At 37.4% G+C, this 288,358-nt stretch overlaps 1 protein-coding gene across 1 annotated transcript; it reads right to left on the minus strand.

Annotated features, from left to right (window-relative positions):
* Positions 1-2,890: 2,890 nt before the first annotated feature.
* LOC118641990 (cAMP-specific 3',5'-cyclic phosphodiesterase 4D-like) lies at positions 2,891-158,486 on the minus strand. The gene is made up of 3 exons (XM_036279672.1): positions 158,358-158,486; positions 14,612-14,841; positions 2,891-3,020 (listed from the first exon to the last, which is right to left on the minus strand). The coding sequence occupies exons 1-3, from the start codon at positions 158,397-158,399 to the stop codon at positions 2,891-2,893; spliced, it is 402 nt and encodes a 133-aa protein (XP_036135565.1). The 5' UTR covers positions 158,400-158,486.
* Between the last annotated feature and the right edge of the window lie 129,872 nt (positions 158,487-288,358).

Below are 288,358 nucleotides of genomic sequence, written 5' to 3' on the forward strand. Positions count from 1 at the left end.
TAAACAGAAACTTCTCACAGTTCTGGAATCTGGGATCTGGGAAGTCTAAATCAAGTCACCAGCAGAGTCAGTGTCTGGTAAAGGCCCACTCCCTGGTTCACAGATGGTCTTCTGCCTGTGTCCTCATGGTAAAAGGGGCAAGGGAGCTCTCTGGGGTTTATATTATTTGGGCACTAATCCCATTTGTGAGGGTTCCACTGTCATGACCTAATCAAAGGCCCAGTCCTAATACCATCTCTTTAAGGATTAAGAGTTGGAATTTCAAGGTAAGAATTTGGAGGAGCCTTGGCCGGTTTGGCTCAGCAGTTAGAGTGTCGGCCTGCAAACCAGAGAGTCCCAGGTTCAGTTCCTGCCAAGGGCACGTACGTTAGTTGCAGTTTGTCCCCGGCCCTGTTGGGGTCGTGTGGGTGGCAACCAGTCTGTGCGTCTCTCTCACATTGTTGTTTCTCTCTCTCTTTCCCTCTCTCTCTTCCTCCTGCTCTATCTGAAGATAATGCAAAAATGTCCTCAGGTGAGGATAAAAAAAAAAAAAGAATTTGGAGGAAACACAAATATTCATACCATAGCACCTAGGCTCACTCACAGAGGAGGAGGTAAGAACTAAAACCAAATACATTCCTTTCTTAGTCCTAAGCAATTTTGGGTCAAAGTTTAAGTGCTTGCTTTATTGCTAAATGAATTTGAAACCAGGCAAAAATAATTTAGTTACTTGCTCCAGGGAATGCTTGCTCTTGGCATGTAAAACTGTTATCCAACTAAAACAGTGTATTTATCAAGACTAACAGTTTATTCATCAAGGCTCACCTTAAGACCCTCATTTCACTTCAAGACCCCATAATCCAAAGCTACTAAACCCTGAAATTCTGCTCAATCCCAGCCATTTTTCTACCTAGCAAGACCAGGCTTTACAACCTTATACATATATTTTCTTTACTTCTCACTTCTGAAATGTTTCTAAGTTTAAAGGCGATGTTTACTTCAGTGAAACTAATATTTAGTTTTGCTTGATCAATAGGTTCTGTTGATGATCTCTTGGGAGAGTTGGCTGCCAACAGAGGCATGGTTACCTCAATGATCAGAAGAACTCTGAAAGGACCAACTTCCCCACCGCCCTCATATGTGTCAAAGTTTCTATTGAATTACATGTAAGAAACAAAATCCTGTGAATTTTATTTTTATCTATTCATAAATATACTTCCAGCACCTAAAACTGTGTGTGTCATATACCAAAGGCTCAATAGATGCTTGGAAGAATGAAACTGAAAATAAAAACTGGAAAGTATTATCCTAAATGAAACAAGTCAAGCAGAAAAAGACAATTACCACATGATCTCACTTATTTGTGGAATATAATGAACATAACAGTCTGAGTAATAGGGTAGACCCAGAGACATGGAAGTAGGGTACAGACTGACAACCCTCAGAAGATGGGGTGGTGGGGGGAGGGAAGAGATAAACCACAGAACTTATATGCATGTACGCATAACCAATGGATACAGACAACAAAGCTGGGGATGGGGAGGAGGGTGTCAATGGGGAAAAAAAGGAAAAACATCTGTAACAAAAATAAAATAATAAAAATAAATTTAAAAAAATAATAATAAACAAAAAATAAAAAGTAAAAAAAATAAATATAAATAAAAATAATAAAAGAAAAAGAAAAAAAACACGAATGTAATTTTTATATAGTTGTACTGATTGCACAAACACATAATCTAATTAGTAGAAATCAAGATGAGAGAAGAAAAAGAATCACAATCTTATTATTAAAAAAAAACAAAACAAATTATTTTCATATTGCTTTCCAGTTCTTAGCCACGTACAGGCATGCATTTTGCAGTGCTGTAACTTTAACATGGATATACTCATGTATGTTTGTTTTTCTTCCCAAAAGGTCCCAAGTACTTCTGTGTTTCCATATAGTTATTTAATGATCATTGTATTGACTAGATAATGGTGCATGGATGTGAATTTTCATCATCATCCATTCACTGTTGCCAAATGAAAAGTATGTATTTCACTGAGAGGGTTTTATAGGAACACTTAATAGACCTAAAATCATTAGCCCTCACCTCAGTTTTCTTCAGGAGATAGTAAACAAAACATACCAGACATCATAAATCAAAATAAGATTTGAGTTCTGGTCTTTATTTGTTGTAATAATCCTCTGCAAATCAATTAAACTTTATATTTCTTCTTAAGACCAAGGAAGCTCTCTCTGCTTGGGTCTCAGTAGTGTATAATTAATACCCTTTGCTAAGGCATTTTACAAATATGATGTACTCCACAGTTGATAAATTGTAGTCACAAATACTTATTTCACATAGTGAGGATTTTTTTTAATGACCTTCACAAAGTCACAGAAATGACCAGAATAAGGAAATTGAATTTTCAGAGGCATCATAAGATTTTTAGTTCCAGGTCTCAACAATGCAACTCTATCAAATACTTTTAAATTCAAATTAGCATGAACACAGTTTGCTGTAAAGATGAAGTCTGCAAATAATATGCTCCATCCACATTGAGGGAAGAGACCATATGCAGGTGTCTTAGGGTCACATGTACTAGGGTCACATTAGTAGCCCAACAGTTGCGGAAGAAACTCTTCTACAAATAGAATTTGTCTATGTAGAATTCAGCTTTATTCTAGACTTTTCAGCTACAATTGGCAGCACAATAAACTGGATTAACATTTGAATCCCAGAAATAGTATGTAAGAATATTTAAGAAAGTAGTGTTAACTAATAAAGAAAATTCTTTTTAAAAACCATGCATATGCTAATTTAAAATACCTAAGTTGTTATCACAATTGGCCAAATAATTAGAGTTAAATACAGAAAAAAAAGTTCTTTAAAATAGAATTATACTCTGACTAAAAAAATAATGCACATTATAAAACATAAGATACTTCTCCATTTTCCACAGCTTCAATAAATTTAGGATACAGCTGAGTAACTTGAAAGATACAAAATTCTCCAAACGCCAGATGCTGCTGCTGTTTCCCATAGTTGATGAAAGTACTAGGAACAAGGAATACCAATGTGGACCTGTTTATTGTGACTGGAACACCCTCAGGGCCGTTCTGAAAGACCTACTAACTAGGCCCCACTTCCCTCTCCCTGAATCTGTCTGGGAGGGAAAATGTTTTGGAATTCAGCTATAATAACTTTATCTTAGAGAACCTCCTGAGATGGATTATCCCTCTGTTTTGTGTCCTTCCAGTTCCTTATCTCCACATTGCTCTATGATTTCTTTCCCCTGTCCAGACTCCCCCTCTCATTCTTCTCACATTTGTCAGTTAGGTCTTCTAGAACCCTGTTCCATGGTAAATAGACTTGCATTCATCCTCAGCCTGGACCGTGAACAGTCACCCCACATCCCGCCTTCGCTCAAACTCGGCTCTTGTTGTCTCCCACCTCCCCCAGGGCAGTGCAGGGCGCTCTAGTTCCCAGTGCCTTGAGCCTCCTCCCCAGGTGAGGCCGTGCTCTCCGGGTTCTCACAGTGACCTGCTGGCCATCACTCTTCTGCCCTCTTGTAAAGCTTCTCCTCTGACATCCATGCCAGTCACCTCTACTTTGTCACTGACTTCTGCCAGTCTCCCCAGTCACTGTGACCTGTGAATTGAAAATTGTTATCACCTTGACATTTTGAGTCCTGCTGCTCTCCTGAGCGACTTCAATGTTGATGTGGAGGAGCACCTCGTGCTCAAAATTTTCATTTCTCAAACATTTCTTTTCCACTGTATTCAACTTCTTCCCTGTCAACCCCTTCCTTCTTGAAAACACTCTTAATGACCTCTAACACTTACATCTTAAGGTTTAAATGTCCTCTCCTCCAAATATGACCACGTATCTTTTCAGCTTGTTCAGCTATTCTACTTTCATTTGTTTGACAGCATAGAGACTTCTAAAGACCTGGAGACCTCTTACTATTTGTACCTTCTTGTATTCAGTCACCTCCATACCCAGCTTAGTTATCCCAATTCATCACTTCTTTTACTATATACTATCAAATCCCTTTCACTATTTTTCTTACATGGTACCCTCACTTTCCGATTTGGGATCAAACTGTTTGCCTTCTTGGTGCCTGTATCTTGGCTCCTCACACTACTGAAGAATATTCCAAAACCTCACATATTGGATACACAAAAGTAATGGTAATTATTATTGATCATACCATCAATATGACCTCTTGGTCCAGCCATGCTTAGCACTTTTCAGTTATTTTTAATGCAGATACTGTGCTTTCTCTTGTCCCTAGAGTTTGCCCCTGCTGTTCCCTCTGCTGGGTACCATGTTCTTTGAGGTCTCAGCGCAGGTGACGGTTCCTCACAAGCCTATATCAGTTTGCCCTCCAATGATAACACATTACTTCCTATGTTCGCAGTTATATTTGTACATTATATCTATGAAACAGGATTGTAGTTGCCTGGTTTGTTGCTCCTGTGACTTACTGGGTTCTAAACTCTAAAGGAAGAGACTATGTTGGCTTGTTGAGATCTGCAGCTCCAGCTCACAGCTCAGTATATAGCAAATGCCAGACACCACTTGTTGGATTAATGTAGAAGTGTTCTTATACATTAACTTGATTCTGTAATGCAAGTGGAAATATATGGCTTCAAGAAATAAGGTTAATCTGAATTAAATAATATTGGAGAAATAAGAAAGCCAAAGGCACATGTTAACTGGGGCACAAAAAAGTTGATGGGAGAGTAAAGAGGAAGAATACTCCTAAAATATATGACAAAAATGGGGGGGGGGGGAGTTCCAGAAAGAGAAAAGTAAATTGTGAAGTATAATAGTTATGTATTCTAAAGTTCATATTCTAAGTCTTATTTGTATATTATAAATTATATATTTGAAATTCTTTTTATTTATGTATGCCAAAGTTTTGAATTTCTATGTATAGCTACCACATAACAAGGTGTGTGTATGTGTGTATATATATATTTATTATAACATTTAAAATTACTCACAAACCCGCTGGTGTGACTCAGTGGTCAAGCACTGACCCATGCACCAAAGGGTCGCCAGTTCAATTCCCGGTCAGGGCACATGCCCAGGTTGTGGGCCTGATCCCCAGTGTGGGGCATGCAGGAGGCAGCCAGGTGATGTTCTCTCTCATCATCGATATTTCAATCTCTCTCTCCCTTTCCCTTCCTTTCTCTCTAAAATCAATAAAGAAAAGTTATTAAAGAATTACTTATAATTTTTTAGGATCACATCAGAATAAAAGTCAGAACACCTATTTGGAAATGTGGACAAAGGTCCGTCTCACCTTTCCCGGGCTCAGAGCCACCAACTTTAGTGTAAATGATGCTAATCCATCAAATAGTCAATCCAGTTATGTTAAATAAATGACATAAAACAACTTAGCTATGTGGCATACTATTTTGATTGAATTCCATAGATTTAGAACAGGTCTAAAATTGCCTGGCTCCACCTAATTCCTTTCAAGTGAATTGAAGATTCTAAACAACTGTGAAAGATAAGCCTGGTAAATGATACCTCAACCCTCAATTGTTAGAAAGAATTCTAACCAGCTAGCCAGGATTTTCTTCAAAAGAAAAAAAAATGTTTGACACAGGAGGTTATATATTTTTTTATACTTCCTTTTCTGTATATAACTTTACTTTAAAGAAATCTCTGCCATTTTGTAGTGCTCATCTGTAGAGAAAAAAGATTTGATAACTTCATCCTTTCCTGAATTTCAGCTGAACACATTTTCTTTGTTTCAGATGTCTTAAAGTAATATAGCTTGGTCAATATTAAATTTGATTCAGCAAATATATTTATGCAGCACATAATAATGAAATAAAAACCACTCAGTCAGTATGCTTTCACCTCCGTTTTTTTCATAAACATAGTATTATTGCAAGACAGAAGAACATGACTTCTAAATACATGTAAATTCTCCCTAAAACTTCGGAGATGAATAATTCTGGGTTACATAAGGATGATCAAACAAGGCAGTGATTGGGGGGGTAACGGGGGGACACTATCTGAGGAGCTGAAAAATTATGATTCCCAGATGAAAATAATTAAAATTTTTTTTCGGCTCTGCACTGTGCCACAGTATCGTGTTCTTTGGTCCCTTTTCATAACAAAATAAATGCTTCACAGGGCTCATTTTCAGAACATATGAAACTCCCAACTAACCTATACTATTATTCAGGTAGGGTTGGCATCATGAAGATTTGGAAACAGGTATTAGATGTTCTGGCATGGTAATTGCACAAGCTGTCATTCTCTTCAGTGTTTTTAAAAACATGGGAGCCTGGTGTTTGTTTAGTGACATGCAGCTAGAGAGTAAAATATTGTGGTTTTTTTTATCAGTTCATTCAGGGTATCTTCAATTAGGATGCTAGGAAGTACCATGAGAAAAAAATTAAACTACAGTCACCTGAAAGAGAAATTGGAGTTTAATAATTATCTTATTGTTTTGTAAATTTAGGGCATGAGAGATATCATAAAGCAGAGATTTTATGACATATGATGAAAAACAGTCAGTACTGTTTAGCTGTTTATATTAGATTAGCTTAGTGAATTACTACTGATTCTGGAAATAAGATGTCATTTGGTAAAGAATACATAGTGAAGATAAAGTGTTCCATTATGCCTGGAGTCTAATTTCAATCTTAAAAAAATCACAAATTTCAAGGCAAACATAAAACCACATTAATAAAATCAGAGTAAAAGCTTTGTCATTTTTGTGAAGAAGTTTCAACAAATACTATGTCCATAAATTGGACTTAAATAAAAGTCAAAGGAATCCAGTTTCTTTCTTCTTTCTTTCTTTCTTTCTTTCTTTCTTTCTTTCTTTCTTTCTTTCTTTCTTTCTTTCTTTCTTTCTTTTTTAATTTTATTTTTGTTACAGATGTTTCTCCTTTTTTACCCCATTGACACCTTCCTCCCCGCCCCATCCCCGGCTTTGTTGTCCATGTCCATTGGTTATACATACATGCATATAAGTTCTGTGGTTTATCTCTTCCCATTCCCCACTAACCCCTCTTCTGAGGGTTGTCAGTCTGTACCCTACTTCCGTGTTTCTGGGTCTACCCTATTCCTCAGACTGTTATATTCATTTTATTCTATATTTAAGTGAGATCATGTGGTATTTGTCTTTTTCTGCTTGGCTTGTTTCACTTAGGATAATACTTTCTAGGTCCCTCCATGTCATCTCAAAGGATAAGAGATCTTTCTTTCTTACAGCTGCATAGTACTCCATTGTGTATATGTACCAGCTTTTTTATCCATTCGTATACTGATGGACACTTGGGCTGTTTCCAGATCTTCGCTTTTGTAAATAGTGCTGCTATGAACATAGGGGTACATATATTCTTCCTGATTGGTGTTTCAGGCTTCTTAGGGTATATTCCTAGAATCGGGATCACTGGGTCAAATGAAAGTTCAATTTTTAATTTTCTGAGGTAACACCATATTGTTTTCCATAGTGGCTGCACCAGTCTGCATTCCCATCAGCAGTGTATTAGAGTCCCCTTTTCTCCACACCCTCGCCAGCACTTGTTTGATGATTTGTTGATGGCAGCCATTCTGACAGGTGTGAGGTGATACCTCATTGTTGTTTTAATTTGCATCTCTGATGATTAGTGATGTTGAGCATTTCTTCATGTGTCTCTTGGTCATTTGTATGTCCTGTTTGGAGAGGTGTCTATTCAGCTCCTCTGCCCATTTTCTAATTGGGTTATTTGTCTTCCTTTTGTTGAGTTGTATTAGTACTCTATATATTTTGGAAATTAACCCCTTATCTGATGTGTCATTGACAATGATGTTCTCTCATACAGTGGGTTATGTGGCATGTATCTTCAAGATTATTGGAAGTAGTTCTTCCCAATTTCTTTATAGTGATAATTCAAAAGCCAAATCTACCTCAATCATACTATATTTCTTTAAAAAAATCATTCAGAATCACAATTATGTGTGCCCATTTTCAGTTTTGGAAAGCTAGTGGGGTCTTCCACATAACTTTCCATAAGAACGTATCAGAGAAATATCTTGAAATCTGAGCATATAGAAAGGTGCAAGTCTCATGGGTACACATTGAAATATAACCCTTTAGCTTCATAAATCCTTATATCTAAAATATTTCAATTATGAAATATTTGAATACTGTTAATACTTTCTTAAGTTAAAAAATCAAATATGAAAGATCAGATATGTCTACTTTAACAAAGCTTCTGTTTTCTGTTTGGATTTTGATTCCGTAACAAAATGTTGAAAATCCCCATTGTTATGTTCTCTTTAATGCACTGTAAATACTCAAGAATACTAGAAAATGAGTGGTTGATCAGCAAAGCTAATGTCTAACTGGCATCTGGGACCAGCTGTTCTGTGAATGGCTCATAACTCAAGGAAATATTCCTGGAAAATTCTTATAAAATGAAGTCTTATTTGACTAAAGTAAGTCTTTCCCCTATGTTTAGGAGTTATTTTATTCCTAAGAGTGACTTTTTTTTCCTTTAAATTTGTTTTATTTCCTTGTTTTTATAGGACATAGTAACACAAATATATATACACAGGTAATGGGACACTTGTAATGAGAAAGTATTGGTAATATTCACCACTCACACAGATCCCTGAATATACATCCATCCAGAGGTGTGTCATCATGTCACCAGGTGTCAACTTGCTCCTTGGTTATCATTTTATTATAGCTGATGCAATAGTGAAACACAGCTAGAGAGATTTCAGACTAACCCCCTCTGCTCCCACAACTTCCTGTGTGCAGGGAGTGATTTCCATCTGTGTGGCAAGCTGAACCCTCCTCAGAGTATCAGGGGGTACATACATGGACCCCCCCCCCCAGAGAAGCAAGCTAGTGTCAGAGTTGGTACATAAAGGAGCTCCTAATTCCTCCTGAGGATTGTGACCAGGGAACTAGGTAGAATTCAACAAGGGTCATTTACAGAAGTAAAGAAAGGAAGATGCAAGGAGTAAAGAGGACCTCCATTCTCATTCCAAACATAATTGAACAACAGTTGAAAGCAGGGGATGTCTGTGGACAGAAGTCAAATTGAGATATAGACTTCTTAACACAAATGTGACAAGTCCATAATTACCTTAGATTTCTGAACCGGGAACAAATTTCTGGTTAACTTCTAAATCTACTAGAATACCTATCTATACCCTAAGAGTTATTATCTTTGAAGGTGATTCTAATGAGGAAACTAATAATTTGAACAAAAACAAACATAATTTGTTGCAATAGTTCTCCTAATAAGCATAGTAGTAACAGTAGTTGTGGTTATATATTAAGTACCCACAATATGCCAAAAACAGAGCTAAGTATTTCATCTTCCCAAAAAATCCAGTAGGTAAAAGTGAATACTCCCATTATTCCTGTTTTAGTCCTTGAAGAATGAGAAACTCAGAGTGGTTAAGTAACATTTCCAAGATCAGACAGTCAAATTCAGAGCATAAAAGTCCAGAGTTTCCACTCTTAAAAACTTACTACTCCCTTAGTGGCCCAAGAACATATCATTTCTTCTCAACTTTTCTTCGTCATCCCCCTTGGTACCTGGTTGTCCTGTTTGCTGCCATTCTATATTCAAGGGATTAATTGTCCTTGTCTATAAATAAAATTGCCCTGTAGGTTAAGTGTCATTCTTGTCACTTTCTTTCTCTTTATCAAGCTGTGTCCATTTATCACTTTCCATTGTCTTCTCCACCTGAACACTTCACTCTTTTCATTGATTCCCCTCCCCCTGCCTATCCTTCTCTTTTCTCCCACCTAATTGATTGCCATCTCTCCTATCCTCTCTTTTCTCTGTCCCTGACCTTTCACTCTGACACCTTTCCTTACACACACACACACACACTGAGAGAGGATGGGGTTACCACCATATTAAAAGTAAAGAATGTAAAAATGCAAGCCATGGTCTGAGAGAAAATATTCATTTTACAATTCATATAGCTAACAAAAGATTCATGTCTAGAATATATAAACACCCCCATGAATAAATAAAAGAAAAATTGGACAAATATTTAAATAGATATAGCATTAAAGAAGATATCCAAATGTTTAATAAACAAATTAGAAAATAAACAATATCACTACTCATCAGGATAATATAAATTAAAACCATAGTAAAATACCACTACACATTCACCAGAACAGCTAAAATTGAAAAGACTAAGAATGCCCAGTATTGGTGAGGATACAGAACAAACAGAACTCCTATACAGAATTATTGGGCAATAATAAAAATAAATATTTACCTACCTATGAATCAGAAATTCCACTTCTAGGAATATAACCAAGGGCAATGAGTGCATATGTCCACAAAAAGACCTATATAGCAATGTGTACAGTTACTTTATTCACAATAGCTCCAAACTAAAAACAACCCAATATCCATCAATAAGGGAGCATGGATAAGTAAATTATGATATAGTCAAACAATGGAATTCTACTCTGCAATAAAAAAGAACAAGCAACTGATACGTACACCAACATAATAAATATCAAAAAACACTTTCAGTAATAGAAGCCAGAAAAAGGAGCACATGATATGATTCCTTTTATATAATATCCAAGAGGAAGCAAAACAAACCTTTAGTGATAGAAGTTAGGAGATCGGGGGTGGGATGGGGTGATTACTTACATGGGTGTCTAAATATGTAACAATTTATCTAAATGTATACTTAAAATTTGCAGATTTTATTTCCTGCATATTATACCAACACAAAAAGGTGGTTGTTGTTGTTGTTTTAAGTAAATGTATAGAAAACTATTCAGGAGACAAATACAGAAAGCTTTGGCATTTCAAATTAATTCCTTGCCAGTTTAATAACATTTAAAACCATTAATAGATGCCCCTCTTACTTCAGTGAAAGTCAATAAATAGCCATGAGGCCTGAGTTCATCTTACTCTACATGGAAAATTAACTGGTACATGAATTGAAGGTTCTCAGCATCCCAGGTCTCACAATTCTGTTTTCTGATCATTGATAGGTTCCAAAGGCTGCTAAATCCCAACGCACACAACTTAAAACCTTAGGCATATTCAAAGAGAACTGTTAAATAGAGTGCATTTGAACACATTCACAATGCCTGGTAAAAACCCAAAGTATAATTATGAAAGTGTTCATTTTTAAAAGCTCTCTTGAATTCAGTCTCTTGACCCAAACATTTCATAATGAAGCTAATAACTGCCTTTCAGAACATTCATTTTTGTAGGCCAAAGCTCCCTACAGAAACCAGTTCCGACGGGACCCCGGCGAGGCTTCCTAAAGGGACGGCACGAGTCTCTGAACCACTGCCTGACACTTGACAGAGCCGGTGTCTGACGCACTGCTGTGCCAGAAGAAAGCCAAAAGTTATGATGTTAATAAAGTAAGAAAAATAAATCCAAAGGCCATCCAAGATTTACAATTGCCAATGTCTCTGTGTAGGTTGACAATGGGACCTGGGGGCATACCAACCTTTAATAATGCGGATCTGAGCTATAGACAACTCTAGCTGAAATAGTCTAAATTTCCCACTAGTTCTTTCTGATAGATTTGAAGAAAGTTGAGGTTCTTGGTTAAGTGAAATGGCTACAGAATATAACCCCTAATTTTACCTTCTATTTCCCCTTTAAAGCTCAGACATTCCAGAAACTTATACTCCTATATTTTCTAGTTCGCAAATACTCAATTTACAAATCATTTTTACTTCCTAAGATAACAGCAATCCTTTTAGTACAACCTGAGTTTTTGTTTTTTATTGATTGGCCATTCTGGTCCCTGGTTTCTCCTGGCTGCCTTCTAGTACAGAAAAGTATCTTGTTTCATTTCTCTAAAGCACAAATTCTCTCCTCCAAAATACTGAATAAGTTGGTAAATGATAAACACAATTTTTCTTACACTTGATTTGTAGATTCTTGATGAGGAAGGAAAAAACTTTGAACCAACAGAAGTGCCATTATACAGACAGTTCTGAACCTCTAAGTTCCTTTGCACTTGGAGACTATTTGTTTTCAGCAACATTTTTAAATTTAATTAAATAAGCTTAGCTGTTACCTGAGGTTTTTAATTATACATATTGCCCAACTCCATAGAGATATATTAAATATACTACATCATTTTATTTTTTATATTGCTTTTAGAAAGAGAGGAAGGAAGAGGGAAAGAAACAGAAACATCAATGAGAGAGAAGATCGATTGGCCACCTCCTGCATGGCCCCCACCGGGGATCCGGCTCACAACCTGGGCATGTGCCCTGACCAAGAATTGAACCAGCAACCTCTTGGTGCATGAGTCCACACTCAACCACTGAGCCACACCATCCAGGCTACATCATTTTATTTTAAGGGCACGTGACATAATAATAGTTTAGAATGAGAAATCATGGTTAGCTACTACATTTTTTAAGATACCAAAGTTAATTAAATCCATCACAGGCTTAAATTATTTTATTTTTATTTTAATTATAATTTCTTCTTCAAATATAGCCAAGCAAGATAATGATGCTAAGATAAACCTGCTGTGCAGTAGGGTTAACATCAGGCCTGAGACTGTTATCGTTTAAAAAGTCTGTTTAAAAGGTTGGCCCTTAGCTGGCATCTGGGAATGTGGATTTCAGAAGGGTTCCCACCACTCTCTAAAAAGTGAGTGGCTCACTGTGCCTAAACTGTGCAAGAGACGTAGTTTATGCTGAACAACTGCTTTTCTACTGGGAATCTGGAATGTATGCACATGCTAGGCAGAGGGTACCTAAGCCCCCAAAACAACTCTGGGCACTGAATCTACTTTTCTTTTTTTGAATTGTTTGTTTTCATTGTGTTAAAAACATTTAATATGAGTTCTATACTCTTGGAAAATTCTTAAATGAACAATAAAATAGTGTTCAGTATAGGCACCATGTTGTCTCTAGAGTTTATCCATTCTGCATAATTGCAACTATATACTCATCAAATAGCAGTTCCCCATTTCCACTATATTCAGTCCCTGGCAACTACCATTCTACTCTGTTTCCATGAGTTTGGCTATTTTGGATAACTCATGTAAGCAATGATTCATCAGGCTTCCCTGTTAGAATGTTTCCCCGCTGAACACATTTCGCATGTGTTGTCACAACTGATTTCTAGGGGAATTAAGTACATCCTTTCTGATTCTGCTAGGAGAGGGGACTCTGGGAAACTTGTGTCTGGATTCTTCCAGATTTTGCCCCATGGGCCTTTATCTTTCCTGATTTTGTTTTGTATTACTGTGCTGTAGTAAATCCTAGCCATAAATATGACTGGTTGCTGGATCCTGGGAGCTCTCCTAGTAAACCATGGAACCTCAGGGTGGTCTTGATAACTCCCGACACACCTGGTATTTGTGAACTCTGCCCTCTACACAGATAAATGGTAGTGGTATTGATCTCAAAGGGAGAGAAGATTGGTTTTTGAGACAGTAGTTTCCAACAAACATTCAGGTCAAGCTTTCATAGCAAATTCTCACCTGCTTCAGTGTATCTGATCAATAGGTACACATTCTTCTTTGTATGCATGGTTCATTCAAAAAACAAAAACAAACACCAACATATAGCTCCTCTTTCCATTGCTTCAAAGTAAGAATGTGTTGTCTTTTTATTTACCTAGTAGTAATTTCTTCATACCTTTTAATAACATAGGTCTTTTTAACTTGTCTGTAACAATTCAAACAGCTAAACTCAATATCTTAAATAACAGTTATTGGCCAAGTTTCTTCTGTTCACAACTTTCCTAACATCCTTTAGAAAAACCCAAAAGTAACTTTTTCTAGACATGACTTGAACTTGGCAGAGAATGTATTTACAACATATAAATTATTTTGTCCTTATTGTCTTAGAAAATGTTCAAGAGTCTGTCCAAGTATGGGCTACTAGCTTCCTCTTCTTTCTTTTATATCCATGTATCTTAAAAATGCAGCTGGCCAAAAGAACAAATAATGCATGTGCCCACTATCCTCAGTTTCTTTCATAGTTGTTTACCTGGTGGCTATAAGTGAGTGAAAACATTGGTAAACAGGACCAAAAGAATAAACACACAAATACTCTGCAAAGCAGGAAGTACATATGGATACATAACTGTGTATCAGTCTTCTATACCCAAAATAAGACCGTCTGGTGCTGGGAACTGAAGCAGTATTCTGGTAACCAATACCTCAAAGTGTCAAAGGCCAAATTATTAGGTTCATGAATATAATTGCATATTTCCTTTGATTCTAATTACAATACAATCTATTCTTGATTCCAAATTCACTTTTCACCAATGAACATTGCCTAAACTGTTTCCAGATATTGTACGCCTACATGATTTGTCCATTAGTTCTCATTTGTTAAGAATTTTCTATTAAATTACATATGACTAATATTAATTCCATAAGTCAAAGTCCCCTTTCCCAAATGCTTATTATTCTTCACCAATACTTTTCAACTCCACATAAAACATTTTAACTATAACATTTACTCCTGCAAAGGTAGTGATGTTACCTGAGAAAAATCACCCTTCTTTCTTTTGGTTCTAGCAACTCCATTTTCCTCCCATACAAGTCAAACAATGAGCCACAAAATCTCAAAAGACCACAGAAAGCAATCACCATTCAAAACATAAAATGCGGAAATGTCGCCCAAGGGCACTCACCCACTAGAGTCTGCAGAAGTGATAGCAATCAGAGGCAGAATCTTCAGGGGGAGGCTGGTCGGTCTTTGAATGTTCTCTGATTCACTTTTCAAGTCAGCTTGTTCCAACTGTCTGAAGGCAAGAGGGGGAAGCTGAACATTGCGGCATGAGAGTCTCCGTACAAGATAGGGTTCCATGCCTCGGAAAGGGTTTTCCTCTTCATTACTGGAATGCAGTGTTTCCTCGGAGGCCTAAGGCAAAAGTCCAAGAAAGTACATGTAATCAACAAAAGTCCTGTTATTTATCATTACATGATGGCTTCATACTTTCAGAGAAAGAAGGTAAGAGGAAGTTATACATGAAAAATGCTAACTAGAAAACGATGACATTGCCCTGGCCAGTTTGGCTCAGCGGTTAAAGCGTCGGCCTGCGGTCCGGAAAACGATGACGTTAACAGAACTATATTTGCTGAAAAGATTAGAAGTAATTACCAAAATCTAGATTTATTTTTTAAACAGTAAATTAGTTCACCAGTACATTTAGAATGGCTCACTTGTTATAGTTAACTAAACTCTTCAATAATCTTAGAACTTACAAGCTTTGTGCTTAAATTCTATAAAATAGAGAGTAAATCAAAATATGTTTCTACCTTCTATGAAATCAACTGCAAAAAATTTACCCTAATATATATATAGACATATGACATACCTAATTGCACATGCCTGAAGAGAGAAGAAGAAAATGAGTCATCTTTTTTTCTTCTTACTTAGGACCATATTTGTAATACATATTTTCTTGTGTTACATGTTACTTGAATATTCTTTGCAAAGGTTTACAATAAAACTGTGTGAGGAGAATTAAAAAAAAAAAAAAAAGAATATCTGAGGACTCCATAGAATATTATGTAAATCACAGCTAAATTTTGCAAATTTGATCCATGTTATCTACATGCCAGAGCAAGTCAAGAATAAAGTATAAATTTTGATAATCTGATTCTACTTGAAAATATATATATAATGCTATATGAGCAATAACTATTTTCAAGTGGTTGAAAAGTCTTCTCTTGCAACATTGATTACATCCATATGCTCAGAATGATAGTCACCAAATGTTATCAGATAGTATGCTGGGTTTCAGAATCCTTGCCTCACCACTTTGCTAGTTGTGTGCTTAGAGTGTTTCTTAATCTCCCTAAGTTTTCTGCTTCTTTATTATAAAAATGGGAATAATACTTACCCACAAGAATGAAATGAGATCATGCATGGAATGTGTATAGCTCAGTGCGCGTGCTGTGTGGTAAGTCATCATGAATGGCAATTTACTTTCCTTTTGAGTTTTACTGGTGAAGAAACTAGCCCAGGGAGGCAAAATACTTTCCCCCAAAGTGTACTGACTTTGTAGAGTCCAAACCTAGTTTAGAATCTTTGCTGCACTCCTTTTTATACTATAATCTTTTGGCAAGTAACTTAGGCTCACCAAGGTTGGTTTTAGATCTGAACAGTGAAGATAATAATATATACTTCTCAAGTTCATCGTCTGGAGAAGAAATATGAAGTATGTCAAGCACCAATATTTGGCACCGAGTTTTCACTCAACAAAATAGTAGCTTTTATTATTATAATCCAGGCTATTCCCTTTATCGTTTTGTAGCATTATGCTGTCTTTGATGCTTCACTTACCCATACTGCTTTACAAATAGGAAAAGTGGTATCTTTTTCTGATTTATATATTGAAAACTGTGAAGGGGTATGCAATGGTAGACTCCGCTCAGCCTTGGATTTTACTGTCTAATTTTCTGGATAAATAGGATAAAAGAAGGGCACCCAGAAGGCAAAGAAGAGGTCAAAGCTAAAAACAAAATTTATTTATTTCAAATCCTAAATATAACGATCTAGATTCTGAGAACCTATGTTTTGAGAAATCTACCTGCTTTGTAAACAACATTAATAACAACAAGAATAATGGCTTATAAAAGGAGGAAATCTGCAATGTGACAATAGGGATGGACTTTGAGGGCAGTATGCTAAGTGAAATAAGTCAGACAGAGAAAAACAAATTCTGTGTGATCTCACTTATATAACAATCTAAAAAAATAAAATAAACACTCATAAAAATTTTTTTAAAAAAAGAGAAATCAGATTTGTGGTTACCAGAAGTAGGGAAGGCAGGAGGGGAAAGTGGATGAAGATTGTCAAAAGGTACAAACTTCCAATGATAAGATAAATTAACAGTTGGGATGTAATATACTACATGATAACTTTAATTAACATTGTTGTATGGTATATATAAAAGTTGTTCAGAATGTAAATCCTAACAGTCTAATCACAAGAAAAATAATATTTTCTTCTTCTATTTATTTAAATAAAAAAAAAACATTTTTTTCATCTCACGGTATTTGTAAGTCAAATCATTGTGCTGATACACCTTAAACATACACTGTTGTTATCAGTTATACCTCAATAAAACGGGAAGAAATTAAATAATAATAATGAGTACATTTATTGAAACCTTATTAAATGGTGCTGTGTTTTACATATACTATCTCATTTAAACTTCACTGAAATCCTCCGAGTTAGGTCCTATTACTTTTCAATTTTTACACATAAAGAAACAGAGGCCTGTAAAACAGCATGCCTTGGTCACCAGCCACTGAGAGCCCCATGTCTGGGAAAGCACCCCAGTCCCAAGCAAGCCAGGATAGTTGATAACTAGAAAGTTGAGATCCAAACTCAAATCCCTTTTAGTTAAAACTGGAGCTAAGAACCACTATTCTGCACTACCTCTAGCAAGTATGGTCTCTGGCAGGGTGCGGATTACTAGAAAAGAATAGGGCAGTAATTGATCATACCTTAATAAGCCTCACATTTTCATTTTAAAATATAGCAGAACGGAGACCAGGGCGGCCCTACATCAACATTGGAAATTAATTATAATCCTTGTAGAATGAATCAGGAGAGAGATTCAAGGCCTGACTCTGCCACTAATTACTTAGGTGGTGCTAAGAAGTCATTTAACCTTTGTGGGCTTTTATTTCCTTAGACATAAAATCAAAAGGTTGTACAAAATGAAACTTAAGACCAGTTCCAGTTCTGATATGCTCCGAGTTTTACAATAGCCAAAGGCAAAATTGATGTTTAGTGACCTGGCAAATATAGAAAGTAAGGACAAAATGTACACACGTGACATTCTTAGCTTTCGGCCTGAGAAAGTGAGCCTCTGTGCATGGACTCTGTGTATTCACCTAAGGACAGAACTGTAAACTGAACCCACACTCTTGGATTGCTACCAGGTCATAATTTGCCTCACACATTTCTCCAGAGAAGTTAATGACTTAAGGGTGAAGATGCCCTTCTTCAGGATAAACATGAAAAAGAAGAGCAAAGGATGAGTCTAGCCGAGCTAAGCACTGACTGTACATCACCAAAGTTAACTGCTCACTCTGGCAATAGCATTGCAACTGCAGAAATGTTTCATATAACCCTGGTTACCTGATAAAAGACTTAATGTTTGTGACATTCTCTTTTGGATAAAACCACCTCAAGAAGTACCATTTTTGAGAGAACAACCTCTATTAAAAATAAAGTGCAGTGTTTTTATCCTGACTACAAAAAATGATGAAGCAGTAGATGTCTATATCCTAACATTTCTAATCAAAACCAGTATAAGTGGCTTTTTAAAAAATCCTGATCAATATGTACCAATTATATTTCAAAAATAAATGGAACAACTTCATCAGGTACAAGGCAGGATGTTAAATAGCCTTACTTTGGAAAGAATTGTGAAACGGAGCACCAAGGCAATGTGTATAATATGTTATTGCTGGAAAAATGGATTTTTTGCAAGGAGTTGAAGAAAACAACAGTATTTATAATATCTTTAAGCCATTTTTTTCTCAAAATGTGATGCTCGAACCCCCTGCATGAGAATTACAGAAGGTGTTGCTAAAATCCAGACTCCCAGGCCCTATTCTAGATCTGCCTAATCAGAATCTCCATTATTAAGGCTTGGGAATCTGAATAAGTCACCAGGGTGATTCTTATGTAAACTAAAAATTTGGGAACTCAGGGTTTGATGTTCTAGGCATAGTCTAATATGATTGTTTGGCAAAGATCCAACCACAGAGATGTTCCTGCAACTTATTTGAAACAATGAATAACTGGATGTAAGCTCATTGTATTGAGGAACTGGCTTACTGAATTTTCATGTATCATGTTATGAAGTACTAAGAGTTGTTTAAAAATGCAGAATATGTGATTATGTTCATGATATAATATTGAGTGGGAAAAACAGACTACAAAGTGATCTCATTTGTCTAAAATTAAACTAAACAAAAAACTAACATATTCATAGAAAAATTCTGGAATAACAAATTTGAATTCTTTAAAATAACTTTCTGATAATAATAATTTTGGTGGTAATGTTCACATTTTTGCTTATTACTATTTTATATATTCTTTGTTAAAGTGTATTCTTTTTAGATAAAAAGTTAAATAAAAAACATAATGATAAAATGGAACAACATTCAAGTTGCTATTGATGGGACTCAGAAATATTTCTAATTCAGTTTCAAGATGTGCAATATCAAAAGAGAAAAAATATTTGAATGAGTTTAATGCAAACCTGTTAACTTGTAATAAAATATAAATTCTCTTTAATAATTAACCAATTTATTAGGAGTTTACAGAAAAATAACTTCAGTGTAATTCTTTTCACTGTTAGGACCAATACCTCTCTAAAAGGTATACCTAAATAAAGCAATTCCACAATAATTGACAGTTAAAATGGATAATTATTTAATATATATTATTATTATCATTATTGTTTTATTTGTTTACTTTAGATTCTTTGTGAGGTATTTAATTAATCCCTTTATTCTCTTTTTTATTATCTCAAAGCAGTTAGCAAACGACTTAACAAGGCCTTGAGTGCAGGGACATACCCACGACTTCTGTTAAATAAATTACTGTGGTTGCTGATAATTTCACATTTGTTGATACTTGTTTCTGATGTGTATCTAAAAACAAAATTTTCTATAGAGGAATTGTCTTAAAAAATTTCTATCTAGGCACACAGGCAGACCACATTTCCAGACACATTTTCAGGTAGATGTAGATATAGCAATGATGTTACATTTTATGCAACGAATTATAAGCCAAGGGAACGTGTGCTGCTATACCTGAGTATAGTCCCTCATTTCTCTCCCCTTATGATGAAACCCTTTGCCCTATATTGAAGATGGTGGATAAAAAAAGATGAAAGAAGTCATGGTTCCTAAATAACTATTCAGAGTCAACAATCCAAAACAATTGGGGCCCTGGACAAGTGGCTCAGTTAGTTGTTATTCCATACACCAAAAAGGCTGCATGCTTTCGATTCCTGGTCAGGGCACAGACCTAGGATGCAGGTTCGATCCCCAGTCAGGGTGCATATAGGAGGTAACCAACTGATGTTTCTCCCCCACATGGATGTTTCTCTCTCCCTCTCTCTCAAATTAATAGAAACATATCCTCGGGAAAGGATTTTTTAAAAAATTGGTACTACATGAGCCACAAATAATTTACCATCATCATGAGCCACTAAATTTTGGGGTTTCCTTGTTGCAGCTAGTACTCTGTTATATGTATAATCACATCTCTGTTTTTTTAGTTCAAATGAATTAGGCACTGCCTTTCTCATAAGTATTTCAGTCCATTTGGTGAGAAAAGCAATCACCAGTGTGTGATAAGAGCTGTAAGAGAGGACTGAGGACTCCTTAGGAGGGCATAGGTAGGGTGATCACTTTTGTGAGAGAAAGGGGATGCGAGCAAGAAGTGACTTCAATAAAAAGAAGAAAACTTGGACTGTCTCAGGCAACCTAAAATACATGATACCTCAAAAATCAGTTATTTCCTCTTGTTTCCTGCATGATTCACCAATCAGTTCTGTTTAGTCTCTTTGCTCAAAGTCGTCTATTAATTTACTCTTAAATCTAGACCTTCTCCAAGTTGCAATCCTCCATTTCTGTTCTCACCCTACACATTGTTGGTCTGAAACCTCCGGAGTTTCTACAGTGAAATCTGAAACTGGCCTCCGTACGTGGAGGACAAGGAGAAACTAAAGAAAGAGGCAGGCCAGTCCAGATTGGTAGGTGGCATGTTTAACAATTGAGGACAATGACAAAGAAAGATTGTTTGGGGCAGCCACAAGAAGAATAGATCTTTGTACCTGCCCCACAGAATCCTAATAGTTTGTATAGAGACCTTAACTGGGTTCAGTCACACGTACCATCCTCACGGTCTCCACAATGGACTGCTTTCCCAAGGCTGTGTCCTTGTAAGTAGCTCCCACTGTCTGTGGCAGGCAGAACTTTCATTCCAAGGACAGGGAGGAGGGTGTGGAACCTCTGATAGCCAGGGCCCAGCTTGAGGGTCAACTGGCACTAATGTTTTTTGGAGGATTTCCTCTAACACACACTCATGTTAAAAATATTATCCAAGACAATAAATACAAATAACGTCTGCCTTTTTATTTATAACCACAAGGCTGCCTTTGACCTGTGTGTGAAGTGATTTGTAGGGAAATGATTTGCTTACATGTCTATTCTCTTTGTTAGCTAGAGCACATTTGGAAGCATGGCAGTGTGCCATGACAACTTTTATACCTCCAACACTCAGCCAGTGCCTGGGACAAAATATGAAGAATAAATATATTTTTTTTTATCCTCACCCAAGGACATATTTTTCCATTTTTTGTTCAGATAGAGTGGGAGGGAGAGAGAGAGAGAGAGAAACATTGACATGAAAGGGACACATCGAGTGGCTGCCACCCGCACAACCAACCAGGGCCAGGGACAAACCGCAATCGAGGTACGTGCCCTTAGCGGGAACAGAACCCGAGTCTCTCTGGACCACAGGCTGACGCTCTAACCACTGAGCCAAACCGGCCAGGGTAAAAAATAAATCTTATTGAAGAAATGAATGAAGAAAATAGACAAAGGACTTAGTTTCTTCCACTGTAAGAAGTTGGGAAATGGAGAAATAATATTCGATATTGTTATTACTCATAATGTTGTATTTGTAACTATTAATATAACTTAGGTACATCACTTAACAATTCTTTTAAAATTCCAAGACATCAGCCACTCAAATTGCTTTGTTCTATCCCCATGTTAAAACTTCTTTCAAATATATATACATCATTTTAAATATTTTCACCTAGCTTTTTTTAATAGAAATAAAAGATTCCAAGTATTCAATGCTCCCAGAGTACATGAGCCATGCAGAGCATTGTAGACGTTAGCATGTTAAATAGTTGCACAGGTTTCCAGGAAGAAGACAGACTGAGCTGAGGATAGGTTGTTATCGTTTCCCATGTCGATTCCCTTTTCCTGTCTAATTAGTTTTCTGTAAAATTATCATTTGAAAAAGCAAAGTTTTCCCGTGCCTGCATATATAGCATAAAGAAGACAATTTCTGAAAACTGAACTAACTCTTTAAGGAATAGGATACAATTTAATAGGTTTCTGTTGCAAAGAATTTAAATCATACTCACAATCTAAAAGTACTATATACCAACAGTAGACATTGTCTATATAGGGTTCTTTTATGTTTCCATGAACATAAACATGGACAATATACTAAAGCAGTAATTGAAAATCTGCCTTAAGATTTTCTAAACCTTATTCTAAATGATTTTCCCCTGATCTCATTACTCATTATATGTGTTTTGTATTAAAATCCAACACTAAGTTTGCCCTAATAATTTTAGAGAAAAGTCACAAGAAGGCAATAAAGATATATGTCTAAATTATTTTCAGATTGAAAAGGACATTATACTGAATTAACACAATACATTTTCAAATGGATATTTGTATAGGATATAGAAAATCACCCTTGCAAAAAATGAATTCCAAATGAAAATGAATTTTTCCACCCCAGGTTAACACAAAAAATAGCAGATAGCTCTCAAATATCCACAAACCATAATCCCAATATAGGCTCTGATTTCAAACTGATTAGAAGAGACAGAAATCACTGAAGTTTCTCTAAAGCCATTTCCTATAACTTACTCATCAAAACTTCTAAACAGTTTATAAGAGAAATAGAAAAAATTTCTCAGTTAGTGAAATTCTACCATATCATCTCATCAAGAAGAAAGTTTGTCTGAAACTATAGGATTTAATTAAACTTCTATAAAGATCACTGTTCCTTTCCTGCGTGACCTTGGAAAATGAAGTAGATTCTATTTTGTTAGCAGAGGAAGGAAAGATGATTTAAGGAAAACATGACTTCTATCAATTATTTATTTCACAATTATATACAGTAATAGAATCATGACTGTAAAAAAAAAAAGAAGCTAAACATTGTTAGTTTGACCACTAAAAATCATGTCTTTCTAGAAAAGTGGGTTAAAACTTAGCTGGCTTATTCTCTCAGTGTGTGAAAAATTTCTCACTCGAGTAATTAGGTGCCAAACCAAAACATTAGGGGAACACAAAGATCTATTGTCTTCATTTTCAAGTTTTCTTTAAATACTAATATCAATAAAAATATTTTTATAAACATAAAAAAAAGCAAAAGTGAACACCATAATTTAAGAGAAGATATATTAATAAACTATGTCTGTAATTCTAGAAAAAACTGACAGAGAGGAAAGGAAAGACAAAGTAATGTTATATTCCCTTTTTATATGGAGGAAGGCAGAAATTGTGCTCTGTCCTCCTGGTTTTGTTGTTCAGATAAGCACAAAGTATTTAATTGATAAACTACGGATCAAAGAATACTATCATTAAGTCTAAATTCAACATTATTGTTGATGGTGAAACATACTGTTTATTATTAATTATTATTATTATCATTATTTTGGTATGTGCCCCTAGAGGGAACCAAACCCAGGACTCTCTGGTCCGCAGGCCGATGCTCCAACCGCTGAGCCAAACCAGCCAGGGCCATACTGTTTATTCTTATTAAAAGAAGTAGTAATACAAGGATGTTCTTCATCACTCCTTTATTCAGCATTATCAATAATATGTATTGTATTACATGTTTTGTACAGGTAACTACTTATTACTCAAAAAAAAACTGCATGAAGAACTGTTGTTACTCCCATTTTACAGATTTGGAAAATAAGGCTTGGGGAGGTTAGTTTGCCACTTAACTCCCACTGTAGAGAGATTACAATGTTACTTAGTAAATGATTAAGCCACGTTTTCAGACTACGTGTACCTGATCCCAAAGCTCATAATTTTAACCCAAATGCAACACTGTCCCCACTTTTCAACAATTACGGTCAATTCAGTAATGTTGGAGATAGAAAAAAGAGGCACAGAATTATGAAAGAAATAAGAAAATTATTATCATTATTTGATCAAATCCTGGTTTAATATAAGAAACAAACAAAAAAAGTAAATTGAAGAAAGAAAAGCTGGGTAAGTTTGTCTGGTTATATATTAAAATATGAAAAGATTTTTCTTTATAAAAATAAAAAACTTGTTAAAACTACAAAGAAAACTGTCTAACTTATAAAAAATAAGTTTACAAATAAGCATAAAAAGACATGGATGGAACCTGTATTAGGAGAACTACATGAATTTCCTAAGATTCGTATAAGCAAGCCTGATATTCCTTGCAATTATTTTCTATGTTTAATATTATTGCAAAAATGAAAACCTTCATTTCCCCCCATTTTTGAGGGTATTATAGAGGCCTTCAACTAGAAGGGAAAAAATGATGAGAATAAAAAGAATATTTTTAAAATAAATAATATGAGGATGGTTGTGCTCTATTACATATAAAATTGTACTATAAAACTACAATAACAGCCCTGGCCAGTTTGGCTCAGCGGTTAGAGCATCAGCCTGCGGTCCGGAGAGACCCGGGTTCGGTTCCCGCTAAGGGCACGTACTTCGGTTGCAGTTTGTCCCCGGCCCTGGTTGGTCAAGCGGGTGGCAGCCACTCGATGTGTCCCTTCACGTCGATGTTTCTCTCTCTCTCTCCCTTCCGATCTCTCCCTCCCACTCTACTATCTGTACAGAAAATGGAAAAATGTCCTCTGGTGAGGATAAAAACAAACAAACAAACAAAAAAACTACAATAACAAAACAGTTTGGTACTTGAAAATAATAAAGAGAGATCAGTGGAACAATACAGAGTTCCTTTAAATATTTCCTATATGAGAATCTAATATGTGTTAAAGGAAAATATTATCAACTAATAGGGAAGAAAAAATTACATAAGTGTTAGGGAAAGTAGTTATTCAAACTATGTAAAATGGAATAAAAAATATTAAACACACAAAAAATAATAAATATTTAAAAAGTAAGCCATAGAGTATTATCAACAAGATGGTTCATATGAAGCTCCAGACCTCAATCCCAAAGAGACACAAACTTAAAAAAAAATAAACAGTCCCAAATGCTTGAATGAGAACTCCAGAAATCAGTTAATTTGCAGTATTCCAAACAGGATCAAAACCAAGAGGAGCCACAATGAAATGAGTAAGAACAGCCATTCATCTCAACTGTGACAGCCCTTTTCCCAAGACAGAATGGCTTGATGCATATGGGATAAAAGCCCAACTCCTGGCTTCCCTTTGGGAGGGAAAGAGAAGAGTGGAATGTACGTCCAATGTCTCATATTTTCAGGATAGCCCAAGAGGGTGGTTTCTGTCTCTCCGGACTCAAGCACTGATGAGGAACCAGAATACTTTGGACGTAGGGGGGCCTCTGAGAACAAAAGAGAGCTCGGAAGTGCTAGGGACTGTGCAGTAAGATAGACAAACACTGGAAAAAAAGAGATTATAAGCTCCTGAAAAAGAAACTGGCCGACCCCACTAACTGAGACATTACATACGTAAGTCCAAGGAAGGTGCATCCCCAAAAAAGTTTTGAGAGGCCACCCCAGAATTTCTAGCCATGCTGGCTGATAAAGGTTCTCACCTCTACAAAGCCAGCTTATAGAAAAATGGTTGTTGTTTTCAAATGTACAAATCCCAGAAATAAATAAATAAATAATAAATAAGGCACGTGAAGAAACAACGTAAAATTAAAAGGCCCATTCAAAAGAACAAAATAAATTTACAGAAATGGACACTAAAGAAATAAAGATCTCTGGCCCTGGCAAGGTGGCTCAGTTGGTTGGAGCATCATCCAATACACTGAAAGGTTGCAGGTTCAATTTCTGGTTAGGGACATACCTAGGTTGTAGACTCGATCCCCAGTCAGGGTGTGCAGATGGGAGGCAACTGATTGATGTTTCTCTCTCATATTGACATCTCTCTCTCTCTCTCTCCCTTCCTCTCTCTAAAACCAACAAACATATCTTCAGGTGAAGATTTTTTAAAAAAGAAAGAAATGAAGATCTCTGAATGACCTGGTTACATACGTATGTATGTGTATATACATATATATATGAACAATTTTCTTTAAAAAGTTCAATGTGCTACAAGAGAACACAGATAAACAAATAAATAAAATCAGAAAAATGTTGTATACATAAAATGTAATATCAACAAAGAAATAAAAACTATGAAAAAGGTTCAAATATTCAAACAAATTCTGTAACTAAAGAACTGAATTGAGCCCTGGCCGGTTTGGCTCAGCGGTTAGAGCGTCGGCCTGCGGTCCGGAGAGACCCAGGTTTGGTTCCCGCTAAGGGCACGTACCTCAATTGCAGTTTGTCCCCAGCCCTGGTTGGGTCGTGTGGGTGGCAACCACTCGATGTGTCGCTTTCACGTCGATGTTTCTCTCTCTCTCTCTCCCTCTCCCTCTATCTGAACAAAAATATCGAAAAATGTCCTCGGGTGAGGATAAAAAAAAAAAAAAAAAAAAAGAACTGAATTGAAATATTTACTAGAGGTATTTAATAATGGCCATAATCAAACAGAAGAAAGAATCTGCTGACTCAAAGACAGGTCTGTTGAAATTACCACATCAGAGAAACAAAAAGGAAAAGAATAAAAAACAAGTGAAGAAATCCTAAGAAACTCATAGGATATCACAAAATAGACTAGATTACGCATTATGGGCATCCTCGAGAGGGAAGAAAGAGATAAAGCGACAGAGAGCATATCTAAAGAAATAATGGCAAAAAACTTGCCAATGGCAAAAAGAAAAGGAACATTCCAGTCCAAGAATAAAAGATACACCCAAGTAACCTAAATTCAAAGACGCCTACACTGAAACATACTATAATCAAACTGTCAAAAGTCAAAAAAAAAGAGAAAATTTTGAAAGCAGCAAGAGAAATGTGATTCATTTCAAATAAATAAATAAATAAATAAATAAATAAATAATCTCCCTTAAGATTGTCAGTGAATTTCTTGGCAGAAACATTAAAGGCTGGAAGAGAGTGGGCTGATATATTTAAATGCTGAAAGAAAAAACTGCCAACCATTTTTACTATATCCATAAAAATAGCCCTTCAAAATGGAAGTGCTATAAAGATATTTCCAAATAAACAAAAGCTAAGGGAGTTCTTTACCACTAGATCTGCCTAACAAGAGTTGCTAAGATGATTCCTTCAAGTTGAAGATAGAGGACAGCAACACAAAATTATATGAAAATATAAAGCTCACTGCTTAGTAATATGTGAAACTAATACAAGTATGTGTGTGTGTGTGGGGGGGGTATAAATGAGTAGTGTTTTTGTATATGATTGAAGTTATCAGTTTAAAATAAATTGTTGTAATTATAAGATATCTTATATAATCCCTACAGTAACCTCAAAGAAAATACCTATAAATGATACACAAAGAAAAATATGAAAATATTTGCAAACAATATATGATAATGGGTTAATATCCAGAATATATAAAGAACACCTATAACTCAACAACAAAATCAAGTAACTCAACTAAAAAATGGGCAAGATACTGAATAGACATTTCTCCAAAGATGATATACAAATGCCAAGGAGCATATAAAAAGATGTTCGACATCACTAATCATTCAAAAAATATAAATTAAAACCATAATGAGATATTGTTTTGCACCCATTAATATGGCTAAATAAATAAATAACAAGTGTTGGCAAGTGTGTGGAGAAATCGAAACCCTTGAGCATTGTTGGTGGGACTATAAAATGGTATAACTACTTTGAAAAATAATATAGAGGTTCTTCAAAAAATAAAAAATAAAAATACCATATGATCTAGCAATCCCACTTTGGGGTATATATCTAAAATAACTAAAAACAATATCTAAAGGAGATATTTGCACACTGAAGTTCATAGCAGCACTCATTATTCACAGTAGCCAAGTGGAAGCAACACAAATGGACATCAACAAATGAATGAATAAGAAAATATAACACATACAATAAAGTCTTATTAAGCCTTAACAACGAATAAAATTCTGTCAAATGCAACAACATGGATGAACCTTGAGGACATTATCCTCAGTGAAATAAGTCAGTAACAAAATGTCAAATTTCAAATAATTCCAATTGTATGAGGTATTTAAGTAGTTGAACTCTTAGAAACAAATAGAATGGTAGTTGCCAGGGGTTTGAGGGACAGGAGAAGGGGATGTGTTGCTAAGTGGATACAGAGTTTCAGTTTTGTAAGATAAAAAAACTCTCTAGAGACCTGTAGCAGGACAATGTGCCCATGGGTAGCACTATTGCACTACATGCACACTTGAAAGTGACCACTAAGGTGATACATTTTATGTTACATGTTTTTTAACACATAAAGTAAGCCATGAAAATAAATATAAGGAAACATTTAATTGATCTGATGAGGAAGTATTTATAAGCATAACAACAATGGAAAAAATCACAAATGAAATTAATTTTAAAATATTGGACATTTCCATTATAAAATGTATAAAAACTTCAGGTCAACAATAAACTGAGAGAATATTAGCCCCTGGTATGTCAACTGGTTAATATGCTTGATATTTAAATTATTTTATTAATTAGTAAGGGAAATGCTATTCTCTCAATGGAAAATTCTCTCAGAACATGAACAAAAATTCACAGAAGAAAAAAATTAGTTATCCTTCTAGTACTAATACATTTTTATGAAATAATTAACATGTTTCCATTTTTAATCCATTATATTGACAACTTTTTAAAATGATAGTAATATAATGCATCAAGAGCTTGCATGTACAACTAGAGGATCAAAAGACAAAAGTCACTGGAAAGTCACTTTTCAGTGTGCATTAAGAGCCTTAAAACCCATTCATGCCATTTATCCAAGGAATACTACTTCTATGGAAATTAATCTAAGAAGATTGTCATCAATGGGGGTCCTAGTTTTAAATAAAGTATTATTTGTAACATGATTAAGGGTGAACACTTTGAGACAGTATTCTGTCAAATAGAATAGCAAAAGCCAATAGGCTATATATAGCATGTTCTCAAAATTCATAATACACACAAACACTGCAAACAGACTAAAAAGAAACATAGCATAATAATTATCTTTAAATTGTTATGTTGGGGTATCTAAATCATCCAAATTCAAAGCTAATTATACACGATGTTCAACTTTTAAAAACAAAGAACCAACCAGTGAACATTACTGCCTTCTCACACACACACACACACACACACACACACACACACACACAGTGGCCATTTCCCTGACTCACTATCCCCATACAATCATTTGTATCCTGTTATTGTTATTCTGCTTCTCTCTTCCCTCCACCCATGATTCTGGAAAAAAAAAATGTGGAAATGAGTAGGAAGGAGAAGGTTCAGAGATAAGGAAGTGGGAATAGGAGGCATAGGAAGGGATAAAAAAAATCTAAGGAGAAGAAAAAAAGGCTGAGACTATAAAGAGAAAATTCATTGTGTTAAAACAACAATGAAAGCACTGAAAATAATTATAGTTAGTATTTTATGTCTTTGGTAAATAAAATTTTGAGAAAAAAAAATTCTAAATATATTTATCCTCCCCAAATAATGAAATGTAAGTCATTTATCAATCCTTTAGATTTAATTACTAATTATAGAAAATTCAAGAGACAGGTGACTATGTTGAACTACACCATAGGGATGCAGTGAGTAAAATCTAACCTCTGAGAATTCTAAGATATATGACCCCCTTTTTCAACAAAAAATTTGCAGGAAGAGGGAGAACAGAGAGCAGAGACATATATGGTCTAAAGGAGAATGAATATACATCATAATACATAGAAATGTAAAATTATTTTTAAAATCAGAAAAATTCAATATTTAGAAATTATTAGGAAAACATAAAGGTGTATTAATATGATTGAGGGGGATCCCAAAGAGAGGAGTCACTGAAATAAAATAGTATACTTTTTATATCACCATTTCACTTAAATTGACTCTAAAACTAGGCTTAAGGCTGTATGTTCTTCATGTAGTATGAGGAAGCTGTGAAAAGTAATTAAAACAAATTCATAAATTACTAAGTATTCTTCAGAGATAGTAGCTGTGTACATTTAACACATGATGATGATGATGATGATGATGATGATGATGATGATGATATAGGTTCTAAGGTTATGTGGTGCCACATGTAACAGATATTTTTCCATTGTTCATTATCTGTGGTGTAAAAACAATGATTCATAGATCTAATCCCACCACTAAGTATACACTAACCTTTAAATAATTAGTTGCTGCTTTTCTTTCTTTGTCCTGAAGCTAAAAATTCAGGGGGAAAATGTTATCCCTTATAAATAACATTTAGCAAAATCAATTACCATATCCCCTTCAAATAAACTGAAAGTTTCTCAGAATTTAATAAGCTATTGTTTTTCATAGTTAGCATACACCCCCTCAAGACTTTATTTTAAATACATTCATCCCAGGCATTCAAAACCAGGGCTTTCAAATCTTCTTTCCTTCAAGGTTATAAAGCAATTTTTTCTTCTTGATTTTGAGAATATTAAAATTGCTAGCACTTCACAACAAAAGGTGCATAGAATTTTTACAACAAGAATTTAAAAACTAGATTCTTAATTGTGTTCTTTTGCCACATCTTGGCCTCAAAATATTATTTACTAGGTTAGTTATAAGATTATTTTTCAGAACATCACCTTTAGTAACTACCCCAAACAATTACAAATGAAATCAGTTTGATTGTTATCACTGGTTTCCCTGGAGGGTAGAATAACAAATCACTCCAAACCTCAAGACAATATGGATAAGTTAGATTAAAAATATCAGAGGATACAAATGTATTTTTATCAGTTAGGAATTACTAACCATCTCTAAGCTAGCACAAAACAACTAAAAGTGGAATAAACACAGACATCAATTATGGATATAAGATATAATCAAATATCAGAAAAATCTTAAGCAAATAGTTATTTCAATTAAAAAAGTATTTCCTTGTTCATACCAAAAATAATTGTCTGAATGCTTCACTTCTCAGTTTTGTTACTACACATACACATTTTACTTTTACTACCCTTAATATTTGACATATATAGCTAATTGTATTTTCTTACATCACTGACAAAGGGACCATGATTCTACCTTTGAATATCTCTAATTGTGGAATTGGCAGATACTTTATGAGCATCAATCATGTGGCCAAATTGATCTAGGTACTTGGATACATGTGTAAACTAAATGAACAAAGATCTTTGCTCTCCAAGAGCTTACATTCTAGTAGCTCCTGGAGCAGAATTCACAACCTGTTTTAGTTCATTTATTCAATAAGTAATCACTGAGTGCTCATATGTGTCAGAAACACTTCTCAGTACTGATGAACAAAAGATGAATAAAATACAGCAAGTTTCAGATCATTGTGAGAAAGTTATTCTATATGTTTAATGAGAATTTGCTTCTCTACACTTATCTCCAGGTGTTTAGCTCTCTCTAAAGTCATACAGATTGAGGAAATTCACTTTCCTCCTCCTCCTGAAAATTTGAATTATTCAGTCCTATCTCTAACACACTTACATATTTCCTCAAAGTCTTCAGCAAGTTATTTAATTTCTATGTGTCTCTTTATTTGTAAAATGGGATAGTGCACACATCCAGAATTTATTGTGAAGATTCAATGAGACAACACATTAAAGAGTTCACACAGTGCCTGGCACATGATACACACAATGTATTCTGCTACAAGTTTCTGTATGCAAATCAATTCATAGAGAATTGATAAACTAGGGATTAATGTCAGTATGCCATGGACACTTGTTGGTCAGACTGGATTTTTCCCAGCACATTATTTTCTCATTAAGCAACAGCAGTCAAATGCAAATACACCAAGAAAGCTCAACACAGCATACTGGGAGGACTATGATACTGATCATGATGTATTTATTCTACATACAGCCTCTTGCCTCATTTTGGTCTCATGCTTCATCATGGAAAAGCCTATTGCATAGATCCTTTTGTTCTTGTCTCTATAGCATTAATTAGAGAGGTTTAGTGTTCACATCTAAGTTTTCAATGCTATTTCATTCACATTAGGTAGGCTTTGGTGGGGTCGTAGATTTCTTCACCTTGTTTAACTTCACTTCTTTTCCATGTTTATTCTATCCTTTTTAATGTGAATATATTATCTTTGGGGAAAAGCCCATTTTATTGCCATATGTCCAATTCTAATATGTGGCATTAATAAGTTAATAAGTTAAGGGATTTCTTCTAGATATTACTGGAAAGGTTGCAGATGCTTCCAACACTGTACTTGCTTAATGTCCTATTTCAAAATTATATGTGAAGTGAACAACTGTATTTTTATACTTCATTTGGAAGAATTAATTAAGAAGAAAACATGGACAAAGTGTTCCAGTCCTGGGTCCTAGTTCTGAGGGTCAAAGACAGAACCTGGAGAACTGAGGGTGGTGTCAGGTTTCAAGTCTTAAACTCATGCTTCTAAATGTGTTCAACATTAGATAAATCCCCCTTTTTTTTCCTACATAAATATAGACACATTCACCAATGGCTTGTAATCACCAGGTCTTAAGCTGACAGACACCTTTATCAGTTGTGATTAAATACTAATAAATTATATGAAATACCAAATAATTGGGGGGTTGTTAAAGCCCAAACTCATATACACATATTTTATTTTCTTATTTCTTATTTTTAAAACTTTATTTACTCAAAGGTAGATTTAAAGTGACATAAAGTTGCCTTTTGATGAAAGCTATATAATTTTTTATTTGGCATAAAGTATTTATAAAGATATGATGAAATGTCATACACCTTTTAAATAGCAGTATATATAGACTAAATGTTTTCCAACAACAAAGTGTAGCTAACTAATATGCAATTTTGAGATTAATTTTTAGTTCTAAATTATTTTTATTTTATTAAATTTTAGAGATAGTAGTGGTTTTTCAAACCTTAAAAATAAACAGTAGTAAAATATCCAATTGTTAGCATGATCTAAAATAAATTCAAACTAAAACCTATTAATACCTTCCTGGTTACATCAACCACAGCAAAAAGTGTGCTCTGTATGACACAGAATATGAATATATGAGGCTTTGTACCACATGAGAAGTTAGCTATTTGTCACAGAGATTGGCCCACAAAACTGAAAATATTTACTATCAATCTTGTTAAAGAAAAGGTTTGCTGACTACTGGTCTAGACATAAATCAGTACAGAGTATACACATCTCGTTTTCTAACTGATGACTTGATCATCAAAAACATAAACTACAGCACTTTTTCAAAAATAACCACTCTAGTGTAGCTCCGTTGGTTGAGCATCCTCCCACGCACCAAGAAGTCACAGGTTCCATTGCTGGTCAAGGCACATGCCCAGGTTGCAGGCTCAATCCCCAGCAGGGGGCGTGTGGGAGGCAGCCAATGGATGTTTCTCTCTCATTGATGTTTCTATCTCTCTCTCCCTCTCCCCTCCTCTCTCTCTAAAAATCAAGAAAAACATATTTTAAAATAAAGAAATAAATAGTCACCCTAGTTAAGAGTTTCCTCAGACTCAAGATCTAAAAAAATGGGTAAAGAAACAAAAGCTTTAATTGATATTAAATATTGAACCCATATATTTAGATTTCACAGATCTTCAGGCTGCTGATGCTCAGACCCACCAGTAGACTTGTCACAGTGACAATGATACATGAAGGTAGCACTAATATTAATTTGACTGTGGTGTATTGATATGCTGCTAAGAATTCTAAGAAAATCTCTAAAATTCATATTGTATTAAAATAACTTAAAAATCCCACCAAATGCCTAAGATGCATTCATAATCAAAATATTTAAGGGACACATTAAATTTTTGTAATGGGTCTATTGGCAAGAAAGAAACTACTCTCCCCAGCAAGAACTGCATGAATATGTGCTTCTATCTCTTTTTAAAGAATGTATTTCTTTAAAATGCCACTCTAAATTTCACTTTTTTTTTAATGAAGAAACTAGTTTGCCTAAACATGACTTTAAATGATCCCATGTTATTCTATTCAGAATATTTCAATGAAAAATGCAAGTGCTAAGTGACTTTATAAGATAGCATAAGCTTTCAAACTGAAATAATAATCACCATGAGGAGAGAGAAGATGTTCAGAAGGATTCAGAAAACTCTTGACTTCTGCACTGATCCTCAGATAGTAGCACTGGTAACTTCCATTTGCCTCTGGGTGAGAACACATTTAAAGAAGAAATTGCTATAACCAAAGGATAGACTATTCTGCAGTTAAAACAAAAGATGGAGAGACAGCACTACATTTTTGAGCCATATGGATATTACAGATGCCGTAGACAGCTTTACAGTCTGATGTGCTGACCTGGGAGGACGCTCCTTAGGAAAATATATTCCCAAACAGATAAACACTAGATAGGTGAAATAATAGAAAGAATAACTAGAATTTGTGTATGTGTGTATGTCTGTTAATTCTCATCTGAGGATATTTTTCCATTGATTTTTAGATAGAGTGGAAGGGAGGGAGGGAGAGGGAGGAGAAAATGAGGGAGGGGATGGGAGAGAGGGAGTGTGAGAGAGAGAAAAAAAACAAAGAGAGAGAGACATATGAGAGAGACACATCCATTGGTTGCCTCCTGCACAACCTGGACCAGGGCTGGGGATTGAACCTGCAACCCTTTGGTCCATTTGTTGACATTCTAACTGATGAACCAAACCAGCCAAGGCAAAAACTAGAAATTTTTAAAAATTTAAAATGACTCCAACATCGTGAACTACCAATTGTCTGTCCCATCCCTATTTTAACCAGATGTCTTTTTCTATCTGGGAGTCAAGATCTGCCCAAATACTGAGCCCAATTTCTACTTTTGGCTGCAATAAAATTTGGAGTCTCTGATGTTAACAACTTTGTAAACTATCAAATTCCTCTCTTGCCTGTGGAACCTATGACTATTTGCCTAAATACATTGCCTGTATTCTGACTTTTGATTTCCTGGATCCCTGGCCTATCTCCCCTATTTCTCTCTGACTCCCTAAGCTTCTATGGCTGGTTTGGATCCATAATAATTTCCTGACCCTAAGTTTTTGAACCACATAGACTCCTGACTTCTGGTTCCAATCTTCATCATCATTTCCTGCCACTGCATCCTAATTACAAACTCTCATCTATTCTAAGACCAACAACATTTGGCCAGGAACTAATTTTCTCTTATGTCCACTTGCCCATCTACATTTTTACCTTTAATCACCTTGCTTTATGCAAGGTTTCTGATCACAGTCTTGTCCTGACATGGTGAAGCCACAGTCAGTCTGTTCAATATTTGACACTGTTCTGCCAAATACACCACTAAACGGCAGTAACTATTTGTTAAGTACTACTGTGGGTACTGTGTGTGTGTGTGTATGAGCACATACACGAGTGTGTATGTGTGTCTGCTTAGAATTTTCACAAACATCTAGGAATCTATACATTATATTTTTCATTTTATAGGCAGCAAGCAAGAAGTCCAACAGTACAGCAACTTGCCCTAAGCCACACAACTAATAAAAGTTAGAAGAAGGTGACAGATTTTTTTGTCTGACAAAAAGAAATTATTATTCTCTGTGGGAGACTGTTACATGGGTGTCCCTCAATAAATGCTACCTCTTGTGAGTCTCTCCCATGCTGGTTCTGACTTGTCTATATGTCTTGCTTTGGCTAAAGGGACATTAGCTTACATAATACAAGCAAAAACTTGATAAGCAATTACACATTGGGCAGGTCTTGTTTGTTTAAAGCACCGGCTCTTGGAGCCAGCCACTATATACAAAGCCTGATCAGCCTGAGTCTGCCATGCCATAAGGAAGCCCAAGCTTGTTATATGCAGAAACCAGGTAGGTGAGCTTAGAGATGCCAGGTATGAAAGTGAAATTTTCTTGGGCCCTCCAGCCAAGACCAGATACTGATAAAATGCAGCCCAAAGAGTGTGGAACTTAATCAATGCTACACAGAGTAAAAAACTTTCTCAGGAAAGTCCTGTCTATAATAAATAATGAATTGTTGCTTTAGGCCACAAAGTCCAACCCAGGACTTGCTGGCTTAGAAAATAAAATTATTTCTCACTGTCAGCCCTTCCAAAGGGCAAATAGTTCTCAGAGTAAGAAACAACCTCCGATTAAGACCAGAGAGCTACTAGTATAACATGGCCTCAGATTAATATTAAATGAAAAAATGTGGCAGTAAGATATCTCGTAAAACCCTCGTTAGAACCACTCAGCTAGAAGATAAAGAATTCTAAAAGACTTAAGGAGATTGCGCCCCAGCATCTTGACCCTCAGTTTAAAGTAGAAAAGTGTCTGTCTTAGATCATGGAAGTAGATTTTACTCAGTGAAATGGAATATAATTGGATATGTGGAAAATCCACGAAGTTTTTTTTTATTTGTTTGTTTTGTTTTAAGTTCCATCTAGCACTAAAAGGTAGAAGGGCTGACCAAAATGAAAAGAGACCTCCAGTTTTTCACTGGCATAAAAAAGCCTGAGGAAGCTCCTACTCAGCCACAAACATGGGCCATTCTTGTTGAAAAGGAAGGATGTCTTAGAGGCCAGGCAAGACTGACGAGAACAATGGAGTAGAAAAATCACATGTTGAGAACTGGGGCCTTTTCAAGAAAAAAACCTTGTCCCTAAATTTGAGGCAACGTGTTCCCAGTTGGATTTCAGAATTGCTATAAAACAGTGATTGCTATGTGCTTTCCATCCCCCTTTTGTTTATTTTTCTCTGTTTGTTTTAATTATCCTGACCAGGAATTGAACCAGTGACCTCTTTGTTCACTGGGTGACACTCAACCATGAGCCATACCAGCCTAGCCATCCACCTTCTTTTGAATGGCCAAGTCTATTGCAGAGGTACAATAATCTTAGTCTCATCCTTGTGAGAAGGATGCCTGGAGATTATATTCATCTATTAAGAGACCAAGTCTCTGGATCAAGGGAAAATATACCCGAAGAGCTTCAACTTCAGATGTACCTAACTTAGAGGATAAGATCCTGGACCTAGAACTTGAAAACTAATGCTGTAATGTGATGAAAATTTCAGAGAAGAGACATGAATCGCTGTGGCCAGAAGGAAGACAGTGATGTTAATCACCAACCATTCCTCCCTGACTGCTCCTCACATCGTGAAATAGATTCTATCTTTTCTTCCCCTTGACTATGAGATAGACCTATGACTTGCTTTGGCCAATAGAATGCAACATAAATGATGCCCTAGGACTTCTGAGCAGAGGCCTGATAGATTCTACCTCCTCTTTCTGGGTAGCTAGCTGCCGTGCTGTAAAGAAGCTTGGGCTGAACTCTCTAACACATGGAGAGTTTTATGGTGAAACCTGTGTGCTAACTGGGATAGGCCACAGTACCTAGATATTGGGTCAAACACATTCGGATGTTGCTTTGAAGGTATGTTTTAGACGAGATTAACATTTAATCAGTTGACTTTGAGTAAAGCAGATCACCCTCTGTAAGTGGATAAGACTCATCCAAAAGGTCAAAAAGCCCATGATAAAAAGACTGATGTCCCCGAAGGAACAGAGAATTCTCCCAGCAGCCCGCCTTCAGACAGCAGTTGCACCATTAACTCCTCCCTGGGTCTCCAGCTTGCAAGCCCACCCTGCAGATGTTAGACTCGCCATCCTCCACAATCACTTAAGACAATTTCTTAAAAATCTCTCTCGCTTTCCCTCCCTGCATACTGTCAGTTATGTTTTTCTGGAGGACCCTCACTACTACAGAGGGAGGAAGAGAGACCATACAGCAAAGCCATGAGGCGGATACCACATGAAATAGAAGAATCACCCGACCAATTCCTGCCCAAATATCTGACCCAATAAATCGTGAGGAAAAACCTAAATATCATTGTCAGCCACTAAGTTTGGGGTTCATTACAGAGCACTAGGTAGGTAAAACATCTTCACTTTCAGCCACTCTCTGTCCCACACCGGGCATAATCTTTCTCAGAGGTCTAGCTCTGAGGGCCGTCCAAGGTCAGTCTATAACTGGGAATTTGTCCTTCTCTAATCAGTAAAGCCTCAATCGCATTCAAATCAATTATTTGGGATCTGTTTTCCTCTATATACTAAACATTTTGGGATTTTTAATAGCTAGACCTGCTGTTCCAGACATCTTATAGCTTCAGCCTTCATTTAAAGGTCTATTTATAAAAATAGGAGAGCAGGCTAAAGCGAGGCAAATTCACTCTAAGGTGGAGAGGAAGCTCAACCCTTCTACACAAAGTCCCATTGACCCCTGGAGTCTCTAAATCACAATAATTCAGAATTGGAGTCATTGGAACACAAGGAGGGCTGCTGCAAGTGTCACCGGGTCACTTCATGACATGCAACAAAATAATTGGATACAGCTTAAGAGAACATTATTTGTGAATGGGCACAGCCACAGAAGCCTTGGAGAACTGAAGCATAATGAGGTCAATTGAGTCTTGCCTATCCCTGCTCAAGGAACACGTCACGCTGAAGCTGCCTGGAGACACAGGCTCAGGGCACAGGCGGTGCTAGAACATGTGGTAAACAGCAAGAGTGGATGCGAAGTGCTTGGCAAAGCTGCTCAGAATGAGAGCTCACTGCAATTTTGAATATGGGATCCATCTGTCAATGCAGAAAAATAGCACATTTGAGGGCATGTTTATTTGTGTGAAGAGGGCAACTATTATACCCTCATTAACATACTGAATGAAAGGCTGAAGATAAATTTCAAGTCAGTTTTCTGAGGCTCTGCGAGAGGCACAACATACACCAAGTATACTTGTTACTAACCCTTCTGTAATTCCAGACATTACTATTCTCCCTCTACCCCCGTACTTCCCGAAACAGGAACAGACTATCTTTAACATGTCCCGGGGGTGAACCATTTCAGGTTTGCTGTCAAGAAGCACATATTAGCTGTGAATATTGAACTATTTTGTATAATTAATAGGACCATACATCTCTCCCCTTCACTCCTGGAGCTGTGTTAATGACTGTTGTCCTGCAGCTGTGTTTTGTCAAAGTGTTTAACTATCTAAAGACTGGACAGAACAGCTTGAAAAGTAATTATAGGAGTGGTTCTGGTAGCTTTATTCTCCCTCAAAAAGAGCTTCTTTTCAAAAACTGGCTTAACTATGAAAATGACATAAAAACATCTTCAGACTCCTCTGCCATCCCTACCCTCTCTTAGGTTCTCGCTAATTCTTTGAATAACAATAACATCACAGTGTTTCTGAATTCCTACAGCATGAGAAATATTGCAGTAGGAGACATGGAAAATTCATCAACGATAGGGAGAGTACCTCGACTCAAGAATTTTATAGTCTTTTAGATAAGGTCTTAAACTGCCTTCTTTAATCATAATCCACTAAAAAACGTGCAAAACAATCACAGCTGCCACTTTCTACTAAAGACAGACACAGCAAGTGAAGCCCCTGAGAACATTCAACTCTCTTTTTAAGAAGTCACAGCTACACCCCAACATCTTCCTTCTCTTCCACATAACGGCTGCAAAGATGACAGAGTCCACACAGTGTTTCTTTGCTTATATTGGCTCCTCATTACTTATTTCTGCCTTAGTTGACTCCCTATCATATACCCCAAAGTGATTATTCCAATTCATTCCATTCTCCTGAGGTACTTCATTTGCTTCCCTGGCCCTCTAGCTGGTAAATCTTTCTGTATCATGTGGAAACCATTAAATTGTCATAGCCTCTCTCTTCTCAATTTCAAAAATCTTATGTCCTCATACACCCTCATCTCATTTCTCCTGATGCTGATTTCTCAGCACACCTGTAATCTCATCCCTACCCGTGAGCAGCTCAGAGACATTAATGCTCCACGGACTGTCCCTTTCTCTCTAGCACAAAGAAGATAGTATGATTGAATGATGAAGAGCCAGCCTTTGGAGCTAAACTGTCTGGGTTTAAATTCTGACACCATCACCTGTCCATATGACCTTGAGAAAATTATATAACCTCCTTGTGCTTTAGTATCCTCAACTAAAATATGGATAACAATAGAAGTACTTATAGGTTTGTTATGGAGATTAGTTAAAATATTTGGAACACTGCCTGGTCCACAGTACGCACCCAGATACTGTTACCTACTACTACCTTCAACGCTCCTTAAATTCTTCCTTTGCCTGAACTGTTTTCTTAATTCTTCCATGTTCTTAAACATCTGTACTTTTTGTGCTTATGACTTTAATGTCAATCTTTTGAAAGAGATTTATATTTACTAATGAGCTTACTCATAGCTTTCTGACTCATTAACTCCTGGGAAATTTTCAGCTACAGAAATTAGCATACCATAATTTATAGATTTCAGTTCCAAAGACCTTTTTCTGTTCTTCTTTTTCTTCACTTCTCCACTGACTACTGCTTTCATCATAGCCCTTTCTACCTGCCTCACCTGAATCACTCTGGATGTTCCTGATTTTCCTCTCACCTTTCAGACTTTTTTCTCTGATTCTCTGGGTCCTTTCCTTCCCTCCATTCATAAATCAAGGTGCTCCCTAAGGTTTAGTTCTCCTCTCTCTGCATCTCTCCTTCTCCACACTGGGATGTGCCATAAGGCTGTGCAGAGTGCAAAAGCACATCTACAGCTTCAGGAGGAATAAGGCATGTTTGAACATCTTGGACAGTCATTTCATTGGTTTATTTGACTAAAGTGCCTTTAGGCAAAATCAGAATCCAACTTTTCAGCAAATATTGGTCAAATCCTACTATGTCAGCTAATATTATTTTTTTAAAACCCTAAATAGAAAATGTCCACATGTAGCAAGTGATTAGAAAATGTGGTACTTTAGAGTTGTTGGAGAACCAAATGCCACCATCACTTTAACCAAATCAAAGTGAACTTATATACTACTATGATCACAGATGGAATGAATAATTTCCTACCTTCTAGTGCATCTCTAGAAGAGCAATTTTTTTTGAAAAGACAAGTATGTTTGTTTAGTGACTGAGTGTGTTTTCTTCATTTCATTTTATATTGAACACACACACACTCACCACTGGTTCCCATAAATTGGTTAAATTTCCTATCACAAATACACTTGGACAAATGTTCTATTTACAAACATAAAACTCTATTTAGTTACATTTCCTATTGAAGTTAGTCTGAAAATAGCAGCAAGTCAAGAGGTTCTGACTTTAGACGACTAAAGTATCACCATGTATTGCTTCCAAAATGTATTGATTTAAAATTATAGTTTCAATTGGAAATGTTTAGAGGTCGTTACAAACAGTAATGTTCAGAGAAAAAGCTTATAAGTGGTGACAATGCAAAAGATAGCCAAAAAATATAGAACTATCTTAAAGCAGAAGGTGCATCACAGGGAATTTGGTGGCTCAAAACATCACAGCACAGGCCCAACAACAACTTCGGGACTCTAAGTAAGCACTACAACTGGTGACAAATTTGCAAGGTGTGGTGTGTGTGTGTGTGTGTGTGTGTGTGTGTGTGTGTATGTGTGTGTGATGATTTCAGAGAGAGGAAGGGAGGGGGAAAGAGAGATAGAAACATCAGTGAGAGAGAAACATCAGTGAGAGAGAAACATCTACGGGCTGCCTCTTGCATGCCCCCTACTGGGGACTGAGCCTACAACCGGGGCATGTGCTCTGACTCGGAATCCAACCTGCGATATTCTGGTGCAGGGGACAATGCTTAACCAACTGGCTGGGCTGCAAGGTGTGTTTTAATGTTCATTTAAAATCCAGGTTTTTAATCACTGTGGAGATGCAAATGAGCCTAACTTGATAGCCACTGCATTGAAAATCCTGAGAAAATAGCTCCATGGAAACACCTCATTAAAATATATAACATTGAAACCAATTTTGAAAACGTTTGAAAGTTAAAAAGAATGAAAGAGAAACCTTGGCTATGTGCAATGCTTCAAATGCGCAAACAAGCAGAGAAAACAATTGCTTGGAGCCTTATCAAGGTTAGTTTCAGAATCTGCATGGGAGGAAGAACTCCTGAGACACAGACAGGTTGGTGGAGCCCAGCATGGCTGGATAGGTTGAATCTGTTTTTATTCAAAAGAGGCCATTGAGATGATATAGGGTACTTTGCAAGGAAAAGTATCATTGAACAATTAAAAATCTGTAGGTAAACTGAGTTTTTACCTAGTATTAGGATGAAAACACAAATATAAATGAGCCTGGCCAGTGTGGATCAGTGGATGAGCATCAACCCATGAACCACAAGGTCGCCAGTTCGATTCCCAGTCAGGGCGCATGCCAGGTTGTGGGCCAAATCCCCAATAGGGGACATGCAGGAGGCGGCCAATCCATGTTCTCTCTCATTGATGTTTCTCTCTCTCTCTCCCTCTCCCTTTCTCTCACTCTAAAATATATAAAGAAAAAAAGTTTTTAATGATATAACTAGTTTATTAGTCATCTACACTTATAAAGTAGCCTATCAGGGTATTCTGTTTGCCAAAGTACTCAAAGGTAAAACTGGTAAAGAAATTTTCCACTAGATCTAAGCATTTTAGTTAGCAAATTAACTAGGAAAAAATACTGGACTCAAATCTATAATAAGCAAGCCTTCAGAAGCACTAGTATGCATGGAAGACATTATGCCCCTGACTACTTTAGCAACCAATGACTTTGTTACTTTATCCAAAAATATTTTTGAGCTTCTACTATGGCAACCACTATGTTAGATCTGGGGAGTCTACCATGAACAAAGCAAAAATAGTCCTATTCTTACAGAGTTCACATTTACCAAGAAATTGCTTCAAAAGTTTGGTTGTTTTTTTTCCTTTATTTTTCTCAGGGTGTTCAACAACTTAATAAAACTGCATGATTTTGAAAAAGTATAGCATTTTTATATTTATTATTTTATGTAAAATTCTAATAAATGAGAAGAGACTTAGAAGGCTTTCACTACAACCTAAATACCCAGATGCATTCTTGCTAAAACAGAAAAATAGCACTATGGTTAGTTTGCTGATTTAGCCATAAATTAGTTTATATCCATGGGGATAACAAAGACATCCTGATAAAACAAACAGTTATGAGTCAATTTATTGTTCACACTTATAACAAATTGTGCATCACATAGGTTTGTTTATTTAGCAGATTTCCCCAACCAGGTCTGAACAGCCTTGTTCAATTATTGCAAAGTAAAATTGTGGTGATGGCTTTTATAGAGTGTGACAAATTATAGCATGGGATAGAAGTTTGAGAATTGAATGGAAATATCAGAATGTGAATAATTTGAGTCTCAGCTCTTTTTATATGTGACAAAATTTATAGCATTAGTCACAAAATAAAGATCATTATTCATATTTCTTTATTTAAAATGACCTTTCTGAATATTTCTATAGGAGAATAAAAACACGAACCAGTGGATCAGAGACTCCCTTTGTTCACTCCACAATAGTGAGTCAAGAACTCAGCAAGGAGATGAATTCATTAAAACTGTCGGCAAGAGCAGCCTGACAACATGACATCATCTTTTCATTTGTGATTCTGGCTTGGTCCTCCTATGGGATTCCCTGTACCCAGCTCATGTGTTTAAAAATTATTTTCTTAGTACCCACATGTACTTGTAAATTTGTTTCCTAGGAATAAGGTAACACCAAGACCGAGAAGAAAAAGATATGCTGAACCCAAAGTATGCAACTACCTGTTTAATTCAGTCCAGTTATACATGAAAGCAACAAACTCAGTGAATAACTTTTAGGTGGTCATTTTTTAGTCATCACTTTCCGTCAACACCATCAATCCATCAGCCATTTACTGTATGTGTTTCCAGGTCTGACCTCTGGCCCCATGCAACCCATTTCCCACACAGCAGGAAGAGAATCATTTAAAAATCTAAATCAGATCATTGATCCTTTTTGCTTAAAGCCCTCAATACTTTGCTGTAGCATTTAAAATAAAATGCACTCCTTGGCTTATTCTTTCAACTTCATTCTGTACCATAATTCCTGAGCCTTCTTTTTGTTCTCTATAGTAGCTTCCTCCTATTTGAAGGTCTGTACACATGCAATTTTTCTTTGCCCAGGTGACTTGTCCCCAGCTCTTGGCTGGACTATAATCTCCTAGTCATTCAAAAGCTCCTTTGACTACATTCTCTCACTCCCCCACCACTTTTGATCTCATCATTATGTTTGCTTCCATCATAGTACTTATCTTTGGAACTAGCTTACCCAGTTATGGAATTACCTGCCTATTGTCTGTCTGCCTTTCACTAGACTACAAGCTCCATGATAAGCTTTGACTGTGTCCATCACGGACGTATCCCTAATACTAGAAATGATGTCTAGCACATGCTGGGCACTCAGAAAAGTATTGTTGCTTAAATAGATGAATCTCAATGTAGCATAAACTTATTAATGAGTGAATCAGAAAGAAATTTAAGTGTGACTAGATTGTAGAGTGGAATGAAGAATCCACACATATTTTTTAAAAATAAAACATGTGATCCTAAAGAAATCTTGCACTTTAAACTATGCTGCCAAGTAACCTGGGCTATGACTTTGGTCTTCTCTGTATGTAATTGAACTGGAAAATTCTGAGGATCTGGGATCTATAGTCTATCTCTGATAATATCAACTGTCATTTATTTCTAAGCAGAGGACCCTCAAGTATTTCTCTCATTTCTCATGCTCTGCCTGCCCAAATATATCATCATTCCTCAGAGCCAAACCCTCTTCCGCTGCTCCTTGTCTCTGTCAAGATGGCAGCCTTTGAGGAATTTTTTTTTGCCTCTTTTCTCTATGGTCTGCATTTCATCCTTTCCCCTCAACAAGCACGTTAGTCAAATTCTTCAAATTGGTCCCTTTGTTTCTACAGCCACTACCTTGAGTCAGAAGTCCCTCAATGCTTGCCTAAACTATCATTAAGCTTTTCTAATTGGTCTTCCTTAGTATAATCGTTCCCTATCCACAATCCTTCCATCGCTAAATTATATCTCTATTTGTTTAATCCCCATCTCAGAACCTTCCACTGTTGCCACTGACTACTAAAAGTAATCCTAATCTCTTAGCATAAATATGAGCACACTCCATGAAATGTTCTTGATAGGTATTTATAGTTTATAATCCTCAACCACTCACAATTTTTTTGTATTAAGACCTCTATGTTCTTGATAGGTATTTATAGTTTATAATCCTCAACCACTCACAATTTTTTTGTATTAAGACCTCTTCATGACTCAGCATTATACAAACACCTTCAATATTTGTTTCACTTCTGATCTTTGCTCTCAATAGTATCTCTGCCCAGTATGTCCTTCCCATGATCCCTGCATTCTTGGTACTTCATACATGTTGACTTGCTGAGTAAATAAACTCCTGTCTTTCTTTCAAGGTCAAGCCTATTGCAACTTCTCCATGAAATCTTCACCAGTCAACTCCAGTAAGTACTCTCTCTCCCTCTAAGCATCTACTGCACTTGAAAATTCTATTTTAGTATGTTATACATTCTCTACTTTTCTAGTAAAAATGGTAGGGTACATATCTGTCCTTCCCACTAAACTGAAATTTTTTTAATGGATAGGACTATGTTAATTTCTTAATAATTCTTTTATAGTACCAATTAGGTAAACTGAAGGTGAATGTTGAAGTTAGGGTGTGGATGAAGTGTTTGTGGCAGTAGTGGTGATGGTGTGGATGTGGAAGATGAGTTGTGTATGTGACAGTGGTGGTATGGAGGTCCCAGTATCATCCTCAATGATGTGAATGAATCTCTCAAACTGTGAATGAATTATATTTTCCATTTTTGGCTATCTAAATTCCTTAATGAAACCGGGCATATGCATCAAGAAGCTCTTAGACCATGAATGTAGGTTATATAATCATTCCAATCATCACCCATTAATATCTAAAGTGCTTGGTTAAAGCATTAGTCAGGATTCGAGAGCAATTGATCTAATTAATTCCGATATCCTAAAACCCTAATCACAAATCTTCCCCTCAATATCAGTGACCCAAACTGTATGAAAGAGTTGGTTAAGAACATAGGGGTACATATATTCTTTCTGATTGGTGTTTCAGGCTTCTAAGGATATATTCCTAGAAGTGGAATCACTGGGTCAAATGGAAGTTCCATTTTTAATTTTTTGAGGTAACACCATAGTGTTTTCCATGGTGCTGCACCAGTCTGCATTCCCACCAGCAGTATACTAGAGTCCCCTTCTCTCCACACCCTCACCAGCACTTATTTGTTGATGGCAGCCATTCTGGCAGGTGTAAGGTGATACCTCATAGTTGTTTTAATCTGCATCTCTCTGATGATTAGTGATGCTGAACATTTTTTGATATGACTCTTGCCATTTGTATATCCTGATTGGAGAGGTGTCTATTTTGGTCCTCTGCTCATATTTTAATTAGGTTCTTTGTCTTCCTTTTGTTGAGTTGTATGAGTACTCTATACATTTTAGAAATTAACCCCTTATCTGATGTATTGTTGGCAATTATGCTCTCCCATATAGTGGGTTCCCTTTCCATTTTGATGGCTGTTTCTTTTGCTGTGCAGAAGCATTTTAGTTTGATGTAGCCCCATGTATTAATTTTTCCTTTGTTTCTTTTGCCTTAGGTGTATCAGTGAAAATTCTGCTGTGTGTGATGTCTGAAATTTTGTTGCCTACATTTTCTTCTAGGATTTTTATGGATTCCTGAGTCACATTTAAATCTTTTATCCATTTTAAATTTATTCTTGTGTATGGTGTAAGTTGGTGGTCTAGTTTCTTTTTTTTTTTTTTTTTGCATGTAGCTGTCCAATTTTCCCAAACATTTATTAAAGAGGCTGTCTTTACTCTATTGTATGTTCTTGCCACCTTTGTTAAATATTAATTGAGCATAATGTCTTGGGTCAACTTCCAGGTTCTCTGTTCTGTTCGCTTGATCTATACAACTATTCTTGTGCCAGTACCAGGCTGTTTTGATTACAATGGCTTTGTAGTATAACTAGATATCTGATATTGTGATCCCTCCTACTTTGTTCTTCTTTTTCAAGATTGCTGTGGTTATTTGGGGTCTTTTCTAAGATCTGGAGACAGTCCAAGTGTTCATCAGTAGATGAGTGAATAAAAAAGCTGTGGTACATATACACAATGGAACACTATGCAGCTGTAAGAAAGAAAGATCTCTTCTCCTTTGAGATGACAGGAAAGGACCTGGAGAGTGCTTTGCTAAGCAAAATAAGCCAATCAGAGAAAGACAAATACCACATGATCTCACTTATTTGTGGAATATAATGAATAAAAGAAGCTGATAAACAAAATAGACCCGCAGACATAGAAAGGAATATGGTTCAAACTGACAAACTTCAGTAGTGGGGGGTGGGGGAGAATGAGATAAACCAAAGAACTTACTTACATGCATGTATGCATAACCAACGGACATAGACAACAATGCTTGGAGGGGAGGGGTAGATAGGAAGGAGGGTGTCTGGGGGGAAAAAGGAGAAACACCTGTAACAAAAATAAATTAATTAATTTAAAAAAACATGGTTGATATCTAGGATCAGTAGAGTAGAAAACTCCAAACCAGACACTTTCAGAAAAATGTTCATTCCTATACTCAGATGAAAAATATTTAGTCACATTTTGAAGTTAGTATAAACCAAATTTTAAATAGCTGTGTAATTATAAAATAAACATGTTTCACAATCAGATTTTACTCATAGGTAATGTGGCACCTTAAAATTCAGTATTTTGACAAAAAAGGCTATAAAATAATGTAGAACATGAAAATTTAGTGGACAATTCAAACCCTTCACATTTTATTTCTGTAAAAGAGAATATTTCCTTATATTCAGGAGTATGTATCATCCTTGACATCTTTAGCATATTTTGTAATTCATTTGCAGAAATGGGGGGAGGTTACTACCCATGATTAAAGAAAATCCAATTTAATCCATAGATACTAGAAGGCTTTTATTTAGCAAACATTAATTAATGAACAAAATGTTTAAAGATCTTTCGTGTGGCAAATAGATTTTGTTATTCATAATACTCACCCAAAGATATTTTTGCCTTTATTTTTAGAGAAAGTGGAAGGGAGGGCGGGAGATAGAGAAAGAAAGAGACCAATGTAAAAGAGACAAATTAATTGGTTGCCTCTCTCATACTCCCCTACCAGGGTTGGGGATTGAACCTGCAACCCAGGTAGATGCCCTTAACTGAGAATTGAACCCATGACCCTTCAGTGTGCAGGCCAACACTCTAACCACCTAGCCACACCAACCAGGGTGGCAAATAGATCTTAATGGAAATTAAACATTACAGGGGTTATTTGCTTTCCTTTATTTCACCACTACATCAGTTCCCATCACATCCTGTCATTGTAGAGTAAATAAAAATAAGAACCTGGAAAATACGAGCCACAAAATTGAGGCAAGCCTGCAGGCTGCTGTAGAAGTTCTGAACAGTGAGACTCCCAGGGATAATTTACATGTTCACTTTCCCACTATAACTATGTTTGAATCAAAACTAAAGTACATCTCAGTCAGCTAATCCTGCCTCATGAAAAATAAAAATGTTTATGTCCCCTGATGCTAAACCACTGAACTTTTTATTGAAATTACACATTCAAAAAATTATAAGATATATATGGTATATATTTTACTACCAAAATACCTATACAAATTATGCAAAATTTACCAAATTGAGATCTATAATGAGAATAAATAAAAGTAAAAAGCATATTTTATAATGAGAGAGAAAGAAGCGATCTATCACCACAGGTTAATAAAACTGGAATTATTCAGTTCACAAAGTGGTCAAAACCCAATGTAATTATATGTAGAGGAATATTGTACCCTAGATTATCAATGAAGTTGAAGCAAATCATAAGTAAGAATAATAATAAAAATCACTTTTCTTTTCTGACTATTGTCTCGAGAGGCTATAAGGAAGCATTTTATTATCAGCTGGTTAGTCAGAGATATTATAACTTATGTTTTTAATAGAGTTTAGAAATAGAAGAATTTGGCAATTTAGGGAAATACAGTAAAATCTTTTTATATTTTAAGTTACAGTTAAGAAAAATGATGACTCTTGAAGATAGTAACCAACAGAATTATTGACTTACTGAAGAGTATATAAATCTTTTTCTTTTTAGATTGGTAAGTTGACATTTATCCATCTAATTCAACCAGTGTGTACAGTCACACTGAGTAATGTAGACTTTTACTTTGGTAAAACCACATAATTTCTACTTTTCTATGATGTTCTTATCTGTAAAATTATAATACTATTTTTACTTCTCCTTGAGGACATGAAAACATTTCTATTGTTCTAAATAGAAAAGATGCTCACTCCCATGATATATTACTTTGGTGTTATATAAAACATTTTGTGAGCATTGGAACAATACTGTCATGTGTTCAAATCCTACCCTTTCTAGACAAATCACTAAATCTCTCTGAACGGGTTCCTTTAACTGTCCAATGGGGGATAATTTACTGAATAGTGTGAGGAATAAATGAGATAACATATGTGAAACACTTGCCATAGAGCTTTCTATTGAGTAGTCAATAAAAAAATATTATTTCCCCCTTTGCTACCTTGTCATAGGTCCTTTCAGGTGAGGATGTAAAGCAAAAGATGCTGCATAAACTTGTGAAACTTTGTTGCCCTGCAGAGCTCCTCAGAAAGAAAAACTAGGTTCATTTTTGAAATTCATACTTCATATTTTAAAGAACTGCAGTTCTTCTTGTAAAAAGCTTTATGTCTTTGCAGGTAGGTCAGCATAAAACTTATTGTGGCATCACTCATTGGATAAACCATGGTTGTTACCACCAAATAAAACATTCCTGTATCATTTGACGCCCCTGAAAGCACCAGTGTGCGGAGAATCATCTCCAGACTTGGCAAAACAAACGTCCGAGTCCAGGGCTCCACACAGCGTCTCTCCCGATACACTGTTACCGAGTGTGTGCTCACCGAGAGCTCCACATCACCAGTAGAGCATCTCCTTCATCTGTGCCGTTTTTAGGAAGACACTGATTTTCCTTGAGAGACGTGTTTCCTTCACTGTTGAAAGTCTTTTCTGGGTTGTATACTGAGAACCAAAACAAAAAACTCCACAGCAATTTATCTTCAGTGTCTGATAACTACCTAATAAATGATCACTGTGGGTTTAAAAGAGCTTTGTGTCAGAGATGTGGAAGTAGGGTACAGACTGACAACCCTCAGAAGAGGGTGGGGGAGATAAACTTATATGCATGTACACATAACCAATGGACACGGACAACAAAGCTGGGGACAGGGTGGAGGGGATAGGGAGGAGGGTGTCAATGGGGAAAAAAGAAGAAACATTTGTAACAAAAATAAATTTAAAAAATAGAAAAGAAAAAAATAAAGTGGGAACATCTGTAATACTCTCAACAATAATGATAAAACGAATAATAACATAAAATAAAATAAATAAAAAATAAAAGAGCTTTGCAATAGGAATTCTGAAGGAAAGATATTCAAACCTCTTTTTAAAAGTCATTGTTGAGCCAGGCAGGTGTGGCTTAGTGGATTGAGCATCCTCCCATGGACTCAGAGGTCCCGGTTCCATTCCGGGTCAAGACACATGCCCGTAGGGGATGTGCAGGAGGCAGCCGATTGATGTTTCTCACTCACATAGATGTTTCTATCTCTCTTTCCCTTCCTCTCTCTCCAAAAAAATCAATAAAAACATTAAAATAAAATAAAAGTCTAGGTTGACAGTTCTACATAAGAAGGAAGATGATTTGGTTATCCTACCACAGCTATACTCCAGAAATTCAAAATGTACTTTCTAAAAGAGTGAATAAGATAACGCATTTTTTGTTGTGCATTTTTCACCATCATAAAAAGAGTGAACGATACTTAGCTAGCCATACAATCTCACTGTTAAAAGTCAACTAACTGCCATTCTCCTTAGCCATTAACCTCAGTGTTAATTAATTTCACCCACCTGACAGGCAGATGTGCCCTTCATTCTTGATGATCCCCCAAGGACTTAGAGATTCTGCCTGCTAGCATGTAGAAGGGGGGCACTCTGGAACCATCTGGATGAGTCAGAGGGTCAGGTCAGATCACAGTTGTCAATACAATTTACAGAGTAAGTGTGGCGAAAGTAAAGCATGGCGACAAATTTGGCAGTAGGCATGTGGGGGGAAAGAGTTGGATCATAGTTTTATTTTTCCCAATAAAAATATTTCTAGGGTGTAGTTCTTGGATGAAATAAAAATAATACATGCTGTTAGCTCAGGGAACTATTCATGATAAAAAACCTACAAGGTTTTGTTTTTGTTTTGTTTTTATTTTATTGATAAAGGACTAGAAGTTTTCAAAGGAGCTTAGGACTTCTTTGCTCATGAGCATGTCTTGTAAGTTCTTGTTCTTCCTCTCAGAGGATGAGTAAAAATTGGGGGAAAGAGTCGATGTGAGAAGGCAATAAAGCTGCAGGTGGGGAGGAGTAGGGAGGAAGAGCAGGTATGCAGAAGCTAGCAGCATCAGGTAAAGGGTAATTTCAGGGGATGGTAAAGAGTTCGATATTATTAGAAATAAGGCTATAGGTGGCAAATGTATTAATTTCCCATTGCCTCTATTCTCTCACATATCCAAGTGTCAGAAGTCCAAAATTAGACGTTAGTGCTAACATCAAGGTGTGTCAAGCCTCTTTCCTTCAGGAGATGCTGGGGGTGGGGGGCACTGAGTAATCCATTCCTTTCTTCTCCTAGCTCTAGAGGCTACCAACATTGCTTGGACTGTGGCCAGATCACATCAATTTCTACTTCTGTTGTCATGTGACCTTCTTCCATTTCACACCTTCTTGCCTCTCTCTTCTAAGGCTTCTTATGATTACATTTAGACCCCACCTGGATAATTGAGGATCATCTCTCCATCTCAAGATCCCTAAATTAATCCCACCTGCGGAGTTTCCTTTGCCATATAAGATAATATATTCACAAGTTCCAGGGATAGGATGTAAATGCCTTTTGGGGGCCATTATCCAGTCTACTATAGGCAGTAATAAAACTTATGATAATAGCTATCATTACAATGTGTTATTCATTACAGTAGGCATTTACATGCATTATATAGCCATATTTCTCTTTCACTGTCTGCAAGATAGAATGATTAGGATGATATTTAAAATATTTAAAGACGCATATATCGGGACTGCATAACCCTTTTTTTGCTGGGTTGAGAGAGCTCCACGTGGCCCTAGGAAAGCAGTCTGGAAGGCCATACTGTGCATATTCGAGAATGCTGATAGCATTATCAGCCTTGTTATTAGCTTAATAAGCCATACTGGAGGCAGGCTTTCTGCTAGGTATTTTTACTTACATTACCATATTTAATCCTTACTTTAACCTTCTTGGGAAAAGATTGCTATCTCTGTTTTATAGATAAATAATCTGAGAGAAGTCAAATGACTTGCCCATGTTCATGCTGAGATCCATTGTGATGACCAAGAGCCAAACTATGTGACTATAAACCCTCTTTTTCTTCCATTAGTTTACACCAAATCCTATTCAAAAATGTAAAGTGACAATACAATCTCAAGGGACTCATGGTTTATCAAACCAATGTGGCAGTCCATACAGTAGGTTAGATACTAGATTAGTAAAAATAATGCAGTGGGCTGTTCCTCAATGACAGAAGTCAGTGTGGCACATCTGCTTCCCAACAGAGTGGGTCCAATCATCTCAAATGACTTACTTAGTTTTTGAGAGGGACCCAGAAAGGTTTATTCCAAAGGAATCTGACATCACGTGGGCCTCCCAAGCATGATGCTTGGCTCAAGCAATCTTTGGATGTCTAATATCCCCACCGTGGTTTCCTACCACTGCCACCATTCCATTCCCAGGTATTCAAACTGTGATTTTTAAAGTTTCACAGCAGTAAAATTAATTACACCCTTTCCAATTTGCTTGGGCCTGCAGAATTTAACAGCCACCAAATATATAAGACATTGACTGATGAGTTTCAAAATAAAGTTTGGCTAGAAATATTAGTGTTCTCATCCTTCATCGTTATTTAGAAATATATTCATTTTTGTTGCTATTCATTAAGACAATTTATTCATGTGAACCAGACAGACTTTTTGTTTGCTTTCTGAGAAAATAAATATTTTTTTAAACTATGAGAAATCCACTACAAATTCATAAGATAAGCACAGCTTAAAGTATTTCAAATATGTTATCACTGGTTTTGTGCACAAGCGTGCCACAATTCAGACATACACTCTTGTACAGACACACAGCACATGACAGTGTCAGGACCCACTACCAGTGCCTACAAGGAGAAATTTTGTTTATTTTTAGAAACATCTGGTCTCCTGAAATTTAATAATTCCTATATGAGAAAAGAAGGACGTGAGTCACATCACATCACATCAGCACGTGAGTCACAACAGTTTGAATAGGGTGGCTAATGAGATAGTAAAACAGTGCCAGTAGCCTTAGCCAGTTTGGCTCAGCAGTGAGAGCGTCGGCCCTCGGACCAGAGAGACCTGGGTTCAGTTCCCGCCAAGGGCATGTACCTTGATTGCAGTTTGTCTCTGGCTCCGGTTGGGGTTGTGTGGGTGGCAACCAGTCGATGTGTCTCTCTCACATGGATATTTCTCTCTTTCTCTTCCTCTCTCTCTCCCTCCAGTTCTATTTGAAGATAAATACAAAGATGTCCTCGGGTGAGGATTAAAAAAAAAAAGTTCAGGTGAATTTCCACAGGTCATTAACCTAACCATTTGTTCAACTTTCTCTGTAAGTTTCTGTGAATATATCCAAAAAGGTATATATACTTATACCTTCAAAATATTGTTTAAAAACATTGGGGAATTCATAACATTCACAGAATTTGAGAAACAAAATAAACAAGTCCTGAGTCTCCTTAGTGACCTAACTTTGGAGTTAGTGTTGTCTCCCTAGCAAAAAGATCCAACAAAGGCTTCTGTTGACTATTTACCCTCATGTCCCCACAGGCCTGGGAGCCTACCTCTGTGGGAATAAATTAAATATACTAACTGAACGCCAACTTGGACACTTAAAGGTCTATAGGTTTACTCAAACCAAATAGTGTTTTGTTTATAAACGGTCTTACCATTTTATTCATGCCTTTGAGGGTAGGGGTAAAGGAAGGAGAGAGGAGGAAAACATGAAATATATACAAAATTCAAAATGCATACTTTTTCTAAATATTGTATCTTTTAAAAAATATTTTGTCTTTATTTAGTTTTTCTTCATTTTTAGAGAGAGAGGGAGAGATAGAAACATCAATGAGAGAGAACATTGATTGGCTGCCTCCTGCATGCCCCACACTGGGGATCAGGCCCACAACCTGGGCATGTACCCTGACTGGGAATCAAATTGGTGATCTCTTGGTGCATGGGTCAATGTTCAACCACTGAGCCACACAGGCCAGGCTAAATATTATATCTTATAATAAACCTTAATGTATCTCCGGCTGCAAGGATGACAAGTTATTGTGAGATGTTATCAGACACCAGAAGAATCCCATGCATTTCAATTAACTGCATGCTAGGTTAATTCAAACAGGATGCTACCTATGATTCTCCATCACAGCACTAAACTAAAGCAAGAATAGATACATGGTAATACTACATTGTGTGTAGGGACAGGGAGATAATAAACCATTATAAAATCCTGAAAGTTAGGGAATCAGAGAATAATATAAGCATTAAAACTTAAAATATTTTGCACCTATAAATTCATTTTTAATAGATGTATAAAGCACAGAACTAAAAAGCGAACTTGAACATTTTTCCAAAGCATGCTCATAACATCAATGGAGAAATAAAGAATGAACATTGTTATTTTCATTTTATAGGCATTAGCTCTTTACAGAAAAATTGAAAGATAATAAATTATTCCTAATTTCTTTCCATTTCAAATCAGAGATTAATTTATTAATTTATAATTGCCTCTCACTAAAACTTATATTACATCTTTTCTAGTCTGGGCCTATTTATTCATTGATTTACTCATTCATTTGTCCTGTTAATATTTATGAGTACCTACTGTGTGCCAATGGCTATGCTGTATCTCAAAAACTCAAAGGTGGGCCAGAGGGGAAATGCTCTCTGCCACCATGAAGTTTTCATTGAAGCAAAAAAGACAGATATTGGAAAATGATTGCAAATATAATTGATAAATTAATTGAATACAATTAGTGTTATAAAAAGAAGATATACAGCAACTTATGAAAGCATATAAGTACAATATATTTCAGCTGAAGAAATCAAGCTGGTACTGAAATATAGAACATAAGTGGCCAGATTTTCTACTGACACATTGTATTTTTAAAGTGTTTTCTTAGCACTAAAAGATCATAAGATGACTACTTTGTTTTAGTGTTATGCATATTATTAAACTGATATACAATAAAATGTATATTAAAAAAGTAAACAAAATCAAAATGAAATATAAAGGATACATCTAAATCATTATAATTTTGAGGTGTGGGAAAAATTAGCTTACTTTTTTTGCAGGTCATATCTAGTTTTCAAAAACAAGGTTCTTAGTACCTGTGTCTACGATGTCTTTGGCCCTGAAATCATATAATCCTACATCTTTAGTTTAATCCACACCAAAATATTTATTTTTAATTTCTGGTTAAGATGCTTTCTAGGCTTGTAAAAGACCCCAAATGTCCTTTCCTCAGCAGTAACACTGAGACAGCCATCACGAGACACTTCTGCTATTGCATTAAGGTTCCTTTCATTCTGTTTTGGATGACAAACAGAGCCAGTTGAGGCCACATTGGCTGTTAAGGCTCCACTGAACATTCTCAAACATACTATTTGTTGCAGAAAATACATTCTGATTACATTGTAAGTGCAATATTTTTGTCATTTGTTTAGAAATACATTTTGAATGCCAAATCCTCTCTTCTTGCCAAACTGGAAATACTTCCTCTTTCAAGTTGTCTAACTGTCTTTTTTTCTTGAGGTGAATTCTTTAAATTTCATAAGTACAAGAACTCTGGGCTCATTTATCTATCTGTAGCTTCCATCAACCACAAGTTTCATATTTTATTAGGGTCTAAGCAAAATTCCCTTCGAGTTTTTCTAATATTTGTGCTTTGCCAGGACAAAGCTAGAAGCTAGTTACAACTTTCATAGTAACATTAAAAAATAACTGAATTAGCCCCACTGGTGTGGCTCAGTGGTTGAGCGTCGACCCACACACCAAAAGGTCGCCAGTTCAATTCCCAGTCAGGGCACATGCCCAGGTTGTGGGCAAAATCCCCAGTGGGGGGCATGCAGGAGGTGGTCAATCAATGTTCTCTCTCATTGATATTTCTATCTCTCTCTCCCCCTCCCTTCCTGTCTCTCTAAAATCAATAAGAAAAAAAAAGAATAAAAATGACTGAATTATAAACAAATAATCATCAAGGCTTCATATGCCTTTTCAGCTTAAAGTAGTCTCTCCTAAATAAGCCTATTTTGCTCTGTCTCAAATGCTGCTCTATTGCCTGGATATTTCTAGAAGCAGGCAAGGAAACAAATTAAAAAAAAAAAAAAAAAAAAAAACTGTAATAAAAAAAGTGTCCAGAATGCTGTAATAATTCACAGAGAGCAAGAAGCAACTCAATAAATACAAAGAGGTAATTATAGATGTAAAGTCATTATCAAAGGTTAATAAGGAGAAAAATGTTCATGTGTTTAAGACATCATGAAGATCAATGGCATCAACAAATATAGCCATGTATTTCAAATTATTATTACTCAGCATTCCCAGAAGATTGGCAGCTCCCAGAGAGCAGTGATGAAACAATACTCCTACTGATTTAGCAGGGTTATATTACATTGAACTATAGATTGCAAATATCTATTAAGTTTAATTAAATATCTAAATAAAAGTATAAAATCACAAAAAAAATATTATTTTTCAAATAAAGTCTCTGTTGACAGATAGATACTTCCCTCCACTACCGCATATAAGCTCCTAACTTCCAGCAACAGTAACAAATTTTCCTAGGAGTCCAGGCAGGGGAGGAACAAGGGGAATTTAATGTAGCTAAATTATAAGAATAAGGTGTGCTCAGGTTTTTGTGGTTGATTTCCTCATATCTTTTTTCAAACCAAAGATAAATAAATTCTAAAAATTGGTTTAAAACAACCCAGCCCATTGTCCTTTCCATTAACATTAAATGGCTATATTACACTATAAAAATATTATTTAAATATCATATATATCATACATAATACATTGTTACATAATAAATATGTTACATATAAAAATTACACGTATAACATATTGCACACATTATAATACACAGGCATGACTTCACATATATATGCATATGTGTATTGAAAAATGACTAGGTACTGTATCTTCTCCTAAGCACTTTTAAATATTATCTCATTTTATCCACATAACTCTAAAAGATAGATACTATTATCCAATAGGAGACAAGAAAAGTAAAACAGCTTGAAGTTAAGTGACTTATTTGAGGTGACCCAGTTAGTAAGTGGCAGAGCCAGGATTCAAAGCCAGGAAGTCTGACTGCAGAGCCAGGTCTGTTCACCTGTATTCTATATGGTCTTCATCTCATACCCCAGGGTGGAGGGACCATAGAGAGACGGTGGTAACAGAAAGAAGCAAAATCACTTACAAGGAGGAATAAAAGGAAAGAAGGAAAAGCTTAACAAAGAACCAAGAGAGGTGAAGGAGAAGAGAGGAGAGGTGAAAAAGAGAAGGGTAGAAAAGTGAAGAAAAACAATACACAGAAACTAATAAAAGAAGGAAGTAGCATGAACTGCTGTGTCCTTGCTATATGATTTTCCTAATGAAATTGTAGGGAGATGAGAAATCCTTCGGTAACTGCTCATTGCTTTTCATCTCATCTCAGCATAAAACTTGGGTAACTGCCACATCAAAAAATTCATAAAAGAAAATACCAATTTATGTATGAATCATACTCCCACTTCTACCCACCAAAATTGCCTGATTTCTTCATTGTAAGTAATACATCGGGTCTCCCTTGAATGAACCCATCACAGCATTTTCTATTTTGGCTTAAAATACAAAAAAATAAAAATAGACCACTGTCTTATACTAAATATCTGTTCCAAAAGAGGCTTATAGGCTACACTGAGAGTCAGAAGTAGTGACCCCAAACGGAAGTTTAAGCTGAGACTCTGCTCAGATGTCTGTCACAATGCAAGCGACAGAGAAAGAGGGAAACGGCAGTAATAGCATAATCTGTCAGAACAGCCTGGGTAGCTGCAGTGACCAGTTTTTGTGCTAAATGGAGCTGCCCTGTAAAAGAGACAGCAGAGTATTTTAGTTTTTTCGAAGGTGGGGGTCGCGGGGGCGGGGGGGCTGTAAATGAACTCTGGATAATCAGAGGTTCTTCTTTTTGATTTCATACATCTATAATTTGAAAGCACAATGGTAAACTTCAAAAGAGAAGTTAAGAGGCTCAAGTTCTGGATTCTGCTCTCAATCTTGGGCAGAACTGTACCTAGTCTTTCTGGGCCTGAGTTTCCATACCTCAATGGTGATGGAAAAAAGAAAATGAATAAAAATAAATAAATGAAATAAAGTATACTTTCAGCCTCTATAACTTATGACTTTTGTTCACAACTACCTCTGGTGATCACTATTTTGCACATAAAAACCAACGTGTGTGTGTGTGTGTGTGTGTGTGTATGTGTTCCCACGCACATGCACAGGCACACACACACACCAAGTTCTGGTTATGTGTTATTATCACTTTCTATCTCCAATTGAATTATGCCAATTTTATTCAAGATCAGTGTTTATCTAACCTAAAGATTTCTTTCGATAACACAACTAGCATCTTATTAGGAAACCTATTCCATTTTCTAATAATATCAACCAAAAGGAATTTTCTTACATATATAAATGATTGTTTTAGAATTAGGATTTAAGCCATAGCATAAGGTTAATAAAGATATTGACTTCTTTTATAACTCAGATAGGTAATTGAATGGCAGCTTATACATTATGAAACCAAAGTCTTTACACAGAAGAAATTTGAAACTAAGAGACATTTAGATAACGAAAGTGAAAGCTGTATCAAGCCAGGGTTATCAGTGAAGATGTGTGAAATAGAAATAAAGACCAGTAATCAATCCAGCAGATATCCATATGGTTTTAAACTTGAGAAGTAACATAATACAAGTGGTAGGATATACTTATCTTCACATATATTCACATAGCTTATCTGCAACGAGGCATCTGAAGGCTCATATGCCTTAGAGGCCTAAATTATGCAAATGGCTTTTAGTCATAAAAAAAAAATTAGAAAAGCAATGTGGAATCAACAGAACTTGGCAACAAAAATTTGTTCAAAACGATCCTTTGATACCAGGAAGGTATCTCCTTGCACCCACAACATTCCTCAGGGGTCCTCTTCTTCCACCCGTGTGTTACAATTTGGTGTTGCCAGGATTCCAGCCTATGGCACCCTCAGATGTCATTCACTCTTACGAGTTTAACAGCAACTTATATCTGATGAATCCTAAGCATGTGCCTCCAGCTGTAACTGTACATCTCCTTGCCGGAGTCTCTGCAACCTGCATGTCTTACAAGAACCTCAAAGGCAACTTGTTCAACTTTAACTTAATACTTTCCCCTCCTAATAGCTGTTCCTCCTGTTTCATTATCTCCCCCGGCAGTACGATCATGCAGCCAGGAATACAAGCTAGAAATATGGAATTATTCCTGCCTCTTCTGTCTTTTTCACTCTCAACCTCCAAACATCCACCAAGTCATGCAGAGTTTACTTCCTGTTTTTTAATCTAATTTATCTTCTCTTCATTCTTACTACCTTTATACAGGTTCTTAACTATTCAATCAGCTATTAAACAACATTTTAGTTGATCTTTTTGCCTCTGAAATCTATTCAACAGAGTGATCTTTGAAAGACACAGATACATTCATTTCCCACCTCTACTGAAAACACTTAGTTTCCAAGGTCTTTTAAGTAATCTTTCCCTTAGCATTGCCTATGGGAATATTCCCTTTGATCTGAACCCCTTCAGCTAGTCCCTCCAGTTTTATCTCTAACTCCATGACTCATATTTGTTTTGTTTTAGCAACACTAAAACATTTGGATTCCTCCACATACTGGGCCTTAGCTAAATATTTCTGATTTCAATATGCATTCTTTGTCCCACCACCCACCACTAAAATTATGACCTTCATCCAGTCTGTGTGGTTCAGTGGCTGAGCATCAACCCATGCACCAAGAGGTCGCCAATTCAATTCCTGGCTAGGACACATGCTCAGGTTGTGGGCCCAATCCCCAATGGGGGACATGCAGGAGGTGGCCAATGTTCTCTCTCATCTATATTCTCTCTCTCTCTCTCTCTCTCTCTCTCTCTCTCTCTCTCTCTCTCCTCTCTCCTCTCTCCTCTCTCCTCTCTCCTCTCTCCTCTCTCCTCTCTCTTCTCTCTTCTCTCTTCTCTCTCTCCCTCTCACTTCCTCTCTCTATAAAAATCAATAAAGGGAAAAAAAAAACTTAAAAAAAAGTTATGGCCTTCTTCTTTCATCTTTTATATATCAACCTGAATAAATTTTGCATATGTTATAATACATGTCTAGCAACACCTTCTCTCAGAAGCTTCTCCCATTCACTTCTTCTTCAGCTCCATCTCCAGAGCTTCCCAGCCTTGTGGAACTATCTGTCTTACACTTAGAATGTGGGATGCTGGTCTCTCTCATTAGCCAGCGATCAGATCTTTGAGGGCAGAGAATATGTATTATTTGACATGTGTAGTACCTAGCACTTCATAAATACTGAGTTAAATAACAAATTAATATCAATATGATACTGAATTTCTGTATCTAGTGTTTTGTTAACATAGAGTGTATGTAAATGAGATTTGGATGTAGGTACTTATGACTAAAGCTATTTTTCATGTTAAGGAAATAGAGAAATTATAGAATTCCTGTCTCTGGTTTGGAACATAATATTACAACCGACTGCAAGCATGTTAATAGGAAGAACTTAACCTTGGTTATATATAGAAAAGTTGATAGTCCGTTAAAATTGTATGTAACATATTTGTGTAAGTATGAGTAGTTCTGGAGAGAAAATAAGATTCTCTAAATCTACTGCCTTATAGTTTGTTGATTTTAAATCCTCTATTAAAAGTGTAGAAAAATGACAAGAAAATACATTATATTTGACCAAAAATTGTTTAAAGGACACTTGAAAAAAAATTGTGAGATTTGAGAAGGTCCTGAATACATAACTAAAGTCTTGAGCATTTCAAGCTATGCTGATTAATCTCATTCCTGTTTCTTCTTTGAATCACTTAAAGTTTACCTTGGTGTGATAAAAATGATTAGTGTGCTAAACTCTGGGTCTTCTTGGGTTTTTTGTTTGTTTGCATTTGATCTATTGATTTTATGTTGTGATAAGAGAAACTATTCTACAATAATAACATCTGCACGTTAACTCTTAAAATACAGTAAAAGACAGTTTATATTGCAAACATTTATAGAAAAAAGCATAAAGCAGTATTGTAATCCATAAGATAGATGCCATATGATAATACCAAAATATGAAAATTCTCTTTGTTCAATTTTATGAAGAAAAATAAATCTCAAATTATAGCTATATATTGTTCTAGAACTCCAAGTAGTTACATTAAGTCAATATATATAATTAAGTCTGTATATGTAAGTGTTTTTTGTTTCTATTTTGGAAGGTATCAACCATTGCTTCTAGCCTCTTTGAGAAACTAGAACATCGCCCTGGCCAGTTTGGCTCAGCGGTTAGAGCATTGGCCTGCGGTCCGGAGAAACTAGAACATCAATGAAATCAAAGCTTCTATCTATTTGGAAATTGTCTAACAATATACATATATATGTATATATGTGTATGTATGTGTGTGTGTATGTGTGTGTGTGTACATGTGTGTGTATATATGTGTGTGTGTATATGTGTGTGTGTGTATTCAATACAAATGTGCTTTCTCTATTGTAATGGTAGATATATGATATTATGCATTTGGCAAAACCCATAAAACATTGAAAATTTTGCTAAGAATCATCTACCTTTGTACTGTGGGCATCTGAGAACCCTGGTGGCAACTGTGTGATTCCTGCACTTTTCTTGCTTCTGTAATTCTAGTAGCAGTTTCCCTGATTCCCTAACTCCAAGGTCTTGGAATGACTGGGTAAGCTTCTAACTGCTTGTATTATACACGGTCCTGTGTGAAATTTTGAGAATGACTGCTGCTTCCCTGACTAATATGGTCATATGTATTTCTGACCTCTTCCACCTCAGATACCACTAAAGGGGAGAAAAATACAAAATCATAATGGTAGTAAGGAACTAGAAGAAAGTCATCAGAAAATAGATTTCAATAAATCTGTATAAGTTAGAGCACATAAAGATGTAATAACTAATGAAATAGAGTAAACCACAGCCTGAAGTGTCTAGAAAGGATATAAATGAGAGAGAAGGAGAGAGGGAGGGAAGGAGGGGGAGAGAGAGAGAGAGAGAGAGAGAGAGAACACCTTTCACAATCCAGAGGCTCAGAATTTCAGAACACAGAGAACAATGAAGTGAGGAGAGAGGCCGGGAGTGAAGTGGGAAACTGACAATAGGAGCTGTAACTGTAAGTCTGTAAGTCTCTCTATAAATAGACGTAGCCACTACCTATCTTTGTAGGAAAGTGTACACCCAATAATTAAGCATCTCTGCCACAGGGAAATATTTGAGGACTCTTCACTAAAAACTAAAATAAGAAAATAAATAAAAACAGTAATAGTAATAAATAAATAAAAATAGTAATAAATAAAATAGTAATAAATAAAAATAGTAATAGTTCCAGACAAAAGAACTCCATAATCTGGCATGTTCTGATCCCAAACAAAACTGCTAATTCACATCCCCATTTCCCTGAAGCAAAATGCAAGTCAGAGCCCATTCAGTTTTTCATCCCTTGAACTTGAATAAAAAGATGATCATGGTCATCAGGCATCTGAAGAAAACATGCTCTGAAAGAGAGAGCCCAAGATACACAAATAAGACAAAATGACCCCAAATAAAACATAACTTGGAGAAACTTTATTAATACTTCAAATTACTATCCTAAGAGAGATCTAAGAAAATAATACTTGTATATAACGAGAAAAAGATATCACAATAATGTAACAATCAGAGAACAAGATAGAACTAATTAAGATTACTAACAGAATTGCTACATCAGAAGATTTAATGGAAGGGTTAGAATGTAAATATGAAAAAAGTTCCTGGAAAGTAGACTTTTTTTAAAAGGTGAGAAACAAAAAGTATTATAGGAAAGATAAGAGACAGTGAAGATATTCCTAGAATAAGAGAATAGAGAAAAGAGAAGGTGGTAAGTTACCAAAGCAGTATTCTATAAGACAGTTTCCCAGAGCACACAGACAGAAGTCTGGAGATCGAAAAGACCCACAGCAACGGGGGAGGTTGCACCCATAAACTAAGGCTCCCCCAGGAATTCACCACAGGTGCAACAAAGGAAGCCGCCTGTGCTGCAAAGGAAGCCCCGCGAGGTGCCAGACGGAGGACCGCCGCGGCGCTGCTTTCGTTCCACCCTCCAGGAATCACTTCATTCATTCTTACTGGATCAACCGCAGTTTCCATCTGATGACGCCTGAATGTGCATCTCCAGCTCTAAGGTCCATATCTCCGCATAGCTTGCAGCAACCTCAAATGCACCATGTTCAAGTTTGACGTATGATCCTCCCTCACAGACTAGTTCTTTCTCCTGTTTCTTTGTTCCCTGTTCAGGACTATCATCCCTCCAACTAGAGATAACCTTGGTATTTGGGAGTCATCCTTCACTCTTCTCTCTTTCTCCCTGTCAGCATGTGACTGAGCTGTGCCCATTTACTTTCTCTTTTAAAAACTCTAATCTATCTTACTTTTTGATGACTAGCTCTATGTAAATTTATATTAATTTGTAATAATTAAACATAATACTGACAAGGCAATAGACAAATTGATTATAGAACAGAATACAGGTCAAACCACATCAAATATATATGGAAACTTACCACAATAACATGGAAATCTTACCATAACCACGGTGGCATTTCAAAATATGATAATGGAAAAATTGGTTATCCATTTAGAAAAAAATTGTTATAACCCTTTTTGACATAATCATAATCACAACTGCAGATGGATTTAAAACTTAAATGTAAAAAACAAATTTATATCCACTGATAAATTCCCAGAAGTGGAATTGCTGGGTCACAGGCAGTTCCATTCTTAATTCTTTTGAGAGAACTTCATACTGCCTTCCACAGTGGCGGCCCCGGTCTGCATGCCCAGCCACAGTGCACCAGGGCTCCCTTTTCTCCACATCCTCCCACACATTCACTGTTTGCGGGTTTACTGTGACAGCCAAGGACTGTTGTAGAATTATGCTCCTGCAACCTGTGTCACGTCCCTCAAAATTAAATACAATAACCCAAGTCCTAAAAAATTAGTAACAGTAAAAAACAGTATATAAAAAGATTAAAAGAAAAACACTAGGAGATTCTATCGTAGGACCTTGGATTAAAGACCTCTTTAATGGAGGTTAGTAAAATATGGCATGCGAACCACCGACCAAAACAGTAGTACAGTATGGACTACTACCTTCCCTCTGGGGTATAAGCAACAGTGATTATGGAGACTGTTTATAAGTAAGCTTTTCCCAACATACTATTTTTCTTTGTTTCATTTTTCTTCTCATACCCATTCCATTAACCTATTTTATAACATTGTTTATTCTCTGAACTTCTTTATCCACCATTTCCATCTTGGCTTTCAGGCTTATGTGCTCTAAACTGTGTCAGCTGTCACCTCCACGGTAGCCTTGCCTAAACTCTTTACCCACCCAAAGTAATAACGCACTGGCTTCTAGTTGCCTCATGTAGCACTCACTGCAGCTTGGGTTTTGTGCCCAACACCTTACATAAGCCATTTTCAATCTTCAATACAATTTTCAAGGGAGCTTTTGTTACAACCATTGTGTCATAATTGCCTCAGTCTCAGTCTCTGTTTCTTAAGAAAGCCACTTTTCTAAAAAATTGACATATATTCTCTTAAATAATTGATGTATAAAGGAAAGAACAATGATGAAAGTAAAATTAACAATTTTATAATCTTACTACTAAAAAGTAAACATTAGGTAAACATGATTCCATATCTTTCTACGAATGTATTATGATAAATGGGTTGGGAAAGAAAGAGAGGGGAGAAATAGTTTTCTAAAAATTGAAATGTTATTTTTATTTAAAATTATGAAATTTAATTGTAATCGATGTTAACAGAAAAAAATAACTTGAAGGTAGAATTGTTAAACTTATATTAGTACAAGGTATTATACTAGAAAAAAAATCCTTCTAGGAAAATAAAAAAACTAGATTATGAAATCTTTAAAGGCACTGGGATTATTTTTCAAATATTTGAATTTAGATGACTTACTATCCTCTTTGACAAAAGAATATTTTAGCGTTTTTACATTCTCTCTTATCTTCTTCCTTCTTCCCATCCTCCTCTCTCTTCTCCTAACTGTTATCCTTACAATGACCAAGTTTATGACATGCAGAGTCTCTCTGTAAACTTTGTTCCTATAATTGTCTCTGATTCATCCTATAGATAAATTTATTACAGAGAAATTACTCTGGGATGACCTGATGAATTTACCACTGTTTGTAAATTATACATGTATACATTTGATCATTTGATTAGTGCAATTTTTGTCCCCCCACAGATTTAAGTTCTATCAAAGCAGAGGCCCTGTTTCTCTTTTTCACCTCTATAACACCACACCCCACATGGTGCCTGACACACAAAAAAGATCTTCAATTAAAATTTTGGCATGAAGAAACAAGTGTGTAAAGAACCCCATGAAATGCATATGTAGAATAATAAAAATGGGATTCAAAAGAGGATGAGGTGCTCAGGAAACATTATACAGAAAATACTGTCTTCAAGTAGCACTGGATTTTGATAGATGATGGAGTCGCATGTTGCCATGTTTTTATTTCGGGGGTGGGATGGAGTAGGAGTCAGCGGGGAATTAGCCCAGTAAGATGTGTGCAGGATATAATTTTACACAGGACATGTCTTCTATACACAGAACACTGTCTGGATGAATGATACCTAAGGTAAATTGATTCCAAATAATTTTCCTCTTCTTTCTATCTTTCTCTAAAATCTATTTTAAAAATAATAAGCACATTATTACTTTCATAATCAAATGAAAAATAATAAAGCTATTTTCACTTTGGAAAAATATAAGTTTATAACAATTAACATCCAGAGAAGGCTTATCTTTTCCCAGAAAATGCTCTAAATACTTTAAAAATAGATTTTTTATATTTGAAACAAAAGTGTGAGGTACGTTTTACTGTTGTGCCTATGTTATGAAGGAGGAAAATGAGAACAGAGAGGTGAAATATTTGGCTCACGTTCACACAGCTGATAAGAGGAACTAGCATTTGAAACCAACATGCCTGGCTCCAGACTTTATGCCACTGACCAAACAACCTTTCACTGCAAAGCAAAACTTCAATTACCAGAGCTCGCTATGCACTATTCCCAATTAGAAGAAATCCAGGCAGTATTGACAGGCACAGGCAGCCCCTCACTTTGCAATCTTCTCATTTTCTGCTCTTCTTTAAAACTTCTAATTGTCCACCAACATCAAGTCACATGAAGAGCTGAGATCATGCCATTAAAAATCTGTTAACATGCTGTCTCCTGAACACGGCGCATATGAAATCAAACCCCTCCTGTATTATTCCTCCATCTTTATTCTTAGATTAAATCAATGGATAATTCATCACCTTTCCTCAAAGAGCCATCTCTAAACCTTTCAAATATATTGGCATTTCTGTTCCCAGTATAAACATCATGCCTCATCAGGGTCGGATAATGAAATGTGATGTCGCCTATTTGCCTGATTTTGCAAGGCATTTGGTGACTGCTGTTCTGTACCCCTCATCCATCATTCTGCACTGCCGTGACTACAAGAAGAGCAGAAACTGCAGGTATAGCTGGTGCCCTAATGTAGGGCAGAAAACCAAATACAATAGTGAATCATTCCTAATACACCTTGAATACACACCTTGCATTGTAACTTTTGGACCTATTTGGTTGCCTTTTTTGCTCAACTCAAAAGGATTCAGAAAATTGAATCTGTGGTATTATAGATTTTGAGTTATAAGCCTCTTTCTTCCAAAAAGCTCTTTATTGTACTATTAAGAAACTGGAGAAGTCAGATAGAATCTATGCTTAATCCTGATTCCTTAATAGCTAGACTATTGCAAATATAGCTCATGCATGTGTGTGTGTATGACGTATTCTTTTTCCATGTATGAAATTTGTTTTGCATGCCCATTCTATATTATATCTTATGGTAATTAGGTATATGAGTAGGTTGCATGACCTTAAACACTTTATCAATACTTTAAAAGATGTTGAATGTTCCTACACACAATACATTTTTGCATGATAGTTCTATTTAGTACTTGGAAATATTTTTGAGTGATTTTTTGATAACATAGTCAAGTTTTTACAACCAACTTATGCCATTGGAACAATGTAGACAATTGACCTAGAAAACAAAAATAATATATTCAGTTTGGGGTCTGGAATCATTTAATCCAACTAACCATATATTATCATCTCTTTGTCTCCTTTTGTAATGTCTGGTTTCTTCCTAAAGCATAAAATCACCTCAGGAAAATGACAAAGAAAATTTAAGATGAAACCACACTTTTCTTGTTTATGCTTTTATTAGGTGAGTCATCTCATTCATAATCATCACTCTGGCTTGGTCTACGTCATTTAAGTTCTGCTTTTAACAAATCTCATTTGCTTCCATCTATGTTGATACGCATTGTTCTCTCCTGAGACTCGGTGAAAAGGAAAATTGTTGAGCTTTTATCTCCTCATATTCTTCCTGTAATCTGGCAGGGAGCTCAGTGCTCAATACAGCCCTTTACAGTCACACAATTACATCGTCACATGTCACCACCTATAATTTTTCCAGAGAAACTACTCTTCTTCGCTATAATTTTTGATGCTTCTTCAAGGAGCACAGACAATAACATAATAAAAGAAGAAAAAGAAATTTCAAAAACAGGCAATAAAAAGACAGTATTGTCTGCTGCCTTTTGACATAACTAAGTTCTGTCCTCTGACATCTGATATATTCCTGCATATTTCCCACATTTCACTTAGTCATGTACCTCAAGCCCCTTCAGCCTGGCTAAGTGCTGAGCTGTCCAATACGCCCCAGGAAGCTCTGCTGCTCTGCCCCCCGAGTACAGCATGTGTTCAGTGGCAGACTGTGTTTCAGACTAGGAAAATAGAAAAGAAGATTGGATGGGTACCTGGCTTTGCAAATATAAAGTGGGGTTGAAAGAGACAGGGAGGAAAGTTCAGTCTATTTCCTTGAATATCAGGAAGAAAGACATGCTAGGGTTCTCTTTTAATTTGTTTATAGATTGTTCTCTGGCTCAAAATAATAAATGAACTGTTATTAGTAGTACAAATGTAAGAACATGCCCCAAATTTAGAAAGTCTTATTGAATTCAAGATGAGAAAGTAGATTAGAATTCTACTATATCTTGAGAGACCCAAAATAACCAACATTTTGAGAATTCCTGCACCATACTGCCTATCCTACCTAATTTAGTTAGCATGGTTTTCCCAATCATCTCCTACTAAAAAGACTGCTGATTTTTTCTGGTGAATGAAAAGATTACTTTGATTACTTCAAAGGAACCTCATAAGCAGATTTTTTTTTTTTTTTTTTTTTTTGCCTTTGGTCCCAAATAAACTTTAATGTCACTGAACCAAAGCCAAAACCAAGAATATATCATAGTATTTCCAATTATCAGTTCTATCTTTGTTTTGTTTGTTTTTAATTTATATATATTATTGAAAGTATTACAGATGTCCCCCACCCCCACCCCCAACCCATTGACTCTCTCCACTCTACTCCCCTCACCCCCAGGCCGTCACCAGCCTATTGTCTGTGTCCACGGGTTATGCATATATGTATGTAAGTTCTCCTGTTAATCTTTCCCATTCCCCTACTCCCTCCTTTCCTCTGTGATTCATCAATCTGTTCCTGCTTCCATGTCTCTGGATCTATTTTGTTCGTCGATTTATTTTGTTCATTAGATTCCACATATAAGTGAGATTGTGTGATATTTGTCTTTCTCCGACTAGTTTATTTTGCTTGGCATAATACCCTTCAGCAGATTTCTCCTTCTTCCTCTATGCATGTTCCTGGCATAATTCTGGTTACACATTATATTATTATCTCTAATTTTAAAAAGTTCTGCAAGATAAATAGTATTCATCCTCTTCTGCTGAAAAATAAAAGTATTGGAAAGGTTCAGTGGTGTGCCAAGTTCTGGCAGGTAGGAAGTAATGCAGCTGGTAAGTCTGTGCTCACTCTACAACCCCAGACTTATCTCTCTCCCTCTCTCTCTCTCCCATTTTTTCTCTGCCATGTGAGGACACAGCAAGAAAGCAACCTTCCCAAAGCAGGAAGAGAGACCTCACCAGAAACCTGTACAGGCAGGAACCATGATCTCATACTTCTAGCCTCCAGAACTGTTAAGAAAATTCATTTCTCATCTAAGCCATTCATTCTGTGGTATTTGGACTTGGCAGCCTGCGCTGACTAACACAGCGGGGGTGTGAGGAGTGCCAGGGAGTCTGCCACCTTTCCCACCTCCTCCCCGAACTTGATGGCTGAGTGTTTCGCCCAAACGGAGAGAGGGCTTGCAGTTCTATGACGAAGTAACTGTACTCATTTAAAAAAACAAAAGCAAAAACAGTTCTGCTTCATGGTCTAGGTTACAACATACAGCAGAGAGCTGGGGAAGGGGGCAGTCCCTCTCCCACAGGTGGGCATTAGAGAGCACAAATGCATTGTTGGAACAGAGAGGACCAGGCCCCCCAGCGTGGTCTTCCCTTCTGCAGGGCAGCGCGCAGAGGGCTGTGATGACGGAGACCAATCAGCACCCAGAAAATAGCAGGGGCTCTCAGATGTAATGGGAGGACACGAGGACAGGAGAGGGAGATGGGGAAGGCAAGAGAGCCGAGGTGCGGCAGCCAGCAGGTGAGGCGCCAAGCTCACTGCAGTGAGGACTTCGGCGGGAATGTAACCTCACTGGTATCCACAGGCTTGGTGAGACCTGGGGGAATTTCCATTCGAATAGTGACATTTCACAATATACATCAGCGCTGGCACTTTATAATGTGCTTATCATAACACTGACTTTTAAAGTTCTACCTGACACATAGTAATAGTGCAGGTATACTAAAGGAATGAGATTCTTTTCCTTTTTCTTCATTTTGTTCCCCGAGAAGAAACTTTTACTATCCACGTCAGATACTTTCACCTGATGTTTTCAGGAAAAGCTCTGACATGCTACTACAAAGCACACTTTCTTATTTTAACGTCCACAAATGTTTAGTTCAGTCAGACACTTCCCCGCTTCTAGAAACACATGTCTTAATGCAAAACGATCTTCCCCAGGGGAAAAAAAATTGCCAGAAAAACATACCAAGTGACATGATGCTCACAAGGCCCGTACCTCTAAGAAAAAGCACAGAAGGAATCTGACAAGTTACTGTCAGGTCGTCCATTGAAGAAACCCTCACTAAAAGACAGATGCATCAAATTCCTTGACATACCTGCATTCAGTTTTAAAGCAGCTGATTTAAGCTTTCAGGTTATTTCATATGCATATCCATGCTTCAGCTACAATTTATTCATCACTACTGAACATCTTAGACAAAGACCATAGTAGGATAAGATAATGGTGTCAGTGGCCTTTGAAACAGCAGCATCCGCAGGGCCCACGGGAGAAGAGAATCCCCATTCCTAGAGTGGTGGGTATGGCCATGAGGGAACAGGGGAACCTGCTTTGACAGGCAGTATGTGGGGTTCAAGCTACCAGGAGCTGGAAAAATGGCTAAGGTCCACTAAAAGAGAAGTTGACTCTATCAAACAAACAAAACACACACACACACACACACACACACACACACGAGAGAGAAAGAGAGAGAGAGAGAGACAGAGAGAGAGAGAGAGAGATAAGACTCATAAATATGTCATCCATGCCATTCATCCCAAAGCCCCTTTCATTCACCACAAACTCGGCAAGCTGCCCTAAAGGCTGCCTTTCCCTACCCGGGCAGCATGCACTTTGGCGATATTCTGGGCTCTGGACTGGTCTAGGATTCAGGTTCCCACTAACAGCTGTGGGCAGAGTGCTGTTAGAGGTCCTTCAGTGAACAGCATCAGAAGCAGGAGAGCACAGACCTGCTTCTATTTAGGGGTCAGGAGGAGGAAATCAAAGCTCTACTCTTTTATTCTCTAAGAATCTCCTCTACTGGTTTCCAGAAACAACCAACCCTACCATGGGAAAACAGGGCACTGTAAAAACGGTGCATCTTGGAGGTGATGCAAGGTCCTACGATTCTCATGTCTTCCATGCCAGCCTGTCAAGCCATCACTTGCTTTATCTAGGCTGGAATATCCCATTTTAACAGTCTCCCCAAACCAGCGTTAAAATATAGGGTAACTGCTTGCTTGGGGCCAAGCTCAGCCACTCCCCCACCTCAGCTATTTGTATTAAAGAAACACAGCTAACCGTGTAAGGACACCTCCCTTCACTGGGGAACAAGGTACCAGCCCTTAATGGAAGGAGGCTGGAGCAGAAGGCCACACTGCTGCCTGTTCACCGTGCTCTGAACTCTTGCTCTCCACCCACTTTTTCTATCACCCTTTCACATCCAGCTGCTAACTATTTATTTTTTTGTTTTTTGTTCAATATTTTAAAATTTTCTTTAGTTATAGATTTCTTTTCTTAATTCTTAATTTAAATTAGTTTTATACTTAAATGGCGCATTTAAGTACGTATACAGCAAGGAAAGGAGTTTTGTTATGGGAATATCATTAAATCCCCTAAAATCCTGATACATTTAAGGAAACACACACACACATTACACCCTAGCCTGGAGTTGGCTCAGTGGATTGAGCGTTGTCTAATGGACTGAGGCTTGATTCCCAGTTAGGGCACAGGCCCAGGTTGCAGGTTCGATCCCCACATGCAGAAGGCAGACGATCGATGTTTCTCTCTCACATCGATGTTTCTTTCTCTCTCTCCCTTACTCTTTCTCTCTAAAGAATCAATAAAAACATATTTTTTATAAAAGCACCCTAAATCCCAGTGATGATGTAATATCTTAAATAATTCTCAACTTTCTATCAGCTTTAGACTTGAAATAGGTCCTCCTTTTATTTTGTTAAAAGCAAAGAGTTGATAAGCATTTTTCTTACACAAAAAATTATTACTCAGTCACTCGAGTTATTATTTCAATATCACTACCAAAATAGTATTTCAAATTGTTTTTTTCATTTCTACTGAAACAGTTTAGATTTTCCATAGCAATGCACCTTAGTGAAATTAGGGGTATGGAAGAGGTAGATGTTTCTTTTGTGAAGTGGAGGAGGGACAATTATGAAAAGGGAAATGGGAAAAGAGAATTTGCAACTCCATCCAATTGGTTCTCAGGAAGATCTGTTTTTAGGGAATGGAACCCAAATTCACAGACAGTTTGAAAATGATGTTCTTAAAATTACCCCTTTTGTAATGTGTTTCCATACCCAGATTGAAGACAGCTCAATGTAATGTTTCTGATCTGACTTGAGGAAGGGACTTCAAAGTGTGAAGTCTTCCCAGAGACATTAACGGAAAGAGTACACTATTAAATTCACCGCTGAGCCTCTGGAGCAGCTCCACACCAGGTTGAGTTGAACAAATACTGAGAGATGAGGTCACCTGCCTTCCCAACAGGGTGACAAGTTTTTTGAGTTGACAAACAGGCTGGCCTTGGGCCCCTGTGGAAATTTTTCAGTGCCATTAACACTTTATTTTTTCTTTCTTTCTTATTTATTTCTTTTTCCCTAGGTGGCAGTTAGAGGCTGAGAAGGGTAACTTCATCAAGGTCATAGACAGTACGCCACATCCTTTTCTTCCTTCTTCACATTAAGGAAACGTTCTCCCCTCCCACCTACTCCAACATAACACAAAATGGTTTTACCCTTCAATTCAGCCTCTGTAAGAGACTTTTTCTCTCCTTCCTGACCTCTGATTCTTCTTATATATAGTACCCAACACCACTTTTTCTCTTTGTGTTTCTGATGGGTAGGAAGTCCCATTCTATTGCAGAGGTTATCTGATCCATGACTAACCTTCTTTTTAGGAACTGGCCAGAAAGTTTATATACATCAACTCACTGGCCAGATCTGACAGTGTTGCCCCATGAAACACAGGGGAGCCAGGAAGTACAAGCTGACCTTGTGTCCAGACAGAGGCAAATGTCACATCCCTGGTGAACCTCACTAGGGCTGCCACAGTGCTCGTCCTTTCATGCCCTTCTCCCTCCCACTCACTGCAACCATGCTGTCCTCCCATCAGCCTCTCAGCCGGTCTCTGCATGCTGCTCCATCCACTAAGACTTTCCTTCACCCATAGTCGCCGACACCTGCTCATTCTCCAGGTCAGAGCTAAAGTATTTCCTTCCCAAAGCAGATTGCTGTAACATCTCCCCTCTCTCCATCTGAGGTAACCCCTTCTATTATTGTTTCAAATTGCTCTGGCTTTTTCTTTTTGTAGCTCGTGTACACTTGTAATTATATGGTTATTTGTTCACCTGATTAACTCATGTCAGCCTCCTCCATTTAGCTGTAAATGCTCTAAGAGAAGACACCAGATCTATTTTGTTCACTGCTATTCACATAGCAAATACCTCACTTACAACTGTACAATAAATATTTGTTGAATAAGTGAAAGCACTTTTTAGAATTTCACCTCAGCCCTGGCCGGTTTGGCTCAGTGGTTAGAGCGTCGGCCTGCGGTACAGAGAGACCCGGGTTCGGTTCCCGCTAAGGGCACGTACCTCGGTTGCAGTTTGTCCCCGGCCCTGGTTGGTCGTGCGGGTGGCAACCACTCGTGTGTCCCTTCACATCGATGTTTCTCTCTCTTTCTCTTCCTCTCTATCCCTCCCGCTCTGTCTGAACAAAAAATGCAAAAATGTCCTCGGGTGAGGATAAAAAAAAATAATAAAATAAATAAATAAATAAAATCAATAAAGGAAAAAAAATTAAAAAAAAAAAAAAGAATTTCACCTCAACTACCTTTAGAAAGAAATTTCTCCCTCAATTCATACCAATAAGTTCTGTAATTTTAGACACAAAATATGGGATTAATGCTACACCTAACAAGATATGTTGAATATCAAAACAACATAAAACAATAAGAAAAAAATAGGCTAGACTGGAATAGAAACATGCAAAGGAGAAAAGAAGAAGCCACTCATGAGTTTAATAAACTGTACGAAATTTCATATTCTTTAAAAACAAACTCAGTACAATAAATTTATATGGGAAAACCTGAGTTTGATCATCAGATGTAATAAGCAAGGAAGACTGTAAACACTATTAAAAACTGAATCCTAGAGTTTCATAACCAGATGTAATACCTGAAAATTTTACTTTCCTTAACTTTCAAAATAGAGTCATTGACCCTAATGCGTGTACTCCTTACTCACTTATCACCTGGTCCCTGGGAATACTCTTTCATATGGTGTAGCTTTTCCTAAACAATGTCAAGATAAATGAACACACATAAAATTAAGGAAGTGCCCCTACAACTGTTTAAGTTTCAGTCTTAATAATGGGCTAGTTTCCTACCAATTGTTTACCTTTAGTAACTCCAAGTGCACGGTCTAGGCTAGCTGGAGCCAACGGTTAGACTTTACTATTTGTCAAAGAAACAGCTCTGACCCCGTTTGGTTTTTAATCTTTTGGCTTATTGCACATTCCCTCTAAAGTTTAGGTCAGTTTTATTCATTATCAATTGCAAACTGAGACTTTTACGTTTGACTTTTCTGTTTAGTGTTCTATAAAAGAAGTAAACAAGCTTTAGGCCCAATTATCTTGGATGTTGAGCACTGTTTCATATCTTATCACCTGTGGATAAATTACTGGAACTAATACAAGAATGAATAGCTTTTCCCCATGAATTCATGTGAATCAGAACTGGTAATGGATTAAGCTAAATGGATACAAAATAAACCTCTTATTTGAGCATTAATATGGTTGCAAGAGTAAACATAGAGATAGTGTAACCACCAGAGAGAAAGTTTCAGTGAGGTTCCACAGGCATGTGCTATGACACCACTCTTTTTTAAATTGTAAGTTAATTATTGGACACTATTTTATATGATCTTGATGTATTCTTCACCATTACAGAAATTATAAATGTGACATTTTATGACAGCGATTCTTAACATTGTGTGTGTGTGTGTGTGCGCGTGCGTGTGTGTGTGTGTGTGTGTAGCAATAGGCCTACTAGAGAAACTGGTAAATGTGACTAGTCTTCTCCCCAGAGGCAGAAAGAAAAAAATCATACATATACCACTTACCACAATTTGCATATAATGTCAAGGTGTTCAGTGACCCATTTGAAGTAAAGAAAAACAAAAAACAAACAAACAAACAAACAAAAACAAGCTACAGAGCAACTATTTAAAAACTACATAGTTTCTGGTTGATGTCCCAAACATTTAATTCTCTTAATGTCAGTTATGTAGAATTAATTCTCTTAAGTAACTGTTAATCCTACACACTTACATGGCAACCCAGATTGAATAGTCAGCAGTTACTTATCGTTGCAAAACTATTAGAACAGTCTCTGTGGTTGACAATTAGTCGCTGCTTTGAGCTCCCCTGAATCCCCAACTTTACTAACCTACCCCCACCCCCAGGACACCTAGGACCCTGTCACCATCCAGCAAGTGGAACTAAAGCCTGAGTTATAGCAGGGAACTCCAGGATGTAGTGTCAACATGAAAATCAACACTAATTCTGATTGTTTAGTGTCCATGCCTTATGTAGATATTATAAAATATTTTAATGTAACCATTGAGTTATCCATTTAATTTTTCCTAAGAGTAATAATCTACCTGGAAGGACAAAAAGAACACTAGGGACAATTTTTCGTCCATTAAATTGGAAGTCAAATGAAGCAGCTGACTTTGTCTTGTCTGTAGAAATCAGAAAGGATTATTTACAGGTTAATTTTCCAGTGGGAATGCAAGAAATGAGAGGGGGAGGGAGTATGGGAAGAGCACATTCTGGGTAGATTGGGGCAAAGGGTGAGGGAAAAGGAATATAGCCTTAGAATGTGCAGCTAGATATGTTTTGTTGCTTAGCCTCCTGTCCTTTGGGAAACCATCACACCCTCATTTCATGAGGGCTCCAATTTCTGCTCCTCACTTTTCAAATTCCAGGAATGCCAGTCATGTGATCTCATTTTCCTATAAAGAGCAATGTCCCCTAAGAATTAGCATACATCACATCCAATGAGCCAAGCAGAATCTTTCCCTATACTGACATGTTAATGATGGAGAAAGAAACTCTTTTTGATAGCAGGTTGTGCCACCACCTTTCTCTTCTGATAGAAATAGCCTGTAGATGAAGCCAAGAAAAGGTAGGAGACTGATGGAAAAAAAGTCCCACTATCAATGAGGTCAGTCTCTGAGGTTCTGGCTGTATAGTTATTTCTTTTAGTTTTAAGTCTTCAAATATCCTTCCAGCTAAGATAACTAATACATTGTCTTCGTTATTATTTTGATTATTTAAAAACTTAAACTTTTAAGTTGGATTTCTGTCACCTGCAACCAAAAGAGTCTGACTCATTTAGAGGGTGAGATTAGAGGCCATGTCTATGTTACAAAGGTGTCCGGAAAATAATGCAATTATTTGTGACAAGATACAAAATTTTACATAAAAGAGAGAGCTTGCTAATATTAACACAATAGACTTACAGCCATCTGTGGTCATTTTAAAAATTACATGCTCTAATAATTTCATTTTATTTTATTTTTTCCATCACCATTCATCCCCTCTGCGCCCTCTTCCACCTCCACCCACCCCCACAGTTTTAATTACTTAATAAAAGGGCATGAGAACCATCTATTATATTTGCAGCTTAGAAATGCCACATTTTTATTCTGATAGCCAAAGTACATACATACACACAAAATGATTAGTTAGTTAAACTAGAAAACACACATATTTTTAAAATTGAATTTATTGTGGTGACATTGGTTGATAAGGTCATATAGGTTTCAAGTTAGATGTCCATGCTACATTATCTGTATATTGAATTGTATGCCTACTACCCAAAGTCAAATCATCTTCCGTCACCATTTATTTGCCTCCCTTTACCTTATACTACCCCAAGTCCCTTCTCTCTGCTAATGACCATAATGTTGTCTGTGTCTATGAGTTTCAGTTTTATAACCCATATATGAGTGAAATTATATGGTTCTTTGCTTTTTATGACTAACTTATTTCACTTAGTATAATAATATTCTCAAGGTCTATCCATGTTGTCATAAATTTTTGACAATTTATGTTAAGATAGTCAAAGATTCAAAATGCAACAATAGGAAGTATGAGGTGGAGTTTCTCAAGTACCTTTTCCAATAAGACAGAATATGTGGGAGCTCAATGTTTAAAAGAAGATGTAGGCTTTCTGATACAAAATCAAACAACAAACATTGCTTTGATTATTAAGCAATTTGTTATTGTATCTCCAAGGAGCTTCAGAAACTGAAGAACTATTCAATATGGCTCTTCTGCCTGTGAATTTGTTCACATTTAAGAATCAGTATTCTAGCCTTCCTGATGACTAAACAAGACCGTGAGTACATTTTATGAACCAGCACATAATTATTTCCCTTCAGTAGGGAGAGTTATTAAGCTTCGTAGCACTTACTAAAAGCTTGAACCATGAAAGGAATGTTCTATGAGCCAAAAACTTGTCACAATGATTTTAAAAAGTGGATCATAAGGTAGTATAGGAAAAGAGTTATAAAGTAAAGAGTTGCAGTGATTCCATCTGCTGCCTAATGCAGACACATGTCTGGACACTCAAGAGTTCGTGGAGCACTAGGAACAGAGTCAGGACCTTTGTGCTACAAAACAACCTTAGACAGCCTGCGTAGAAACACCACAGAGATCTCACTCTCTGACAGTGAAGTTTCTTTGACTTCATCCGAGCGAGGGCTAAAAGTGAATCACCAAGCTCCTCTCGTCACCAGCTGGAACAGGGCCAGATTTACAATGTGAGCAGACTCTAGGTCCATTTACAAGCCTTGGAACACGATCCACGGTTCTGGGCCATTAGTGCCTCTGGGGCTATTGTAAACAACCACGTCTGTAAGGGGAGTGTTATAACCAGCCATGCCACTGCACTCAGGCAAGCCAGCGATAGCCTGCCGGAGTCTAGCAGTTCATCAGGACTGATTCCAGACTTACCACAGCAAAACTGTCAGAGTAAAACCTAAAACCACCAGATTACAAGTGGTTAAATGTCAGGTCTAATGTGTTTAGAAGAAGACATTGTCTTCTTCATAAGTGTGGAAGTCACATAACATAAGAAGGCAAGATGGTGAGGCAGGTTTGATATCTCCCTGGAGAGGCCTTGGAATGATATTATGATCAAACAAAAAGAATGTATTTGGCACAGATGCTGTCCTCAGTTCTGTGCTGGGTGCTACACATCTGACATGATTTAGGTCCCTTGGTCATCCTTTGAAAGAATTCAGTGGGTTCTTAAAATTCTGTAATATCTAAATAAGGTTGCCATGGCCATCACAATCTTCTGGGATCTTCTCTTTATGTTCAGGAGGCCCACCAAAGGGTTTCTCCTTGTTTCTGTCTCAGAATTGTTGGGGTGCCCTTTCCTTCAGATATATCCCAGTTTTTATCAGCAATAGGGATAGAAAAGGCTACTTTTTCAAGTACCTTCATGCCTGCATAGAAGTCCTGGCTTCGGAGATGAATCAGAGAATGGAAAATAGAAAAAGTGCTGGCTATTGCCCCTGCCCTCACTTTGTCCTAGGCATGAATATCCCTGGGGACTCCACAGTAGTAAGAACAGAAAGTTAAAATGCAGGTGCAACTTTACAGGCTTGCAAGAAGAAAAATAATTATTTTAAAAAATTTACAAATAATTCTTCAGCAAGTTTGGGATAATTTTTAATTGGACAAATGATTCAAGATTTGGACTATTTTGTAAACAACTTTTAGTAACATGTGGAATTACATATGTAGTTTTATAAATATAAATTGAATTATAAAGACATTTGTACATGCATTCTGAAATTCAATATGTAAAAATTATTTCTGGATGGTGAAATTATGAATAATTTTTTAATTAATCATTATAATTTGGAATATTATATAATTTGGGGAGTTTTCTCCCTTAATTTCTTCAGTAAGTACATGCTATAGTTATAAGGCAAATCAGTATATTTATTAAAAAGATAAGATATTGTTGGTCATGCAAATAATGTTAACTTTAAAGTCAATCAGATGTATATGTTCATCTCAGCTCCACCACAGACTAACTGTATTACTTTAACAAGGCTGAGTTTCCATCCTTTTTGTGTATCAAAGTGCGCTTCACTGAATCCCAGGGAATGATGATCTATCATGGTGAACAGTGAGTGGTCAAAGGCAGCCCTTGACTGGGCTATTTATAAAACATCAAAATAAAATGTTGAAAGTAACCTGAATGTTAACAAAAATGTAAAAATCTGTTTTATATTATTTTAAATAGTATACACTAAGATAGCATTGTTTAGCACTGTAGAGAGACTTCAAGTTAAAAGGAAAAGAATGCTGATATTTAAATGATTACTGTTAGCCTTAGCCAGTTTGGCTCAGCGGTAGGAGAGTTTGCCTGCAGACCAGAGAGTCCCAGGTTCAGTTCCTGCTAGGGGCACGTACCAAAAATAATAATAATAATAATAAGTAAATAAATAATTACTGTTATGGGTTGGATTGTCCACCACCCCCGCCCCCAAATTCAGATGTCTTAGTCTTAATCCCTAGTACCCTAGAATTGTAACCTTTTTTGGAGATAAGGTCTTTACAGAGGTAATCAACTTAAAATGGGGTCATTGGGGTGGGCCCTGATTCGATATGACTGATGTCCTTACAATAAAAGGGGAGATTTGAACACAGAGACATATATAGAAGGAAGATGATGTAAAGAGATATAGGGAGAAAATGACCATCCACAACCCAAGAAGGAAGGTTTGGAACAAATCTTTCCTTCACAGGCCTCAAAAGGAACCAATTCTACCAATACCATGATTTCAGACTTCCAGCCTCTAAAACTGAGATGATAAATTTCTGTTGTTTAATGAGCTCAAGTTGTGGTACTTGTTACAACAGCCCTAGAAAACAAATACAGTTACTTTATTTTGCTAAATACTTACATTTTATATGAGAATTAGTCATTTGTCTTCATGGAAAAAAAAAATTCACAAAGAGAAGTCTAGCATTTATGAAAACAGTGTGAAGCAAGAAAATTAAAAAAAACAACAACTACATAGTAGAACATTTAATAATTATTATTTAATCCAGTTCTTCATAGAAAGAATTTCTAAATAGGCTACTCATTTTCTTTCAAAAAGAGATAATAAAATTTCAAATTTTATAAAGACAAATTATTTAGTCTATGACTCAATTTTACTGTACATTAAGAATAAATAAGGACATACAGGATGAAAGAAAGCAACTTTTAAATCGTGGTCCTTCTCATGCTTGATATTCAGTTAGACATATTTTACAGTACTAGCATACAAAACTATCTAGAAGGAAGTTTACTTTTACAAGTCACTGAACACTAATGCATAGTTTTAATGAGACCAGAAATATGCTTGTTGAGGCTGAAATTCTGAAAGCTAATGACTGAGGCAACTGTGATGTTTCCATGGGGAAATAATAGAATTCTGAGCCTTTATGGTATTTAATTACATGGCTTCTGGGCCATTAGTTTATAAGAAAAAAATTTAATTATTTTATCTCATCCTCAAGTCTTCTTACCAACTCTCCGTTTTCTTTTCAGAATAACAGCTAATGCCTGGGCAAACATCATTAAAATGGGCAGTTCCACATTTAGTGAGACTCTTATTCTACCTGCCAACTGGGTCTTGAACAGACAATGTATTTTCAGGGTTTCAGATGTGTCAACTCTTATTGATATTTATTTCAACTAAACACGAAGGGGTGTGTTTAGGTTACAGATGAATGGGATTCCGTAATACTCTTATTCTGAACATGGTAGAGAGTGGAAAATGAGAATGGAAGAAAAGCGAAGGAGAGAGGAAAACTAGAGCTTCATGATAACTATGTACTGGATACTGTTTCATTGAATGCTCTGAGGTAGAATTATCTTTATTTACAAATGAAAAAAGAAAAGGCTTGGAAAGATGAAGTCCTTTTCTGAAGGATATATAAAGAGCACTATGAAGCTTAGTCTTTCTGATTCCAAATCCCATCCATATCTGAAAACCACACATACTGCATACACAATTTAAGTAAAAAGAAATTGTGAACTGTTTGCTGTTTCTCTGAACTTCTTCTCAATAGGAGGTCATTAGATTATATTGTTCAGAATATGACTTAATTATTAGAGTTAATTCAGTCTTACCATTTTGGTACAAGATATTTTCTACGTAAGTGTTTGAGATGACATAGCAAAAATTTTTGTATAATTTAAGATGGATACACTATTTGCTTCCCACAATACTTAATATCCACAATTATCAGAACAATAAAGTGATATTAGAGATCAGCTAATAACAATTTTGTGTCTGTTGATGTTATTTCTTTATTCATTAAATATAGTGTGTGTGTGTGTGTGTGTGTGTGATATCAGGCACTGTGATGGCCATTAGGAATCCAGTAATATATAAGGCAGAAAAGGTCTCTCTTCTGAAGTTTACAGAACCCTGAGACCCAGAAGGAAACCAAATACATACCTGCTTGTATAGGCTAATGAGGATAAAAAGAGACTAGAAAACACTCTCTAGCCAACAATTTCAGCTTCACCACATGTGAAGTGAGGGTACTTACTTACACTGCTTACTTACTTATTAGAGTTGGAACTGTTTCTCATCTAGCTCTAAATCTATCTTCAGCAACTGGCACCCAATGAATGTCCAACTAAACTGAGTTTCTTTCCTATTAAACCTTTTATCAGAGTTCACAGCTAGACATGGTGAATCAAGATTGACTTCCACTTACTCCTTGCCTTAGGCTAACTCTTAGTAAAACTGTCAACATAAAGCCAAAACCAAACAAATCTATTGGGAGCATGATTGGTCTTTGAATAATTAATTGAAAGCTGAGTACAATGTTATTTGCACATGTAGGTAGAATCAGACCTGAGTTTTTCACCCGGGCTTCTGTTTTTTCTCACTGCAGTGGAATGCCACATTATTCCATTTAGCAGGCCAATTCTTCTTGGCCTTTGACATTGGTAACATGTGTGTGAAGAAGGAAATAGGACTAACATAACCAATACGTTATGAAACTGCATCATAGAATCACAAAAATCCATAGGTTCCTAAATGTGAGGGCTTCTTTCTGGTATAAGAATGGAGAGATAGGACTTATCTTGGCAAAAGAGATGGCAGGAATGAAATTAGAATTGAGAATCTTGCTCTTTCTCTTTATCTCTCAGTATTTCATGTCTTTGAGAAGTGTTACTAAGTTTCAATTCTCTTTAAAACTAAACAGAGCAACAAAGTGAAAACCACATTTCCTGCCTCAAAACCACATACACACACACACACAAAATATTTTTTAGCAAAATTGAAGGAGAGAACCCACCATCACCACAAATACCAAATTACTTTGTAAGCATGAGCTGGATCCAAACACCCCAAACCAGCCAAACTGGTGGGGGTGAGGGGAATGTCCCTGAATGTTCTAGGCTGGTGGGGAAGAAGGAGGACTGCTCAGGATCCTGGCACTAAGAGCCAACCCTCATCTGACTGCACAAAGTACCATGTAGCAGCAGAAGGGGGAGCCCTTAAGCTAAGAAATTGGGAAAGCAATACTCTAGCACCTCCCATTCCTTCTTCAGAGTGTCCTCCTCAGATTAGTGGTGCAGGAATATTCAACTCATTCTAATCAAAGTAATCTTTTTTTAAAAAGGGAAAAGATCATATCCACACCAAGATACCATTAAAAAAAAAAAAAAAAGGAAAAGAGTTATAACCCCCACTCCTCTTGCAAATGAAGAAACAAATGAGGAATATGTTCCCAACAGTGCAGAGGAAAAGCATAACTTGATAGTCTAACATGAATTTTTTAAATTATGAAAATAAGTGTAAATCTAAAAGAAGTGAAAATAATAATAATAAGCCTGTCAGGGAAAGACAAGTATCACATGATCTCACTTATTTGTGGAATATAATGAACAAAATAAGCTGACAAACAAAATAGATCCAAAGGCATGGAAGTAGGGAACAGACTGACAAACCTCAGAGGGAGGGCGGGAAGAGATAAACCAAAGAACGTATATGCACAACCAATGGACACAGAGCTCAGGGAGGAGGGTGTCAATGGTGATAAAAAGGAGGGACATCTGTAATACTTTCAACAATAAAGATAAATTTTAAAATAAGAAATTAAAAAGAGTGGAAATATAGAAATTTACATACACACAGGTATATAGGAAAGTTTTCCAGACAAAGGGAGATGAAGTGATGTCCAAATAACAGGAAGATGTAACATGAAACTTACAGAACTCAGGAAAGAAATCGAGGATGAATGAGGAGCCATCTTTAAAAAACAAAAACAAGTATTCCATTACAATGATTACAAGGTAAAACAGAATGGAAAGTACATCAGGTACAGAGAAGGGAATTAAAAAATAAATAGGACTAAGGAAAGAATTTAAAAATATTTGAAGGAAAGTGATAGATATAGAAAACAAAGGAGATGTTACATATCACTGAAGAAGAAAACAAATGTTTTAGAAACAAATGTGATTAGAAAATACTCATCTATAATTTAGAGAAATGTTCCCTCACCCCCCCCAAAATTTAAAGGACACATTATATACATAGAAAAATTTATTCAGTTAGTAAACATTAAGATATCCTCCTAAAATTATTAAATATTAAAATTAAAAAAGAACCCTTCGTGCCTACAAGCAAAACTATCTAGTCACTAAGGGGGGAAAAATGAGTTTTACACCAGACTTTGTAACAGTAAATTTCAACAGCTGAAAATAGTGTAATAATACCTAAAAGGTACTCAAAGAACACAATTTTAAGCCAAGCTGTTCTTCAAGTATAAAAATTATGGACAGACAGTTATTGTTCACAAACTCAAGGAGTATTTATATTATGATCCATTGCTGACAGAACCAAGAGAGGATGATGGAAACTTTGGGGAGAAAAATATAAATGATGAACATTGACTGACCTTAATTGTAAAGTAAAAATAAGCATAAGATTGGGAGAACAACATATAACTATAATACACCCTAATAATACTGAAATAATGCTACTAAGTAAAATGGAAGTAGAAAAAAGGAAGAATAATCACTGATTAAATCAAGTATAATAACTGGAAGTTATTTAGAAAAGATATTATTTAGAGCTTGAGAGTATAAAAGCAAATATTAAGCAAGATAATGCTCATTTAGAGAAAATAGATTATATCTAAAGAAGAGATATAAACAAAAAATATAAAAGAATAACCAGGAAAACAAAAACAAAGACTTTTGTATACACTGGATGGATAACAACATACCAAGAACTACAATAAAATGTTTTTACAAATAATATATAAATACGTAAAATCTAAAATAATATGAAAGAACTAAGATCAAACATTTGTCATATCAGTAAATGGAAAGGGCTTAAATCATCTATTACAATAAAAAGATTTTCAGATTGCACTACAATGTTTTATAGATCACAAACTCTAAGCTACGTATAAGAGATACATGGAAGTAAAGTGCTTGCAAAAAATTAAGAGTAAAAGGATAATCAAAATATACCACACAAATAAAAAAAAAAGGGAACAGGGATTATGATCTTTGCATCAGACAACATATAATACAGGAGGAAAATAACTGCCTATCTGACAAAAAAAAAAAAAATAGGTATAATTTTGATTCATTCACACTGGATGCCTATTGTGTTGGCTATTGTCATTTTTTTATTTTACTTCACAATCTAAGGGAAGAGAGGTTAGTGTCCTTGACTAAATAGTCAAGTATTGCATGTTTTAAAAATTCTTACAGCACAGTGGTTGAAAATCACCACTTTAATTCAAAGTTGAGGCCTGTGAAGTGTGCCCAGACCAACGTCAAGGAGTTCACGCTGTGAGATCTGAAATTCTTATAAGGTGATCTAATAACAAAAAACATGTCTGTAGGTCCTATGGTGGTTCCATACGTGCTCACTGTGTCCATCACAGGATCAAGCATGCTTTGTGTTCAAGGCACAATCACAGTCAGAAAGTTCAGTTAAAAACTGAAGACTGTTTTAGTAATAAAAGCAATAAAAAGAAAAAGCATGTTAAACTTCTGGTTGTCTAAAATACTCAAAGCAATCTGTGAGAATACTTTGAAATGTAGTTTGCAAAAGGTGATTTGGAATTAACAGCTTTCTGTGATTTGGAAGTTGGCAGAGACACCACACATGTACAAATTGTCATAATGATCATGCTCCTAGGAAATTAAGATAATTGGTAATAGTAGTATTAGTTCTAAAAGAAATCTTGCATTGTAAGTTGAGAAAGAAGTAACATAAAGTAGTATGGCTACTTGTGTGATCCAGAGTCAGGAACTCCTCACTGGATGGAGTCTTAACAGTCTCCAGTGTAATAGAATCTTTATGTAGCAATATTAAGAAGAGGAAGAGGAAGAGGAAGAGGAAGAGGAAGGCAATCTTTCTGGAGAAACGGAATAAAAGCAGATCTAAAATTTAAAGCCAGGAATATATGATTCAACATCTGGTTGCATGCATTTCTGCATTCATCCATTTCAAATGAACTGACTCAATAATATAGCAAAATGAAAAATACATTTTTATAAGGTATACGCTATTGCTGCCAATTGTGAATGTCAATGCTGAATACAACATCTTATATTCATTTATTTACCTACCAAGTGCAAGGCAAATTATGGTCTAAAATATTATTTCTGAAGTATTTTGTTCAACCTCCAGTGGGAAGGTAGACTAGTGAATTTCCACCCCTTTGCCATTAGTAGCTAGGTATGAGAGCTTGGGCCAATTGTTAGCATTTCCTTACCTGAAAAATAAGAGGATTTGGGCTAGATACCAACAAATCTCTCAATCTTAAGAATTCTATGGTATTACGTGTATACTGCCTCAAAATAAACTGTTTTCTTGCCTGTGCTGAAGCCTGGAAACTAGAAGCTGAATCCTAAATCATTTAGTGAAGTAATTGTCTCTAAAAATGCTAACTGAATTTCACAAATGCTTCCTGCCACACCCACTCTTTTTCAGAGAATAGAAGAAAGTGTAAATTTATGATAATAGAGCAAATACCCAAACACACTGAAGTTTAATTTTCTTTTATTATTATATATTTAATTTATGGTGGATGACTAACACTTGTTAGTATTTGCTGCTACTGAAACTGGAAGCTGCTTTCTGCTTGGATCTTGCCAAAGCATGAAAGCAAACAATTCTTTAAACTCTACACACGTCAGCCCAAGAAAAGTGAGAGATTATTTCACTGAGAGTTTAGTTACTGAAATTCTGATATGCCTTCCATTCATCTTAGAAACCTGATCCAGATAGCATACCAGAGAACTAAAAAATAATTAATTTTTAAAATCACAATACACTCTAAATCATCTAACCAGGCTCTCCAGTCCAGATGGCTTTTAATTTATCAACAAAGTACATCACTGGAAGTCTGTTTATAAACCAGAGTTTTTAAATTCAACGTGTGGAGAAGAAATTATTTTTTCTTTTCTTTATTAATTTTAGAGAGAGGAAGGGAGAGGGAGAGAGGGATAGAAACATCGATGAGCGAGAACATTGATTGGCTGCCTTCTGCATGCCTCCCACTGGGGATCGGGCCCACAACCTGGGCATGTGCCCTGACTGGGAATTGAACCAGCAACCTCTTGGTGATGGGTGGACACTCAACCACTGAGCCACACCAGCCGGGCGAGAAGAAATTTTTCAAACAGCCCACTAGCTACCCAGTGCTGGCAGTGAAAGTGGGGTGGGGAAGGGTAAAAGTGGGGGGTGGGGTTTAGGGTAAGTGGGTGAATAATGTTGCATAGAGCACCTACACTTTCACAAATAGTGCTTTAGCTGAATTGATAAGATTACATTTTAAGTTGTCTGGCACCCTCCAGAGAAATCTTAAGACTTCAGTACTGAAGTAGCTATAGAACTAGTCTAACAATAGTCACCATTTTCAGATACACTGATGGAGGACAGAGAAAGACCCAATAAAAAAGAGACGATAGTGATGAGGATCAAGAAGGTTGAAACGCAATACAGACAGAAATCTTTCTTCAGCTCTAAGGATTACTAAAAACAGGAGTGTCTGCAATCATGAGGTCATATTGAATACCTCTTACAACCAATATACTTGAGCACAAATCAGTGATATTAAGGCCATGCCCAACCAGAAGGGACATTCATTGTAAACAGCCAGCTGAATAGTAGGATCCTATAGAGTCCTATCAAGAAAAGAAAACTATCCTCATCCTAATTCCATCTCTGACTCCATTTCTACCTATAATTTTCATTTTAGTAAAGAAGAAATAACAAAGAACAGAAAACATCACCCACCAGGAGATAAAATTGTTTGCAGTGTAGGAAGTTCTTAAGCATCCTTGTACCATGAGTCCCATTAATTTGTAAGCTCCTATAGGGAGTCACTATGTCTACTACAGCTCCTAGCAGGACACTTTGCAGAAAAAGAACTTAGTCAGTATTGCTATCTCATTGCATAACAGAACAAACGCCCCAGCCTAAGTCAGTGTCCCTGGAGTTATATTTCTTGCTGGGGATTCAGATGCAAAACAACTGAAGATGACTGCCTCCTCTTTGTTTTTAGGTGGACATGAACTGAGTAGAAATATGTAACTTCTCAGTTCATTCGCAACCATCACTTTATGTTAGACTAAACAAGAAAATATGGCTAAGAGAGGAAGAAGGACATTCAGGGATGAACTATTTCAGGAAGTGGGGTGAAGTAATTCCCATGCCAGGACTACTATCATGTACTACTAGTACTGGAAGAGGAATAAGATTTATTAAACAGGAATAAAGAATATGTAGCCAGGCTACAACTAAACCAAACGGTTGCTAGAATTCATACAGGTCTGAAAATATATAATAATCTGGTAGGTTTCCAGAAGTTTACTTTGTAGGAAGAAAAAAGAAGGTCCATGGGAAGAAATAAACCTAAGACAAATGAGATGAGCATAGCATGTCTGAGGAGCAAAGGGTGTGTGCTCCACATCAGGCATGCTTAGATCTTGCACAGTAGAGATGAGCCCACACAATGCCTGGCTTTGAAAACTGATGGGAAGTACATCCAATAAAACAGTAGAACTGTAGGGGATGAAAAAATGCTCTTAAAAGGCTTACATGTTGCCCTGGCCTGTTTGGCTCAGTGGTTAGAGGGTTGGCCTGTGATCTGGAAAGACCCAGGCTCAGTTCCCGCTAAGGGCATGTACCTTGGCTGCAGTTTGTCCCTGGCCCTGGTTGGGTCATGCAGGTGGCAACCACTCGTTGTGTCCCTTTCATGTCAATGTTTCTCTCTCTCCTTCTCTCTCCCTCCCACTCTATCTGAACAAAGAATGAAAAAATTTCCTCCAGTGAGGATACATACATACATACATACATACATAAATAAAGGGTTTACATGTAGACTTACTTATCCCAGGACACAATGCAAAAACACCAGTTTTAAAAGCACCTAGACTGTATGTAAAGAAAACCCATCTACTAATTTTAAAACATCTGTCAAAGACGCAGGAAACTGTTGGGACTCTTTCCAGGGATGGAAACACTGGTGGGTGCTATTTTTGTGATATCATTCTACCTTACTAATGCCAATGTGGGTGGTACCATTTTGATACTCTCCGTCTAACCTGCTAGAGTCAGTAAAGGGCCCCACTGAGAGCCACATCTACCCTGATGCCACAGCCTCCACCAAGCCACAGAAGGTGGGCATGTACATACTACAGGGAACACCCATTGAGTTCCTAGGATTGGTAGCCAGGGGCTTTAATGCTTTTGGACCCCATGGAACATCTACTACAGGGGGATGTAGTTGATTTGCCTAATACAATACACAGAAACAAACACAAATTTGGGCAAAATAAGAAGACTGTGTTCTAAATGAAAGAATAAGACAAAACCTCAGAAAAGACAATGAAATGGACATTAGGAATCTACCTGATAGAGTTCAAAGTAATGGTTATAAGCATGTTCACTGAACTCAGAAGAAGAATGAATGAATATAGTAGGCTCTGCAACAAAGAAATAGAAAATATAAGAAACTTCCGAACAGAGGTTACAGAGCCTTGTAACGCAATAATTGAACTAAAAAATATACTAGAGAAGCTCAACAGCAGACTGGATGAAGCAAAGAAATAGATTAGTGAGCTGGAAGACAAAGAATATCAACATCAAGAGGAATAACATTTGCATTATAGGGGTCCAAGGAGGAAAAGAGAGAGAGAGTAAGGACCAGAAAAACTATCTAAAAACCAATACCGAAAATTTCCTTAATCTGGAGAGAAAAACAGACATCCAGTTCCTGGAAGCCCAAAAAGTTCCACTTAAAGTGAACCCAGAGATCCACACCAAAATGCATTATAATTAAAATGGTAAAAGTTAAAGATAAGGAGATAGTCTTAAAAGCAACAAGAGAAACTGACTTGTTATGCTGAAAGAAAAACCTCTTAAGGCTATCAACATATTTTCAGCAGAAACTTGTCAGGCCAGACATGATTAGCAAGACATAATCAAAGAACTGATAGGAAAAAACTTCAAACTAAGAATTTCCTAAATGACAAGGTAATCATTCAGAATTGAAGGAGAGATTACGTTTTCCAAAAGCAGATCCAAGACAGTGGTGGAATAGGTGGAAGCTACACTCACCTCCTCCCAGGATCAAACTGAAATTACAACTAAAATGTAGAGCAATCAACCTGAATAACCAACTGAAGACTAGCTGAAGAGCCCTGGCCAGTTTGGCTCAGTGGTTAGAGCGTCGGCCTGCGGACCAGAGAGCTCAGGGTTTGGTTCCCGCAAAGGGCATGTACCTTTGTTGTAGTTTGTCCCTGGCCCCCGTTGGGGTCATGTGGGTGGCAACCGCTCAATGTGTCTCTCTCACATCAATGTTTCTCTCTCTCTCTCTTCCTCCCTCTCTCCCTCCCACTCTATCTGAAGATAAATACAAAACTGTCCTCGGGTGAAGATTAAAAAATAAAAAAGACTAGTTGAAGAGAAATCTCATAACCAAGGTTTTACAGAAGAAGCCACAGCCAGACTGATTGGAAGGGCAGAGATGGGAAAAGGGCTGGCCCTGTTCCCACAGACAATGGCTAGATTCCAGAGGGATATCTCAGCTACAAAGGTTCCCGTGAGAAATGTGAAATCTCAACCCCAAGCCGGACTCCCGAGCCCAAAGCACCAGAGCTGGGAAGAGGCACCAATATAACATCTGGCTGTGAAAATCCCTGAGGCTTCTGTGCCAGAGACAGACAGGCATCTAGATACACAGGCGCCCTCTTAAAGGACCAACACACGAAATCTCATTCGTAGCCATTCACCCTGTGCTCCAGTGGAGGGAGGGCAAAGCAGACTAGAGTCACATGAGGAGAAACTAGGAGTTGTGGTTCTGGGGAGAGAACTGAGGGACAGTCCTCAGGATCCCTGTGCTGTTACCATTCCAAACAGCAGACAATTTACTTCAGCAAAAACTTAACACTAAACTTATCATTAAAAAGTAATTCCAAAATAATTACTTAGGTCTTGTCATTAAGACCATCTCATTGGGTTCTTTTCTCAAAACCAGGCTTTCAAGAGGAGTATTTATACCCAGGAGTATAAGTTAACTGAGCACTTTCAATGCTTAGTTATTGTCTACATTGCACAGGATACAGGCAGAGAACACAGAGAAGAATGGCTCTGGGATTATTCATGCTAGGAAATGGAGGAAGGTAATTTTGTTTTAACTTCATTTTGTATCTCCATCTCAAATCTGCAGAGAAAAGCAGGTTCATACAATTTCTGCTTCTATTTGCCCTGAGTCAAACTGCTTGACAGGGGTGGGATGTGTCTGGGGGTGTGTGTTGGACATCAGATCCAAGGAGATGAGACATAGGTCAACTTCATTTGAAGAGAGCTTTCCCATGGACTTGCTTATCAGTGTATGAAAAGATCCAGCCATGTATTTGTAAATGTCTTTAACAATATAAATTATATGCTCCCACCACCAGGGCCTCTGCTGCTTTCAAATTAGACTTTAAATGATGTAACTGTGCATCAACTATTTAAAGTAAAGGTCAGTCCTAGCAGAAGAGTCAAGTTTAAAGTATTACTCCTTCATCTCATCAACTCTCTTCTTAAGAAATCATATGCCCATCTGTTTTGAACACAATAAATACTTCAAATTTATTTAGCATCAACAATACTCAAGGCTGGGATGGATACAACAAATACCACAAAGGTGAACATAAAATAGATTTTAACCTCAAGAGGCTATTTTTGTTCTTGTTTTTGGTTTGTTTCTTTTGTTTTTGCATTCATCTTCAGATAGAGTGGGAGAGAGGCGGGGGGAGAGAGAGAGAAACATTGATGTGAGAGAGGCACATCATGTGGTTGCCACACACATGACCCCAACCGAGGCGGGGACAAACCGCAACCAAGGTATGTGCCCTTAGCAGGAACCGAACCTCTCCGGTCCGCAGGCCAATGCTCCAACTGCTGAGCCAAACTGGCCAGGGCAACCTCAAGAAGCTTTAAGACCCATGTTCTCTCATCCAGCCCCACACCTTACTTACATTCATCTTAATGTCTTTGTGCTGCTCCCTAGCAATGAATCATGGCAGCAGCTTATCTGGGGGTCAAGCAGAGGCCTAAGTAATTGACATTTCCAGGCAACCCTCCCTTCATAATACCATCGTAGCTCACTCTATGTCTAGTTCCCTTGGGGCCATACATGGCTATAGATTCCATCTCTATCTTCCCTCTAAAAGAGACATCAATAACCTGATACAAGGCCAGTCCCTAAATCTGTTTTCCAGGTTCCATTCACTTCCGCCTACCCAAAGACCTTGCCAGAACAGTCAGCTTCTCACTCTCTTCGTGTCTTCAACCTCTCCTTCTAAGCCAGCTCTTTTGCACAAGCATTTAAACATATTCGCAGCATTAAACAATAAAGTTTTGCCTTGACCCTGTAATCTCTAGTAGCATCCAAAACTTCCCTGTCTGTTGGGGTTTTGAAGAGCACCAATAGTATCTCCACATAGTGAAGCTCTAAGGATATGCCTGCTGTCCAAAAACACTTCTGAAACATGATGGCAATATCTCCTGAACTGTGGAAGCATTTAGACTCCCTGCTTTCTTTCCCTAGTACCAACCACAGTGCCTCACACATGGAAGATATTCGATAAAAGTCCGTTTAAATGAATTCATACCCCTGAAGCTACAATATAAAGAACGGGTAATCTATGAGGGTAATGGAAGTGTTACTCTGACTCATTGAATCTCTCTTTCTCATAGTAATTAGCAGTATGTCATAGACTCAGTACACAATAGATATTCACAGTAGGTATTAACTGATATGGCTTATAGATTACTGCCATGTATTTATTTTTACAAGATGGCAAATTAGGTTTTTAAATAGAAGTAATGTGGTATTACAGTCATGTTTTAGAAATTTAGAAAATATAAAGCACTATTGTGTTGGCACTTAAAAAATATAAAGCACTATTTCAAAAATTCTCTAATTTGTAATTGGTCATTATGTGTCTTTTAATGTCTTAATGACTAAGGCTGCATATTCAGATTAGCCAAATGTAGAACAATGACATCCTCAATTTACTTGGCCCTGTAGAATTTCAAAAAATACAATCAGCATCTCTCACAAAATCTGTTGTTTCAGAGCTTGAGGTTAAGACATGATGCTGTGTATAAGCCAGAGAACATAATTATTGATTCTGGTCCCCAGTGGTAGATGGGGTGTATTGAAGAAAGATAAATGATTAATTCCATACACTTATCCCTGATATTGCCCCAAAATGCTTTGCTTTACATGAAGATGAAATCTCACTAGGCTGTTAAAATCCTACTGAAATAATATAGAATCACAGTGTATTAGAAACAGTAAGTAATGCAATATAGATATCACTTTTAAATCCATATTTAAAACTGATATGTGAGTATATAAATATTTGTGTGTGTGTGTGTGTGTGTGTGTGTGTGTGTGAATTAGAAAAAGAAGAAATAAAAAAAGGAAAGAAGGAAAGGAGGACGGAAGGAACTCAGAATAATTTCTTAAAAGCTGTTATATACAACAAAAGAGAAAGTAGTCACTAGATTGAAATGACAGATGGTATTTTGTAATACCAGAAGTCTATAGAGTACAGAGTTGGGTTTTTTTTTTTTATGAAACTTCTCCAGTGTACTTCTAGAATGGGGTTCCTCTGTTTTTGTGTGAGATCCACGTCTTAGCATAAAACCAATTTCCTAGAAGACCTCTACCTGAAAATAACCATCCTTGTATGTAGTCACCATTTGATTGATTCAGTTGGTAGCAACACTGGGGTAGTTAAGAATTACTGCCATATTCAGAATCACTACCAGGGTAAGAGTTGCTGCCATGTTCCCTCGTCATCAGGAGGAACTCTCTGTGTGAACCTGACAAAGATCATCCTCAGTGGTGTAACTCATTAATAAAGGATTAATTAAATTTAATTATAATTGACATAAAAAATTGGAGACAAAAAATGATCATTATTTTTTAAATTAACATTTTTAGCACTTACTATGTACAAGATACTGAACAAAGTACTTTATATTTATTATCTTATGCAATTCACAATACAACCCTATGACATAATTCTATTTCTACGTGAGGAGCCTGAGCTTATACAGCTTAAATAAAACCTACCCAAATCAAAGAGCCAGTTAGTTGAAATTCAGACTCCTGGTTATTTGTATATTTTGTCTCCATATTTCAGATTGAGGGTTTTTAAATCACTTAAGACCTGGAAATATAGAGAATAGCACCTGCCATAACTCTTGCTTTATAATTTTAACCCATCTCTGGAATAGGTCTTAACAGCAGAATCCCCAGCGTAAGTGAAATAGCAAGCAATGACTTAAAGTTAGAGCTTAAAGAATAGCACATAACCCACAGTCTCTCTTACTTCTGCAGCAGCTATAAGCAAGTAACTAACCCAAAAAGTTTTGTATATGTGAGCTTTTGTCCCCAGATGAAAGGTTGAGACTCAGACTTCTATAGGCATAACAATAGTATAAAAAAATTCTGTACATTTAATTCTGAGCTTCTAAAAGATAAGGGTAATCCCCTCATGCCCACTGGCATTCCTAAATGCCACACAGTGCCGTCAGCACAACATCAGCACAACATCAGCACAACATCATCCTTTGGAAGCCTCCCAACTTTTTCTAAAGCCACTCACATAGGAATTGACCAGGTGTTATGGATAGGGAGGAGTGAGGACAACATACTTTTTAAACTGTCAGTTTTATAAATATTTAATAATGCAGAAACTAGTAGACCATCTATAATTGGATTGATTGTTTTGTGGAAATAATTACATCAATGAGACATTTCTTTATGGAAAAAGTTGATTGGTGCTGCTAAATGGAAGAAAATCAAGGACCTTAAAGATATCAGAAATTAGAGTAGAAAAAAAAAATTCTTACAATTGGGAAATTGCAAACTCAGAGCCAGGAACAATGAAAATAAATAAATTCTTATATTTGGGAAATTGCAAACTCAGAGCCCAGGAACAATGACACCTGTAATGCAAAAATAACTTCCTAAACTGTAATCAGTGGTCTGCATCTATCATGTCAATGAGCATAGCTACCTATGCAGGATGTATGAAGCAAGTAATATTTTTATTAATCCCTTTGCAACCCACTCAAAAATGTGGAATTGAGAGACCTGAATAAAACATCTAGCTGTCTACAAGTGTGAACTAATGTTGACTATACTTTTTAGAGATTTTCCACAAAAATATTATAGCTATAGCAGAAAAAAATAATTTAACATTACTCAAAATTACATAGTCCCAACAAAGCAACCATATATTCATCCAACTCACCCATATGCATGTCATTTTAAATAATCACAATATAACAGTGATATGATAGCAGTAATACAATATTCTTAAATTTATTATTTGTTTTGGTGTTAAATTATTGAAATATAACTGTGATGGACTGAATTCTTGTATTCTCCCAAAATTCATATGTTGAAGCCCTAACATCTAATGTGATGATATTTGGAGGTGGAGTTTTGGGGAGATAGTTAGGTTAAATGAAGTTATGAGAGGGGACTCCATAATGGGAACAGTGTCCCTCTAAAAAGCAAAGACCTCTCTCTCTGCAATGTAAAGACACAATAAAAAAACAAGCCAGGAAGAGAGCTCCCACTAGAACTTGACCATGTTGGCACCCTGATCTTGGACTTCCAAACTCCAGAACTGTGAGAAATAAATTCCTGTTTTTAAGCCACCCCATCTATGGTATCTTGTTATGACAACTAGAGCTAACTAATACAGTTATTAACTTTTTATTTTTTTCAAACAAAGAAATGATTTTGGTAAGGATGACAATATTGGTTGGTCTTTCTTTACCCCCTCTTAACTTTTGAGAAGCATCAGCCCACTTTCTCATACAAGTCTTACTAGCTCATTTTTTTCTCTTTCAGTAACTTTAGACACTGGATATATCTAAGATCACTACATACTTGCAAAGTCTGCAATAAACATATTGCCTTTAACTTCAATCATTCACTCAAGGTTTCACTTCTTTGATCTTGATGCTACCATCTCAAAAACAACAATGTCAGCATTTTATAAATCAGCCCATATTAAACAACATGCTAAAAATATGAAACTATCATATTGTTATATTTATTTTTACAGAATTAAATAATTATAATAAAATCTGAATGGAATATTCTAGCCCATTGCCCTGGAACATGATTTATATTAGTCTCAAAGAGACCGTGATGTCACAATACATGATCCATCATCAATCATCACCTTGCTCCTCACTATCTTGGATATTGCCCTATTCACTTCTCTGGCTCTTTCTGTTCTCTCCCAGAAATTAACAGAACATGCCAGAACCATATAAATATCCACTGCCCTTCCCTTTTGCTTTCAAACTCACAAAAGAAGAAATATAGATAGATACTAATCAACCCTTGAAGACTTCATTTCTTCACTACTTACTCATTTCTTTGACCTTCCATTTGGCTTCTGTGTACACCACTCTGCTGAAAACTCTCACAAAGTTGACCATGACCACTAAATTGCCAAACAAGTGATCTATTCTCAATCTACATGTTATTTAATCTTTCTATATCTTGTGGAAATTTAACCACATTCTCCTGAGAACCACTCATTTTTTTGCTTCTCAGTCACTGGATTGATGCCAAGTTTCCTGCCAGTTCTGGTTTCCATCTCTTCCCTCTTTCCTAAAAATGGGCATTACTCAAACAAGATTCTGTCATCAATGATTTTTTTCTTGTTTTAGCAGTCCTCTACCAAACTGACCACTGCAACAGACCCAGTGAATCCACATCCCAAGGAGACTGCTCTGGTGACCTCTGGCTCTTTCTGACTTTGTGAGGGTTGAGGTTTACTTATGCTGACTGCTGCATGGTGGGCCCTTGTTCTGGTTCTTCTCCTCTATCCTTGAGAATTTGGTGACATTTTCCAGGGAGTCTCAGGAACTTGCTTCCCTCAAAGGCCTTTCCATTTGTGCTTGGTTGCTTTCCTCAGCTTGGTCTTCCCTGCACCACATATAGCAGATATACTTCCTAGATTTTAAAGAATACTGGAAATATTTCCTATTTTATTAGGTTAGATGCAGTGTGCATGTGTGTGTGTGTGTGTGTGTGTGTGTGTGTGTGTGTGTGCTCAGTGACAATCTGTAAGGGAGAGAATTAAAAATATGGGCTCAAATAGTCATTCTGAACTGACATTCTACCTCTTACTTTCCCATCTTCCCAGTTCAGGCCTATTTACCTGACACTGTATTAATCTCAAAGCCTCTGGAGCCATGTTTCTCAAATCTCCCAGTGTGGTGTTTATTAAAATACAGTTTCTTGGTTTTTAAGCCCATTTCTAATGCAGTGGGGGGTGGGGTTCTGGTATGAAGCAATCCTAGGATAATATACAGGGGTAGGCAAAAGTAGGTTTACAGTTGTTCTTATAAAAATAATACAATAATTATTGAATAATACTACAAGAATAAACTCTGTGTTTCACATACTTACATCTGTAGACCCACTTTTGCCAACCCCTGTATAACAAGCTTCCCCAGGAGGTTCTGACATGCACTGCAATGGGAGAGCCACAGCACTCAGGGTGAGCACTCGAGGTTTGTCTGTATGTGGCTAATGCTCAGAAAGTGCTAAGCCATGGTCAGCTGACTCTTCCTAAAACATGTTCTGAATGTCATGTCATTCCTTCAATGTGATTTCCTTTACCAGTTTTTGGAGAATGAGGAATAAGAAGTATTTAAAGGATAGCAGCACTATTTACAATACCTAAGATCTGAAAACAGCCAAGTGTCCATCAGTAGACAAATGGATAAAAAAGCTGTGGTACATATACACAATGGAGTACTATGCAGCTGTAAGAAAAAAAGATCTCTTATCCTTTGAGACAACATGGAGGGACCTGGAAAGTATTATCCTAAGTGAAACAAGCCAAACAGAGAAAGACAAGTATATGATCTCACTTATTTGTGGAATATAATGAACATAATAGTCTGAGGAATGGGGTAGTACCAGAGATGTGGAAGTTGGGTACAGACTGACAATCCCCAAAAGAGGAGGTGGTGGGGGAGAGATAAACCACAGAACTTACTATATGCATGTTTGCATGAACAATGGACATGGACAACAAAGCTGGGGACAGGGCAGGGAGGGAGTTGGAGGGGGAGTCAGTGGGGGGGAAAGGAGAAACATCTGTAACAACAATAAATTGATTAATTAAAAAAATAAAAATAAAGAAGTATTTAAAAGAGCCAAGAAAGGCAGGGAAATGTTTGACAAGTGTTAATTTAAGACAAAGTATTTGACTCATAAAATCACTTCTGTAAACGTATCACCTGATGTTCAGTGACCACTGAAAAGTAAAAACCATCATTGGACACACAACGAGATTGTCCAAATGTTTCTTAGATAAATATATTACATGGCAGGAAAAATCTGGTTTGAAGTTCTGCATAAACTTTCTGATTTTACTCTGAAGCCACTTTACCAGCATTTGATTTTAATTGCAAAATAAAATGTGGCCAAGGAAAAGTCCTACAGCATTCCAATTAAATTTTAAACTGTGACCGCAAGAAAATGCAATGTTACATTGATATCTTTCATTTTAATAATTAAAAGATAAAACTAAAACACTATCATTTAATATCCCAATGCAAATGATCAGATTCTCAAATTTCTGTTTTTATACAATGTGGTTATCAAAATTTTGAAGATGTCACTGAATCATAAAATAAAATTTTTGAGTCTATTTGACCCCAGTCCTTTTAAAAACATTCTAATGCATGTAATACCTTTTAAGTTCAATTTTCTATAATTATTTTTCATTTAATACTGTGAACATAGACAATTTGATATGACTTCTTTTTTTTTTCCATATTTTTTGTGATTGTTTTAATACAATGCTTTTCCCCAACCTCAAGCTCTCAGGACTTCCTGAGATTTCTTAGAGCTGTCCAGAAATCTCACTAACATTTTCCTACTTCATTTACTTTCCTATCCACAGATGATTATTTCACAACTCTCTTTAAACTTTCCTTTTTTCTTTTTTTTATTAATTTATTTTTGTTACAGATGTTTCTCCTTTTTCCCACATTGATACCCTCCTCCCCATCCCCCACCCTTGCCTCATCCCCAGCTTTGTTGTCTATGTCCATTGATTATGCACACATGCATATAAGTTCTGTGGTTTACCCCCCCCCCCCCCTTCTGAGGATTGTCAGTCTGCAACCTACTTCTATGACTCTGGGTCTATTTTATTCATCAGTTTGTTTAGTTCATTATATTCCAGAAATAAATGAGATTGTGTGATATTTGTCTTTCTCTTCTTGGCTTGTTTCGCTTAGGATGATATTTTCCAGGTCCCTCTATGTTGTCTCAAAAAAAAAAAAAAAGGAAGCATATACCATGTTAATGGATGAGAAGTATAGTATAGACATCATTAAAATGTCTATACTACCCAAAGGTATCTATAGATTCAATGCAATTCCCATCAAAATACCAATGATATATTTCATAGAACTAGAACAAATACTCCAAAAGTTTATATGGAACCAAAAAAGGCCCTGAATAGCCACAGCAATCTTGAAAAAGAAGAACAAAGAAAAAAAATCACAATACCAGATATCAGGTTATACTACAAAGCCACTGTAATCAAAACAGCCTGGTGCTGGCATAAGAACACGCATATAGATCAATGGAACAGAACAAAGAACCCAGAAATTGACCCAAGACAATATCTCAACTAATATTTAACAAAGGTGGCAAGAGTATACAGTGGAGTCAAGATAGCCTCTTCAATAAATGGTGTTGGGAAAATTGGACAGCTACATGCAAAAAAATTAAGCTAGATCTTCAAAATTTCAATAGTTTCTGCCCTATCCTAAGTTCAGTTGACAACTTGATTACTATTTCATTGAAAAAAATATTAGCAAAATAGAAAATAATTTTCTTCTGCTTTCTCCATCATATTTACCAAACCCCCTATTTATGTACCTAATCTCCTCCCTTGTCACCTGCTCAAGAATATTTCTCCATTAATTACCGTCTCCCCTCCATCAGTAATTTTCTCTTCTCTGGTTTAGTCATATCAACATAAAATTATACTGTAATATATCCCATTTAGGTCTCAACTACCGCCTGTCTCATTTTTCTCACTTTTTTACAACAGAATTCCTCAAAGAGCCATCCAAACTTATGATCATCACTTCTTGCCTTCCCACTTATTCTTTAATCCATTCCAACCATGCTTTTGTATTCAGCATTCCACTGAAACATCACTTATTAAGTTCACCCAAGATCTCCAAAATGCTAAATCCACCAGTTACTTCTCAGTTGTCACTTAAATAATCAGCAGCCTTCAGCTATTAATCACTCCTTCCTTTTGATACAGTTTTCACTTGACTACCAAGACTTTCCTCACTCTAGTCATCTTCCTGCCTCCCCAGCTGCTCCTTATCAATATCCTTTCCTGTATCATTTTCATAACTCCAACACTCTGGATTGGCTTCTTTTATTTATCTGCAGTACTGATTTTCAACTAGTGTGCCACATTACACTGGTATGCCACAAACATTTTTAAAACATGCCATACCTGACTATTTAGTCAGGGGCGCCGACCTCTTTCCCTTAGATTATCAAATAAAACAATGACAACAGCTAACACAATAGCCCTCCAGTGTGAATGTCCTGTCTTGAACTATAAATATATAGGTCATACAATAGAGTTGCTTCTTCTTGGTCGTATCGTATAATAAGGTTTTCTCCAATTGGTTAATTCTTGGTACCAGAAATTCTTATATACAAAGAATAGGCACCTGATTTTTTAAAAGTCACTTTGGAGCAAAAAGAGTAGGTAATTACTATCATATTTGTTGTTGTTAATCCTCACCCAGGATATATTTTCTATTGATTTTTAGAGAGAGTGAAAGGGAAGGAAGGAAGAGGAGGGAAGGAGAGGGAAAGAGAGAGACAAACATTGATGTGAGTGAGACACATCAATTGGTTGCCTCCCACATGTGCCTGGACCAGGGCCATGGATCCAGCTTGCTACTCAGTTATGTGCCCTTGACTGGACATTGAACCTGTGACCCTTTGGTGCATTGGGCCAACTCTAACTACTGAACAAAATCGGCCAGGGCACTATCTCTCTTTTTTTTTTTTTTTGTCTATATCTATTTTTTTGGTCAGATTGGCAAAAAGTTATATATATATACATATATATATATATATATATGTGTATATATATATATATAGTTTGGTGTGCTGTAAAATATTAGTAATTAGTTTATGTGTGTCATAAAATGAAAAAGGTTGAAAATTACTGATCTACAGTAATGCCTTGATTGTAGAATCATCAATACTAAAATTACTTTTGTAAATCAGACCTGATATCCAGACTCATATAACCAACTGTCTACTCAGCCTTTTCACTGATACGTCTGAATGCATTCACAAATTTAACATGAAAATCCTAAGATCTGCTTTTTCATCTCAGTAAATAGTAACTCTATTTGTATAGTCTGTCAGGATTCATATAGTCATCTTTGACTTTTCTCTTTTTTTTTGTAATTGACATCAATCGAGTAACAAATCTTGTCAACTACCAACAAAAGACATCTAAATCTTATCTGTCTTTCCCCAAATACAGATACCACCTTTGTCCAAGTCATCATCGTCTCCCACCTGGAATAATGTATTTATCTTCTGTATAGATGCAATTGGTGCTGTACTCACTATCCAGATGGTGTATTCACTGCTAAACAATTTATAGCTGCAAACCCAGAGATTTGCATCAGAAGACCTAAGGCGCCTTCTCCAGGGATGCCCATTTTGTTATGACCCCTCTGAAGTTGTCTACTAAAACAGGGATACAAAAGCCAGCCCTTATCCCAAGGTGGGACAATTCTATGGAACTACTATTCATACTCCAGAGCTTTCCCTCTGATTTGAATTAGGCTAAGGCTAGGCTTAGATACAACGACATTTTGCTTCACTTCTTCACTTACCTTGCTGCCCTTACTTCTTAGCAGGTTTTTTCTGAGGGTACGCCCTTAATAAATCACTTGCAAAATAACCTTCATCTCAGGCTGTGCTTCTATGAAACCTAATGTAAAATACCTTTTAACTGGTCTGCTTTGCATTTTCACTGTTATTTTATTTTCTTAATACAGTGTACAGTGTGGTCCCAATAAATCTTGCAAGCAGATTGCATCCTGTCTCTGGACAATGCTTTTCAATGGTCTTTCATCCCCTACAGTGATCTATTCAGTCTTATATAAACTCTACTCTAGGTTCCCTCTATTCTCAGGGTTCTTAAAATATTTCAAATATAAATATAAATATTTATAGAAAGGATGATGCAATTTGATACATAAGTATAGAGATACAGTTGTATGTGTCTATATATTTACATTTCTAGCTATATCTCTATCAATATTTATATCTAGTTTTGTGTCTGGTCTCTTACTTATCTTTCAGAATTTCAGGTCTGTGGGGGCAGACATTTTCTGCCCTCCACTGGTATATTCATAGTACCTAGAAGAGTTTTGGGCACATAGTGGGAATCAAAATATGTTGAATCAATAAATAATCTACTTTATCCCTTTCAATACTCCCCTAATCCTGTCTCCCTTGTCAATGTCCAAATGAGAAATGGAATTATGTTTAGGGCAAAGAGAAGAGCTAAGAATAAAATGTCAAAGACCATCCTCCTCAATAAGTAGGTAAGGGCTATGTTTTTTGGTATTTTGAGCTAAAACATCCTAGCCTCAAAGAAGCAACAGTCTGAGAAAGAGAAATAACTGAGAATATGGTTCTTTTGAGTTAAAGTGGCTTTTGATTATGATTTCATCTCCATTAGCTTCAGAAAATTAGGTGCCCAAGTTGATAAAGCATCAAGCACAATCTAAATTATAATACATATTCAACATTTGACTTCAATAGTGAATTGCATTTGTCAGAGCATATAGACACCCTGGGGTCTCCTGCAGAAAGTTTATGACTTACTGTCCCAAATTCAGCAATCTTTGAAAAATAAATCTAAATTTAAGCCTGAGGTCAGGAATACAAATAACAGATGCCAAAACAAGACCCTGAATATCCAACAGAAACTATTTCACTTCTATTCTGTAATACTCTTATTTTTCACAATAAACACTAAAACTTACATCGAATTTAAATTTATTTATTTATTTATTGGTTTTAGAGACAGAGAGAGGAAGGGAGAGAAAGAGAACCACTAACCTGCTATCCCACTTACCTATATATCCACTGATTGATTCTTTTATGAGCCCTGATCGGGGATCGAACCCACAACCTTGGCACATTGGGACAGTACTCCAACCAACTGAAGCTACCTGGCCAGGGCCTTACATCAAATTTTTATTACACAAATATCTTATCTGAGTATTTATTTCTTCTTCTAGGAAATCCCTTGGGTTTTTTAAAGAATGGGAATAAATTGTTATCTTCAAGGTAGTCTTAATCTACCAGTGAGGCTGTTACTCCTGCAATGGCAGCCTCCCACGTCGATCTGAAACAATGGCAGGCTTGCATTTTTTAATTAGGAGTCAGACTGGGCTGGCCAACAAGGCAATTTTATGAAGTATGTCATTAAGATAAAATATTTAAATGCCATCTATTCAATTCAATTAGATAAATATTTATTATAGACTCTCACTCTGTGCTAGGTGGTAGATAGGGCTTGAGATTCAAACTGGAGAGGTTGTTTAAAAAAATGTTTATTAGATAAAGGCATCATTCTAGGCACTGCTGAAGTAATGAGCAGAAAACAGACACTTTTCAGTAAATAAAAGATATATTAACCATTTAGTCACATACATGTGAATAAAACATCTAAGTGCAGTAGAAGAGATGTACAGGGTTCTGTGAGCGGTCTGGCAGTCAGGGGAGGCTTTGACAGTGAAGAGGATTTTCTATGATAAGAAGGGTGAGGAGGGCTCACTGAGTAAAAAGAAAACAGAGATGGGAACAGTGTCCCTGGGAGAGAGGACAGACGGAGCAAAGGACCGGAGGCACAGAGTGGAACGTCAATGCAGATGGAGTTGAGAGAGTGAGGCAGGGAATGGGTCATACAGACAAAGCAGACAGGAGGCTGAGTGTGATTCTGGTCATAGAGGACCTGGAAGACTACTCTGAGGAGATGCAAATAGTCTTAAGAACAAAGGCAACCATTAACAAGATGAATACATGGGTGTATTTTGAAAAGATGGCTTTGACACATGCAGAAAACAGGTTTGATGGAGGGCAAGGGCAGAGTGCCAGGAAATGGATCGAGGCCGCTATGAACTGTGGTTTGGGAAAGCGACATGTCAGTTTAGAAAGGCTGGCACTAGTAAAGATGAAGAGAGAAGGACAAACTCAACAAAGAACTGGAAGGTAAAATTGAAAGGTCCTAGTGATAGGATGCTTATAGCAATTAAGGGAGGGGGATGAAACCAAAGAATTGGATAAACATTGATATTCATAGATACAAGACCCATAGGAGAAAAACTTGGCATCATGAGTGGGTGGTGAGGAACAATACTTTCAATTTTGAACATTTGGGTTATAAAGTAGTATCCAAAGGGGAGATATTGAGAAAGCAGTAGCATATACAGGTCTAAACTGCAAAGGGCAAATATGGACTGTGTATGTAAACGAGTGAGCCTTTGCTATATAAGTGTTCATCAAAATCAGAGGCATGGAAAGTATAAAATAAGGAGAAAAAAACCAAAAGATGATCTAGAATCCAGTTTGGAATAAAATCTAAGGCATAGTATTGTCCAAAAGAAATGGACACATATTATTATAATTATAATGTGGATGCAGCATATCTTTTAAGGATAATAGAAAGAAACTAATTCAATACAGTACAATGTCATTTGACCAGAGAGTGGCAGAAAGGCAGCAAAAGGCAGGCCCTCTTTTCTGGGCCCACAGCTAAAACACATTCCCCACACGTGGACATAGGAATGAAAAATAAGTAGCACCAATTTATACCACTTCTGGGCCTGCTTGTAGAAAACACCTCTGCCTTCTCCACACACCCAGTGATGAGAGAGAAGTCTGAAATTTGAGAAGAGAATGAAGCCATACCTTCATAGGAAGCAATGCAGGTGTCTGAATGACGGGGTGCAAGACAGCCTGTCAACCAGGAATATCAACTGATTTTTCCTGGATGAGAGATAAACTTCAAGTGTTTAGCCCCTGGAATTTGGGGATTTATCTGTACAGTAGTTAGTATTGGGTCCTCTAACTGACACACTGAGGCTGACCACGTGGGAAGCTACTCGGAGGGGCAGGTTTATCTCTCAGCCACAGTTACCTTTCATCACTTGTGGCTTCACGAGGGAACCATGTTTCTACAATACAGACATAATGTTCAAAGTCAAAAGGCACTTATCTTGCTAGTAGGTATCTCCTTAAATCTGAAAGGAACAGAATAATTTAAAGTCTTCCTTTTTCTGGCCAACAGCATACTTTTTTAAAGTAAGTTATAGTTAAACTACACTGAAGAAGAAAACAAAACTCCATTTTATTCCTCCCACTGACAGTTAATTAAAAAGCAAATGCTAATTTTGTCATCAATGTTGTGTTATAGAGATTAAATAGTAATTAAGAAAAATGTAGTTATCTCAAATTGAACAAGAAAACCCCATATTTTTAAAATATGTACTCTTTGCTTTGAAAGGCATAAAATTATTTAAAATATGTGTATATATAACAGCACGCAAGTGTTCATATGACAGCTTGGCAAAGATGCTGGGGAATCTTTAGGAGAAAAACTCATATGAATATGCTTCATCATAACTTCTTTCTCAAGTCTTTGGTTGGGAGAAGAAAGCAGAAACAATGCCGCAGTGATGACACCTGGAGTCCCACAGGTGGAGAACAGACAGGAAAGAAGAAATGTTGAATGCGTGAGAGAAAGCATGACTAACGTAACTGAGATGCTCTCTAGGTTATCAACGTTTTAAAGGCTTGATTTCAGCATGTAATCAGTAATTTGACAATCCTAACTTGCTTTTAATCTCTTTTATCTAGGACCAGGTACATAATTTGTGGAACCCATCTAAGTGTGGGGCCCTAGGTGAATGCTTAGGTTGTACAGCCATGAAACTGAGCCTGCCCGCATCACTGTCTTTTAGAAAAATAATAATGTAAAATAACAGATTTGATGTCAAGATTTTTCAAGTGTGAAGAGTAAAATTATTCTGCTGCAGCTGATACAGTTTTTGTATTGACTGTGGCTATTAACCAACCTTGTCCCATAAAGACTCTGAAATCATGTAGGATTTTGGCTTCCTAACTTTCTTTTTATTGTGTCATATAGGTAATAAAAATATGCTTAGGAAAACGAGGGTCTTTAAAACAAAATGATACAATATCATTTGCCCTAAACTTAGACTGCACATAACAGGATGGTGTGCATTGCTGATTAAAATGTGAACCTACTTGAGAGATTACCAAATACCATCAAGTTTACAGTAGAGGAGCACCCTGCTGAGAACAAAGTCATTGAAATTTCCAAGACAAGTTCTATTGGTTGCAGAGGTCAACCCTGGTGCGATGTGAAGGAAGATGACACAAATGTGAGAATACCAGGCGGTGTGGATCACCGGAGGCCATCGCGGAGGAGGGCGATAACAGAATGTTTCTATTGAATTTTATTGATTTTCTATTTTTTCCATCACCATTTATCCCCTCTTCCACCTCCACCCCACCGCCCAGCACCTGTAATCACCATACTATTGTCCATGCCATGAGTTGTCTTTTTTTTTTCTTTTTTGCTCATTCCCTCCACCCCCTCCCACGCCAAACACTGTAGCATCTACATTCACACTGTTGTATGTAATGGATCAAATAAAATTGTGCTCTGGGTAGTGAAATTGTGCCATTAACAGCTCTTATTGTTGAAAGCAGCACCGTGTGTGTGTGTGTGTGTGTGTGTGTGTGTGTGTGTGTGTGTATAGATATAGATACATATATGTTTTTATTGATTTTAGAGAGAGTGCAAGGGAGAGGGAAATATCCATGTGAGAGAAAACACGGATCAGTTACCTCCCGCTAGTGCCCTGCTGGGAATAGAACAAGCAACCTAGGTATGTGCCCTGACTAGAATCAAACCTGCATTTTGGTGCAGGGGATGACATTCTAACCAACTGAGCTGCCTGGCCAGGGCATACATTTTAACTCAGTAATTCCACATTTTGGAAATGAGCAATTCCTCCATCCTAGGACAGCTCTGATCACTCGAGTATTTGTAGTGAGATGTTGGAAGCTCCGGCATCTCCAGGATTACTATATTTATCCCTGAAGATGGAAGTTTCAAACTCCAAAATGATGAAGCTGCTGTTAAGACACTGCTGCAGTTTCTTCGTGACATTTGGCTCTCCGAGTAGGAATCACAGTTCATCACTAAGCTAAAGGGTTTCTTAAATAAACCAATTCATTCAAGATAATTGAAGCTTAGGTTTATTACATGAAGGATTAGTCACAAAATGGCAAGGCTACAGTCATCGGTTTTTTCTCAAGATACATGAAAGAAATAACAAACCAATGATTAAGTACAATTTATAACTCTTTTAACGTACACACTCCAAGTTCTTAGTAGGAGGCATTATACCTTAATCATATATAACTAACTTGAGTGAAATCCATTAAATAGCAAAACTATTCTCAAGGCATATAATGTGGTTGTGTAAGTTTAAACCTATACAAGGACCCTGCCGTTTCAGTCCACAAAATGTCCGTACCACACTTACTGCTACAAAAGGTTTGGAATATCGCAGAACACAAAAGCCCATGGGAGGAGAAATCAGTACAATAGTTGTGCATATAGGCTGTTCATTGGAAACCTATCAGTATTTAGGCACACCTAGGTCAGCTTTTCTCAAACTGCAAGATGTGGAGGTGTTCTACAAAAAAATTTTCAATATATTATTCTTCCTAAAAGATATTTAATGTACTTCAGCACATTTATATAATTATTATCATGCAAGAATCTGCACTGAGGAAATGAAGAGACCCAGGAAACTGCGTGAATCACAAATATTTAAGACAGAATCTAACTATCTGTTTCAGTAGCATTTAGCCACTAATTATACTGATATATATTATCTCTTACTAATCATTATTCTTTGCTATGTAACCTATCTTATTTCAACTATTGTTATCTTTTTTAAATTTTACCAATACAAATGAATATGATTTAATTTATTAAATTTGTATTATTATTTTGGTCCTATAATTAAATTAGAATGAGTCATTTTTATCATTTCTTCCATCAATTAATTTGTCATAAACCTTTTTATCCTCTTTAAGTGCATATTATATGAATTGCCGCTGGTGTTTTACCAATATATAATCATTTAAAAAGTATTCTATGATCAAATAAGTTTGAAAAGCATATTTTCTAAACAAATTTTCCAATAATTTTTATCACTACATGGTATATTCCAGAATGAGGACAGAATCATTGGATAATAAGATTTCCATGCTAGCCCTGGCCGGTTTGGCACAGTGGTTGGAGCATTGGCCTGCAGACCAGAGTCCCAGGTTCGGTTCCTGCTAAGGGCACATACCAAAAAAAAAAAAAAAGATTTTCATGCTAGAAGGGACTTGGATATAGTCTCCTCACTTCACTTAAATTAAGGTCCTAAGGGGCTAGGTGACTTGGCTCAGTTTATTCAGTGAGTTGGACTAAGGATGCCTTTTCAGTTCCAATTCTGTGCTGTTCTCCCGGGTTCTTCACTCCTTGATGGCAGAGATAGAGAGATGTGAGCACCGAGAATAGAAGAGCAGCCTGTGATGCCACTACAGAACTAAAAGATTAAGTAAAATTTGCTTGCTATGCAACTGAAGTATTTAAACATCTTGAAACTCCATAAATAATCAGTTAATATACCCTAGTGGTCACTGTAGACCCTCATAAAGAATGTGATCATGGGGACTCAGCATAGATTGGGGACACCACTTCAGCAAAAGCAAATTAAACTTGAATTTTGAAAATGGTTTAAAAATGTAGTTAACTCAGGGGATTATTTAGCTGTAAGAAACAGAACCTGCTCATAATAGCTTAATCTGAAAGGAGGAATTAGTTAAACGTTTATAAGATTATTTTAAAGAACTCAAGGCTAGGGAGGCAGCTAAGCCTCTTGAGGGATTAGAACCCAACTAGAAAGCGATCAAGGATCAAGGCTACGACACTTTGTCTCTCTTTTCCCCTGGAATTCAAAGTCTCTCATCTAGTTGTTGCTGGACACATCAGTTTCACTCCCTTCTCTGAATATTGGCCCTCCAATTTCTAGCCCCAGTAAAGACAGAGTACAATCAATGTGTCCCAAATCCACAAATCCAAGTTCCTCAGAGAGACAGGCAAGGCAAGCAGTGTTTAAAAAAAAAAAAGATGTCTCCTCTAAATAGCAACTATGGAAGTAGACCCTCAGAATGATATTATTGAGAGTCTCTAAAGATATCTGTAATAGTCTCAACAATAAAGATAATTAAAAAAAAAAAAAAAAGTACTACTGCCCGGCCATTGTAGTTCAATTGTTTGTCGTCTCGTGCACTAAGAGGTCACTGGTTTGATTCCCGGTCAGGGCACATGCTTGGGTTTTGGGCTCCATCCTCAGTGTGGGGAGTGCAGGAGGCAGCCAATCAATGTTTGTCTCTCATTGATGTTTCTCTCTCTCTCTCTCTCTCCCTCTCCCTTCCTCTCTCTCTAAAATCAATAAAAACATATTTTTTAAAAAGTACTACCAGTGCAGGAAATAAGCATTGACAAGGGAAGCATTTAGCTTCTTTAGTGCAAAACATTCCTTGGAGAGAGGTTAACTACTGGCCACAAGAAAAGCAAGAATACTCAGAAAATAAGCTGAGGAAGAGAGTAGGAAGGAGGAATCCACACTAGTCTCTTGGAGGATCAATAACCTGTTCCCATCCTTAGGAAGAAAGGAGGGGAAGAGAGAGAAGAAAGAAGGAAATATTATTTTAAGTTACCTGTCTACTGTGTATTAGGTTCCACAAAGGTATGATATTATTTACTCTTCACAAACTGTCTTTTAAGTTGGTATTATTCCTATTTTACAAATACATGAACAGGAATTCTAAAGGATTAAGGGACTTTTGAGAAATATTAAAAAAAATTATACAGACAAAATGTTGTAATAGGACAGTAGAAAAATACCGCGTTTTGCTGCAAGGTCCAGCATTTTGCAAAGCAGATGAAATTTGAAACTTCCATACCAGACAGGATTTGGTCATTGGCAAGAGTACCAATATGAGCGAGAGTCCTGACAGCAGGAAAAATAAGTAGCCATGTTTGAGGACTACTAAGCAGCTAGATCAGTTCCACAGAAATATGCAAAAGGGAAGTAATCTGAATAGAAAGCATTGGCACCAGACGATGGAGAGTTGAATGCCGGACTGAGGAGTTATGGTAATACTGTGGGCAGTGGAGAACCACTGAAGGTGAGCAAAGGGCCAGAGGCTATGTCTAAGAACAACTGGGGTAGATATTATATGACAATTACCAAGGCAAAAGATAGTAAGAGTGTAATTTAGGATGATAGCCATGAAAAATGAAGAAATGGTAAAGGTGTAGAAGGAAATTGCAGGGGTAGATTTTGCAAATCTTGTACTTGATCAGATGGTCGAGAGACAAAACAGCCAAAGATGTAATGTGTTTTGAAAATAAAGGACTCTTACAGTAGCTGGGCAGGAACAGAAATCAGACTCGACTCTACTCGACTCGACTCGACTCGACTCTTTGGGCTTTCTGTTTAACAGGAAGCTAATTCCGAAGCTGTTTCTATACTAACAAAAACGAAGTGTATTGTTTTCATAAACCTTTGTAAGATCTCCTGCATTCTCTGGCATATTCGAAAATAACACCACAGTCTCCAAGACAGTTCACATGTAACATGCTTCATGTAACTAACAGAGATGACACTAAAATAATATTCTACAAGGAATTTATAAAGGTCATTCTTTAAAAGCCTATTTTAAAAATGGAAGTGAAATTATTGAGAACTGTTCATAATATGATACTTATACATTAGATGCACATATATTTTTACCCACTACCAGTTTGGGTTTATTATTCATCCTCAAGACATTTAGAACAATGACTGTCTACTCCAGCTACACATTAAATTCACCCGTTTAGCTTTAAAGCATGCTGGTGTCTGAGTCCTAACCCCAGGGTTTTGGTGTAATTGACCTTGGAGCAGCCTGGAAGTTGGGATTTTGTTTAGAAGCTCTTGAGGTGTTTTTGATGTCAAACCAGGGCTGAGAACAGCTGAGTAATAAGAAAAATAATAATAACAACAACAAAAATGGTTGCTTATATTAGAGATAATTAAGTTTGTTTTGCCATCAAAAAAGTCTATCAGCTACACTTATATCATGTGTGCACATATGATTCCAAATCAATCTTGTCCTAACATTAAATAAGATACAAGAAAAGTTATATCAAGAAAAAGGGTTTGGTGGGTGACGTGGTCAGAATTTGGAGAATTAATAATTAAGAAAGATGTGAAATATGACTTCTGAAGCATTTTGGTAATTCTTCTGAGTCAACAGTAACCTCTGAAATACTACAGCAGTGCAAATCCTCCTCTGCTCCCCCCTGACTCCTCTACAAACACTGGGTTACTAACTTACTGACCCCAGAAGTAGATTCCAAATTTCTCCACTCACCATACCAAGGGCAGCTGCCCTCACTGGGTGTGAAGGCAAGACAGAAGTTTTGTACATACGAAAATTAAATAAAACTGGAAAGAAAGAGCTGGCCCTACTTCATCATACTTGGAGGAACGGTGAAAGGTCTACTTATTTTCAAATCTCTTGTTCCTCCTCTCACACACTAACTAGAGTGCCAGTTAACTCCAACGCTGAAAGCATTACCAACAGGAATCCCATGTTCAATGTGCCTGTCGACTGGGATGAGTAAAGCATCTCCTTCCACTGCACACCACTGCTGATGAAAAACTGCCACCTTCCTCCAGCAGGCAGGCTGTGAGGGATAAGACAAGGTGTGAAGCGACAGCCATGGGGAATTTATGGGGAGCACCACAACAAGGTGACCTCCGGCTCTTCTGAATCGCTCACCGATATTTCATTAACAAGCTTTGTTTTCTCGCTTGACTCTAGCTATCTATCATTCATTTTACTCCTTTTCCATGAAGGGCCCTCCTCCCCAAAGTTCATAATTGGAATTCTATCCTTTTCTCAAATCCCAGTTCAAATACTTACCCACGTGACCACACCAACTCAAATCAGTCCTCCTTTCCTCTCCCAGCTTCGGAACTGGCTATCTCTGCACCTGTCATTCTTTCTTACTAGACCTCAGCACCTCAAGAGACAGAATTTTGCCTCTGCCCAAATGTATGCACCATGTAGCACTAATTGCATACAGGCATTCAGTGAATCTGATCAATAAATTAACTGGCTCAACGTAAATATCAACAAATGCTTCATGCACAACTGGAATTCTCCCAATCTTGAAATAAATAATAAGTATGGGCATGAAAATGATAAAGGTTCACAAGCCCCACCTGGAATAGAGATCTATAGAGACATTTAATTACTCCACATAAATAATGGACTTGTATCTGAAAGCAAACATGAATATTTTCAACTAGCTTTACCTTGTGGGATTACAGTTGTTCTATCATGACTCTTTAATAGTAGCATATGTTCTTTTCTGAAACACTATTTAAATAAATTTGGTTTATGCAAGTCCCAGTAGACCCTTCCTATAATTATACCACTAAAATCACTATAATTCTTGTTTTAAAGAAGCAAATATATTTCCTATCAGTGTGACAAGAGGGTCAACACTTATCTCTGAGCCCTGCATGTAGCACACACAAGGATGACTTCTCCATCTCCAGGGACCAGCAAGCTACATGTTTATTTATGAGACTTGGTACAAAGTATCCTTGCTTTCTGAATGCTGTTGATCTATGGGGAGGACACTCTAATTACCAAAGTCCTCAACAGTTCTAATTTACTTAAGGCTCATTTCTGCATTGCTTCCTCTGAAATCCATGGAGTTTTACCTTAGTTACAATTGCTTTTACTTCAAAAGCCTTATTTGACCCAAATCAACCTTGATCCTATCTGAAATCTTCACAAAATTTGGAGAGATATATGGAAAGTTTTAGTTTCCAAACATCCCTTTAAACCTCTCCTATCTCCCAAAGTATCTAGCACAGAGCTTTTACAGCAGTACTCAGCATAGTTGGCTGAAAAAAAGAAACAAGTGAATAAGTGGATGGTGTTTGCATTTTGCCAGCAGACATAATTGAAGTCAGAATTTGAAATATTTTGGCATTTGGCTCAGAAAAATGGCAACATCATGGAATTTTTGGCTGAAAAATCTCACTTGAAGACTAAGTATCTTGTAGATAAGATGTTCACTTGCCTTTTATTATTGGGTAACTTTTGCTACAAAAATCGTATCTTTCAACTCGATTATAAATTTTGGAGAAATTGTGTCTGTTGCTCAGCATGAAACTTTGCCCCTAGCAGATGTTTTATAAATGTGTGTGGTTGATTGATCAACTTCCCTATCATGTATAATGTCTCCCTTGGACTTGTGTCCTCCACACCTCCAATCACTAGGCACAGTCTGCTGGATGCATATAGTGTCCAAGATCAGACAGAGCCATTCACACAAATGCAAAGCCAAGGCCAGCTCCCTGGGAAAATTACAAAGTGGCAAAAAATGTCCTCGTTGACTGTTTCTTCACTGTGTCCCTTCTCCACCACATACTCACTGATTCTCTACTCCAGAAAAGAAACTGATTCACTCATTAATATAAAGGTATATTACAAACTTAAGATTACTCCTCATGTGTCTTTTATATTTTAAAAGAAAACACAATGCTCAACTCAAAGAAAGAGCAATCTTACATGATAAGCTCGGAGATTTATTTTAGTTGTGATGAAGACTATGACCCTAGAAGGTAATCACTCCTCTCTTCTTCTAGTTATGTCTCAGCATCCAATCCTAACAGAAGAATCACCATAGCCCTTCTGTGTTCAGATGCTCTGTGGTCTGCCGGAGACCCACCTCCTAGAGGAGAGGCCTGAAGGAGCTCACTTAATGTAGCTCCAACGTCCACTCCTTGATAGCCAGCATGAGCTCACTTGATAAAAATCAGTTTTTCTCTAAGGTTCCATCCTGGCCCTCATGACTCACCAGCCAGTTCTTTTTTGGCATTTTCTAGGACTCTGCCTCATGTGGACTCTAGAACATCCCCGCCAGTTCTTTGACCTTGCTCCTTCTATGAGAGTAACTCCCATTCTCTTGAGCTCAGCTTCTTCTGCTCTGCTGCCAATGCTCCCTGTCCAAGCTCACAGCAAGAACACTACTTTCCCTTTGTCTAGGAATCAGTCTCCATTCCTCTCTCTATTTGTTAGGGGCCTGAAGTGCGCCTCGTAGAGGCTGCAAGCATTGCACCCTCACCAGCTGCCCCCGCCACTGACCGTGGATGCTGCTTGCTCATGAGCACAGCCACATGGCCAGGTACCACATCAGCCCATCTCCTGCTCCTAGACCAGCCTCAGATCCTCCTGGCACCATGAAAGGAAAAAGCCTCTTGCTCCACAAATACCATCATCCTTCAAAAACGGGTCTCTTTTCGAGTCTGAGGATTAGAGACTTTCTGACATGACTGGGACTAAAATGTGCATTCACTTCAGGAAAAGCCACTTCATCCCTATGTGGTATTGTCACCATTGCCATCTCCCTGCCACAAAGCAGACCCTCACTGGAGTACTCAAAATCTGGATATTTTATTTTTCCAGAATCACAATGCTGCAAAACAGTAGCTTTCAGTCAAGTGCTTTGACTAAAGCCACAGGAAAAAAATAAAGAAGCACAAAATATTTTATATCTCATGTAGTACAATACACATTAAAATATACATATAGCTAAAAAAAAAAAAAAGAGTTAAACCAAAAAAATTACTTACCTTATTATGTATTATATTCTGAGAAGTTTTAGTTGATTTTATTTTAAAATATGCTTGAATCAACTGATTGATTACACTTTTCACTAATGAGCCCCTTAACACAGTTTTAAAATACTGCTTCAGAGAAAAGCCCTTGGCAGCCCAAGAACTGGATCAATTGGTTTCCTAATAAAGGAACCATAGAACAAGAAAAAAGATAACAGTTGTCGCTCTTTTGAGAATCCTTCCATTTTATTAAGCTACCTTCACTGAAAGCAACAGTGCATATTTTACAAGGTATTTTATTATTTCTTTGCTCTGACCAATAATTACAGAATTGAGCTGTTTTCTTCTCTTTCCACTTTCCAAGTTGAAAGTTTCTTCTTCACAGATCGCTCCCAGAACAAGCACTATTAAAGTGTGTGCCACCATTTAAGCAAGCCACAGTTACAGCAAACTAACAGCTGTGAAACCTACTGGAGGACTGTGAGAGGCCCTACAGCTTAAAAAATTACATTAGTACCTCCCATGATCACTGGCAAAACATGAATTCTCTGTTGAACTGATTGTTCTTGGAGGAAATATAAGAAAGATTTCCCCAGGATACATTTGAAAGCTGGTGCCTTTTAAAAGGAAACAAAGAAATCACTTAAAAGAAATCTTGTTTGTTTCTGTCATGAGGTTGCTTCTTGCTGTGGGATCACAATGGTTACCAGGCGCCAGCTGCGAATGGGCCACACTGCACAACTGACCAACAATAGCAAAGTCGTGACTTGCACATTCTCACTTCTAGTTCTAATTTGCCAGGATTAACAGGGAAGGTTGGTATTTTATCATGATTAGTCAAGAGAATGTGCACTAGCTATATCTCATTCTGCAACAAATTATCCCAAAATATGGCAACTTAAAACAACAAGCATCTATTATCTCCCATAATTTTGGAGGATCTTGAGTGAAGGAGCAGCTTAAGCACTGCATGGCTGTAGCTCAGGGTCCGTCAAGAGGCTGCGGTCTAGCTGCCAGTTGAGGATGCAATCATCTCAGGGCTCAACTAGGGCTGGGGAATCCTTTCCTAGTCACTCATGTGGATGTTGGAAAGCCTCCTCCTTCATGCTGGCTGCTGGCCAGAGGCCTCTACTTCTTACCACATAGGCTTCTTTATATGCTACCCCAGTGTCTTCATGAGCTGGCAACTGGCTTGGCTTTCCCCAGAGTGAGTGATGAGAGAGAGAGAGAGAGAGAGAGAGAGAGAGAGAGAGAGAGAGAGAGAGAGGCTACACTCTTTTATAATCTAATCTCTAATCCCAATAGTGACATACTATCACTTCTGCAGTATTCTATTGGTCACAGAGATCAACCCTGGTACAGTGTCAAAGGGGATCACTGGAGGCCATCTTGGAGGCTGGCTACAACAAAATGTTTCCTTAGATGCCCATTTTCTATGATGTATGCAAATAATCTGAAGTTAAAATGGCTACTTTATTGTCTCCCACTACCAAACAACAGTTCCCATCTTTCTTGAGGGGAAGTTATGGGGAGGGGTGAGGAATGGCCTATAGGTCCTTTTAAGCCTCTACTAAAAGCTAGGGATTGTACTCCCCAGGATAATGTACAAATGAACCATTGCAATTTTGCATACCATTTCTCAGAATCCAAGGATTCCCTGAAAACTTTCCAAAGACCTCAAGTTCAAAAGCATTGCTGTTAATGGTTACCTTCTTCCTGCAATTGCTAAGCCCAAGGGGATGTCTGCTCTTGGGAACTCACAGGGGATGTACTCTTAGCTTTGACTGATAGCCTTTTTGTTTGTTTGTTTCTTTGTTGATTTTAGAGAGAGAGGAAGAAAGAGGGAGAGAGAAATATAAACATCGATGAGAGAGAACATTGACTGGCCACCTCCAGCATGCCCCCCAGTGGGGATTTGGCCCACAACCTGAGCATGAGCCCTGACTGGGAATCAAGCCTGCACCTCTTGGTGCATGGGTCGATGCTCAGCCACTGAGCCACACTGGCTGGGCATTTGACTGATAGCTTTATATAATCAAACCCTAGTGGACATTTTCATTTAACCAGAAATTCAAAGGGCTTTAGATAGAGCATGGCCATCTTCTGAGCCAGCCATGAAGATGCTCCTAGGTAGAAAACCCAAATCCTTACATACACTGCAGATAAAGAAGTCTTAGGCATACTGATTCATTCAGGACACGGTAAAGGGAGATGGAGAAAATTTGCTCTGGGGAGCCTTTATGAACAAAGAAGTAGTGTTTCACCACAAGTAGTTGATGATATCTGAGAGCTGTCTAAGTTTAGAACTGTGGTCAATAAAGTTGAGCCTAATTTGACTGTTGTTGTAAGCTTCTATTCCCCTTCTTTCCTTTCCAGGTTACATTTTGAAATCCAGACCCTGATCCATGATCACTCACCTTCAGCCTAACAGCTCCTTTATTGAGTTATCATCTTCCTTTTCCACTACATGTAATTTTCTAGCATGTTTCTCAAATATTACTTTTCTCTTCCACTGGTCATCTAGAATACTAGATTCTATTTACTGATATCATTAATAGAGCACAGAGTGAAAGCCTGTAACAGTCCAGGGTCATGTGCCCTTCCTGTGCATCCCATGGCACCTTATGTATATCCTAGCATAGTATATGAAAGAGGATAGATACAGGTGGTACTTTCCTATTTTAATTGCTCAGTTACTTGTCTGCTCTGCCTGTGAGTTCAGTCAGGGTAGGACTGCTTCTATCTTGCTCATCATTCTATCTGTAACATCCAGCCCAGTATTTGGCACATTGGAAACACATCCCATGTACTGAATCAACTAAATAAAATACTAAATCAATAATTCTTATTCCATAGGCCAACATGGAAGGAAAATACAACCATGAATCTTAAAGGGGTGGATTAAAATCAAAGGAGCTCTGTATTGAGCTTGGCTTTGCTACTTCTTAGTTGTGCAAACTAAGCTCAGTCTCTGAGGCTCAGTTTCCTTCTTTGCAAAATGGCATAATACATGGCATGCACTTTATAGAATTTTGTCCAATGGGACAATTAATGTGGACAATATTTTGCAAACCATAAAATACTAAAGTCTGTCATGTATTATTATTGCTATTATTATTAAGTGACACAGAATAGTTGGCAGAGATGCTGGGTAACAGGATAAATTGATGATAGTTTTTAAAAAGTGGCTCTTAGAGAGAAATCTATACTGACTGATTTGAGAGTTTCAGAAGTAGTACTTCCACAAGGTAAATAAGCAGCCATTTCTATTCTAAAGGCTGAATTCTGTGCTTTCTGTCATTATAAAACCAGTTATTGATCTTGACAAGTACAAAAGGTGCTTTGCAGAAAATAGATATGGCAAGGTCTCTAACTACTAGGTTTGCATCTAAATAGAGGTGTAAGATCAGTCTCATCAATAAAGCTCACACACTTCCTTCAGAACATGACCGTGCAGTCCTACCTTTTTCAACTATAATCCTGAGGGATGGGAAATCTATGAATACACAACACAAGACAAACTAATGAGTTTGTTATTGCTACCTATGTAGGTAAAACTGGTTATACGCATGCAGCTTAGCTTTTTCTCATTAATGGGAACTTGGAAATAATTCACATAGACACTTTGTGGTATAGTAGCATTAACAGATGAAGACTTATGTTTTTAACCTTAAAACATTTTTTAAAAACTCACTTAATCTTTTACAAAGTAGAGTACACTGTCAACAATTTACCATCTAGACTATGTGGTAACTCACCCTAGATATTTGATAACTATGTTGCTTTTATTCCCTCTAAAAAAATAAAAGTTACCATCCCAATGTGACTCAGGAGGCTGAGCAAACAATTAAACTCATAGAGAAGGAAATAAACACAACTTCAAAAAATCTCTCTCCAAAGCAAAATATTTCCCTTTGCTCCCTTGTTATGTTTTTTTTTAATTAATTAATTTTTTGTTACGAATGTTTCTCCTTTTTTTCCCCATTGACACCCTCCTCCTCATCACCCCCACCCCATCCCGAGTTTTGTTGTCTGTGTCCATTGGTTATGCATACATGCATGTAAGTTCTGTGGTTTATCTCTTCCCTCCCTTCCCCACCCCTCTTCTGAGGGTTGTCAGTCTGTACCCTACTTCCACATCTCTGGGTCTACCCTGTTCCTCATACTGTTATGTTCATTATATTCCACAAATAAGTGAGATCATGTGGAATTTGTCCTTTTCTGCTTGGCTTGTTTGCTTGGGATAATACTCTCCAGGTCCCTCCATGTTGTCTCAAAGGATAAGAGATCTTTCTTTCTTACAGCTGCATAGTACTCCATTGTGTATATGTACCACTGCTTTTTTATCCATTCGTCTACTGATAGACATTTGTGCTGTTTCCAGATCTTAGCTATTATAAATAGTGCTGCTACGAACATGGGGGTACATATATTTTTTCTGATTGCTGTTTCAGGTTTCTTAGGGTATATTCCTAGAAGTGGGATCACTGGGTCAAATGGCAATTCAATTTTTAATTTTTTGAGGAAACACCATAGTGTTTTCCATAGTGGCTACATCAGTGTGCATTCTCACCAGCAGTGTACTAGAGTCCCCTTTTCTCCACACCAATGCCAACACTTGTTGTTTGATGATTTGTTGACAGTGGCCATTCTGACAGGTGTCAGGTGATATCTCGTTGTTTTAATTTGCATCTCTGATAATTAGTGATGTTGAGCATTTCTTCATATGTCTCTTGGCCATTTTATGTTCTGTTTGGAGAGGTGTCTATTTAGCTCCTCTACCTATTTTTTAATTGGGTTCTTTGTCTTCTTTTGTTGAGCTGTATGAGTACTCTATATGTTTTGGAAATTAACCCCTTATCTGATGTATTATTGGCAATTATGCTCTCCCATAGAGTGGATTGCGTTTCCATTTTGATGGTTGTTTCTTTTGCTGTGCAGAAGCTATTTAATTTGATGTAATCCCATGTGTTCATTTTTTCCTTTGTTTCTGTTGCCTTAGGTGATGTCTCAGTGAAAATTCTGCTGCATATGATGTTCGAAATTTTGTTGCCTACATTTTCTTCTAAGATTTTTATAAATTCATGGGTCACATTTAAGTCTCTTATCCATTTTTGAGTTTATTCTTGTGTATGATGTAAGTTGATGGTCTAGTTTTATTTTTTTGCATGTAGCTGTCCAATTTTCCCAACACAATTTATTAAAGAGGCTGTCTTTACTCCACTGTATGCTCTTGTCACCTTTGTCAAATATTAATTGAGCATATAGCCTTGGGTCCATTTCTGGGTTCTCTGTTCTGTTCCACTGGTCTATATGCCTGTTCTTGTGCCAGTAGCAGGCTGTTTTGAATACAGTAGCTTTCTAGTACAACCTGATATCTGGTATTGTGACCCCACCTACGTTGCCGTTCTTTTTCAGGATTGCTGTGGCTATTGGGGTCTTTTTTGGTTCCATATGAACTTTTGAAGTATTTGTTCTAGTTCTGTGAAATATGTCATTGGTATTTTGATGGGGATTGCATTGAATCTATAGATTTCTTTGAGTAACGTGGACATTTTAATGATGTAAATTCTTCCAATCCATGAACAACGTATATGCTCCCACTTTTTTTATGTCTTCCTCTATTTCTCTTTTCAATGTCCTGTAGTTTTCTGAAAATAGGTCTTTTACTTCTTTGGTTAAGTTTATTCCTAGGTATCTTAATTTTTTTGCTGTGATGGTAAATGGGATTATTTTCTTAGTTTCTCTTTCTGTGACTTCATCATTGGTGTATAAGAATGCCGTCAATTTCTTGACGTTAATTTTGTATCCTGCTACTTTGCCAAATTCATTTATTGAAGCTAGTAGATTTTTTATAGAGTTTTTAGGATTTTCTATGTACAATATCATGTCATCTGCAAATAATGATAGTTTCACTTCCTCCTTTCCATTTTTTATTTTTCCCTCCCTTTTATTTTTTCTTCCTGTCTGATTGCTGTGACTAAGACTTCCAGTACTATGTTAAATAAGAGTGGTGAAAGTGGGCAACCCTGTCTTGTTCCTGTTCTTAAGCGAAATGCTTTTAGTTTTTGCCCATTGAGTATGATGTTGGCTGTAGGTCTTTCATATATGGCCTTTATTATGTTGAGATATGATCTCTCTATTCCAAGATTGCTGAGTGTTTTTATCAGAAATGGGTGTTGGATTTTGTCAAATGCTTTTTCAGCATCTACTGTTATGATCATGTGGTTTTTATCCTTCAGTTTGTTTATGTGGTGCATCACATTTATTGATTTGCAAATACTGTACCAGCCTTGCATCCCTGGGATGAATCCCACTTGTTCATGGTGAATAATTTTTTGATGTATTGCTAGAACGGATTTGCTAGTATTTTGTTAAGGATTTTGGTATCTATGTTCATCGAGGATATTGGCCTGTAGTTTTCTTTCTTTGTAGTGTCTTTTCTGGTTTTGGAATTATAATTATGCTGGCCTCATAAAACAAGTTTGGAAGTCTTCCTCCTTCTTGAATTTTTTGAAATAGTTTGAGGAGAATGAGTGTTAGTTCTACTTTGAATGTTTGGTAAAACTCCCCCATGAAACCGTCCGGGCCTGGGCTTTTGTTTGCTGGGAGAGTCTTGATTACCTCTTCAATTTCCTTATTGGTATGCTCAAGTTTTCTATCTCTTCCTGGTCCAATTTTGGGAGATTATGTGTTTCTAGAAATTTGTCCATTTTGTTTAGATTGTCAAATTGTCAAATTTGTTGCCATATAATTGTTCATAGAATTTTTAACGATCCTTTGTATTTCTGTGGTGTCAGTTGTTCCTTCTCCTCTTTCATTTCTGATTTTGTATACTTGGGTTCTCTCTCTTTGTTTCTGGGTGAATCTAGCTAAGGGTCCATCAGTCTTGTTTATCTTTTCAAAAAACAAGCTTTTGTTTAATTGATCCTTTGAATTGTTTGGTTTTTTTTTGTCTCTATGACATTTATTTCTGCTCTCATCTTTACTATTTCCTTCCTTCTACTTGCTCTGGAGATTTCTTTGTGTTTGCTTTCTAGTTCTTTAAGTTGTGAGGTTAGATAATCTATTACAAATTTTTCTTGCTTCTTGAGGTAAGCCTGTAGTGCTATGAACTTCCTCTCAGAACTGCTTTCGCTGCATCCCATAGATTTTGTGTTGTTGCGTGCTCATTTTCATTGGTTTCCAGGAAGTTTTTAATTTCTTTCTTGATCTCCTCGGTAACCCATTCATTGTTTAATAACATGCTATTTAACCTCCATGTGTTCAAATGTCTTTGCATGTTCTTGTTGCAATTGATTTCTACTTTCATCTATGTGATCTGAGAAGATGCTTATATGATTTCAATCTTCTTGAACTTGTAGAGACTTAGTTGTGTCCTAACATGTGTTCTCTCTTGGAGAATGTCCCATCTGCACTTGAGAAGAAGGTGAATTCTGTAATTTTGGGGTGTAATTCTCTGTAGATATTTACTAAAACCATTTACTCTAGTGCATCATTTAGAGTCTCTGTTTCTTTACTAATATTTTGTCTAGAGGATCTATCTAGTGATGTCAGTGGGGTGTTGAAGTCCCCTGCTATGATTGTATTGCTGTCAATTTCTCCTTTGAAGTTCTCCAGAAGATTTTTAATATATTTTGGTGCTTCTATATTGGGTGCATATATGTTTATCGAGGTTATATCTTCCTGTTGGATAGACCCTTTCAATATTATGTAGTAACCTTCTTTGTCTCTAGTTATGGACTTCATTTTGAAATCTATTTTATCAGATATGAGTATTGCTACCCCAGCTTTTTTTCCTTTCCATTTGCTTGAAAGATTTTTTTCCATCCCTTCACTTTCAACCTATGTGAGTCTTTTGTTTTGAGGTGGGTCTCTTGTAAACAACATATATATGAGTCATGCTTTCTTATCCAATCAGCTACTCTGTATCTTTTTTATCAGAGCATTCAATTCATTTACATTTAAGGTGATTATTGATATGTACTTATTTATTGCCATTTTTGTTTAGTGTGGTTATATTTTTCTTCCTATTTCTTCTACTAATTATAGCAGTCCTTTTAACATTTCTTGCAATGCTGGTTTGGTGCTAATGTATTCCCTTAGTCTTTTTTTTTTGCCTGGGAAGCTCTTTATTTGACCTTATATTTTGAATAATTGCCTTGCTGGGTAGAGTAGTCTTGGATTCAGATCCTTGTTTTTCATGACCTTGATTACTTCATGCCATTCCCTTCTGGCCTGTAGTGTTTCTGTTGCGAAGTCAGCTGCTAGCCTGATGGGGGATCCTTTGTAGGTAACCTGTTGCTTATCTCTTGCTGCCTTTAGGATTCTCTCTTTGTCTTTAATTTTGCGCATTTTAATTACTATGTGTTTTGGTGTGGGCCTGATTGGGTTCTTCTTACTTGGGGCTCTCTGTGCTTCTTGAACTTGAATGCCTTCTTCCTTCACCAAATTAGGGAAGTTTTCTGTCACTATTTCTTCATTTTTTCTTCTTCAGGGACTCCTATGATGCAAATATTATTGTGTCCAGTTGTCCCACAGTTCTCGTAAACTTTCTTCCTGTTTTTTAATTGTTTTTTCATTTTGGTTTTCTGATTGGTTGATTTTTTCTAGCCTGTCTTCTAATTCACTGATCTGGTCTTCAGCTTCCTCTACTCTGCTGTTTAGTCCTTCCAATGTGTTCTTAATTTCTTCTTGGTGGTTTTTTATTTCCACTTGGTTGATTTTCAATGTTTCTATGTTGTTACTCATGGTGTTGATATCCTTAGGCATGCTGGTGAGCTTCCTCGGGATGATGGCTCTGAATTCTAGCTCTGTTAACTTGCTTAACTGCATTTCATTTATTTCATCTTTGGTAGAGGTGTCTTGTTCTTTCATTTGAAATTTGTGTATTTGTTTCAATATTTTGGCTATCTCAGTGGGTTTTGGAGCCTGCTAAATATTTCCTGTGGGTGTTGGTGTTCTGCTGTTTGTGGCTCCCTCTACTGGGTTTGGATGGGCGTCGGAGGACCCACGGTGTTCTGCTGTTTGTGGCTCCCTCTACTGGGTTTGGATGGGCGTCAGAGGACCCACGTTAAACACCATTGTCAAGTCTTACTTTCCTGGGTAGAGTTGCAAGCCCAGGAAAGGTTCAGTTATCTTCTAGATTTTTGCCTGGAGGCTATTAGTCAAGGTTATTTGAAGAGCCTTGGGTTCTCAGATGAATGAGAAACTCCCTCAGGTGTTCAATGTAAGGGAATTTCCTGAGAATGGGGCAGATGCTAGTTGTTAATGAGCCTCAATTTGTATTTCAATGGCCCTCCTGGGTGGGGTTGAATCTCTGAGGGAGGGGCTGCTGTCTCTCCCCAGAGCCCTGGGAAGGAGTACAATGGCCACAGTCCTGTGTGGCCACAACTCAGCAAAAGCTCTGAGTGCCCTCAAAATCCCGAGTGTCCTCACATGGTTCCAGTCCAGTCTGCTCTCCCTCTGCTGGAACCCAAGGTGAGTGGCTGTGGCTATTTTAGCATTTGTCCCGGCTCTGTGCTGTGGAGCTGCTTGGGAGTTTAACCCTGAGGGTGCTGCTCACAGCAACGACGGCTGCTCTCCGTGGGCTCCCAGCCCCCCCTCCCTCCGCAATCCTACCAGGATTGATTCAGTGTCCCTGAATCAATGGTCCTCGCAAGCTCCTTTTCCTTGGCGATTTGTCTTTATTTTAGTTGTAATTCCAGTTTGGTCCTGGGACATAGTCTTTGTAGCTTCCATTTACTCTGGCACCATTTTGGAATCCCCCTTGTTATGTTTTTAAAAAGCTCCTGATTCTTCTCCATTTTAAAATATTATGAGTGTTTCAGGTAGAAAATTTAAGACTTATTATTTTCCATGGCATCATGATATCAATTTGGAGATGTTCTGGGACCACATTTATATGATTACATCATAAGCTCAATACCAGAATTGGCTTAGTTAATAGAAGAAGAGAAAAAAAAGATAAAACTTCTTTTAACATTGTATTGAAAAACATATGTGCCAAAAAAGTACAAAGATCATAAGTGTATATCTCAATAAACTTTTACAAAGAGTACTACATATAGCCAGTACTCAGATGAAAATATAGAATATTATCAACATCCAAACATGTCCCCACTAGCTATACCCATCACTCAGGGTAACCACTATTTAAATTTCTAGCACCAAAACAATAGTTCTACCTATTTTTGCACTTTATTTAAAAGGAATCAGACACTATGCATTCTTTTGTGCCTGTCAACTTTATGTCTAAGAGATTCATCAATATTTTTAAGTTCATAACTCATTCATTCTTATGGCTGATCAGTATTACATTGTTTAAATATATTACAATTTAGTCATGGTTCTTTTTTGATGGGCAATTGAGTACTTTCCAGCTTTGAGAATTTTTGTACAGTCTTTTGATGAACATCTGTGTGCAATTCTGCTTGAAAAGTACTTAATAGAGTTGCTGGGTCATAGGCTATAAACATGTGAAGCTTTAGTAAATGCTGCCAAACAGTTTTTCAAAGCAAATGTACCAGTACACATTCTCACAGACAGTGATTGAGGGTTCAGGTTGCTCTGCATCCTTGTCAACTCCAGGTATTGTCCGCCTTTTTTATTTTAGTGATTCTTGTAGGTGTGTGGTGATATTGCATTGTGGTTTTGTTTTTTCTTGATTAGACTGAGCCCCTTTTTATATGGTCATTGACCATTTGAACATTCTCTTTGGTGAAATAACCCTTCAAGTCTTTTGCTCATTTTCCTATTGAGATATCTGTACAATTCTTATTTATTTATAGTAGTTCTTTGCATATTCAGGGTGCAAGTCCGGATTGAGTTTGTAATCTTAAACTATTAGTATAAGAATATATGGCTCCATTACATGAATGAATTAAAAACAGAAAATTAAGTGTCTGAAATTTACTTGATAAATACTTATTAAGCATCTACCACATGCCAGCCACTGTGTTAGGCTTTGTGAAAGTGATTTATAACACTGAGACCCTTGCCTCAAAAAATTATTGGACAGGAGATTATAACTGTGGAAGTTATAATGAGAATTTTCTCATTGCATCTTTCCTATCTTTCAACACACAAGCTCAAACAATTCAGGGGCCTTCCACTCTACAACCCAAGACTAAGGACATGATTTTGAACCAAATCCAATAGCTCATACAGCCTTGAATTAAATGAATCAAATTACAGGGGAGCCTTTTCATTAAATGTTGCGCTTTGGCATGCTGTCCTAGGGTGCTGGCTGAGCTTCACATTCTCTGGTGAATGACATAGATCATGAGAATAAGGAATGTGTGTGGTCAAGCTGAACAACTGAGGTACGAGAAATGCTGGGGCAGAGCCACAAATGGAAATGTGTCTAAGAATCCAAGAAGCAAAGGTACAGTCTTCAAAGCTGATAAAGAAAGAGGCCAGAAAAAAACTCTGTCTGGAAACTGGATTAGCCACAAGACAGAACTGTGGTAATTGTTGCTATTACCACTTCATGGGAGGTCCTGCTGCCTTCTAAGACCATGTAGCTCAGGCCTCTCACCCTGGTCTCTGTCAAAATTAAATATAATTTACTAGTCTCTCCGAAACTCACTCAACCCCATTTCACTAGTCCTAAATAAGAAGACTATATATATTTAGTTATTAAATTGAGTAACTTGTCTCTTTTCATTGACCAGAATCCCAAACTGAAAAAGACTTTGATGGTTGAAAGAATATGCAAATATTTCTTAAAGTTTAGGTCTTCTTACCACTATGATGAGTACTCTCCTAGAAGTCCCAGTGATATGCTAAAATTTAATTTTCTTAAAATTTTTTATTACATGTGCATTCTTAGGTAAAAAAAGTAATGCCAGCCCTGGCTGGTTTGGCTCAGCAGTGAGAGTGTCGGCCTGTAGACCAAAGAGTTGTGGGTTTGATTCTGGTCAAGGGCACGTACCTCAGTTGTGATTCAATCCTCAGCCCTGGTTGGGGTCGTGTGGGAAGCAGCCAGTCCATGTGTCTGTCTCACACTGATGTTTCTCTCTCTCTCTCTCTTCCTCTCTGTCCCTCCCTCCCTCTCTATCTGAAAATCAATAGGAAAATATTCTTGGAGGAGGATTAAAATAATAATAATAATAATAATAATAATAATATAGAAAAGTAATACTAGACTATAATCATTTCTTCATGTAAAGCCAAAAGTCCACAATATAAAACATAATCAGTTCTAGATTATCAGCAGTCTAATATAAACTTATTTTAAAATACTTTAAAATTTATTTTTCTGATCATAAAAGTTTTATTCTAGAAAAATAGAAAATAAAAGTATAGCAAAACATAATACAAAATCACTTATACTCTTATCTGCCCTGGTCTGTGTTAATATTTTGGCATAATTTATACCCATTATTACTATGTATGCTTTAAAAATAATATCATGCCCTGGCCGGTTTGGCTCAGCGGTTGGAGCGTCGGCCTGCGGTCCTGAGAGACCCGGGTTCGGTTCCCGCTAGGGGCATGTACCTCGGTTGCAGTTTGTCCCCAGCCCTGGTTGGTTGTGCGGGTGGCGACCACTCGATGTGTCCCTTTCACGTCGATGTTTCTCTCTCTCTCTCTTCCTCTCTCTCCCTCCCACTCTATCTGTACAAAAAATGGAAAAATGTCCTCGGGTGAGGATGATAAAAAAATAAATAAATAAATAAATAAATAAATAAATAAATAATATCATGTATTCAAATATTCACCAAGTTTCTAAACTTGGTGAAATTAATTTAAATTCATAGCATCAGCTTTTCCATGTTTAAAAAATTAGTATACCTAACTTCTAATATTTATAATATACCATGACAGTAATGCATCATCATTTATTTAACTAACTCCCATACCTTCAGGCATTTAGGACTTTTTAACTTGTTTTAATAAATAAATAGAATTGAAGATGTCTGTGCAACAAAAGCTGCTTTTTTGATTTGGGGACTTTTTCCTGGACCTATTTCTAGAATTAAAATGTGGTGGAGAAATGTTTTTCAAGACACATATATTTCCAAAGTCCTTTCCAGCAAGATATGTTTCAATTTAGGATAAATATCTGTTTTACTTCATCCTCCTGAGCATTGGGTACATACCTTTTTGCATCTATTTCATACATTAATGGATAAAAATGCCAATTGTTTTATACTTGTTTTTACTTTTATTGCTTTCCAGCCAGCAGAGCATTTTTTCAATTATTTATTACCCACATGAATTTCCTCATCTCATTTATACGTTTATTTAAATACATGTATTAAGCATCTACTAAGTACCTGGCAGTGAGAAATATCAGTGAATAAAGCAAAGAAATGCCCCGGCTTTATGAAGCTAGCGGGGAGACACAGTTCAGAAAGGACTGCGGTGAGGAGTGTCAGGTAGTGAAAAGCACTACAGGGGAAACGTTCCAAGGGCGAAGAGGGAGGGAGTGAACGGGGCGCCACTTCAGGTAAGTGGTTAAGGAAGACTGCTCTTTAATGTAATCAAATGTTAAACAACTGTTTGGGAGTTTTCTGTGTATTTCTTCTGCCGGCTCATGTATAGGAGTCTTCTCTCTTAAATAGTGATTTTAAAAAATTGTATCTACAGTATTTTATACTACAAAAATAATATAATTGCTTCAATTTGCCAGATTGAATATTTTTTCTTTTCAGAAAGCCTGGGGATACACATCACTGTTCCCAATACACTTAGTTTTTATGTCAATAATGATGCAACATATTATTATATGTATCCCCAGATAATGCATACCCAGGTATATGTGTATCCAGATAATCTTAGCAAATTGGCTTTGCTATTTGCAAAACACGTCTATGAAGAATTTCTGGTCTTGATGATTAATCTTGACCACTAAGTTCAGCTTTTCTGTGATTATATAAAAACCAGATGGTTTGGAAATCAACACTATGAAGAAAAACAAATGGTGCTAATTAATAGCACTGAACTCATTCATAGGTTATTGTAAGAATTACATGACTTAATTACATGCTTAGCTGGGTGTCTAGTATATATTAATATTCAATAAATGTTTCAACATTTTCATTATTATCTTAATTAGCACCATATACTACTCCACTGGGCACAGCAGCCCAAACTTGATTCGCATTTTTCCCTTGCATTGGCTTCCTGGAAATAGAGGAACTAGTTTTCAGAAGAATTTGATTGTGATGTTGGCTGTCATTTAAATTATAGCAGTGTATAAATCCAGTCTGCTCCCAAGTTATGTGTATGTGTGCAAATGAGCATAATTTGAAATGTTACAGATTTTTATTATTCCACTACTTTGTAGTCCTCTGGAAAGCTCATGCTAATTTTCTGGGACTCTGGAATTGATCAAAGATAGAGCTTTATAAGTTGCAAGGACTTTCAACTATTTCACATGAAAGTACTAACAAAATGTATATTAGGAAAAGTGGGAAAATATTTTAGCTGGACCACTCCTTTATTCAAGTATTTATTGAGTTGACTTCTTCACTAATCCTTCCTTTTTAAACTACCAAATCTCAGTGCCTCATCTCCTGAAAAATGTCTTTGATCAGAAAGGTAAATACCCAAAATCTACTATTTCCTGCACTATTTTCAATATTATAGCTTCGTGGAGTTTTATCTTTAAGGAGATGCAACACAACCAACCTGAAATACTTCTCTCACCTCGCCCCTTGCACTCTTGCCTTCCTCTTCACATCTCTTACTCTTTGCCCCAGATGTGGACATTGACAAATGAAAGTTTAAAGTTTTCTATTCTTTAAAGGATTGATTTAAACTTGCACTACGTCATTTTTTAAGTTCTATGAAAACATCTTGGATCTATGATTGGGTCAATAAAAACACTGTGAAGCAGCGCCCAGGCGACATTAGCTAGCAAAATTTATCAAGATGTGCTTGGCACAGAAGATTTTCCTAATGAATTATCCATTAAGATGTCAGGTAAATTAATTGGCATGGACTTTTCTAAAAGAAAGTGGAAAGAGAGGACAATAGTCACATACCCTGGATGCTGAAGGAAATCAATAGGCATTGAAAAGAGGCCTGCCTGTCACAGCTTCTTTCCATGTCTGGACCCCCATGCACTTGTTCCTCTGTTCTCCTAACCTCGCTTACTTTACTTACTTTTCTGGGAAAATATTCATATAAGTTGACTTCATAGTCCATTTCGGTTTTTGATTCCTAAATGGAAATTCTATATTAATACTGAAATCTGCAATACTATATTATATTAACTTCATCACCTATGTGCCCCTTCTTCCTCACTGCACAGAACTAAAACAAGACACTAAGAGTCTGGACTCTGTAAAAGGAGGGTAACTCTTTCCACTTAATTTCTGACTGAGAACAACGTTGAGTATGTCACTTCATTTGAAGATGCTACACTTCCCACTCTTCAACTGCCCCACCTAATGGCAAGAGGCTGAATAGCAGCCATTTTCTTCAGTCCACAGTGGAAAACCCAATAGTTTTCTTTAACTGTACAAATTTGCAGCCTTATGCCTGAAACAGATATTTCTCCCCTCCCTCTCAAAGTCCTAAGTCAATTGCTAGCAGATAGCCCAGGACAAAGCAATCACAAATAAGGCAGAGAGCTCACAACCCAACTCCAGCTAGGAAAAAGGCCGTGGGTTAGAACTGAGTGCTGCCACTTGTGAGTGGCATAAATTTAGATCCTGTTAAATCCATCTTTTTTTTAACTTAAAAAAAAAAAATTTACCCTCACCTCAGGACATTTTTGAATTTATCTTCAGATAGAGCAGAAGGGAGAGAAGGAGGGAGAGAGAGAGAAAGAAACATCAATGTGAGAGAGACACATGGACTGGCTGCCACCCACACAACCCCAACCGAGGCTGAAGACAAAATGCAACCGAAGTATGTGCCCTGAGCAGGAATCAAACCCGGGACTCCCTGGTTCATGGGCCAACGCTCTAACTGCAGAGCCAAACTGGCCAGGGCTAATCTTTCTCATTGGAGATGAATTTTGTAGTGAGGTTTACATGAGAGAAGAGTTGAGAGTTGAGCACATTCTCATTCTCTTCAGCAACAGAGAGGACCAAAGAAATCATCCACTACCCACTGACTTCATTTCATCCCAATGAGGTTAACTAATTTTCTAGAAAGTACAGATATCTTTAATTTCAGAATCCATGTCCTCGAGAAGGAGGTTTATTCTCCAGCCTGCTGCATTCATCATCACTGAAGAGGGACATCCATCACCATTTTCTAATAAGTAGATCCTCCCAGCCTTCTACTCTTAACAAGTAAAAAGTTGTGTTATGCCCTTCAGAACATGGGGTGGGGGGGCATATTTTTAACTTAGAAACTTGAATTATGACAAAAGAATTAGAATACTAATCCAACAAAATATAGCACAGTATTGCCAAAGGAACATTAACAAATAGATTACCCAGCATGCCACATATATGGCAGATTAACATATTATGTAAAACTGATCATGCTTTCCAGGGCAGGGTTTGATGTCGATAACTAAAATTAACTATGGTCCTTTGAAAGGTTTTCCATTATCCTCAATATTAACTTAGAATTGGCCTCTGTGTCTCAGCAGCTGAATTTGATCAGATTCCATTATATCTCTAAGGACCGATTTAAAATCCATTATTGGGTTTTGCTTCCCTTTGAGCCATTTACTTTGTTGTTATACTATTTGGGTTTTTCTGGGGTTGTGTGTATGTGTCTGTGTTTGTATGTATGTTTAATTTTTAGTAAAAATAGTTGAACTACAGACTATGAGAATACCTATCCTGAATTTACCTTCCAAACCTGTGATGCAGATTTATCATTCTAAAAAACATTGTTAGTTCAAGGATGGTCCTCAGACTGCCTACATCCAAATCACCTGGGGGGCTATTTAACTGGGGAGGTTCCTGACCCCTTCCAGACAGACTAATCAAAGTCTCTTGAGGTAAATTTCAAGAAAATGCATTTTAACCACTTTTTCCTGATTATTCAAATGGAGGATAAGAGAGATGCCACCCAGCCAAAAAGGGCAAAGAAAAAAATTAATTTTCTGCTTTTCCGAGAAAGCCCAGCGCTTGGCAGCCTTTTCAACCTGGTACTACAGACTGCGTTTGAGAACTCCTTAAATTAATGAGAGGCTTCCATAGCAGGATTTTCAATGATTTGTTTCTAGTCCCTGTCCTGAGAATAAATTACACAGAAACATAAACAGATGGTTTTCAGTTATCTGTTTTTTAAACAATCTAAGTAGATTGAAAAACACAATGTGTTATTATCAAATAACAGCTGCACCAAAACCTATTAAACTAAAATTCAAGGTCATTTTGAAAGAAGAAAAAAAAGAGGTATCTGGAATTATGTATCTCTTTTTAATTGAAAGCCTGGATTAAGTCCTGAGCGAGCTATTTTGTTTCGTAAACTGCTTTGATCAGTTCTAAGTTGTTAAGTGTGCTTCCTTTTTCTTCTTTCCATCATTATCATTCTCTCCACTCCTCCTATTTCTGTTCCTCTTGCCTATTTATTACTCTGTGTTTTACCTCTGGAGAAATTCCTTGAGCCCAGTTCTACATATTTTCTCACTGGACAGGTTTAACTACACACCATTCATTTCCTCTGAACAACCTGTGGGTCCGATCCTATAAACAGAAAAGGTAGATGGCCAAAGAACTGGATGATTCCAAATGATGCTATATTCTTTTCTGATGATTATACAATTGTCCTCTTCACTTCAGGGAAGCACATGCCTCAGCTATAGCAGTACTCTGGAAAGGGACAGGTGAAGTCAGAGCAGTTGGCCATATTGAGACTGTGCAAAGATACCTCCTTTATTGAGTGTGCCCTTAGCTAGCGCTGCCAAGATTATAAGCTTATTTCTTCCAACCTTTAATATAAAGAGGCACTATTTATACCTCCTCCCCAAGACTTGAGATAAGCTGAAGAGGGGAAGAGAATATCGACAGTGACTAGAAAAGAAGATGAGAAGACTAGTCCCAGGGCATCCCTACTGCCTTGCTGGAAACCTGGGCATAGTGCAAAGGAAGAGAAGGTATTGGAGCGAGAACATTCTGGCAGCAACCATCTGGTGGAGACGGACCCATTGGGTGGGGAACCTTTGCTAAAAATGAATGTATTGTGCCCTGGCTGGTTTTCTCAGTGGTTAGAGCATTGGTCGGTGGACCAAAGAGTTGAGGGTTCGACCTCCAGCCCTGGTTGGGTCGTGCTAGAGGCAACCAATCTCTGCCTCTCCCCCCGCCTCCCCCCACCCAACTCTTTCTAAAAAAATTAATGGAAAAATATCCTCAGGTGAGTATTTAAAAAAAAAAAAAAAAAGAATGTATTTTTAAAATATATTAACCTCATAAGATGCCTCAAAGGTATCTTTAATACTTCCTTAGTTTCCAAACAACCATTTATTCTCCAATTTGTCCTATTATTCCTCTTTTGTAATAAGGAAAATTGTCACTTAATAAAATTTAATATGAAGATGAATCGAGTAATGGGTTAAGAGAAATTAATAATAAATTTATTCCTAAATTACAAATAATATTAGCAAATATTAAATAAAGAATAAAGCTAAATGTTCAAAAGAACAAAATGTTCAAAAGAACTTTATTTACAGCAGTGGAGAAACCACCCAGGGGGAAACCACCAGAGACAAGGGTTAGCACTTAAACCTCAATTTAAAATGGAACTTCTTAGGAGGCTGAGTGGAAACTTTCTCATGTGACAAAAAAGTAAGAGCTAGTGAAATCTGAAAGTTAATTATTTTCCTTTTTGCCTTCCAATAAAGAACTTCCACTTCCATTAAAAAGATAGATTATTCAATAAATGGTGTAGAAATAAGAAGATACCAATTTGAACAAAAAACAATACAAAAAATGTGGCTGTCTGTCTGTGTCACTCCTTACACATAATTACTGTAGCAAAATAATAAATGTCAAAAAGGAAATGAAACCACACTCACAAAATGATTCTTAGTCTATGGGGAACTTACAGTCAAGGATGTGATGGAAATGTTGGCTCACTTAGACCACACTGTGATTCCTAAGAAACTGTAGGAGGACATAAGCTGTTTGACAGAACTTGGGGCTGCAACCCAGTTGTTAACTGAAGGTGTCACTGGATGGTGCACAGGATTCATATCCCAGAAGGTTGTGAAATAGTAGCCAAAGTCCTCATACATAGATTTTCTCTATTTCAGATTGCAGACCACACTAGCTACATCAAGGTCAACCAGCAGTGATTGACATCAGGTATGGACAAAGCCAAGGAGCCATTTAAAATCCAAAAGAGCTAACCAAGATTTAACATTGTTTAAAGGAACACCAGTGAAGAAGAGCATTATCCTGGTTGGGGATTTGGGCAGAATATCTGTTTGGCATGGTATCTGTAGGAGAAAGAATTTGATGACTACATTTTTCCAACTCCATCACCCCTGTCTTTTCCTATCTCTCACTGGAAATAGTAATTTTCTTTTCCAACCAACTTTCCTCTCTAAGCTCCGCTCTTCTTCAGGAGACAGTATGGATCTCTCCAGGTGCCTCCTTCTTTGTGAAACCCTCCTGAGTAGGCAGGCGTCACAGCGTGTGTGTGTGTGTGTGTGTGTGTGTGTGTGTGTGTGTCAGTGCTTATTACTACTATGTTAGTACATATTATATACTAATACAGCTGTATCTCATGCAACATGATAATTAAAAAAGAAGAAAATAGAAGGAAAGAATGCTGTCTTTTCTCAATATACTCCCTAAAGCTTTTGTTGCTGTGCTTGTTATAACTATGAAATATGTCTTCTTTTTCCCTTTTGTACAACAGTCTATTAGAATAAGTATAAGATAGCTTACCATAGAAATTAATAAGTTTTAAAAATTGTGTCCAGCCCTGGCCAGTCTGGCTCAGTGGTTGGAGCATTGGCCTGCAGTCCAGAGAGACCCGGGTTCGGTTTCCGCTAAGGGCACGTACCTCGGTTGCAGTTTGTCCCCGGCCCTGATTGGGTCATACGGGTGGTAACCATTCGATGTGTCCCTTTCACCTCGATGTTTTTTTTTTTTTTTTTCTCTCTCTCTCTCCCTCCCACTCTATCTGAACAAAAAATGAAAAAAATATCCTCGAGTGAGGATAAAAAACAAAACAAAACTGTGTCCAATAGCTATCCTTTCATCATCTCATGCATTTGGAAAGGAGATAAATGTATCAAGTTTAGTAGGAAGAAGAAAAACTATAAGTATGCTGGAAAGCATGGATGAAATTATCCATATAATGTTGGAGTAGAAAAGTCTTGCTACAATATGAGGAATACAAATATGAGGATACTAGCCCAGCTGGTGTGGCTCAGTGGTTGAGCGTCGATCCATGGACTGAGAGGTTGCCAGTTCGATTCCTGGTGTGTTCACATGCCTGGGTTTCAGGCTTGATCCCCAGTGGGGGGCATATAGGGGGAAGCCAATTAATGCTTCTCTTTCATTAATGATTCTATCTCTCTCTCTCCCCTTCCTTCCTCTCTCTCTAAAAAATCAATAAAACATTTAAAAACAAAAATGAGGATACTATTTAAAAAATTCAATTAGTCCAGCCAGGTGGTTCAGTGGTTGAGCATTGACCCATGCACCAAGAAGTCACCAGTTTGATTTCCAGTCAGGGCACATGCCCAGGTTGTGGGCCCGATCCCCAGTGGGGTGCATGTAGCAGGCGACCAATCAATGTTCTCTCTCATCGACCTTTCTCTCTCTCTTTCTCCCTCTGACTTCCTCTCTCTCTAAAACCAATAAAGAAAACATAATAAAATAAAATTTTAAAAGATCAATTACATTTTTACAACTCAAAAGATTTACTTTTACTGATTATTATTACTTTTATTATAGACTTACACAATATGTAGGAATTTCAAATAAATTAGCACAACTTTTTTCAACTGAAACATTTAATTACCATACTCTCTCTTCCCTCACAAAGAATATAAGGGGTTTTTTGAGGGGGTTAGTTTCTGAGTCTACTGAGTCTATATGATAGAATATTGCTACTGTGGATGGAGAAAAGGGAAAGCTGAATTAAGGTAAAAAATAAAGAAATGGGAGAGTTTTCTTATTCATCTTCTTGAATTTCACCAGTTAGTGAACAAAGATTTGTTTTAATTAAATCACTATTAGATCAGAAACATCCATGAGTGTGAGATGTAAGCATAAAAACATTTCGAATCCAAATAAATTATATTGGCATCACCCATCCTTCACTGATTCTATAGAAATTGAGAAACTGCACTAACAAGAATAAAATGAGCTATTTCATGAACACCCCTTCCTTTGGATTTTAGCACAACTTTATATCATTTACTTTTTTATGAAGCTACAAATTACTTTTAGTTAGCACGAACATACATGAAAGGCTAAGAAACTGAATTTTACATTAGTGTCGCAGAAAAATGCTCAGAGTTTTTTGTTTTTGTTTTTGTGTGTGTGTTTCCTGCTGTATCTTTACCTTATAAATTACACTAATCGTGATTATTTTAAAGTCTAATTTGGGTGAAACTTTATAAAAAGTGTTTTAGAGGTGGTTGTCAGGAGCTGGGGGAGGGGAGAAGGGGAATATTATTTCATTATTGAGTCTCAGTTTCTCAAGATGGATGGTGGTGACAGTGGCACAACAATGCAAATGTACGTAATGCCACTGAACTGTACACTGAAAAACCGTTAAGATGAATTTTATGTTGTATGTATTTTACCACAATAAAAAAAATTTAGATTAATCCAAGCAAATAAATGAAAGATATACATGGCAGAGGAAAAGAGAAACTTCTTGAGGAAACAAACTGAGTTCTCAGGTACCAAGGGAATCTACTCCCTCCTAACAAAATGATATTCTAGTTCCCTGATCAAAAAAAAAATTTTTTTTCAGAAGAAATAAAGTCTAAGTACTATTAGAAGAGTCTAGTATTTATGATGCACCCAATGTAGACAGGATGTTGCTGTGCTAGACATTTTCACGTGCCTTATCTCATTCACTCTTCACCACAACCCTCTGAGGTATATCTATATTACTTTGGATGATTCAACTGAGCCTCCATTTAGTGAAGCAATGGTTAGTAACTGTTAGGCTGGCCTTGAACACTGACCTGCATAATTCCAAGGACTGAGAGTAAAAGGGAACAGATTTTAAAAGAGAGAGGACGAGTGAGCAGATCTCAGGGTTTGGATTTTCAAGTTTTCAGTTCAAATGCCTTCCCCATTACCTCATAAAAGTGTTCTTTTACCTTGAAAAAAAGATGATAACAGTCTAATTTACAAGGTTATTATGAGTATCAAATAAGGTAATATTTGTGAAAATCAATGTATGAGAAGCAACATAAAATTTTGGTATAGCAGTCATCACAGTGAAGTCTCTGCACACACACACACACACACACACACACAAATAGCTCTTGCTAAGAGAATTAAAATGGGTCAGGAGAAATAAGGAGAGAAACACAGGTGATGACATAAATGATATCATAGATGAAATGACGAAGAACGACTTACTAAATTACAGTAAACTGTTTATTGAATTCTGAGAATATGTCCATTTACCTCTGACTCCAGTTTCTTGTATTCTGTAATGGACATAATGAAAGAAAAGAATCGGTAGTTTAGTTTCAAAGAGAAGAAAAAATTAGGAGAGCTTATGGGAAAACAGAAAGCCATGAAAGGCAAAAAGCACAATAATCTCATCATGGGAATATTTTCAAGTTTTGGAATCAAAATATGTACCTGCCAAGGCATTTCAGGGTCACGACAGGCTAAACAAACTGTTTTCTAGATGCAAAATCCCTTTACCTTCAGAAGTACAGCGAAACCAGCACGTGTATGGGTGTGTGCACTGGCTGGTTGGAAAGGTTAAGCAAAAGTAGTGTTCACTAATGAAACTGGGCTGTTCCTTTGCAAGGTAAAAAACTGTACAAGGATATAGCAATTGTTTTTAGAGCAAACAATAAGCAAACAACAACAAAAAAAACCCTATATTTCTAAGTAGATTCAGCTGATTCCTGAAATATCGTGTGCAGAATATACAAAAAAACATTGATGAGGACTGTTGTTGATCTGGGAATAGAAGGAAAGGTTAACTCATCCAAGGAGTGATTTGAATAAAAGCTCTTACTATTCTAAAACTTACATGTGCTTTATAAATTGCTTTTCCAAGAAGGATGAAGACATATCTAGCCACTTTGACAAAACCACTCAAATCTCAAAGACCATGCTGTAATTAGAAATGAAACACTGGAGAAAGTATGTTCAAAAGGTCATATGGCCCGTACAGCCAATTATCTGGAGAAATTGCTATTTTTTTAGGTGCCATCTTACAATCTATTTAAAGTTATAAGAAAGAAACTGAATAACTTAATATTTTTCATCCTGACATTCAGACAGCAAGTCTAAAATCCACTTTAGATCAAGAGGTGTGCATATAACTTTAAGGTTCTAAAGTACCTTGACTATTTCATCTTATGATTAAAATCTACATGGAATTATTGGCATTTTCATCATATTCTATGCTGTTATTTCAAATATTTATGTTTTAGATATTTTAAGTATAAGTAGTAGCTCCTTTTTGTACCTCATTTTGTTGATCCATCAAATAGAGACAAATACAGTACTCATATCATAGAATAGTTTTCAGGACTTAAAAAATGAGTCATATATATAAAGTGTTGCCATTTTGTAGGCATTCGGTAAATTTTGACTACAAAAATATCTTATAAGATAATTTGAAATAGCATAGCCTTATACCAAATACTACAGTACCAGTACATACACACATTTGTGTGCATATGTGTATACATATGTGTGTGTATGTATGAGAAAGACAGTGAAAGTATACACACACACACACACACACAAAATATTTGAATGCCCCCAGCTATTCAGACTCCTGTAAGCAAATAAAATTAACAAAGCCCTCTTCCCAGATAACCACGCGACATTCACAGCCTTTCCCGGTATTTCTGGGCACACGCAAGGCAAGGCACCTCCCTGTCCCTAGCTGACATTCGTCACAGCTCCCTCTGCACAGTCGCACCAGTACTACTGCGTAACTGCTTCCTCACTGCTCCTGCTCCTGCTCCTGCCTTCCCTGCCCGTCTCAAGTATGCACACAGCCCTCCTCCTCCCTCACCCCCTGGGCCGTAATTGTTACAATATTGTCATAATCGCAGATGGTTTAAAGGAAGGTTTGAGAAAAAACAAAAATAAACAAACCAAACAAACAAAACTTCTAAAACCTATGAATTCAGTCCTCCGAAAGGGGTTCCAACCAGGCCATCTCTGCTCGGAGGTCTGGCGGTAGGTACTCCCTTCTCCTGAAGCCAGCCTGCTGCCAGATGGCTCTCTCCCTGCAGAAGCTTCCCACGTCTCCTCCCCAGATTGCTCCAGAGCACTGCCTCTTTATCTCTCTTGAACAGCCAGGGCAGGTTTCAAAATTCTAATCCTTTATTATACAAAAGAGTTTACCTTCCTTGTGATATAACCCCTCTTTCAAACAAGCCTAGGGGCACCTTTCACAATTAAAATGTCTTCCTAAACAAAACACTCTATTTCTTGTCACATTAAAGAATACAAAAAGATTTGGAGTTTACAAGACAATCATTTGCCTTCGAATGGGGATACATTCTGTGAAATGCACCATTAGATGATTTCATCATTGAGTGAACATCACAGAGTGCATTTACACAGACTTAGGTGGTTTAGCCTCCTACACATCTCCTCCTCCTAAGCTACGAGCCTGGGCAGCATGTTCCCGTACAAAAAACCTGAGATGAAATTGAGCACAAGAGAAAATGATGCCATCTAGAGACATGGTAAATATGAGGTGTATGAGGCTGCTGCCAGTGTAACAACGCTTATTGTTTTCAGCAATTTTTTTTATAAGTAGAAAGGATACACTTTAAAATAATGATAAAAAGTGTAGTATAGTAAACACATACACCAATAACAGGTTTTTGTTAACATTACCAACTATTATGTACTGTACATAAGTGTTTGTGCTTCATTTTTATACATCTGGCAGTACAGTACGTTTGTGTACACCAGCCTCACAACAAATATGCGAGTAGTGCACTGTGCTATGATGCTATCACAGCTACAGCATCACTAGGTAATAGGAATTCTTCAGCTCCTTTATAGGCTTATGGGACCATAACTGTACATATATATTTCATCATTCACTGAGACATTGTCATGCAGTGCATGACATTGTTGTTCAACTGCACATATAGCTATAAATACAGATTCTAATTGATATGTTACAATTTATTTTTAGCAGACATTTGGTATAAGGATCCATTAGCATATGGGTGAGAACTACAGTTATATATATGAGGCTTAGTGGTGTAGTGACTTGAGTAAGCCAGGCTTCTTCATTACTAGCTGTGTAAGTCTTAGTCTGATTACGACTTATTTTGAATCTCTGTAAAATGAGGATAAAAATAACTGCCTATCCTACCTCTAAGGTTTTGTGAGAAAAACTAAATAATGTTTTGGGATGGAGCACTTAATTGCATTTTGTAATTATAAATTATTATTATTATTCATCACATTAGCACATATATTACACCTTAATTCCATTTGATATCTGGCATTAAAATCTATGATTAAATCCAATCAGCTTTACACACAAAATCATAAATGCATAATCAGCCTTTGCTATAATTATTCCTTAAAAATCAACAAATAATGAGTGATGTCTGTAATAAAAATTATGTACACACACATACATATAAAATCAGCTTCTACTTTGTTGTGAATTTAGTCTTTAGGAGCTGGCTTAAAATCAAAAGCAATTGTGAAAAGATATTGATTCAAAACAAAACTAAGACTACTGCTAGAAGAAAAAAATAAGAGTTGCCATGAAATAGATAATATAATAAATGTTAGCAGCCTCCATATACAACACATAATTTTACTAATTCTCACTACTCATTATGTTTCAATGAGATTCAGCTTGGTAAGGAAAACTTAGATGATCCCCAGGCAGTAGAGCTAGCATGAGGAGGGCTCAGAAGGATGTAGCACACAGATGCATGCAGTAGCACTTGCTGCTTATTTAGATGTTGGGAGGAATGACGAGCCAGGGGGTTGAAGAAGCTTCCCAGGGCCCTGGCTTAAGCTATTAACTGGTGGCTGGGGCAGCAAACACACTAGAGAACAGAAAAGCATGTTTAGAGAAAAGGAAGAGTAATAGATGAATCTAATTTGAGAAATATTGCATGGACAGATATCCAATCTGCAACTCAATAGAGTTCTGAGACTAAAACTAGAATATACTGGACATAGAGAGTTGGAAATAATCGAATAAAACATAGTTAAAGACAGAAAAGGAGATAAGATTAGCATAGGATATCATGTGGGTCAAGGACAGATCTTGGGAAACAGCATGGTTAAAGGACATGCAGACCAGAAAGGAAACATAGAAATAATCATCAGGAAGAGAAGAGGAATCGAACAGATGCATGGCCAGGAGTATCAGAGGCAGCTAGAAGGTCTTTCATGGATCAAGGTAAAAAGAAGAGACAGAAAAGAGATAAGCGAAATTGCCATTGATGAACATCTTCATCCTCTCAGACTTGAATAAGGAAAGTAAAAAAATCATGAGAATATATGTACATAATACTTTGGAGATGTCAGATAGGATAGAAAAGTAGAATTGCTCACTCTGAGAAAGTAGTTTTACTTTATATTTTAAGTACAGTCTTAGAAATTCTGGGTTACAATTTTTTTGTTTGTTTGTTTTTTTCCTTTCAATACTTTAAAGATGTCACTCCATTGTCTTCTGGCTTGCATAGTTTCTGGGGATGATAATTCTTATCCTTGTTCCTTTGTGCTAACCTGTGTCCCCGCCCCAATCCCAAACCCACCACCTTTGACTGCCTTCAAGATTTTCTCTTTGTCTTTGTCTTTTAGCAATTTTAATATGGTGTGTGTGTGTGTGTGTGTGTGTGTGTGTGTGTGTGTGATTTTTGTATGATGTTCTAAATTAGCAACTCTCTACATTTCTGAGCTGAAAGCAGAAGCTGTACAGTTCACTCCAGAATTTATCAATATTCTAAAATAAAGAAATTAAGGTTATCTTCGGGGAGTAATAGAAGTGATAGAAATTTGGTAAGAATGGTGACTGGATTCACTGATGATTCAGTGCCTTTAGATATTTTTAGTGGAATGAGGACTGACCCTAATATTTTCTAATGTCTTTGTGAGAGGGAATAGAAAGTGTTCATTTAAGGAAAAGATTTTGGACCAGCTCCAAGGAAAGACTGCTTATTTTGTTTGACAATGGCCAGTCTGAAGTCCTTGGCTGGAATGTATATCTTCCAATCGAAATTGCTGGACATAATGCTGTAGAAGGAGTTTTCCATGTGGGCAGAGTTGTACCTTTGTAAATTATCATATTTACTTAGACTTGGAATGAGGGGTTTCTATTGGGTCTCAGTGGGGGTCAGAGAATACAAGCAAAAAGGCATTTCACTTTGAGGAGATGAGCAAAGCAACAAGGAGGTAGGTCAGTGACTGAGGAGAAATGACTCAGTAAGGGGTTTTCCCTATAAATGCCAGAAATGATCATTTCTTACATTCAATTTGTAGGGTTATATATTTGTATTGTGTTTTTCTTCTATTATGTCTAGGACTTGGTGAAGTTTGGTTGTATATTACAGCCTGGAATTGGTTATGCTTTAGGGAAGTAAGAGAGAAACCATACTGTCCACATTTGGGCACAACAGTTCAAAGGTCTCTGGGTTAATGGAGGAAAGGCAGGCTTGATGCAACCACAGGTAAGCTGCAGGCATCAAAATGGTGAGAGTCAGCAGAGAGTTGGCTAAGGCTGTCCTTATTGGAATATAAATTTAAAAGACTCCAATTTCTTCAAAGCAGAGCCACTCAAACTATTGCAACCTTCTATCTCCCCATTGGCAACACGGGTGGTTAAAGTAAGAGAACTCATGTATAAAAGCAGCAATAATTTTTACATTTTAATTCTCAGGAAAGTGAGTATTTTTTCAATTCCATGCATTCTTGGAGGCAATAAATGTCCAACATAGACTGTCCTTTCATGAAGCTGGCAGAGGCTTAATGAGCTCAAATCATTAAGCAGGATGCTGTTATACTGACTGGAGAGAGCAGTCATTTGTTAGTTTAAAAAGAACCTATACTTTCATTACAAGCATCATAATGCAAAAATTATTTATCAAGCCCTTTCTAAGAAATACACAATCTTGGAAATATATAGTCATAATCTTAGCGTTAAAAGAACTCTTCGCATTTATTTAATTTATTCCCCTCATTTGACAGATGAGTAAAATATAGGCCAGCAAAGTAACTCATCCAAGGTCACATATTAGTAAAAATTTGTGAAGTTAAAGTGCAGGATAATTTAATGAATGATGTGTATTACTCTAGGGAAAAGATATAACTTTGGTTTCAAATGAGCCAATGTCAATGAAAACATCTGTTAATCTTCCTCATTTATGTCTATATATAAACATAACAGTGATAAGTTAAAAATTATAAACTAAAATAGTCAAGATTCTTAAAATTCACAGTATGCTATTAACAACAATGCACATTTAAAGAACCATCCAGACTTGATCAGCCCTTTGAAAGATCTTGATACAAAACCATTTTGTAATCTCAGAAAAGATGGTGCCTACATTAGAAAACCTTGTCAGAAAGTTTTATATCTATTCAGAGCCACGTTTATCAACATCTAACTCCATTTTTTGTGCTTGTTTCTGGTCTTTCCTTCTCGTCTTAGGAGGTTTTCAGCATTGCTTCGGGAAATCAGAACATAGAAATGCTTTCTGCATAGACAGCACTACCCACTTGAGGACGTGCTTCTCTCTGACTACTCTGCCAATTGCATCATTCACTTTGAATGGGGAAATACAGCACTTGTTCTGCATTACTGCATGATTTCTTTTTAATATTTTGCTTTTCTAGTCTTTATATGCGTGCATACTAGGGACTTCTCATGTTTTCCTCAACCCCCTTGTTTATCTTTGAATATCCTTCTGAGCAATTGTTTATAAGCAATGTTTCGGTCTCTGGTGGTATGATTCATATTATGTTGATATGCAAGCCTGCTGGTAAATGAATGCTATGTAATGGCCTCTTCTAGGAAAATACAGATCCACTATTTAATAGTATTTTAACATATGTGCACAAAAGAGAGATCAAAATCTCTAAATCTTGTAGCTTTTTGTGTTAAATGACTTCGTGGGGAAAAATCATTTTTGTTGTGGCATTGTGGTGTTATTATTTGTTTTCAATAGTTTTAGTTATTTAGTTTTTAATGCTCAGTGAGCCAGATTTTCTGCAAATCCCAATCTGAAAATGAATTGGTGAAGTGTGAACTCTCTGGACCTCTGGGTACCATTTTGTGCACAGCTCCGTGGGATATGGCTGCTGCAGTGCAGTCAGTATTTGGTGATTAATAACTATTGTTGACTGGATTAAAGTCAGGATGTTTAGGGATGTAAACATATCCAAACCATTGACACAGAATCAGTATTGCCAAAACAGAAGTCCAGACTGCTACAACAGCAAGAATGGGAGGGGGATATGATCATAAGAGAGTCATAAGCAAAATATCTTATTCTCAGTCCTTAAGATGTGAATGGGGCTGTGCTGCCAATGCCATGTGTATGGTATGTGACCCAACCCAGGTGATAGAAGGAACTGGAGAGCGGGGGCAGGGAGGTTCTGACTACATAACCATAAACTATTCTTGGCCCTGGCATCATGGCTTTTAATATCCTCAATTTAGGGGAACATGAGAACTGGCAAGAATGACCTTTACCAACAATAAAAGTAAAGCTGGTTTTTTTGTTAATCTGTTTAGTGATGGATCCATTCTATTTTTTAAAAATCCCTTAGACTTAAATCACTTGGTATATAAGAACAGGATACAATGGAATATTATATAACATTAGTTTGGGGTCCTTTGTTTTTTTGTTTTTGTTTTTTGCTTGGTAGGTTTGTTTATCTTTATTTTGAAATGTGCATTCATTACTGTTTCTCATTTTACCTTTTAAACAATCATAGTTGATATTGGGAGAATTTGATTATAATCTAATTATGTATGTTTTTTCTCACCCTCCTTTCTTACCAAAACATAGATACAAACTTGCAAAACTAAAACTATAAATCAGGACTTTAAAGATTATCCCTCACACTGCCTTAGAAAGCATTTATCTTAGGAAATCATGTAAACACATCAATAATTTTAATTGAAATCATTTTTAACCTTCCAAACCCTTGCTTATAGGTGGCCATTATAATAGTTAAAATTATATTTAACCCTAATTTTGAAAATATAGATTTGGCTTTAGTTAATAAGCTTTCACAAGCAATTTTTTCTTGAGTAAAATAATACTAATAGAAAACTCTAACAATATTAATAGAAAATCAAATTATTAGGCTCTCCTTCTTAACTTTGTTATAGAGCAATACTGTCTGTAGGAGTCATTCCTTAACATTCATCATCAATTCAACAAGACTCCTCTCCATTTTTATGTATCTTTGGTGTTTACATTAAGTGCAATATATACAATTATTGATTGAATATAATCATGTGCAACTCAACTCCAACTTGAAATGTCCATAACTGAAATAGCAAACACATCACAATACTGAAAAAAAGGGAGATTTTTCTAAGGCAACAATGTAATAAATGGCTTTAGTGACTAAAACTGTTGTGTGATTGATTTCAAAGCAAATGGTTGCTGATCAGTCTCTATTTTTTTCAGATCTGTCCTCCATACTAACATTCATTTATACTCTCATCTATTTATATACTATTGCCAATTATCTGAGAAAAGTTCTTTTAACCACTTTAAAATAGCCTATGTTTCTGCAACAATGAGCATAATTGACAATTATGGCACATTATTCACAGCTCAAAATATCTCTGCCAAATAAGATAACCACAATGCAGTGAAGAACAAGTACACAGAGGTATGAGAGAGTTGGGACTTGAGACTTCCTGGGAAGGATTAAACATTAAAATGGGATAGGCTTGGTTCATTAGGGTCAGACTGGGGTTAGAAAATAAAGTAATAAAAGAAAGTTATAAAAATTATACATATAATTGTCAATGTACTCTATAATGATAGAGGCCACATGTATCTTACTCACAACTGGATGGATACCCAGATCTTAGCACAGTTCTTGCTACACAGCAGTCAGTCAATAAACATTTGCTAAATTTCATGAAGAAAGGAAACAAGCCAGAAGGCAGGAATAATAACCAAAGGAATAAAAGATCTAAAACTATAAATCCTCACTTCAGTTGGTTGCTAATAAAAATACAAGACTATGGTTTTGCTTTTTCTCTATACTTTGCACTTTTCAAAGTATCTTTACCTACAGTATCTTCTCTGACCTTCTTTGGACCCTACTGAGTAACCACAAGTGAAAAATCCAGTTTCCATATACTTCACTTTACCAGGATTCGAAGCTGTGACACTTTGTCAATCTTGTATCTTAGAGGGTGATTGATATAGTAGAGAAAGGAGGTCATCTGGGAAGATCTATTATTTTTATTTAACCATAGAACTCCCCAAATAATCATTCTTAATAGGGTAATTGTGAGAAATAATAAAAGCAGATGTCTCGAGAGTGTCATACAGAGTGTATCATCCTTTCCAAACTGCTTCTTGGTTTGCCCTTTCCAGGTGGGCACTGATGGAATAAAAGGGCTTCAATTACTCACCCTGGGCCACTGAAAAAACAATTGCCTCCCAAAGTTCAGCAATGTAAAAGTACAACTGGAAAATTTTTATTTTTAAAAAAAGGAGGTAAATTTGGTTTAGAAACTTTGAACAACATTTTAAAGTCTTTTGTGAAAAGAGGCAATTCTAGGGCACCTGCTGGGCATATTTTACCAAGTGGGCTCCTATCCCATATACTCAAAACTAACAGCCCATTTGGGTGGGCTTTAATTTCAGTATGCAGATAATTTTCCAGATATACTATGCCTTCCAAACAGCCAGGATTTGCTTCCAGTTTTGAATAAACACTAAACAAAACAAAACAGGGAACCTCAATTAAAAGACATCTGGTCAGTGACAATTTTATCCAAATGTAGAATATCCAAAAGAACCCTAAGTCAAACAGAGGGCAATTTCATAAAAAACTAGCAAATCCAATTGAGCAGGAAATATCCTTAATCTTTCCAAACTGGTAGAAAAAAAATTATACTGGATACTTGGAAACTGAGAGCTTAGTGTAAAATACTAAAAGATATTTTAGAAATCAATACAGAAAAGAGTTGATTAATAAAGACGAATTTTAATTGATCTAGTTTATTCTCCAGATAAGATTTATAAAAACTCTTGAGTTCAGAGACTATCAAAAGAGATATTATAAGGAAAGTTGCTTTAAAATATTTTTTAAATAAATAACCCCCAATTAAAAAATATACTACAACTTCCGGTCAAGATGGCGGGTAGGTAAGCGGTATCGCGTCCTCCCACAACCATATCAAAGTTACAACTAAACCACAGAACAACCATCATTCAGAACCGCCTGAAATCAAGCTGAATGGAAGTCCTACAACTACGGAATTAAAGCAGCAGCCACATCCAGACTGGTAGGAGGGGCGGAGGCACGAGGGCTGGTCCCACACCCACGTGTGGCGGATAAAAATCAGGAGGCTACCTCGGCTGGGAAGGTCCTTCCTGAGTCCCCGTCCCACACCAGGTGCCCCGCTCAGGGTTCCAGTGCCAGGAAGAGAATCCCCATAACTTCTGTCTGGAAAAACCAGCGGGAACTGAGGCTCAGGGAGGCTGAGGTGGCTGGAGCCCCAGGCAGCTCCTTAAAGGGCCCGCGCACGGACTTATCGGACTCTCTCCCTCTAAGCTCGGATGGGAGGCAGCTCGAGGGGCACCAGAGACATACAAGGAAGAACTGAGCTGTTTGGCACTGGAGCAAGGGCTGGAGAGGGGCTTTCTCCGGGACAAACGTGCTGTCAGAAGCCTTTGTTCCTTTGGTGAGCCCTTCCCGGGGGCAGCAGACAGCCACCATATGTGGGACTCCAGCAACCTGGCTCACACTGGTAGCCCCGCCCTGCTGACTCCCTGAGGCCCCGCCCCACCCCGCCCCGCCTCACCCAACTTTCAGGCCCACCCAAGCTGGTGCCAGTTGCTTAACCATAGGATTGGCCTGTCTTGGATCCCGCTTCAGGTTTTGCTAAATTCTTTCAAACAAGCAGCATCTGGTCTCAGATAGCCCCATACCACTCATTAAGTAATACACAGAAACAAACACAGGGAGGCAGCCAAAATGAGGAGACAAAGAAACAAGTACAAACAGAACAAAACCCCAAGAAAAGAACTAAGCGAAATGAAGATAAGCAACCTAACAAATGCTGAGTTCAAAATACTGCTTATAAGGATGCTCAATGAACTTAGTGAGAACCTCAAGAGCATAAAAATGGACCAGTCAGAAATGATGGAGGCACAGTCAGAAATGAAGGAGGCATTAACTGAAATAAAGAATAATCTATACAGATTCAATAGTAGAGTACATAAATCAAGAAGCAAACCATTGATTTGGAATATAAGGAAGCAAAAAATGCCCAATCAGAACAGCAAAAAGAAAAAAGAATACAAAAAAATGAGGATAGTGTAAGGAGCTTCTGGGACAATTTCAAGAGTGCCAACATTCGCATCTTGGGGGTGCCAGAAGGAGAAGAGTGAGAACAAGAAATTGAAAACCTGTTTGAAATAATAATGGCAGAAAACTTTCCTAACTTGGTGAAGCAAACAAACATACAAGTCCAGGAAGCACAGGGAGTCCCAAACAAGATGAACCCCAAGAAGCCCACACCAAGACACATACTCATCAAAATGGATAAGGTTCAAGACAAAGAGAGAATCTTAAAAGCAGCAAGAGAAAGGCAGCTAGTTACCTACAAGGGAGTTCCCATAAGGCTGTCAGCTGATTTCTCAAAAGAAACTTTGCAGGCCAGAAGGGAGTGGCAAGAAATATTCAGAGTGATGAAAAGCAAGAACCTACAACCAAGATTACTCTATCCTGCAAAGCTGTCATTTAGAATCGATGGCCATATAAAGACTTTCCCAGACAAGAAAAAGTTAAAGGAGTTCATCACCACCAAACCATTATTATATGAAATGATGAAGGGTCTTTTTGAAGAAAAAGATAAAATATATGAACAAACAAAATGACAAGGAATGCATATCTATCAACAATGGAATCTACAAACAAAATGAACAGGCATAAGAGAAACATTCTCATAGATAGAGAGAACATTTTGTTGGTTGCCAGATGAGAGGGGGGTTGGGGGAATGGGTGAAAAAGGTGAAAGGATTAAGAAGTACAAATTCATTGCTAGACTGACAAACCTCAAAGGGAAAGGGGTTGGGGGGTGGGAAGAAATAAACCAAAGAACTTATATGCATAACCAATGGACACAGACAATAGTGTGGGAAAAGGCAGGAGGGGGGCGGGAGTGGGAAGGAGGGGGTCAATGGGGGAAAAATGAGGAACATCTGTAATACAGTCTACATTCAACAATAAAGATTAAAAAAATAAATAAATAAAAATATACTATAACCGTGGCCAGTTTGGCTCAGCGGTTAGAGTGTCCGCCTGTGGTCCAGAGAGACCCGGGTTCAGTTCCTGCTAAGGGCACGTACTTTGGTTGCAGTTTGTCCCCGGCCCTGGCTCACGTTGATGTCTCTCTTTCTCTCTCTCTCTCTTCCTCTTTCTCCCTCCCACTCTATCTGAACAAAAATAGAAAAATATCCTTGGGTGAGGAGATATATATATATATATATAATTATAGAAATTTGTATGTGCCTCTTCCCTTTCTGTACCTTTACTTCTCTCTCCTTATTCACATAAAAACAGTGGCCTTGCTAGAGGGAATGGGAATGACTCAGGTAATCAACTGGAAAATTTGCAAACCACTGAAAGTTAGCTCAACTGGTAAATCCATTGAATGGACAGGTAATTCAGAGACTTATGTAATTGGACTATATGTTAAGAACAAATAATATACCAGCAAAACAAGAATCATAAAGGAAGAGAACATATTTTTAAATAAAATTAAAATTAGCCCCTAGGTCTATGAAGAGATGATTAGAACCTCCCAAATCATCATTGAGAGAAAATCTAGAAAATAGAAAATGAAGAGAATGATGTTGTTAATCAGATCAATTTTGGTATTATCCAACTGACCAAATATATGGATTCCAGATTATTGTCACCATCTTCTGGACATTAATATCAGTGAGTTATTAACATCATCCCTTAAAAATCAAACTATTGGAAATGGAAAGTTAGTGTTCCCCAGAAATGAGTATGTCCAAGCCCTACACCCCAATGTGATACTATCTGTAATGGGGCCTTTGGGGGATAATTAGGGTTAGAAGAGGGCTCTCATCAGGAACTTGATCTTGAACTTCCCAGCCTCCAGAACTCCGACAAAATAAATTTCTGTTGTTTAAGCCATCCAGTCTATGGTATTTTATATGGCAGCCTGAGTTGACTACTATAATCTTTTGCCTCAGTGCTTTGATTTTACATTTATTTGGGAACTGATCTCCAATTCAGTTTATGAATAGGCACATATAACCTAGAATCAAGAAACTCATAACTGGTAGGAAACAGAACTCCCACCTAGTGTAACCACCCATCCTTTGCCTGAATCTTTTATATAATATAGAGATCTTTAAGTACAAATGTCTCTGAGGATTGAATCCAGGTCTTTGAATTCAGATAGTTTCTTCTTCACTGCACCATTGATCTATACACTATTTTGACTACACACCCCTATCAGTACAAATATATATATATTTTTTTATCATCCTCAACCGAGGACATTTTTCCATTTTTTGTTCAGGTAGAGTGGGCGGGAGAAAGGAACAGACAGAGAGAGAAACATTGATGTGAAAGGGACACATCAAGTGGTCGCCACTCGCACAACCAACCAGGGCCGGGGACAAACTGCAACCAAGGTACATGCCCTTAGCGGGAACTGAACCCGGGTCTCTTCAGACCGCAGGCCGACGCTCCAACCACTGAGCCAAACCGGCCAGGGTGGTACAAATATTTAAATATATTTTCCCAATTTATGACTTATTGGTTGTACACAGGTGCTACTATATATTTATCAAACATATACAGTTGAAATTTGAAAAAGGATGACATTAAAATGTAAATATAAATAGAAGTCCTAATATAGTATCTATTTCTTTCTTTATTTATTTGCTTTTCCTTAAAGATGCAGCATCAGGGATTCTGACTTTATTGTTTTGTTTTTTTTTCCTAATATAGTTTTTAAAGCCCACATTGGAGATTGTTACACTTTATCACATCGGTTCCCTTATACCAGGAAGTCAGTAAAAAGCTAAATTGATAAATGCATATCACAATATTAAAAAATGCCAGAGCCCGACCAGTGTGGCTCAGTGATTGACCATTGACCCATGCACCAAGAGGCTGTCGGTTCAATTCCTGGTCGGGCCACATGCCCAGGTTGTGGGCCAAATTTCCAGTGGGCAGCATGCAGGAGGCGGCCAATCAATGTTCTCTTTCATCGATGTTTCTATCTCTCTCCTTCTTCCTTCCTTTCTCTCTAAAATCAATAAAGGGGGAAAAAATAAAATGCCAGAGCCTAATGTTGGGACATTGTGATTATTATTCTCAATACAAGAATGGTAAATCTATTGTTTTAAAATTTTCAGTAGAAGCACAGGCGGCTAGAGTTAAATCTTTAAGAAAAGTTATACTATGTCAATATTTCATTGAAGAAATGTTAAGGAAAACTTGAGTCACAAATGTTGTGCCAGGGCTTCTATAAATGGTTCCTTTCCCATTGGGACCAATGGATTGATAAGGGCCGATAGAGTTAATACGGTTGCTAAAGGGCGGGGGTAAAGTTTTGACCACTGTAGCAAATTAAACTACCTAATTGAAAGCAGAGTTGTTTCCAGAGCACTTTTTCATAAAATTTTCTAACATCCTTAGAAGTTATATTGTATATTAATTACCCTGTCTATTTCTGTCCAAAATTGATATGCTATGTAAGTAGAAGGAAAAAAAAAATCAGATGTTTACAATTAAATACTGCTCTAAATTAAATAAAATGACTTCATGAAAACATATCGGATGCAGGGGATGGTAAGCTTTTAATAGAAAAATCATTTGAGTTATTACAACTCAACAGTAAACAAAAATTAGGCATCCCTTCTACATGGAATTTTCTGGCTATGAAACTTAGATTAATACTTCACCAAACCTCAATTTACCACTTACAGTTTTGAGATAGTATGGTTTTATATAAAAATTGTTAAATCTGTCATTGTTGTACAAATGAGACTTATTCGATCTCATTGAAGCAAAAGTCAGAACAGCAAGGATTGCCCCCAGTTTTCACAGACAGCAAAGACACTTCTGAAGGTTAGCACAGACAGACCCATTCATGCTCCGCTCTGTCAGTGTATGGACAAAGAACCAGCACCCAGAAGAAAAGAATGTGATCTGAAGCATCCCAAGAGGTGTAAAATTCCAAGCAGTCACACAAAAACTGTGATAAGACCTGTGAAGAAAAGATGTCAGTCCAATATGAGGTGGTTTGAAAACATTAAAAAGAAATAAAGCCTTCATACCACAAAATTTATGGGAGAATCTTCTGCTGTAACACTTCCTGTTGAAAATAAATACCTCGAAAGAAGATTTATCTACCAGGTCAGGGTTTTTTATTTTCTCCTTTTTTTTACCTAATGATTATTAAGTCAGAAAATCCAGAGTTTTTAAAGAAGCAGATCCTATTTAAATAATCATCTTTTTATTACATTTTCCTATTTATTTTTCCTTTTAATGTACTAATTTTTATAGACTTGATCTGGACAACATGGATTTTCCAACATTGGTATTTTTCAGGTATTTAAAAAAGGTTAAAGAGGGTAAGAAATTTTTTTAAATGCCAGCTTTGACTACATTTTAGGAATCAGAGAGAGAGAAAAAACACAGGGTATCTCACTTATAAGCTATGGAATCTAGGGCAATGATAAAGATAGAACTAACTAAGTACCTTTGATGTATCAAACATTGCGTGTTGCTATCATTCTCATAATACCCTTTAGAATACTGGAGTAACTTGTCAAATGTCCTACAGCTGGAAAGTTTAAAAACCAAAATTTGAACTTAATTCTGTATAATTTTATTTTTTAATTGAATTTATTGAAGTGACATTGGTTAATAAAATTATATAGGTTTCGAATACATGATTCTACAATATATTATCTGCTTATTGAATTGTGTGTTTATCACTCCAAGTCAAGTCTCTTTTCATCAATCACCATTTATTCCCCCTTTATCTTCCTCTACCTTCCCCTATGAACCCTTCCTTCTGGCAATCACCATGCTATTGTCTGTGTCCATGTGTCTTTCTTTTTTTCTTTACTTAATCCCTTCACCCTTCTTACCCATCTCCCAACCCTCTCCTCTCTGACAGCTGTCAGTCTGTTCTCGTATCCATGAGTCTGTCTCCACTTTGTTAGTTTATTTTGTTCATTAGATTTCACATATAAGCGAAATCATCTGGGACTTTATCCAAAGAAACCTGAAATACTTATTTGAAGAATTATATGCACCCTTATGTTCACTGCAGCATTAGTTACAATAGCCAAGCTTTGGAAGCACTCCAAGTGCCCATCAGTAGATGAATAGATGAAAAAACTGTGGTACATTTACACAATGGAATGCAACTCAGCTGTAAAGAAGAAGGGAATTTTATCTTTTGCAACAGCATGGAGGAACCTGGAGAATATTATGCAAAGTGAAATAAGCCAATCAGAGAAAGACAAATGCTGTATAATTAAATTTTTTTTCTTTATTGATATTAGAGAGAGAGGAAAGGAGAAGGAGAGAGAGAGAGAGACATCGGATGAGAGAGAACATAGATTGGCCACCTCCTGCATGCCCCCCACTGGGGATTGGGCCCACAACGTGGGCATGTGCCCTGATGGGGAATTGAACTGGTGACCTCTTGGTGCATGGGTCGATGCTTAACCACTGAGTCACACTGGCCGGGCCAAATGCTATACAATTTTAAAACCCACATTTTTTCAACTAAATCAAGCTACCTCTCGGGCAAGTCATTTCAGCTCCCCCAGGCCTCAATCTCAATTTTCTTATCAGAAAAATATAAAAGGGTTGAGTCAGAAGATCTTTAAGTTCTCTTCCAACTAGAAAAAGAAATTATATTTTAGAAACTCTATAAACTTTATAAGCCCTGTAAAATTCAGTGAAGCCATTTTTATGATAAACAAACATTAATACCATGTATTCTAAAAACAAATGATGTAGACAGTTGGAACAATTATGCAAGTCAGGATATAAAGCTTAAATTATTTGCCTTCTGTCATTTTCAATTGATGCACAATGTCTTATAGAATAGCTTCCCGTTTTTTAAATTTGTGGACTTCTTTCATTGTCATATATAAGACCATAGATTGGTCTGAAGGTATTTTAATTTAGAGTCATTTATTGGAAAAGTCTGCCTATGAGTTTATCTTAATATAATATTTAATAATATGAATAATATTTTATTCATTTTTATATTTGGTATTTCAATTTAATAAAAAATATAAGCACTTTGATTTATTTTAAATTAATGTAGTTTATGCAATTTTACTTATTTTGAATTAATTTTAAAAAAATAATTAATAATTAATAAATTTTAAAATTATATATTTTACTTGGTTTAGGAACTCAATATATATTAAGGTATAGATCAAAACTAACCACAGTATAGCAGCAGAAATAATGGAGGGGGGTACTGCTTTTATGCACTAATATTTGGAAGGTTTTAATAAATCAACTAGTATAGATCTTGTTTTGCTTATCCAGGATGAAAAAAAGAGAATATATTCAAGGTTGCTATTTCTAAACACTTTCTCCACTTAATATTTTGCAGGAATGGATAGTCTTTCATTTCAATAAATGAAGAATAAATTTAAAATAATTGACACTAGCCCTGGCAAGTTTGGTTCAGTTGTTGGAGCCTCGGCCTGCAGACCAATGAGTCTTGTGCTAATTCCGGTCAAGGGCATGTGCCTCAGTTATGGTTTGTCCCTGGCCCTGGTCGGGGTCGTGGGGGAGGCAACCAGTCGATGTGTCCCTCTCACGTCAATGTTTCACTTTCTCTTCCTCTTTCTCCCTCACACTCTATCTGAAGATAAATAGGAAAATATCCTCAGGTGACGATTAAAAAATAAATAAATAATTGACACTATATTTCTATCCATTTTAACATCTTGAGTTCCTAGAGATATATTGGTGGTGATATATAAGAATTTTAATTAGGTAAATGGCAATTTGTAGATCTGGTAAGGATATCTTTGGATCAAACTTGCATGATTTTTAAAAAAATGTATAAAAGTGTCTCTCTATTTCCTATATCTAATCAACAATCTGTTTGGGATATACATTTAATAATAAATTTAAATGTCTCAATCTACATATTGTATGGATTAAATAAAATTTCTCTCCAGACTCCTATATTTTACTACATCCCCATCTAAACAGCCTTAGACTCAGGTTCACCCTCTCCCCTTTCCCTCCTGGGTATTCACTCAGAGTCTCCATCTCAGTAGAAGGACCACATCCATCATGCTGAGAAAACCAGAAGCCCTAGAGCTACCTTCCACACTTTCCTCTACCCTACATCTCAAATCCAATGCCTTACCAAAAAAGCTCAATCATTTTATTCTTCTAAATATCTCTTAAATGTGTTCAGTTTCCTCTATCTTCCTATCATTGCCACCAATGAGTTTGTTATTCTAGCCTTTATGCATGACATTGACGCCACCGCTTTCCCCGCTTCTGTAGAGTCACTGCACGTGTGTTATCTCTTCCTGGAAACCCCTCCACTCCTACTTTGTCTAGTGAAGCTAACTCACCCTTCAGATCACAGCTTCAATCCTCTTTCCTCAGGGAAACCTTGCCTGACCTCCCTGAGGCCAAGTCTTTCTATTACAAGCCGTCATTGTGCTAGGAGGCTTCTCTCAGCAGGTGTCGCAGGTTATTTACTCATTCATTTTGTGAAAGGCACTATGCTGAGGGTACAGTGAGGACTAGACAAGCGAGGCCCCTGTCCTCAGGACGTTCACTTTCTAGGATGGAGGAAGAGGCCATTATATATGAGGACAGGTTCAAGAATACTTGCCCTATAAAAGAAGATACAGTGGAGAACTGTTATTTTACACTTATTTGTGTGATTTTTTATGAATGTCTGTCTCCCACAGCAGATCGTGTGGGACCATGCCTTACCTTTCTAATGTCTACATGCTCAGTTCCTCCCCCTTTTACCCACTACAACTACAAATTATCCTCCAAAACTAGCAAAATGTCACTTTAAGTAAAAAGTAGTTTGTTTATACATTTATAGCTAAAATTTTTCATGGATCCCTCCCAACTAAAGGAAGAGTTAGAGCATTAATCATTAAAAGGAACACTGCACCAGGTCTTGAATGTGAGGAGAAAAATGTGAACACTGATTTAAGTGTTTAGGAATAAATAGATGATTGTATAAAAACACCCCCCCCCCATTTGTGTGCCTTTGCACAGTGACAGATACAAGATATACAGAGACACACAGAGGAGCAGAGGCTGTTCTAACAGTTAGAACATTCTCTTTGGATTTTCAAAGATCACAATGCCAAAGAAAAACATTCTCAAATTCTAAATCAATTAATTCTTTAAACGTTGCTTATCAAAAACAGAAAATATCTGCTTCTAAGTGTACGATTTTGGATTTTATTATGGCAAAGATGTAAGGGGTGGGTAGGTGACATTTTTCGACCAGTGCAAAATAATGTCTTGAAACTCCAAAGTAACAACTTCTCACTAAGAAAAAGTCTGGCTCTTTCCTCTGGTAAACAGTCATCTCCTGCTTCGACTTGTCTAATTAAGTGGAAGCATGTCCTTTATGCCAGTGGATTCTCAAGAAGCTAAGAAGCCGTGAAACGACAGCAGCTGTTTACATTTGGACAAATGCAGCAACTCAGGCCCTAATCTGGGAAGTGTGAGCTCTTCTACCAAGATGAAAATTTTTGCATTAAGCAAGTTTAAATAGGAAATCTCTTAGCATAATTAAGTACTCGGAGTTCCTTAAAGTTATGGCCCAGTTAATCATTTGCTTTTAGAATGTTTTCCTCCAAGAATAGGAAAATCCTTAATGATGCATTTTTATTTATCCAAAATAGTCTTCCTTTTGCCTTTACACTTTTTTTCAGATTACATGTCTCTGAAATTTGATAAAAGAAGAAAGGATTAAGTGAATAGTTTGCTTTCATATTTAACTGAAATAAGAGAAAATCAGCAACAGAAAGATGTGTTTGCAGTTTGTTTTTTTGTATGCAGGTTACCTCCTTTCTTGATGAGTAATTGTCTAATAATAGAAGGAATTCCAGGTTTCCGGCCATGGCTCTTTATTTTATATAATAAGGCATACAACCAAACACCAACCAAGAAAACAAATGAATTTGGACATTCCCTCAGAGTTTGCTGAATTTCCTTGGTTATTAAACACAGTCAGTATTCAGTCAAAGAGCTGGCATATCTGGCTATTATCCCCATTTTGTTAAGAAATCCTATTGACCACACTATACTTCCTCTCCACATGCTCCTGCATTAGTTGCCCTTAAAAGCTGGATGGTAACTACAGGAAGAATTAAAGATGGTCTTGTGTTACTGGTTGTAACACAAAGCATTTCCATACTAGAGAAATGTGTTTGCATTTGTGGTTTTTTCTGATGCCTTCAAATGAATGTTCCTACGTCACAGCTACATCTGTTTGGATGCCTTTTTTCCCCTTGGGGAAATGAACAAAGGCGCATGTTCTTAGAACTTGTCTGACGGAAATGAACAGTCTACTTTTATCCCTGCCTTGTATAGCTTTGAATTGCTCTATTTGTTTATGCTTTCTTTCATAAGTTAATCGAAATCTAAAAATTATCACTATCTTGGTAACTTAAGAACACTCAGTATTTGGAAATAAAGGTTAACCTCCATCAGGGCCCTGGGGGATGTTACTTTAAAGGAGGAGAGATATTAAAGACACATGCCAGGGTAGAAAGCTCATGAAAATTATGTCCCACTGATCAAGTATTTGCATTATTCACTGTGCACATAACTTCCAGAATGTGATTGATTGAAGAAGAACCTAGTGGTGTTAAGTTCAATTTATCCTTTTGGACTTACCCAGAAAGTTTGATAAACAAGACATAAATTTTTTTAGTTTCAATTTTTAATCCTATAATTTTGGCATGCATCCCAAAGCCAGGGTGTCCAATATCATGCCAGTAGGTTTATACATATGGGTAGTAAGACACATAAACTGGCTGGAAGGGAATTCCCATCAAATGTTGACCAGGTCACAGAGATGAACAAATCTTCACTTGTTTATAAACTGCACACAGTCTGAGAACTAATAGTTAACCAAGGGTTTCTCATAAGCCTGGTTATGAAAGCAGTGTTATAATCCAAGCAGGAATAAGTTACATGTACACATTTTTAGAAAAGAAATGAAAACAAATGGTACTTACACTTTTGCTCCGAGAAAGCAAATCACAAGTATTTCTTTTCATGGTGGTGTCTAAAGTAATTCAGACGGGCAGGACTCGTTTCCACGGTCACCGCTCTCACTGCAACAATTATCCCCTCAAAAGCCAACTGGCATTCTGAAGAGAAAGGCAAGGAAATGTTTAATCAAGTATATGATTAACACGTGTACTTCGAAATGCTGTCTTACAGTAGGACAGTAATTCTTAAATTATTCATCAGAATAGGCTAAGATTATGCTGTGTTTAAAGCAGTAAAAGTACACATAAGTATTTCCAAAACAGCTTTTGTGAAATGTAAGTTAGAGATTTCAAGCACCATCTGTTTTCCATTAAATATTCACATCTACGTTTCTAGTAGCTGAAAAAAAGTAAGTATCGTAGCCACCACCTAAAGTTACATGTATGTAATGAAACCACAAACAGTATTGGGTATTTGATGATTTTTGCTGGTACAGCTAGGCACCCCTCGATTTTCCACCAGTGGATCACTAAGGTAGACTTTTCCACCACTGGAGGACTCTTGTCTACATCTGAGAACCCTCTGAGCACTGCAGCATGGCCTCCTGGTTTACTAGCAATAGTCCACAGTACAGTGAGCCATCCCAGTGCCCTTTAGTAAATTTGGTGAGTTCTCTACCATTTTGGCTCAAAGAGATTATAAGGGATGGTTTAGAAGAACAGTTTACCTAATTAAGCAATAACTATTTGTCAAAGAATATCCAGAATAGTTGCCACTTGAATAACATGATAGCCTCATTACCTAACCTACACTTCCACTTGACACTAAGAAGGCAAAGTTCTATTTTGAATTATGAAGAAAAAGCAAAGAGAATAACTATGGTGCTGTGTCATTCTGATATTCAGATACACACACAAACACACATACACACACACACACAAAATATATATATATTTGCATTTATCTTGAGACAGAGTGGGAGGGGGAGAAAGAGAAACATCAATGTGAGAGAGACACATAGAGTGGTTGCCACCCACACCACCCCAACCAGGGCCGGGGACAAACCGCAACCAAGGTACATGCCTTTAGCAGGATCCGAACCTGGGCATCTCTGGTCCACTGGCCGATACTCTAACCATTGACCCAAACCAGCCAGGGCTCAGCTATATTTGGGCATTGTTTACAAATCATAGGATATATTTACATGTGGGATGAGGGGCCTTTTAGGAAAGAAATCACTCCATGGGAAACAGGGATGAGGCAAATAGGCTTGACCAAAATACAAAAAATCTGACATTGCAGATGTTGGCGGACATTACAGGTGCAGACGGATTCTAACAACAGCGTGTATTCTATCATTTGGATTTGTTCTGAGCTTCTCAAAGATTTGTGTCTGAGGTTTACGGAAAAAAGTAACAGTGAACAAGGTCTGAAGAAATTGTTTTTGCTAAAATGATTGAAAAATATCAAAGTGCAGAGTAGTGTGAATTATATATTCAAAAAAACTGACTATATATATTTTTTAAAGCATACAAAACAAAAGGAGAGAGGACTCCATGGATCCCAGCATCTCTGTGGGCCCATGGAGGAGGCCAACCCTCAACAGCAGGAACACCCAATGGTCCCCCACGCCAGTGGAAAGGGACCTTTGCAAAGCCCTCCAGCAACCAGCAATGACACACTCTCACACTCTCTCAAGGATCAAAGACTTGTTTTGAACACGAAAGTCACCTCTCAAGACTTATAAAAATAAAAGGGAAATTTTTGTTGTTGTTGTTGCTAATCCTCACCTATATATAGAGTGGTAGGGAAGGGGAAAGAGAGAGAGAGAAAGAGAAACATCCATGTGAGAGAGACACATCAATTGGTTTCTTCCCACATGATCCTGACAGGGGCTGGGGATAAACCTGCAACCCAGGTACATGCCCTTGCCCAGGAATTGAACCTGTGATCCTTCAGTCATCGAGTGGATGCTCTAACCGCTGAGCCAAACTGTCCAGGATGGAAGATATTTTTAAAGAGGCCAGAGAACCCATAACAGTAAAGTAGAGCTACAGTTAAAGAAATAGAGTTTATTGTTCCTAAGAATATGCCTAGATGCAACTTGAATACCTAAAGGGCATTGAGGGACAAAGCTTTATTCTAGGGTTGATGAAAATGCCCCCTGAAGTTAAAGAAAAATATACAAATATGAGTTGCTAGGATAAATATAGTTCTTTGAGTGTGTATGGGTTTTTTAAGGGTATGGGCATTGGAGGAAAGAGCTGATCCACAAGTACAAAGTTCTCAGCTAGTACACCTCCAGGAATTTAATCACCTTTACTCATTAGTTACAATGCCAAGCTTTTTTTTTTTCCTTTGGTACATGCCCCTAGCGGGAACCGAACCTAGGACTCACTGGTCTGCAGGCTGAAGCTCCAACCGCTGAGCCAAACCTGCCAGGGCTCAATGCCAAGATTTTTATCAGTTCTCAGAAAATGTGGAATTATGTTATTCACCTAGATCAATTTAAGAAGTGAGCAGAAATCATATAAATTGTGAACTAAATATTCCATACCTGGGGGGAAAATAAAATCCCCTAAATGCTGCAGGAAGCATACATACTATCAAAGAAAAACTTATTCAAATATTTCATTATTCATTTAGTATTTAATGAGTACTCTTATGGGCAACCATGGAATAGTGGACTAGCGATGCAGTAGTTTTAAGTTAACAAGTGAAATCAGACAAATGATGGATTTGACCTGAGGATTTGCTAAGTTAATCAGATTTTTAACAAATTTATCTTGACATCATTTAAAGACCATCATTAAGAGATACTTTCCTATAGGAATTTGTAACCTATAAAAATTGAAAGAGGCAAATGAATTTAACTGAAAACTGAGAGTTATGGGATGGCCCTTAGCCTGTATATCGACCTAGGAGGCACCATGGACTCACTAAAACAGTGTGGACCTTGGAACGCAGTAGGCATAGGTTAAAATTTCAGCTCTGTAATTGCATTCTGTGTAGCTTTATGTAAGTTACTTAACCTCTCATCTTTTTCCAGATCTGCAAAAGGGAGATAATAACACCCATGTTGTTGTTTGCCATGTTTAAATGAGTTTTAATGTGTATAAAGTAATATGCAGGGAAAGCTTGGCTCTCATCATCATCATCTTTCATTACTACCTTTTCCTTCTCACCTATCAAATGGCAACCAACAACAATCACTCATTCTTATTTTTCCCTAAAAGTGGCAAACCCCCTCAAATAAAACAACCAGGCAAATGTACTTTTATTTTATTTTTTTTAATTATTTATGGATTTGAGCAGAGAGAGAGAGAAAGAGAGAGATTTTGATTTTGTACACTAATTTATGTATTCAATAGTTGATTCTTGTATGTGCCCTGACCAGAGATCAAACTCCCAACCTTGGCATATCTGGACAATGCTCTAACAGCAAATGTACTTTCAACTGCACAATAATGAACAATGTGTGGGTTGGAGTCCCAGGAGTAAACAGATCGTATGCTCATATTAGGATAATTAAAAGAGGGTTTAGTAAAGAGACTATTGAAGATGTGACTAGAGTAGAGGAATCCACCAAAACTGGTGCAGTTCTTGGACTGGTAATAATGTAGTTCCTACTACCTCCAAGCAGAGGGATGGGTCACCCATACCTAGGAAGAGAGTCATAGAGTCAACTGCCTTGAAAAGGGAAGTTATTTCCTGGGACATGGCCTCAGGTGAACCAGAAAGGAAGAAGATGAGGAGGCAGATAGATCTCATTCTCCTGCCTCCTGCTGATTTTCTGCTGGGACTCCCCACTGCCAGATGCAGCAAAGCAGGGGTCAAAGGTTGCTGCTGCTGCATGGACACCTGACCGCTCAACCCCCAGGACAGAAAGCCTCCTGGGGTGGGGCAGGGGGAACAGTGGAGCTGGAGGGGACATGGAAAACGTGCCACACAAATCTGACCTGACATCTCTGGAGGAGACTGCACTTTTCTGCTCCGTCATTTCATCATAAGAATAATATCTATTATTTATCCTTAATCCTCACAGTAACCCTGGGAGTTAGATATTGTTACTACATTGCCCCATTGTACAAAAGGGAAATCAGCTCCCACAAGTAAACTAAATTGCCCAGTAAATAGCAGAGCCAGGATTCAAACCCGATTTGATTTGTCTGACTCCAAAGTCCATGTTTTTTCTACCCTGCCACAGGGCTTTGCTGCCAATGTCACAAACCAAGGGGTTGTAACTATCAACAAGTGGTAACCTATGCAAATATCAAAGCTGTGCCTACACGGAAGAATGTTTGATTTAAAAGGTTTACTCTCAGGAAGGCAGTTATCTTGGTTCCTACAAATCCTTCCCTCAGCAAAGACAATGCTGTAAGACTGCAGCAAAGCGTTCTCCCTCCAGGTGCACCATAGAGAAACCAGGTGTGAGAACACTCACACGTGCAATTTCATTACTGCAGGAATTTCCATATAAAAGTTCATTGGGGAGAAGGAAGAGTCAGCTCCTGCAGGGAGAACACTTTAGAAATAAAAATGAACAGAGAAGGTGGGTAAGACAGACGGTGCTGAAGCATTCAGAGATGGGATCTGAGCTGAAGTGCCTGAATACATTTTGCTGCTTTGATGAAAGGATAAGGGAGTTAAGACAGGTTCTTTCCGAGAGATTAAGGATTTATATAGTGGAAAAAGCCCTGGACTGGGCATCAGAAGAAATAAGTTCTACTTTCATCCCTATGTCATATACAGGAGCTGTGTGGTATTAGGAAACTCTCTTCTCTTTCTTTCTCTACCATTTGCTTGCTTCTCTGTAGACTGGAGATAATGATATTTTCAAACCCACCTCAAAGGATTGTTATGAGAATTAATTAGATAATGTCTCAAAAAGTGAAGAGAAAGCCCTCATAGGGCACCCTGGAGAAAAGAGAGATGGTGTAAATGGCAGGAAACCCCTGTGGTCATCTTTAGATCTGGACCAAGAAAGAGGCTTTTCTCTTCATTCACAGCTTTAGAAGAAATGAGGAAGTACCAGGGACTTAGCCACTGGGGCAAATGTCTTAAGTTACCTGTCTTCAGTGTGGGGAGGGCAAATGAGTGGATGCTGCAGAGCTCAGGGCAATAATTCAAACTTTCTGAAAAGTCTGGTTTGTCTTTAATGCTTTCACTATTTTAAATTATAGCTGACAATCACTATTATTTTATATTTGTTTCAGGGATACAGCATAGTGGTTATACACATATAACTTACAGAGTGATCCTCCCAATAATTCTAGTACCTACCTGGCACCGTATATATTTTTATATAGCAATTCAGAAAGCAACTTGAAATACAGAAAGTGCTTTAAACATATATATATATATATATATATATATATATATATATATGTTTTTATTGATTTTGTATTTTAAGAGAGAGAGAGAAATAGCGATGTGATATGAAAGAGACACATCAATTGACTGCCTCCTGCATGCCCCACACTGGGGATAGAGCCCAAAACCTGGGCATGTGCCCTGACTGGGAATTGAACCAGGACCTCTCAGTTGATGGGACGATGCTCAAATCACTGAGCCACACCAACTGGGCCAGAAAGTGCTTTATATACAAAGGTGTTCTTAGCAATGCTGCTTATACTAATGAAAATTTGGACAAAATTTAGATATCCAATAATAGAGAAATAGCTAAATAAAATATGAGAAACCTCATGATGTACTATACATTGATATATATTGTATATATATTGATATATATACAATATATATATCAAGATATTTTAATCACATGAGAAAATGCTTCTGCTATGGTGTTAAATGAAAAGCAGAATTACAGCTGTATAAATAATATGATCTTATAAAAAGTTATGAACAGAGAAAAGACTGGAAAGAAATATAGGAAAATATTAGTAGTTGTATTTAGTTACAAGCATTATGAGTGAGTGATTCTGTTTCTATCTTCTTCAGCTTCTTAAATTCTCAACATTTGGACAAATAAAACTTAAAAGTCAGTAAAAGAAAGAATTTGAGTGAACATAAAACAAGCCACTGACCATCTCTTCCTACTTTAAAGTATCTTTTAAGTGCTAAGCTTTTGTTGGTATGACTTTTACAGGGCGTTGCATTGTCCATTCAGCTGTTTGTTTTTGAGTGTCCAACTTAGCTATTTCATACATAGTTTGACTTTATCTTTTGCAATTCTACTGACTGGGAAAGGCTTAGTTGGGAAAGGATGGCCAAAATTTTAGTTCTCTCTTGCTGACCCTGATTTTTTCACCCCCCCCCCCTTTTTTTTTTGGCCCGACTAATGGTGACTAGCCAAAGAAAATCTTCAGGCTCTACTTCACCTAGAAATTCAAACAGTTACTGAGGTCACCCTATGCTAGTTTCTGGAAATGCAAAACACATGAAACTCAGACAAATACAAATAATCAACTGAATCAGCAAACAAGAGGTTTGGTTTATATAGGACAAACAGGAGCTCAATCCATAAAATATTTTCCTATGTATTATAAACTTGAAAAAATTCAATGAAAAGAAAATGTCTGTCACAATTTGCAAAAGAAAAATTCATAAAATAAATTAACAATTGATCTCTTTATCTAGGTTTAGCTTTAACAAGCTTTGTACCCTTTGAACCGTTCAAAGCTTCTTTTTAATGTCTTCCTAATGTTCCATTACAAACTGCACCTCAGTTTCCTGTCTCTCCCCATCTCACTTTTCCTTACCTCCTTGAGAGAATGGAGGACATTCTCCTGTCTGAAAGGATACAGCTGTGTCTTCCACTTACTCTCCACTTTGCCTCCCCTTATCTGCTCTAACTCTTTCTGGTTCTCTCCTCTCATACTCTATTGTCTCCAGAGTCTCTCTTCTTGTTTAAAAAAAAAAATTCTCCTTAGTCCTATATTGTCTCCCCTCCAGACATCATTCTTTCTCTCCATAATCAAGTTATTTGAATGAATTGTCTATTGAATCTGCTTCCTCCACATCCTCACTCCTGCCCTCTGTCCCCCAATCCACTGCAACCTGTTTTGCTCCTTCTACACTTCACCTTCTTTGGAAAGATTCTTGACTTTCATATTGCCAAATATAACACGCTTTTCACAAATTCCCTTACTAGACCTCCCTATCATAACAATGGTACTGCTTCTTCCAGAAACTCTCCCTTCCCTTGTCTTCTGTGATATTACTCCCTGCTGATTCTGATTGCTTGACTTCTACTTCATGGGGTCTTCTTTTGTTAATTCCTTAAATATGAATAGAACCACTTCTCTTACTCTTCTTCAGTACTTCCCAAATGTGACCGTATACCAAAACTCTCCAGGGAACTCTGTCAAAGGCAAATTTATGACCCTCCATTAATGAATCAGAACCTCCCAGAGAGGTACAGAGGAATCTACTTTTGACCAATTCCCCAGATAACACTCATAAAGCTTACAGAGCACCATACTATTGATTGGCACTTGAAAATCTCTGCTCTATATTATATCCCTGGGCAATGCATTCATTTTTATTGTTTGATTTGCTATATGTATGCTTATAACATATATATTTATGCTAATAATGTATATGTATACATCATTTCTCCTGATTTCTCCTGAGCTTTAAATTTTTACATTTAGAAGCCTGCCAGACATCTCCACTTAGAAGATAAACAAGTATTTCAAATACAACATCTCTGTATACGAACTCAACACTTTTTCTTTCTTCACTCCCAAATACATTCCTTCTCTTATTCTCTTTCTCTCTCTGTTAATGGTATCACCATCCACCCAAGCCAAAATCATGAGCCCCTCCCACTCCCTGATCACCCACACTTAATCAGTGATCACGTGCTGCTGGAGTATCTAGCAAATATTTCTCAGCTCTATCCTCTCTTTACAGGTCTACTACCAATACTCTCTTTCAGACTTTTACATACACCATCTCAGGTACCTTCTGATAAGCACCAAATAGGTACCTCCTTGTCATCAATACTGCCTATTTATTCCTCCATATTTCATATTTTCCACATTTGTTATATTGAACCCCACACACTCCATGTTGCCTCCCACATCCAAGTCATTGTTCTTGATTGGTATTTTCTCTTCCTTTTTCCCAAATCCACTTCCTTCCTTCTTCACTTACTTATTTCTACTTTATGACTCGGTTGAGATGTCATCTCCTCCTGCGTTTCTTGATTCTCCCAATATCCCCAGCTTTTATAAGGCCTTCTAAATACCCCCAACAGTCTATTTTTCAAATATTCTGAACTGTTCTGTGTCTTGCTGCCACTGCCACTGCCACCCAGGACTCTACGACCCTTGAGGGTAGGAAACATTTTATGTGTGTAGATACAATCACAACGTAACATGTGCTCAATAAATGTTTTACTGAATTCTTCCTAATTGAACTGCTTCCCTTGACTAGAATTATGAGAAGGAAAGCACATCTTGTCTCTAGACTAAAGAGAATCAAATCTTTTTCTTTGTAGCTTCTACTTATACAAAACCATCATTCTATTCCCTTCTTCTCCCCCAAAATGATAACAGCAGTCCCTCTTATTCACTCACCAGACATTTACTAGGCACTTGTGGTAAGCAATGAACTGTACTAGGGTCCAGGGATGCAAAGATAAATATGATAAAATTTCTCTCTACAAGGAGATCGTAGACTAGAGGGGCAGAAAGACAAATAGTACAATGCACTAAGTGCTCTGACAGAGGCTCAGAATAGCTGGTGCGGGACCCAGAGGAGGCAGAAAGTGATTCATACACCTAATGGCTTCAAAGCCTATTCTGAGTTATTCTGCTCTTGCGAACACTTTGCTTTAAGTTGTTCAAATGCCATTTCATATATTGATATTTCTTCCCACATAGAAGGAAAAGAACGTGAAAGTAGGGAATAGAAAGTAGGGAATAAAAGCTTCTTTGTATATCTGGTCGGACCTCTATCCCTGAAGAAGGGATGGCAGTCGAAGTCCATACCCACAAAGTGTTCTGTAAATGCTCATTAAATATTAAATGAATAGTGTATAGGTGATCACACATATATATGAGAACACAAGCCATTTTTGACGTCTGTACAAATTTATTATAAAATAATTGACATTTTGGAAAATGAACTACATCATTTGGTTCCCAAGGTAGCCCAATTCTTCTCTTCCAAGGGTATGAAAATGCCAAAATACCCTCTCTTTCAACACTCTCCTTGACCAGTATTTCTAAATAGTCAGGCTGAGTCATTTAGCAGCAAATAAATTACATTTCTTTCTAAAATTCCATGCTTTGTAACTTTTCCCACAACCTGAAATAATTGCAGCTCTCTAGAACACAACTCTTCACCTAAATAAAAGGTCAGGGACTTTCCATTTCATCTCTCACAAATGAGAATACCCTGCTCTGATTTTAGTTTCCTGCTGCAGCAAAGAAAGTTACAACAGCTTCTTTTCAACTTCCCTAACCGTATCCTCCCACCGCCGCGTGATGGTGCCCTTCCAGGCCTGGGCAGTGGGAGGTGACCAGAGCAGCTCTGTCCAGTGAATCACAGGACAGCCTGGTGCGTAGTCTGCTGCTGGAAGGAGCGTCCTCTGGGATGTGTCATCGCCTGCTGAGTTACAGCGCATTCATTGAGCCTCAGGACAAAGCCTCGAGTCACCATGAGGGAAAACAAAATGATGGCAAGACAATCACCACAAAATCTCTAGTTTCAGCAGCTCATTACCTACAAAAAGGCTGGAGTTCATTGAGGCATTGTGGCTTTCTCTCTTTTTCAATACTTTTCTGCCCCATGTCAGATTAAAGTCTACCATTTGAGTATTTTTAAATTTGAGAAGAGTTTGAAAGACATTATCACTGAGGGCTGTGGAATGTTGGCACAGAATGTAGTCTAAAAAGCATGCATTACAAATCATAATAAGTACTGCCCATCACAAGATGAACTCAGTTCTAAAATATGAACCATTCTACCTCAAAGTTAAACAAGCAAACAAAAAACATTATGTGGATGAGAGAGAGAGAGAGAGACAGAGAGAGGCAGAGAGAGACAGAGAATAAAAGGAGCTGGGGATGAGAAGAGGGAGAGGAACATATACCATGTCACAGAGTCTGAATCCTATTATGTGTATCTTCTCAGTCTGAGCTATAGAAGCAAAACTATCATCTCCAAGTTACTATGAGCCAGAACCTTTCAGATATTCCTTTTTAAACCAACATACCTCCTATGTTCTTTAGTTGCTTCCATTCATCAATTAGCAATAAATTCTGCTCTTAATTTTCCTATAAAATTTATATTGTAAACAGCCCCCTTAAGAAAAATTACAACTGAATTGTTTTAAAACCTATTAATACCATTGTTTTTATTATCTAGGATACAAAGAGAAGTTGCAAAAATAAGCCAGTTAAAGATAAAAGAGACCGGGGCAGTTGGCAGCACATCATGCAGATCCTATTTAAGGCATGTGCATGAAAGTTTTTCTAATGAGGCTTCAATAGAATAACTTTTATCCTAATACCAAGGAACTCAGCCCCTCAAGCTATCATTTCTCTCTGATTCACAATTGCTACCCAAGGAGTTGCTGCCTACTGACTATACAAACAGAAGAAACGCAAGGCATAAAATTAAAAAGTTCAATGTTAATTAAAAGAAACATAAACAAGGAAATTAACACAGCCAATAAAACAAAGACCAGAAGTAAAAACCCAAACCTATCAGTATTCTGCTCCTTAGGAAGTGACAACCTACTAGCATCCTTCAAGGGAATGAGCCCACTGTGGTGGAGTCATTAGCTACACAGTGAAACTGTACATGCCCCTTAGTTTTAGTTGGAGCCAAAGAACAAATTATTAATCAGTAGTAAAAAGCAGCTGTTTTTATATGTAAAATTAAAAGCAGAAAAGAAGCTAGACAACAAATTCAGATTTTTTTTGTGTGTTTAGAACTTTTACTATATACAATTTTATTGTGGGCATTAAAGGTAACAAACAACAAAGTCAAGATCTATTAAGGAAGTACTTATAGTACTCTTCTGTAATGAAAAAATCATTTTCAATGTATTCTTTCTCTTTCATATTCAAGGTATATTAGGGAGATTGAATCACATCAACCCCTTCAGCTGAGTGCCTTTTTATTTAAAATACATTCACTCTTTTTCAGTTCATCCTATTCTAAAAGAAGACATTTTAAGATATCACCTGAAGAAGTATAATCTACATTAGAAATATTTGCTTGGAGAAGAAAAGGAAAAGAGCAAAATTAATTGGTAGAATATTAGAGTTTTGGAATTAGTTGTATGTGGATTCAAATTCTGTTTTGGCCACTTTCAGATTTTGTGGCCTTGAGAAAGTTAATTTAACCCTTTTCAATGTCAAGTCCGTGATCAATATAAATGTAACAATTGAAACCCACACTGTAGGACTACAGTGCAGACTAAATGATGGACTGATGGTCAGCATATACTAAGAATCACACCTGGATCAAAGAAGTTGTTCCTTAAATGCTAGACTTTATTTTTATTTTGTTTACCCTGTACTTGAGTAAGCAAGCACTGGTTTTTGTTTTTGTTTTTTTAATCCTCACCTGTGGATATTTTTCCATTTATCTTCAGATAGAGTGGGAGGGAGGGAGGGAGAGAGAGAAACATCAATGTAAGAGAGACACATCGATTGGCTACCTCCTACACAAACTCAACCAGTGCCAGGGACAAACTGCAACTGAGGTACGTGCCCTTGAACAGAATCGAATCCGAGTCATTGGTCCGCAGGCTGATGCTCTAACTGCAGAGCCAAACTGCCCTGGGCATGCTACAAAACTGTTTGATTAAAAATTGACTCTTCCCTCTGTGTACTGTGGGTAGAAATGCAGACTGGTGCAGTCACTATGGAAAACAGTATGAAGGTTTCTCAAAAAATTAAAAACGAAACTGCCTTATGACCCAGCAATTCTGCATCTGGGTATATATTCAAAGAAATCCAAAACACTAATTCAAAAAGTTATATCCTATGTTTATTGCAGCATTATTTATAATTGACAAGATATGGAAGCAAATTTAAGTGCCCATCAATTGATGAGTGGGTAAAAAAGCTGTGGTACGTATATGCAATGAAATATTACTCAGCCATAAAAAATTTTAAAAAGAAATCTTACTATTTGTGACAGCATGTGTCGACCTAGAGGGTATAATGCCAGTGAAATAATCAAACAGAGAAAGATAAATACCATATGATTTTACTTATATGTGAACTCTAAAGAACAAAATTAATGAACAAACAAAATAGAAACAGACTCATAGATGCAAAGAAGGAGCTGATGGTTGCCAGAGAGGAGGAGGGCTGGGGGACTGGGTAAAATAAGGTGAAGAGGCCTGGCCAGTGTGGCTCAGTGGTTGAGCATCGACCCATGCACCAAGAGGTTGCCTGTTAGATTCCCGGTCAGGGCACATGCCTGGGTTTCAGGCTCCATACACAGTAGGGGGTCATGCAAGAGGCAGCTGATCAATGTTCCTCTCTCATCGATGTTTCTCTCCCTCTCCTGCTATTCCTCTCTCTCTAAAAATCAATAAAAAAATACAAAAAGTAATTTTTAAAAACAGGTGAAGGGATGAAGAAGTACAAATTGGTAGTTCCAAAACAGTCCCAGGGATATAAAAGTACAGTATAGGGAATATAGTCAATAATATTGTAATAACTATGTATGTATGGTGCCAGGTGCATACTGGAAATATCAGGGGGAGCATTTTGTAAAGTATATGATTGTCTGACCAGTATGCTGTACTACTGAAACCAAGACAAAATAATATCGAATGTAAACTGTAATTTAATTTTTTTTTTTTTTTTAATAAAAATGAACTCTTCCCAGGATTATTATTCTGCATTGTGCTGGCACAGAATGAGAAGAGCCTGTCCTAATTCTCAGGACATTCAGGTGCAGTACAAGATTTAATCTTTAGTTTCTGTATCCAGACCTAAGGTCTTCTATGGCCTGCTGAAAGGTCAAATGAATGTTTCAAACTACATCCAGAGGTTTGAAATTCTTTTCACTCTGATGCTTCCTTCTTCAAGTACACATTGAAACATGTACACATCAAAATGAAACATCACTTTTCCATCAAGAAGTTAATTGCAACACCCATTCTCCGTTGCTAGCACTAAGCAACTACCAAGTTTCTCAGCAAGTTTGAAAGGTTCTGAATGTAGAGAAAGGACAAGCAAAGAATCCTGACACACAGAAGAAAAGTCACCTCAGTTCACCATCATCCCCATGATTACCCAAAAGCTACTCAGAGCTTGGTTGCTCTCATTTAATCCTGTGCTGACTCATTGCCATTCATGAGGTACCCATCTGGCACCTGAAATTAGATTTTCTTTCCTCTTCATTCATAATGGTGATGAGGGATAGAGGTACATAACAGCAAAGCCCCTTAAATATTATTTTTCTAATAGATTAATTTCTTAGTGAAAATGGCAGTTTCTTCCCTAAGGATCTGGCTCTCTTTTATCACCCAACAGTTTATTAGCTCAATTTTTCAAAACAGCAATGACATTTGGGAAGCTGGAGTTTTATCTTTAAAAATCTCTTTAGCCCTGGCCAGTTTGGCTCAGCGGTTAGAGCATCAGCCCTTGGACCAAAGAGTCCCAGATTCGACTCTGGTCAAAAGTATGTACCTTGGTTGCAATTCAGTCCCAGCCATAGTCGGGGTCATGCAGGAGGCAACCAATCAGTGTCTCTCTCTCACATAGCACATATCTCTCTCTCTCTCTCTCTCTCTCTCTCTCTCTCTCTCTCTCTCTCTTTCTCCCCTGTCCTCCCACTTTATCTAAAGATAAATGGAAAAATGTTGTTGGTGAGGATTTAAAAAAATTTTTTTAATAAATAAAATAAAAATCTCTTTAATTCACTTAAGAAGTAATATAAGCCGAAGTGGATACATTACAAAATTAAACACATTTTAATGTCTGAAATCTAACAAGCCCAAAGAAAGAGACTTGGGATTAAAAGGATCTTTAAATTTCTAGCTCATCTGAAACCCTGTCATAAAGATAATGTCATACCATACCTTACCATACCTTACCACATCATACCATACCATACCATACCATACCATACCATACCATACCATTCCATTCCATTCCAGTCTATATCATATCATTCCATTCTATACCATACCATTCCATTCTATACTATACCATTCTCTCTCTCTCTTATTAGTGGGAACAGTAGTCTTAGGGCTAGAAGATTGGTTATAGGAAATTGAAAAGGCCCCATTGTTTTTATATTTTAATTTTAGTGAGTAAATTTTGACCTTGTTATAGATGTTAGTCAATATAAGTATACCAAACTTTCAATATAAGATAGAAATTTCAGCCCATTTATTTCATTCTCCTTGCTCCAATATTCACTTTGAAACAACCAAAGGAATATAGCAATAGGAGAACTAAGAAAGAGTGACATCGATTTACAGAATTTCCCTAAAATAGTCTATAAGATCCAGACTGTCCATGGGTCCACACACTCTAGAATGAAGAAGAGTTTAAATATTTTTTTATTTCTTAATTTTAGAGAGAGAGAAAGGGGAAGGGAGAGAGAGAGATGAAAACATCAATGAGAGAGAACATCGACTGGCTGCCTCCTGCATGCCCCCCACTGGGGATCGGGCCCACAACCTGGGCATGTGCCTTGACTGGGAGTCGAACTGGTGACCTCTTGGTGCATGAGTCAATGCTCAACCTCTGAGCCTCACCAGCCGGGCTGAGGAAGAGTTTAATAGAAAACTATTGATGAAAATTTATATCAAGAGATCAAGAAAGAAAAGAGACTAATAATCTTCTTTAAACAGATCTAAAAAGCATGTATAAAAGAACTCATTCCGACCTTCTCAGCTTCTTTTCTTTCTGCCAAAGCACATCCATTGCCTTGATGCATTTTGTCAGATTTATCTCACCAAAAGGAAGTAATTAAGATAAGAAAAATAAGAGAAGCTATTGTAGGCTAGGGATGTAAAACACAAACAAACAAAAACAAAGAAAGCAGGTAGTTTCCACACAGACATTAAAAAGTGGTAAGGGTATGGATGGACAGAAAAGGAAGAGAATGGCATTCATACCTGAAAGTAACAGCATAGACATAGGGGACATAGACATCAGTCCTGGAAGACAGGGCCGAGATTAAAATAGGTAAATAAAGGGGGAAGGGTGGAAAGAAAGTCTTTCCTACGGGAACAGATGATTTGTTACAGAGAATAGAAGGAAATGATCTGGGATAATTAAGTGGAAAGAGACTATGTGAGACATTGAGTGCCAGTTGGGCTTGATCCAATAGGAAACCGTAGAGACTCTTTGCAATTAAATGGTATGGCAGGGCCCTGCTTTAAGAAGTATATTCAGTCAACAAAAGATGAATAAATGAGAGGTGATCTAATTTTTTGGTTTGTTTGTTTGTTCTTTTTTTTTTATAGAAGTCCTTATTTTATATCATAAATTGGAAAGATCAAGTCTCCTCTTTTATCATTTCTGAAACGTGGGTAACTACAAAGACATTCATAATCTTGGTTTAAATAGGAATAACACATTTGTTATATTATTTCTATATAAGAATTAACATCATTGTTCTCCCCATTAAGCTATTTCAGTCTTCTACAGATATTCAAAGATGAGTGCTAAAAGAGATTCTGAGATTTAGGCAAAGCTGTTACAAGGAGTGTCTATGGAGTTATAAAACAATTAAATTTTTAAATTAACCAATCAATGGTCTGATCTTATTTCAGTATAATCAGTACAGACCTAGGACTACTACTCATTCCAAATGGCTTCATAAATGAGTAAGTCTATGGAATTTTGGCCCCAAATTTGAATGGGGCAAGTCCTTACAGCATCTCTGCTATGGTCATGTAGACTTGGATTAAGAAATAGATAATAGCAAGTATGGGGCTTCTAACCATTCATTTGTTCTTTAAAAAAACATTTATTGAGCACCTACTAAGTGCCAAGCATTGTTCTGAGCACTGGGAGGATAGCAGTGAACAAGAAGATAAAATCCCCACACTCATTTAGCTTATATTCTAGAGGGCAAAGACAAATAATAAATTAACATATAAATAAGATAAATAAAATAAAGAATGAGGGACATATATATTATGTGAAATGGTGATATGTGCACAAACATAAATAAAACATGTATGAAGGGTAGAAATTGCAACTTTAGATAGAATTGTTAGCATAGGTAGCTAGATATTAATAAAGGAAGGGAGCAAAGGCAATTAGACATCAAGCATAATAAACTAGAAAGCTGAATTGGATGATAAGCCTTGCTTCATTAGGAAGCTACAGCTTCGAACACTCTCCAGGAGATCTCTGCGTCCTCCGCCCTTGGGACCTAATCCCTGAAGCAGGCAGGAAAGATCATTACTGGTAGTTACCAAGGGAGGAATAAAAACAGCAGAAGAAATTCCTCTGCAGGGCTCACGCCCAGTAGGAGCCAAAATGGCCACCACAGAGGCCTCTCTGTCTAGCCTGGGGAAAGGATTGGATTGGATAAGGGACACAGAACCCCAGAACACCTGGGAAATGGATTGGTTAGGGGGAGGACCCATGCCAACCCACGAAGAATTGGGAAGTGATTGGTTAGTTTGAAAGAGGGTGTGGTCCTTCCCAAGCCCAAGATAATATAATTCAAGCTTAACAAAGCGCTCGTGCTCGCTCTCTCTCTCTCTCTCTCTCTCTCTCTCTCTCTCTCTCTCACACACACACACACACACACACACACACACACACGCACCTCACCCTTTTCTTTAGCACATTCTTTCTCCATAGCAGCCATGCAGCCCTAGCAGCCATGACTGCATAGCAGCTTCTGGCCTGGGCACCAGCACCAGCCAAAGCACAGATAGGGACAGACTAAACCTGCTGGATGAGGACAGGGACTAAACTGGAATGCACCAATGGCACAGAATTTGTGGACTCTGGCCTTCGTTCTGGCCTTAATGAAGATAAGGTTGGATTTTTCCATGGTGGGAGGGACAAAGATGAGACACCATAAACCCAGGGTCAGTCCTTTGATTTTACATCTACAATAAAGTTTATCCTGCCTTAGTGGGTCCCTGGAATGCTTTCCTTGCAGCTCTGTGAAAGGACTCCATTTTCACCAGCAACAGAATGGCCAGAGAGAGATTCTCTAAAAAGATAACATTTGAGTAAAAGCCTGAAGACAGTACGGGAGGGAGCCTTGTAGGTGTCTAGCAGTGCCCTGGTGTGTTAGAAGCAGAGTCAGGGTAGTAGGAGGCAAGTGAACCAGGGAAACAGGTGATGGAAGCAGAGAGGTATCATGTGCTTAGCATACTACAGCAAATCTACAGCAAATCTCTAGAAGCCTGGCCCCTTGTGGAGCAGAGCAGAACAGCAAAACAGTAGCTATCACAAAAGTGGAAAAAGATGGCACAAAGCTCTAATCGGCTGAAGGGACCAAAATTCTGCCACCCTGAAGCTGCATTTTGGGATATTGATTTTAAGCTGTTTATTAAAAAGTACCATTCCTGCCCAAGAGATATAATGAAACCCACTTCCGGAAGTAGATCTTAGGATGCTGCCTTAGACTCATTTGAATTAAGCACGGTAAAACAGGGGGCTTCAGGCAGGTGCCTATCAGCTAGATAACCAGTGTCATATTGTTTCTGAGTCGCCTAGCAAGGATTTGCCAGCTCTGTGTGTTCTGCTCTTCCTCAACTACCTGTAAATCGCTCTTTCTTACATCTTAAATCTAAGGCTCCATTCTCTTCCCTTTCTCCTGTGGCCAAATGTCTTATATACCCAATGTTGCCACACTGTCTTTGGAATTATCATGGAACAGTCATACCTTGTGAATTCCCCATGTACATGTATTAATCTTTTATTTTCTTCTGTTAGTCTCTGTTACTTTGGTTATTAGCCCAGCCAAAATAATTTAGAAAGTGGGAGAAAAAGTATTGCTATTTTTTTTAGCACCAACACAGGCAGTAACCAGGTTTGCTTGTCCACTGCTGCCTAATTTTAAATGGCTCCCTCCAACACCCAGCCTCAGAATCCCCTCTCCCATAATATATGAACAGGCAGCAACAACAAGAGATATAATGAAGTGAAAACATAGTCATCATAGCAATCACCAATGCATCCAAGTGCAGTCCATAAACTAGCAACAGTACCAGATCATCCTTTAAGAACTGATAGGACACTATCCAGCATGCAGGAGGTGCCACCAAGGACAGAAGGTGCCAGTATGGACAGATGGTGTCTGCAGGAAGCCTACCTCACTGGGGCTGGGCAGCCAATGATGAGCACAAAATGGTGAAGAAAAAGGCAACTTGAGGTTTATAAATTAAAACCAATTTCTGAGCTCCTCCCCTTTCATTTCCATCCACTGAGGTAAAGCCTGGCTGGATGGACTCTTATTTTCACTAACTACCTGGAAGAGAAATCTGTGCTGGAAACCTCCATCGAGTCAGATAACACTGCCAGAAACAATTAGAAAGTCTGTTTCCTGCAAAACAAAGTATTTTACTTAATTAGTATTAGTGGCCTGGGTGCCTGGTTTGCTTCCTCTGATATACTAGAACGTTTATACTTTAATTAATTAATAGGGAAATTCCTAATGAGATATAGCCTCCCATTTCCCAGACAACCAAAAATAATCACACTGTTGAAACGTGAAAAACATTGCCATGTCACTGTTTTCTCTCTGGGTAAAAGTGGGGATTTTGGAAAATCTTCCTGTTGACAATTTCGGCACTTATCTAAAAAACAAAAACACAGAATTCTGTCAACATTTCAACATAGCAAACTGCCTATTGTTGTGTGGCATTCAACAGAGGAACAACCAGAAATGGTAATGTCACAGGATGATAAAATGACACCATCATCTTATGGCAGTTTCTTCAACATCGTTCTAGTGTGGGATTTTTTTTTTTTTTTGCCTACAATGCAGTTGAAAATAGCATTTATTTCTGGGATATATTTAGAGGTTACTGCACTTAAATTGGCAGATGAGAGAAAGCTAGAAGAAGGAAGAAAAAGAGAGCTAGGGAGAGAGGGAAGCAGAGACGGTGAGAGGAGACGGCAAAGAAAATTGAGGAGGGAGAGGAGGGAGAGTTGGGGGGTAGGAGAGGGAGAGAGAGACCGACCATGATTGCAGGCATAAATTGGCTGTGTTTTTTAATTATCTTGAACCTGATGAAGTGTTTGCTTTAACTTGGGAACTTCCCTGCAATAATGACCTTACTTGAGAATTTAATAAAAGTATCATAATATGATCAGAAGCCTTGCTGAGTAGGTAAATTATATGTAAGTAATTACATTTCTACTTTGCAGCTATAAGATAAAACATACTCAAAACAAAGAAAATGCACAGAAGTTCAATCTTATTTCCGTCCATGTGAATTGCAAGTGCAAATTTTGAGATCCGTTTTGACTTCAAATCCACAAATGTCAAAGTAGCAAAGTTGGGGGGGGGGGGGGATGCTGCCAGTTGCCTTAACTACTCAATGAATGTACCCAATCTGCTGTTACCTCAGCCTAAAACCAGAGAGTTTTAGTACAATTGTTAATCATGACAAGTTACAGCAAATTTTAGAATTGTTAAAAACTGAGAACTGAAAAAAAAAAAGTTGTTTGTAAACCCTCAAACTTTTCATTTAACCTCTAAAAAGAGATGTTACTTTTGTTGGAAAAAAAACAAAACAAAACACTTTTTAACCTCAAGTTTTAAAAAAGAAAAATACAGCCTCATAACATTTTAAAATTTGAAACAACAAAGTAACAAAATACCTAACATTTACTTTAGGTTCTTAAACAGGGGAAACAGAACGGGTTAAAACAAGACAAGGGCAGGTTAAATTACTCTAGACCTACTCCTTCTGGTGTTTATCAGTGAAGACTTGGAGACCTATCCTGAGAAATAGAAAGATCTATGTATTGAAAAGAGACACCCCCCCGCCCCCGCCCACCACCCCGGAAAGAAAGAACCCGGAAGCTCCTTTGTGTCTAAGAACTCAAGTTAACTTTCAAAAACCATTTCAAATCTCCCTGCAAATACTTCATGACAGTATCATTTCACTATGGGTTTTGTTGTGTTTTCTTGCTTTCCCTTTCTTTTACAGAAAAGCTAGATTACAATGCACGTATTTCTAGGCGGCCAGCGTCAGAGAGGCTTACAGGACAGCCCCAGTGACAAGACCAGTTTCGCTTCAATGCCTCTGTTTCTAAGAGCCGCGTCTCTAACGTTCCAGGGCACCAGGGCTGGGTGGCCAGGTCACCGCGCACGGCGGGAGCTGAGGCTCGGCAGGGCACAGCGGGAGCGGCCAGCGCACCAGGCCTTACCGCCAACTCCGCGAAACCCCAGCACAGTCACCCTGCTGAGATGACGGAGGAACCCTCCTGGCAGCGCACACCCAGAACCAGACAGTCATTCTGGAAACACTGCGCCAGCGTAATTCTCCACACTCAGAGACCACTTAGTAACAGTCAGTATTTGCCTGGGAGGCATTTCTCTTCCCGAGAGGTTGAAGCAGTAGGTGTGGACTCTGATCACTTTGCAGGAGGCAGGAAGAAGACAAGTCAAGCCACCCCCATTTTGCAGACAGAACTAAATGTACCCAGCAGTCCTGTCACAGGGCACTGGAGACAGATCCAGAACCCGTTTCAGATGGCACAGGACTCTAAGTTGTCCTAGACGAAAAGCTACCTCCTCTAGAAATCTTGAAAAACAGGAAATATATATGTAAGGAATCGCCTTATTCCACTTTATTATATTAAACTGTTTCCCAGATTTGATTTGCTACCATGTACACACTAAAAGGTTGAAAAGAAAAGCTAGAATTGGAAAAATAAAGAACTAAAGGAAAATACTTATTGTGCCATGTATGTGCATGCTCAACCCCATTTGATGGTCATTTTAGTCTAGTTTTTAGATTAGTTACTTGAGTGGTAGTAATATCTCCCCCCTGGCTGGCTCAGTATTTAATGCAAGCACTCCAAAACTAAATGTCACAACGTCCCCTCAAATTTTTTTTCTTTCTCTCTTTTTTTTTAATCCTCACCTGAGAATATTTTTCCATTTATCTTCAGATAGAGTGGGAGGAAGGAAGGGGGGGGAGAGGGAGAGAAACACTGATATGAGAGAGACACATTTGACTGGTTGCCTTCCACACAACCCCCACCAGGGCGGGAAACCCAGACCTCAAACAAGGTAGTACCCTTGATGGGAATTGAACCTGAGACTCTCTGGTCCCCAGGCCAGTGCTCTAACCACTGAGCAACACCAGCCAGGGCAACTTGAACATTTCTTTATTTAATAGCTCCTGAAAGCGTGCATAGGTTCATTTGACTTCAAGGCATGGAATTTATTTGTTTTTCAGGGCCATCAGAGTGCTTGAAACAGACTCACAAATCCATAAGCTCCCCAAGTATTACTTGTAGAGCAAAGGTATCATTACATATATAATTTTTAAATGTAGAAACTATTTTTATGAATTAAAAAAATAAACAAATTTATTTTTAAGTGTCAGTAAATTCATAATGGCTCTTCATCTTTTTTTTTTTTTTTTTATCCTCACCTGAGGACATTTTTCCATTTTTTTGTTCAGATAGAGTGGGAGGGAGAGAGAGAAGGAGAGAGAGAGAGAGAGAAACATCAAAGTGAAAGGGAAACATAGAGTGGCTGCCACCTGCACGACCCAACCAGGATCGGGGACAAACTGCAACCGAGGTACATGCCCTTAGTGGGAACCAAACCTGGGTCTCTCGGGACCACAGGCCAATGCTCCAACCACTGAACCAAACCGGCCAGGGCTCTTCATCATATTTTTTATGGAATACATTCTAAAATATAATTAGTCTTATGTGGAACTATAAACTAGACTTGATGACTCACTTCTAACACAGAATATATAGAAATGATGGTTTGTGAATTCAGAGACAAATCTATTTAACTTTAACCCAACATTCCCCAGTTAGATACTCTGGTGAATTCGCATGGTCTTCCTTCTCCCTTTTCTAGATTCAAACATCATAACTTCCTATAATTCTCATGGGGAAACTTTTCCAAGTTTTGAATACTACAGAATAGATGCCCTCCCACCATGAGGGGTGGGCATGTAACCCAAGCCTGGCCAATCAAAGTACCCTATCCCAATATCCTGCTAGTGATTGGTGCAGTGAAAGGCACATGGCCCAAGACAGACTAATCAATCTCTTCCCTAAGAGTGGGTGTAGGCATACTGGAAGAGAGAGAGAGCCTCTTCTTCTATGGCCATCGCAAACTGTAAGTCTAGTTTTCCTCCTTCGTGTAAAAAGCCTGCCTGACCATGACGCCAGTACAGAGGGCAGGAGAGCAAAAGGGGGAGTTAGAGAAAAGCTTAGGGGAATACATCATCTAATCACCTGCAGACAGATCTGTGCACACTGGACTTCAAATTATGTGAGTCAGTACATTCATTTTTGCTTAAATTAATTTAAGTGGATTTTCTGTCTCTTGCAATGACAGTCTTGCCTAATATTAGGGGTAAACAAGATCTTTGTCACTGAAAACATCTCATTAAAAATTTTGATCAAATATTGAAAACAAATTAATGATCACTGCACTACAGCAATTTCAGGCTGTTATTTTCTTCTTCCTAAACTTTTCTCCTCCCTTGGTTGCCATGATGCCATTCCCTCTGTGCTTTTACTCTAACCCTTTGACCATTCTTTGTCTCCCCAGTCGCCCCTTTAAGTGTGTGTGGGCACTTCATGTTTCTCCTCTCAGCTGCTTCTCTTCTCTGCATAGTTCCTCATCCAATTTCATCCATTTACATCTACCGGACATGATGCATTGGTCAACATCCATTCCAACCTCTACTTGAGAGCCCACGTTTCCACAGAGGCTGGAATGGTAAAGTTCATAAATTCCAGACTCTTGCAACAAGGGTTTGAATACACATTAGATTTCACCAATCCGATGTGCTCCAGTGAGATATCTGGAAGAAAGAAGTGAGGCAGGGGCTAGTTTCTTACTGCTTTGGTTGCATGCTGGTGGTGAACAGCAGTGTCCCTGCGCAGAGTCACTGATACCATGGTGTCTGGAGAAGTGCTGCAGCCGTGGCTGTGGCAACCCCCTGTTCCTAAGGATCACAGCCATCCTGTGCATTCTTGAACTACAGAGATTCAGAGTGGCAGCCTCCTGTTGCCCCACCATCCTCTTGGGACCAACTGGACAGTTTTGTCTGGTAGTCATATCTGGAAGTACACATCATCAGCCCTTCCAATGCTTTTACGATTCTTCTGCAAAAGCTAGAGAAAGTGTTTGCACCCAGTCTCCCCACAATTCTCCCCAATGACAATAGAATAAGATAAAAGGCTTTTTTAACCCATAAAGCCATACATCATGCAGCCACTATTTCCCAGGCTACCCTTATCTCCTGCCAGTTTCCCCTTTACCCGTTCACACACTGACAAACCAGCCCTCTCTATGCCACTGTCATCGGCACACGTTCCCCTATTTTCCTGCATCTTCTGCTCCCTCCTCATTGCCGGATAAATGTCTGCACAGCCTTCACCGGCTCTTCCAGAGACATCAGGCATCTCTCTGTAAGTGCCACAGGACAATGCTCAGCACTTTTATAACACATTATTGCATTAGAATTTTGGTTTTCATGTTCATCTTTCCACTATAATTGAAATCCATTGAGGACATGAGTAGTGCATTTTTCTTGGTTTCTCTAAGCCTATCATAGTATATGGTACATAAATGAATAGAATGAGAATGACACTCTCCCTCAATCTATGAAATACTGCAAAGGCTTCAATACATTTCCCTCAGCTCCATCTCCTGGGAGAGCTGATAAGATCAGAAATAAAATGTTTCTGCTTTGAGAAGACAACACATACATGTGAAAACTTTGTTAGTATCACTTCCTACATAGCTTCAACAGAGATCTTCAGCGCCCCACAGCAACACTAAAAGTCACGTCAAGGAAACTTCAACTATTTTCTCAAATCCACACAACCTCAATTCTGCCCCATAACCCAGTCTGCCTTTCCATTCTCTCCTTCAAATTAATGAAAAGAGAATGGTCCACCTGACAACCTCTCTCCCGCAACTGTCCATGCTTTCTATTTTATGTGCTTATATACTTTTTAGAGTTCCTTTATAACCCAGATTTAAATGGAGGTATCCCACATTTTTTTATCTGGCAGTAAGGTGGTGGGCACAGAGAACTCTTAACAAGCATAATAAAAATGAATTTAGTGCAGCTATCAGACCATTTTAGTAAGACTATTTTTTTCTCATACTTGGAGAAGAGTGAAATTTTACTTGTTAGTGCAAAAGAACAAACCAAAAAGTATAAAATAGTGATGTTAGGAGCCATACCACACTATCATGGCATATTATGGATAAGTATTTTAACCATGGTGCATGGTCCCAGTAACTAAATCGAAAACAGCTGCCCTTATTGATCCTTAATATGTACTTATAAGAGAGAAAACACCACATTCCAAACTGGAGTTTGACTTAAGAGAAGACATCTAAATCTCAAAGTCATTAAGGAAGAAAGAAAACTTCTGAAGCAGAATCTCTAACCCCAGAGGTCCTCAGGGATGTGCAATACTTAAACTTCCATCCTCTGAAATGCACAGAATGAACAAGGCCATCACCTGAGACAGCTATTATTATTGAATCTTCCTCTCTCTTTCATGCCCCTCTCACCATGATCTCCTGTTTGCCAATATCAACCAAACATTGCCACAGACAAAAAAAAGAAGTTATTCTTCCAGATTTTAATTTCCAAGGTAGGCTAACCATATTTCTCAGTCATGATTGATGGAAGGAGGGTGGTGTGATTCAGTCCTTTGCAGCAGTTTCTATGACTCATCTGATGATCAAGTCTGGAACTGGCAGAATTTAGCATTAGCCCTTTTAATCTCAGTTGGAAATGCTGTTTAGGGACATACACAATAAGAACACCCCCTCAAAAATCACAGACAGACAGACAGACAAACTAAAAAAATTTGAAAATCCTATTAGGCTGAACAGATAAGGAATTTTAGAACAGAGGTGAAGGTTACTTGCAACTATCTCTGTCAGTCATCCTATCGTTTCTTAATAAGGATATAATTTTTATTCCTTCTATAAGTTGTATGACCTCCAAGAAACTAGTTTTATATATGGATTTACCCTTTATCTCAACACACACAAATCAGAATTGCGAAAGTTAATAGAGAAGCAATTGTTTTTGTTTTTTATTATAAGGGTCCTTTATTTTCCAAGGGAAATAAGATTTCTTCAAATTGTAAGTTTCTCTAGTGATTGAAAATATGATATATCAGAGTTTTATTTGTGTTCCCATTTTTAGGGATGTATCTTTTATCTAGTTCTTAAACTATGGTCCCCAGACAAGCAACAGCAGCACACTACCAGGAAGGAACTTGTTTCAAATGCCAGTTTGAGGCCCCACTTCAGTAAGGGAATCATGAACTCTGGGAGGTTGGGCCCAGCGATCTGTACCTTAGCAAGCCCCCCAGGTGACTCTGATGCATGTTAAAGTGTAACTACAAATCTCCAGATAAATTTTTTATGGATGGAAATAAGAGTTGAAGAGAGAACAGGTTACCTGAGAAGAGCTTAATGGCACCAAGACTCCAAGTGGCAATGGTTGAAAAGCAATCGCATTATTTATCTGTCACATTTATCAATTGCCTAAATGATATTATCATGGCCATAATATTTCTATACCAATGGTGGGAAAACATTGGAAAGAAAGGAGTTGAGCATTGAATTACTGAAGCTAGGTATTTGGGGGAACAGATTTGGGAGGTTCTGGGCCCCATGTTTCACCATTAGAATCATCTTCCTGGATCCGTAGGAGGGAATCAAGACAGAGCTTTGTTTTGACATGTGTAATACAGAGACCCACTTGTGACCTTGAAAATTCATGAAAGCCACATCCAAGTAAGAGCCTACAGCGGAGTCTTAGATTCCTGCTTTTTCTTAGGCCTGCCATGATCCTCTCTGAGGGCTCCAGTTCTGAGAGCAGCAGAAACACGTTTTTGAGATTCCAATTATAGTTTATCATCAACAAATAAGCAATGTGTCTCTACCTTGTTACAAGTACTTTCAAATAGTTCTCTGATTAAGATTTCAAGAGCCAACTCTTGAAGTGAAGCGTTTTTATTCCCTTTGTCTTGTACATCTATTATTTGTGTCTGCCCAGCACTTCACTTCCCCCCTCTTGGCAGCAGCATACCTACTTCTCTGCGGGAACTGTTTTCTTCTTCATTCCAGCCTGAGATTAATAACAATGAGTTTTCTCTCTCTTTTGACTCAGGACTACCCAGAGTCCTTCACTAGGATTATTATATACTGAAGTGAACAAGACATAGAGATGCTTTCGTTTTTCTTTTGAGATTCTTGGCTGGGTGTTATAAAACTGGAGCTTGCTACCTAAAACCTTTGTGCTGTCAAAGAGAAAGAGACCAACAAAAAGAGAAAAGCCAATATAAGAGTGTCATAGTAGTGACTTGGCCCCTGTGGTCCCATATGCTAACAATGGTTTAGGTAGCTTTTCTGATTCTAGGATCTGCCCTCCTTCTAAGTCATCCTTTCTTTCTTGAGCTAGCTTTGTTAGTTTTCCGCCACTTGCTACTGAAAAAGTCTTGACCACACTATGACTATGAATATATGAATCCTAAATATGAATGACTAAAAATATAAAGGATTAAGTATATTGCCCAAGGTACATACTTAGTAACTGAAAAAGACAATACACAAAGTTCTTCATAAAGTCCAGTATATTTTCTGCTATAACACAGCTAGTTATCTTTAAAAATAAGCCTAGAGTCTGTCTAATTGAATGTATTATGTGGTGACTGAATTTTCAAATCACATATTGAAACAAAACACAGAAAACATAAACCTTAAAAGAAAATAATGATAATTTGGACATCACTAAAATTAAGAAATTCTGTTCATCAAAAGAAAGCATAAATATATTCATATATTTATCAGAACACATAAAGACAAATCAATAACAAAAAGACAACTAATGGCTAAAATATTTGAACAGAATTTCATAAAATAAGTTTCAAAATGGCATGTATATGAAAAGATACTCAACATCATTCATTATTCATCAGGGAAATGAAAACTAAAACTATAATGAGATCCTACCACACATGCATCAGAATGACTAAAATTAAAAACACTGACGATACCACATATTGGCACAAATGCAGAGGAACAAGGGCTCTCATATGTTACTGATGGGAAGGAAAATTAGTACTACCTCTTTGGGAAAACATTTGGCCGTAAGTACTAAAGCTACATTATGCCTACCTTATGAACATGCAATCCTAATACCAGCTATATCTACTACAAAAAGAACAAGTACATATGTCAATCAAAAATAAGGAAGGATCCCAGAGGGTGTGGCTCAGTGGTTGAGCATTGACCCATGCACCAAGAGGTCACAGGTTCAATTCCTGTTCAGGGCACATGCCCAGGTTGTGGGCCAAAACCCCAGTGTGGGGCATGCAGGAGGTGGCTAATCAATGTTCTCTCTAATCAATATTTCTATCTCTCTCTCCCTGTCCCTTCCTCACTCTCTAAAGTCAATAAAGAAAAAAAAAATTTTTAAATAATAATGGCAGACATTCACAGTAAGTGAAAAATAAAAATAAAATACCCATCAGAGGAGAATAATATATACAAACAGTAGTCTACTACACAGCAATAAAAAGCAGGCAAACCAAGCTGTGGTGAGACGTGAGAATGCCGGGGACCTGTGAATTGAGGAAAATTAACTGGGGAGAGACAAGAGGAATTTTTTAAATCTTGCTTTATCTCTTAGTCTATGCAGTAGTTACACAAGTGCACACATATATAAAAATTCATTGACTTGTACTCTTAAGATTAATGTACTTTCCTATCTGTGCATTACACCCCATTAAAGAGAGAATTAAGACAATGCTCTGTATTTTATCATTTTAGAAGTTGTCCTGAGGACTCAGAAACATGGGAGCCCACAAGAGAATAGAAATGAGATAATTGCTAATGGAGTGTCTGTGTAATGTGACTGTGAAGTTCAGATTTCTGTCTAGATGAGTTGTTCAACACAAAAGAGTTTAGAATATATTTAAGTATTTCAGAGTTGTTCGGTGACAGGTTGTGATAAACTGATGAACAGAAATAATTTACACATTGTTAAATCACCGTACTAGATTCAAGTTGAATTTATATGCTCCTTGAAAATAGGAGGAAATAAAACTCATCCCATTCAGCCTCAAAAACCCTCCTTATGAACTTACATATACTAGTGAACTATGTTTTGAGGAGTGTTGTGTTATCAAATTACCTCTTCTCAAAACACCCTCAAATAATTATATTTTCTCTGTATTTCCAAATTACCTTAGAATAACCCATAAATGGTGGAACATTAATAAAATAGCACATACAGCAGCCTTATTATTTTTAGCTAATCATTAAAGTACAAGAAACATGACAAAAAGCACATCTAGGCAAATATACACACACACAAATATTATCCAGTCTCTTTTCAAACCTCCTGTATGCTGACCTTATCAACCCAATTACATGGTTTCACATTTCCAAAGCAAAATTAAGAGCAGTAAACATATTATTAAGAAAAATGGGCAAAGGTTATCTTCCTGGAGAAATTTTCTTACACTAAGTGTATGATTTTTGTCAATTTGTTTTGAGAAGTGACAATTGCTATCAGAAGAATCTATTTTATGCTTCTTTCACTAATGTAATCTAGCACCTACTGTTGAATATAACATTTCAGAACCGTAAATGACCTTAGGAATAATTTGATTCTTCCTCATTCAAAAGGTAAGAAAACTGAGGGTCAGGGAGCTTTAATTACTTGACCAAGGCAGACATTTGAAGTACACCTAAGTTTCCTTACAAATATAATTTAGAATCACTGAGCTCTAAAGTCTAAATGAAAAAAACATATATTTCACAAAGGAAATTTTGTGAAGAACCTATCATTTTTAGCCCATCTTCACTGATACACTGGCACAGTCCTTGAGTTTACATCATGAAATACAGACCAGTGATTCTAATCCTCAAAAATAATGGGTGTCTAAACTAACACAAGTGCCCTGAAAATGATAAGGGATATTTTTCAAATATAAGTAATGGAGAAGGATGATTCCTGAGTTCCCTGGTTGATGGGATATTGTGATACTTATTTCCTACCTACTTTCATTCATTGTTTTAGTCATTCTTCAGAATGATCTTCCTGAAGTACAGAATTTGGCTTCCAACAAAATCCTCATTGCCTACCTACTTCTCTAGAAGTAGATCTGACAGTAAGAGTCCTGTGAAGGTCATTTATTAGGAAGACTTCCTAGGAGAAACAAGGAGCAAGAATAGGAACAGGTAAAGGAAGAAAGCCAGGCAAGGCTGCAGGCTAGAGGCATGTCCACAGAGGGTAACATTGGCTTGGTAATGCAGGGCACTCTGGAGACAGTGAAGTCAACAGCTACTCAAAGTGTGGTTTGTAGATCCCTGCAAAGGTCTGAGAACCTTGTGTTATTTGGTCCATGATGGGGTAAGGTGCTTGCAGGTAAATCACTAAGCCCACTGTTTAGTTCAGGTGACATTTCTTTCAGAGAATTGTTTTGCTATGAAGGAAGCAGTGTGTAGATTTATGTTCTGCCACAAGCTCATCTTTTCTGAGGTGCGTACGAAAAAGTTTGCAGACTGGCTACTTTGAGTAGCACTAGTAGAGATCACACCTTAGAACTATCCTAATCAGGGGAGAGGATGCTGGACTATCATCATCACTAATCAGTGCTTAAGGAATATGCTGGAGGTGTGAAGTGAAAATTCCCAAGCATTTCCAGATGGCAATGGGGTGGGAGGAGTTATGGCAGCCTGAGAGCAGCCTGGCCACAAGGAGATGCAAGTGCTACCTGTTTGCTGGGAGTAACACTACATCAGGGCATGTAAAATGTAAAGGATTCCACGGTGATAAAGGAACGACACTAACATCATTGGCTACATTTCCTAGAAAGTCCACACTTTGTTCTAGAGCAGTGGTTCTCAACCTTCCTGATGCCACAACCCTTTAATACAGTTCCTCATGTTGTGGTGACCCCCAACCATAAAATTATTTTTGTTGCTACTTCATAACTGTAATTTTGCTACTGTTATGTCTTACGTGACCCCTGTGAAAGGGTCGTTCGACCCCCAAAGGAGTCATGACCCACAGGTTGAGAACCGCTGTTCTAGAGTATGATGCTTCGCTATACCTGCTCTCCACCTTTACATCCTATTCCATTTCACCTCACTCTACACTAGTGGTTTTCAATTTTGCTTACACGTTGAAATCACCTGGGGAGTTTTTAGAATTACTGAGTTCTATTTCGAACCATCCTGAGTTTATTGGTCTACTAAGGCCTAGACATTAGGACTTTTAAATTCACCCTTAGGTGATATTCTTGTGCAGCCAAGATTGAGAACCACTGCTCTAAGTTTTGATAATAAACTATGTCCAATACCATGAGTTTGACATTGCATGGCTGTGAACACTACAGAAATAACCTTCTCCATCTTGGCCTCTTGAAATCCAATTGACATTTAAAATGCTATTCATTCTTTAAGGCTCAATTCATCTGCCATTTTCTCAATTACAGTGATTAATAAACACACGATCAAACTGTTCAACATACTTAGCACCTAACCAAAGTATAGTGAAATGTCTTTTTCTACATTACTCATAGATTTAAACCCCCTAGAAAGCAAGATGGATATGTGAATCATATGCTTGGATCCAGAACCTTTCTGAAACCCTAGTATAAGGAAATAATCCTAAATACTAAAGAGAAAAAAAAGGCTTTATATACAACTCCACTGCATTACTTAAATAACAAGAAACAACTTAAATGTCCATCTCTAACAGAACAGTTACATAAACCATGTCACAGTCCTACAATGGAATATAGCAATTGAAAATGATAATTAAAACAGTTTTTAATAATCTGGGGAACTGTTTATACTGTCTGTGTGTCTGTTTTTGTGCCAATACCATACTGTTTTGATACTGTAGATATGTGGAAGAGTTTGAAATTTGGGAAGGTGGGACCTCCAGCATTGAGCTTATTTTTCAAGATTTCTTTGGTTATTTGGGATCTTTTGTGGTTCCATATACATTTTAGAATTATTTGTTCTAGTTCTTTGAAATATGTAATTGGAATCTTTATAGGGATTGCATTGAATCTATAGATTGTTTTGGGTAGCTTTGACCTTTCAAAAATATGAATTCTCAATCCATGAGCATGAATATATTTTTATTTATTTGTGCCATGTTTAAATTCTTAATGTATACTGAAAGTTTTCCAAGGTGGTTGGTCCATATCTTTGCCAATATTTGGTATCATCAATCTTTTCCATTTTAGCTGTTCTGGTAGATGTGTAGTGGTATCTCATTGGAATTTAATTTAGATTTCACTGATGACTAATGACATTGAGCATTGCATGTGCTTTTCCGTGTACCTTATATTTTATGAATGTTTATACTCCTTTCATGAGACTGTGAAGAAGCATCTACTATGGAGCTTGGTACTATTAGGGGGTTAATGTTTATTAATACATTAATTAACAAATGAATGGTGTTTCCTTTTTTTTTTCTGTTAAAGCTTGTACATAGAGGTAACCTGAGATGTTTCAAATACCGAAATTGTAAATTACTATAATACAGCTTAATTACTAGATGGTAGAAATTTATAATGAGATGTTAGAAGTTTTCCTTTCATTTCTTAGGAGAAAATATATCACACTTCCATTTTTTTATTTGGAACTTATTTTGTTCAGTGCACTTAGCATTGCTCTGAAAGTCTTGCAGGATATAGGATAGGATAGGAATAGAGTGACCCTCCTAGGCAGACAATGAAGGCAACAGTGAGATATGAGTTAAACTAGTAAAATCAACACAAGTTAAATCTGATATCTGAGGAGATAGCCTTAAAAGATGTTATGTTTCAAAGCCAAAAACAGGCAGGCCTTGAGCATGACCTAATTAATAGTATAAACATATCTATAGATCAAACTTCTTATTACTGGTAGAATGGTCACATTAGAAAGAGACCAAAGGTAACCTAGCCAGGATTTGCTGTAATTTATTTAGTATGTGTATGTATAGAAGACAGCAATACTGAATGAGGAGCAGGTGACAAAACAAGGATTCTAATCACTAAGGAGGTGGCTCCTCGGGTCTGTCATCACAGCCTACGTGACAGAACTTCTCCTTTTACCTGTGTTCAGAGCCCATGATAACCAAATAGCCTAATGACTAATTCAGCTCCCCAGCAAGACTATGCACTGGAGCAAACACAAGGGTTCTGATCTCAGTTAAACAAACAGTTCCCACCATAGAAGAATAAATGGACTCAGGAAGAGATACCAGTAGTATTTCCCATATTTAATTAATATGGCAGATATTGATTGCACAAGCCACAAACTTAGTTGTGCTACGAAAATAACTGTTTTAATTTTTTATTACTGTACTTAATTGCTATCTTAAACCCCAACTTTCCTAGTGGCCAATAACTAATGTAGTCATTTTAACATTTCAAGGTAGTTTTTAGTCACATCATGTTCCTGTGTCATACAAAAATTTTCCCAGTTAAATCAAGCTTTTACACCTTCCCCCTTAATCTCTTTGTGTAGTATCTAAGACTCAGAGGGTTGGATGGTTGGCAAGGCAATCATGTTCTCTAACTCTGAAAATACCAATCATGACCATATTAATGTTTGCTTCTTGGTCAACATTTGTCCATGCTAATGCCCACTGCTAATGAGAAAATGATTGGGCTTTTCTTGCCAACACTTAGGAATAGAAACCCCTCCCCCTGGGGTCTTTGGAAGGTAGGGATTGCATAATCCTCTCCACACAATTCAGCCTGTGAATTTCCCTCTGACCAAAAGGCTTCTTTAATTCAAACTTATACAACTCTCTCTACCTACTTCTGTGCAATTCTACAAGCATGTGAAGAGATGGGCACCGGCTCTCTGTTGTGGTAGAGCAAACCACATGAAATCTAATGGCTTAGAACAATAATCATTTTATTATGTTCATGACCTGTGGGTCATATCTCCAAGGGCCTGGTGGGTGTTTCTTCTGCCTCCCCTGGGGTCACTGGGTGGTGTTTAACAGACAGCTGGGCTGCTCTGGAAGCCCAAAACTATTTTACTCACAAGCCTATCATCTTGGTGGGAAGGGATGGCAGGCTGAGCTTCTCCGGGCCTCTCTCCCTATTTAAGCAGTCTCCTCAGGGCTTCTCCAGGTAAATTCTCCCATAGAATGATCAGATTTCTTCTGTGCAGCTGGCTGTCCCCTGAGGGACTATTGTAAGAGATCCAAGTGAAAGTTGCAAAACTTCTTGTTCCCTAGACTTAGAAGTTACAGAAGCCCATTTCTGTTGCATCTCATTGTTCAACCAAAGAACTAGAGCAGCCCACATTCAAGAGAAAGGACATTAGTCTCTGCTTTCAATGGGAAATGGCAAAGAATTTGTGGCTATTTTTAATCTGGCCGGGAGAAGGGAAATAATGAGATTTCCCCAAGCCACTCTAAACAGTCATAAGAAACTCAGTGAGGTCAACTCCAACTCTCATGGCCTGACGTACCATACCATGTCATGCTGCACCATCAACCCTACTCAGCGGGTGTCATGCCATCTCAGGGAATGATGATACCCCACCTGAGAAACGAAACACAGGTGCTCACTACTCTTGGACTAATACCACCACCTTCTCAGGGCTCAGCACTGGAGTAGGCTGCAGGGCAGAGAGCTTCTCAGGGCCCAACATCCACATCTACTCCATTCCCATCTTCCTCGGATCTTTGGTTCTACCCAAGCCAGGAGGATCTCATCTTTACCCAGCAACCAGGGCTTGACCAAAGGAATTTTCTTGCTTGCCTAGTATTTATGCCAGGGCTTTAGAATTAGAACCTCAAAGGCCATTATTAAACTTTTTAGTTTTTCCTCTGTGATCTGCAGAGGCCTCCCTCTTTCAGTCATGGAGATGAAGATCCAGATCAAAGAGGCGAATAGAACTACAGGTAAAAGGGATTGCATGGGGGGAAGAGATCACCCCAGTAATTGCTTTAAAATAATTTTTCTGTCACTTTTATAAATGGGGCTTCTGGCTTTTATATTAGTCATTTGTGAGTTTGTTCAATTCCTTCTCTCAGAGGCCGTGAGCTGATTAAATCTGGGAGCACTGATACAAGTGAATCACTGGACCTGCAAAGCTGAGAACCGAACTCCTCACTCGGATGAATTCTCACAAAGGCATTCTCTGGGGCTCTACTTCATAATAATGGCAATTAGAAGCTACCTTTTATTTAATTGATACCTAACACTGTACTAAGTGCTCTATGTATATTACTTTATTTAAATACAATAAAAACCCTGTGAGATAGCTCATGTTATAATTTCCATTTTACAGAAAAAGAAAGTGAGGCACAGAGAGATTAAGCAATTTGCAGAAAGTCACACAGTGACAAAGTTAATCTAATTTAGGTAAACTGGCTTTACAGATCATGCTCTAAACCACTGTGCTATTGATTCTTTCGTGTTTGTTTTTAAACCACAATAAAATATAATTCTATAGTTGTAACAAGTTTCTGACAAAGCTTAATTTTAATTACACTTAATTTTGACTGTAATCATGTATGTTGAGTGAGGTTCTATTTTAGACATCTATTTGCCAAAAGTCTCTTGCAGAATACCAACCAGGAATTTTAATAATTAGTTATATGGATACAAATGTTGAATATAAGTTTAAAATAGTTTAATAATAATAAATCTAGAAAATATAATAAAATATAAAAAATTAAAATAGCCTCAAAGTCAATTTTACTTGTTTAAATACAAACCTCAAAAAAATTTTAAACAAAGCAGGAGAATATTTTTGAAGAGAAAAATAACCTATGGATTGACTATTATAACCTTGCTTTTCATCGAATGAAAAGGGTTCTTTAAACTGACTGTGCTAAGAAATCTTTCTTTACATCCTTGTCACATCTGGACAGCAAAGGTTAACTTGCTAACCCCCAGTTGTGGACTATAAGAACAAAGTATTATACTTCAAGAGAGTAGAGCTATAATAATAAAGTAACACTGAATCATGCATCTCAAATCACAGCTGCTCAAATAAATAAAATATGGTGTCCCAGAAAACCCAAAGAGAAGAACCAGTTGGAATCAACCTTCAGAAAAAAAATGTTAGCTTTAATGCACTATGCCTTGACTACAAATAGTTTTATAAATGTAGAGAAGATATCGTGAAATGCATTTAATTTTTCAATTGAGAAAAACCTTTTCTTTTTTTTTAAATACACTCTAAACAATCTTTTTTATGCTGCAAAGAAAATCACATATAGGCAAAACCTATACAGATACCAACAGCTAGAAGAAAGCAGGCTGGAATCAGAAGAATTAGGTAAATGGGCTCTGTCTTTGCTCATAAATAGTCACCTCCATAAAAACAAGATCATGCATGCTTTACTCACCATGATTGACATATGTAACATATTTTTCAGATACTAACAAAATTTATACAGAGCCCTAGGGATAGAAACTAGGTATAACTAAATCTATCTACCCAGGACACAACAGAGTATATGGATAATTGGCAAGTATTTCTCATAACAAATATGAAAATATTACATGCCATTTGAATAAATCAATAAATGCTGCTGCAGAAGATTGTTTTTTTGGTGGCCCCCAATAAACATGCTTCCTGATACCACACCCTTATGTCATCCTCTCCCCTTGAACCTGGGGTAGCCCTGTGACTTGCTCTAACCATAGATTGCTGAAATATGATGCAGGGAGTTCTGGGGTTCATCATTAAGAAGGCCTGGAAATGTTACTCCTGCATTCTTGGGTACCCTGAGCTGTTGTGTAAAATATCCCACTGCTAGCAAGATCACGTAGAAAGACCTTGTGAAAAGGGAAAGACCCTGAAACTAGATGAAAGGCGAGAAGCTCAGTCACCCCAGCATCCCAGCTGAGCCTAGCCACAGTCCACTCCTGGTCTACCAGCTGAATATAGCCATGTAAGTGACCACCAGCAAGACCAAGAAAATAACTGCCTGCTGATCCCAGTCCAAGTTTAAGAATCATGAGCAATGGTAGAAACAGGTATTTTCCTAAGCCATTAAGTCTAAGATAGCTGAATGTAATTATAATAAAACAGCTAAGAACTAAGAATACTTAGGTGTCTATTTAAAAGAACTTCCATGTAAGCTCACTGATGTATCTGGATTTTTAATATCAACATTTTATTTTTATGTTTAAAATAAGAAGCAAAAAATACTAAGTTGAAAATTTTTAGACACTAGAAGATTACAATTTAACTGTAGACATAAATGCAGCTTACCACTCATAAATAATACACATTCTGGCAACTTCAATATACTTACTTCAGTCTTCAGTCCTCTTTGAATACCAATATCTATTTAGTATTACTTTTAAAGCTTATAATGTGTTATTTGCATTCAAAAGTGAAAACCACAAAATTAAATCACTCCTCTCACAGGCTTAATAAATCTACTCTTTTTATAAAGCATTATTTCTATTAGTCACCATGTTTTCCCCTGAGATCAGGCTATCAAAGTTGCATGATTTCAAAGTTCTTAAAAACTGATAGCAAAAGTTATTTTATAGTGAAAGATGAAAAGAAAAACACTTAGATCATAAACTGAAGATTGTGAATTTTCAGAATATTTCAGAGAGGAAGGTGCAAGTATCATTATCCTTAATTGATAAGTGATCTTCTAAATTCTGAAAGATGCCATTATTTACCAAAGGCCAATGGAAAAATGCATATTATTAGACAGATTTCTTTCAGTAAAAGTCATAATAACCAAAATGCTCAGATATAGCCCACTTACTATAATCAAAAGTAAATTCCTATATAATCAAGTTCTTTGAACAATCTCTTGGGCTTAGCTTTTAGAACTCTAGATTTTAAGTAGTTGATCAAGTGGTAAGAATCAAAACTTGGATTTGAATACTTCCATAGCTGCAAGCATAGCAGTTATTCAGCAAAATTGCATTAGAGAATTCTGGAATTTAGCCCCAATCATTTTGGACAGAAATGGTCTTACATAACTCTTCTTCAATCTAAATGCAGTTTAGCCTCCTCCCAGAAGGAGCTATTTCTGCTGTAGGGACATTTTCACTCTATTATATTAATTGTATGGATAGTGCTGACCATATAACACCTAACCTCTTCAAAGCAAAGAGCACATCAGAATAGTCAGTGCAACAAGCATCGTGGGAGGCTTTGCTGGAAACAATTTAGATTTTGAGTGTACTGTTGATTTTGTTTTTAATTAGTGATAAATTATGTGAGGACTAAATTTAACAACAACCACAAAAAATTTTAGAGTAAAATACTAAAATGTGAATCTAGAAATACTACTTAGAAATTTTTTAGGGCTTTACTCATTTCCTGAATACTGCAGTCTGGGTAAAAATGGGACAACATAATGTCTTTTGCAATGGGTAAATTTATTCTAGTGTCGTTAGTTTGCATTCCTTGAGAGCCACCCATATCCTGAGTGGGTGGATCATTTTAGATCTTTGTCATTGGAAAAGGCATTCTGACTACTAATGTAACCTCTACTGTTTGGAAAACACAACAGTGTAGAATACTGATTTCATTCCAGGTCATATAAGAAAAGAAGTAGCTGGAAACTTCTTTCAATATTACAAAAGCATTCCTTGGTCTTTGACTGTAATGACATTTGACCAAAGAGAAGAACTTTGGGTCAATGGTAAAGAAGAAAATGTTAGACTAAATGAGTAGGATAGTGTAAGGAAAGGTCTCAACTTCTATTATGTTACAAAACCTTCCTTGAGGAGTTTTTCAAAATCACTTGGCAGCTTCAATTGCACTAAGGCTTGGAAAGCAATGGAATGGTAAACATCATTCATCAGAAGTAGGTTGGCTTTGGCACAGGCTCTGAAAGGTGTCAGATAAAATCCTTGGTTCTGAAATAAATAGGGTTTTAGGTTGTTCTTGTCACTGGTTTTTCATTACTTTCCCCTGTTTTCATGGAGAATATAGTGATGACCTGGGGGATGCTAAAAAGTTGAAGTTTGCTCTAGAGGAAAGGGAAGGTATGTTCATGCAGGAAAGGAAAGCAAATATAATTGGGAATAGTTCATAAAGGTAGGGACAAATTAAATCTGTATTTTTGGAGCAGTGAGAGACATACTCCTTCTGCCATTTTTCAACCATGACATGATTTAACTTAGGGAAAGCACACTTCCCCATCTCAGGCAGTCTTGAGACATGACCCTCCTCTGGCCACAGTGACGATGATGTGACCTATAAGACCTCATTGAGATTCAATCCTGAGACTTTTAGCAGAACCATTAAAACACAAAAGTTGTCATCCCATGGCCGGAGCAATGGGATGTAAACCTGTGACTAAATGTGTAGGCTGGTGGTAAGGTTACGTGCATGGAATCTGCTTGAATGGTACCAGTTCAGAGAGAATCTGAGCTGTGTGATAGAGAACTGTGTCTCAGGAGTCCTGGGTGCAGACCTAACCCCTGGGTTTTTAAATGTTCTGATCCACTTATCAGCCTACCTGGCAGGCTGACCCATTCAGTGCTACTCAACTTCAGCAATCTAAAGCTATGCCACACTGTGTATAGTTGGCTGATCCCATTGAACGAGAGTCAGGATTTTAAAAAGGCAAGGCAGTGATAAATGACCATATTAGCTCCATCTATTGGTGGCTCTTTTCCCTAATCAATTGTATCAGAATTGCTCAGGAATGAGACACCTCTGGGGATAAAACACAAAATAAATACAATTAGAACAGTGTCAATGACTCTATATATGCAGACATCTCAGCTAAATCTGGGAAGAACAAGTGAGAGCCAAATAGTAATGGAAGTGGGGGAGTCAGGGTACTAAATAAATAAATAAATAAATAAATAAATAAATAAATTTAAAAAATTAGATATCATCACTTGCAACTAGTATTTCCAACAAAATCTATGCCTGCAACAATATCATGTCAAAGCAACATATCAAAGAGACAAGGTAACCAAAAATTGCATGGAAAAGTACCCCAAAGGGTTACAGTAAATTATCAGATGAGACTATAATACACCCATTGAACTTTTCTTTGCTGTGACACTGAACAGACCTCTCAGAATAATGACCAAGAATGCTTTGTTTTGACCTAGAACCACCACATTGCCAGCTCTGTCTGATGCTGACACCATCAGGGGCAGTGTAAACTCAAGACCACAGGCCTGCTGTGGAGATGACACATTATCATTGAAATAGTTGCATAATAGTTTAAGTGATTATGGGTCAAAAGTAAGTTACACAGACAGCAAAAGTGGGAGATGTCCTGCTGTGAGCTGCAGTGTGAAAGAACTCCCTTAGTCAATTCATTGTTTAATAAATTCCCTCTAATCATTTTCTTGCTAGTCATTTTTAAATCTGTTTTTTTACAAGTAGGATCAATAATCAACTGTTTCTAACTTTATCTTAGAAAAAGAGCTTGCCCATTTTAGTGCTCCGTGCACAAAATAGCTCAGTAGGATATGTAAATTTTAATTGCTTCAATTAAAGCAGTTTTAAGTAATTGCAACATAAAGTTTAGTAACAATAAAACAGTGAAATACTGTGGGAAATACTTTAAAATAGCAATAGATATTAAGCTATACTCTAGTTATCATTATGGTTCTTTTCTCTTAAAACAATAATTTAGTTGCTGACAAGGGTGCAAGCAGATTATACGAAGCCTTTTGAGTCAATGCATAATCCTACTTTCTTGTAAATTTAAACCTTTAAATCTCTGGTTAATTCTTTTTGGATTACCAAGAAGATCAGCAATAATTTTCCTGGTAATGATGTCTTGCCTTAGTCAGATAAGATGGTCCAAAATACTGCAGTTCTATTTCTTAATCTCACCTGTTGGTAAACCCAAACTTGGGAAGCCACATCGTGGGTGTGCTCTTGGGACAGCAATGGAGGTGGGATATCTCAGCGCCCTGCTCTGAGCTTGGCACTGCGTCCTTCCACGGATACAGCCCAAAGAGAAAGACCACAGATGTTTCTCAACCACTGTGTGCTAAGTTGGGTAAAGCAGGTTATTTCACAAAGGTTCAGGAAGCATAATTATTACTAAGCATTTTTGTAGCAATTAGTGTGGTGCTAACTGCTCAGAACACAAAAAGAAGCCTTAGACTCAGCCCATGAAGTAGAAAAGATCAAATGAAACCTGCTCTATGGAGCTAAGATGTTTTCAATTTTCTCTCTAAGAAATTAAAAGTACAGAGGGTGAGACAGAACAAATACAATTATTTAAAAGGTCTTCAGAGACTAAATAGAAGAACCAGAAAAATTTAATAAAAACTTAGAAAACAAAATAATGAACACGTGCAAATGCAGCAGTGGCCATACCACAAATAGAAAACATTGCTGAAGATTGGAGGAGAGGGTATATAATCATTCTAATTATTCTTTATTATTTGGGAAAGAGGATTTCTGAAACTCAAAAAAAAAAAAAGATCAGAACCTATTATATATCTCAAATCAAAATCCCATGGGAATAAGGTTACCAGATGTGGCTATAGAGTCTTAAAAGAGAACAGCAGAAGAAGGCCATGACTACACACACACACAAACACACACACACACACACACACACACACACACACACACACACGGCTATAGAGTCTTAAAAGAGAACAGCAGAAAGAGGCCATGACTACACACACACATACTTCAAGAGTAAGTCACACACTTGTGATCTTCTTGTGTCATTCATTCCAACACATACTCATTGAATCTATGATGCAATAAATATTTTGCTAGGCATTTGAAGATCAATAATGGCCCTCTAATGTTAAAACTTTAATGGTTATTATTTTTCTTAAAGCTAACAGGCTCCAAGGGCTGCTGAATAGAGACAAAGTTCTTGAACCAGTGGTCCCCAAGTTCAGGATTATATAAAAACTAAAATGTTTACATTAAAAATACTTTGAGATCAATATAGGAGTGCCTACGTTTTATTTTGCAAAGTAAGAGCAATACAAAATAATTTCTTTGAGGTTCTGTTTATTGTTCTTCATTATATTTTCTCTATATACTTTAGATTGCATAAGCTCTATCAATATATCTTTACTCATTCTTTCTACTGCCAGGTCAAACCTTCCGTCATAACTCTGTAGTAAATTTTTCATTTAGGTTATTTTCACTTTTAACTCCACAATTTTTATTTGGTTCTTCTTTATAATTTGTATTTCTTTCTTGATATTCTTTATTTGATGAGATTTTGTCATCATACCTTCCTTTATTTTTTTAAATCATGATTTCTTTCAATTCTTTGAACATTTAGAATAATTGTTTTGATGTCTTTGTCTGTTAAGTCTAAACATCTTGGTCCTTTAAGTTCTCATGCCTCCTTTTTTATTTCAGTGCATTGGTTATATTTTCCTGTTTATTTAAATGCCTCATAATATTTTTGTTTAAAACTGAACATTTTATTATTTTTATTTATTTATTTATTTTTTGGTACGTGCCCCTAGTGGGAACCGAACCCGGGACTCTCTGGTCCGCAGGCCAACACTCCAACTGCTGAGCCAAACCGGCCAGGGCTTATTATTTTTATTTTTATTCTTTTATCCTTACCCAAGGATATTTTTGCATTTATCTTCAGATAGAGTGGGAGGGAGAAAGGAAGAAAGAGAGAGAAACATCAATGTGAGAGAGACACACTGACTGGTTGCCATCCACACAATCCCAACTGGGGCCGGGGACAAATTGTGACTGAGGTACATGCCCTTAGCGGGAACCAAACACAGGTCTCTGGTCCACAGGCCGACACTCTAACCATTGAGCCAAACCAGCCAGGGCAAAAACTCAACATTTTAGACAATATATCTCAGCAACTTTATACCAATTCCTATACCCTGAGGCTGATCATTGTTGTTCGCTTGTGTAATTGTTTAGTAACTTGGCTGGACTACTTCAGTGAAGTCTATTTCCCCTGAAGTTTGTAGCCTCTGATGGCACTCCAAGAGAGCTTGTTTCTCTTTGCCTCTTTCCCTGATCTCTGTTAAGTTGTGTGATTGTTGATAAAATACTTGGCTATTAAGTTCTTCTAATTGCAGGCTGACTGCTGTTTCCAACTATGCCCTGGGAGATCAATTACTCCACACTCTAATGAAATGTGGTCACCTTCCAGGGGTTGTATTTGAGACTCGACTTTAAGGCTTGTTGCAGTGCAGAAGGACTCTTCTTAGCTGTCTCTCTGTTTTTTTCTGTTAAACGTGTAGCTGGCCTATAATTTAGCAGCAGCCTCTTCTTAATGGCTTACTACCAAAATCTCTACTTTTTTTTTCAGATCCTTTGGGGAGAACTATAGAATTCCCTGAATTATAGGCTGTCTCAACCCCTAAAAAAAAAAATCTCTGCACCAGTGCTCTGGATCTGGGTAAGGGTTAGTAGCCTGTTTCTCTGAGTAGCCTCTGCTTTACAAGCAGGGTGCTAACCAGAGACAGTGGCCTCTGGTCTTCTAGTCTTTCCTTTCCTGTGCACATTCTAGAAAGAGGGTGATTGCTGCCCAATATCCTTGGTCCACTATGCCTAAGGTCAAGTTTTTACCCTACAAGAAAGCATAGGAGACCTCTAAGTCCTCTTGCCTGGAGTTCCACGCACACAGAGCTGGGGAGAGGGATTAGAAACGCTGGTGGCCTGCACCTCCGGGGAAGATGCCATAGCCCCAGACTGGAAGCTTGGGGGAAAAGAGGGTGGGACATGGCTTAAATGCCATAAACCGGCTGTTGCAACCTCAATTTAGTACATTTCCTTGAGTAAATGTTTCTTCATTTGCTGTGTGCCCATAGGAAAATTTCCAGAGACCTAAATGGTTAGGTTTTTAAAACAATTTTCACCAGTAAGAGTTGCTTCACCGAGGAGCCAGACCATGGACCGTTCATGCTGCCATTTCACAGGTTGATGTCTAGTTTTTGCCCTTGCTGTGCTGTAGACTGTTGAACATTTTATAACAGCCCCGATTCTGTCTATAAACTAGAATGTACATACCAAAGCCAAGTACGTTCTAGTACATGTTCCAAAGACAGGCAACTTATGGAAGAAAGTTCCGAACTAGGATTCTCACACTTGAGCATTCATGCCAATCACAGCAGAGATTTTTTACTTTTCAGTTCAGAATCCAATCTCCAACCCAGCAATTCTGTTTTATAATGTCTGGGGTAAGGCCAGAGACCTTGCATTTTTAAAGAGTACCCTAGCAGTGTTTCTCAAAACTTAATATGCAAATGAATGACCTAGGATATTTTAAAAGAGTTTTATTTTGGCATAATTTTGCATCCCAAACAATTGCAAAGAGAGTACAGAGCATTCTCATATACCTTTCACCCAGCTTCCTCTAATATTAACATCTTACATAATAACCATGGTACACTGCCAAAACTAAGAAATTAATATCAGTATAATGCTATTAACTAAACTATAGACTTTCCTAGGATTTCATCAGTTGTTTCTCTATTTTTATTTTTTTATTTATTTTTTCTCTTTCAGGATACCACATTGCATTTAGTCTGGGGTCTTCTTAAAATGTAGATTCTACATTTTATATAATGCTATCTTAATGATTATTATGATTAGTTACATGTATATTGAAACTTAACCCTAAATTCTTTGGAATAGAGGGCTTCCCCCACCCCCATAAACCTTTAATTAATTATGCAGCCTCTACTTGGGGATATAAATAGTCCCTAAACTTTAGACTATAAACCAGAATGACCATCTGCTTACCTCCCTTTCTATCTTATTCTAAACTTAATGACAAGTACTAATCCCATACTCTCTGGGCATTAGCATTGCAGAAGGCTCTAGAAGGTTATCTGGTCCACCACTGTTTGGTCATAGAAAGTGACTCTGAAACTCAGAGCGACATAATTTTGATCAAAGTCATTAGTCTCCAATTCACTATGATTCTTATCTTACCACATCTTCTCCCAATATTTTCAGACTTTGAGAATGCAAACACCTCCTTTATATGTTATTATTATCAACTATTTCAATGCCATAAGAAGCAATACTATTGTACCCTTATCCTTATTAAAACTTAACAGTTTATTTCTCCTTTTTTAAAGAATAAATCAATTCATCTCCACATAAATATGGCTAATTTATTTTTGACAAAGATATAAAAGCAATTCAACAGATGGTGCTGGAGCGATTCGTATAAATATCCGTAGGCAAAACAAGAACTTTTACCTAAACCTTACCATTTATTTAAAAATTAACTCAAAATAGATGGTAGACTTACATGTAAAATGTAAAACCATAAAACTTTTAGAAGATTACAGGAGAAAATCTTTAAGACCTAGGGCTTAGTGAAGTACAGATTGTCATCAAAAGCATAACCCATAAAAGAAAAATATAAACAAATTGCTCTTCAGCAAAATAAAAACTTTTGTTCAGTAAATGACCCTGCTAAGAAGAAAAGACAAGCTACAGACTGAGAGAAAATATTTGCAAACTTAATTATGGACCGAATTCACATCTATAATTTGAAAAATACAAAAAATAAATACATAACTCTCAAAACTTACTTGTAATAAAATAAAGAATCCAGTTAGTAAATGGTCAAAAGACATAGACATTTCACTGAAGTGAATGTATGGATAGCAAACAAGCACATGAAAAGATGTTCAATATCATGAGCCACAGTAGGTAGACTAATGCCCCCCTAAAGATATCCGTATCTAATCCCCAAATCCTGTGAATATGTTATGTTATATAGCAAAGAAAAATTAAGGTGGCAGATGAAAGTAAGGCTCTATTCAGCTGATCTTAAGATAGAGCAATGATCCTGGGTTATCTGGGTAGACTTGATGTAATCACAAGGCTCCTTAAAAGTGGAAACCCAAGCAGAACAAGTCTGAATGATGTGATATGAGGAGGACTCACTGTTGCTGGATTTGAAGATAGAAGGGAGCCATGAGCCAAGAAACATAGAAGCTGGAGAAGGCAAGGAAATGGATTCTCCCCTAGAGCCTCCAGAAAGGAACACATGCTGCCAACACCTTGACTTCAGCCCAGTGAGACCTGTGTCAGACTTCCAATCTATAGAACTATAAGATAATACATATGTATTGCTTTAAGCCACCAAGTTGTGGCCATCTGTTACAGTAGCAATAGAAAACTAATATACTATTTATTATAGAAGTGTAAAGTAAAAATATGAAGAGATATCACTGCCCATCTATTTGAACACTAAAATTAAGAATAGTGACAAGCCCAGCTGGTATGGCTCAGTGGATTGAGCGTCGACCCATGGACTGAGAGGTATTGGCTACGTTCCAGGTCAGGGCATATGTCTGGGTTGTGGGCTCAATCCCCAGTAGGGGGCGTGCAGGAGGCAGCAAGTTGATGTTTCTCACATCAATGTTTCCATCTCTCCCTTCTTCTCTCTCTAAAAAAATCAATAAAAACGTATATATATATATATATATATATTTTTTTTTTTTTTAAAAAAGAAAGAACAACAGCTCTTTCCTAAGATTAAAAAAAAAACAGTGACAATAGCCAATGCTTGCAACGAAACAGAAAAACTGTGTCTCTCATACATTGTTGGGAGAACATAAAACAGTACAGGCACTCCGGAAAAATAGGTTTCTTAAACAGCTAAACATGCACTTACCATATGACCTAGGAATTCCCTCTTGGGCATTTATCCCAAAGAAATATACATTTATGTCTGCACAAAACCCTATCTGCAACTGTTCATAGCAGCTTTATCTGTAACAGCCCCAAATTGAAAAGACCAAAATGTCTCTCAATAGTTGAATGGTTAAAAAACTGTGATACATCCATTTCATAGTGTATTATTAAGCAATAAAAAGGAATGATATCATACAATCTGGATGGATCTCGGACTTGATCCTAAGTAAAAAAACACAAAAAAAGCCAATTTCAACAGAAGTCAAGTACTTTATGGTTCAATTTTCAATTTATATAACTCACAAAACAACAAAACTTTATAGAAATGGAAAACAAAGTAGGCTGCCAGGGATTAGGGACCACAGGGGAAAGGGAATGGCTGTGACTTAAAAAAAAAAAAAAAGCACAGCACAAGGGAGATCTTTATAGTGATAGAGCTGTTCTGAATCTTGATTGAGGTGGTGGTTATGCAATTCCATGTGTGTGGTAAAATGGCAAAGAGTTTTATATGTATATATATATATGTATGTATTGGACCAATCTCATACTCCTGGTTTTTATATTGTACCATAGTTATGTAATGTATAAACAGTGGGGGAAATTAAGGTTAGGGTAAACAGGGCATCTCTGTATTATCTCTGCAACTTCCTGTGACTCTCTATTATGAAATAAAGAATCAAGGAAAAAACCAGACAGATTGGAAGTTTTGGTGTACCCCTCTCTCTCTGATGCCATTTGCTTCCTTCTCTACCTTCCTTCACAGAAGTATTCTAAAATTAGTATTTAGAATTTCCATTTTAATTATCTTACTACTTATGAATATATTTTTTGAAAACACAACTTTGTTTTGCATGTTCTAAAACTTTATATAAATGATATCATGTATTAATCCTTCTGTAACTTGGTTTTGTTTGTTTGCTTTTGTTCTTGCTAGATTTGAGGTTGTTTAGATCTATCCATGTTAATACGTCTCATAAAATTTATGCATTTTTATCTGTCGCACACTAGTTCACTAGATAAGTATGCCATGTTTTACTTGTACTTTCTTCCATTGAAGAATACAAAGTATTTTTTCAGTATTATGCCATTATAACATTATGAAAAAATAAACATCCTAGTGCATGTCTCCTGGTGAACACATATAATCATATTTCTATGCTATAGTATACCTAGGAGTAGAATTTCTTCTTTAGGATATGCACATTTTTTTAATTTACTAAATAAAGTCAAACTACTTTCCCAGTTGGTTGCACCAATTTTTTCTTCCATGTCATTGCCAACATTTGATATTTTCATACTTCAGTTTTACCAAGCTGACTTATATAAAATAAAAATTTTATTTATTTAATTTGCATTTACCTGATTACTAGTGAGGTAGAGCAAGTATTTATGTTTTATCAGCCATTCTTATTTTTCTTCTGTGAATTGTTTACTTATATATTTTATCTATGTTTCGATTTAGTTGAATGTTTTTATATTTATTTGTAGGACTCCATATATGAGCTCCCTGTACGAGCTTTAATTAGAATTTATAAACTAATATAGAATTGAATCTTTATTATATTAAGTCACCCTACTTTAAACATGGCATATCTCTCCATTTCGTTATACCTTCTTTGAGTCTTAAATAAACATTTTGTAATTTTACTATAAAGTACTTACATATCTTTTGTTATATTTATTCCCAATAGTTTTTATTAATAATATTCATGGTATCTGAATTTTCTAATTGTTTATTGGTAGTAAATACAAAGGTGATTTATTTCATATCCAGTAGTCTTCTTAAACTTTTGTATTATTTCTAACAATTATTCTGTCAAGTCTCTTTCCTATCTGACAAGCATATTATCTCCAGTTAATGATCATTTCACTTCTTTTTCTTTCCTTTACCTACTGCACTGGCTAGAAACCAGGTAAATATAAACAGAGGTAAAGGTTATTCTTTTCTTGTTCCAGAAGTAAACGGGTTATTTCTAATATAGGACGACTAGTTAGTTAGAATGTTTCCAGTATTTTTAATGACTTCTTTTCTTGCTCAATTCTGCCATACATTACTCTTTTTATTAGTCTTTTGATTTGATTTTATATTTTAATAATATCTACTTTTAATTTATTATACTTTGTATACATTTTCTCTATTTCCTCTTTTAATTATTGAATTGAATGCTGAGCTTCTTAATTTTTATCCTTTTTTTCTTCTTTAATACAGGTATTTGTGGGTGAAATTTTTGTTTCACTCTAAACTACAGTTTTTGTTGCTTCCTATAAGTTTTGTTATGTATTATTTTAATTAATATTAACATTCAGCTTTAAATGTTTTCTAATATTCATTATGTCTTCTTTTTTGCTTTGACTTATGAGTTATTTAAAAGTGTGCTTATTAATTTTTAAATCCATCTGGGATTTTTTTATTGTCTTTGCTTAAATTCTTAATTTAACTGCATAACAGTCAGATATTATCTTTCCAAATTCTTTCTACTCTTTTCCTCTAGAATACCTATCAAACACTCACTGAATTTTCTCATTCTTTCCATATGTCCCTTAATTTTCCACTCATATTTTCTATTTTTCTCTTCAATGCATTCTGCTTGATTTCTTCAAATTAATTCAAATTGGAATCTATCACAGTTGACTAATTCTCTCTTCAACTGGGTCTAATTTGTTATTAACCCATTTGATCACTTTTCAATTACTAAATTTTTCACTTTTAGAATTTCTATTTAGCTTTTTTAAATAAATCTCATTTTCTCATATTTACAATTTTTATTTTATGCCTTCATCATTTTCAATATTTTTATTTTGTACTCTCTGTGTGATGATTTCATCATTTTAAGGTATTAGATTCTAATACAGCTCTTTGTTGTGTTTTATAACTCTTCTCAGGGGATTTTGTCCTATGTTTTGTAATTTTATGTTACAAGTTAATCTTTAGAAGGAATGTATTTGTAATAAAAATGCGAATCTTGGTTTAATAGCAGTCTTCTTCCCAAGAATTTTTAACTGCCTCTGCCAGATGTTTCAAGTTGTGATTTTCCCCCCGTATAACATAAGTAATACAGATTCAAGTCCCAAGCCCAAATGAGGTAGAAATCCACAGTGATATGTCTTTGGAGTAAACATTATTTTCCAAGGCATAGCTTTCTTGTCTTTTCTGTGCTGGTGGTGAATTTTTTTCAGGAGCTTTCCATTCAAAGATCACGACTTCGTGCTGAAGATCTCTGTTCCAATCCACAGAGTCACAATTTTCCATTTCCTCTCTCCACATGTTGGTTAAACCTCAAGCCCTTGGTTTAGGGAAACTAACTGCATCCTTCTAAGGGCAGCTGCAGCATCAGTTTATATGTTTATCCCTGAAGTTTTCAATTCCATCTTTATTTCTGATCCACGATGATGCCCTTATTTCCTTTCAAGATCAGATATACATGAAGAATTTCTTTAGTTTATTTTATCTAGTACTTCTAAATGTTTGTACAAGGCATGATATTAAGACTATTAATATTTAATAATTGATTTATATTAAATATTTAATATTAATTATTATTAATATCATGTTTCTAGAACTGGAAGTAAAAAATAACTTCACTTTTCTAGTGAAGATCAACTAATATCACACTTGACAAGCTGAATCTTTGTAACTTACCAATTGTGAAACTTTTTCAGTTCAGAAGTGTTTATCCAAAACCTGATTTATCCTTATTAGTCTCATGGGTTTTAGGAAACCATATGGAAAAAATATATATAATTAAAGTCCATACATAGTCTAGAGCTCCAATTACATAGAAACTTTATACTACTTCACATGGCTCTAAATAAGTCCGTCAATTTTCTGGACTCTCTCAGAAAATCTCCCAATCACATTTTTCTAGAATGTTTAAGCACAGGTCATTTTCCATATAAGTTTTCTCTGCTCACTATCAACAAATTTCACTAATTTTTTTTTTCTTTCCATTCACTCGATACAACTTTTCCAAGTACCTGCTATATTCTAGACACTAGAAATAATGCCCAAAACAAAACTAAACCCTGAACTCACAGAGTTTAAATCCTAGTGTGGAGACAAAATAAAAATAATAAACAAATTAGAAATATATTTTAGGTTAAAAATAATAAATACATTTTAGGTGAAACTATATAAAAATAGCGGATATACGACTGTTCTTGGTCCTCAAAAAGACAATTTCATATGACTCAATAAAATATGACAGATGGTGGTAAGTAGTGTCAAGAAGAAAAAGGCAGAGTAAGTAGATAGAGAATGATGGGGAGGGGAGTGTGCTACTTTAGATGGTCACCAAAGTACTCTCTTAGAAAGCACTGTCTGAACAGAGATGGAAATGAAGTAAAGAAGTACGTGGATATCTGGGAGAAGTACATCCAATGAGAAGGATGTGTACGTGGAGAGGTTCTGAGAAGGGAATGTATATGGCATATTCCAGAAACAGCAAGGAAAGCAGAGGGTCCTGATGGAATAAATAAGAATAAGAGTAGTGCAAGATGAGGGCAGAGAGGTGGCAAGAGGCAAGCCCAGGAATGCCATCAGCCACAATAAAAGCTTTCTATCTTACTGCTAGCGAACTGGGACACCCTTGGAAAGTTTGGACAGAGGAGCTTGTATTTGCAATGGTGCAGAGGCCAGCCTCCAGGGGGCAGGATGGACACAGGGACCTTAAAAGGCTATTGCATTATCAGCCCAGGAATCATACCATGGTAACTTAGACTCAGGTGGTAGCAAACAAAATAATGAGGAAAGGCTGGATACTTATAATTCTTTTATGACTCTTCTAATATTTCTTTTCAAAGCACATATGTCTCATCTATGCCTTATCCCAAACAAGTATACATTCAAGCTCTTATATCTACTTTGATTGATCCTGTGTCTAAATCATCTTGCCTGCCTGCTATCTAATTCCAACAAGAAACCTCTAGATCATCCTAAATTCAGTGCCCCCAAAATCTACATTTGCATGTACACAGCCTGACACATCTGCATTACACTTTTGTCTCTAATCATTCTCAAGACCGTGGCACCTACCTGATCAAGGAGGAGCTGGGATTCACTACACAGGAAGCACCACTAAGGAATAAGCATGTAGCTCCAAAGGCCACCACAACGCTTCTGACTCTTCCCACAGACTGTAGCTGACGCGTGGGCTGGGTCTGAGTCATAGAAAGGAAGGGCCATTCATGGTCCACTGTGATGCAAGATGGTTTCTCTAAGTAAGAAAGCTGCCTAATCTATGCCTGCACCTGGGCCCCTTCCTCAGAAGTTCCTGTGCCTTGCAACTCCCCAAAGAGGAAGTTGTCTAAGGTGGGTTGCAACCCTAAGGGATTGAAGCTGACCACAACTTAATAACATGTGTATGCAACTTCTGCTACTTCTGGCCCCTTTTCCCCCTCATACCCACAAAGGGCTAAGTGTATTCTATTAAATATTTAGGGGAAAGTAATAAGTAACTAGCTGAGCAAGATTCATACCAGATAACCATGGCATGACATTTTCTGTCTTTCAGTGCAATGTGTCATTCAAGAGTAAAGAACAAAAAATGTTTATAAAATATAGTTAATCGAAGAGGACAAGTCATGTCAAAATCATTTACCAACATATGTTTTTAAAAAATCCTAAAATATAGTTTGTATATAATATGCAAACAGCCTGCTAGGGAGAAGTTATCACATTAAAATGTCACTAAAATCACTGTTCAGCTATAAGAACTCACACATCTAAGGTTTAACAGCATAGGGTCTACACAGGGTCACAAGAAATAGTATTTAAATAAATATTCCAAAACGTATTTTTTGAAAAGGCATTTTGCAAAAATTCAACTTTTTGGCTCACCTTTTTCTGAAAAATAAAATTCATGAAATTAAACAAAAAAATAGAAATAAACATGTATTTATCATCTTAGTCCCTTCTCTACATGTAAGCAGAGCAGAAACTACACATCTTAGTATTCAAGAAAGTTAAGCTAGGTCTGAAGTGATTGTATTTAAAACAAACAAGGCTAAAAATTATAGCCCCAATTCAACCCATTATCAAAAGCATTTATAATGCCAGATAATGTCAAAGAAATTTGAAATAGCTATCAAAAAGTTCACTGATATGATGTTTCCTTAAATTTCATTGCTGAAAATTCTCTTCTGCTAAAATTTCAAGGTTTCCTTTGGTGCTTTTATATGTACTTCCTGGACCCACTAATTGGAAACCTACCTTTTCTCTAGACACTGACTCTATCATCAGATACATTGATTCTGCTGAAAATTGGGCTCAATTTTAAGAGTTCTTCACATCATAAATATTTTCCACTTATAAATTTTCATTATTTTTCTAATACTATGAAAATGAAATAAAAATAACACACTGAAGAAAAAAAGAATGTTTTGTTAGAAAGTTCCCTGCACATAAAAGCATGCTCTTCTGATGTGCCTGTGTCAGGTCACCAGTCCGTGATCAGTGAGAATAAGCGTCTCTAGAGGCAGGCTAGGACGTGTCACTAAGCAGGCAATAGTCTGGGTCTGGTTTGGCTCAAAGAAGCAATGATTTGCATAGAAGTGATCCTGTGTTCCTGGGCCTTCTCAATCTAATAACTTTGATTATTTTCAAATATTGAGATTAGATAAAAGCTAAAAATGTACTAGAGGAGATGGAGAATATGATGTTGATATACTTTTTAAACCAAGGAATATACCGTTCTCACTTATAAATGAAATGTCTTCTTTTTGAAAAATCCCACTCCAATTTGGATAATCAATACAATTCCACAGTTCACTTTGTGTACATATATTGTCAAATATCAACTATCGACTCACTCCAATTCATTTAATTGGATTCTTTCTAATGTTCCAAAACAGCTGAAGTTTTAAAAGAGGAGAGCCTTTGAAATGCATGGTAAACCAGACTATCATTAGGCTTTGGGGAGCTTTGAAAGGCCTTTGAAAATTTGGAGGTGGGATGACAGGGGCCTGAACTGATAATGAGACATAGAAGTGAATGCTGCTACAGCGTTCAATTTTCTGGTGTTAAAATTTTACTGCTATGGAAGGAATCGAGAATTAGAGCAATATCTAAGAGAGTGAGAGCCAACTAGATGAAAGTAGTATACCAAATATCTCTAGCTTGTCCATTTTCATCCTCATGAATTCTATCAGTAAATTTTACATAGTGCTTATACCACTCCTAGACTCTGTTTTCCATCCCATGCCACATTTTGGGGGAAAGTTTTAGGAAGAACAAATGTGAACTATAGCGGGATTTTGATTCTTACCACTTGGGACTTGACTAGAACGTTTAATTGACTGGATCACATTTTGGTGATTGCATACATTGCTGGATTAAATCAATACTTTGAAAGGCCAATAATCACTGAAATATAAAGAAACAACTGACCAGAAAATAGGTCACTGTGTGCTATGAAATAGCAACTAAAAGACTAAAGGACATTAGTACCCAAAGCCAAGATATTGAAACTAATCAGATGGCACGAAGTTAACCAGAAGGCGCCATGGTTCTGCTGACTGCAGTTGCTCTGTAGGTTTCACCCATTCAATTTTCAATCTGGGTTCCTATAGCAAGAGCTCTTTGTACCTTGCCCCAGAGAATCTGAGTAGATGCATTTTATTTTTAGATGTTTTCTCTCTTGACACTGGGTTCCACAAACATGAAGGAACAAGTCATCCCCCAGGCATGCTGGGAGTTGTTGCTGTCTCTTCTCTCTTACTCTGTGGTCCCCTACAAGCATACAAAATAACAAAAGGCCAAGAAATGATGTCTTGCTGAACTAGCTGCTGCCATAAAATGAGTATGTCAAAAGGATTGAGTTGCTTTGAAACATTAGGTTGGCTCCTTTTGATTAATCAAAGGTGCTTCAGAGTTGAGAGGTCATATTAATTTTACAGCGAAGAGCTATCCTATGAGAAAGAAAGAAAAATCTCAGGTGGTAATTTTTATTAAAAGTACTATTATTACCATTCTACCAAAATAAATAAGAAATTCACACCATCTTAATTAATATTATTTTCTTATCTACACATCTGACAGGCCTGGAATTAGTACTGAAGTCAAAGGTATTAAATCAAAAGGAGCCAACTGACTTGATGATTTCCAAAACAATAATTCAAAATGGGTTTGTCAATATTTCAGAAACTATATTTTCCATATTAACCTGTAATAATGGAACAGAATAAAAAGAAACCTGACTCAATGACAAATTACCCACAGAAATATGTGATGTGATAAAGTGCTTATACAAAAACAAGCCATCAATATATTATACCTTTAAAATTTTTCAAGCTTCTTAAAATAATTTTCAATCAACCTTGATTCCTAGAAGACTATATCTTAGACATATGTCTTCTTTTATATCCTTCTAAAATGATTTTTTTTAAGCCAGGGATGATAAGTAAAAGATAACATATTATTGTCAAAGTGAAGACTGATCTTTGTCAATGGAGGGACATAATATCTGAGACTAGACATGATCCTTTTGTTCTTGATCTAAGATCCCTTGAAGACTACAGACTCCAGGCTTTAACTATAAATGTCAACATTACACTAAGAGGCAAAAAAAAAAGTTCTTCCTGTCATGCCTTCATTATACCATTAAGATGCCCAGGTCAAGCTCTTTCATACATATGTCAGTATTCCCAGTCCCCCAAAGAACACAATGGAAATGTATGATTCTGTGGCTATTCCATCAAAGATGTTAACTTATTCGGCCCCAGCCTTCAGGCAGGTGAAGCATTAGTCATTCCACTTTACAGATGAAGGAAGTGATTCCCAGAGCATTTCTACTGCCAGAACTCATCTGTCCTTCCAACTAAACCAAAAATCATAGTAATTAATAATAATGCATGGGGATTTTATGATGTGTTTTAACATGATTTTTTAGCCATATCTTGATTGGGGCTTCAAACCATCTAGGTAAACCATGTGCTAAATCATGTGTAAATGCTTAAAGTGCATGAAGCAGGAGGTAGTTGTAAATTACATAAACTATGTCATCATGACCTTTAGATATAATCTGATTCATCTAGTAAGGAGATGTGTAGTTTGGGAAAAGTCATTTAATCTTCTTTGCCCCCTGCTCCTACTCTGTGAAAAGATAAAATGAGAAAACATACATTTGGCATTTAATGCAGTACCTTGCATATATACAGTAAATCAGTACAGCTATTAACCTACAATGAGAACATTGTCCCACTCATATAACATCTACTGAAAAATAGAAGCATGGTTCCGACACTTCCTTAAAGAGAACTGCTACCTCAATTTATACTTTGTTTCCTCAGCTTGGACAGTGTCATAGTCCCCCTTTCCCCTTTCTGCAAGTTTAGTAATTATCCCTTCATATCAGACCATGTCAATCCCATCAGCTGAGATTGCAAAGAGCACACAGATTTCAGCTTTACCAATAGTAATGTATTGAACAATTCCGAAATCACAAAGAATCCCTCCTTTATATCTGTTCAAGGTTAATTTTCAGTTTTCTAAAAAACTTCTCAGTATCTTAAGATATTGGTCCTTGGAGTCAATGGGAAGTGAGTTCAAATCCTAACTCTGCTGCTTACAGGCTGTGTGTCTTGAACAACTAAGTTCTCTATGATCCTCAATTTCCTCATTTATAATCGGACATAATTATATTCTAGGAGATTTCTATAAGGATTAAAAAATAAAGTTCAAAATTAATTGCTCTTTATCAAGTCCTCAAGAGAAAGCATGCTTTCAGCCATAATTTACTGCTGGGTCAAGACAGTACCCTATTCAATGTACTTTTCAACCAGACCTCAGCAACTGATTCCTCAAGACATTGCTTCTGTACATTTTTTACACTTCTCCATTTAATTCTAGCAGCTAAAAATCAAAGCAGTTCTTCCATGTATCTTTACCAAGCCTAACTTACATGGAATCTCCAGGAAGTTAACATCACCAGATTCACCTGTCACTCCAGTAGTTCAAGGTAGTACTGTCTATTCTAAACTATTGCCAGAACTCATTCTATATGTAGAGTTCCAAAATCACATCATACCCCAAGGACAGTATTGCAAATATTGCCATCAGCTGGCCCACTACTTTCATAGTTAAATTAATTTTGAACAACTACTATTTATTAAGTCAAGTTCTGTCACTTTCTATACATCTGCACATCTCACACACTCAGAATATCCCCTGAAAATGATGTCATTACCTGGCTTTGCACTTAAGAAAATTAGGGTGCAGAGAGGTTAAGTGGGCACACAGTCATCAGCAGTGGAGCAGAAACTGGAGTCCAGTCCTGTTGGATTCCAAAGACAGTGCTCTATCCATCCACTCATTCAATAGATGTTAACTGAGCACATACTATTTGCCCGACACCATGCTGGGATGTGTGCAGATCAAAAACATTTAAATATTTTTAACGTGACCCATCGGAGATTTGAAGACATATTTAAAAGAAACATTTAAAAAAACAAACAAACAAAAAAAAACACTTATTTAAAGATAAAGGGGCAGACAAAAATGTCAGAATCTATTTTATTTCATAAATGCTTAAATTGCGGTTTTATTTAAAATATGAAATCAGTAACCCTAAACACACATCTCCCCTACCCACCTGGAAAGGTGCTCACCATCTGAATCTCGTGAATGGTTTAGAATAAAAGATAGTAAGACAACTGCATTTATTTGGATTCAGGTTACATGAAAAACTTTCTAGTCAACACATTGAAAAGTATAAAGAAACAGAACTGCCCTCCTTTAAGGAAATAATTATAATACATACACTTAACCAACAGGATTTTAAGCAACATATTTTGAACATGTGAGATGACACAGTATAAACAAGACAGAACGTGAGAGAGATAACTGAGGGGCAGATGTCTGAAAAAGCAGAGCCCGCACTGCTAGAGGCGGGAGTGAGCTCAGTTCTTGTGGAAGAAACATACTAGGGTGGAAACAAGAAAGTTGATTTTAAGAGTACTTAATAGTATAGAGTATAAAATCCACACAGAGATGGCCAAGGAGAAACTTATATTTAATCATACATGCAAATAAGAGATACTGTAGAATATTGAGAAGAAAACAAGACAAAAATAGCATTTAGGAAAGACCCTCCTGTCCTCAAGTCGTTTCCACCTCTTCTTAACCGTTCTGCACAAAACCTTTGCTATAGGAAAATTCTTGTGGCACTAGCAACATCCAAACTATTTCTGAGTGTTTCATGAAGATAAGAACTTGGTATGACAAAAATGCAACCTGCATGCTCTGATGTAGTTTTTCAAATTTTGGTCTTGTTTTAAAAGGAGTGTTTAGCTTGCTCTGTGTCTGAAGGCATTTAGCATTTAGCTCCCTGGTAAAATGACAATGGACTGAAATGAACTGCAGAGATCTGACGTGAACTTCTGTCACGTCCACTGGTTTGGGGAGCGAAGCCATGTGAGAGAGAGTCGGTGCCAGCATTCACCGACAGACCCAGCAGCTCCGCAGACAAAGTGGGCATTGCCCTGTGGGCCCTTCGCCTCCATGGAGTGTCTTAAGCAATCCCAGCTGCAGAGGAAGGTGGGCTGCCAAATGCAGACAGGCTGCAGACCCTCCTAAAATGAGGTTGATTCTCATTATTCTTAAGGAGTCATACAAGCTGTTGGCAATTTGCCCAAGTGAAGACCGAACCATATCGAACAGTTGCGACACTTGGGAACTCAGAGAGCGCCATAAACCGAACGTGCCCACAGCCCCAGTTTACTGGCAAGCTCTGGACCAATCTAATAATCGCTGAGACAGGGAAGAATGAAGCCTGTCACACTCACCTCATTAGCCTGGCTTTTGCAATGCTCAACTAACGGAAACAGGGGCCTGTGTAGTAACTCTTTCCCTCCTCATTGCTGTGTTACAAAACAGTCCCCAGAACAGCCTGTGCTGGTGGCCCACGCTGATGGCGGCATCGCCTGTTTCCTACACCCTCCTTGGGCAGCTGCTAAAGCAATGGTGTGTGAACACACCTGCAGGAAACTGCATGCTTTATGGAATGAAGCATTCATACAAGTCAGTAAGAAAAATAAATGGAAAGACATCAGTGGATAACTCATAAAAGAAGAAAAATATAAGAAAAGATTTGACCTCACTAATGAAACAAAATAAGAAACCATTTTATTATGAAAAGTTGTCAATATTTCAAAAAATAGAAAATATGTATTGCTGGGGACTGCACAATGAATTGGGACTCTTTGTATATTATGATTAGAAATAGCAAATATTAATACAAACTTTTAAAAGTAGTTTATCAATAGGTAAATATTCAAAAGAAAAAACAGAAAAATGTTTATGTCCAAAATGTTTGCTATAGTAATTTCATATAGCAAACTAAATTTTTAAAAAATGATTTTAAAAATTCTATTAAGAAATATGATAATAAAATAATCAATGCTTAGGAAAGCCAGGCATGAACAATTTAAAAATTGTTTGTGAAAACTATGATACCTGAGACTTCCATGGTTTTAAAATTTTTATTGTGAAATATTCCTTACATATAAAATAGTACATATAATGATTATAAACATTATATATAATTTTAAGTGAAAAATCAGGGTACAAAATTGTATATTTTATAAGGTTATGACTATATATTTAAAATATTGCCTTATATTATGTCTTGAGGGAAATAAACTGAAGTCCTAACAGTGGTTATTCTTTGATAGTAAAATAATAGGGTTTTTCCCCTATTTTTCCTACTTTCAAAACTTTATTTAACTTTTGTTAAATATAAGCTCATCATATTTACTATCTCTAACTTCAGATGTTAAATTGGGAAAACATCAGAACCACCATATCTATCTATTTATTTTTTCAGCAAGTATTTATTGAGTTCTTCCTATGATCATAAAAGTCTCAAAGGAGAGATAAATACATATGAGATATATTTCACACTCTCTGGAAGCTTATTAGAAATACAGCAGGATAATGGAATAGAAAAGTAGAAAAATAAACTCATCATCAATGTAATGAATTGAATTTGTAAGTATAACATAGCATTGCACAAGATAAAAGATGCAGTAAATTTGACAGAGTCTTGTTCTTTCCTTATGTAATGGTAATCCAGACGAACTTCCCAATTAACAATTCCACATTCTCAGGCAGAATCTGGGATCAAAGTGATCAGAAAATCTATCTAGACCGAGGAAAAGAGCCAGTAAGAACTGCCTGCAAAGCTGTACTCTACCCTTCTCTAATTTACCTGTGGTTATCTATGAATAATTTTATTCTGATCTTATCTTTATAACCATCGGAAACTCATAGATTCCTGACCTATCATACTGATTTTCATACAGATTTCAAAAATCTGCTCTAGAGTAACAATTTCTGTGACAAGCAGCTCAAAAATCTTCCAGGCAGTGTCTTTCATTCATGAACAGTTTTACTCAGTTCAACACATTTCTTTAAAAATACTTTCTAGGTGTCAAATGCTGGACTAGACCCTTTACACGAGATGAATCAGGAAAGACCCCTGTCCTCAAAGAGCTCACGATACAAAAGGGAAACCATGGAATGCACAGACTCTTGTCTATCTTTTCTCTGGCTTACGGAGCCCTACATGCCCTTCTGGCGGTTTCACTGCATTTCTGGGACGGGTGCTAGGTAGGGAAAGGCTCCTCCCGCTTTGCAGAGGAGGCTGGTCAAGAGTGGGTGGCACTGGAGTAGTATTTAAAGAGGGAAGAGGAAGCATAGTTGGATAACTTTAGGAAATCTCTCTTGAAGATTTTAAGTTTTACAATGTACTTTTTTTTTAAGACTCAAATCTTTTGGTAAAGAAACCTGTTTAGGTTTATTTAGTCTTGTGTCCCCTCCCTCATTATCACCATTACCTGTTTTTAAATGGGACCATTTTTCATGTTATATCTCTTAATATCTCATGGAAACCCCCCTGGGACAGCTGCTCTCATCTGGCTGTATTTTTAACAGTAATAAAGTAAGGCTCAGAGACACGGTATATTTCCCACCCAAAGTCATACCAGTAGCCATGGCAAAAACAGGGTTGGAGCTCAGGACGCTAAATCATTCCAGTGCTAATCCTGTGTCCTGTAGATCACACCTAGAGTCCTTTTTTTTTTTTTTAAATCACATATTTTGGATACTGACTCACAGAACCAGGACAGTTTTAGCACAGAGCAGGGACATACCACCAATGCAAAGAGCTGGCAAAAAATACTAACGTCTAAAGTGAACATAATTCAATATAACATGAATTTAAAATAGAAAAGCCTGTATTTTCAATCTCTAAGACACGAGACACAGTAGTCACAGTGAAGGGACTGGATTAGTTGCTTTCTAGGGTAGTCATGTCCTCTGTCTGTCAATCTGTTCAAGTGCCATAGGCTATGGCATTCCATGGATGCTACTCTGTTTATCTAAAGCTGATCATCCCAGTAGAGGAGAGACCAACAAAAATAGACAATAACAAAATCCTTCTCTAAAAGCCATCTAACTTCACAATGAGTTCCTGAGAGAGCTTGTGTCCTCTACACTGAAAGTTTCATTAAAAAGTAGAATAGGTTATCATTTACTGTGAAAGGTATGAGAGTAGCCCTTCCTAAAAGAAAAGAGATGGACTTGATAAAATTTCAATGTCATTGCCAACCTTCTGAGACAGCCTGTGAGTCAGAGGCTGGCCATCCTGTCTGCTACCCCAAGACTCTGCCTCACATTCTGCTTCTTTGCCTCACCTTTCGCTCATGTTATTGTTTACTGGCATCTTGTGTGCCCTACGGGGAGATGTGAAAATGAAAGAAGACCAGAAACAAACAATATTGAATTTCTTTCCAAGAGAGTTACTTTTTGAACATAGGATACAACAGAAGAAGGTAAAAATTGTGACTAAAATATATTTTGAGTTATATATGCATTTTTGTATCCCATTTCTTGATCAAATAGAAACCACCCTGAATGTAGGGACAGTAATCACTGACCAAGCTACAGTACAGAGGAGTTGTTCTAGTCAATGATCCAAACTTGGATTTTCAGAACTAATTTTTCTACTACCAATCAGAATTCATAAAGGTTTAAACTAATTCTCGTTCTCCCATGTATCCTTCCCTGTGTTTCTTTTTATAATCAACTGCTAAAAGAAAATCATTCTGAGAAGCATGAGAGGAGTTTCATCATGTAACCAAATTGACTACCTTTCTGGTCAATTGAACTTCAGATGAAAACAATATAAAAACAACCACAACACTAGACTCTCATTTAAAATAAAAATATGTATGCTTTGGGCTTCTCTGAATTAATTAGCACCGATGGTCTCCAGATTAATTTTGCTCATGGTGAAACAAGGGGATAGATTGATTTTAGCACTTACAACCTAAAGATAGTGCCCAAGGTTTCAAGATTTTAATGATTTTTAAATAATCAATATGCATAGATCAAACTTAAATCCTCCTATAAGCACTACCCAAAAAGAAAAGCCTCTAAAAATTAAGTACATAAGAAGAAAAAATGGACTTCCTGAACCCCATAGATGCATGAAACAGATAAAAATAATGTTTCTGCTGTTTATCACTCCTGGAAATGCCCCCTAACCCTGTATCCTATATCACACATTCACCAGAAACAAAAGAAAAAAAAGAAGTTACCCCTATGTTCTCTTGGCACTAATTATGTCCTATAACCAGGTGACTGGCAGAACTTCAGCTCAGTCTGAGCGATTCTGGCACAGAGAACTTCCCCACAAGCCTCTCTAGTCTCCTCACCAATCTTCTACTCCAATGTAAGAAAGGGGGAGAATAAATATGCTGAGGTCCATCTAATCTACCATCATTGCACCCAAAGCTAATCATCACTTGGATTGAGCAATAATACCAATTGCATTATGGCCTAAAACGTACTACATGAAGTAATGCAATTGTAGAATGGTTAGCCAACTACACCTGAGTTGGTCCTGGGTCTCAAATATTGGAAAGAATACGTGGTCTGATATCTAATTTAAATTAAAGTGGAGCTAAAAGACTTCAGACAAAAATACAGCAGAAGAGTAGCACCGCATAATTATCAAGAGATCAGGTTTGGGGAGTCAGGGAAACCCAAGTTCAAATACTGACACTGACACTTAGTTACTTTTTCTGGGACCTTGACCCAATTCCTTCCTCCAAAGCTGAGCCCATGGTAGTACCCCACATGTAAGTGCTTATTAAATGATAACTATTATTATCATTATTTTCTGAACAGAAGACTCCCTGGACCACAGTAAGCCTGTGTTTCACATCCAATATACTTCAGACAAAGGAGAGTTTCTAAGTCCTCTGATTTAATCTTAAAATATAATGATTTAACAAAAATATTCAGTGAGACTACAAATATCTCCAGTTTTCAGCAGAGTGGAATTAAAGTCACATTAAAGAACTCATCTTTTAAAATGCATCGACATTGCACATTTATTTTCAACAATACTCTCTAGCTTTGCTAGCTAAACCTTGGAGAGCATCCCTCCCACATGACAGTATTGTTTTATACTCACAGTGGTAGTGGGGGAAGGGCAGGGTAGAGGAAAATCTCACATCTCATTCTAAAAGATACCCTGAGGAGAATGGGGCAGGGAGAAAAAAAATGCATATGGTATCAAAGTAAGATGTGCCTCAACTCTAATTTTTTGTACTTTGGGACAACCATTTGTTATTTATGCGAGGAGAGGCAGAGTGTATGGGGGTGGAGAAGGAGCAGTGGAGGAGAAACCACTACAAATTAGAAACAACAACTCCGACTTTGTGACTGACAGCTTCTCTTGGGACTTCCCAGGGGAGCCAATTAGTGCTAGTTGCTGAGGTGGGTTCGGTCACATGAACCTCTGTGATAATGCCCACCTGTTCTACGCCCAACCTCTGATGAAGTGACAAAGCCTCTGTTAATGAGGTTTGGGTCCAGTCATCCCCCGTCTATAGTGAGTCCTGCTAAGGACTGTAAAACAGAGGTCTTAGGGTAACTGGCAGAGAAACTCGACTGCCTTATTAGAAACCATGACATTTAAAAATAATAATCTGGTTTATTCTCTCTGCTCCTTATCACCTGAGGCAACAGTGACCACATGCTTGTATAAATTCCAATTCATTGTTCCTCCAAATACTGAGCCTGACTGTTATCATAAGTGGGAGAAGGGATGTCACAAGAAATGGGTCATAAATCCAGGCATAGAAGAAATGACAAGAATCAGTAATAACTCTAGCCATTGTCTCCAGCGGCAGAGAGAGACACAGCTAACACAAGCTCTACAGAACAGTTAAAGCAGAGTTTAGCTACATCTTGGAAGCTGCCTAGCCAAATGGTTCTTGCAATAAAACTCTTCATAGTACAGTATTTCTACTGTTCCAATACATCAAAGCTCAGGATGCTCTGTGAATCCATTTAGTGTAACCTTGGACATACTGATGATGCCTGCTCCAGTCTTGCCTCCCGATGAACAGCACTCTTCGGCCTCGGGAAGGCATCCCTCCTGGCTTCTTAATGCCAAGCAATCAAGCAGCAAATGCTGATTAAAACCTATTGTAAGAGTGCTGTATAAGGCACTCTGGAAAGAAAAGAAAATGCCTCCAAGTCCTTGACTTTGAAAAGCACAATGAATAAAATTAACACATTGGGTGATACTACCTGTGAAAAATAATAAACTCGAAAACCTCAGGGAGTTCTGCGAAAGGAAACAAAGAGATAAAAGCAGGCTTTCCCCAGAGGGGATCAGATATGAGTTTAATTTTTTAAATGGTGACACTTAGATTGGAGAAACGAGTAAACATATGGAAGCAAAACCCGAGTAGTGGGAATGCACAACATGTGAAGCTCTCAACTCTAAGATCCCATGATCTGAAAGATACTCCGATTCTCCTCGAGCTCAAATTTCATGAAAACAATCAAAGGGAAATAAAAGATAGAGGTCAAATGTTGTGTACACTAAATTCTGCCTACCATGATTTTGTCTTCCTAGCTAAATTGCTGCTGATTAATTTGACTTCATTACAAACAGAATAGGATGGTACCTTGGCCTAGTGACAGGCCACAATAGAAATCACAAAAATTGGGATGAAGGCTCCACCTGACCCCACGCCTCTTTCTGGGGCAGGCAGTAGTTTTCTCCATGGACAAATTAGAATCAAGAGGGACAGGCACTAAATCTCTTCAAGCTCATTAGGTAAATGGACCAGATGTCTCAGAAAGTATGAAGTATATATAGTTAGTTGCCAATTCAGTACCATTTGGCAATGTTTCCATCAACAAATACATCAGTGGGACACTGATCTGTGAACTGGGGATGTGAGTTGTCTGTAGGACCCATTCTTCCCCTTAGCTCCGGGGCCACCTGTGAGGTGGAAAGAACTTGGAGAAATTAGAGGAGAACTGTACACTCTGCTCACGCACCTCATTCTATCTCAAATCATGGATTAATACAACTGTACAGCTGAAAAGAGAGAGCATTTAGCACAGTCCTTGCCCTGAAAGGGTCCGTGGAACGTGTTCATTTATTCAGCAGCTATTTATCGGGGCTTACTAAGTGCCAGACATCACTGTGCTTCACACCGAGAAGACAGTGACGAAATCACAGCTGTGCTCCCTGCTCTGGGAGTTTACAGGAGAGAGGGCAAATAATTGGAAAGTGGAAATATACTTGATACCTGCTGCAAATGGAAAAATTGGGTGCGTTCGATTACCTCCTCCTCACCACGTCGGTGAGGGAGAAGCTCCCACCCTAGGAATATGGTGATGGCTGAACATATGACACCCAACACTGAACAGATGAAATCCACAGTAACTCATTATCACTTATGCTCACAGCTCAGGGGAAGACACTGCGCCACACAGGGCTACCTGGGCTGCACGTAGAAACAGAAGAGAGTAAATAACAGATGCTACGGGAGGCAGGCTTTGTAGTGACAAACAAGTGAGGGGACCCCTAGTTGCCACAAGAGTATGTGACTGGCTTGTCTGAATAATTCTTTGAGTAGCAGGGAAGCCCACTATTCAAGCCAAAGTGGACATTGCTTGGACCATGTGCTGAGGAGGGTTGTTGGGCAGGTGCCTTATCCACAGGTGCACAGTGGGGACAGGAACTTGCAGCCAGGCCATGTGAGGCCCTCCCGGCCTTCCCAGAGGTCTATGAACCTTATCTCGGAGTGGAGCATGAACTGTTCAAGGTCCAACCCTGGCATTACTTAAGATTCAATCAGAAAGCCTTAGTTGTTGGACCCAAGAGCCAGAAAAACTTCTTTTTCTCTTCTATACATCTTAACTCTCTACATAGCAAAATAGTTCAGCCACACAAAGGACCCTGGGGGTGGGGTCACCCATTTGTGTGGCAGGTCCAACATCAAGGCCCAGCTCCTGAGGAAACACTGCACTTGTCCTGAGATGTCACATGGTCTCTCGGAGCTGAGTGCTGGGCAGGGCCAAGGAGGGCAGGGCTGTGTGAATCAGCCTCTCTGACAACTGTGCTCAGTACAAGTTCATCAAGACACAAAGAGCACTTGTGTTAATGAACACAAGTTCACTAGAACAGAACCGAAGTCCCAGAGTGCAGAGGACACCAGTCCCTTCCGAGAGAGCAGCTGTACACAGATAACAGAGGACGGGCGCTGTGCCTAGCAAGGCTTGCTGAGGAGCAGGAGGCAGGGAAGCCCGATGCAACAGGAAGAACAGGCAGATGCTATGGGTCAAATGGGAAGCCACATCCCTGCCCTAAACAGTCTTACCACCACTGAATTGGAGGGAGGGAGGGAAGGAAGGGGAGGAGGGAAGGTGGGAGGTGGAAGGATAGGCAGGAAGGGAGGGAGAGAGAAAAGGAGGGAGGGAAGGAGGAAGGGAGAGGCTGATTGGAGACCTTAAATCTCTTGCAAGCAGACTCCTTTTTAAAAACTGACATACAATATCCTATTAGTTTCAGGTGTACAACATACTGATTCAATATTTATATACATTACAAAGTGATCCCCATGATAGGTCTAGTTACCATCTGTCACCACACAAATTGCTAAAATATTATTGATTGTATTTACTCTGCTGTATATCACATCCCTATGACTTATTTTATAAATGGAAGTTTGTACCTCTTAATCCCCTTCACTTATATTCCCTCTCCCGTGACCCTTCCCCTCTCTGGTAACCACCAGTTTGTTTACTGTATCTATGAATCTGTTTCTGTTTTATTTGTTCATTTGTTTTTTTAGATTCCACATGTAAGAGAAATCATATGGTATTTGTCTTTGACTTATTTCACTTAGCCTAATACCCTCTAGGTCAATCCATATTGTCTCAAATGGCAAGATTTCAACCTTTTTTTATGACTGAGCAATATTCCATTACATACATGTACCACATTAGATAGATAGATAGATGATAGATAGATAGATAGATAGATATAGATATAGATATATAGATATAGATATGAGATGCCTTTTTTATGGCTGAGTAATATTCCATTATATATTATATATCTCACCACATCTTTATCCATTCACATTTATCTATTGATGGATACAGATTGCTTCCATATCCTGGGTATGATAAATAATGCTGCAATGAACATAGCAATGCATATATCTCCTCAAATTAGTTTTTTTTATTTTCTTTGGATAAATACTCAGAAATGGAATTGCTGAAATATATGGTAGATGCATTTTTAATTTTTTGAGAAACTTCCATTCACAGTGGCCATAACATTTTACATTCTCACCAATAGTGTAAAAGGATGCTCTTTTCTCCACATCCTTGCCAACATTCATTATTTTTTGTCTTTTTGAAAACAGCCATTTGACAGGTGTCAGGTGGTATCTCACTGTAGTTTTCATTTGCGTTTCCTGATTATTAGTGATGCTGAGCATCTTTTCATCTACCTTCTGATAATCCGTATGCTTTCTCTGGAAAAATGTCTATTCAAGTCCTCTGCCCATTTTAATAGGTTGGGGTTTTTTTTATATTAAGTTGTGAGAAGTAACTAAGACATATAATATCCAAAATATAGAAAGTAGACTTTGGGAGACATAGAAAGTAGAATCAGGTAGCTTCTCATGGGATTGTATAAAGAAGGAAACTCTGAAGTTTGAGAGTCTAGCAATCTACACGTTTTATACAAGAGAAAGGTCAGCTTCTGAAGAGAAAAGTGCTGGCTGGTGTCTTCTAATTTTCTCCCTTTTCTTCCTCTGCACCCTGTTTGGCCAGCAGCTGCCCCAGGCAGGTGGTGACTCACCCCTTGGCACCATGTGCCTGGAAGGATGCTGGAAGGAAATGTGGGAGGGGCCAGAAACTGGGCAACCTCCAGACTTCTGATTCCTGCTCTCTAACAGTGTCCACATTTGGGTGTACAGCAGTTCCTCGAATAACGTCATTTTGTTCAATGTCACTTTGTTATACTCAGTGCATCAATCCTCACTTTCTTACCCTGGCCCAGTTCTAGGTGTATATACAACCTAACTCAACTAGCTTAAAATATCTATTGCTAAGAGGACAGAAGGAAGATATCTGAAAGTCACACCCATCTAACTGTCTTTTTAGGCCTATCGATGAAGTAGAAATAGAAAGTCAGTGGATACATTTTCTCTTGCATTCCATGCTCAGCCAAAAATCATAACTATGTTCTCTGGTGCTACCGACCAAATGATAATGACCCAACTATTTTCTTTTAGAGCAGGCTCAGAGGACTGAAAAAGAGCATATGGATGTCATCATAACCCTGCTTGGTTTCTGCCCGATCACTCAGGGACTGCTTTACTCTTTCTGCTTCTCCTTCCACCAAATCTTAAGACAGAAGAGGAGCACCAAACTGGGTGACAGGATGAAGCACTGTGCAAAAAATAACTAATTCGTTAAGAACTGAAAATTGTATATACATTTTGATCATAATCACATTAGAAATACGCTTGAAGGAAGAGGACTAGAAATAAATATAACAGTATATTAACAACGAGAAAAGAGAAGAGAGGAAATCTTTACCAAGGCCAGTTACTGTTAATCAGGTTCTGCAAGTGGCTGTGGTCAGGACAGAACTGCTTCGTGTATGCACATGCGTGCACCATGTTTATAGCTTTCTGTATTTTTATCATTGTTATTACTCATATTATAGTACATACATGTTTAAAACATGCATACACATAAAAGATAACAGAACATACAAAACAATACACCACCACATGAGCTATTTATGACACAGGAGAAAGAGCTTGAGCTGGGCCCTGGCCGGTTTGGCTCAGTGGTTAGAGTGTCAGCCCATGGACCAGAGAGTCCCGGGTTCAGTTCCCACTAAGGTCATGTACCTTGGATGCAGTTTGTCCCCGGCCCCAGTTGGGGTCGGGTGGGTGGCAACCAGTCGACGTGTCTCTCTCACATCAATGTTTCTCTCTCTCTTTCTCCCTCTCTTTCTCCCACTCTACCTGAAGATAAATGGAAAAAAAAAAAAAAAAATGTTCTCGGGTGAGGATAAAAAATAATAGAGCTTGAGCTGGAAGCAGACACACTCAGGTTAATCTATTATTGTGCATCTTTGGGCAAAACACTTACTCTTTAGTGCTCGGTTTCCTCACCTATAAAAATAAGGATAACACCAGCTACCCCATAGCATTTTCCTCAGAATTAAATGTTACATCTTTGAAAGTCCCTTGCCCAGTGCTGGTATTTTAACTCAGGGCTCTCTGCAGAGACTAGACTGTGGAGGGCTTAACAACTTGCAAAAAAACTATCAGACAGCTGCTTCTACAGCCGTGTTTGCAGCTTTATTGCACCAAAGAAAACACTTTTCTTTTATCTATAAAATCTGCTGTCTGGGGCAAGATTCAGGGCTCTGCAGGCCTTTGTGACAAAGAAAGGGCGTCTCACCTTTCCAGTTGAAAGGCTGGCTCCCGTGTGCATGTTGTTCTTGGTGGTGGTGTTTTTTCCCTCACCTGCTGCCTAACTTACTGCTGTGAAAAGACAGAATCACCCCAAACAGGAAGGGGGGTGGTTCCAGCCCTGCACTTCACAGGCCATTCAAGCACCAGGCAGAAACTGCTACAGTGTCCAGCACAGCGAACGATCCAAGCGCAGACGCGGAGACAGGCCTCTGTCCTGCCCTGCCATCGTCGTCATGATCGAGCATATTCTATAAGGGGAACTGCCAGATAATGGAAGAAAGCAAGCATTCTCAAAGCAAAAGTCTCTATCACCCCTGCACACAATACAATCATGAAGTGTGGAGGAAAATGTTAAAGAAAGTAGTAGGTACCAAATGCAGTGCTCTCAGACATATTATATTCACTTACTTCTAGGAGTCATCAATAACTAGAAGCTATTTCTCTTGGCGCCTCCAATAAAACCTGTTTTTCTGTTTGTTTGTTTTGTTTTTGGGGGGGTTGGTTGTTGATGTTTAAAGATTTCATTTTTAATTTTTTTTTTTTTTTTTTTTTTACTGATTTTAGGGAGAGAAGAAGGGAGAGGAAGAGAGAGAGAGAGGAACATTGATGAGAGAGAACATCAATCGGCCACTTCCTGCATGCCCCCTACTAGAGATTGGGCCCACAACCTGGGCATGTGCCCTGACTGGGAATTGAACTGGTGACCTCTTGGTGCATTGGTCAACATTCAACCACTGAGCCACACCGGTCAGGCTGTTTGAAGATTTTTTTAGAGAGAGGAAGGGAGAAGGAGAGAGAGAGAGAAAAACCTAGATGTAAAAGCAAAACATCTATTGGCTGCCTCCTGCATGCGCCCTACTGCGTGCAACTCAGGCATGAGCCCTGACCGAGAACTGAACCAGCAAACTTTCTGGTGCACAGGACAACGCCCAACCAACTGAGCCATATGTGATCCTGAGTCTTCTGGACAGCCTTGCTTCAGGTCAAAGGGCAAAAGCCCAAGATCTAGACCTGACTCTTTGTTCATTATCTCCCAAGTGTGAGAGTTGTACTATTAAAAGCTTCTTAATCTGAGGTCCAAAATCCTGCTGAAGGATTTCTGTATGCCAAATTTCTGTCTATGGACAGATGTTCATTTTTCTAAGAAGAGTTCCATATCATTCATCAGATTCTCAAGGAGGACCATGGACCAAAAATATAGTAAGAACAATTAAACTAAATAAGTCATAACTTCCCTTCTAGATCCCAACTATCAGAACAAGTTTTCTCTGATTGTAAGGACAATGCACACTCATTGTAGAAAGTCTGAGAAATATAGCCAGAAAGAAAAATGCCCCATAATTGGGCCATCCAGAAATAACCACTGCTGATATATATATATATATATATATATATATATATATATAGTATTTCACATTTACAATGATATATTCAATGTTATTTTCTGCTACATTCCACATTTTCACACATTGATAATTCTTCAAAAGTAGGACCTTTAATGGTCAAATAATATTTTATCATAAGTGTGAACGTTAACTCTTCCGTTGTTGTTGAACATCTATGTTTATTTTAATGTTTTGACATTATAAATAATGCTACTGTGAACATTCTTGAGAGTCAAATTTTGCATATTCTGTTTTGGGAAGTCATGAAAAGCTACTGAAGGTTTTTGAGCAAGAAAACAGCAAAATCAATATTTGTCTATGACAGTACAGAAGATGAATAAAAGTAGGAGAGGCTTGGTGATAAGGTGGAAGTTTATTATCTGAGAACCTGAACTGAGAAGGGGATAGTGAGACCAGACCAGTCCAGATGGAGAACACACGATAGAGGGAATTGACCATGAGTCAGGGGTTTGAGGGAGAACAGGGAGTCCGAGAAGAAGCTGAGGTTTCCAGTCTTCATGACTGGAAGATCAAGTATGCCATCAACCAAGAAAGGAAATAATACTGAGGAGACTAATTCAGTGAAGATTTTTTTGAGCTTTCTCGGGACTTGGTAAAGCTATTAGGCATGAGAAGCAGAGACTTTCTCAAAGGTGTCTCCGCTGATCATTCCAGTCCCTCTGAAACTTAGATTTAAAATGTCATCTTCTATTTAAATATTTACCATGTAAAAAAATTCTACATCATTCTTGATTATTGAAATGTATTCTTTCTAAAACTATCTTGCCAAGCAAGGATATAGATGCATTTCTCATAAGAGACTTTGAAAACACCATTTTGAATGATTCCAGAATACCAAAGACAATCAAAAATGTAGATAGTGACTGACTGGCAGGGAGGCTTCTGATGTTATTTTCATTTTAGAATGAGTTTACTATTATTTTTATAGCCACCCTCCCTAGCTTGATAAATCTCTTTGACAAGTATTTACTGAAAGGCTTTTTCCTGAGCCAGGCACTGGTACTGGGCACTGGTGGTATTCCATTAGAGAAAACTGAGTTCAGGCTCAGAGAAATGTAATTGATCCAATTTTTTCCTTATAACTGGGAATTAAGGGAACAAAGAAGTTAACCATTTTTTTCTGACCTCTGTTCCTCCAATTTCACCTTCTAATTCTTTCCTTCATAGTTCTATACTGGGTGAGAGGAAAATTAGCTAGTTACATCGAGCGCCAGAGAGGCATGATCCCCACAAAAGAAAAACCCCTATATAATAACTCTGAAGGTCAGAGAAAATACTAGGAGGATGTTTTAATAGCCCCAAGTCTGGTCTGTGCTCACCCACTTTTCAGATAAGACAGTGGGAATGTGATATGAATAGCTCAGTGTGTCAATTCAAATGAAGCAGGGCACTTCAATGGCCTCAAACTGAGCGATACACTGCACTAGGCCATACCTTTATATAGATAGTAAAAGAGACAACCTCTACTCTAAAGAAACATGAAATGATTTGAGACAATGGCACATAGCATTAAGAATGGCAAAGCAGCCCTGGCTGGTTTGGCTCAGCGGTTAGAGTGTCAGCCTGCGGTTGAGAGAGACCCGGATTCGGTTCCCGCTAAGGGCGTGTACCTCGGTTGCAGTTTGTCCCCGGCCCTGGTTGGTCGTGCGGGTGGCAGCCACTCGATGTGTCCCTTTCACGTCAATGTTTTTCTCTCTCTCCCTCCCACTCTATCTGAACAAAAAATAGAAAAATGTCCTCGGGTGAGGATAAAAAAAAAAAAAAAATGGCAAAGCAGCCTGGCCCGTGTGGCTTGTGGATTAAGCATCATCCCATAGACTGAGAGGTCCCAGTTCAATTCTCAGTTAGGGTATATGCCTGGCCTGTGGGCTTGATCCCCAGTCTGGGGTGTACAGGAAGCAGTCAATTTATGTTTCGCTCTCACATCAATGTTTCTATCTCTCACTCCCTTCCTTTCTCTCTAAAAAATTAATAAAAACATATTTTAAAAAAAAGAATGGCAAAGCACCTAGAGACCCCCATAATCTATGCTCTGATTACAGAAGATAAACTTGGGCTGAATCCTGAAAAATAAGATTTAGAAAAGCAGATGAGATGAAGAATAAAGTGAATTCGAGGGCAATTCCTGGGTCAAAGTGCATAAGGAAAGGAACAGAAACAAGAATTAGTGTATCTAATTCCCAAATTTGGGAAACAGTAGCTCAAAAAGAAAGGAGTGTGCCAGGCTCCCCCTACAGAAGAAACACTGACATTTATTTGCACTGCATTGTGGTCTATGAAGAGAGCATCAACCCTCCGCATGGAAGACAGCATCAAAAATTGGCTGAGTAAAGGGAGGGGAAATGCAGATGGAAAGAGACTTTGCTTGGGGCGATGCAGTGTACAGATTGAAACCTGTATGGTTTTGCAAAACAATGTCACCCCCTGAAAAAAATTTTCAATTCAAAAAAATAGGTTGCTCTGCAGATTGCTAAAGAAGATGACCTGATAAAACAGGAATCAGGGGATGTTGTGAAACCCAGATTTCCTCTAAAGTACAGAATTCCAGTGGAATACTGACAGAGATGATAGGCTGAAGTAGTTGTCACAATTCTTACACTTATTCACTGCTTACTAAACTCTGGTTTATGTTACAAGATTTTCCTAGGCAAACATGCATGTAAGAAATGAACTGCAATCTTTTAAACCTGGTATTGTCTTCCAAGTTTGGATTATAGCTCCTTGGAAAAAAGGGTTCCCACAGATCTGAAGATCTCTCAGAATGATATGGGTTCATCACTCAACAAAGAGGAGTGTCAGCTCCCTAAACTGAAGGAGCTTTATTCTCTTCTGACCTACTGCTGACTACATGTATATTTACCACACACAACCCAGGAACTAAAGCAGGAGGAAAGTCGAGAATTCAGAATATGGAATGTGTCAGTTAAACCAGAATCTCCAACTGATTCTGGAAGAAAATGGAACCTAGAAAAATATAACTGTTGCGAATATGTGAAGAATTTAATTGTTAGTTAAGGTCCTTTAAAAATTACAGTATGATAGCTTAGAAGAAGAAAATATGTTATTCAACCTAATTAGCATACTCCTTCTCCACTTATTTTAGGTACACTTTTTCAGATGCCCTTCTATAAGAAGCTGAGAACTATGATAAAGAGAAGCTACTACCTATAATGTAGTTTGCATTTTTCTAACAGTTCCACCAACCTCAGACACACACTCCCTCTCACTGTTCTGCCATGGCAGGCTCCTTTCTTCATACTTTTATTCATAGTATTATTTTTTTAATACACAAAAATATTTATTGAGCATAGACTATTTATATAGACACAGGGCTTGATGCCAAGGACACATTGCTGAACAAGACAATCCCTACCCTTATGGAACTGTGAAAGAAGATGCACCACTAAAGAGGAAACTGAAGTGCTGTGTGATAATTGTAACACTGGGGATGATAAAAGGGTGTGTCACTCAGCCCTGAGAGGGGTGGGATCAAGGAAAGCACCTATTCAGAGACAGTATCTCAGCAAAAAGAAGAGTAAGGATTAGGGACATGGAAGAATACAAAGACACTCTAAGTAAAGGCAACACCTATTCAGAGTCTTAGAACCTAAAGAAAAAAAATGCATGTAGGTTAAGGTAGAGAGAATTCCTACCAAGGTGAGCAATCACTGAGCCACTAACAATTTTAAAGTCACATTACGGAGTCTAGACCTAATTTGGAGAGCAATGGAGAATCACTAACGGCTTTTAAAGATGAGAAGTGGCAAGAATAAACACTCCGGATGCCATATGGAAAATGGATAAGAGAAGGCCAGCCAGAAGGCAGAAAAATTAGTTAGGATACTGCAGTTTAAGAGATGACAAAGACTGGAATCAGAGTAGTGACCATCATAATGGGGGGAAACACATGGATTCAAGAGTGCTAGAATCCACAGACCCTAACAGTTAGTTCCATTTGGAGGGAAAAAATGGGGAAAAGTCAAGTGTGACTCCCAAGTTACTTAATACTGATACAGAAAATGAAGGAAGAGACACAGTTATGGTAGAAAAGATTTCTATTTTGGACACACTGAGTTTGAGGTGACTTCTCCTTAGAAAAATCTAAGGAGAGATGTGCAGCAAATGTCATGTCATAGAGCTATCTGAACTGGCCATGTAGGGTTCATGTGATCAGCACATGGGTATTTCTTCATAACATTACAAGTGGTGAGCATGCCCAATCAGATGTGTGAAAAGAGAAGACATTCTAAAGACATTGGTCTCAGGACATTGTCTCAGAAGATGATTACAAGATCCATGTTACCTTAAAATGGAGGGGTCTAACCCTCTCTCAATACACGGGAATGATTAGTTCATCCCATTAGCTCATTTCTGACTGGGAATGAGGATCCAAACCTTGAAAGGTGGTGAGTCAGACAAATGTTGATGGGTAGAGAGTAGAAGATAAAGATACAAAGAAGGGTGCTCACCATTGATTTGAGAAAATAAAAGAAAACCTTCACAGGTGGTATTCTTGAGTGACTGCTGAGCAACTTAAAGTCAGTGACCTTTAAAGAAAATAAGTACTCTTTAATAACTCCACAGCCCAAGGTACAAAACACCCAGGAAAGTTCTTTCAAGTTTCATGTGCTATTGGCCATCTCACAGAGAGCTATCTAGACTGGTTGTTCTCAACTTTGGCTGCATTGCCACTTGGGAAATTTAAAAAATACAAATGTCCAAATGTCAAACCCTTGTTATTCAAATTAGGCTCAACTATCAGTATCATTAGGATCCTGTGGAAGTTTGCTAATAATAATCTCAGGCCCCATATCAGACCACGAATTAAAATGTGTATTTTTGGCCCGTTCTGTGTGGCTCGGTGGTGGAGTGTCGACCCATGCACAAAGAGGTCGCCAGTTCAATTCCCAGTCAGGGCACATGCCCAGGTTGTGGGCCCAATTCCCAGTGAGGGGCATGCAGGAGGCAGCCAATCGATGTTCTCTCTCATTGATGTTTCTATCTCTCTCTCTAAAAATACAGAAAGAAAGAAAAAATTTTTAATGTGTATTTTCGTATGATTCCCCAGGAGATTTATATGCATGTTAAAGTTTAAGACACAGTGCCTCAGAATCACTTGAAAGACAAGTTCAAACATAACAGCTGAGTCAGGAGTGCTTGTGAATTTGCATTTTTAACAAGTTCCCAATAACGCTGCTGCAGGTCTAAGACCATATTTTGAGAATTTTTGCCATAGACCAATTAAATCAGAATCTCCCAAGGTGGGACCCAGGCATCAGTATATTTTATTTTATTTTATTTTTTTTTTGGTACGTGCCCCTAGTGGGAGCTGAACCCAGGACTCTCTGGTCCGCAGGCCGATGCTCAACCACTGAGCCAAGCTGGCCAGAGCCATCAGTATATTTCAAAGCTCCCTAAATGATTCTAATTTGCAGCCATTACTGAGAACCACTAGTAAAGATATTTTCTGTCCCTGATTACATAAATAAGGAAATAAAAGAAAAAAATATATATCTTAGCTCTCCTGTAAACACTAACTTAAACTCATGATGCAAGTCTTCTTTAATATAAGATGAATTTTGATTAACCAAAGAAGAAAGAAAAATGCTGCTTCATCTTTAGTTATTCATTTCCAGAAATATGTTTGGTTATAATTTTTTTTTAAAGTCACCGTAAGTAATCATTACATGAGTCATCACAGTAACTATCAAGTCAATTTATTAACTTCATTTTCTTGTGATTCTTATTTAATTGGGTATTGGCATTTTGTAGTCCACAATATGTTTTTGTCATATCTTTTAGAAGCAATCATGAATAAATTATTGTTTCCAATCAGCCTGTGAAACAAATTCTTTCCTTTTTTCTTCTTGCTTTAAGTTTATTTTTTACTTCTTTTTCTAGGTTCTTGAGATGGGAGTTTAGATTATTTATTTGCAATATTTTCTCTTTTGTAATGTATACAATTAGTGCTACAAAGTTTCCTCTCAACACTTGAGCTGTGTCCCACAAATTATATATTACATTTTTGCTTTTATTTATTTATTTTAGTATGTGCCCCTAGCGGGAACCGAACCCAGGACTCTCAGGTCCACAGGCCGACACTCCAACTGCTGAACCAAACTGGCCCGGGCTATTCATTTTGATATACGTATTTTTTTGTTTTATTGTTTCCCTGAGATAGCCTCTTTGACCCATGGATTATTTAAAGGTGTTGTTTAGTTTTCAACAGTTATTGATTATTACTGATTTCCAGTTTAATTTATTGTGGTTGAAGACCCTCATCTGTGTGATTTTAATTATTTTTACATTGGTTGAAGTTTTTGTTTTTGTTTTATATTTTAGGATATGATCTATATTGGTACAGGTTCTATACACACTTGGGAAAAATGTGTATTTTGCTGTTGTTGGGTGGAAAGTTCTCTAAATGTTGATTATATCCTATTGGTCAATGATGTAGTTCAGTTCTTTCATATCCTTGGTGATTTTCTAACTAATTGCTCTAGCAGTTATTGAGAGAGGTGTTGAAATCTTCAAGTATAATTGTGAAATATCTATTCTCCTTTAATTTCTATCAATTTTTGCTTCTTTGTCTTCAGCTTTGTCATTTGCTTCATAAACATTTAGGAATGTTATGTCTTTTTGGTAGAGTGACCCATTTACCATTGCCTAATGGCTTTCTCTGTCTCTGGTAATTGTCTTTGCTCTGAAGCCCACTTTACCTGATAATATTATAATCACTCTTTGCTTTCCTTTGATGCATTTTACATGATATATGTTTTTACCCCTTTTTAGTAAATCTGCCTATACCATTCCATTTGAAGTGAGTTTCTTGTAGACAGCATATAGTTGGGTCACAGTTTTTAATCCACAATGTCTATCTCATTCCACAATGTTTTTTAATTGGTACATTTGAACCATTCACGCCTAATGTAACAATGAATATCTTATGGCTTAAGTCTGCCACTTTATTTTTTATTATTTATTATCTGTTTTTTATCCCTCTTGTTTTCTTTATTCTGTCTTCCTGTGGGTTACTTGAAAATTTTAAAACTCTATTTTGATTTATCTGTAGTGCTTTGAGCTTACGTTTTTGTAACGCTGTTTGAGTGATTCCTCTAGGTAGTACGTTATGTATACATAACTTACCACAGTTTATTGGTGGTGTCATTTTACCAGATCAAATGAATTATAGAAACCTTATCTCCCTTAACATCTCTTACCTTCCTGCATTTATAATTCTTAAATAATTCTTCTACATACATTTAGAACCATATCAGAAAATATTATACATTTTGTCAACCATCAAAAATAATTAGATAACTCAAGAGAAGAAGGAAAGTCAATTTTATTTATACTTATTTTTGCTTACCATGTTATTTTTTCTTCCTATTAGTCAAAGGTTCCACTATTTCCTTTCTGTTTAAAGAATTTTCTTTAGCCATTCTTTCAGGGTAGGTCTGCTTTTGACAAATCCCTTTGTTTTCATCTAGGAATGTCTTGATGTCTTCTTCATTTCTGAAGAGGGTGTTTTCACTGAATATAGGATTCTGGGCTGACAATTCCTTCCTTCCAGTACATAAATAAAGTGCGCCATTTCCTTATGCCCTGCATTATTTCTTATGAAAAATCTGATACCATTGAAGTAAATTTCCCCGTATAAGTAATGTGTCATCGTTCTCTGGCTGCTTTCAAGATTTCCTTTTTGTCTTTAGTTTTCAAAAGTTTAATTTTGAAATGTCTCGGTGTGGATTTCTCTGGGGTTATTCTGTTTGCAGTTCATTCAGCTTCTTGAATGTATAGGTTTATGTCTTTTGTCAAATTTAGGAAGCCCTGAGCCATTATTTCTTCAAGCACTTTTCCACCCATCCCTCTTTCTGGACTGTGATGACATGAATATTAGATCTTTTTTTTTCTTTTTTCTCTCCTCTATTTTGCTCATCCACTGAGCTTTTTATTTCAGTTATAAGATAATTTGTTTCTTTACTGAGGATTTCTATTTTTTCATTTATTTCAAAAGGTATTTGGAATTGCTCATTGAACCATTGTTATTATGGCTATTTTTAAATCTTTGTCAGATAATTGTAACATCTTTTCTATCTCAGTGTTGGTGTCTATTAATTGTCTTTTACTTTCAGTTTGAGATCTCAGTTCTTGGCATGGCAAATAATCTCTGACTGAAACTTATACATTTTTATTATAATGTGAAAGTCAGTATCTTATTTAAACCTGTTTGAACTAGATTTCTCTGACACCACCCTGATGCTGCCCGTGACTGCCTTGTGGAGGCAGAAATCCAAGTTCCCCCACTCAGCATCCTAGGGGGAGTGTCCTCACTCCTGTTGGGGGAGGCGACAGTTTGGGGAGTCTAGCTCCCAACATGGTCTCCACTGTGGTGGACATGGCCTTCTTCTTACTGGCCCATGGTAAAAGTCCTAACTGTTCCCTAAAGCTCCTCTAATGACAGCACACTGAAAGGGGCAGAAAGACCATCTTACTGATAGGCGGGTTTCGAAGACCAAGCTTCCTATGAAGTATCAAAGTGGAGATAAAAATCCTGGTTCCCTACTTGGCCTTTTCTTACATTACCCAGTTGGAGTGCCTTATTATAGCTTCACAAAGATGAAAATGTCGCCTTTGTTGGTATGGTTCGAAGTGTTCTCTATTTTTTGTCTAGAGTAGAACGGTTATTGTCTAAAAGTTTTCTGTCTTGCTAGACTGCCTCTTTCCCGATCCTTTGAGTAGAGAGATCAGGCTTTTATGGAGGATTTTTTTTTGTCTGTGCCCATTGGCATCTTTGGGTTGCCAACTTCTTCAGCTCTAAGTCTGAAATACATGAGGCAAAAAAGAAAACCCAGGTAACTTATTACAGTGCTGTTCTTTGATACCAAACTTCCCTAAAAAGCCTGCCTTTTCTTCTCTCCATCTTTCTGTGTGTGTGTGTGTGTGTGTGTGCGCGCACACACGCATGCACCAAGATTTGTAGTTATACTTAACAGGAGGAATAAGGAAAAGTATGTGTACACAATATTCCTGGGAGAAGATTCTCACTTCTTTAACAATAAATGAACTAATGACTATTAGGAAAAGTTATCACTTAGAGAATAGAAATTATCTGAAATATTACCAAATAACTAACGATCACTAAAATACAATTTTCAAGAAGCAAATCAGAAACAAGTGTAAAACAAATGTCTAGATACAATCTGAGGCATGGAGAGCTCTATTTCATGGCCTTAGGCTTACATGACCCAATGTCAGAAATTGCTGGAACTTCAGCACTCAGTGTCTGAGAGCAGGACACACGACAGAGCTGAGGAAGTTCCTTAACCCCGCCTCAATAAACAGCACTGTTGTCAGAACTGGGTAAGTTGATAAATGTTTATCATTTATAATAGTGCCTGGCTCACATTAAGGGCTCTATAAATGTTAATTATTAATGTTACTAGCTAAAAATATGCATGTTACCTAAAATAAGGGCTTCCTGAGATAACAGAGGTCTAGCTAGTGTAATTCTTAGGCCACAATTCTCTAAGGCTTGGAGGTCAATGTTGAAGAGGGCTCTGTGATCATAATTACTGAACTTAACATGGGAAACACACTGTGCCAGTTATGATCATTTTTAAACATTTTAATTTAAACCTTTAACTTGCTTAAGTTCATTATTAATGTAGTTTAGAAAGAAATATTGAAAAAGATATACATACCAGGGAGGAGGGAACTAAGTTTACACCTGCTCACTCACTGTTTCAGGAGCAGACTTCTTTCTACCTGTCTACTAAATACTAATATCTTCCCCAAACATACTACAAAGTATCTCAAAATCAAGTCCAGTATCAAACCCCTTGTCCTTCCTGTTGAAACCTTCTCTTCCTCCCGATTTCTCTATTTCAGTATTGCCCTAATGAACAATTAGCTTCAAAGGAAACTAAGACAAAAATTATAATCATGCTCTATTCACCATTACTAAAAGTTACTAAATTTACTGATTGTATATTCCAAAACACTTTGACTTTGTTTCTCTTATCTCTCCCCATTGTCATTTCTGTGGTTAATCACTACCACCCACCCATTCCCCCTTCCTGTTCCCATCTAACTCAGTCCTTCGGTCCAGCCTCAATTTCTATTCCTTTCCCTCCCCTCACCTGGCTCAGGGCTGCAGCCACAGCAAGCAGTTTGCTGCTCCCCTTACATCCCCAAATGTCCCCCAACTCAATCGATGTCTTTGCACATGTGGTTTCCACTGCTTGCACTGCCTCTTCCCTTCTTAACTCACCTGGTAAACTCCTATTCACTCCAGTAAACCAAGTTGAATAACACTTTTCATTTTTATAATAAATCTAGATCCTATGATCCCTTCTAATTCTTTTTCCATTATCTCTATCCTCCCTATACTAGGCTGTAAGTTCCTTAAGCACAGGGTCATCTTTATAACCTCAGTGCTGTTAGAAAAGGTAGACCATGAACTCTCAGAAACTTGAATTCAACTTCAGCTTTGTCATTTTTCAACTGTGTGACCTTGAATAGTTTATTTTATATCTTGTCAACTAATTGGACTGAGAATAGATTATAGTTTGCAGAGATGTTGATCCTGTCAACTCTCAGGTTACATGGGTGAGACAGGGAGCCACAGAAGGCCTTATGCTAGCGGGCTATGATTAATCTTAAATGCCTTTAAAATATATGTACCATTCCTGTGTGTGATAAGACTGGAGAAGTTTAAGCACTAAATTATTAACTGAGTGGTTTTTGTATATGAAATTATTGATGATCATACCTAATTCAGAGGATTATTAAAAGGCTCAACTAGGAAAAAGTCTGGGACATGGGTGGCACTTAACAAATGTTAATTCTATCCATCTTCTTTTCATTTTTTTCTCTATAAAGCATTCCTCCCCTTCTGTTTTTTCTATGCTCTTCCTTTTTTCCTAAATATTCTTCAATCATTTTTACACTTCTACTTCCTCTTTTTTCTATTTCATTTACTTTTCTTTATGCAGAATATTACTTCCTTTTAACCTCACTCTATCCTCATTCAGACTCACAAACCTGGCTTTCCTTCCCTCATTCTGCATGCATATTAACACTATACCACCACCACCCCTAAACAAACCTTGGAATGTTGAGAAAGATTTTTCAGCATTTTCCAAATAACAAAAATTCTATGAGAGGAAGGAGAATGTATTTCCAAGGAGAATGAATCCCATTTAGTTTTTAACACAACCCAAACTTAGAAAAGATAAACAAAAGAAAGGGAAAAATAATAGGAAAAGTAAGAACAAAAGAAAAGAGATTATGTTACAAGAGATATAACATTTCTTCAAACAATATTTTCAACAGAAACAAAGAAGTCATTATCATTCTTGGAGTGAAGAAACTAAATTGATTGAAATTTGTGTGATAGCAACACATCTCTTAAAAGAACAAGAGTGAGAGATCTTAAAAAAAAATTCCTAAAATGAGTTCTAACAAACATTAGTCTTAGGAAGTAGTCACCCAGGATGATTCAGAAATATATATATATATATATGCATAGTGAAAAACACCTGGATGATGATACATTTGGTCTCCACTTAACCAATGGAGATTGAAGACCTCTATCAGCATATTATAGGTTGGAAATCCCATAACTTGTTTAATTTGGTCTAATATAGAGCTTCCAAAGCTTCAGTGACAGTAGAATTATTTTTCTTTAAAGAAGCATTTCATAGAAAAAGTATAAACTCTGGTTTAGAAACCAGTCATCACCAAAAATGTATCCTTTTGATTCATTCATACTAAATCGTTATAGAATGGCCAATATGTGCCAGGCACGTGGATATTGTGACATCAATGAATAAAACAAATAAAAATCCCTGCCCTCATGGAGCTCATATGCTAATGGAATAGAGGAAAAAAGTACACTTAATAAATAACTAAATTATGCTCTGCCAGTGTGGCTCAGTGGTGGAGCATTGACTCATGCACCAAGAGGTCACCGGTTTGATTCTAGGTCAAGGCACATGCTCAGGTTGTGGGCCCAATGCCCAGTGTGGGGTATGCAGGCGGCCAATCGATGTTCTCTCTCATTGATGTTTCCATCTCTCCCTCTGCCTTCCTCTCTCTCTCTCAAAAAAAAAAAAACAATAAAGAAAAAACAAATAACTAAATTTTATGGTAGATTAGAAAGTGACCAGTATAGTTGACTTTTAACCAACATGGGGCTTGGGGAACTAACAACCCCACACACAACTGAAAATCCACATATAATTTTTTATTTCCCCAAACTTAACTACTAATATTGTTGCCTAGAAACCTTATCAATAACACAAACACTACATGTGGGGTTGGTGTAATGGATTAGATCCTACAAAGCCTCATTCACAGAAAGAGGCCACAGTTCTGACCCAGAGACACACAGGCCTTTTGTGAGAGAAAGGCACGATAGGATCTCTCTAAAGGCTAGGGACATGACAGCTGAGAAATAGCTTACTTTTTCCCTGTCCTTTATTATTGCCCTATTCTCCCTTTAATAGCTGTTACATCTGTGGTGATATCACCTCTCACACTCCTGATAATGGTTATTTTTGTGTTTTCTCTTATTTCCTGATCTGTCCTGGCTAGAGGTTTATCAATAACAGTAATTTTCAACTGGTGCACGCAAGCATTTTTAAAACATGACTATTTAGTTGGGGGCACTGACCTCTTTGCCCCTAGATTGTCAAATAAAAAATGACAACAGCCAAAACAATAGCCATCTGGTATGAATGAAACAAAATTATACCTTTTTTTTTTTTTCGTCAGATTGGCAAAAAATATATTTTTTGGTGTGCCACAGAATTTTAGTAATTAGTTTATGTGTGCCTTGAGATAAAAAAGAAAAGCTGAGAATCATTGATCAATACTATTACTCTCAAAGAATCAATTTTTGTTTTAATTGATTTTGCCATTGTTTTCCTGTTTTCTATGCTATTGATTTTTGCTTTGGTCTTTATTATTTCCTTTCTTCTGCTTTTTTTGAGTTTCATTTGTTCTTTTCTCGCTTCTTAAAGTAGAAACTGGGCCCACTGACTTGAGACCTTCCTCCATTTCTAAGATAAGCATCTAGTGCTATAAAGTCTTCCCTAATTACTGCTTCGTGAACATACAGCAAATGTTTTCATATGCTATTTATATATACTTTCATCTCATTCAAAATACTTTCTATTTTCCCTTTACATTTATTCTTTGATCCATGGTGCATTAGTTTCCTATGGCTACTCAAAAATTTACCCCAAACTGGGTGGCTTAAAACAAACAAAAAATTATTTTCTCACAGTTCTGGAAGCCAGGAATTCAAAATTAGGGTGTTGGCAGGGCCACACTTCCCCTGGAGGCTCTAGGGGAGATCCCATTGCTTGCCTCTTTCCGGTTGTGGTGGCTCCATGTGTTATTTGGTGTGTGGCTGTCTAACTCCAGTCTCTACCTCTACTTTCACATGGCTTTCCCCTCTGTCTGTGTGCTCTCCTCTTCTTTTTTAGTTTTATTTCATAAGGACACCTTTCATTGAGTTCAAGGTCTACACCTAGATAATCCAAGATGAGATCCTTAACAACTATATCTGCAAAGATCCTTTTCCCAAATAAGGTCACATTCAGAGGGTCTAGGGGTTAGGACATGGGCATATCATTTTGGAAGCCACAGATCACATGAGTTATTGAGAAGTATGCTATTTAGTATCCATGTATTTGGGGGCTTTCCCAACATCATGTAAAGATGTTTCCCAACATCTTTAATTCCACTGTTGTTAGAGAACATAGTCTGCAATATTTTTAAATGCAGTGATATTTATCTTTATGTCTCAAAATATAATTTATCTTGGTAAGTGTTCTGTGTGCATTTGAAAAGAATGGGTATTATGTTGTTTGGGGGTAGAATGCTCTAAACATGCCAATAGGTCAAGTTAATTGATTTGTTTTCAAGTCTTCTAAATCCTTACTGATTTTCTGTCTGCTTATTCCATCAACTAATAAGAGAGAGGTAGTGACATGTATGACTATAATTATCAGTCTGTACTATATTACCATCTTTTCTAACATTAGCTACATATTGTGCCCATAGATTCATTGATATCTTCACAGGTAGATACTTCCTAAAATATTCTTCCTTTCTTTTATTAGAAGCCTTCTGCCAATATTTTGTCCTATTTTAGTTGCAGATATTTCCCCCTAAATTTTGCTTGATACATAGGAGATAACTAACTGCAAAAATTTCAACTTCAGTTTTTATTAATATTTTGAAATTCAAAATATGTTTTTTCTTATGTGTTATAAATTACATTTATGTTCTTGGTTTCATGAGCTATCTGATCCTGATCATTTGACATAATTCTTCATACAATCAAAGCCACTTACAAAGTTTTGTGAGAGATACTAAGTGTTCTACTAAAAAATTTTGGTCTTAAATATTTAAATAGAAAGGAGAAAACTGGTAACTATATCTTTCAAATATTTAAATAGAAAGGAGAAAACTGGTAACTATATCTTTCAAATATCAGTTAGCAAATTCAAGAAGCAGATTATACAAATTACCATTACTAAGAGTTACACATCATGAACTCAAATTTCCCTTTATGAGGTTTAATGTAGCTTAACACTTTACCTCATGGGAGTTACAATGTAGAAAGAAGATATAAAAGACTTGGGTTGATCGGCTTGTATCACAGCAGGATCTACAAAATATGCCAAGTCTCCCAGGGTGGCACACTGTCTGAATAATTTACCTTTGGGCTGTTGTTACATTTGAAAAAGGCAAATGAAGTCCATGAGCAACCATCTGCAGAAAAGGGAAAGGCAGGCCAAGACTGCATGAACTCCACATGCACTGAGTTAAGCTCACTACTAACAATAAAAAATAAAAAAAAATCTGTCTCATAGTCAGTTCTAAGAAACCAGCTGAATGAATAGAATGTAGTCACATCTCAACATTAAAATACACAGCATCATCTATAACAGTTAGCACAATGAATGGAAAGATGAGACAAGATCCAACAAATCAATATCGTAAAACTAAAATTTGTCTTAGGAGACTAATTTCTGTTATATTTGTCATACAAAAGTACAGAATATTCCAGATTAGGATCTTGATTATTATTTTTACATATATTCAGCATTTATTCTGGCTCAGGTGCTATGTTATGTAGTATAAAGAGATATTACTATTATTTGTTCTTGAGGAAATTGAAAATTAGTTGATCATAAAATGCATAATAATGAAAGAAAAGCTAGCCTGTATTTATGCTATTATATGGTCTCTCAATAAAAGTGTTATCACCTGGGCAAGAGGGCCTTGCTACCTAAGGGTGGGAACTCCCAAAAAGTGGCACTTTTAGGGACGCTTTCTTAGGTCACCAGATTGCTCTCTAAAGTAGTCAACGCATGGTGGCTCTAACTATAATACTAACACTTGAATTAAGACACAAATGTGGTATATGAGAAATAGGTGAGTGATAAGCTTTCAGCTGAAAGTTTACAATAATGACTGATGGTCTGCTTTGGCATGGGCTGTGTCATAAAACGGAGGCCTTAGTGGCATTTCTCCAGGACAACCAAAGGCACAAAGACGCCATCTATGCCATTGCTCTTAGGCATTTGCTGAGGCCAACTGACGCAAAAGTTTCTTCTGGGCCCAGACCAGACACTTCCAAACCAGACAGCGTATCAGGAACCCAGTGTCATGAGAATCTGTAACCCTTCATGTACCTTTCCTCTTCACTTGTAAAGGATTGGCACTTTTGCAGTTGGTGACAATTTATCCTTCTGTTAGAAGTCTTCTTATCTGACATATACAGAATAGTTGGACAGTTTATCAAATAAATATATTAAAGTCAAGAATATTTAAGAATAATACCTTAAACTATTTTTAGAAACATTTAAATGTACATAGTTTGTGACTCTTTTGATGTAAGGCCAAGACCTTTGCTTTATGTACCAATCTGCTAGTTAGATTTCTACATCTTACGTAAAGCATATCCATTATGCATCATACACGATTTCCAGCCTTGTTTCTTTATAATAAAGTGAATAAAAAAAAATAAAGATACTTGAGAAGGAATCTGAGTTAAGAATCAATCTATATTTCTTAGTCATTCACATTTTCCCCAAACTTTTATGGCTCAGGCATGCCTAAGTCAGCAATGTTTCTTTAGCAAATTGACCAGCATTCTATTTTAGTTTTCATATGATTATTTTTCTTTACTTGTATATATTATATTAGTTTACATAATCATTAATTACATATTAAAATAACAATGACAACTGTCATCAACAGATTTGGGACTTGGTAAGCATACACCACCACAAGGGGGACCTGGAGTGCACAGGTGTAGAAAAGAACAGCCTTCTAGAACATCACAAGCATTAGTGTGTAGACTTTATGAAGGAAATGGAGAGCATCAGTTAACCCACGTAGCTGATTAAGAGAGATTCTGCTATTACTTCTTAAGTGTGTGGCCTTTTGGAAAGGCCTACTCATTTCTTTCATAAAAGAAAAAGAAGAAGAACCTGCCAAAATTTCCTCTCTACAACTAGAAAATTACCTTAACCAAAATAAACAATATGAACAAAAATCACAGAGGTGGAAACAATAGATGCTGTCTGGAGTTTATGAATAAGAAAACTAGGTTTCAGAAAGTGAAGACAGCAAAGGAGGAGTAGGAGAGGAAGGCTCTATCCCACTGCTTATCTTGGATGGAAAGCTTGTGTGAACACACCACCACTTAGTGAAAACAAAGAGGTATTACCTATCTTCCAGTGGTGCCTACAATTTCCCAATGTCATCAATGACGGGTTGCCAAAACAATGACCTTGAGAGTTCCTTTCAGGTCATTTGTACAAACTTGGACAAGTAAAGCCCAGCAGACCACAGTACTGGATTTGCATGTTTATGAAACTGTTTGAATGCCATCACCAGATTACAAGATTTGGAAGCATTTGAAATGTCTCACAGAACACACGTAAAAGGGACAGTGATTTCAGTGTCTCTGACCAAACATAGAGCTTTGAAGAAATAGCTGATGTCAATGAAGATATTTTGGTTGAACAAGTTCATGTAAACAGGATGCTCACTTAACACTACACTTGCTTTCTCCCTTCACCGTGAGTTCAGACCTGGCTACAGTCAGTCTGAGTCACAATAATCCAGAAAAAATGACAATTCTTAAAAATGTCAAAAGGAGCTAGTAGAATTAATCTGTTTCCATAGTGACAGAGGAGATTTATATACACCCTGGAAGAAGCTATACAGTTATACCATTTCCATGAAATGAATTTAAGTTATATTTACCAAAGAAATAACATTCTCAAAGACCATTTATGACAACAGTGAAACCAAGTTATAGCTCTTTCTTCTTATATTTGATCTCCATAGACTTTCATACTCCAAAGATATACAGATAGTTGTTTACATAAAATAAAACATTGTAAATTACCAGCTAGGGTAAGATGTGTGTCATAACACCTGCAAATGATATCTTTGTAGAAACTACAGCAAAATATCATGTGGTCACTAAATAATTCGTCAACAGTTATTTTTGAAACTCCAGTCCATTACACTGACTACCATTACAGTTAATTAAGCATGAAGTGTTTGCCCTCATTTTTATTCATATACTTCATGGACCATTTATTGTCAGCTATAAAATCATTTGAAAGGTAATTGGGTTTACAGCTGAGAAAAATAAGAAGCCTCCTAAACAATCTCAGAATATTGACTTAGCATCTGATAGGTAAAAATAAAAAACGGAATGTGAAATTTGGAGTAAAAAGTTACTTTTTAACAAGTACTTTTAAAAAAAATAAATGAGCAGAGTGACTTGCTGATGTTCAGCTTTTCCCCCTTCATATTAAAACACCATAGCCATAGAGCAACGAGAACTTGAAAATGCCTGCAGTCTTCATAGTTCAAAAATAATATCAAGCGTCAGAGGTGATTTCAACACAATACTAGTTATCTTTGGCCTCAGCCACATGACACAGCTGTAAAAACTGTGACAGGCTGAATTAGTGAGGCTGATAACATGAAGAAATAGGATACTTTGTCTCATAGACATGCCCCCTACAAGATGTTTTCTTTTCCAAGAAATGTAAAACTTAACTACACCCTCAAACTTCTAAATGTCCACTGTGTGTGCAAGGCACTATTCTAGACACAAGGAATACAAAGATGGTAAAACCTAACTTTATGTCCTCCATGGACTTAAGGTCCAGTCTCTAGAGCAGTGGTTCCCAACCTTCCCAATGCTGCGACCCTTTAACACAGTTCCTCAGGGTGTATGTGGGCGGATCTGCATGTGGGCGGACCCGCCTGGAGACAAAGAAGCGGTGTCTCGGTTCCTAAGACCGGGAAATATCTGTTTTCTGATGGTCTTAGGCAACCCCTGTGAAAGGGTTGTTCGACCCCCAAAAGGGTCGCGACCCACAGGTTGAGAACCACTGCTCTAGGAAAGATAAATACATGAATAACTTTAGTACAAAGCAGAGTATAAAAAGGGCTACAAACAAACAAAATGCATCCTGTGTTGAATTCTGCATCACCTAGCTGTCGGTGGGGTGAGGGGTCTTGAGAATGAACCCCACTCACCCTGGTGCTGCTGTGCAGCAGAGGCGCCCCCTTCAGCCCTAGACCACCAAGGGCTGGCCTCTAGCACAGTCCTAGCACAATTTTTATACATATGCTTCCCCAACTGTGGGGAGCTCTTCAAAGACAAGAACTAAAGTTCTTATTTATCCTGTGTTCCTGGCAGTTTCGTTTCTAGAACATAAAAGGCGATCAATAAATGTAGAATGAAAAAATAAATTAAATTACCTCCATCTGGAATAAGCCACTGTTCCTCCTCTCCCTTCTCTCTACACACACATGCACATTTCTGAATATAAAAATCCTACCCAGCTCAAATGCCACTTCTTCCTTAAAGCAATATCTACGCTTGCCTCATGTTCCCACCTAGGCAGAAGTTTTTTAATCTTTTCCCAGGATTTGTCTATAGTTTATATCCTTCAAATAATTTAAATGGCTGAATTCTTAGATCGGTTATTATCTCTAGTCCACATCTGACAGCCCCCTCCATGTTTGTGTGATTATGGCTATTTGTCTAGTGTTACTTTTATGTGTAAGCTACTAGAGGGAGGTATCTGACCCTAACACTTCATTTGTGATGCCTCAGCACCCTAAGGGGAATCCATTTGTTAGTTTACGAAGAAATTGTTTAGCATCAATATTTACCTTGAAGCCAAATAAAATTTTGATTAAATAAAATTACTATATTTCTTTTTTTTTAAGCCTCACCTGAGATATATTTATTGGTTTATTTTAGAGAGAGAAGAAGGAAGGGGAGGGGAGAGGAGGGGACGGGAGGGGTGGGGAGGGAAACATTAATAAGTTGCGTCCCATACATGCCCCAATCAGTATCAAACCTGAAAAAACTTTTGGTGTATGAGATGACGCACCAAGTAACTAAGCCACCTGGCCAAGACTAAAATGATAAGTCTGAAGTGACTGAAAGATTCTAATGGACAAGGGGTCTTCTTAACCTCTGTACCCTTTTCTTTGCTCTAACACTGGGCTGTGTTTGCTCAAGGCTGTTGACATGCATGATTGTTCTGACACTACCTACTCCATGTATTTTTCCCCTCAAATCTCCAAGCTCTGTTTTTCTCTGATTCACCTTCCTCCTGGATATCACAGATGGCATGTATTAATGACCCTTCATCCATGTCTTATTTAACATATAATATTAGAGTAAGAGGTTATATGGCCATGCACCCCAAATGGTGGGTGACTTGTACCATTGACCTAAAAAATTCTGCTCTACAGTTTTGAGTTTTATTCAATTCCTGGGTAGGAAATTCATGGATTAAAAATGCAAATGTGATTTCCCCACTTCAAGAGCTTCATGTCTCTATTCAGTCTTTTATACCTCTATACACAGCAAAATAAAACAAAACAAAACAAAACAAAAACTAAGACTGTATCAAATGCACAGCTTTTTGCACATTGCTTGACATATAGGAAAAACTAAGCTAAAACAGTTCATTGATAAACCATGCAAAAAAAATGTTCTAATTATAAAATATCTTGTATGTAACTAGGTTTTCTTTTCACTGACAAATCTAATGTAATCAGAGAACTCAACACTCAAAAATTTTTATTTTATAGCCCTGGCCAGTTCAGCTCAGTGGTTAAAGTGTCAGCTGAAGACCGAAGAGTTGTGGGTTCAATTCCTGATCAAGGGCGTGTGCCTTGGTTGTGGGTTCAGTCCCTGGCCTCTGGTCAAGGGCTTGCAGGAGGCAACCAAACAATACGTCTCTCACATCGATGTCTCTCTCTCTTCCTCCCTCCCACTCTAAGGAAATCAATGGAAAAAAATATCCTTGGGTGAGTATTTTTTAAAAATCATTTTATAAAGTTTAAAAGTCATAATGAGCAGTTTATAGCTGGTATTTTACACGCTCTTAATTTGAAGTTTCTCATTTACATGGAATCATTTATATTTTCTTCAGAAAACATAAAGCATTGTTGTTACTTTCAATCACATGTCAAATAGGTTTTATTATCAACACTATGACCGGAATTGCAACAGAAACATTGAGGGTCATGATGGGATGAGTATTTCACTGGACATTTCTATTCACCAGATTATGCCATGTATGTAACTTGTATTTCTGAGAATTAATTCCACAAGATTATTTTATACATAGCTAATTTTCATAATAAGCTAAAGCTGCTGATTCACCTAAGAGAAACAATAGAAGGATCATGTATAATTATATTTGAATCAACAGTCGCTGTACCCACTGAAATCTTTCCTGTCTCACATTGAAGACACCATTGCTATGTTTTTGCAACTAAAAGAAGGTTGTTCTAAATGCAGATAATCCAAGAATTAGTCATCTTACTTTCCTGTCTTTCCTCAGAGTAGTTGAATAGAAAATGTTTTAGAAAACGTTTATAATGTTAAAATTTGTCAGTTGCTGAAAACACTGACAAGCCCAATGCAGGCTGCTTCTAAAACTCTTTGAAGACTCAAAGGAACAACAGAACTCAAGGTCCAGCATCATTGCATTAAATGTGTCGACAAGAGCTCAAAATAAGCATGACATTTTGCCCTAACTGGTAAAAAAAAAAATTCTAGCATAAATTTCAGACAATTTGAGTGATCCTAAAAATTATTATAATCTCTCACCATCTGTCTCTTCTAATTTTTCCATTCCTAACTTCTGTTCCGTTTTTCTCATCACAGTCCCAAAGTGAAGAGCCTGATTTGAAGGTTATCAGTTCTTTCCCGACCCCTATAAGGGCAGACGTCCCTACTGCTAAAAAAGCAATAAGAAATAATTCTTCCCTACCAATTACTGAGATGGTAATAGAATTTCCTATTGGACCATCCTCTGGCTAAATATTTAAAGCTCAACTAAAATGCAAATTAACAGCAGACAATGTAGCAATTACGGCTATAGCATGACAAGAGAAAAAGCCAGTTTCATCCAGAAATGCAGATTTTCAATACTGTAATTAAATGTGCAGTTACTTCCATTTCACAGAAATTTTTATGGCCTGGAAAGGAGCCAGAAAATCCCAGCTAAAATAATATTATATTAGGGTTTTCAGTCTGGTCCAGAAAAAAATGTCAGTTTAGAGACACCCCAATTTTGACAGTATATCTTTTAATTTAATGTCACTGAATTGAATTTTCCTGAATTGTTAGATTGGGTTGGTTAATATATCAAAACTCTCTGAATTATGCTGGGGAAGATGGTCAGCTGGTACAGTAGTCTACTGATAAGAAAGAAACAAGCTTTTAGAAATGTTTAGAAATGATTGCTGAATCACAAAGAGATAGGCATTTGCCCATCTCATACGTGTAAGTAGGAGTGATGTCTACTAGTGGCTTTAGTATGGCCAGCCGTTCATATGGTAGTGGCCAATGGTGTGAGTGGGGTAGGAGGGAGTGAAATTAAAACAATAGATACAAGAAGGCTCAAGGTACCAAAGAGGAAATCATACAAGAAGCAGATGATAATAAGTTAGAACAGACTAGAAATTGATTCACATTCTGAAGATCTCAGGGAGACAAAAATACGAGGGAGGAAAATAAATTAATGATTGGTGAAAATTAAGAAATGACACACCAAATAAGAAATGACAATGAAAAAATAAAAAATTATTAATAGTTTGTCAAAAACAGAATAACCCATATTTGGAAAAAACCATGTATTCATATAAAAATAGATATACAATAACTAATGGGAGAGTATGTAGACACAGGCAAAGCAAAGACATAATGATTTTTAAAATGATTTTCTCCTGGTGTATTCATTTTTTTGTTGTTGTTAAAGCACAGACCAATAATACAAATAGACAAATAGTGAGGGCTATAAAAGAAGGAAAGAGGCCTGAATATTTTCTGAAGAACAAATTGTTCTGCAGTGTCCTGAAGGGATATGAGGAAGCATCAGAAATTGTTAGGATACTATTGCTGGGTCTCCCATTGGTCCAAAGAGAAGCATTGTTAACAAGCAATGACCTGGGCACTGACTCAACATCTTGACATGGCCACAAACCATCTTGACATTGCCAACCTCCATTAGAGACTGATAATATTGGTTCCAGTCTTGGAGATTTTCAGGGAAGTGGAAAACAAGTTAACCATCTGCCTTCCTTTAGCTGTAGTTTTAAAGCAATGCTATTCTGAAAATAAAAGCTAACTTCATGCCACAGATTAAATATTAAACTACTAATGATATCTACTATTCAGGTAATGGGTATATAAGATTCTACTTGCCCTGAGAGTTCTTTGCACAAAATAATCAGTGTTTTTTTTGTTTGTTTGTTTTGTTTTATCCTCACCTGAGGACATTTTTGCATTTTTTTGTTCAGACAGAGCAGGAGGGAGAGAGAGAGAGAAACATCGATGTGAAGGGACACATCGAGTGGTTGCCACCCGCACGACCAACCAGGGCCGGGGACAAACTGCAACCGAGGTACGTGCCCTTAGCGGGAACCGAACCCGGGTCTCTCTGTACCGCAGGCCGACGCTCTAACCGCTGAGCCAAACTGGCCAGGGCAATCAGTGTTTTAATATTGCTTGACTACATTAAAAATGTACTTCTCCAAATTAAAAATTAAAAAATAACTAAAAAGTAAATGCTTAAATGTAAAAAATACCTGTCACAATATGATGGACAAGAATAAAATCCTTAGGAAAGAAAGAGATAATGTTAATCATGAAGAGATACTAAAACCCTAAAAGACAAAGGCATGAGAGACAGGTTTTTAAATACAAACCTCAGTAATCACCTATGAAGTGTAAACTAAAACAATGATATTCCACTTAAAAATAGCAAAAATAAAAATTATAATATATAAACCTGATAAATGAACAATAAGACAAGCACACTCACTCACTCTACTGACAGAATACAGTGAAACTGTCTTTCTGGACAGCATTACAGGAGAAGCTTCTGACCTGGCAGTTTCACAGCTGGGAATGTATTCTAAGTCAATAAACCAAATGCAGATAAAAATGTATGCACACAGATGTTCCCTGGAAATGTGTATATAGTACAAGAAAATGCCCAACAATGAAAAAATCTCTTAAGTAAATTATGATAAATTCATATTACACAGATATATTATACAGAGTTTTAGTTACATAGGAAAATGTTTCTGATAAATTGCTGAGTAGAAAAATCAGGATTCAAAATTTTATGTTAGCTATGTCAAACTGTGTGTGTGTATTGCTGTCTACGCTCACACATACACATAGAAAACTGCATGCTTAAATGACTCTACAAAAACACATAATGAGAAAAACATAATTTAAATTTTTTTCACTCTTTTCCAATAATGCTATGCATCAATAACTATCATTTTGGACTTAATAAATTTAGTTTATGATAAGTGAGTATTATGAGACTCCTGACCAAGTCTAAGCAGGGCTAAGTAAAGCTTATTTTCATCACACACAAATGAGCCATTTAACCAAAATTGAAAGCCAAACATTTTTGAGGATCTCAAACAGCATTATTACTGAGAAATATTTGATATGCTAAACACAAATCATTCTTTTGTACTGAGCTATGCCAAGAATCTTTATTGATTAACTTGCAACCTAAAGACAAAGTAGTATATACTTAAAACAACATGATACATGTTTCTTACTAAGTCATAAAGACCCTACAGTTCTTCCAAATGAATCCAGGTTTAGTCAACATTTAATTGTATCAAACATTGTAAACCTTTTGCTCTCAAGTGTTATGAAGGCTACTTCTCAAAATTACACAGTTTTTAGATTTAATTACAAAGAAAACTATATGTAAAATATTTTATTTCTAAAATGTAGATGTATGCCTAATTAGATGAATAGATCCTATTCCCCTGACTCAACAAAAAATATTTAGAAGACTTGTATTGTCAGTGGATTGGCTATCATTATTTACCAATGCCAATAAAAGTAGAAAGGTTTTAAATTCTCTCATTTCTATTACTTGCTTCCATAATCATGTTGTCATTGGAATAATGAATAATTCTAAAATGTCTCCTCTTTATTATGACATGGTCCAAATTGATAACAGATTCTTGTTTTACCATATATATTGAGGAACTCTAACATGTCCCGATGATTTGGGGGATCTTTTCTCCAGTTACTGTCTTTCTCTTTTGTCATGTTCATTTATAAGTATATAACTTCCATTTATTTTTCTTATCAGAAAAACCGATGAACTATTTCCTAAGCTATCCCTGTTTAAGAGTAATTAAAATGATTCCTGGGCATTGGCTCCCAGTTCATTTAACATACCTTTTTAAAAAAACTATTAAACGAACATAAATGGAATACCCACATCCATTTTTATTGTGGAATTGTATGACAATATGTTTATGTGATGCTTTGTGAAACGTAATAACTATCAAATCCAAATAGAATCTTCCAAAATAAGGAAGAAAAAATAATGAGATCTATATTCTGGAGGATTATTAAAATTACAAAATATGACTTTAAATGATACTTGATTCTACCTCCTTTTAAAGACAATTCCCAACTTTGGAAATATAACTCAGAGTAGTAGTATTAAAATAGATCTAAAGCTGGGCTGGTGTGGCTCAGTGGTTGAGTGTTGACGCATGCCCCAAGAGGTTGTTGGTTCAATTCCCGGTCAGGGCACATGCCCAGGTTGTGGGCCCAATCCCCAGTTGGGGGCATGCAGGAGGCAGCCAATTGATATTCTCTCTCATCAATGTTTCTCTCTCTCTTTCTCTCCCTCTCCCTTCCTCTCTATCTAAAATCAATAAAGAAAGAAATATTTTAAAATAATAACATAAAATAGATCTAAAGAGAGATTTTTAAAAGTCCACTTAAATAATTTTCCCAAGAAATCTTTAGTTGTTTAGAAATATAGTAGTTTTATCACATTTCCTAGTTAGTTTTCATTCTCTGATGCTACTTGCATCTCCTCATTTTTATTTTCACCCTTGAAAATCTGTTTTAGACATTTGAAAGGTGGCCCTGCACCAGTCTGCATTCCCACCAGCAGTGTACTAGAGTCCCCTTTTCTCCACACCCTCACCAGCACTTGTTTGATGATTTGTTGATGGCAGCCATTCTGGCAGGTATGAGGTGATATCTCATTGTCATTTTAATTTACATTTCTCTGAAGATTAGTGACATTGAGCATTTTTTTATGTGTGTCTTGGCCATTTGTATGTCCTGTTTGGAGAAGTATCTATTCAGTTGCTCTGCCCACTTTTTAATTGGATTGTTGGTCTTCCTTTTGTCGAGTTGTATGAGTACTTTATATATTTAAGAAGTTAACCCCTTATCCAATGTATCATTGGCAAATATGTTCTCCCACACAGTGGGTTCCCTTTTTATGTTGATGCTGGTTTCTTTTGCTGTGCAGAAGTTTTTTAGTTTGATGTCGTTCCATTTATTAATTTGTTCCTTTGTTTCTCTTGCCCTAGGGTGATGTATCAGTGAAAATTCTTCTACATGAGATGTCTGAGATTTTTGCTGCCTTTAATTTTTCTAGAATTTGTATGGTTTCATGAGTTATATTTAAGTATTTTATCCATTTTGTGCTTATTTTTGTGTATGGTGTAAGTTGGGGGTCCAGTTTAATTTTTTTTTTTTTTGCTTGTATGTGTCTAACTGCAGCCACTATGGAAAACAGCGTGGTGTTCCCTCAAAAAATTAAAAATGAAACTGCCATTTGACCCACTGATCCCACTTCTAGGAATATATCCTCAGAAACCTGAGACACCAATCAGAAGGATTATATGCACTCCTATGTTCATAGCAACGCTGTTTACAATAGCTAAGATCTGGAAACAACTCAAGAGTCAGTCAGTAAATGAGTGGATAAAAAAGCTGTGATACACATACCCAATGGAGTACTATGTAGCTGTAAGAAAGAAAGATCTCTTATCCTTTGAAACAATGTGGAAGGACCTGGAGAGTATTATCCTAAGCAAAACAAGCCAAGCAGAGAAAGACAAATATCACATGATCTCACTTATTTGTGGAATATAATGAACATAACAGTCTGAGGAACAGGGTATATCCAGAGACATGGAAGAAGGGTACAGACTGACAACCCTCAGAAGAGGGGGAGGGAGGAGGGAAGAGATAAACCACAGAACTTATGTGCATGTACACATAACCTATGGACACAGACAACAAAGCTGGGGATGGGGTGAGGGGGATGGGGAGGAGGGTGTCAATGGGGAACAAAGGAGAAACATCTGTACAAAAATAAATTAATAATAATAAAAAAAAAAGATACAGAAGAAAAAAAAAAGCTGTGGTAACATGGAAGGACCTGGATAGTATTATGTTAAGCAAAATAAGCCAATCAGAGAAAGATAAATATCACGTGATCACACTTATTTGTGAAATACAATGAACAAAATGAGATGATGAACAAAATAGATCCAGAGACATGGAAGTAGGGAACAAACTGACAAACCTCAGAGGAAAGGGGGGGTGGGGACAGGGAGAGGAACCAGAGAAATTATATGCATATATACATAATCTATGGACATAGACAACAGTGCAATGACAGTACGGGGTGGCGGGAGTGGGGAGGAGGGAGTCAATGGGGGCAAAAAGGAAGGACATCTGTAATAATTTCAATAATAAAGGTAATTTTTTTAATTAGGGGAAAAGCTTATAGGGAACTTGATAATGCATAGATTAGGTTGACAACACCTAAAACCTCTGATTAATCTTACTTAGCATCACACAGATCGAGACCCAGGCATGAATATGATGCGGTGCCAAGTACAAATCTCACCTACGAAGTATTCTTGCTGAAACTATGGAAGCTGAATCTGCTCAAGATCCAACTTCTAGTTTTCAGGAAACTTGGCATATAGGAACATACTGAAGACACTCAGAGATGTATTATAAAATCCAGGAACTTGTACTGTGCCAATGACCTGACCTGGTTTCTTCAAAGAATAAATTAGAAGGAAAAAGGAAAGAAAGAGAGGGACTCATAGATCAAAAGCCTTCAGAAGCATATGGGCCAAATACAGAATGCTGCTCTCGTTTGGATCCTGTTTCAAACAAACCAACTGAATAAAAAAACATATTTGGCACAATTGGGGAAATTTGAATACTGAATAGAGCTATCTGATACTATTAAAAATTTTAATAATTTTAGGTGACCTATCACATTTTGATTATGTTAAAAAGAAGTCACTGTCTTTTAGAGAGAACTCCTGAAGTGTTTTTAGATAGAATAATAATATTATTAGGAGGTGCTTTAAAATAATCCAGTGGCAGGGGGTATGTGGAAGTATAGAGGAAACTAGATGGGCTGTGTATGTGTATTGACAACTGTTAAAACTGAGTTTTGGGAACATAAAGGTTCATTATGTTACTCTCCCTGCTTTGGGGTATGTCTGAAAATTTCCACAATTAATCTATTTTTATGGGAAATAAAACACAGAATAGCTGAATAACTTTAACAACAACAATAAAAAAAACCTGTCCTGTCCAGTTTTGCTAAGTGGTTAAAATGTCAGCCCACAGACCAAAGAGTCACGGGTTCAATTCCGGTCAAGAGCACGTACCTCAGTTGTGATTCAGTCCCCAGCCCTGGTCGGGGTCGTGTGGGAGGCAACCAATCGATGTGTCTCCCTCATATCGATGTTTCTCTATCTCTCTCTCTCTCTCCTCCCTTCTCTCACACTCTATCTGAAGATAAATGGAAAAATATCCTTAGGTGAAGATTTTTTTAAAAAGACCCAACCAGCCCTGGCCAGTTTGGCTCAGCGGTTAAGAGCGTTGGCCTGCGGTCCGGAGAGACCTGGGTTCGGTTCCCGCTAAGGGCACGTACTTCAGTTGCAGTTTGTCCCTGGCCCTGGTTGGTCATGTGGGTGGCAGCCACTCGATGTGTCCCTTTCACGTAGATGTTTCTCTCTCTTTCTCTCTCTCTCTCTCTCTCTCTCTCTCTCTCTCTCTCTCTCTCTCTCTCCCCCTCCCTCCCTCCCACTCTATCTGTACAAAAATTGGAAAAATGTCCTCGGCTGAGGATAAAAAAAAAAAAACCCAACCAAATACTGCCTTCAAGATATTCACTGCAGTTTTAAAGACAAACATAGACTCAAAGTGAAAGGATGGACAAAGTTATTTCATAGAAATGAAAACTTAAAAAGCAGACTAACTATACTTATATCAGACAAAATAGACTTAAATAAAAATTATAAAAAGAGACAACAAAGATTATTATATAATGGTAAAGGGGTAAATTAATCAAGATTAAATAATAAATATAAATGTATATGCATCCAGCATAGAAGCTTCTAAAAATATTAAGCATGCCCTGGACAGTTTTTCTCAGTGGTTAGAGTGTCAGCCTGTGGACCAGGGAGTCACATGTTTGATTCCCAGTCAAGGGCATATACCTTGGTTGCAGGTTATATCCCCAGCCCCAGTAGGCACCATGCAGGAGGCAACAAATCGATGTATTGATGTATCTCTTTCACATTGATGTTTTATTCTCTCTCTTTTTCTCTCCCTTTCTCCCACTCTATCTAAACAAATAAATAAATAAAAATAAAAATATTAAGAAAAATACTAACAGATGTGAAAGGAGAAATAACAAATTAATATGCAAGGATGGTTCACCATCTACAAATCAATGTAATATACATTAACAAAATGAAGGATGAAAATCACATGATCATCTCAAGAGATGCAGAAAAAGCATTTGACAAAAAGAATTATCCCACTTTTGATAACTAAGTGAAATACATAAAATCCAAGGGTATATAAAAAAGTCACAACTAAATAAATTACAAATACTTAAATCAATGAAACAGAGGCAGAATTATCATATTCCATATTAATTTTTTAGACATCAAAAGAAAAAGATATAATTAAAGTTAAGCCATTCTCGATAATTAAGTGTACTAGAGACCTATAATGATGAAAACCTACAACCAATATTATAATGCTAGCTCCAGATTAGTTGCCAAAAATACGTATGTAAATATGTATAGTATAAAATTTTAACATAAGAAAATGTGACATTTCAAATCACTGAAGAAGAAACAGATTAATCACGAGTTATTAAGAAAATAAGCATGCACGTGGCTAGCAAGTATTCAGGTCAAAAGGAGAGAGGCAAAGTTCCAAATATTTGCCTCCAAATTCAGCCAGACAAGCCATTTGATATCAAATAGTCTGTTGACACTGCCAATGGGACTATGAATGTATGTCAACTATGTATGCATTTACAAATTCACTCTTTTCTCTCTTCCCTGTCCTTCATTTGCCACTGTCTATGCCTCAAACTATATTAGAGAAGAAGAAGTAATCACAATGTCCCCATAAATTATGCCCCCCAAATTAACCAAAATAGTATAGCAAAAGAAGTGAAAATCTATAAAACTATTTGTCTTTTAATCATTTATCATTCTTGTCTGTTGAAAGAATGGAAGAAGTGGCAACCCGAACTCAAATATGCTGTATTAAATAAAGAGCAGTTCAATGTATAAGATGTGGAATTAGTTCGCTAGACTCAAATTTTGATTCTGTTGTTTTCTAGTTGTGTGACCATGGGCAAACTACTTAGTTCCAATAAGCCACCGTAAAATGGGGGTGATAATACCTAACCTCATATGGTTACTGTAAGAATTCAGCAAGGTAATCCTTAGAAAACCTAGTTTGGCAGCCAAAGTAATACCTCTGGGTGCACATGAGATGTGCTTGTGGAGGTTATTATTTTCAAAAAAGCAAACAATGTACAACTGCCTTGAGCCAACTCTAAGACTCTAGAGAGAACATTCATCATGGTCTCTTCACACAGCCCTACTTGCCATTATCCCTGTTAAAGGACAATGCGGTCTTTTGGCTGTAAATTAAGATTCATCCTCCATAACAAGGTAGCCAGCAGAGCTCCCTGAGACAAGCCAGAACACCATCATGTGAGTGGCCTTTCCTGAAGAAATAAACTAAAACTAACATCCCATCTAGTGTAAGCCACTGCATGCCACCACATGCTTTGCTAGATATAAACCTTTAATGTAACAAGCCAGTTAAGATTTGGAATGAATAAAATATCTCCACAGAGAGCCTACAGTCGTTTCTACCAAGCCTTCTGCCAATCAAATTTAACATTTTCCTTATCATCACCCTGGCCAGTGTGGTTCATTTGGATGGAGCATCACCCTGTACACCAAAAGATTGCGCATTCAATTCCTGGTCTGGACATATCTAGGTTGAAAAATGTGTGTGTGTATATATATATTTAAAAATGTTTCCTTAACATCATATACTTTCTTTGGTTATTCCCAACACTAAAACCCATTTATTTACACCTTCCTACTTGATCCCAAAATAAATATAAGGATTAGCTATTATTTAAAAACAACTTCAGGAAAATTGCCATTAAGGCAAATCTACAGAAACTGCTTGATAGACTCTACTAAAGTTGAACATATGTATACCTATGCCCCAGGTATTTCACTCCCTGGTATACGGCCAACAGAAATGTGTACATGTGAACAAAAAAAATCCACAAAAACTATATATAGCAGCACTATTTATAATAGCTACAAATTGTAAATAACCCAATTTTCATCGACAGAGAAATAAATATATAAACTGTGGTATAGAAAATGTATAGTGGAAAACTATAGAGCAATGAAGAGAACCAAACAAGAGCTTAAGTAACAATATAGATGAATAACATAATGTTGACTGAATTATCAATCATAAAAAGTGCATAACAAATTATTTCATTTGTAAAAGTTCAAAAGTTGGTCAAACAATATTACCATTTTGGAGGTAGTAATGCAAGAAGGTATGAGGGGAATCTTTGGAGTGTTAATAGTGTTTAATTTCTTGATCTAGCTGGAAGTTACATGGATGAGTTCACTATATGAAAATTCATCATGTTTAACACATGATCTCTATATTTTTTATATTACTGTGAAACATAATAGCGTATATAAATATAATTTTTAAATGTATTTTTATTGATTTGAGAGAGAGAAAAAGGAAGAGAGGGAGAGAGAGAGAGAACAAAACATCAATGCAAGAGAAAATCATTGATCAGCTCCCTCCCACAGGCACTCTGACCAGGGATCAAACCTGTGACCTTTCAGTACATGGGACAATGCTCAACCAACTGTGTTAGCTGTGGCAATATAATGACAAACGGGAGAGACAAAAAAGTCTGCCCTCAAATGGGCTATAGTCTAGCAAAGAAGATATAAATCAGCCAAAACATTTAAGAACACATGGGGAAAAGTCCAAAACTACTGTATAGCAGGAGTTAAGAAAGTGTTCTAAGGCATTCTGCCAACAGCAGAGAATGGTCTTGGCATCCCAGATACGTGGAGCGCAAGGAAAGACAAAGCTGCGGAACAGCACAGCTGAATGTTCCAGGAGGGAGCAGCATGAACAGGTCACATGGGTGGAATAACCACAGCACAGGAAAGCCGACAATGGACCTTGCCAACAGAGTGTCCATCAATCCGTGAGAGACAGGCATTTTGACAACACCTCTTGAATCACCTTACCATCCAGTTTGTGTCAATTTAAGGGAAAAAAAATGCAGCATACATGTGTTTGTTAATATTTTCTCTGAACAAAAGTTCCTTCTGGGACATTTGAGTCCATGCTAACCAGAAAATTTGCAGAAAATTTGGCTGACTAGTGCAGGCATGCCCCCAGGAAGCTATAATATCTAGGTGAGGTCAACACACTTAATACCATAAATGGATCAAGAGTAAAATGTCCCCCTTCACTACATTTTCCATGAAAGTTCCCACCTATGCCATAATTGCACTCAATATCCTATTAATAGTAGAGGTGAACAAACAGTGGTTCTACAGTCTTAGTTACTCAACAAATCTTTATTGCATTTCATTATGTGCCAGAGTTCTGGGGAGAACAGAGAAGGCATAAAGACATAGATGCTGATAACAGACAACCTAACAAAGTGGGAACAAACATGTACTTTGGAACCCGATCACCTGAGGTTTAAACCCTGGCTCAATTTCTTACTAACTCTTAAGACATTTCTTAATGTCTTGGGTTAGGTACTTAACTCCCCTTTGCCTGATTCCCATAATGTGATGATAATACACTACCCTGACATGTTCTGCAGGATTAGACGAGATAAGGTGTGCAAAGCACCTAGGAAAAAGCTTTATGCCAGGATGAAATGGTTCAGAAAGAGCTGGCCCTCCAGGCTCTGGTCCACTTCCTTTCTATTTGCACCAACTGATTCCCTCACAGGATTTGCGAGCACAGATCAGAGACAGACACCACAGTTTGGCAGCCACCCACACTCCCTACCCCTGCAAACAGCTGCCCTTTGGCCATCCCTTATGTGGAATGCAACCTGCCCCGAAAGACAGACCCATGTATGGCCTAGGACCATTTGGGCAGGAAATTCCAGGGTCCTGATGCCTTCCTTGACCATGATCTATAAAAGGGAAGAGTATGATTCCTTGGTCCCACAGACTCTTTACTCAGTATGACCAGAGGAGGGCTAAATTAGGTTCTCTAATGCGGTGGGCCAGGCAGGCAACCCTTGCACAATTCTAAGGACAGTATGATCTGGAAGTGAATGCTACAGGACTATAAGAATTTTTAAAAAACAGTCTTTCTAGCAGACTATTTTCACTTGTGTTTCTATAACAATCTGCCTCCCTGAGATACCATACTCCTATAGCTATTTTATAGAAATGCTACTCACATTCTTTCCTTCTCTTGTTTGAAACTCACTCTGAATCTCTAACAAATCCAAGGGCTTGAGGCATTTTCCCATTGCTCTGTATATCCCTCAATATTCTTTGGATAAAAGAAATAAAATCTAATTTAAACTGTGTTCATTATGGTTGCTATTAGTGTGTGAATTTAAATAAATATTTGAGCCACTGTTAATTATACTTTGCATAATGACAATTTTAGAGGTGGGAAAAGTTTTAGACAGCTAAGACTAAGTTCAAGAAATTATACCCATAATTTTGTTGTTGGTATTAATCCTCACCTGAGGATATTTCTCCATTGATTCTTTAAAATATGTTTTTATTGAATTTTTAGGGAGAGAGAAACTTTAATGTAAGAGAGAAACATCAATCTGCCACCTCCTGCATGCCCTCCACTGGGGATCGAGCCTGCAACTCAGGCCCATACCCTGACCAGGAATCAAACCAGGACCTCTTAGTCCACTGAGCCACACCAGCCAGGCTCCATTGATTTTTATATAGATTGGAAGAGAGGGAAAGGGAAAGATAGAGAAACATCAATGTGAGAGAGACACACTGATTGGCCACCTCCCACATGGCCCTGACCAGGGCCAAGGATCAAACTTGCAACCCAGATATGTGCCCTTTACTGGGAATTGAACCCACCCTATGGTCCATGGGCCAGACCGACGCTCTAATCACTGAGCCAAATCACCCTGGATAATACCCATAAAATTATAAGAAAAAAAAATCAATATCAGCTAAGACTAATAGATTCATCACTATCTTTACAGCCACATAATTGTTTAAAATATATTTATTCAAATTAACAACAAATTTTTAAACAGCCAATTCAATTGCCATATATAGATATATCCCTGACTCACACAAAATAATCCTCACTCTGTCATTAACTAGTCAGAAGTGTAGAAATCCCCAACACAAAAATCAAAGGTTAGGATACTCTGAGCTCAGAAATGATAAACCATGCTCTGAGTCAGGGTAATCCAGGAAGAAGGTCCCGACATTCGAGGAGAGTATGCAAAGCTTGGTACAACCTGCCCAAGTGAAGGTTGCCTCCAGAGTCAGGGCAGAATGGTCTTTGAGGTGGATAGTAAAAAAAAAAAAAAAAAAAAAAAAGGACAAAAAGCCATGACCTTCTACTTTTTGCATCATTACACTGATCTCTCAATAAGTGTGCTCTCATCTCTTCTCCTAGTTCCATGTATGACTTGCTCTCCTCACTGATTCACTGCAGGGCTCATCTTTGAAACACAGATGCTAACCTGCTGAAATATTCCTGAGGTCGAAAGCTTAATATATATGAAAGATGAGTAAGTGCACCTGGGGCTCCAAAGACTAATGCATAAAACTGACATTATTTCCCACCAAACGTTATTTCACCCACTCATTTGATGCGCATCTGTGGCCCGTTCACACTGCATATGGCTGTGGACAGAAAGTGCCTCATTTCAAAACTAGCACAGTGGGTCTGGGAGAGGCTCCTGCTGCAGTGTTGGCTCCTTCTTCATTTTAGCTCCAAACCCCGTCACCCTAACATAAGGACGCAGAACAAGCCTCCATGAGGGCTCAGAAGGTTCCAACTCTGTGGCTGATTTACTAATGTGTGGCTTGAGCAAAATATTATTTAAAAAGCTAAAATGTCAAAAGTATCTATTCTGTCTCTGCTACCTTTAGACATGGCAGTAGTTTTAACCAACCAAAGGAGAGTCTATTCTAGATGAAAAGGACTTCAGGGCAAGAGTCCCCCAGTCTCTCCCAGGAGGTCTTGGAGGTCATTAAAACTCACATCAGTAATTACTTATATTCTCAACACAATGAACACACTGCCCTTAAATCTGTTTGCTTCTCTCCTGAGCACTTAGAAGATGAGGGTGCTCTGCCCCCTCCCACTCTGCTATCATTAACAAGTAACAATACTGAGCAACTAATTATTACAGTTCCTGCTTTCCTTTACTTTTCTTGGCTGAATATTATTTCATTAATTCATTCAATAAGAACTTACAGAATAAATTTCTAAAACACTAAAAGGAACAAAAAGAAATGAAAACAAATTATCTCTAAGAGGCTTAGAATTCGTTTCAGAGGGAAAGAACATTTAAAATGTAGCCCAGACTTCCGGTCAAGATGGCGGCGTAGGTAACGTGGTATTGCGTCCTCCCACAACCACATCCAAGTTACAACTAAACTACAGAACAACCATCATTCAAAACTGCCTGAAATCAAGCTGAATGGAAGTCCTACAACTACGGAATTAAAGCAGCAGCCACATCCAAACTGGTAGGAGGGCGGCACGACGGGATAGTCCCACACCCACATGTGGCAGATAAAAATCAGGATACCTTGGCCGGGAAGGTCCTTCCTGAGGACTGAGGGGTCCCCATCCCACACCAGACACCCTGCTCAGGGTTCCAGTGCCAGGAAGAGGAGTCCCCATGACTTCTGGCTGGAAAAACCAGCAGGAACTGAGGCTCAGGGAAGCTGACAAGGCTGGAGCCCCAGGTAACACCTTAAAGGGCCTGCACACGAACTTATCGGACTCACTCCCTCTAAGCTTGGAGGGGAGGCAGCTCAAGGGGCACCAGTGACATACAGGGAAGAACTTAACTGTTTGGCACTGGAGCGAGGGCTGGAGAGGAGGCTTTCTCCAGGACAAATGTGCTGTCGGAGGCCTTTGTTCCTTTGGTGAGCCCTTCCCCAGGGTGGCAGACAGCTGCCATATGTGGGACTCCAGCAACCTGGCTCACACTGGTAACCCCGCCTTGGTGACTCCCTGAGGCCCCGCCCCACCCCACCCAACTTTCAGGCCCACCCAAGCTGTTGCCAGATGCTTAACCACAGGATTGGCCTGTCTTGGATCCTGCTTCAGGTTTTCATAAATTCTTTCAAACAAGCAGCACCTGGTCTCAGATAGCCCCATACCTCTTATTAAGTAATACACTGAAACAAACACAGGGAGGCAGCCAAAATGAGGAGACAAAGAAACAGGTACAAACAGAACAAAACCCCAAGAAAAAAACTACGTGAAATGGAGATAAGCAACCTAACAGATGCTGAGTTCAAAATACTGCTTATAAGGATGCTCAATGAACTTAGTAAGAACCTCAGTGTACTTAGTGAGGGCCTCAAGAGCATAAAAAAGAACCAGTCAGAAATGATGGATGCACAGTCAGAAATGAAGGAGGCATTAACTTAAATACAGAATAATTTACACAGCTTCAATAATAGAGTATGTAAATCCAAGGAGCAAACCATCGATTTGAAATATAAGGAAGCAAAAAATCCCCAATCAGAACAGCAAAAAGAAAAAACAATACAAAAAAATGAGGATAGTGTAAGGAGCCTCTGGGACAACTTCAAGCGTGCCAACATTCGCATCTTGGGGGTGCCAGAAGGAGAAGAGAGAGAACAAGAAATTGAAAACCTACTTGAAACAATAATGGCAGAAAACTTTCCTAACTTGGTGAAGGAAACAGACATACAAGTCCAGGAAGCACAGAGAGTCCCAAACAAGATGAACCCCAAGAGGACCACACCAAGACACATCATCATCAAAATGCAAAAGGTTCAAGACAAAGAGAGAATCTTAAAAGCAGCAAGAGAAAGGCAACTAGTTACCTACAAGGGAGTTCCCATAAGATTGTCAGCTGATTTCTCAAAAGAAACTTTGCAGGCCAGAAGAGCGTGGCAAGAAATATTCAGAGTGATGATAACCAAGAACCTACAATCAAGATTACTCTATCCTGCAAAGCTGTCATTTAGAATCAATGGACATATAAAGAGTTTCCCAGACAAGAAAAAGTTAAAGGAGTTCATCACCACCAAGCTGTTATTATATGAAATGTTGAAGGGTCTTTCTGAAGAAAAAGATAAAATATATGAACAAACAAAATGCCAATGAATACATATCTATCGACAATGGAATCTACAAACAAAATGAACAGGCAGAACAGAAACATTCTCACAGATACAGAGGATATTTTGTTGGTTGCCAGGTGGGAGGCGGGTTGGGGGAATGGGTGAAAAAGGTGAAGGGATTAAGATGTACAAATTCATTGCTAGACTGACAAACATCAAAGGGAAAGGGGTTGGGGGTTGGGAAGAAATGAACCAAAGAACTTATATGCATAACTTATATGTTGTCTGGACACAGACAACAGTGTGGAAAAAGGCGGGAGGGGGGCTGGAGGGGGATGAGAGTGGGGAGGAGGGGGTCAATGGGGAAAAAATGAGGAACATCTGTAATACATTCAACAGTAAAGATTTTTTTTTTAATTAAAAATAAATAAATAAAAACAAAAACAACAACAACAAAAAAGTAAATAAAAATAAAATGTAGCCTGGATGGTGGGGCTCAGTGGTTGAGCATCAACCCATACACAAAGAGGTCACCAGTTCGATTCCCAGTCAGGGCACATGCCCAGGTGGTAGGCCAAATCCCCAGTGGCAGGCATGCAGGAGGCAGCCAATCAATGTTCTCTTTCATCAATGTTTCTCTCACTCTTCCTCTCCCTTCCTCTCTCTCTAAAATAAAAATAAATAAATAAATTGGACTTCCAGTCAAGATGGCAGCGTAGGTAAACGTGGTATCGCGTCCTCCCACCACCACATCAAAGTTACAACTAAACTACAGAACAACCATCATTCACAACCGCCTGAAATCAAGCTGAATGGAAGTCCTACAACTACGGAATTAAAGCAGCAGCCACATCCAGACTGGTAGGAGGGGCGGCGGCGGACGGGCTGGTCCCACACCCACATGTGGCGGATAAAAATCAGGAGGCTCCTGCGGCTGGGAAGGTCCTTCCTGAGAACTGAGGGGTCCCTGTCCCACACCAGGTGCCCCGCCCAGGGTTCCAGTGCCAGGAAGAGAAGTCCCCATAACTTCTGGCTGGAAAAACCAGTGGGAACTGAGGCTCGGGGAAGCTGAGGCGGCTGGAGCCCCAGGCAGCTCCCTAAAGGGCCCGTGCACGGACTTATCAGACTCTCTCCCTCTAAGCTTGGAGGGGAGGCAGCTCAAGGGGCACCAGAGACATACAGGGAAGAACTGAGCTGTTTGGCACTGGAGCGAGGGCTGGAGAGGAGGCTTCCTTGGGGACAAACGTGCTGTAAGAGGCCTTTGTTCCTTTGGTGAGCCCTTCCCGGGGGCGACAGACAGAAGCCATATGTGGGACTCCAGCAACCTGGCTCACACTGGTAGCCCCGCCCTGCTGACTCCCTGAGGCTCCGCCCCACCCCACACAACTTTCAAGCCCACCCAAGCTGTTGCCACTTGCTTAACCATAGGATTGGCCGGTCCTGGATCCTGCTTCAGGTTTTCCTAAATTCTTTCAAACGAGCAGCATCGGGTCTCAGCGAGCCCCATACCTCTCATTAAGTAATACACTGAAACAAACACAGGGAGGCAGCCAAAATGAGGAGACAAAGAAACAGGTCCCAAGTGAAAGAACAGAACAAAACCCCAAGAAAAGAACTAAGCGAAAGGGAGATAAGCAACCTAACAGATACTGAGTTCAAAATACTGCTTATAAGGATGCTCAATGAACTTAGTGAGAACCTCAGTGAACTTAGGGAGGGCCTCAAGAGCATAAAAAAAGGACCAGTTAGAAATTATGGATACACAGTTAGAATTGAAGGAGGCATTAACTAAAATAAAGAATAATTTACACAGCTTCAATAATAGAGTATGTAAATCCAAGGAGCAAACCATCGATTTGAAATATAAGGAAGCAAAAAATCCCCAATCAGAACAGCAAAAAGAAAAAACAATACAAAAAAATGAGGATAGTGTAAGGAGCCTCTGGGACAACTTCAAGCGTGCCAACATTCACATCTTGGGGGTGCCAGAAGGAGAAGAGAGAGAGCAAGAAATCGAAAACCTGTTTGAAACAATAATGGCAGAAAACTTTCCTAACTTGGTGAAGGAAACAGACATACAAGTCCAAGAAGCACAGAGAGTCCCAAACAAGATGAACCCCAAGAGGACCACACCAAGACACATCATCATCAAAATGCAAAAGGTTCAAGACAAAGAGAGAATCTTAAAAGCAGCAAGAGAAAGGCAGCTAGTTACCTACAAGGGAGTTCCCATTAGGCTGTCAGCTGATTTCTCAAAAGAAACTTTGCAGGCCAGAAGGGAGTGGCAAGAAATATTCAGAGTGATGAAAACCAAGAACCTACAACCAAAATTACTCTATCCTGCAAAGCTGTCATTTAGAATCGATGGACATAGAAAAACTTTCCCAGACAAGAAAAAGTTAAAGGAGTTCATCACCTACCAAACCGCTATTATATGAAATGATGAAGGATCTTTTTTGAAGAAAAAGATAAAATGAATGAACAAACAAAATGGCAATGAATACATATCTATCAACAATGGAATCTACAAACAAAATGAACAGGAAGAACGGAACATTCTCATAGATACAGAGAACATTTTGTTGGTTGCCAGATGGGAGGGGGTTGGGGGAATGGGTGAAAAAGGTGAAGGGATTAAGATGTGACAAACCTCAAAGGGAAAGGCATTGGGGGGGGCGGAAATAAACCAAAGAACTTATATGCATATCCAATGGACACAGACAATAGTGTGGGAAAAGGTGGGAGGGGGGCGGGAGTAGGGAGGAGGGGGTCAATGGGGGAAAAATGTGGAACATCTGTAATACATTTTACATCCAACAATAAAGATTTGAAAAATAAATAAATAAATAAATAAATAAATAAATAAATAAAAAGAAAAATAAATTAATTAATAAAATTTGAATAACCATATAAAACAGACTGTCATTAAGTTCTGAGATGAGTAGTTTAAACAAGTGCCATAAGCACGAAGGTAGAAGAAGTGACTATAGATGGGGCAGAGTGGACAGCAATGTGGAGGACAGAAGCCAGTTCCACAGAGGAGCTATGGGCATTTGAGCTTCATGGAAGGAAAGGGTCTGTCTGAGCAAGGGTCCTGGCCATTTTTGTGCAATAGGCCCTTTGTAAATCTCAAGTTCTGCTACCTTCTCGCAACATTTTAAAATATACAAAATAAAATACAATGGATCACAGAGGAAATCTAGTGTAGCCATTTCTTCTACAATGTTTTGAAAATATGAATTTCTCCCAAGGTGACTGATATATTAGGGAATAATTTGGGATTAACACAGATTTCATGTTTGCTTATACATCATTCCATCCACAAAAAACATGAGGTGCCTGCAAAATCAGTGCTCACTGAATCTGGCTGCATAATAGTCCACAAAACTTATAGACATGCACATCCAAAACTTCTACCAGCGTCTTCCGTTCACCACGTGTTGTCAGCTCTGCCCATCACGCCTGGTGCTACAACTTTCCATGTGAGTTCAAATGACCCCATTTCACAGTAACTCACAAGCCTTGACCACTTCCACAAGCACATTTCTTTTTCAAAGTGAGGTACCACATTTATTCCAGTACCACATTTATTGTGAATTTATGCATTTCTTAAGCACTTAACATATAACTGTATGACTATACTACCATTTTTATTAGGCGCTTATCATTTTTTATGATAAAATTTTTTTACTGACAAAGTTTTTGAGTGTTATTCTCTGAACTCCGTGTTTCCCATGAGCCCTATGGTTTTCATTGTGTTACTTTTCATAGCAGGGTGATTTTAGGAACATGTATGTTGCAATACAGCAGAACTAACTATATATTTAAAATATTTTAAAAACAAATTTGTAAAATAGTCATATATATGCTTTGTAATCAATACATTACATGACAAGATCTAGTAGCTGGCCAAACAAACTACCCATAGTTTCAACATATGATGAGCACAAATGATATGTAGAAATATCTGTAACTATAATATGACATGAGAATACTGTAATTCCATTAATGAAAAAGCCATGGACAGCTAATACTCCTGTGATTTGTTTCCATTTGATAACTGAAGAAAATGTTAAATTTCAGTAGCACATTAACAGTAATAATGATATAATGTTCCTTGTCCAACTTCATTGATGCCCTAAATTATATCTTTACTCTCCAGGTAAAGAACCCCTGCTATCGACAGAGCAGAGGTGAGCAGCATTTTTATTAAAGAAATTGAAGAAGGCAAGAACATTATGTGATGGGAATTGTCCAGCTGAAACCAGTGACTTACAGTGGAGAAGAGAAGAGGAAAGAGAAGGAAGGGAAAGGGAGAAGAGAAGAGAGAACATAATGAAAATATAGTATGGGCCAACATCAAGTCCAGTGAGTTTCCCTCATTACCTTTACATGGGAGAGAGTTATGCCTCCAGGGTCACCCTTCCTGTCTTAATCATGTGTCATGTATCATGTATCAGTACCAAGTCTCTGCTTCACACTCACATCATCAACCAATGTATGGCCTTTACTACCATGCCTGGATGTGGTCTGCCTTCCCAATATGAATCTGTCCATATGCTTTTTCTTCCCCAAGTATGATATAATGGAAAGATCACTTTAAATTTTTCTGTTGCCTAAACACTAATATTATCTTCTTGAAGACTTGGTTATATAAACATATCCTATATCCATCATGAAAAGGCAAGTTCAGATATTTCATATCCAGTCCCAGTTGATTAATAGTGCCCTGTTGATAACTGTTTCTAAACTGATAACAACCCACAACAGCCCAGCTTCCAGTGGACCCACCTAATAATTATCATCTTCCAATTTTAGAACTAATAGAGTTGACTTGCTCATCTTTTCAGGTTGGGGGATGGGTAGAATAGTTACTATAAATCACATTACAGATCTTAGACCAAGTTTATTGCAGATATTTCAGCAGCTACAGGATAATGCCATTAAGCATCAAGATTTCTGAGTCACCTCCTGCTCTGACTCTATGCCAAGCCCTGCCCCCAGGTTTACACAAGACATGTACTCTCAGTCCTCATCTGCAGATCCTCCCTCTCTGTCCAATGTGGATTCCTGTTTTATGTGGCACATGCCCCAGATACTGAAGTTGCTGCCCCAAAGAGCTGCTGAGCCAACCAATCTGGGGTGGAAATAACTCTGAAGGGAAGGGACCTGGTTCTCATGCAAACATGTGTGTGACTTCCCGCTTCAGTTTCCTGTGATTCTGATACTTCCTAAATAAGCATAGAGGGAACAGGAGCAATTAATGAAACTCTGGACTCCCTAACCCTGTTTCTATCAGAGCTGTTCGGCTTCTGTCCACTTTATATCTGTGCATTCCATGTGACTTAAAGAATGAATTCCATTTACACCAAAATAAAAGGTTGAAAACCACTGAACAAGATGACTTCCAAGAGTCCCAGTCTTCTAGAATAAGCACATCAAGGTCCTGTCCTTTGAGCACAAGTGGACAGCCACCTTTATGGGATAAGAAATCAAAGATGCCTACACCAAATCCCATCTTTTCCATGCTCCTCAGAATCTGCATCTTCAAACCCAGGAGGCAAAGATGCTATTTGTAAATTATTAACAATAGCATTAAGATACTACATCGTTTATAACTACTATCCACTTAGCATCAACCAAGTTGGTAGTAGAGGCAGTAGGCAGGGATGTGAGGCTGGAGATAGCCATGCAGGGCAGTTAGCTGTGGGGGGCTGGGAGGGAAGTGCAGACATGAGGTGCTACCACTCAGACAAAACACTAACAACTGTTTCTAAGTAACTATTCTACCAAGCTTGCCTTAAAACAGAAAGGTAAGACTCATCAGTAGTATAAACAAAGGACTTGCCAAAGTCTTTTTAAATAGTTTATTCTTTAATGTAGAGTAAGAAGAACCTACTTATAAGTGTCTTTCTTTGTCTTGGCTTAGTAAGCCCTTCTGTTCAATAATGTAAACAAAAAAAACAGGAGTCAGTCATTTTAATTTTTTTTTTTTCATCCTCACCCAAGGACATTTTTTGCATTTATCTTCAGATAGAGCAGGAGGGAGATAAGGAGGAAGAGAGAGAGAGAAACATCGATACAAGAGAGACACATTGACTGGCTGCCACCCACACAACCCCAACCGGGGCCGGGGACAAACTGCAACCAGGGTACGTGCCTCTAGCAGGAACTGAACCCAGGACTCTCTGGTCTGTGCAGAAGCCAGTCATTTTAAATATTATCAACTTGAATCAAGAGATTAGTTCACTATAAATATGTTTTTGTTGTGTAGCTGTCCTGAGAAAGAGAAAGCGGTACACTCTCTTTGATATCTCATGAAAAGTTCGTGTTCTTAAGGGTGAAAATCTAGCATATGCTTCAGCGGTTCCATAGAATGCATTCCACATATTTCGGAGTGCCTAATGACTTCCTGAGTTGCACTCCTCCACAGCACAGCTTGGCGGCAAGCTGCCTTGATAGAGTCTTGTGTTGGTTTACAAATTGGAACATTGCGAACCTTGGTCTTGAGAGCAGCCTTGCATATATCATTCGTGTACAAGCAAGTGAATGTCTTGTTTCATACAAAACTCTCATCTTCTCATCTCCTTTGAGGTTCACCCCAAGTGTCTTAACAGTGGGTTGATGTTGCTTGATGATCCATGACCTCTTTTCTTTCCATTTTTCTTCCCATTTATTTCCTCCTCTGTGTGTTAATTTCACACTTAACCTCAACTTTAACAGTTCCCACAGTGGCTATACCCATCCAAGATAGGGTTTCTGGATATAATACAGGATGCCCAGTTAAATTAGAATTTCATACAAGCAATGAGTAATTGTTAGTATATGTGCTATATTAATTGCAAATTCTGGTGATTCTATGCCTAGGTAAAATCCACTATCCAGTTACTTTTCTAGTGCCACAGAATAAAACATTGTTCTAAAAGGTTGTAAAACTATGCTAACTGCTTAACACGTAAATTTTGTACATCAGTGATTTCCAGGAGCTAGGAGTGTGAAGAAAATGTTGGCTATAAAGGAGCACAAGGGAATTTTGGGAGTGATCAAATTGTTTGAATATCTTGATTCTGGTGCTGTTTACATGACTATATGTATTCGTTAAAATTTATAGAACTGTATGCTAAAAAGAGTAAATTTTTTTAATTCTCACCTGAAGACACTTTTCCATTGATTTTTCAGATAGAGTGGGAGGGAGGGAGGGAGAAAAACATCAATGGGAGAGAGACACCAACTGGTTGCCTCCCACACGACCCCAACCAAGGCCGGGGACTGAACCACAACTGAGGTACATGCCCTTGACCGGAATTGAACGCACAACCCTTTGGTCCCAACATTCTAATTGCTGAGCCAAACTGGTCAGGGCAAAAAGAGTAAATTTTGCTGTAAGTAAATAATACCTAAATAAGCCTGACTGTAAAAAGTGGAAAATTAATGTATACTACTCAGTCTCAGACGGATCCCACACGTTTCCTAGATCGTTTTGTTCCATCCTAGGTATAGGCAGAGTAAATGTCTTACGACAACTATTCCAGTTTTTATTTTAATTCTTTTTAAGCGCACAATTTCAACATCACATCCCTCTGTGAAAATAGATTTGTTCATTCATGCAACAAGCATCTTATATTAACTGGATCTGTGCCAGGCTCTAGAAATACAAAGATGAAAATAGAGTCCCTACCAAAATAATTACTCACTGGCTAGTAGCTAAATTGACTTGAATTTAAATTTTTTTAAAAGACATAGAGTTTAAAAGAAAAACATATAATTATAAGATAAAGGAATAGCAAGCACAAAACTCTTTTGATAACTCAGGAAAAATTCAAAATACTTGAGCTCAACCTTTACAGTAGGGAGTTATACAGAAATATAGGAGAATAAGCACCAAGGAAAAAGTAGCAGAAGACAAGCCAAGCAGGTGGGTCAGTACAAATGGTGAAAGCCCTTGTCATTCAGTTACTGTCACAATTCTTGCTGGTTGTAACAGAAATTGACTTTGGCTAGCTGCAGAAAAAGTGAACCCTGTTGAAAAGTCATGCTGATTCACAGAATCCGTGGAAGGCTGAAGCACCAAATATAGAAAATGGACACAAACAAACAGACACACCCAAGCTACTCTGGAGGCCAAAAAGTAAAAATCATAAGAGCCAGCCTATAGCAGGAATAATGACTGGGATGCTGCTACCACCACCACTGCAAACCGATGGATACCACCACCAACACCATGAATCAACTCTAACAGTTCCTTGACATTGACATACTTCTACAGACTCAGTCCCAGCGGGAGAACCTGATTGGTTGAGCCTGGGTCACATGACTATACCTAGCACCTGGTTGTCTGAGGCAGAGAGAGGTAAGACCAGCCTCCTTCCAAGGTTGTGCACAGCAAACAACTGTCCAAATTTGGAAAGGAGGTTGAATCTGGGCAGTCAAAAATGGCACCTCTCAAATTAACTCTACTCTCTTTAGGATAGTCAGTATCCACAGCTTCTAATAATTGGACTTGACTGATATTTCTAATCCTGATTCCTGCAGCTGGAAAGAAAAACTCTTCTCTCCAACTGTGGGTCTTGTACCATCACACTTATAGGACATCACATTTACATGGAATGATATTCTTTGTATGTCTTTGGCTTGTCCTTCCAACTCGGTATGTGCTGTTTGAAGGTATGTATTTCATGGGAGTCACCTGTCTTTCGATTCTGCCATGTGCCCAGCACAGGCCTTCCACAAACGAGCTGCCTAATGCACGTCTGTGTTCCGCATGGATGTGTTCCAAGGCAACTCAGCATGTGCTTTTGGAAATGTGCCACTTTCATTTGGCAGGCTCCAATCTCTTCCAAATCAGACCTTTTTATTTCAGCTCACAGGGGATAGTTGCCCTGAAGGCCTTGAACTAAACCTCAGTGGGACAGATTATCAACCAGCCCAAACCACCAAAGATTATATCGATATGCATGTGGCTTCAGAGCGCTAAGAGCCTGGCACAGTGCCTGGCTGAGGCTGCCAGCGAGCTCCCTGAAGAAAGCCAAGCGGATGCAGACCCTCAGTGCTGCGCTCGGGATCTCGGCTTGCGGTGCTGTTTCTGGCACTGCGAGATCTGAACAAAAAGGAAGGGTCTGAATTATCAGTTGTTTGACAAACTAAATAAAAGAAAGTGTGGAGCATCGCATTCTATATATTTTTCTAATCTAGGGGAAAGAAGTATTGTGTTTTACTTGGCTCAGGAAGAAAAGAGATTACATTTTTGGAGAGGATTGTTTGACTACCCCACATAAACACAGAAATATTTAAAGAGGTTATAATGGGAATTTTATCTCCAGCCTCAGCCGTTCCCCTCATACAATAGTCTCTCCCTTCAGCCATGATTAGCAGCACACGGGAGGCTTCAGCCTCCCACCTCTCCAGGAAATCATAATAGCCTTCCTTCCTAAGTTATTGAAGAGGGAGAGAACAGAACACAGCTCCATTACATCCCTTCACAAAGCAGTTCCAGCATTTTTTAAAAGCAAACAAGTATCTCAAAGATACAATCATTTGCAGTCAAGTTCAGGCTTTGACCAAATCAAGTTTGCAGAAGAAGGTGACTAAGTGGAGTTTTATGAATATTCCAGATAAGAAATATGATGAAAAGTTATAAAGTTCAGAGAAGGGTTAGAACAACCCAACTGTGTACAAAAACAAATGCTAATAATACAGACAAGGACACTGTCTTCAGAAAGGGGCATAAACACACAATATGTGCCTTTGTTCTTCCCTATGTAATAGAAAGAAAAAAAGGACATTTTCCCGGTCTTATACACTCTGTGAGTTTTTACTCTGTGCTTCTGTTATCACCCAGTTCATAAGTCAATATGAGAGTGTTCTCTAGAGAACTGTTTTATTTTCTCAACAAGAACACCATAGAGCACCATGCTGGCTGAAAGGAATGCAAAATTTAAAAGAAAAAAAAAAAAAGAAAGGGCTCCCCTTTTGTTTTGATTGACCATCTAGTGAGCCAGAGCAGCATCTTAAAACTGTTCTGAATGGAAAATGACTTTTGTGTGTGTGTTGAACTCATGAGCATGCTTCAAAGAGCACTAAAAAGCATATAATTCTAGAGCTACAAAGATCATTGAACTCATTTGTATTACAGAATAGGAAATAGGCTTAAAGTAGTCGAATGACCTAGCCAAGGGCATATTCCAGAGCAGGGCAGTCCTCCAGCCCCCCTGTCTCTAGTCCAGGGCCCCTCCTGATGCTCTTCTCTTTCTTTTCCAGCCACACCATAGTAACCACAGTCATTGCCTTTCCCGCAAGTGACCACGTCTGGATTCGGAAGGACTCTCCCTGAGAGCAGGACACCAGCGGTCAGTTCATGCTAACCCCAAGGTGGAGCTAGAAGGGTAAGGAAGAGCTTTTATCACTGCGATTCTCTCCAGGTTCAGGGTTCTCATCATCCACTTTTCCTTCCACCGTGTGCCTCATCTCCAGAGTAACTCATCACCATTCCCCAGGTGCAGTACTCAAATATGGATATCAGGGTTAAACTTCCTGAAAGAGCCTTACAAAAACCAAAAGCCAAAGACATCTGAAAATCAAAACACAGCACCTTCCATCCTCACCACCTTAATCCTTAAAACTGAGAGAAGCATCTCACATACAAAGCATTTAGCAAGTAAAACCAATATGTTGTCATTACATTTCCTCCGAATAATTGTTCTGAATAAAGAATAAAATCTCCTTGAATAATTTCATAGGAAAATCAATACCAATGTAAAACAAATGACATCTTAGAATATCATGTACATATTGTTTTTCTCTGTATTCTCTTCTGTCTTGTTTTTCATATATGCAAATTAATCATTAAAAATGCTTGGCACACTGTAGGCATTCAAATAAAGTTATTTAATAAATGGGGAGAAAAGAGAGCACCATTTCGTTTAAAGAAAGAAAACAGAGAAAGTCAAGGCCAAAGCTAACCTAAGAGAGGGTGGTACCAGATAAAAATGTGAGAAACTCAGGCCCTGGTCGGTTTGGCTCAGCGGTTAGAGCGCCGACCTGCAGTCCAGAGAGACCCAGGTTCGGTTCCCGCTAAGGGCACATGCCTCGGTTGCAGTTTGTCCCCAGCCCTGTTTGGGTGGCGGCCAATGTGTCCCTTTCACGTCGATGTTTCTCTCTCTCTCTCTGTCCCACCCACTCTATCTGAACAAAAAATGAAAAATGTCCTCGGGTGAGGATTAAAAAAAAAAAAAAAGATGTGAGAAACTCAGAACTAGGCACCAACTTGAAAAATGCAGGAAATATGTGTTCTGGTGTTAACTGGCCAACCAAACACAGACTCATCAGCCTTTTACTGCACACCAAAGTTTGATCAACATGAATTCAGAAGCAGAGAAGAGCAACAAGCAGCCACTCCTGGATCCCACAGGTCTTAACTCCTCCTTAGGTTACTGCTTTCCTGATTCTAGCACACGAAGCAAATACAAGCAATACATTTTCAACCCAGAAGAAGGTATTTGCTTCTTTGGAACAAAGTAAAGGACAGATGACATTTTTAACCTCTGCTTGTGAATGGCATGGGATATGGTCATAACTCTGTGTTCTGGAAGGCAGAGGGAAATATGAGATAGTATTTGGGGGTTAGACTCCTTCATTATCAGAAGGCTTGTTTCTTTTTCTGGAGATCAGTTTTCTTAGAGGCAGAGAAGAGAGGCTGAACAAGAGGTGTTTTTAAGGTCATTTCCTGCTTTGGTATTTTAGGAATCTATAATTCTGAGGTATTCATACACCATGCACTTGGTTTTGCATTACTTCTTTCTCCCTCCACTTCTGCTTTTCTGTTTAACATTCACATTAATGTGTTAACATTACCACATACTGATTAAGAGTGTGAATCTGGCAGCATTGTGATGTGAATTTGGAGAAGGTTTTTAACTTTTCAGTTTCCTAATCTTTAAAACAGGGCACTTGTCTCCTGAGGTCATTGGAAGTCCTGACATCACATTAGAATGAGAGAATGAACCCAAAATGCAGGAGCAGTAAGTGACATGGAGAAAGAACTCAAAACTATTAGCTGTTGTTATCTTTTATCATCACTTATTTCAAACCTGGTTTTAAACAGGAAGAATAGAGCACTGGAGAAAACCAGACAACTCTTAACTCCTTAAGATCAATAAATGTTCTTTCTGAGAAGGAGTGTAAATGAAAAGCCAATGTGAAAAAGACTAACAATTTTTTAAAACCTAAAAAAGCTGCTATTTTTCATACTGATAAAAATCTCTCAGGAAGGAAATTCCCAGGACTTAGCAAAATGCTACAATAAATAGTGTGATTTCAAAGGCAAGCAATTCAAGGGGCACTTGGGCAAAGCCTCGTGGTATGTCTGGATAGAATTTTTTTATTTTATGTCTATGCTTCAAAGAAGCAGTTGTGTAACTCTTCCTGGTTGGGCCTATCAAGGCATATTGTCAAACATTTGAGTCCCTTAAATTCATTAATTTTAATATTAAGCTATGGCAAACACCAAAAATATTAAATATGTATTCTTTCAGTTTTGTAGGGCATGGTTCAACTCAAGCCCAAAGGGATTAAAATAGATGAGAAAATCATTCATTTTAAATTTAATTTGCAAGGGTCTGTCCATTGGGTTACAAAGGCTATCATGTTCTCAAAACTGCCTGGATTTTTAGGAACTGGCCGTAACTCAGTCCTGTCTTCTAGCAGCTAGGTTTGATCACTCTACCTGAACTCAGCACAGGGCAGATTGGAATAGAAAATTGAAGGAGGCATGTGGAACACCTCTTCCTGCCCCGACACTGAAAATGCTGAAATGACTAGCAACCTGACCATGGCAGAACCCCAAAAAGAAGAAGCTGTACCACAGATAACCTCCTGGCACCCAATATATAAAGTACACTTACAAAAAGATGTTGCTACTCTGCAATGGCGCTGTTGCCCTGACAATGATGATGAAGACAATTGTAGTGTTATTGACCACATATTTACCAGACACAGTTCTAAATACTGTAGACACGATATTGCAGTCCTCACAACAGCTCTCAGAGGTGGGCATTCTTGCTCATCCAGAGCCACTTCACTGTGTCACAGAGCTGCTGATGCTCCCTGCTAATGCTAATATTTGGGTTGTTTAATGACCCTGCCTGGCTTCTCAGCTCTTCCCTCATCCACATAACCAGTTAAGTTCCCTTTGGTTAAAATACTTTCAATGTTATTTATTTTCTGTTTTGGACCATTATTTCCATTTTACAGGTAAGAAAATTGAAAGCTTGCTCAAGCTAATGTAGTTAGAAACTGGTAATTTTGGCTCCAACAATTCAGAAGTCAGTGCTCTTGGCTGCTGATTACATTGTCACTTCTTAATGAAACAATATAAAGGTATAAAATTAGGAGTATATAAAGGGACTCCTATCTACCCCTACTTCATGAACAATGATTCCCTCATGTTCCTACTATCTTTCTACCAGTCCTCCCCCAGAGAACATGCCCAGGAGGTTCCTCTGAACTGTGAACTTCGCTAAGATTTTACTTAAGACAATAATAATAGAACTTTCCATTCACAAGTTTGGATTCTTGGTTTATCCTGGGCACCTAAATTTACTGTTTTATTTTTTTTTTTTTATCCTCACCCGAGGATATTTTTCCACTTTTTGTACAGATAGAGTGGGAGGGAGAGAGAGGAAGGGAGAGAGAAGCATCGATGTGAAGGGACACATCGAGTGGCTGCCACCCGCACGACCAACCAGGGCCGGGGACAAACTGCAACCGAAGTACGTGCCCTTAGCGGGAACCGAACCCGGGTCTCTCCGGACCGCAGGCCGACGCTCTAACCGCTGAGCCAAACTGGCCAGGGCTAAATTTACTGTTTTAAAGTGAATATAATATGACCTTCCTTAACCAAGTACCAATCTCTTATGGTTATATCAGTGATATATTAGGCAAAGGTATTTTTGTGACCACACTGAAGAACCTATAAAGCCCATCTGAGTTTCCACCAAGTACTCTTTCTACATAACATTTCTTACAATATATCCTATAAGCTATAAAATGAAATCTTTATGCAATAGTTGTTCTAGTTTTCACCAACTAACTAGGTCCTATGACAAAAGCAACACAAGATATAAATGGCACACAAAAAATAAATACTTTAAATAGACACACACACACAAAATGAATTTACTAAATGTTATCATAATTTCTGACCAAAGATTTTCTGTGTAAGAGAAGCTATTTATGCAAGTAAGTAAAAGAAATTTTATATATGTGGAATACATATAGTCTTCTGTAAAGAAGTTTACATAATTCCAACTACATTTTGACATAGCTCATTCACTGTATTCATTTAAGATTTAAAATAAATGCTGTTGATTTTCTGATTTCCAATATAGACATATCATTAAAAAAGTGAAACTACAAAGAAGAAAATAATAATCATTCAAATCTAGGAGATAACCTCTATTAATATTTTGGCTTATTTCCTTCCAGTCTTTTGGGTTTTGGTTTTTTTTACATAGTTGAGATAATACTATATAGTTTTTTAATTTATCATTTAAATAATTATAAATATTTAAATTTTTAAACAGTTGCATAAAACTATATCAATGGGCCTCCTGCAAATTATCTTATACTTATATTTGAATACTAGGTGATGTCCAACTTTTTTTATTATAACTATGGTTGTTGTAAACATCTTTCTGCAAAATTAACTAAATTTCAGATTTGTGCCTAGGGTAGATTCCTACAGTAGGATAATTTTCCAAAAGGGCAATTACTGAGCCAAAGGAGTAAATATGTTCAAATACTTGAAACATATTACCCAGTTGTTGTTTTTTTCAGAATAATCCAAATTTGTATTTTTCATCTTTTTGTTAATTCTCACCCGAAGGTATTTTTCCATTGATTTTTTTAGATAGAGTGGAGGGGAGGGAGGGAGGGAGGGGGAGAGAGAGACAGCAATGAATTGCCTCCAACACGACTCCAACCAGGGTCAGGGATCAAACTTTCAACCCAGGTATATGCCCTTGACTGGGAATCAAATCCATGACCCTTTGGTCTGAGGGCGACTAACTGCAGAGCCAAACTAGCCAGGTCCTAATTTTTATTTAAATGATAAAATCATTAAAATGCTTCTGAAATACATTCATAGTCTCTTAGCAAACTCATTTTCTTAAAAAAAAAAAAAGCCTAAGTTATATTCATTGAGTAAATTACAAAGCTGCTAGTTCAATTAAGAACTTTAAATTTAAAACTATTGTTTTCTCACTTCTCATTTTCTTCCTGGTTGTAAAATCATACAAGGACAAAGAAATAAAGAATATATATGCAACACGCATGAGTTTGCAATAGATTTTTTAATTTGCCAGGATGAATTTTCCCATTTTCATCAAGATCGTGATAACGATGAATCATCTTTTTCATTTGTCTTATACCTACTGCCCTTTCTAAGGGAAATTCAACTAAAATATGCTGCTTGGTGCTGAGTGATTCTGATTCTGACAGTACAGAGTATGTGAGAAGATGTAAATCCTACTCGTGACATTCTAGGCAAGCTGAAATAATCTGTTGACATTCAGAAAGCAATTGGAGAAAGGCAAGCTACAACTTTCTTTCTGTATTTACTTTGCAGAATTTTAGGAAAAGTATCCAGATACTTTTTTCTCTAATATCTTAAAATACAGTAGCTAGCCCCACGCCTTATTTACAGGGGATGTGTTCCAAGACCCCCGGAGGATGCCTGAAACTGTGGATAGTACCTGTGAACCCCGAGAAAGAAGATACATACTAAAAAGGACTCCTGGTGGCTAACTGAGCTCAAATAAAATAAAACAGAGCCCGAGCCGTCATTCCTGCACAAGGGCCTCTCATGCAAAGTGCATTTCGCAGAGAAGACCCCACCCTGGACGATCTGCCTCTGCACTAAACTACCTGCCTGCACTGTGCTTCTGCCATCTGAGCCGGTCCTTATAAAGGAGGTCCTGGAATCCCATTTCAACCAATAGGACTGAGGCTTTTCCCACCCAATCAGTTCTGTGCAGATCTAGCCAATCAGAGTGGCTCTATTCTGACTAATCAGGACCATGCCTTTTGGACCAACCAGATAGCAAGGATTTGGAGTCCTGATTTTCATGAGGATGGACCACTCGGGGCCGGGGGCGAGGGGCGACACGGACTTCTCTCCATATAAGCCAGCTCCCCTGTGGCTCGGAAAGCACACTTTCCACCAAAGACTGAAGGCAGCATTTCCCTGGCTAGAGCTGAAACACCGAAGATGTCTCCCCAGAGCAGAGAGGAGCAGGCCAGCTGTAGCGGGCTGCCTTGCTGAAGAGAGTCCTGGTCCCAGGGCCGCCTCTCTGCCATGCTGTTCTCCCGGCCCTGCAAATCGAGCTGTTCCCCAGCCGCCTGTTTTCACAGCCGCACTGTAGCTCTGCTGAGCTCTTCCACAATAGTGCTGTTTTCAGAGCCATACTTTATAACTGTTACACTGTTTACACTGAATACAGTTTCCTTCTTCACAGCACCGCAAATTGGGGTTTCCTATTGGTGTTGAATTGGCACCAACGACCATTAATTGACATAGTGAACGCCCTATATACTATGTTTTTTCCTATAACTGCTTATCAATAATAAAGTTTAATTTATAAATGAGACTGACAACAATAACTAATAACAAAACAGAACAGTAATAACGATAAACTGTAATAAAGTTATGTAAATGGGGTCTCTCTCAAAAATATTGTGCTGTGCTCACCCTTTCGCTTAAATGAAGCACTCAGCAGCTTCTCTTTAGCATGTCCAAACTGCCAGCATTGCTACTCTTGCACTTTGGGGCTGTTAGTAAGTAAAATAAGGATTATTTGAATACAAGAGTTACAATACTGCAACACTCAATGCGATCACCAAGGTAGCTAGTAAGTGACGAATGGGTGGGGAGCACATAGAGTGTGGATGCGGGAATGTGGAGACGTGATTGACATCCCAAGTGGGATAGAGCGGGTCTGGTGAGATTTCAACACATAACTCAGAATGGCGTGCAATTTAAAACTTAAGAATTGTTAGTTTCTGAAATGTTTTATTTAATACTGTGGGGGCCATTGTTGACCACAGGTAAATGAAACTGAAGAAAGTCAAACCGCAAAGAAAATGCAGATAGTTACATCATCGTTCACTGCCTCTTTTAAAAAATGACAGGAAGTTATGTTCAGTCATTTCCCATGATTTTTTAAAATCTAGAGCAATGCCACCCTAATATTCATTGCTGCGCCCAATCCACTGGGTACTAGCCATGACTCGTGAGATAGTAAGCACCACTCACAAGTAGGAATCAGTAAACCACCAGGTCCCAGCTCTATCACTCACAGAATCTCAGGGTCTCAGTTTTTACATCTGTAAAGTAAGTGTCTGAGCTAAAGGAAACAAATATTTTTGTGTGTTCTAACATCCCATGATTTTAATGCGTTCTAAGAAACCCTTCCATTTCTCTATATCCCAGTTTCTCTTATCAATAAAATGTCAATAATGGTATTCTACCAACTTTGGAGATTACATGATATAGACTAATTATTTCATTCATTAATTCATCCCCAAAACATGCATTTCTTGGCACTGTTTTGGTCCTGGGCTTAAAGCAATGAACTAGGGAGAGGAAGTCCCTTCTCCCATAGAGTTTATTTTCTGAATTGTAAATGAGAGAAGAAACAGACAAACAAAATTATTCCAGGCAGACAAACAGGGTGATGAGAGAGTGATTGGTAAGGGGGAAACATGCTACTTTAAGCAGGGTGATCAGCAAAGGTCTTTCTTAGGAGGACATTTGAGCTATGACCTGAATGATGTCAGGAGCCAGCATGTCAAGGCAGCCAAGAGAGGAAACAGCCAGCTCAAAGGCCCCATCAGAAATGAGTGTGGCCAGTTCAGGAAACAGAGAGAAGCCAGTGGGGCTGGAAGTCAATGAGAAGGAGAAAGAGTGGTTAACGAGATCAATCGGAGCCAGATCATGCAGACATTTGTAGGAAATGATAAAAAGTTTTGCTTTTAATCTAAGATCAATGAAAAGTCATGAAAGTTTTAAGCAGGGGACTGATGTAATCTGACTTATATCTTAAAAGATCACTCTGGCTGCTGTGTAGAGAATGGATCGCGTATTTTATTTCCAGCAAACTGAAAGGACTCCTGTTCTCTCGCTATAATAGATAATACTTGTTTTGGTGAAAAACAACAAAAATGGTGAATATTTTAAAATATTTAAATGCAGGCATGATTTCGAAAGAAAGAAAATGCTCCGACGTTGAAATCAGTGAGAAAGCACTTCTGAAGCCAGCCTCCCGCCTGGTGGCCTCGGCCCACCTTGATCACCTAGAGTGAAAACCACTGCAGAAGAGCCAAACTGCACAAGGGTTTGGAGCAGAATTAACAGTCTGTGAGGTCCCCCCCCCACCAAGAGATCTGGGATACACAAAGCACTATCTCCTCTTCCTCCTTCTCCTCACCTGTCCACAGTATGGAGAGGTGATTCTCAACCTTCACAAGTATAAAAGCTGCTTTTTATATTTTTATTGTTGAAAGTATTACAGACATCCCCCTTTCTCCCCAGTGACTCCCTCCTTCCCGCCTCCACCCTCCTGAAAGCTGCTTTTTAACACCAACAATCTTCTTTAATTCCCCTTTAAACATATACACACACAATTGTATTTCACTTATTTAATTCACTTTCTTTGCCTAAAGAACTTAAGAATTAACAGACCCCAGAGAATAGTTTTGTGCACACTGAGTTCAGTAGCCATACAGGAAAAAAGTGGAACAGAGGAAAGAAAACCAAAAGCCATCAAGGTGCCAGATAGCAGAGCAAAAACTCAGCATTATTCAAGACCTCCAAAGAACTATAACTGAGGCCCTGAGTTACCTCCTCAGTTGTTTTCCATTGCTTTGGGAGCAACCACAATCAGCCCAACAGATTAATAACTGCTTTTCAAATTGGAGTGAGCAAGATGACTGCCCACCTACTTTGCTTCGAGATATGCCCACAGGCTCTGCAAAGTACACAGTAAACTCTCAAGGGTTCGTTGACTTGTCTCAATAAAACCTCAGAAGTCGTGGTATTGTCTCTGGACCATCAGGACCAAAAGAGAAGAGCACAGATGTGGGACAAGCTTGTTCAAACTGTCTCCCCCTCTGCCAGCAAACAAGACCTGGGTCACAGAAATCTACAACTGTTCTTATCAGTTCATCTTCCTCTTCCATTGTTTCTCCTCCCAGCTTCTCCTCTGAGGCCACACACACAAAGAAAAGCCAGGCAAGGTTTTAGGAAATATTGCTTCCTGCAAAGCAATATTAAATAAACTATATTCCTGGAGCTAGTAAATCTACCTTTGGAATTCCAACTTTTTAAAATCTAAATATGGAAATGGTTTCTACCCAAAAGTGTTCCAGCATTAGTCTTAGTAGAAGAAAAAAAGAGTTATAAACAGCCTAAGTGATCTATGACACATTCCTTGATGGAATAGTTATATATACATTAGAGATAAAAATTTTCACAAAATAATTTTAAGGCAATTGCTCAAAATTCTATTTCCTATATGATGACTTTCATGGATCTCTAAAATATTTGTTCTTTCTTTTTTTCTCCAGCTTGTCTCTATTTTATAAAAAAGCTTTAAGAAATTTGTATTACTTTTGTAACTCAACATACATTTGAAAGACAAAATATATAAAATAGAAAAATGTAGGTATTCGCCTCAGTGCCCTACTATTAGATTTGGAAGGTAAAGAAATTCCAAATAAATACACAAATGTTCTCTAAAAACAGAATCTGTAATTCTGTTTTTCTAAGACTCAAATTTAGAGAAGATTAGAAGAAATATTCTAAGTGATATTAATTGCAAGGTAGATATAAAATGGTATCTTTAAGGTAGGTTTTCCAAACTTTGTGGAAATTAATAAACTAAAACCTAATACTACAAATTAAATTTGGAATAAAATAGGTAAACTATGGTACAGAGTGGAGCTCGGCACAATAGGAAAATGTTGAATTCATTAGGATATAGCCCTGAGAAATACTAGCAGTAACACCAAGTAAAAAGCAAATTGCAGTTTTTCTCATATGTAGATTGTGGTTTAATACACTATGCCTTAGCCACTGAATACATCTAATTTTAAGTACTAGAAAAATTAACCTTAAGCTGAGTAAACTCCTGTATGAATGTTCTTATATCAATTAAATACACCCAAGAAAAAAATCAAAAATAAAAAAACTGAAATAAAATGTATGTAATTTATGTCACCATTGCTAATGAAAATGTCGTGGCTTTCCCACTTACAATGAATAAAATCAGATCTTACAATTACAGACCTCGCATCTAAGGAAAATCAAATAGAGATTGCACATGTTTCTCAATGAAGCGAATGGTTTTTATTTTCCTTTTTTTTCTATTTGTAGCATTCAGCAGTAGGGCAGATTTAGAGATCAGAATTATGCCACTTTAAGCTGCTGACATTTACTATCTAAGCTAGAGCTAAAAGCACTTCAAGTAAAGTCCAAGGGTACAAATACCACTCGAATGACTTACTTGAACTGGGAGAAAGCAAGAGGATTCTTTCTAAAATTTATAAATATGGTCCCAAAATAAAGTTTCAAATGACGTTTCCTCGAATCATTCAGTCCAACATAGCTTGAAGCACCCATGTATCTTTTTATAAATAAAAGATATATCTGAATCCTATAGCTTTTAAAGGGTTTTTCTTCATCTTTTGCACATTAAAATTAAAGTGATTTTCAAGGAATTTTTAAAAAATATGTTTTTATTGATTTGAGAGAGAGAGGAAGGGAGGGAGGAGAAAGAGAAACATAGATGAGAGAGAAACATCCATGGGCTGCCTCCTGCACGCCCCCTACTGGGGACTGAGCCCGAAACCTGGGCATGTGCCCTGACCAGCGTGCTCTCTCCATGCACAGGATTACCCACAACCAACTGAGCCACACCTGCCAGGGCTTCAGAGGAATTTTTAAGGGTTGCAAAAATGCACATGCATGTATCAGTACTGTGTTAGGGTGAGGGTGGCTTGGGAAGCAATTGTGTATATCTGTTTCTTAAAAAAAATAAATAATGCCCACTACACAGATAACACTGTCAATAAACAGATTGCGAACCAGTTGGAATGCAGGCCTGGGTTATGAACCACTCCAATAAGCCTCTTAAGTGTGTTACAGAGGCATTCCTGGAGATTGTAGGGAAAGATTTCAAACACACCATCTGTTAGAACCGCAACCCTGAAAACATTACCCTGGCCAATTATCACTTCAAAACACCACGGAGTTCAATCCACCTGTGTTGAAACAATTTGGCTACAATCCACAGTCACATCCTGTCTCTAGATTTGTAAACCATGGCTTCCACTGGAGCCCCTTCAGTCTTGAGATACCAGATACCCAGAGGATGCAATTATGTGTCTTCCCATGGGTGAGCCCTGGAGCCCTCATACTAGATAAGCCTTCAGGCCCTCCTCGTCAGGCTCTTTCCTGGTAGAACACCAGCTTTCACTTAAATCTTGTTTCTCTCTCCAGGCCCGGAGTCCACACATGCCTCCCACTCAGTGACTGAGGCAGGCCAGCAACTTCCCCAGCCCCACCCCTCGATCCCCACCTCATGCACTGGCTATGTTCTGAACCATCTCTGGCAAGGGGCACAAGTATAGATGCTTACAGGTGCCTAGCAGGATACATAAATGAGTAAAAGGCGGGCCAGACATAGACATATCAAAAATATGTGGATGGCTGAGAGAAAGCAAATGCAGGCCCCATCTAAAGGGGGCAGTCACTGTTCAGCCCCAGGAGATTTTCAACATGTAGGAATGCAGGACGAGTGTTTTCAAATAATCCAATTATTCAAATATATACAAAATAAACTACTTTGCAAAAGTTGACCTATTATTTTTTTTCTTAAACTGTTTGGGACAAACAAAACATTATAATTTAGTCTTTCTATAGTAGTCAAGGTGTCTTTATTCAGGTTTGGGATTCTGTGGCGCCAAAATCACCTGAATATACTTCATGACTGTGACTTCAAAAATGATTCCTACCTGTTTCCTCTTTGTAGAACCTTTTCAGAGCTTCAGTCAGAGCAGGCATCTGTTTAAGGGCATTAGACAAGGTACGCAGGCAGAATGCCAAAGCATTCCCACATACACCTGCTATCGTTTCAATTGATTAAACTCTATAACAGGCAGATAAAAGGGTCTCAGTTGCATTGCCAATCTCACACAGCTGTGTGTGTGCTCAGCCACTTTTGGCAGTATTCTCTGGAAACCACTCCAGTTTCCTGGATTACCCAGCAGCAAAGGTAAGAAACTCGGGTGGTAGAGCATAGTCTCTAAGCTCTGTCTGGCTCAGCCTTTGTGGCAAAGATCACAAGTTGCTTATCAAACATCCACTCTCTCGTTCTTCCTTAGTAACAGAATCCACATTTTTAAAGCTGGGCATATTGCTATTTGGGAAAAGAGAGGATTTCCCAGCCTCCCTTGCAGCTAAGTAAGGTCATGTGACTAAATTCTGGCCTATGAGATGCAAGAGGAAGTACTGTGTGAACCTCTGGGAAGGAAAGGACTTCCTGCTGGCTGGAATGGGGTGTTGCTATCTAGTGCTCAGGTGGCTATCTTGGATTTTGAGTTTACCTTGAGAATGAAAGCTGTGTGTTGAGAAAATGGGTAACAGAAATAAAAGCACTATGCTATACACATGAAACTAATATGTGCACTGTAATTTAAAAAATATTTTTTTTAAAAAAAGAGACTTGGATCCATAATGATCTTCTATAATTGTTATGCCAGCCCCAGATTGCTGCTTATTTTGAGGGTTTTTTTTTTTTTTTAATGTCTGTTCTTTATTTTTATTTATTTTATTTATTGATTTTAGAGAGAGAGGAAGGGAAGGGACAGAAAGATAGAAACATCCATGAGATAGATCATCAGTTGTC

The sequence above is a fragment of the Molossus molossus genome, unplaced genomic scaffold, assembly GCF_014108415.1.
Source record: "Molossus molossus isolate mMolMol1 unplaced genomic scaffold, mMolMol1.p scaffold_m16_p_3, whole genome shotgun sequence".
Lineage (NCBI taxonomy): Eukaryota > Metazoa > Chordata > Mammalia > Chiroptera > Molossidae > Molossus > Molossus molossus.

Excerpts from the sequence above, each read along its gene's own strand:
- LOC118641990 (XM_036279672.1), bottom strand. The coding sequence starts at position 158,399 with ATGAAAAGAAATACTTGTGATTTGCTTTCTCGGAGCAAAAGT. Across the intron at positions 14,842-158,357 it reads TGCTTTCTCGGAGCAAAAGT|GCCTCCGAGGAAACACTGCA; the intron begins GTAAGTACCATT and ends CTTTTGCCTTAG. Across the intron at positions 3,021-14,611 it reads ACTTCTGCAGACTCTAGTGG|TACTTTCATCAACTATGGGA; the intron begins GTGAGTGCCCTT and ends CCTTGTTCCTAG.